Here is a 278,406-nt window from a genome sequence, read left to right on the forward strand (position 1 = left end):
CATAAAAATAACAGAAGATGTTTTAGAGCAATATACATATATTCATTTTCATAAGAAAATAAAATAATCCTTATTTCACATAAAAAAATAAAATACAAACATAAGTTTTTCATTCGACTTTTCTTAGTCTGTCATAACTATATATGGCGCTATTTACGCTGTACATGAAGATATAATTTGTACAATTCTACATTGCTTACATTTATTCGAACATCATACACCAACATATACATGTATAAAAAAATATCTCTCTCTCCGTTCGTGTGTAAATAAAAAACAAAAAAACAATGATATTTTCTCATCAGATGTATTACACATCCACAGATTTCACCTTCAAGTAACATCAGATTACTTGTAAAATGACCGAATGTGATTTTGGAAGTTATCACCAATTTTAGGAATGGCATTTAAGGACACACGGTACTAATTATATGGAAAAATGGGAACCATTTTGGAAATTGGTGAACATAAAATAGAATATATATATGGGTTTGGCTTATCAGGATTGGTTAATAATGTAAGTTATGTTTTAGGGAAAAGAATCTTTTGAGAGCTTATCCTAGGTGTAAGTGATTTTTTTTTTATAGAGACATTGTTTTATTGATGGAATTTCAGTCGTTTAACAGTCTTGAGTTTCGAACACTCATTACTAAAATTAGCACTTGACTCTCTTGTACGGAATTGAAAGCACGAGTTTCAAAGGCATGCAGGCCCAGAAAATACCGTGGCTCATATCCTTTCCTCTACAGGACTCAAGGTACTAATTCAGTTCCCATAATAAACCTATGCAAACACCATGATATTAAAAAGTCAATAACTTAAAATGTGCTCATGGTCAAACCTGTATTTATCAGTATAGATGAAACCTGGATGTCAGCTTCTGTGTAGAGGAAAGGATATGAGCCGTGGCATTGAAACATGTGCTTTTAATTCCGCACCAAAGACTCGGGTGCTAATTTTAATAATGAGTGTTAAAAACTCAAGACTACTAAAGGACTGAAATTCCTTCAATGTCTCTGTTTTTTTTTTCACTTACAACTACGATAAGCTCTCAAAACGATTCTTTTTCCTAAAACAAAACTTACATTATTAACCAATCTTGATCAGCCAAAACCCATATATACCCTATTTTATGTTCACACATTTCCAAAATGGTTCCAATTTTTCAATATCTATAGTACAGTGTGTCCTCCACAGAAGCTGACATCCAGGTCTCATCTATACTGATAAATATAGGTTTGATCTTGAGCAATCAGAAATTTTAAGTTATTGAATTTTTAATATCATGGTGTTTGCATAGGTTTACTATGGGAACTGGATTTGTACTTGATTCCTTAAGACACCTTTCTGTTGTTATTCAGCATAAATGTGGATATGTTCCATACCGATAAGAATATAAATATGGCGATATCTGTGACGTCCTCATATGCGGAGGCGTCAACATCTGCGTTGGTGACGTCATCAGTTGTTGTGTATGATGCTGTGGTTGGTGAAAACCACCGGTAAAGCTCATTCCCTGGGTCTTGTTCATACTTGGACTCGGAATAATCGTGTTGCCGGTCATGCTACATGGACTTGAAGAACCCGGGTACGGGAAAAATGGGTTCGGAACCACTTGAGGAGGGGAGGTGGTCGAACCCAGCATCGAAGGAGGTGCCATAAAACCGTAGTGATGAACTGGTGAAAGGACGGGCGACATCTGCATGAACTGAGGATAGGGATGGATATTGTCCTGAACACGCCGACGCCATCTTGCTCTCTTATTTTGGAACCAGACCTTAAAGAAGACAAGATACATTGTTTAGGTTTAACAAACATAAGTATCAGATACACTATCAGCATATCAGTAAATTAGGATATTCTAGCTTATCTTCTTCTACTGCTGCGGTTTGGTTGCTTGATTATTTATGGGCACTTTGAGCATATAATATACTGCTAGGTGCCTTTTCCCACGGACAAACGGATATTGAACTGGAGGGGACATAAATGACATATAGCCAGGCAGAGCTATGGTTTGATATAACACACACACACACACACACACATACTGCATGTAATTTGCGTCGACGAATAAAAATAATACTAAAACAATTCTCAAATCTTCAACCTTAGGGGCTATTGGCAACACGAATAGGATTAACAGGATGGGTGAGTGTGGTGTAAATAAATATAACGTATAGTACGTAACAAGTGAAAAGTTATGAATTATTAACTTAAAAAGAACTGTCATTTAAATGCTCAAGGCAATCTGTTTTGCGGAAAATGTAATTATTTGAGCTAAAATAGACAATCTGAGATCGCATTTTACATGTTGTCACGGCCTTGACATTATTGAGCTATCGCATAGTAATTATCTTGCTCGCATGAAGACTAAGCAAGATTCAACAATCGTTACATTTTTATATGCATTGTGCCTTGCTTTACATTGTACTTTCTTCCCCCATTCTTTCACCGCACATAGTTTTCTAAATATTAATCCGCTCAGTTTTATAACTTCGGGTATTATCAGTACTTCATTCATAATACGAGTCTAAATGTTAAGAAAAGTACCCGCCATTAGTTAATTATCCTAAATAAACTCTATATGTATGCATAAATGGGACATATATTGAATTTGCTATCAGAACTATTGTAGCTGCGGCATGCGTTTCCAACAGTGTGTGAGAAGGCATTTCCTGCATAGTAAGAGTACGATTCAAACTATGAAAAAGAAAACTTTTATCAAAGTTATAACTGATCAGGTAAGATATATCAGCAGCTCTATACGTCAGAAGGTACTTACTTCAGTTCTGTTGGATGTTACGACTGTTACAAATCGTGAAGGTCAAACCACATACATATAGCGCAACTTGCTTAGGATGAATACGACATGTATACATCTATGTGCTTTTTAAGGGGGGGGGGGGGGCTAAGGTGCGTCGGATAAACCGCGTATAGGGAAGAGTACACTTTTTGTACAATTAGCTATTTATATATTAGTTGTAATGTAGTGACATTTATCTGTATTTGTGATAGTTATTTTTGTTGTTTTGTGTATGACATTTGGATACTGGGTAAATTAGGTTTTATCGTTCAGTTATCATTTGCAAAGACATGTGGTGCATTAGTACTAATATTAGTAACCGTACTCCTACCTCGTGGAAAGGGTACTAACATGAACATATACGTGTCAATGGAGCATGCGAGTGTGAATCACACCCGGCGCTCTTTTAGCCTAATATCAACAATTTGAACATATACCTTGCACATAATCCAATAAATTAAGTAGTCTTCTTATTTGATACCGGAAGTATCGAAAATCATCGTAGAAATAGTTGTAAAATCTTGTTTAACTTTTTTATCCGATATTTTCGTTTAGATCGTCCGTCATATTATTCCAAATAATGATTACTTCCGTTCTTAGCCTCGTTTGTTTGTGTGCCATATAAGGACATTGAGGCCTTATTTAGAAACGTAAACAAATCGTAGTAAAAATTTGGCGCGGTTTGAGTCAGAAATTCTGCGCATTAAAAGTAAATACCGTTTGTCGGTAACTGAAATTCCACCAAGAAGCCATTATTCGCCACTTGATTGTTAATAACATATCGTAGAATATCCAAAAATGGTCTGGCAAGCCTTAAGGAGAAAAGGGGTCACGGCGAGAGCCTCGCGTTATCTGTCATGGCGGACACAACGAGGTTAGTGTAACCATGCCAATTTATTTTTATCGTGTAAGGGCTTAATAAATTCAAATTAAGCTAAACTTCTTTCACAACATGATTATACTTATATAGTAGATTTCTGCACTGATTGTTTATCTGACTTTAGTGATTTTTGTTGTTGAGTTTAATTATATTGGCGTGCGCACAATTGTGCATGAGCCACTTTTTTCTGACTGTATCGCATCCTGCTAGTTGTTCCTGGGGAAGGGAATTGTGCCACCTTCCCCAGGCTTTTATGGGTTCAAGGAACCCTGATAGTTTGGCGTCAATCTGTGGGTCTGTAAAGGTCCCTTACAGTGGAATGGTTGGCTGTCATTAGTGGGAAGGAGAGCTCGGGATGATTTATTTGTGCTCCATTACATGATATGGGATCAGTTCGTAGCCTTGCCACAACAAATCAAGTTGAGGCTACGACATCGTAGCTAGTAGTGCATTAGAATGCATGCTGCAAGAGGCAGCTTAATATGCATGGTGGTTTACATGAAGGGAACAAATATCAAACAATCTTTCATTTTGCTTTCCAGCTATCACCAGGACGTTAAGAACGTGGTTAGAGAACGTAAAATCAAGATTTATTAATTATTAAAGAATAGTTGGTATTTATTTGTCTGTTGTTGGGGGTTGTCGTTTTTATATAAAAAAAATGAATGTAGCTTTAAACATTTTGAGTCTTATTGCTACGATGTATGTAGTGTGGCAGTTTTCAATGATGTCTAGCACTGGTCATCACGCCACAGATATGTAGCATCATGTCCCACCCTGTCACATTTTTCTGACACCACGCCGACCAGTCTTAATCCCCTAACTTCTTAATGCTAAGCCCAAGGAGGCAGCTATTAGTACCATTTTTTTTTATACAAGTCTATGGTATGACTCGGCTGGGATTCGAACCCGCGACCTTCCGCATTTGAGGCGGACGCTCACTTAGGCCACCGGAACGGTATTAATGAATAGAAAATTGAATTGCCAGTTGGGATGGATGGATAGATAGATAGATAGATAGATAGATAGATAGATAGATAGATAGATAGATAGGAGTATGACTATAAAGGCATGTGTGCAGAGAATTAAGACAATATTCCAGACCGTTCATTTTGGGGCTCATAATCAGGGCCGGCGCTACCATATAGGCAAACTAGGCAGCCGCCTAGGGCGCCGATTTCAAGGGGGCGCATTTTTTAAAAAAATGTATTGTTTATAAATTCTGAAATTGATATTTCGGGGGGGGGGGCAGAATCTAACCTTGCCTAGGGCGCCAGATAGTCTGGCCGGGTCTGGTGCCGGCCCTGCTCATAATGATTGTAAACTGAACTTTGTCATTATTATTAAAAGGAAAATACATGAAGAATTGTGTTATTGTATTCAATTGCAGCTTTTGACCAGTACAGGCCTTCCTACTCTATCTTATAAACTACAACGAAGGTTGTTCAAGACTGACTAGAATCCATGTTTGTTTTTTTAAAAAAAAATTATATTATACAAATAGTATGTAGAGAAATTAGCTCGTATTCAACTTCTCACAAGATTAATACAAAATCCACTTCGCCTTGCCACTAAATGGATATTCATAAGTGTCGGTGACATTTCATTTTCACTACATACAGACTTCATATTGCTGTACACTCCATTAAAAATCTATGGACAAAAATGTATGGAATTTTTTTTTTATTACCGGTTATTCTTTCAGCCACTTACTGGTAACTGCTGCAGGATACTTAATTGAAAGAAATGAGGCATCACTATTACCAAATTTTGTAGCCATTTCTTTACAAATAGGGTACCCCCCCCCCCACTGAATTATACATTACCAATCTACTTTAACTTGACTGGGTTTCATACTTTGATAATGTGCCGTGCTTCGATGGCAGTAATTTAATGGAACGGAAAACAAAGGAGAAGACTGGTTATTATGTTATCAATCAATCAATCAATCAATGCATCAAAACAGTTTCCTTCTCGTGAAAGTCGGATAAAATAATTACCTTTTCCGTTCAAGCAGCTGCTCTTGATGAAAGAAATAAAGATTTAAAGTGTATGTCCACACTCTGAGCATTACGCCATACATTTTTTGTCAGACTCTTAACTCATGGGTTGCGGGTTCGATATATGTTATTGCCAGCTCGGGTCAGCTGCTTTGGCGTGTCCTTGGGAAAGGCTCTTAGATCCCATTCACTTAGCACGATACAATACGCAGTAGATCAGTTGAGATTTCTTACCCGAAGCACGAGTGGCCACTTTAGTTTTAATACACGACCACTATGATGTGAAGACATTTGTACATGGTACCATCCTGTACATTCATAGATTTATTTCAAAATTGCTTTGAAATGTTTTGGACTTCGTTAATTTGGAGTGAAGTTTCGAAACTAATATAAAAATTAGATTGTTTAAGCGGCAGTTTATAAAACATATTAACAATTAGCAATTACAATAATGTAATCTAGGCCCTATTAGTAACTGAGGTTAATTTAAATGCAAAGTTTTTGCGGTTTTCACGCGGCACAAATACATGGTGTAAAAATTAAAGTGTGTACATTAACCTTAACGAGTTGCAATATGTTGAATGTACCATTTTTATCTCGATATATCTTTCTCTAGAAGTTGCTGAAATAAAAGGATTAAATGCACGAAATTTTTTATTAGTTTTCAGTGCATTGTTTGGTGGTTATATCACAAGCATGTACGTGTATATAGTTTCTATCTCACCTTGATTTTCCCCTCGGGTATCGAAAGCTCGTTGCTCAGTTGTTCCATCTTGTCGGAGTCTGGGTAGGGGTTTTCATGAAACACTTTCTCCAGAGCTTGCACCTGGTCGGGACTGTAGTTCGTTCTTGATTTCTTCTTCGCCTGACCTACCTCTGAGGTTGTTGGGCTTGTCAGTGCCTCAGATGGAGAGGAGACAGATTGAGGAGACGTTCCCGATGAAGAAGTGGATCCAGATGGAGACGTCCCTTGGCTTCTGCTTTCGGTAGATCTTGGTGACGATGAAGCTTGAGTGGAAATGGAAGAATCAGTGTTGTTTGGTAAGTCACCCATGCGCATGTGCTCATGTATATCATTTACTACGTCGATAAAATCGTCTGAAATTATATGATATAAATGCACTTAGCTGAGTGTGACTTATTAAATTTGGACATATTATGTATATACAATATCGCGTGTGACATTATTTATAAGAAAATGTATGCTAAATGAAGAACTTAGGTTTATCAGAAATCTTATTAACAATTTTTTAAATGATGAGACGAAAATTAAATTGAATTTAAACTTAATTTTTTCGCCCATTCTCCATTAGAAAGCTCTCAATCGTGCAGCACGTCTGTGCACAAACGACAACCCATCCTCAAACAACAATGTAATAAATTTCATCTTAGATGTATCGAAATTTAGGAAACTTTAAAACCGAAGGAACAAAGATGACACTTAATCAATTACATCCGGATTTTAGCTTCTTCGTGAGTGAAAAGGATAGATAAGAAATGAAAATACTAAAATAGTGTTCAGTCAGGTAATCTATGCTACATATTCCTCTAGTTATTGCAGTAATGTTTATGTTAGGTTTCCTTGAAAGAGACAAATCGCTTTCATTGATCACATCTTCAACATATTTTTTGTAATGATCGTATTTTTTTTAAATATGGGAATACCGTATGACTTGTAAACAAATAATGTATTGAAACTGGCTTACCCGAGTCGTCACGTTTCTTGTCTTTCTGTTGCTGTTGAAACTGTGAAGGTGGGTGCTCGTCGGCAAGTCGCCTCTTGTTACTCATTTCCTGAAACTGTGAAACTTCTTGAAGTCCTGAATGATACCCTGGATAAGGAAATTCGTGCACTACTTTCGACTCCCTACAGAAACCGCCATCTTCATTAAAATTATTGGTAGATTGATGTATAAAACCGTGCGAAGGTCTTGACTGAGCCATCCCCAACGGTGGGAAATGTTGATCGTGGTTAATGAGAGACCCTAAATGATTATATGGCTGGAACAATGGTTGCTCATGAGATACTGAGTTATCTTTCGGGGAAACGCTGTTCTTGATGATAGCTGGTATCGGCGTCGGCATGAGCGGCATTGGCGTTACAATAGCTGATGTTTTCTTGGGAATATAATTTTCGGTGGCGTTGCTTCCAGACATCGTCTGGGGAAAACGGTTGTTCGAAATGGATTGCTGAACCTGAAATAAATAAGCAAAGAACATCATAAAGATTTCAATATAGTTAGAGAAATTTGTATACAGACAGGAACATAGAAAGGTATGAAAGATTGAAAGAAGAAGCCAAACATACAAAACCAGAAAACAGAAATATATATATCAGTATAATTTATATGTATCTTACATGTAGCACAAATATTAACCATTATCAACTCAATGAATACGTGATGTTTTCACTTGGAGAGTTCCTACAGAATGTAAAAACGTTTGCACTGAAAAATCACATCCATACAATAGTATTTCCCTTCCAATTGCAGTTCTCGTATTGTAGATGCATCCTGCAAGACGTGGCTGCCTGAATCGTGAAACACGCATGCTTGCTTACATGTCATGATATCGACTCATGCACTACTTTTAAAACCCTGTTATGGCACGTGCAAGGCGGGTCTGCTAACAACAATATCAGATAGTGCAAAGCTATCGGACACAAAATCTCACCGTTTCCCGTGCTTACATTATTAGCGTAAAATGAAAATTATAGATGTTTATTGCGTCTTTTGTTCACCCTAGCGGGCTTAGGGATGCAAAATGTTCGATGCGCCCTCGTGCATGGTGTGAGAGGGACTAATGGAGGAAGTTGTTTGCGTCATGTGACGATGTTCCAGCTGAGAAGATCTTTGGCAGTTTCAGAGAGCGTGATTTATGTCTTTGTTTATTAATGGTACTTGTTATTTTAAGGAATTTACCTTTGTATACCTTTATTTTTGTCTTGTATGCCTTTTTGGGGATACCTAAATTTAATAGCACTATATAGTCAGGATTGTACCCATACATACATACATACATACATACATACATACATACATACATACATACATACATACAAATAGACTAATCAACTAAAATTGCATTTTAGATCTAATATTTTCTATTCCCGCACTTTAACGAAGAGCAAAAAAAATTTGGAGTGCCCATTAACATTTTAAACATGAACGTCGCATTTCAAAAATAATTTACCTATATGATAGTGTTTAAAATGGTAGCATTTTGTTGGAATATTATTTGGAGTGAAAAATATGGAGGCGCTCTGAAGTAAACGTTTCTTTTCATTTGGGAAATCCTCCAATATATGTGCACATTTATTTGAACAAGTGTCGTTTAAAATTTTTTAGTAGGGTTAAATTATATCAGCTATTTGACTGTAATGATTTTGCAAAATATTCACGTGTTTTTTCTCTCTCTCCAAAATCGGTTTAAAAACAGCTATTTATATTGTAATGTTTATGCGCATGTGTTTGTCTTAGCATTTATTGGAAAAGAATGTGAATTTGAAAGTCGGCCTCCATCGGAACAGAAACGCACAAAACGGGAACAGAAACACATAGAAACGGCCTTGTCATTTATGATATTAATCATTGTATCCAAAAATAAATGACATGCAAAAGAGTCCCTGTATTTTAAATAAAATTACTGACTCACTGACATTATTTTAACATGCAATTACTAAACTTACTGGCTTTTCGGTGTCTTCGTAAACAACATATGACTATTATTGTATGATACTTATAAGTGTTAAATTGGTTGTCAGTTTATTGATCAACGCTATCTACCGATAATTAATTGTCAATTAAGGGTTCACTGAATCAGCTCAAATCCAATCACCACTACAAAGTATCAGCGTGATGGGATTAACTCAAGGTTATTCAGGACCGCACTAATCGTGAGTATTTCTAATCAAGGACGTGATAAGACATTTTTCTACTGAAACAATACAATGATCACATTATTATTATCATTATTATTATTATTATTATTATTATTATTGTTGTTGCTCTTCTTCTTCTTGTTTTTTTTATCAAAAGGCAATCGAGCTGAAACCACTTATTTATACTAGTGAGTAAATTCAATAAAATGGCGAATGTGATGTAAATAGGATACATATTTTAATTATTCAAATTATGTGTATGTGCGATACATCATTACTGATATTCTTTTGAAATATTTTTTTCCACATGTTATTTGTCTTTCTAACATTTAGTAATTTGCAAAGAAAATAGTATTTCATGCATCCGTGATGTTATTGTCTTCTGCGACATTTTTTCATTAATAGCGCATATTTGCATACTAACTTTAGGACACTTTTTCAAAATATAATAATGTCGATATGTAAAAGGTTGTTTAATTCTAGGGTCGTTCGACAAGACATTAAAGTATAAAAATAAATACTAAATATTAGTATCAGACCTTACGTTTAAAGCCTTCGACCATAAATGTAGTGAATTAATCCCTTTATTTATTTATTTATTTATTTATTTATTTATTTATTTATTTATTTGTTTATTTATTTATTTATTTATTTATTGTATTTCTTGACATTTATAGCAAATCAAACCTATTTCACAGAGTGGTACTTCTATGTTAGCTCTACGCAAAGCTTGAAAGCTTCTTACTTTCTTATTAATTGTGCAGAAAAAAAGAAAACATGAAATATAAGGAAGTTTCAAGAGTTTGTGTTGTTTCAGATCACTGTTATATTGCTGGAAATTAATTAAGAAATTGGAAAAGAAACGCAAGAAAAATACATACATACATACATACATACATACATACATACATACATACATACATACATACATACATGACAAATTTGTTCTAAAACGTGAGGTTATTTAGTGGCAATTTTGTCTGATAAAGATTCTGAAACATTCAGATTTCGGTCTATTGTTGGATAAGAAGATATGCAAGCCTGTTGTACACTGAACCCCCGCCGCCCAAAAAGACATGCATCACTCTTTAAAACTCTAAAAAAATTTAATTAATTTTTGTAAAGCATTCAGAATAGACCACATCATTAGAAAGTTGTTGTTCTATGCATCTTGATAAATGACTGGTGAGTTTCATTTTTAGAAAAGGGTGGGTTATGCCCGTTGATACAGATTTTGATTTATTTTGGTTTGATTGTTATATGCTCAACACGAATTTTTTTGCGAAATTTTTTGGCAGACAATAATCAGGAAACAAAGCTGATATCATCTCATTCAGTAAATACGTTTTCTGTTGACAACGTAGTATAAAACTCTGTACAATTTTCGTGACTGCCCTGGCGTCCAAAATAAGTTAATCCGGGCAAGAAAATATTTTTGCAATTGCATATTAACTGAAAATTGGTTCTTAAGTAAAAGCAAAAATCAGATACATTTTGATATGCATCCTCATACAAACTTTTATCTATTCGTTTTGTGTAAAAGAAAAGATCTACATGTAAAAGCTAAATAAACTTACAGTTTCTGACATCTCTTTCCTCTCGTTGTCTTCTCGCCGTCTTTGATCTTTCTAAGCTTGTATCTGTCTCAACCAAGTTTATCAATCAAGGTACATTTGACGATTAACATTTATTTTTTTACAAGAGTATATATCGTTTCAAATTTTCTTGACATCCTCGAGTAACAAAACCCAAGTTTCTCCACGTGTCACTGGAACTGAGCAATAATATATTCCCAATTAGGTGAGAACAATTCAAAGCCAAAATAAAATTAGCAAACTATTGAGCCACGATTGGTCAGTTATTGTGACCACCTAATTGTGCGTGACGTAATGATTGGTTGCTTTGTGATGCTCTGGGTGTAAAGGCACGTGCCAGGCTCTCTAATTAGAAGAGAGAGCCGCTCTCGCGTAATGTCGAGTTAATCCAATCACAGATGACCGCTGACCCATCATGGAATGATTAAAGTTAAATTGTCTTCTAGATTGATGAAAAGGATTAATTTCATTCAAGTGCTAAATGAACCGAGACGCTCAAGGAGTAAATTCACTCGGTTTCCGACTCAGATGTCAAAAAATGAAAATCGACTGACAATATTCGTGCGTAGTGTCAAGTTAATTGATATCGTTCATTAAAACACAAGATTTAAGCTTCATAATACAATACTTCGTATCTAGAATGCCTATTCATTTATTGAAAAGCCAGACAAATATGGAAGAGTTTTTAAATTTCTGATTCATTAAAGTATCTTATATTTGTTTATATTCAAATAGATAGACACAAATATAATGTTCTAGTGCTTGCTCCTGACACTATTTGAATCCCGAGTAAAGACACTTAAGTCTAATAATTCCCCCCAAATAAGAAAGAAAGAATTTACATAGTATGTTCATTGAAACAATTTTGCTCTTTTTTAATTCTTTGATTTGCATAAGAATATTCTCCCTACCCTCTCTCTCCCTCCCCCTCTATCTTCATCAGAAACCACGTGATTTCTAAAAATAAGCTATTAAAACCAAACTGATTAAAAAATAGTTATTGCTGTTCTTGACACAAGTCTGAGACTGCAGAAGTCATTAAAATAATAATTATACAATATTGACAAGCATGATGTTACATTATCAAACAATTAAAGCTTATCAGTGACATACATTTAAAGACGATACACGGTATTGTTAAATGTATATAAAAATGGACAACTCAAAGTACACTAATTCTAGGGTGTATTTAAAACCGTTGAAATATGTCGTACTTTGTAAGTTTATATACTTGTGTGGGATGAATATTTTAATACAGTTAGTCGGCGATAGCTGTTTGCATTCATCAAGTATATTTTAGTTATTATCGTTGTTGAATTTATTTGGTTCTCTCCCGCAAGAAGCACATAATTGTTAAATTCTTCATAAACATTGTTTGGCGTATGTATGTATGTATGTATGTATGTTTATATGTATGTTTATATGTATGTATGTATGTATGTATGTATGTATGTATGTATGTATGTATGTATGTATGTATGTAGGGTTTAACTGGCCAATTAGTGCTAAACAAAGCTAGACAGCAAAAATGGTTAAAAGAAAAAGTCTTGCCAAAATCCTGAAGAAGAGGAATGCTCCAACCGCCACGGGTGAAAATGAAGAAGATAAAAATTCTGCACAAAATCCCAGAAAAGCAAACAAAATTAAGGCATAACAAAGTTAAAATCTCAAAGTAAAAGTCCCTTAATACAAATTGTACTCTTTTAAATAGTCAAAGACGTTGCTTGGAACGTCATCACAAAACTCATCTTATAGCAAAGAGGTTTCCTCCATTTGTCCCCTCTTAAGACATGCGGGAAAATGCACTGGGCCTATTGTATAGCCTGCAGGTGGGGTTGCCTTATTACAAGTAAAGCATCAAATATCTGTCGAGATAAAACATCGCTAGAGATAATCTAGAGCTACTTCGATGACTTACTGTCGAGTTCCCACTCTCCATATTACATAGTCTTCTGCCCTTTATTCTTTACCCCAACACCCCACTCCGCAACACATTCATCTAGGCTCTGGACATTAGCCCAGGTTCGTATCCACATCTCGGTATCTACAGTATATTTTCTTGTGATATGACTACTGTTTCAAGTTTGGTATAAATAAATAAATAAATAAATAATTAAATAAATAAATAAAATTGCAACTGCCATGTTTGTATCTTTAACTTTTGTCACGTTCCCAAAGAATCCATGGGAAGGGACAAAAGATGCACCCCTCTTTCTTATATGGGTAACTTGTGTACCAAGTCTGGACAATCTCCGCCCAGTGGTTTACAAGCTACGCTTTGAGACAGACGGTCGGATGGACAAACAGACGAAGGGTGTCACAATATTCATTGATAAAGTGTTGGTATAATAACAACAAGTGTTTCCCCGTGTCGTTGAACTATGGTATTTTTCACATTTTTCATAGGTTTAATACGATTTCCTGACGGCGCATGAGGCACAATGCAAAAGAGAATGTTTCTCATACTCCAGAATTTTTGGAGGTAAATTCTTAGGAGATGGGGTGGGGAAAAGAATGCATAGAAGGAATTTTGCAAAGGTTGAACCATGCATACTTGGATAACAATAATTTATAAAATGTGTAACCTTAAATTCTACTTAACATATATATATATTGGTGTATAAATGCACTCAACAGAGCTTTGTTATGTCATTTGTAATACTATTTTACATGCTTACACGTTTTCGTTCGTGAGTTTCACGGGCGTTAACTGTGCTAACACCAACGTTTTATAAGGTTTGTTTAATGCGAAATGTCACACAAATTACGAAAATAATAGTCTTTGTTGCCCGTTGTTTGGAGACTTTTTGTAAATATTTTTTTTCTTCCACCTGCACGTTAATCCTCAAATACCTTAAACATGAAAATATGGGTAGGGTTAAATCTCAGCTTATACCTTGTACTTGTTAAACCAAGACAATTTTTATATAAAATAATATCTTTTTTCACACTTTCAATCGATTATAAACTCCAAATCATGTCGAGATCAAAGAAGTCAGTTAAATACTGAAGGAAAATTACAACAAGAAACAACAAAACAGTCACATTTATTACTAAAAATTGTACACGTACTTTGCTTTTGCTTTGTAAAAAGAATTGATCCAAAATAAAGATAAGACGACTCTGGTCAAACTAACAGTGAGTTTATTTCATTTGTCGGATCAATGCATTTTTTTGGGGTGGGGTGGGCAGTAACTAGGACTTTAACTACTACTACTGCTACTACTACTACTACTACTACTACTAATAATAATAATGTGGACTTAGTACAACGCCTAATCTTTAGCAGCACAAAGCGCTTTGCAAAAACCATATACAACAAGATTACAAAAACAAACACCATGAAATTACGACACAAAAACATGCTGACAATAATTAAATAGACAGTATTAAATCTTTAAGTCTGTTCTTGTAGTCGAATAGGTGAGTTTTAAGAGTACTCTTGAAGAGATCACAGTGTTCTTGCGCGTAACATCAATGGGCAATTCGTTCGACGTAGCTAGGTCCTGGTATGCCAAAGGACTTTGTCCGTATGACGTCGTTTAAACAGTGGAAACACAGAGAGTACGAGTGTTGGAAGAGAACAGTAAGTTTTTATATGGAGTGTACACATGGGGGGGGGGGGGTCAGATAGGTATATTGGACTGGAGTCAGTCAACGAAATGTAGCATTCTGAACAGATGTTGTATTTGATCCTGGATCGAACGAATAGCCAATGGAAGTTACAGAGCAGTAGGGAAGAGTGCTCAGTTCTTCGTCCTCTAAGGATAATCCGAGCAAGTGTGTTGTTAACTTTTCGAACTTTCTGCAGCAGATACTGAGGCAAACCAGGTAGAAGTGAACTGAATTAGTCCAGTGTTGAAAGTGCTAAGGAACACACTAGTATTTTAGTAGCAAAAATCGAAAGATGACAGATGTGATGAGTCGACAACCCCTATAACATCTTGATTCTTAACAATTAGTCTGGCTTAATCAGAGAAATAAGAGTGTTCTGATTTTATTGATTACTTGGATTTACGTCGCGTGTTCCCAAAAGGGCATGTTCTTATATAAAGCTGGACACAGAGAGATAATCGATTATATTAGGCTTTTCAATAGCGTGAATCCTTTCTTAAAGTATTTTCTTCTGAACCTTCTGACAATTTCTAGATACTCATCTGTCCCAACAGAAGAGAAATATATAGCCAATTCCGAGATATATCTCCTTAAATATATCTGTAAAACCGGTGTACTGAATATCACCTCCTTAAATGATTTGGACATGGATACATCTTTGAGATTTTGTCTCTAGGGTTATTTTCAACCTCGAAAACATGCGTTGACGATATTCGTAATCAGATAAACAAAAGGGTCATTTTAAGTGTCGACTATGCAAAGCAAGCGTAATGCGAACCGATTTTATCAGCAATTTGTGCCAGTTGGACTCGTACTTAAATTATTTGAGTTCAACTAACCTTTAAAGGTCTTTAGTTAGTGATTTGCTGGAGTAGGAAAAGTTTAGAGAAACTTCCCTGAGCTGATTTCGAGAAAAATGTGGATAAATATATACAAGTCATAAAGCACTTAAGATGATAAAATATTCAGTTCATCATTGGATCTAAGTATCCCTTACTCATATTATTTTGACATGGACCTTTACTGGAAATTTTGTACATAAGGACATGTTCGATCCCCAAAAGTATTGACAAAGTTGGTTAATAGGAATCAGAGAAATATATGGAAACAGGCAATCAGTGCCGGATTTAGGCATAAGTTAAACAAGCTACAGCTAAGGGCCTCACAGTCTGAAGGGGCCTCTCAATTTTATTTTATACCAAATAGGGCCTATACAGCTTCCCATAGCTTAGGGCCTCGCTTTGTCTAAACCCGGCACTTCCGGCAACATAAAACCGATACAGTGATGACCGAACATATAAAGATAAAACGTTTGCAATGTGTGAACCCCTGCTCAAAGAAAAATCCATTCAACCCATGTCTGATAGTTTCCAGTTAGGTATCGGTTCCAATGACAGCATTAGGTTAGTGAAAATTTACCAGATTTTGAGATGTAAGGAATATATAAGGGGTGGGTGTGAAGCTGGTTATAATTTAGACTGCAAGGAGATTAAATACACATGGATCCTAACATCTCCTTCTTAAAAAATAGAACATTTGCCTCTCTTTAAGATTTTATCTCTAGGAATATTTTCGGCCCAAACTCTAAGTCATGATGGATTTGGTCGAGAGGAATCAGCGAAATAAAGGGCAACTTATTCTTAGAGGGTATGAAAACAGCTATAGTGCTGACCAACACTAACAAGAATTTGCGCTAAATGAACTCATTTTTTAAAGAGGATTTAGATTTTAATGCCTCTTTGAACGTTTCCAGATAGGGATTTACTCCAACAATAGAAATGTGAAAAGAGAGCTCGATATATTCAAGGTATAACAAAGCCCTAATTAGAATTTATTTATATCTCAGCTCTTGATTGACATCTTGTTGATGATCTCTTCCAAAAGTAGAAAAAGGAACAAAACATTTCCTCCAGCCGATTTTCGGAGAAATGGGGTAGGTAGACTCAGTGTGTGGGGTAGAGGGTCGTATAATCTTACGCATATATTTCTATTTGTTTCATAAAATTATGTCGGACACTATAAAGCGACATGAGGAAAGACCCTGCCACATGGACGATATTTTTGTATTTGGGTAAACACAAAAACAAGATTATGAAAGACTAGAAAAAGTTATGAAATCAATTGAAAACGCTGACATCACATTGAACGCTGATTAGTTTGAAATTTCAAGACCATCCATTAGGTTTCTTGAGTATGTTGTTCACGAAAATGGTTGCCAATCCGATCATGAAAAAAAAATCAAATCCATGAATAAAACGGAAACTGCAAAATGTGCAACAGATATACAACAAATTCTCTATATGGCAAATCAACTGCGCAAATTTAGTTCAAATTAGGCTGAAAAATCAAAACCGTTACGTGATCTTTTGAAAGGTAAAAACTTGTGGACTTGGAGTCCAGACCAAGAAACAGTTTTTACAGATATCAAGCAAAACATGATATGTTCGCCAGCTTTGTTATATTATGATTCAAATGGAGAAATAGTTGTATCTGCAGATATATCTTCATTTGGATTAGGTGCTGTGTAAAGGCAGAACCACAGTAGTGCAACAAGACCGGTGGCTTTCGCGTTGCGATGTATGTCAGAAACTGAGCAACGCTAAACTCAAATAGATGAAGAGGTTCATGCAACCGCTTGTGCATGTGAACGCTCCAACAGCTGTTTAACTGGGTCACAATTCAAACTTGAAACTGACCACGTATTATTAGTACCACCAATGAGTACAAAAATCTTGAATCTAACGCTTCAGAATGCGTTTGATGTAATTCAACTTTTCTATTATTCATATTGCTGGCAAGAATCTACTGTCAATGCTCTATCCAGAGCACCTTTAAGGTATTACTCAGAGAGTGTCAGAGTAGACAGAGTACTTCAGGCCGAAACTAACGCCAATGCTGATTCTGTATTGAGTAATTTGCCCGCATCAAAATACTCGACTTGCACATCTTAAAATCCAAATAGTTCGCTTCGCAAAAGACTTGAACAATTCTGTGAACTGGGATGGCCAGAGAAATTGGCTATCGACGGAAACCTTGAACCATACTGGTCAGATAGAGTTAAAATTTCAGTGCAAACTGGTTTTTTAATGAAAGGTAAACGCTTGGTCTTACCAGAATCATTTAAAAAAGAAATCAAAGAGAGAATTCACGATTGTCAGCAAGACATAAAATTAAATGCCGAGATCCAGCCAAAACGTCAGTTTGGTTGAAAGGACTAACCAATCACATAGAACACTTGGTAAAATCTTGTCAAAACTCTAGAGATCAAGCTGATCCAATGATACTAAATCAATTTCCATGTCTACCACGGCAAAGAGTCTCGTCAGATTTGTTTGAACTGAATGGTCAAACATACCTCTTGGTGACTGAATATTTTTCACGATACAATGTTATAGCAAAATTGCAAGACACGGGTTCAAAAGAAATCGTCATTCATTTGAAATCAATCTTAGCGCAGCACGGTATGCCAGAAGTATTAGTTTCAGATAATGGTCCTCAATACACATCCGAAATGGTAGAAGAATTTGCAAACTATTATGGATTCAGGTATATTAAAAGTAGTCCGAAAATACCCACAGCGCAATGGTCTTGCCGAAAGGCAGACAATCCTTACAAAGCTGCTTTGACATATCGTGCAACACCTTTACCGAATGGATACATTCCTGCCGAATTACTGATGGGAAGAAAATTACAAACTACTTTGCCAATGGCACCAGAAAACATACAGCTAAACAAGTGAGATTCCGCTGAATGGAATACTGTCTTGCATTTATTTATAACTTATTCTCAGTTAGCCAATGAGAAGGTAGTATTCCATTCAGCGCGTTGTTCTTGCATATTAAACGAGCGCGATCACGGACATGTCGAGCAGTAGCGCGGGAAAATGGTTGGCATTTCTTAAAGTTACAATAGTAAGCCAGACTTTGGATGCGTACGAAGTCGAATGCCAGAGCTAAACATTGGTACCATTTATTACGCCACGCGAAATGAAGCTTGAAATAACAGCGTTTATTCTTAAATGGGTCGTGCGAGAAAGGAGAGAAGTGTCCTCGTAGTTTTTATATAGTACATGTATGATAGACAGGTCAATTGTAAGCAGCGATACAAGCCCCTGTGATTACACAGCGATGGTTGAAATTTCAATATCACATGTCGAGACTCCCTAATTCACACGTTGTATGCAACTGTTTGTGATGAAAGTTCCATTTCATATGGCGAGTATTTAGATTTCATCTGTTGAATTTCCCAGCAACGAGAAGCAGCCTCCATGTTTAAAAATAACACGGTCCGTTCACGAGAGCGACCTGTAACGAAGAAATTGATAGTAATTCTCGACCTATGAATGGTAACTTTCAAACTGTAAATGCATGAAATGTAATGGCGCCTCATAATCGAATACACGAATGATGTATCTTAATACTCGATATTATTTTGAATTGTTAAAGTGGATATTGTGTAATGTTACTTTTAACACCAACACATCATTTCACCAAATAAAAATAACAATTTTGACAAGCACAATAAAATGTCCAATCACCTCTGTGTAATTCAACAGATAAAATCTAAAAATTCAACATACGAAATGGAACTTTCAGCACAAGCAATGTGATTTAACATGTTAAATTGAAACTTTCGACATATGCCATCAAAATTTCAACAACGGCCGTGTAATTCAGATACAGTCCAAAATCTCGACATTGGATATCGTATTTTCAGCCAGCGCTGTGTAATTCAACAGATGAAATCTAAATACTCAACATATGAAGTGGAACTTTCAGCATAAACTCTTTGAACCAATACGTAAATTAGGAATTCTCGACGTATGCCATTGAACTTACAAATACAATCTAAAATCTCGACCTAGAAAATGGATCTTTAAGGACATGCATTTTTGATACAACACGTGAAATTGGAATTCTGGGCATATGACATTAAAATTTCAACGGCAACGTTTTGATTGGACCAGCTTTTGTCCGCTACGGCGACTCATAGCCCTGTGTTGTATGTATGTCACCGCAAATAAGTAGTAAAATAAAACAACAAACGATTAAGTGAGTTTTGCTACATAATAATATTAAATCTTAAACGTCGCGCTGAATCAAACAGCAACAATGTAGGACTCCAGTCTTGTTGGGGCTGAACTATGCTTATGAGGGTAGATACGTTTCTAATGCTAAATTAAAATACAGTGACTTGCGCCAAACATGGAGTGGAGGGAACCCGTTTTCTGTGGATGAGCGCCGACAGCGGACGTCTACGTCATAGCTCTCTTCACCATCATGTTTTATTAGCCAGAATTATTAGTCATTTCTGGAGTTGTGGGGTGGGTAGGAGAACGTCTTACAAAAACATCTCTCTTGTAATGTTATTCATTATTTAATATTAACCAAGAATGTAGGATCACTGAACACAACGGTCGGTAACAATCGAAACAAAATTCCTCACTAATACCCACCCCCAATCTAGCGGTTTCCAAGAAAAACTGTGAAAATATCACAAGCGCCATCCCCCATCATTTAGTACCTATTACCTCATATCCCTCTGTATAGACGTGATTCTTTTCACAAAATTATGTCATTTCTTTTCAGGTATACAGAGGAATAATTAGAATTACCGGTAGTTTGTTCACTATAGTTCCAACCTTTCTTTATGAAAACATATTTATTATTGTTGCGAAAAATACATTTTCTTTTCACGATAAAGGCATCTTCGCAAACAAAGGTTCCGATGTTCTCAAAACTCACTTATTTCGACTGCAAGAACAAATTTAAAGATCTAATAATGTTTCCTACCTGAAATATTCTCAACATGTTTTATTTTTTAATGTTTTTCTAATTTCATGTTGTTTGTTTTTTGTAACAATATTTATATGTTTTTTTTTATCTTATAGGTGTTGTCTAATGTTGTAAAGCGCTTAGAGCTTCTAAAGAATAGGCGCTATACAAAGTCCTCATTATTATTATTATTATGTGATAACCCTATCTACACCATGGGGAATCGAGCAGATAATTTTGTTCTTCGGGTCTGTGAATTTCATTGGATGCGACGGCAAGCCACCGTATCCAATCAAAATTAAGTTGTTCAAATTTTAATACTGTTCCTACATGATCCAGACAAAGGAGCACACAACTTGGATAACTGATAAATAAGCAACTTTTCAGTGCCGTTCAGTGTTTGCAAAAATACCTTTAACTCAAACACCACTGTAATGGCTTCCCTCTGGGACATAGTCATGTTTTCGATATTAAACTTCCAAAGTATCCTTTATAGGTCAATTGCCCCACCGTTTTCGGCCAATGTACAATGTACGACACTATTTGTTAGTTGGCATTACATACTAAGGGAGGCCAATCATGAAATCCAACAGATCTCGCTAGGACAAAGCACAAATAAATGTATTCGATCCGCCAAGGTGTAGATAGGGTTATTACATCGGCACCTTGGCTAGTGAAGATGCGACAAGTGTTACTTTGAAAGATTACTCTTTCAGACAAACTTTTCTTTGGGAAAACATAAATCATTTGACCTAAGCTGACATGTTACGATTCTTGGCTGACCAATATATTTCCGGCTTTCAAATTTATAAGGAACTTTTCATTGCTTTGGAGTATCACTCCGGTGGCCTAGTGGTTAGAACGTCCGCCTTGGATGCGGGAGTTCGTGGGTTTGATCTCCGGCTGAGTCATACCAAAGACTTACAAAAATGGGATTAACAGCTTCCTCGCTTGGCGCTCAGCATTACGAAGTTAGTGTTAGGACTGGACGGCCTGGTGTCAGGATAATGTGACTGGGTGGGACATCACGCTTCATGTCTGCAACATGATGCCCCAGTACTAGACATCACTATAAACAGCCACACTGTAGACATCGTAGCGATATGACTGAAAAATTGTTAAAACTACGTTAAAAATCCAAATCACACACTCATTGTTTTGCAGTTTCATAAAATTTTATCAGAATTATTTTGGTATTTCCTCAATACTATAATTCCTCTCACATTTTCATTAATAATTAAATTATTTGTTAAGTTTTACAAACCTTGTTGTTTTTTATGTTGTTACTTATTCTTAGTTTGTAACCATACAGTCGTAACAGGTAACCTCCCCCCCCCCCCCGTCTACTACAATTTGATCAACCATATATATATATATATATATATATATATATATATATATATATATATATATATATATATATCACCAAGCGCAATCAAAGACTGTAATTGGTTACCAAAAATATTCATTTCATCTGAGGTTCCGTTGTACAATTTCGTATTTTACAATTGGTTTTATTTTTTAAATAAATATTCACACATTTTCCCCATGGGAACAATCAACAATTGATCGTATCCACTCATTCATATGTACTGCTGAAACCTTAGAAAACCAAACTCTTTTTCATAATTATTCCGGATACATTTTCTTAAAATAATTATTTTTGTGAAGGTTGACGATGCACGGTGCAAACATATTATTGTGATGAAGCACTGAACCAAAATTATAAAAAAACATCAATTTGTCAGGAACGTACACGAATAATGAAATACTTTCGTCACACCCTGTAAGCGCGCGACGGAAACTGATCGATCCCAGAATGCAGCTAAGCAACATTGCGCATGCGCTTTAACGGACTGGATGAATGAAATTGAGGGTTATCGATGATGAGTACGAAAATTCCTCGAAAAGGTAAATATTTAGTCCTATTAAACCTTATATACAGCATGCATCGTTAAAGGAAATATAATTGCATTTGAGAAATCCATCTTTCTTTCCAGCCTTGGCGATCCAGTCCCGCAAGAAGAGGTCGAAGGCCAAACCACGGTTTAAGAATGAATACAAGAAGAGAGGATCGTAAGTCATGTTTGGTGGAATTTATCTCGCGTGAAGTCAAGTGTCCAGACCGAATTTAATTGTTTCATCAGTATTATCTTGCATGTAACTTAAATCAGTTTTGGTCATAAAATTGGATTAGGGTCATGCTTTTTAAATCGTGATCATAAGTTATTTGTTGTGACTCATTCATCAGGGTAAAATGATTCTGGAGACAATGCCAATGGTATATGTTTTCTAAATATCTTTGATATCGTATACGGTTTTTGAAATTTAACGAAATGAGAAGAATCATGTATTAATTACATTTGTCAGGAAAGAGTTTGGTTTAGACATGAAAACCAAAAAGCATGATGTAGAGCTACAAGCTATTGTAGTCCTACAATGTAAGACATAGCACATGTTATTTTTGTTTTAGTGCTATGTCTTACCACAGGGATTCATTACAAAGAAAATTAGGATTATCCTTCCATAAATGAAGGGATGGGGTATCTAACCTGTAACAATACAGCTGCCTCGTTTGGCGCTCAGCATTAAGAGGTTAGTGTTGGGATTGGTTGGCTTGGTGTCAGGATAATGTAAGTTGGTGGGACATGATGCTGTATGTCTGTGGCATGATGGTCCAGTGCTAGACTTTACTATAAACTGCCACACTGCAGACATTGTAGAGATATGACTGAATTTTTGTGTGAAGCTAAGTTAAAAAAATCCAAATCACACACATACACTCTAAATATTTAAGTTTTTACCAAACAGTCATAGTTTAATGTAGCTGCAATGATAAAAATAAAAGCTATTTTAATTTTTTATGTAGATATGTAATGTCCAGTTTTACTTAGCCTAGAATGTAATGTTTATTTAGATGACCGGAAATTAATAATTAACAAACATATATTTTTTATGTCAAAACTGTCTTTATTTTTCAGTACCTCAGTAACATATATAATAAGTAATTATTTATGAGCAGTTAAAGTCTGAAATGCTATTTATAGCCTTTTCAACAAATGCTAGCATCTGCCAGTAGTCTGTACACCCAGCCAGATATTTCTGAAAATTTGACTTCTTGTTTCTATGTTAGTTGACCACGGAACACGCCACAGAGCTGTCATTATTTAGGCAGTAAGATCACGACCCAAAAAAATATAAATATCATGGGAGGCATCTTACATTGTAGGACTTAGGGTTTCATGCTGATTTGGACCAATTATATTCAGACCAAACTAGAGACTGGTCTGGCCCAAAAGCCAGGCTTTATCGAACCATATTATAGGCTTATGCAGACTATCTGAAATATTGTTAACTTTTTCAAATTAAGCCATGGTTAAATTTATTACCACTTAAGTAAAGTTGTGTTTTTCAGGAAGTTAGACTAATGATAAAGTTATTAGGCCCATATTGGGTAAATTATATTGGCATGTTGATGTTAACTGTACTTCATGCACTATGACATATAACGCGAGATTCTCGTGGTAATTCATTTTCCAAATAAGGCTTGCTATGCTGTATTTGGATATTCTAATGACATGTTATTCAATGCTTACCAAACTTATTAAAATCTGTTTATGTTTGCAAATAAGGATGCAGTGTCTTCATATGGCACTGAAGAAAATTGAGGCTGAAAATGAAATTAGCTCACAGTTGAACTAATACTCCAAATGATCCAGACAGTTAAATAACAAAGGAGGACAATATTTTTCACGTATTTCTATGACATTTAGTAAATATGGTAATAAGTAATCAGACTAATTAATTTCTTTCATAATATGCAAGGAACATGTTCAGAATTGATGATAATAGGCTGAAAAAGCCCAAGGTGTGAATTGCACCCAGCTGCGCTGTTCATTCGTATAGGCTTGTATTGTCAACCCATTCACAAAGTAGTAGTACTAATATTAGTACTACATTTCAATGTGACATTTACAATTGTTTGAAATATTCTAATTATTTTAAGCAGTTCAAAACTCATTTAAGGAATCAATACCCTGACTTGACACAAGATTGTGACTGTTCTGTTTACAAAGTAAATAATGCAAGACTCTTCCTAATTTAATTAAGAAATATTTTCAAAGCAGTTCATTCACCTTTGTGCAGATTGGAATAGTATATTTTATTGAGAAATAATATAAGTACCAACACTGATACAAATTGTGAAAATGGCCTTTGCAGTGTATGTGTATGTGAGATTATGTTAATGCTTCTTTTAGATTTATGTAGAGTTTATCTTTTACCTTGAGTCCTTAGGTGTCTGAGTGGTCTGAATCACTCACCTTTACTGACTACTGCCAACAAACCTGTTTGGGATTGAATCTCTGCCTTGGCCAATGTGGGTATGTGAGAAGGCTTGCCAGTAGCTTCTTGTAAGTGTGGTTGTTAGCAGGATTTTCTGAGGCTTTTTCTCCACCAGTTATGCTGGCTGCATTATATAGCCTATCAAGTGCTGAAAAATAGCATTAAACCCAAAACAACATGTTTTACCTTTATATTGTATTATATATTAATAGTGCTAATAACACTTGTGTGCGAAAAGAATAAATGATTTCTTTAGATGCAATATTTTTTGTGTATACTCTGCTAACCATGCTTACCTTTATTAAATATAAAGATGAAAATGATCACGTAAATGTAGTTTTATCTCTGCCAGAAGATGAGATATATTTTTCTAATCTTTGATTACATCAGTCTCTCTTAATAATGTTGCACCTAGGATCTTCAGGGCAGGTGACACTGTCCCCCCATCTCCAAATTTTGAGAAAAACAATTTTAAAGGGGCAGAGAAAAGACAATTTTAAAGGGGCAAAGGAAAATAATAGTACATATTCAATAACGGTGCTATCTGACACGATTTTTCTGTTTTAAAGTGGAATTTCACTTTTCTTCTGACTTGAATCAGAATTTTCTTGCTGTAGTCCAATTTTTATATCATCTCTGATCAGGTTTTTAAATAATGGTCTGTCAAATCCCTATCCGCAGTGACCCTTTTAAATTATTTGTTCCATATATTAGTTAGCACACGACTCTTCTGAAGAGTATTCTGATTGGTCAAATGTTTAAATTCATCCAATGAATCTTTGTGTAATGGAAACTGATGGAAATGGAAAGAAGAAGCATGCTTGCAAAACATGGCATCCTGAGTTGTCGAGCGAGACCATGACACAACAAGTTTAGAGAAAGGTTTAAAAAATGTATGGAAATGGGAATGACTGGAGCAAAAAGTTGATGGAAATTTAGCTGGTCAGTTTATAAGAAAACTGAATGCTAGAGGGCTGGCATTTTGTGACCTCTGCAATAAAGATCTGAATTATAGTAATCATGGTTGGAAGAGTTTGGAACAGCATCTACAAAAGAAGCTGCAGATGTAAATATTTATAAAAAGAAAGATTTCTTGCATGAGAGAACAGATGTAGCCCTCTGTCAGAATATGCACAATGCTTGTCACCAATACAAGCACCAGCTTGAAAGGAAAAAGGCTGTCATTGAGATGGAAAAGAAATGATTGCATATTGAGCCAAAAAGGCCAGTGGTGACAAAAAGGAAGGCTACAGAAATCTTTGCCAAAGTTGCAAAAAGAGCCAGACTGGCATATCAAAAGGTTGTGGCCATTGGAGAAAAAGACAAGTGAATGTATGGGATTCATTATTTGTATGTAGTTGATATACTTTAGTGTTTATTTGACAGATTTGTTATGAAAAGAGAGAAGTATAATATATTTGCATCAAAAATTGGCAAATTATTGTGACTTAATTACGATGTGAACACTGACATGCACATGAAATAACTTTATCAGTAGTGTTGGAGAACAAATTCATGTGACTATAAATATTGTGAAATTATTGAACTCAAGTTGAACATTTTTTGGTAAGTTTATTAGTCTCTCAAATGATTATTTTGGTTTATTTTATGATCACAAATTGCACCAGGAGCAGTTTTTTTGTACGTGTAAAATGTCCCCCCCCCCATCGGGGTCACTGCTTCTTGAGACCTTGTTTGGGGAGGAATCCCAAGCCCCTCTTCAATTTTTCTCAGCTTTTATTTATTTTTATGGAAGACCAAATTTATGCTATATAAATGAGAGTTTCATTACAACAGTTTTGCCATCAAAATGTTGTGGTCTACACTGAATGGTCACATTTTCCATAGACACTTACATTATTGCAGTGAGGTGGCCAAGTGGTCTAAAGCGCTTTCCGTTATGAATCACTGCTGTCTCACCTCTGTCTGCACCGGTTCGAGTCTTGGATTCAGCCAATGTGGGTATGTGAGAAAGCTTGCTAGTAGTTTCTCGTGGGTTGGTGGTTCTTCTCTGGTACTTCCTCTACCATTAATACTGGCCGCCATGAATAGCCTATCGTGTGCTGAAAAAGGGCATTAAACCCCACAACAACAACAACATTATTGTAATGAAAGTTTTATCATGTGCTCTTATAACTGACAAAAACATTAACAGTAACCTGAAATGAGCTGCACAATGGAATTTTACTTTCTGGATCTTGGTCTCATTTGACTTCAGAGTACACTCATTATTTATTAGCAGTTATTATAATAAATACCCATGTTTTCGGAATACATTTTCTTTCCAAATTTACAAATCATCAGTAAATTGTGTATTTGCATAAATTCAGTCTCTGTTTTGATTATTTCATTCCAAATTAATGAAATCTTCCTTTCAGTATGGGGTGACTTGAACCTCAAAAATATATTACACTAACATCGGTCAAACACTTTACATAGCAACGCTGTGGACTACCATAAACTTTGAATGTTTTCATTGCTAGAAATGTTGGTTTAAAATAGGTATTCATTGCCATCTAAACTTTTATCACCTTTTGCAACTTTGGCCTTTGCTAGTGCCAACAGAGACAAGAATGGACATCCATTATGGCCCCACCAAGAAATATGTTTTTCGTATTGCACTCATTTTAAAATTAGGGTAATTTTTTACATTACATTTTACCATATTGATTACTATATATTACGTACAAAGCACTTCAAAGACTGGGTATAACTTGTTCAATTAAATGCACAAATCAAATTGGGGATTTAAAAATAAATTATCCTAGGGGAAAAAGTGCTAGGGCTGGCAACAAAAAATAGTGACAGTTGGCTGATTATAAATGCATATTTTTTTGGGCTTAACGAAAAGTGGGGGCATAATATTTTTTATATTTTGTCACAATAAAGTGCACCATGTCAATATTCTGAGAATATAGGACAAAATGTTGTGGGAAAACTTTGAACTTGGGCTTTGCGCAACACTTACTTAATTTTTCTCTGAATTCATAATGTTATGCAAATTAATATCTGTTTAAAGAAATAGATGCTAGAGAAAACAATTCCCATGCATCGTCATTTTTTAGACGCACATACACATAGGTTTATGTAAAATTTATGTTTATCCTGCATATTGTAATATATACTAAACAGGCTATATAGAAGTGAAATTTATGTATGTTTAAATAAAACGGAGGTCCTGTGAGATTTGTGATTTAGTTCAATACTGTATATGTTAGTTTTTTATGTGTCATTGGATTTTGCTCTTCTTGAGGACCTTGTTTTAGTTATAATAATGAAACCGATAGTAAAAATGGTAGTGTTACCGAGCATCTGACCTCTTCTGAAGGGAATGACTGATCAGTGCTGCTATAATTGTTTCATCACCTTATAAATGTTGTTTAATTGCTTGATCAGATCAACCTTAATTTAGCTGAAAATGAACTAGTAATACTTCTGACCATTTTTTGTGTTTGATTGCTGATTATTTATTATCCTGACTTTTAACTAAAAAAAATTGATCGTTTGCAGTGTGGTAGGGTTATTATATTGTAAGTGCATTAATATAAATAAATCCATATTCAGAAATCAAGCTTTCAGTGCATTTTATATGAACTTTAAAATTTAATGAAATATTAATATTAGCTAAGTTTTCAGAGGATAGAATGAAAGTAAAATTGGTTGCTTTGCTGCTTCAAGAATTTACAGTAAATTAGCTTTGATACGAAGTAAAGACAATTTGTGTATTAAATCGATTAAAGTTGTAAATTTATATGCCTTATTGTTTGATAGTTTGAAAGGTGATCAGAATGAACTCATTTGTGAAAACTTTAAAATAATATATTTTCAGAGATTTTGCAGATATATTTGAATAGAAATTTACCAAAAAAAAAAAACAGTTGCTTGAATTTAAGAGCTGAAAATGAACCTTGTACATACTTTTATGATGTTTGTTAAAACCGTAATAACTACTAAAATAAATCATGTTTGTGACAACATTTTTAATTGGCCATTAAGATGTTCAGATGGAGGAGTTGGTAATTTGAAAGAAGTTGATTGAAAGACCATATTTACTAATTTTCGTGATTTATAGATATCACACTTAAATGTGTATTGTTCACAAATCTTTAATAATTTTCATAAATCTGCAGTAGAAGGACTTAATGGTATACAATCAGCAAAACTAAAATTGGTAAGAAATGAAACACTTGGTGTTAAATGTAACCCCACATGACTCTGACCCAGCTTACAGTTTAGTTGATCTTTGTATATATTAAATAACAGAGGGTAAATAACACCTCCCTGCCTCATACCACTGGTTACATGGAAGGCGCTAAATACTACACTTCCCCAATGCACAGTACAATTGTATGCTGTACCAGTTGATTTAAGTATGATCTTTGTTGATGGATATTTGAATATCAAGCAACATTTTAAAGTGTCCAATGATTGACCCTATCAAATGCCTTATTAGCATCTTTAAAAAATGCTAACACACCATGTTCTGCATAATAGTTGACAGTTCCATTAAAGGCATAGAGGAGCAAGTCTTTTGGATGTTGTTTTTTAAACCATAGTGATTATCAGAGATTGTGACTTCACATCATAGTAGTGTAGTTCAATAAAATATTTTTGAAATAAGTTTTGAATTCTAGGATTATTGGATATATCATGAATTCGAAAATGTTAAGCATTATCAATTTTAATGGATTTATTTAGACACTGTTTACCCTCATTTGTGCTTCACGGGCCTAGAGCATTTTAATTTGACCCCCAATTCTGACACCAAAGGGATTTTTGACTCTTCGGACTTTCACCCCTAGGGTATATACTGATTAGAACAAATTGTAAGTTGTCATTTTGTGACATTCCACTCAAAAATATAATTGTATTTTACATTGGTTTTGTCATTATTTCTATCTTTCTCTCCAGTCTGGCTTCTTTATTATTTCAGAGGGAATCTCTGACTCACTGACATTATGTCACCACTTCAGATGGATCTGACTTGGCAAAATACGCCCCAACTTATAAGAGGGTCAAGGAGAAACTGGCTTTTTATAACTTCATAACTTAATTTGGGCATTTGATGTTTACATTCTTTACTTCCTAAAGATTACATCAGAAATACAGCAGAGATTTTGTTGAAATTTCACATTTTCTTTATATTTTCTTTCTTTGATCAAGTGTTCTCTACTGGTGCCCAAGCTAATAAAACTTAGTAATACATTTCTTGCAACATATGAAATCAATCGTGTTTTTTTTTTTTTGCAATGAATGCATGCTAGTCAATAAGCCTGCATAGGATGTGCTCAGATCAGTCAGGTATAAAAGTAATCAGATTGTTAAACAGTCAGAAAACAAGACCCAATGTTCAAGCTAGGCAGATGCATTGCAGTACAGTGCCTTGTTCCCATCTATGCATGTTAATTTCTGTTGTGGATAGCAGTGAACTGTCTGTACCACTCCCAGTCACCAGTGGAGCTAAGCAAGGCCGTGTGTTGGCCCCAACCTCTTCGGTGTGATGTTTTCTGCCTTGCATACTGATGCCTTGCATGACTATGACACTGGGATCAACATCAGATACCAGACTGATGGTAAGCTGTTCAGTCTGAGAAGACTACAGGTGAAGATGAATTCACAGGAAGTGACTGTTTCTGATCTCGTATCTGATGATTGCTTCCGACTACCAAATCTGAGTCTGACATGGAACACAGTATGGACCATCTATCTTCAGCTTGTGACAATTTCGGTCTCAAAATGAGTATCAAGACAGAAATGATGCACCAGGTCAGCCATATGTACAGCCTACCATCACCACAGATGGCCAAACCCTCATGGCAGTGGACAAGTTCACCTATCTTAGCAGTACAGAGGAATAAATCTACAAGCAAAACTTGTGGTCTACAAAGTATCTGTGTTGCCTATCCTACTGTATGCTTGCAAAATCTGTATGGTGTACGGAAGCCATGCCAAGAAGCTTAACCATTTCCCATTGGCTGCCTAAGGAAACTGAGTTCAATAAGGCAGGATATGGGCTCACACACAGTGTTTCTCATCACACAAGCTTGCATTCCAAGGATCCACACTGATGATGCAATAATGATTGAAATGGGCAGGACATGTCACCAGTATGTCAGAATAGTGACTACCAAATAAGCTTTTCTGTGGCAAACTGGGCCCCCGAGTGGCCTAAAGAGCTGTCCGTTACGGATCACTGCCATCTCACCTCTGTCTGCATGGGTTCGAGTCTCAGGTTCAGCCAATGTGGGTATGTAAGAAAGCTTGCCAGTAGCTTCTCGAGGGTCGGTGATTCTTTCCAGGCATTTCCCGGGTTCTTCCTCCACCATTAATAATGGCCGCCATGTATAGCCTATTGTGTGCTGAAAAATGGTGTTAAACCCTACAACAACAACTGTGGCAAACTGGAGGAGGGAAAGCAGTCTCATGGTGGTTAGAAGAAGTGCTTTAAAGATTCTATGAAGTCAACTTTGACCAGTGGCCACCCACTTTTTATGGCCAGAATCCCTTGTCACAGATGAGTTTGTGTTCAAAAGAACCCCTCAAGAAAGGTCATGACCAGTGGCCAGCATATTAGTTTAAAAATGTAAAATGTACCACTCACAAGCGGTCATATTTTATTTTAATATGCGTCCAGAACCAATATTTAAATTGCATGGTAAGGTAAGTATCCTGATTATCTTTACCAGTATTTGTTTCCTGATGCTGTTACTGAAAGAAGTGTTGGCTAAAGTACATAGAGACTAAGGTGAAAATAATCAACGTTTACAGGAAATGAGGTCAGTGAATGGGTTGTGCTTCACACAGCAGTTGAGTTCTTCTAGTTGATGATTACAACCGGAAGCAAGATCATACTGTGGTCAGCATAGGCTAAATATGTTGTGGATTAACACAAAGAGAAAATTAACCTTGAACAAAACAGGGTACCAGACAAAGATGGAAGAATCAAGTGATAGCATCAGTTCTGGCTTATAAACAAGATGTTTTATCTGCTCATTAAATTGCAGTACTGTACACACTTAAAACTTCTGGACATTAAAATGCATGTTTTCCAGCTTGACAATATCAGTAAATGATTTTTTTGTGACAATGTACAGAAAACGTGTCTAACTTAAGGAAAAAAAATCTGTTCCCTCACTGAAAAAGTCTTGTTAGTGTTGCCAGGTCTGGGAAGTTAAATTTTGCAGCTGGCTTTTTAAAAAAAAAGTATGTAAATCCCCACTGAAGCCATTGATCAACCAGAGATATATATATATATATATATATAAATATATATATATATATATATATATATATATATATATATATATATATATATGTATGTATGTATGTATATATGTATATATGTATATATATATATATATATAAATAATATATATATATATATATATATATAAATAATATATATATATATATATATATATATATATATATATATATATATATATATATATAAAGTCCAGTTTTTCATTGGCAATTTTCTCAAAAGCTAGACTGATTATCATTAATAAAATGTTCAAACAGTTCAGTAATGAAACCAGTACTTGGGGGCAGCACACGAGGTTTGTTCCATGTTTGCAAAGAATATTTTTCGTAGTAGTCACACATATTTACTTTAGGTGGTTTTGAAGGGTTACTTCTTGCCATTTGCAGCAGGAGTATTTTTTGTTAACTGTAGGACAGTTCTGGTAGTGATTGGCAGAATTTTTCACTGCTATAGCTGATTAGTGACAGTTGGGTTTCCACTGGCCAAGTCACACTAATGAAGATGTACATGTATCAGATGGGTGTTAATTTCGAGCCCTATGTATGGGAATGTTTGACATTTGGGTCTGTTATTGTTTGTCTTTGTAAATGCCTGAAGCTTTCTCTTTGCATCTAGGTACTGTAGTTTATATTGCAAAGTAAAGGGAAATAACTGCTCATCTCTTGAAGATTGCAACAGTTTTCTTGGGGGTCACATTGATTTTTACTGCAATCAGTTGAACATAAACTCTGAAGCTTATTATATCCATCAAACCAGTTTCAGCAGAAATTTGTGAAACAGTATAGAAAAGAAAGCAATTTAAAAATGTTATCCTCATGCTGTAGTATTAGTTATATTGCAAGACTTTTCAATTGTCTGTACTTGCCAGAACTATCTGCAAATGGCTTGATGGCTATTTGCCAAACTGTGCACTTATATTCTGCATATGGTAACCAGGTGCAAGAAGTTCTCAGTTGTTGGTTCCTTCATGAGTTTGTGAGAGGAGATCAAGGTCCACTGTACAGAAGTGTCAAATCCAGTGATATTCAGTGATTTTTATATATTTTTGTTGGTTGGACAAACTCTAAATAAATGCGATCATTGCAGGAAGCCATATTGTTATGCACTGGATATAGAACATGACCCTAATTCACCAATCAGAAGATGTTGGATGGCAAAGTGAGGGGTAGTTTTCTAAAAGCATATTGATCGAGTTTTACTTAGCTTGTATTATCTGAGCTGCTAATGGTTTTTTGGTTAATTTTTGCATGATGCACTTGCATAACATTGACTGTAATAAGTCACACAAGCTGGGGGTATGTTTCTTGTAGCAGTCATGTCTTATTTGCTTTCTCTTGCTGTTTTATTCATTACAATATCGAAATTGAAATAGATCAGTATGCCTAACAGTATTGAACTTTATTTTCCACCTTTAACAGTTGCTTATTTTTGTGAGTTTAATATCATTTTCCAGCATGTGAAAGTCTTTCCATGATTGCCAATATATTTGAAGGAGGAAGACTTTCCATGATTGCCAATATATTTGAAGGAGGAAGAACCTGGGAAAACAAATGAGAAGAACCACTGATCCATGTGAAGTTACTCGTAACCTTTCTCACATGTGTTGGTCAAGCCAAGACTCTAACTCAAAATGACTCTCTGCTGCCTGGGGCCCCTCTACATTTAAGGAAGATAAAGTTGTACTATAACAGAAAAATGGTTTACCCAGCATTTATTTAATGAAAACAGTCATTTAATGGTATTGTGTCACAGAGGTCTTAGAAATGCTTAATCATGTTTATCTGGATGCAAATTTTTGATCTGGGACGTAGAAAATCACTTGTAGGCGTTGCAATAGCTGGGTGGCAAAGTCAAAGCCTTGACCATCCTGCTTCGTCCACCTGCTGAGTGTGAAAATGTGATGATCAATTGATCATTTTATCTGTGTTGATATTTACAGTGACAGAATTCAGTGGCTGAAAGGCTTATAAGAGAACATCAAAAGAACATTAAGCAAGACTTTGACTAGCAGCTGAGTGGTGGGAAAATGTGTTGATATTTACAATGACTGAATTCAGAGGCTGATAGACCCAGAGATGTACATGTGCTCATTATAAGATTACATCAGATGAACAAATTTAGCTTTCATTATTGTGTTCATTTCCTAGTATAGTAGAATAAGTAGTGGATGTGACCTCGAAATTAAGATACATCAAAACTTGGACAAAATGCTGTTTGTACAATTTGGATAAGTATTTTGGGGTTAAATGGCAAATTAATGAAGACTGTTATGAGTGTATAAGTGTAAGAAAGTTTGATGCCTCACTTAGTGTTTGGAATACGGTCTTTCCTTGAATTGACAAAATTCAGTCTCATTCTAATGGACAAACAAGAGTTATATTTCAGTGGTGTAATGAATTTGGAAAATTTTACTTGACAAAATCCACTTGTTCCTGTCATCTGGACATTTAGCCACTATGTATGCCCAATATGTTTGTGGGAACTGCAACTTTTGCTGGTGGGACTCCTGTTTTTACCAAAATAGGGGCGCCTTGAGTGGCAGAGTGGTCCAAGTGCTCTCCGTCTCGGGCTCGGCCAATGTGGATATGTGAGAAAGCTTGCCGGTAGCTTCTCGTGGGTCACTAGTTCTTTCTGGGGTTTTCCTGGGTTCTTCCCCCACCATTAATACTGGCTGCCTTGTATAGCCTATCTTGTGCTGAAAAATGGCGTTAAACCCTATAGCAACAACAACCAAAATAGTCCTTGACTCCTAGTTTTAAAATCCTAGCGAGATCTCTGATGCCCGTTGCACTTTAAGTGCATGCATAGTGATGGTAGGGCGAGGGAGGATCAGTTGAATCTTGGAAAAGTGTGGTTTGGAAACAAAGTGCATAATCTAGAAGAAGAAAAAAATAGCTTTAATAAAATACTCTTTGCTGCTCCTTGGACACTGTGTTCGTAAGTCAGACATTTACATTGTAGTGTCTGTGCGAATGCATCAGACACTTTTCAGATGTATGGTTTATTGGGAGTTTGAATGAAAACAGATTTGTACAAATTTTTGTTCATTAATATTTGAAGCTTTAATTAGGGTTGACATTTAAGTAGAATTTTGAATCATGATGTATTTTGAGAGATCCAGCAATTATAACTGGTTTGGTAAAGTATGCCAGGTGCTCATTATTCTCAAGGGAGAATAGTCCTTGACTAAAGTCACCCTCTATGAATAAATTATTATTATTATTTTATTATTATTGTCAAACACATTTAGAAGAGTTTCCATGACATTTGTTTCACATATGGTCATGCAGCATGATGTGTGCATTTACTTGTGTAAACACTGAAAACACTTAAAAGCATTCAGCAGAATTTTATATCTGTTCATGCTTAGCACTGACTGTCAGATTTATGGGCTGGAAAGGAGAGAAAAATCATTAATTTGGTTTAATTTTGGGAGATGTCGTAAAAAGACAGTTGCTTCATGCAGTATTTCACTTGTGCCTCCTCCAGGTACTTTTATTACTGTTACTTTGTGTTTCTTGTCTACCATATGCATAGTTCAGATCAGAAACTGGAAATTTGTCTGTCCTTCAATCCTTTGATAAATATAAATAAGTATTTTTTAAAAAAAATCAATATAGGATTATCAAAATTTTATAATTTGTGATTTAGTTGTTGTAAAGTCTAATATTATTTCTCTCCTGATGATACCAGTTGCCTGTTGAGCCTAATACAATTTGTCAAACATTAGGAGGTTATTGTCAGACCAAGATGTCCTTAGTAAATATTTGCCAATATCATGTGAAAATCGGGTGGGGGTGGGGTTAGACACATCATGGGATAAATACATTGTATGGTGGAGGCGGTGATTTGTGCCCTGATATTTATTTGCTTGCAAGTAGCCTTCTTGTTCAGAAATTGATGAAATAGTCACATCAATCATTGTCTCTCATAGTTATTTTCAGTCATTTGCTTCAGCATTATGGTGAGAGTTTCTGTTTATTGATTAGCTTGATGCATTTTGGAACACAGTATTGCATCATGTACCTAGTTGCTGTGAATTCAGTTATCTATTGTTTCCATCAACTCCCAGATACACACTCCCCTATTACAGCAGCAATTAGTCTTTGTGATTAACACCACCTAATTTGAGAAGATTGCTCCAGATTTTATTTTCACCATGACAGTAAATTACTGCAGTAAAAAAGGTAGTTCAGTGGTAATTTTCTACCAAAGTTTTTCATTGTATAGTTGATATTGATACAGGAGAAAAACCTTTTTAAGATCTTATCTGTCTGTTTTGTCTCGTTACCTTTATAATGTTGCTGACATTCCAATCTATTTTGTTATTCATTTCGTCCGTTCTTTAAAAATAAATAACCGATTAAAGAAAAAATGTATTGTGCTTGACATTCAAAACATCCTGTTGAGAAAAGCTTGAGTTGTACATGCAGGAGCCTTATTGATCTGAAATTTTCTGATCGATCTAAATGTTCACTAGTCAGTCCTGCTTGATGGGGATGTTTTTTTCTGTAGCTGTCGACTCACAGACTCTCTCATTGATAAAATGCCAGTTTGGCTCACAAGGGATGATTGGAGCCACATCGATGCATTATACAATGTAGGTTTTGAAATTGTGAGGATGAGACATGCTGCATGCAGGAAACAGGAATGCCTTGACTGTTTGGGAGGATGTTCCATGTTGTAATTTCTTTCAAGATGGTTTCCGCAGGTTTCTTGATGTACGGAGGTAGGGTAAAAATAGTAGTCTTTCTTTACACTGTATAGCTTGTAGTTTTTGTATAGTGCAAAATTTTCAGTTTCCTACACATCCTAAGTGCAAGAGACTTAAAATTTTTATTTGTTTTTGTATCAATTTTACTCATCCTGTGCTTTACATAATACTGAATCTGCGTATGATAGTGTTTGTCCAATTGGACAAGCATACATAAAAAAATGATATGCCCTTCCTCAGCCACCACACATACATATGACTGGTTGACTGATTTTTGATCCATGAATTATCTGAATATACATGCATTGTATCCCCAGGGGTTGAAATTTCTTATCCTTATAAACAGGATGATTTTCTAGATGATAACTTTGGTTAAACTTGCAAGAACATAGGTATAACATATTCATTTTATTTAGAGCATGAGACTATTCAAAACAAGCATAACGTTGACACTTCAGGGGTTAAGAATAGCTAATAGCATATCTCACGTGTGCACTGATAACCTGAATGCACTCTATGAACTTTTATTAATTGTAATATTGTTTGTTTTGATCTTGTGTGATTTTGTGTGAATCCACTACAAATTCCAACACTTGCTTGATGATTTATAATAGACCCACTCTTTTCATTCTCCTGTTTCCACAGAGTAATGTAAGTAAAAAAATATTGTTCACTGAAAACTTTTAGCAATTAAGGTAGAAGCAGCCATAAACTCCAGTCACTATCTGGATACATGGTTCTGTCAGTAGAATTAGGTGTAAATATTACTTACCTCCAGTTTTTAATTATAAAAAATGAACAACTTTATTTGTGGATGTGAGAAAGCTTGCCATTATCTTCCCGTGTTTCAGTGGTTCTTGTGGAAGCTTTCTCGGGTTCTTCCCCCATCATTTATACTGGTCACCATGTATGTTCTGTCATTAAAGCTGTACCGTTTAATCGGCCATACTCATAATTTTGCCTATTATCAGAACAATCTGTATAATCGATATCGGCAGAAATAATCTGTGCCAGTGTAAACAAATTTCCAAAATATAAATTCAGTCATAACATTCATTTTGACATGGCCTGAATTTTAAATCAGAATTAGATCATGGAAATTAAGGAATAAACATTTGATTTGGGGATTAATTGAACGACAATATATTTTAAAAGTAAATACTTTTTAACACGCTGTAAATTATCGCTGATTGTCTGCATACAACAAATTATCAATAACATTAATGCACTCATCCCAATCACAGCAGCCAATGAGGCCTTGTGTGGCTGTTGAACTTCCAGCATACACATTATCAAATAGCTAGGCAGATTAGATAGCTAGCGAAATTTCCAGCTACTATGAAACTATGACTCACTATAGTTAATCTGTTCTTTAGCCAGTCCTACAATGCTACTAATCAATGAATAGCAGTCGCGCGCTAAAGCAGCTGAACGCTGACGTACAAATATTATGCAGCATTGATATTGGCATTCCAGCGCCAGTAATGTCACCTCAGTTTCTGAGATACTTCAGCGCGTAACTCGCTGTATGGTTCGGGCATCCAGCCAGCCATGTGGACAACTTAGTAGTAAATTACTTGATTTAAAACAATCACACAAATCGATTGGATTATTAATATTGATCTGCGATCGCACACTATTAAATATACTACCAAGCCTATGCATAATGTTGAACTCGAAACACTCCGGTTTAGTCTGGAATTACTTCAGAGTAAATGCAGTCTACGAGTCGAAAGCAAATTGCACACTTTGCAAAGCATGCATTTCCAGAGGTGGAAAGGATTCTTAAAACTATTATGACATCAAATCTTGTCCAGCACTTGCACTGCAAGCACATCGTCAAACATGGCCTGTTTCTGGCAGATAAAAAATAAAAGGATGCTGCACAGGTAACCTCAGCAGCTGCCTAGTCTGACTATTGACGCAATGCTGGACTGGATGCAGCCATTCGCATTTGATGACCCAACAGCTATTAGTTGGCACAAAGCTTTTGCAGAGTATATAGCAGCAGATGTGCAACCATTTTCCATTGTTGAAGACCTTGGATTTCAATGTCTGATGGCCAAGGCAGAACTGCGCTATAAAATTCCAAGTCAGAAGTACTTTTCCACATAGTTTAAAACCTGACATGCATAAGGTGATACAAAACAAGGTGTGTGATTTAGTTTCTGCCCAATCTGACCTTAGTTTGACCTCTGATGCGTGGTCAGACCTGTCCATCGGCATAGCCTTGTTAAATCTTACGGCACGTTGGCTGACAGAAGACTTTCATCAGAAACAGGTGATTTTAGCGGCAACACCTCTTGATGAATCACACACAGGAGAATATTTGGCGAGCAAACTGGACAAATTATGCGAGGAATAAAACATTCCCAAAACTCATATCCATGTTCTTCTGCGTGACGGAGGTGCAAACATGGTTAAAGCAATGTGTCTGGCTCACACGATGTTTTGGTCATCTCGTGAACCATAGTCAGCAATTTCTGGCACTCCACCCTGGCACAACAGCAGCTCGAAGAGCAGCAGGACAATAGTGGCGTTGCCGATAAGAAACTTGAACAGGATGTTGGTTTCGTATTATGAACAAAAACAAGTCTTGGGAGCTTACGCTACTCTCTATGACTAGCCTAACAGCCAAACAGTGGGTCTTGATTAACAATATTGTGGACACATAGGCCCATTTGCGGACATTACCAAGGAAGTAAGTGATAGCCGAACATCAGTGTCATTCTTTTTATGCAGAAAATGCTCCGAATTTTGCCGGCTCGAGGGCATAAAGCAAGTTTAGGTATTCAGACAATTTGCTGTGATATGTTGCGTCAGCTGACAAGTGTGATAAACCCCGACCAAAAAAAAAAGAAAAACGGAAACTGAAACAAATGCCACTGGACAATCAGCATTGCATATTTGGGATTTGTTTTCTGTGGCCTCTAATGAACATGTCCATACCGTCAGTGAAACAACCCATGTGGATGATGCCAATGACGCGATGCTTGAATTATATCTGGCCAGCCCTTGTTGCCATGAGAAGACATATGTGGATGGTGGAATGCTCACAGGTTTCAGTTCACCATCTTGGCCAAATTAGCTAGAGTCCTGAGCGAGCAGCTGTTTAGTGGCACAGGCCAGATATTTTGGAATCGTCGTGGATCGTTACTTGGCGAGAATGGAGAAATGTTACTGTTGCTTAAATACAATCTACCTCAACTAGGCTTTCAGTATTAGCTGCAGCCAGTGTACAGTGATGTCTGCCTTTAGACTTAAAGCATGTGTATCATTAATTTTAATTATTATTGGGCTATTGTTATTAACATGTTTTAGTCATTATTGAAATCTAGTAATGGCGACCTGCATCATTGAACGTTAAGTTAAAAGTCTAGCTTAATACATTTTCATTCATTTATATCTTAAATTGGCAAACCGTAAGTTTTATCTGTGTTAGTTTTAAAGTTTTTCAAGTTTTATGTATATGTGATCGTTGTTTTCTGTAAATAGCAGTGTATGTCTTATCCGGTTTTTGTTTTGTATAGAGGTTCAAATTCACTTGCCGCATAAACAGCAAAATACATGCTTGCATTACACTAATAGGTTTATGTTTCTGATCCAGCCATTGTTATAAAACAAATACTAATGAAATAATTGGTCTCATAATTGGTATCTGCAATTTTAATAATCGGCTATATGTGGTATCGGCATAATCAGCAAAAAGAAACATCGGTACAGCTTTACCTATCATATGCTGAAATAAACCTGAAACAACATTTTGAGTAAAAAAAAGAATCATATTGGTTTTGAGGTCAGACAAAAGTCATCTTATGTCACATGTTTAGGCTCAAATAAATAGTAACACAAGAAAGAGTGAAAACAACAAGCTTTGAAAAAATACAATAATTTATTTCCCTGGAAAAATTCTGTTAAAATGAAAAATATGAACTGACGGTTTTATAGAATATAATCTAAGAATAATCCAGTAATAAAGTTTTCTCCTGATTTCAAATTGGAATCCCGACGAAGAATCCAAGATGGAAGACGATGACGTATGGTGAAATCTGTAGTGTTGAATTCTACAGTTCCTTGTAGAAACAAGAATTATCACTCCGGTTTTTGATGGCTAAATAAAATTTGTATAAAAAAAACTGTCCTTGTTCAACAGTATTACATGAGCACACATATTTTCCAGAAAAATAAAAGAATTAATCCTTTTGAATTCAAGTAATTTGAAATAACTCCAAACCAAGTAATTTGAAATAATTCCAAACAGTACAACATACAGCTAACAGTTCAACAGCCCAGCTTCTACTGAGATTAATTCCCCAAAACATGGATTATATGGTCTTTCTAAAACATAAACAAGGGGTCACATGATCATCTTCTGGAAGGTTATAGAAGCAAGTACTTGTTACAGATCATGTTTACCCAGTGTGACCCTGACAAAAACCAATCATTTTTACTCTAAGAAATAAAAAATATAAAAAATTGTTTACATCTTTAAAGACAAAGTCCCATCATGACCTTCGAAACAATCATTTAAATTTAAAATAGAACTTGTTTATGAAGGTTGCCACAAATTCTGAAACAAGGTCAGGATTTAGAGCAACACCTTGTGTTTATTAACTAACAGTCAAGGTCAAACTGATATCTGAAAAAAGTATCATCTGTAGTGAATAAATTTACAATATCATGTAATGAAAAATATTGTTTTTTTACAAACTGACAAACAATTAAATTGAAATAAATATATATTAAACCAGATATATTTAAATCAAATATGCATAACAGTCAGGATCACTGACTGAAATAAGAATAATTGTTCTTACATAAGTTATAAGTCAATGTTACACTTCATTATTTCTCAATAAACACTGGAATTAAATTATTTCTTGTCACCAAGCAACATCATAAAACTTGTAAGGTATTTTTTTAAATAGCATAAAAGAAGTGATTTTCATGAAAAAGATTGTTTGTTCCTTTTTTGTGTGACTCGTGAGTCTCCAGCCAAGGTCTGACATGTTTATTTTGATGTGCACTGCTACGATCGTTATTAATTGTCAGTCAAGCAGTCAAGGTTTGAACTTTGTTATTTTTTAGCACTGAAGTTTGAACTTCTGAATGAAAATGATTTTTATTGCTTGTGGAAAAACGAACTTTACAATATGAGAAACTCGATAAAACAAAACCATATAAAAATGTTATTTTCAACAGTAATCTTCTTTCAATGCTGTGCATACAAGTCGATCACAGCAGCACGAATCTGTTTGTGAATGCTCTATTAGACTAGTTTGTTTATTTTATTTTTATAAATCTGCTGTTTCTTATGAGTGAGATTATGTACCTTAACCACTGATATACATGTTCCCATAGCTTTTATTTATAAGTAATAAAATCTTGATACTGCTCTTTATTCAGGGTGCCCCGGGTGGACCAAGTGGTCCAATGTGCATGCCTTTACAGATAATAATAATAATAATGATAATGATAATAATAATAACTTTATTTAGAGAAGGTAGCTCAATCAGTTACAGGACTAATCTACCTTGAGGCATTCTGTCTGTTATGTACAATGAATACAGTATATACAACATGATGTGAAGATCACTGGCATCTTGCCTCTATCCTCATAGGTTTGAGTCTTGGGCTGTGCCAACTTGGGCATGTGAAAAGCTTGCCAGAATCTTCCCTTGAGTCATTGGTTCTGCTGGTGGTTTTTGCAGGGTCCTCCTCCCTTGGATATATTGACCCCCATATATAGCCTATCATGTGCTGAAAAAAAGTTGTAAATGTATAACAATCTCAATCTCAGATCAGTACGACTCTGTCACAAGGATCAAGAGGAACATGTTGCACACTATCCAGGCATGTACCAGCAGCACGCCATACATTGTAAATGTATAGACTAAATGCTATGTAAGTGCCCACTGGAATTCTTTGATTATACCCAATCATATGTGGTACAGATTTGAATGGCATTTTGACTTTTAGTATTTGAGCAGTATTTTCCTGAAGAAAATGAAATGGAAGTTAACATTCAAAGCACTTGTTATGCTTTGTCTGCTGGTGTGTGTACATAAAAGAAGTAGATAATGATATGCAAAGAAGAATAGTGATTCATCAGATATGATCAATGAATAGAATTGAAAGCAAAGATAGCTATAGCTTTAACTTCTTCATTTGTTTGTTAAGAAGCAATTTTCTTTTTCCCCATATGTTGTTACACATGTGGTTTTGTTCATTTTGAATTTCTTATTCACATTGGTGATCATCAGTACGAGGAAGATATAGCGCTTGTATCAGAATGATGGTTTAGTCTGCAGATGACTCATCAAGAAGCATAATAAACCCACACAATTAGCAACCTTCCACATCCATTTTTTAAATAATATTATCATCAGTATCTAAGAGTTCATAGTTGCATTGTATTTTAGGGAAAAACATTATCCATTTGTTTTAGTCTGGATCTGTGCACAATGTAGATGCTTATCGTTTAGCAATGCCACTGTCTCCCCTCTTACTGACCAGGCAGTTGTTAGGCATGCAACTGGAAAGTTGATGTCTGTACTGGAATTGATTTTTATATGCCCTAACTGTGGCAAACTATGTCGTAGTATTGTCTGTCCATCTGTTATTGTTTTCTTGCCTTGCAAGTAACGTAATGATTACAGAGATTTGTTTATGAAACTTGTTCGAATGTGTCTGTGTTTTCTCCAGTTATGTGTGATTACATGAACCCCATGTCAGTTGAATGAATTTACCATTAAAAATGAGCAAGTGTGTAAAAATTCTGCACAGTTGATTTGCCATGAGCATGATGAAACCTCTTACATTTATCATTGATTCCGAAGCTCAATCCGATCATACAAAAGCTTAACTGCTGGATTTTATGAAGCAATTTTTTTATAATCGAGTTTATATAAGCATGTAAGCAACTGAACTTGGTCAGTTGTACCATGCAGTTTTTGTTATTTGATGGTAATTTCTCTAGTATTACATGCAGTTCCTGGACAAAAACAACATACTTATCTCTTGCCCCAAATCCCCCAAACATTTAATAAACTATTACCCCACTCAACATGCACACAAATGACAAAATATAAAATCCACCGCTGCGCAGAAATCCTGGGTATATGTCATGACTAAACTCCGTGTGTTGTATACCATATCTGTGCATTTTACATTGAAAACCTTGCAATACCATAAAATCTGACAACCCATTAAATCCCAGATGTTACAGAAACACAGTTTGCTCATACAGACTGGAAAAAATTCTGTGCTGGTGGCATGTTCTTGTTCTGAGTGGGATGGAAGTGTTTTGAAGAAACTTTACGAAGATGTACGTGTAACTGACAAAATTTATAGAGTTTTTTTTTAAGGGAATTTGGGTTATACAGCAAATTTTGATTAAACATATGTTAAAGCTTTGCATGTATTACCTTTAACTTTTGTATTTTATATAACTTGTACAGAATTATGACATTTAGTCAGTTCTGTCCTGTTCTTCATGTTTTCGTTTATTTGGAGGCTAACCTTGATGTCAGATTTTTGGTATTTTACTTTAAGTCGGCGTCATATAGCCAGCATTGTGCAGAGGCAGGATTAAATGCTAAATCATACATATATACCCATGACTCAAGGTCACACAAATGGAAAATGGTAATTTTGCGACTTGTTGCTTATTCGGGAATACACCTTTTTAACCATTGAAGATATTTAATGAAACCCATGTACCAGAATATGTCCTGGCTAGATGGTTTGTCTTATATGATAGCCATGTCCCTTGTGTCAGGATCAAGATCATGGGGAAAATGTGATTCTGTAATTTGTATCGTGATCTTGAGCAGCGTTGTCCAACATATGTCCTGTGGTTCAGAATTGGACCTACAAAAGATTTTTCCTCTGGCCTGCCAATCTTTCATAGCTTGTGCAGGCTGCTAGTGAAAAATCTATGCTAACTTTATAAATGACCCATTGAGAGATGGGGAAAATATGCACTGTGACACCTTGCATGAAAATACCAGGAGTGTTATTTTTGTTTGAAACCATTTGAGCTATTTTAATGAACCTTTAATAAATTATGTATTTCACATGTACAGTTTGTCATATACCATAGCTGCTCTCCCCCTCCCCCAGGGCTTTGGAATTTTATGACTTGTATTTGTCTAGAGTGCAACTTTTGAATCAATTAAGATACCTTTAATGAAAATTTTCCCAGATATATATCATAACTGGACAGTGTCATGTACCATTGCCATACACGCTTGCCAAGAGTGTAAATTCATGCAGAAAAAATGACATACTTTGACTTGTAACCTTGTCTAAGGGTGTTACTTTTGAATCAAAAGATTTTATTAAATTATTCACATTTTTAATTGGCTCCTTAAAATATGAGCATGGTACAGGGTTTGTAGGGGACCTTGAAAAGCCTTGAAAAATGAATTGTTCCTTAAGGCCTTGAGAACACCTTGAAAATTCAAAATATTGTCTGGGTACTTGATCCAAGGCGGATGCTATAACCACTAGTTATATTTTCATATGAGCCAAACTATTACATACTGGGACAAAGTGGCGGTCCACAGAAGTTACAAAAGGCAGTAAAAATCAAAGTGAGTAAATAAAAGGTCAGAGGATGTTCTAAAATTAATCAGAATGGCAATATTATTTTGTAATTAATTTGGTTGGTAAATATAAAATAGCTGTAGCAACTTGTACCATTTTTGTGTTTGAATTGGAAAATATATTGCGTCTGAAATAGCGCAAAAAATAAGAATATTAGAATATTGTAATTGGACATGAGTTCCTTTCATTCCACAGATATTACAAAAAGATTAAAAGAGATGAAAAGTTTAAAAATATGTCTAACTATAATTAAGGCACCCAGTCAAATGCATTTTATTCAGAAATGTACTGTGGTAAAATATTGTAGAGAAAGGTCTTAAAATGAACCAACCAAATGGAAACAGCATAATGAACCTTGTTGGCGAACAAGTCCCAACATTGTAAGAGAAGCTGTTAATTTTCACGTGGTTTTGGGTATGTTTCATTCAATTTTCATCATGTTTGTGGTGGCTTTGGGCAGGTTTGGTAATTTTGGGTCGTTTTGGGCGAATCATTGACCTTTGCTCTATGATCACATGCAGCTGGAAATAAAACGCCAAGCTTTCTTAACATTGGCTAATACAGCAAAACAAGAAGCCTTCAGCATTTTTGGAGTTTTTTTATTATCTGGTTCTATTTTTGGATTGAATGAAAATAGGACAGACAAAAATTGCAATGAACACAATAAATCTAAGAACATAGAATACAGCTAAGCTGAGAGAAATACTATATCTAATATGAAATAGTTTCAAATATCCATACACTATTTTTGAATAAGTGATAATATAAAAATACATATATCTTCGTCTTATGGTGTGGGTGCGTGAAGAAAGGAAGGTACTGAAAAAGACATTGAGACAATGACAGCTGCTGCCACTAACTGTGCATTGAAAGCAGAGACTAATAGGAAAATTTCACAAAATCAAATAGTTTGAGGAAAAGTGTTAGGAAAAAATCGCTGAACTTGAAGCTCTTGAAATACAGCTTGATGACAAGCTACAAGAACTGAACAATTGGCTCTAAAATATTTTAGACTTTTTAAACAGTGTAGTGTAGACATTGAAATGAAAATGACTACATTTTCTAATGCCCAGATGTTGGATTTTTAGTATTAAATGGGAATGATATCAGTGATCATACTTTCTACTTCATGTTATTTGTTTAAAATTTTTTTTTGGCAAGAAATATTCTTCGGATGAAGTAATAGATAGTAATAACTTGTGTTTACATAAAGTTTCATTCATGTATCTTTTAAAATTAGTGTAAGAATGCACATTGAATGAGCATGATTCTGAACTTTGAAAAACTTTTTTAAAAAACCATGAAAAGTTTGAAGAAATATGCTACTAACCTTGATGGTAAATGATGGTTTGCATTATGAAAGTGTGCAGGTTTGAATCCTGCCATCACATCTGCTTGGGTTGGCTCCTGTTGTAAATCCTTGGGTAAGGTGCTTTGCTTCGACTGCTTTGGCACCAAGTGACTACTTGTGTTGCTGTGATGGTTCCCCCCCCCCCCATGAACAAAAAAAATTAAAACTTGCTGTTGTAAACTGGAGGGTAACACTAAGACCACTGTGGTTTAAATTCCTGATAGGTATTGTTTGAAGACATTTGTGCATATGCCTTGCTTTAGATTATTGGGGTTGTGTCAAAATTGCTATTATATGGATTGTTTCAAAATTGCCTTGACATGTTTTGGACTGTCACTTTCAAGTGAAGCATTAGAAACCAGCACTTACTAGAAAGTAAACAGACAAAAACCTTTAAGCAGCTTCTCTAAGACCACTGAAGAGAATTTGACAAAAAGTTTCCTGGCATAGAGGGCATTAAATTTTCCACAATTTATTTTCAATCGGTTAAATATAGCTGCCTTTACCAAATTTAACAAAAAGCACTAAAGCCTGGCAGGCTTTATATTCTGTACAAATGATGCAGAACCACAGTAGTGAAAGGGGTCACCCTACGGACAATGGGAATTAGCATTACAGGGACCCCTGGGTCACTCTACGGACAAGGGAAATTTAACATGGAGAAAAATCGTGGGTCACTCTACGGACAAGGGGAATTAACATGGAGAAAAATCGTGGGTCACTCTACGGACAAGGGGAATTTAACATGGCTATAAATCGTGGGTCACTCTACGGACAAGGGGAATTTAACATGGGATTTTTTTTAAAATTTTTTTTAAAAAAGGGGTAGGCAATTCAAAGACTATCTCTTTTCGAGAAATATGGCTGGCCCTGAAAAGGGCCTTTGGGTTTTCTTCTTCTTCTAATTTCTTCTTTTCCTCCACCAACTTCTTATTTTATCTCCAACACTCTTTCTCTTCTTTTTTTTCTCCTTCTCTTCTTTCTTCTCTTCCTCCTCCTCTTCTTTCTTCCTCTTCTCATTTTCCTCTTCTTTTTCAATTTTTTCGTTCCATGTTCTTATTCTTATCTTTTCCTCTTCATCCTCCTTCTCCTCCTTTATTTCTTTCAACAGATCACTGATGATTACCTTCATTTTTCGTAAATTGTTTATCTCCATCTTCACTCGATGGGGACTATATGAATAGTGATCCTCGTTTAGGTTAACCAACATTTGCTCTATCATTCCTAAATTGTCGAGGACGTTTTGCAATTTTTCCATTTTGTCCATTTGGTTAGAAGCCATCTTCTTTGTATTCTTTGCAGAATGGTTTGAACAACGAGCACTGTGGGTTCTTATACGAAAAGCGCGAACGTGAAGGAAAACATCCCCCTAAAACATAAAATGGATCTTACCTAGATGATGACCCAACATCGCGCGAACGTGAAGGAAAACATCCCCCTACTTTCTCATTTCATATAATAAAACCCTAACTATACTCTTCACATACGCTAAGAAACCCATAATCTACTATTCACACTAACATACCTGAGCTCTTACAAACACTAACACACTAACTCATACCCTCACACTATCTAAAATAAGAGTTAGTGTTTATTTTCACACTACTCTACCTACACACATTGGCAAATTAATAGTTATTTCTTTTCTAGAGTATTGGGTAGCCCTGAAAAGGGCTGTTTTTGTTTGGAACTTCATGGACACCTGGTTAATGGTGGCACCTTCCAGGCCTGGCGCCACATACGCATCTTATCCCCCAGTTACTTTTTACCTTTTGGGGGGAGAGAGCAGAGGCAGGATATGTTGCTTCAGAATCCCAATTTTCGCTCTCCGGGATTTTGAAATTTCTTCTCTCCTTTTCCTCCTCCTCTTCTTTGTTTCTTCTTTCCTCTTTATATCTTCTTTCTTCTTCTTCTTTATATCTTCTCTCCTCCTCTTCTTTGTTTCTTCTTTCCTCCTCTCTTATCCTTCCCTCCTCGACAATGGCTTCCGCGGCCAGTTCATTTAATATGCGCCTGGCATATTCCAGATGCACATGAAGCTCCAACAGTTTCTCAAGTTTCGTGTTCATTTTTTGGTGTTGATCAATCAACAAGGGTAGCTGGACTGCCGAACGAGTTTCAATTTATACTGAAAGCGCGGACGTGAAGGAAAACATCCCCTAAAAACATAAAATTCATCTTACCTAGATCATGACCTAAAACAACAACAACAACAACGCGCCGACCTAAAAGAAACACTCGCTCACTTTTTTATTCTACCCATCACTTCAATAGACTATCCACATACGCAAAGCAATCCAATCTAACCCCAAATATACACCTCAAACAGCCCAAAATAACTAACATCATTTTAATCTACTATCCACACCAACCTACTTTATCACTTACTAACACAAACACACCAACACATACCCTCAAAATTTTTAAGAAAGAGTTAGTGTTTATTTTCACACTACTCACATTGGCAAATTGATCGTTATTTCTTTTCTAGAGTATTGGGTAGCCCTGAAAAGGGCTGTTTTTTTTTTTGCTATGGCATTCTTTTAGTTTCTAAGAATGCGATGTCCTCTGAGGATAGACTTTCTGGCGATAGGTCTGCTTCTTCGGAACGAGAAGAAGAATTCTTTGGTGTCGATACGACAATCGACAAAGCCCCTGTCAGCTTCAGGTTGCTGCTGCTGCTGCTGTTGCTGTTGTTGCTGCTGTTGCTGCTGTCTCTGAAGTCTGTACTTCTCTGTCCATTCTTCTTTCTCCCTGTTCATTTCTTCTCTGAAGAGCTCTTCTATCAGGTCTTCAGTGATTTTTAACATTCTCACATTCTCTATTTCTTCTGGTTTCGGTATCAGACTGTGTCTGACCCTATGCAGATTCACGTAGGCTTCGTTGAGCTTAGCTAGTTTGGAGCACATCTTCTTAGGAGGATGAGTCGACAATGGATGGCTAGACTGGGAACAACCTGGTTCTTAAAGTGAAAGCGCGGACGTGAAGGAAAACATCCCCCACACGGTTTTCGAGCCGCAACGTTCATGAGAGGGATAGTAAGAAATGAAAGAGCATCAATTCAACATTCTTATAGCTAAACAAACCACAAAGGCATTTTTTCAAAACACAACATTTTTTATTCAAAAATCACTTAACACTAAACAACAACTCTAACATTTTTAACAATAACCCAACACTATAACATCAAACAATTTTTTTCAAAACACAACTTTTTTTCTCAATTGACAGTCTACTTTAAGCAAGGCTGACAACGTTGTGAATGAAATCGTGATTTCCACTGTTGGAAATCATTAGGCCATTGATGGACACTACGTTTCCTAGCTTGAGACAAAAGATAAGCATAATGGTCACAAAACCATCGATCTACTTTCACATCGTTTCTAGCAGAAGAACGAGGATCGAAATGAGTCACTAAATGTTCTAAGGAATAGCCCAGGCTGCGATGATGCAGAAAATACACACAGTACTGTCCGCACACCAAGGAATCTGTGCCTTGTAATTTCACATTATTGAATCGGGTGGTTTGAGCATTTCTTTTCATAAAGTCGATGATATCGTCTTCCAAAGGGGGTAATCCATACGAATCGAAATATTCCACACATCCTTCTTGAGGAAAGTAGACGGCTACCCAGTGGGTTCCTGGGAGATGACTCTCGTCCGTGTTGATCACGTAAGCTTGATGGTTTTTAGGTTTGCGATGAGGGAGTTCATCTTTAGCACAGACGACAGGATTCCAAGAAGCCGTATACGAACTGTGGTTCAAAAGGTAATGAAGTTCCCAGGTATCCATGTTTTTTTCTTCTTCACAGGTAATAATAAGTCGTCAATTCGATCCTGACTTTTTGCTTGAAAATGTCTGACGAATAAACGGTTATTCGTTCTGTTTCCTCACTCTGATTCAGGAGAGCTTCGATACGATGGATCTCTTGAGTGGTTAATGGTGGACAAGAATGTTCACGCAAGTCTTTATACCACTGGTGCAACACGTCTTTGTTTGAGATGAGACTCCAAGCTTCGTCCAGATACTCGTCCAATTTTTCTTCTTGACTCAACATCAGGCATTTATCGTGTTGAATTTGACTGGGATGATCGTTTTGACATCCATAACAATTTTTCTTGATCAATTCCGTCATTTTGTCGACCAAGTGTTTGGCAAAACAGGAGACTAAATGGGCTTCTTGTTCTGGCCATCTCGACTTCATCATGATATCTTCTTCGTCTTTGTCTTGAGATTCTTCTCCTTCCACGGTCTCCTCACATTCCATCTCCAAAGTTTCTCCACTAGGTAAAGAGGGATAACAGTCTTCCATGGCTTTCTAATAATCTAGAATGACTTCTCTCAAACTGTTGATTTCTATGGTATTGTCGAATTCTGCATACAGGATGACGTTCACTGTCTGTTTCAGCGGTTCTGCAAACTGAAGTTCCACACGAATCTGGCCAGATTTTATAGGGTGGAAATGTCCCTCGTCGCTGCCTTGGTCTGGAGTGAAATCGAAAGCCCACAAAGCATAGCCTCCTGCATAATCGTCATACTCAATGCCGTGACTGGTGTTGGTTCCTAGCTGACCGGTGGCTTCGTACAGGGACAAGTACGATCTCAAGTAATTCTTGTTTTTGGGATCAAAGTCAGGTTCGAAAGGTCGGGTACACAAGGTCTTGCCATCACGACTGACTTCGACTTTCTTCACGTTGAAGTGTTGAAAGTTGAAAGGATTTTGATTGAAGGTTCCGTTGAAGGCTGAATTCCAGACCATACCAAGGATTAAACGTTTGGGTAACTGTCCTTGGAACAGATGATCTTCGGTTATGGATTGCAGTCCAGCTGAAATGGTGAACGTTTTCACTTCCACACGTCGGATGGGATACTTGGCAGTCGTTCTGCTCAACGTTTGACTGATGTCGTTTGCCACTTTAGGTAACACTTCTACGCGTCGTACGTAGAGTTTGGCCTCCTGGATTATGCTTTTAGGAGGCTTAGTAGGATCAGCAGCTATCAAATGGAAAGCGGCACTGCTGCGATTCAGTCTCAAGCGGACATTCACCCCGTTCAGCAAATATTTCTCTTGCAACCACATGTCCAAATGCAAACGATCCATCAGTTCTAAACTTTTCTTGTTTATGATTTTGTCTGCTCTTGCCTCAAAGCTGGAATTGGATGTATCTGTTTTTTCTAACTTGTTCGCTTCGTCAGCTACCCACAGCACACAGGCATTGAGATGACTATCCTTGGAATCTATTCCGTACGTCAAGAGATTTTCCAAGTAGGCACGGTAAGGGTAAGTATCCATGCTGCTGCTGACTAGTTTGTTATTCAAGTACAAATCCACTGAACTGAACAAGGAATGCATGAAATTGTTGACGGGACCTATTTCGTCATCGTCTTTTACTTCATTACCATCCTTATCTAGAACTTGGATTTTCAAGTACAAGTAACTGCTATTCAGATCGATGTAATCTTCGGGCTGTCCTTTGATTTCAAACTCGATGGGAGCGGAATCGGTCAGTGAGGAGACGGGATGAAATTCCACCCATTGGGATTCTTGCATGGTCATCATGGTGGGGGGCATGGCAAACAGATCCAGTTCCGTCTTGGAACAGGCGCAAGACTCTCGGTGCATCATTTTGTTTTGTGTCTCAATAATCGAAAACGTCTAAGTCTCGAACGGTTCTTCTTTTCTTGGCCTTTCTAGCTTGAAGTCTGGTGAAAGGGTGTTTTCTTCTTCGTCGTCTCTTTCTGCCTTGTCCTTGCTGAATGCTTGACTCGGTAGCGTGCAGGGCATTTATAGGTGTGTCTCGTCGGCCCAAAATGTCTTTGCCCGTTTGCAGCAAGACATTTTTGCCTGCCCTCATGAAGGCTTCTTTAGGGTTTTGTTTGTCGATGATGACATTTTGGAGAAATTCTTTGCCTTGTGTCAGTGCCGCATCTTTCAAGGCGTGCAATCCTCGTGTCACCATCGGTTTTAACACCGGGGCCACCGAACGAAAGGCCGATTTTAACATGTCTCCTAAACCGTGTCCTCGCTGTCGAGCCACCCCTTGGTACACTGGATACATGACTTGCTTACGATTCGTGAGAGAACCGTTTTCGAAAATGGAGTTTCACCGTGACTTTTCCTTTGGTGAATGGAATATTTTGTCCCAAATCTCCTTTTATAGTAATGTTGACCGTGTCCAAATACGACTTGCTGACCGGCAAATAGTGAGGATGGACAAATTCGCGGTGAACGTGATAAGTGTTTCCACCTTCCTCGTCAGCGTTTGTGGCAGAATCCACTTTGAAAGGAATGACACGCAGTAACGGCACGGAGGTGTGTCCCACCACGTTGTACTCCACCACATCGGAATACACGAAGATCAAATTCAGTCCCTGGTTCAGTTCTACCGGGAAACGAAAATACCTCGCAAAAGAGTCGTTGTCATGAATGACTGCTAATTCGGGGCTTTTTTTTCGTTCTCCTATCTTCCTCATCTCCGTGTCACCGCCCAATATGTCAAACAATTCAGGACAAAATAAGAAAGACATGAATTTTTTGGACCCCTCAGAAAATTTCATCAGAAAGCGACGAGCTATTTTGTGGTATTCCAGGGTGACACTTTTTTGGACATTACTCAAAGCTTTATGGAACACGCCATTAAACCTGGAGGCTATGGCGCTGACCAAATGATCACCACTGAAATAATAGCCTGGGAGAATGGACAAGTTGTAGGTCCATGTTTTAGTTTTGTCATCATAGGTTTTATTGGTATATGTGCCAATCTTATCCAACTCATCTTGCAATTGTTTGTCATAAACTTCCACCTTAAACCAATTTTGCTGGGCAGTGATATTGTGGACTTGGGTTGGGTGAATCATTTCTACTAAAGCCACTTCCCAATGGGCTTCGTGATCTAAGGGGATGGCTTGAGGTAATTTGGCCGTGTAACAGCACAACGTGTTGTTGGGAAACACCTCCATGGAACTGTCACTGGGTAAGGTTAAGTAAAATTGGTTTTGGTGACTCATAATTCCAGAGTTCTGTGGCTGTCCGAGGGAATATTAGTGGATGTCAGAGGTGTGTCTCCGCCCAAAATGGGGTTCTGATTGTGGTTGGAGTGGTGACTGGCACTGGCACTGGACACAACGTTCCCGTTCGAGGAGAATTTCAGGGAGGGATTGGGAAGCAGGTAACCGATGCAACTGCTCAATAAAATGGTCCACAATTGTTTGTCTCCTTGTTGCAAACTCAAATTGGCGATGGCTGCCCCGATGACACAATACACCACGAAGATTTGGCAGAAAAAGACGATTTGCGTTTTAGGCACACGTTCTCCACACCACACCCACAAGGGTTGTTTTTGTAAATCTTGCACAGAAGAACTAGGGGAAGAAGGAGTGGTCGACGTAGCTGCGTCTGATGTGTGAAAGGGCATGATGGTCACTTCTTCTTTTTATAGTCGATGACTTGCGAAGCGTCGATCCAAGAATCGAAACTGGGTGGATATCCTTTCCAACGTACTTTGACTTCTTTGACACGTCGTTTGCCCACTTTACGGGTTCTGCGTTCGAGAATGCTTTCGATGTCGTACACTTCGTCTTCTTTTTTGGTGACACGTTGTAACTCGGGCAAATAAAACGTTCCTTTGAGTACTTCTCCGTTCATGTCTTCCAATTTATAGACGGCAGGATGACGGCCATGCACTCGTCCAGTGACGCGAAACAATTCGGTCGTCCAGTTAGGTAAGTAACCTTTGTCGAAAGTGCGTTTGGTTTTGCCAATGCGCACCCAATCTCCTACGGTCAACTCTCCACTTTTCTTGGGGACAGCCCTCGTCGGGGACGTACCGAACAGGCGCTCGAACACCAGCACTTCGTTGTCGGGAGTCACGTCTTGCGGGGCACGTCCGATGCTTCGATGGTAAGATTGGTTGTACGCTTGCACCAGGTGCGGTAAGATGTCGATGTACTTCAGAGTGTGGTGATGCGTAAAATATTTCCACATGCGTTCTTTCAAAGTGCGTTGAAAACGTTCCACGATGCTGGCTTTGGTTTCGGGATTCTCGGTGGTAAAAAAATGAATGTCACGTTTCTTTAATTCTTTTTGGAAAGCTTGGTTCAGAAATTCGGTGCCTTTGTCCGTTTGCCATCGAAGAGGGCGACGACCGCTTTGTTTCAACACCCGTTGCAGGGCTCGCACTAACTCGCTGCTCGATTTGGAAGTCAAGGGCACGACCCAGGCAAATTTGGAAAAGACGTCGATGACACAAAACAAATATTTGTAACCACGATTGTAGCTGGCCAAATGAGAGACATCGGCTAAATCGGCTTGCCATTGATGATCGATGCCTTCCACTCGGGTGCGACTTCTGGCAAACTTGCGTCGAATGGGTTTGTGTAAAGTGTAGGTAGCTTGTTCTTGTAACCATCGTTGCACTTGAGGTAAACGGAGACTTTTCAGTCGCGTTTTGGCAGCACGATACAATTTTTGAACTCCTGCGTAACCTGCAGGATGGGAGGGATCGTAGTAAATGCTAGCTAAGACTTTTTCCATTTTTTTGTGTTGATTGGTGTCTTAATAAGGCACCCACTCTTGGAAGAGGCTACTCTTTTTCTCTTGGGGTATTTTCTTGGATTGCAAGGCTTTGCGTGTGCGGGCAGCAATAGGTGTCGAAGAGGAGGAGGATGTCTGAGCAGGGGATATCGGTTCTTGTTTCACTTCTGTCTTCACTTCTGTCTTCACTTTCTTTTTCTCTTGTGAGGAAGAAGGGGTGGCCATCATCTTTTTAATCCATCCAATTCTGGAGGTAGGTGGTGTTGTTAACTTGCGTACTTTTTCTGGTGGAGTTTGAAACCCTTCTTCTTCTTCTTTTCCTTTTTCTGTCTTGGTCACGGGTACTGGTGGTACTGGTACTGGTACTGGTGATGGTGCTGGACTTTTCATCAAGGTCTTAAAATCTTTCAGAGTGGGTAAAGCTGTTTCGTCTAAAGCTTTCTGGTGAAAGAGTTGCAGTCTTTGCAAGAGTTGACCGTACTTTTGAGATTTTTCTGTTTCGGACAAATCTTGGCGATCCAGCAAGGATTGCAATTCGTGTTGTAACTGGGACATCTCGCTCAAATTGGGATTGGGAGGTAAATGCGGGGTGCGTTGTTCTTGCCACCGATGGTATTCCATCCATCGTTTGTAAGGCACTAAAGCTAGTTTTCGTCCTTCCATGGGGTTGTCAGGGGTGAATTCTGAGATCTTGGGACTTCCGAAGGCCTTTTTATCTTGCTCCCATCAGTCCTCCCAACATGGTTCCCAAGACTCCTTTCAGTATGGGGCCTAACAAGAGAGGTAAAATGCCTCCACGTTGAACCAACATCTTCTTTTTTTGACGAATGGGAATTTTCTTTTGAACCATTTTCCGAAGAACGTGACGATGTTTGCCTAAGCATTGTTTCTGGTGTTTGGACAAAGGGATCGTGCCTTTCAAAACGTTCAAACAACATTCGCACACGGTATCGATGACCTCTTTGGAGGCTGTTTGAATGAGTTTTTTTCGTAGGGGTGGAGAAGCTTTGGACAGGACAGATAACAGGTCCCCATGTTTGGCTAAACGTGGTGGTAGTCCTTTTCTTTTCTTTCCTTGGGGTTTTCTGGAGGGTGACATCTTTGAGTCTTTAGGAGCACCTAAAAACACTGATACCCTACTCGGTCACAGGCCTTTTTTATACTGGAACGCGTCGCCACTGATTGTCTTTACGTTTTATCAGTTTGAGGACAGGCATGACACGTCGTGCAGGGGTACGTAACGGACTAAATCGAGCCAGTTCTTGCTTGGACAAATCCAGTAAACTTTGTAACATGCCCGATCTTTCTTGGACTTTGATTTTGGGAGAAGGTACTTTGTGAGCAGCAGCCACTGCCGCTAAATGGGAAGGTCCTGCCACTGGGGAAGTTCTTTTGGGGGTCATCAACGGAGAAGTTCTTGGTGTAATCAACGTCTCCAAGTACTCTTCAGTTCCTGGTGACATCAACGGAGAAGTGGACAAACGTGAGGCTGCCGGAGACGTTGTGGCAGGTCGTGGTTTGCGAGTGTAAGGTTGCGTCCTGGCCGAAGTGCCTCTCTTGCGACTAGTTTTCTTCTGTGGACTTTTCTTTTTCTGGGGACTTTTTCTCTGTTTCTTTTTCTTTGGGCTTCTTTTCTTTTTTCGGGGTGGTGTCTGGTAAGAGGAGGGTCCTGCCACTGGAGAAGTTCTTCTCTTTGGGGACCTGGTCTTTTTCTTCTTGGGGCTTCGTTGAACTTTTGTCTTGGGGATAACTTTGGGGGCATTAGGATCCCATCTTAAGAGTGAGCGAATGATGACCCCTCCTAGAGTACCGCTCCCTCCAGGTTTCAAAATGATTTGTTTTTTGGTTTGAGTGTCGATGCGGGGATCGGCCAGTTGGACCAAAGCGACTTTGTTTCGATCGAAAAAGCGTTGGGTTTGATGAGGAATCTGAATGATTCCTTGGAGTAATTGACGTGCCGTCACCGTGAACCATCGTAAGACTTCTTTGAGACTAGCTTCTAAGACACGGGCTCGTGTTTGTGGATCTTTTTCTCGGCTGATGCCATACAAGGCACGAATCAATTTGACGGGAAGATGCGACTGAAGGGACGTCATGTTCACACTGTGTGAGACAGACGAAAAAGGGTCTGAGGTTTTTATAGATTTTTTTCATGGGAGTGAAATGAAGTCGAGGACGGAGACGTGTACAGGACAGGCCCTCCGTCTTGGCACCAGTGGTGAAACAAGTGGGTACGAAATCGCAAATCCTCGGGGGTCGTAGGTTTCAAATCGACGAGTAAATAGGCGTGTGGCGTTTGAGTGGCATCGTCGTACGCCTGAGTCAGCCAAGGCGTTCCTAACTGTTTGGCTAAGACTTGCACTTGCGATTTATCTCGAGGGCTTTTAAACAAGACCACGTAATGCGCATTGAGACTGATGGTGCGATGGGCTTTACTTTGTTGAAACAAATTTTGGGTGATGTAAACGACACTGGCATTACGGTGATGCCCTTTGCGCGTAAACCACAATTTAATTTCTTCTTCGTCTTCTCCTAACATGTCGTCGAAAATGACCAAATGGGTTAGACGGGAGTCAGAGACGATGCCTTCGTCTTCTTTAGGAATGCCTTCCACAAACACGATGGAATCGCCTTGACTTTCTCGCAAGAGGCTGTACGCCGATTGCCACTCTTTGTAACACCACACGATCCGTTGAGGGGGTCGATCGATCAAATGATGTTTATGTTCGATCAAACGTTTGACGAATTCGGTTTTGCCCGAACCGCTAGGTCCAGCAATGAGCATGTTAAAGGGATGGCGAAGATACAAAGCCTCCCAACTGGCACGATCTAAGTGTTCGTCGATGACTTTGACAGTAGAGGAAGAGGGAGCAGAGACAGCAGAGGTAGCCATAGTGTGAGAAATGTCACTTGTGACACGAAAACAAACAAGACAAGAGTTTATATACTTTTTCAGAACACGTTTATTGAATGTTTCAAATATGAACACGAAAGACAAAAATACATACAACCCAAATAGTGATGTATAGGAATATAAAACACAGCAAAGCGATCAAAGTGGAATATAAACAAGTGTCTGTACAACATGTTTGGGTTAACCAAGATGTCCTAGGGACAGTGTGTAATGTTCTTACAGTCTCTACATGAGGTATTGTCACACAAGTGTCCTCCCGGAATGACCTTTCAGGAATGTCCATGACAGTCCTGTCCTGAAGCGAGTGGTTGTTCTCGGTGACGGGTTCTTCTGGCACCGTCACTAACACAGGTTGAAAAGTAACTTTTTTCCTTGAACAACTCTTGTGCATACTGGGCCACTTCTTGGGTCCAAACCTCAAAACCCCCCTTTTTCCAATCACGAACATCTGTCCAATGAGGGTGTAAGTCACAAGCTACACACACATCGTCATACACGTCTTGGGTCGCTAAAAGTTGACGAATCTTTTTTTCCTGTTGAGGTCGAGAAGTATCCAGATGAAAACGCAAGGCTTTGAGCAAAAGGAGTTTTTCGTGACCATTTAAGGCCATGGAGGTGGTAAGTACTGATCGTAAAGAGTCCACAAGGAATCGGCTGGTAAACGAAATCCCAGAAAACAAGTCACTAAGACACACACCACTTGTCGTCCCAAATTGAATGGATAGAGTTCTTGTAATAATTGATGGTAATGATCCACGGTTTGAATATGGTCATTGAGTTCCTTCCACGGAATCTGTTGAATGATATGTGACATAATCCGTGGCATGACAACTTGATTTTATAGTGTCTTTGTTTCGGAAGCAATAAAGGTAATTTCTAACCAAACACGTTCGTTCTCCAGTAGGGAATTTAAATGTTACATACTGTAACTGAAACGTCAGAGTTTGTCTAGATGTTTCGTCTTTTTCTAAGCAGATTCCATGTAACAAATGTTGGTAATCCTTTAACTCGTCTTCCTCAATACGTTGCAGTAAGTGAATCTCCAAGTAACCAAAATTACGAACGTCTAGCCCATCATCATTCATATACTGAAAGTATTCAACAAGGTCTGACCAGTGAAAAAATTTCTGACGAATCAGTCCTCTTATACCCTTCAGGTACCAGTGGTTAAAGATCTGGTGACGTAACGGATGCAATTGTTCTTTACGTTTCACTTGTATTTTGACCAGCTCTCGATAAATGCGTTCTCTCAACTCCACAGGCAAAGCACGAATGTTCTCTTGTAAAGTATCCATGAATAGGTCATTGAGTTCCTTCCACGGAATCTGTTGAATGACATGTGACATAAACCGTGGCATGGCAGCCTCTTTTTATATTCTCTTTTTTTCGGATGCAATAGACGTACTTTCTAGCCAGAGATCTTCGTTCTCCAGTAGGGAATCTAAATCTTGCATACTGTAACCGAAACGTCAGAGTTCGTTTAGGTGTTTCCTCTTCCTCTAAGTAGATTCCACGTAAAATATGTTGGTAATCCTTTAACTTGTCTTCCTCAATGCATTGCACTAAGTGAATCTCGAAGTAACCATAATCATGAACATGTCGATCATTAGCGACCTCAAAGTTTTGAACAATGTCTGACCATTGAAAGAATTTCTGACGAATCAGTTCTCTTATACCATTCAAGTACCAGTGGTTAAAGATCTGGTGACGTATCGGATGCAATTGTTCTTTACGTTTCACTTGTATTTTGACCAGCTCTCGGTAAATCCTTTCTCTCAACTCCACAGGCAAAGCACGAATGTTCTCTTGTAAAGTATCCATGAATAGGTCATACTAAATCCTCTTTGGTCTGACACAAGAAATGTACTCTTTGCACAAACATGGTTTCACTTCAGTGTCGAATTTAAATCGTTGAGTCACTAATCTACACATTACAATTCGTTCAGAAGTTTCCTCTTTCACCAAGTTGACATTGCGTGAAAGATGTTGGTAATTCGTTAACTCTTCCTCTGGAATTCGATGCAGTACGTTTACAATGTAGTAGATAGAATCGTCAATACCAAACCATTCCTTTTTATAACCAGGAGGTCGTTGATCAATGTCTGTCCAATGGAACACTTTCAACTCAATCAGTCCTTGTATAGCCTGAAGGTACCAGTGGTTCAAACACCGGTGACGTAACGGATGCAATTGTTCTTTACGTTTCACTTGTATTTTGACCAGCTCTCGATAAATGCGTTCTCTCAACTCCACAGGCAAAGCACGAATGTTCTCTTGTAAAGTATCCATGAACAGATTATTATGGTAAAAAGTTTCTTCAATGTCTCGGTCCCACTAAAGGTAAGTAATGACAATTCGGTGACCATCGAGCATGTTCTACGTAGGCCGAATCTTGCGGTTCCCAGTGGTGAAGTGACACACCGCAACTGAAGCACTTGACTTTATCTCCTTCGCCCAAGTAGAAAAATCCGGCTCTGGCTAATTCTTCGGGGGTCGGTCCTCCCAGATACTTTGGCCATTTTCCTTTGAACGATTGAAGACGATTTTCAAAGTCGCAGTATTCCGACAAACGCACAGGAAACGAATATTCGTCTTTCACAGGTTCGTTTCGATAAGGGTTGGGTGACATGAACAGGAGTTTGCTCAGGGCTGGATGACATCCGTAGGGGGGTAGACGTGAAGGTGAACATTCCCCTTTAAACCCGGTAAAATGTCTAAGAGGACGAGCGGCATCGCTTTCGCATCCCTCAGGTTTGACACGCACAGCATCACTTTCCATGACAGGGGTAGTGAAAACAAAGTTCCCATGATGCTTTACGGCATCGCTCAGGTCACAACGTGCAGCATCGGTCCCATCGCAAGGCTCACAATCGCACTCGTCTGCAAACTCCGTTACGCAATTACAATGGTAACCACATGGACAATCGCAGTTTCCTTCCGGACATTTTCCGTCGCAATGCATGGGTCTTATCCATCCAGTATTAGTCACACTAGAGGAAGATACAACTTTTTTACAATCCCCAAACTGGAACGATGTCTTTTTCAAAGTATTCATCTTGTTCGCTCGGTCTTGGTAGTCACAATGAACTATCGATCTTGCCTAGGGTTCCTTTTTTATATACAGACCAATACCGACGTGACCGTACGGTAAGGTGAAATGATTGGGAAGTCGAACTCGCTTCTGGTACACGATTTGATAGACTTTTTCCAAGGGCCGACTGACGATGTGATGAGTGGGTAAACGTACAATCTTGTTCGGTTGGTGAGTGGTCACTTTAAAGTTTCCATCCTCTCCCGATTGCAAGGCTTCTTTCATTACCCCAAAGTTGACCACTCGACTGGTACGATAATTCAGAGTCAGTCCTTTCACTTTGCACGTCGTGTGCACTTCTCCTTGTTTGTCCCGGTATTGGTAGCCGTAATTTTTGGGACCGCCACTGACGAAACTTAGAATCTTGTCGTCGGGATGCTCGTCTGTCCAGGCTCCTAAACGGTCTCCTTCGATGCTAGGGTGATGTTGAATCGGGTGATGGATGTAGATGCAACTGTCCGTGTCAAAGTACAGGACGCGTTCTTCTAACAGTTCTAAAGCTTCGTACAATTTTAAGCGAGCATGGGCTGTCACGTAAGCCGCAATGATGACATTTCCAAAAGGGTCGTCTTGTACAAAGTCCAGATCTTCTTCGTAATTGACCAAGATCAAATTCTCTCGAACGACGTCCACGTGTTTCATGTATTTGGTTTTGTCGTGAATCATCTGGAAGTAGCGGGAAGGTTCTGTCAAATATTCCGTCTTGGGTAAACACGGTCGTTGTGCCATTTTACCCCACAAGCAATTTAACATCACTTTGGCAAACGATCGCCTGCCTTCGTTTTTCTCGATGTGGTCTAAAGTGATGCCTTCTTGTTCGTAGTATTTCTCTTTGAATTTTATTTGGTCTTGGGGAGTGTGACACCAGGAAGGATAGCCGCTGGCTTCTTGCTTCAGTTTCAAAAAGGCATCCACGTAGTCTGCGAAAATGCCTTTCTGAGTAGGGTCACCCTTGCGGCATTGTTGTGTCTTGGGAAAGTGGCAAATTTCGTACACTTCTAACAGTTGGTATCCCATGTCCAGAGCTTTGAACAATTCCACGCTGACCCAGGTTCCCGTCAAGGCCCGTTCTTCCTGGCTGTGCTGACAAGGCTGGTCTTGGTTGCACGTTTCGGCACAAGTACGGCACAAGAGAAACATCAGTTTGCCTTGACAATGGTGAGGTAAGACGGGATGGTATAGGTTCGTGGGAGGCAAAACTTTGCACTTGATCAAGCCTTCGTATTGTCGAATGTTGACCAGGTCGATGTGTTCCGTCAGCAATTGCGGGTGCCCTACAGGAAAGCGACAATATTTGCACACGTAGGGATACAGCGAACACACGTCCAAGTATTTGATTTCTTCTCCTTTCTCTTCGTCGGCTTGGTACAGCAAACAGGTGGCATTGGTCCTTCCTCCGTACAAACTATCCCTAGGGTTCAGCGGGTCCATCAGCTTGTAACTTTCCACGAGACGTTTAAACTCGGGATCGGTTTTCATACGGTGATCGTACTCGTGTTCCCACATTTCCACCACTTGGTATCCTTGCTGTTCTAACTTTAGGCGTCGCTGACAAGTGTCCTGGTACAAGTCTTCCATGGTTCGTTGCAAAAACTGATTTTTAGTACCACGGTCAGGGTAACAGACGGGACATCCGTGAAATAAGCAACCGTTAAACTCGTACACGATCTTGGGGTTTTCTAAGTCCCAACCATCGACCGAATATGTTCCGATGGTCTTTTCGCCCCCTCCGTTGCGGGCATGCTGAATCCACTTGTCTTCCTTGTCGCACAAGTAATGTAACCAACGTAGGGCTTTGACCGAGTATTGACGTTTGACAAAGTGGGTCGTTTGAGGACTGATGACAGCCACGGTGTTTTCAGGCATGAATCGTTGTCGATACACTAAGGAACACGCTTTGGCAATGGTGCAAGCTTCTTTCAAAGGATCGACCCCTCCGTGTTCCATGAACAGTTCTCGAAATTTTCCACAGCAACGCCGTAAAATGTCCACGTCGGAACGACAATACTTTAGCATTTCTTCCTGAAAGTCGAAAGGGTCCGAGGCGTGAACCTGGTACCAAGCGTAGAAAGCTTCTCGTTGTTCGGTACGCATGTTGTCGGGGTCGTAATAGTGAGCCTCAGGTAAATGGGGTAGAACGGCATGTTGATTGGCTTCCGTATTGAAAAAGTGTGGAAAGTACCCTTTAGCCATTTCTGTCATTCCAAACGTTTTAGGCATTCGACTCAAAGGCATGGCCAAATAGCTCATCGAATCTTTAAACTGTACTTGTCCCACTTGCATGAAAATGATTTTGGCCCCGTTCAAAGTCACTTTAGGACGTTCGGTGCCTTGTTCCGTATAGTACCTCAAAAGAAACTGTCCATCGTATCCGGAGAAATTGTGAGCCATCACCGTGGCATGACGATGACAATCTCCGTAACGTTCGATGTCCTCTTGGCTCCACGTATTGTCGACGGGGTCTAAGACCCATTGGGCAAAATCGGCTAACGTATTTGGTCCCCGAAAGATTTTTTCACGCCCTCCAGGAATCTTGCTGCAGTGAGGGCAATGACTGAAGATAGGTTCTTGAATGCACTTCTCGCACGCTCGATGAGACACGCAGAAATTAGGAATGTGAATGCCAGTCTCTTGCATGCATTCGAAATCGAAAAAGATGAAATTGCCTTTCTTCTTGTGACCGTCCTCTTTCTCTGGTGGGGGTTGGTATTTTTGCACGTAACATTGGTGTTCCAAGTCCACGATGTGGTGACAAATGTGACATTTTTTCTTTCCTGAACATACGTGTGCCTTGGTATTATTGGTACGTATGACTTGTTCACACGTAGAGCACAATCTCAGCAGTTGACAAGCACATTTCTTCTGTGAACCTTGCGTCTTCAAATGTTGTTGGTAACATTTAGGGCTGACAAACGTGCGCAGACAAGTGGAACAAGGCACTGGTTCTTCGCTCAGACAGGGTGGAGAGGCCAAACATCCTGAGCATTTCCATCCACAATGTTTGTGTTGCTCTCGATTATTATAACCATAGTCACATTTCTCACAATAATAAACATATCTCAGGAATCCAGTGATACTGGTAATGGTATCGAAATGGTGATCGTGATGATAAAGGTGAATGTATTTTCCGTCCTTAAAGTCTTGGCCTCGAAACAACAGAGGTCCGCGCACTTCTTGAGGGTGCACTTTCAAGGTGTAGCGTGGAGCTAGGGCATCTTGCAATTTTTGCATCTCAGGAATGCCACAGGGTGTGTCTTTGGGCAGTCCGGCTTGTTGTAACAGGAGTTCTGCTTCGTTTCGTTGTTTGGCTCGGTCGGAACGTTGAATAGTGTCCCAGGTTCTTTTCCATTCTACCGTGTCGTTCTTGTTGGCATAGGTTCGTCCCACCACGATGGCACGGGCTAAACACATCTGGTCATGAGGGTTGTTAATTCGGACGAGACTCGTTTTGGTGTTGCGAAGGTCGTCCACTAATAACATCTTTTTGCGTCCTGTCCCTTGAGGAGGAGAGACGTGGGTCATGTCCAGTGTGGCTTTACCATCGGTGATGTCAAACTGATCGTTAGATTGTTGTACGTGTTGAATCTTGTCCATGACTTTGGAAGCAGTCAATTCTGCAGGGGTGCTAAACTCGATCCAAACAGGGGATTTCAAACCGTCGTGTTGTATGGAAAGTCTCAAGCGATCGTCTTCTTTGGGTTGACATTGCTGCTTGAGTGAAGTGAGCAAAGAATCCCACACCTCGGTGATGAACACTTCTGCTTTCTCTAACGGCACTTCAGCCTTGAAATCTTTAAACTTCACCGTGTATTTGTAAGCCGTGGTTCTAAATTTTCTAGAGGAGCGCTTTTCCGTCTCTCGAATGGAATAGTACTTTTCAGGGTTGACAAAGGGTGGTGAACTTGGTTTAGAGGGTTCGGATTCTGGTTCACTCATGTCCTCTTCAAAATCACTGGCATGAATTTGTGCCAAGATTTCAGTCCTGGTACGAGGCGATAGATCACGTTTCTGCCTCTTACTTTCTTCTTCTTTCTTCTCGAATGAATGGGATCGTTTCATCTTGAAAGCAAAAAGTCAAATGACTCAAGTTCAAACACCATAAACTACTTTATAGTCATAGCAGACCAGCGTATATAAAAGGGTGTGTGTCTTGTCCTTTCACTATTCATTTCACTCTCGAGCCGAGCACAACGATGGAAGAGACTGACCAGATGGAACGTTTCGTCAGAGCTTTGCGAGAGGTCATTAGAAAATTCTCTTCAGACCAGCCTACGGACTACTCTCCTTCCTTTAGAGATAAAAGTCAAGATACTTGCTATATCTGTCAGAAGAAAGGGCATTGGTCTTCAGAGTGTCCAGACCGTCAAAAAAGAAAAAAAACAGGGGATAAAAGAGACAAAAGTCAAGATACCTGTTATTATTGTAAAGAAAAAGGACATTGGTCTCCAGATTGCCCAAAAAAGAAACAAGAGGAGTCAGAAGAAAAGAGGAATTCTTCAGAAGAAGAGAGGGATTCTTCAGAGGAAGAGAGGGATTCTTCTGAGGAAGAAAGTAGACAGGTGAAGAAAAAGAAACAGGAGAAAAAAAGAAGAAGGGAAGAAAGCGAGGAGGAAGAAGAGGAAAAGAGTGTGAAGGTGAAGAAATTCAAAAAACAGAGAGACTAAAAAGGAGAAAAGAAGAAATTAATGAACTTTTCATTAAAGTGTTGTGTTATAAATTGTGAATTGGATTGTAAAAAATGGAGAAAAGAATAAATGAATGATATAAGGTAAGTGTCTTTGAGTTGTGATTTTAAAATAAGAAGCTACACTCACGCACTCATACACAGACACGTACTAAAAGGGTAACATGGGTGAGTTTTTTTGAGTTATTGGCAAATTGAAATTGTATTTCTTTTCGAGAAATGTGGGTGGCCCTGAAAAGGGCCTTTTTTCTTCATGGTGTAGGGGTGAGTTTAAGCAATCAATTTTAACTGCCTTAAGCCTTTGCCACGGCCAAGGCCTACTTCTGGACTGCGTAATGTTGATGATGATGATAATGATTGGGTTGAAATCACTAAGGGTGGTACGGTAGGCTTAGTCACAGGGTTGACGTGTTTAGCTCGGGAAGGTCGTATTCTCTTCGGTCGTGATAAAGAAGTCTGATACATTTGTTTCAGACTTCTTAACTCCGCTAAAATGTCCAACAGTACCGTGACCGTTTGATTTTCACCCTCTTGTTTCTTTGCTGCTACTTCTTCTTGCTGTTGTTGCTGTTGTTTTTTTCTTACCTCTTCTTCTTGTTGCTGTTGCTGTAGGAGAAAAGTCTGTTCCGCTTCCTTTTGTCGTTGTATAAATTTCTCCAATTCTTCTTTCTGTCTCTGTCTAAAATTCTCCACTTGCGGTAATGAAGAAAGTAACGAAGGTTCCGGAACAAATTCTTGCGAGGAGAGAAAATCCACAAAATCCCAATTCACCTCTTCTGAAAGTAAGTCCGGGTTCCCTTGGGCAGTCTCCCCTGCTGGTGCACCCCACTGGATCGTTTTCTGAGTTTCCGTCATGTTGAATCACTGTCGCATAGATTGACTGCACACAAGCGCTAGCGAATCTATATTGACTACGTGACGTCACAGACTGCTCTCTTCGGATTGGATGCGGCTGGCTGAATTTTGTAACGCGTGTTCGGATTGGTAAATGAACTCAATCCGTTTCAATCCTTCCTCCGCCTATAAATAAGCGCCGTTGACTGCATTGATTCACCTGTTCTCGTCGCTTCAAGATGTGGACTACAGTTGAGTCATCCACCCTTGTGTCTTCCATGATGTTTCGGACAGACTTGCTCATGTATGTCCGATCGAAGTGGACCGTTGTCCACAGGACCAACACCAGCCTGTGGATACGTAGGATCTACGTTGAAAGACAAGGATGCCTAAAAAGAGTGCTGATGTACGGACCAACAGTGAGACGTAGCCTAAGAACAAGAAGAAGACCAATGCGGTGCCATTTATGTTAATGAATACATTAACATAAAACCCAAAGGCCCTTTTCAGGGCCAGCCATATTTCTCGAAAAGAGATAGTCTTTGAATTGCCTACCCCTTTTTTAAAAAAAATTTTAAAAAAAATCCCATGTTAAATTCCCCTTGTCCGTAGAGTGACCCACGATTTATAGCCATGTTAAATTCCCCTTGTCCGTAGAGTGACCCACGATTTTTCTCCATGTTAATTCCCCTTGTCCGTAGAGTGACCCACGATTTTTCTCCATGTTAAATTTCCCTTGTCCGTAGAGTGACCCAGGGGTCCCTGTAATGCTAATTCCCATTGTCCGTAGGGTGACCCCTTTCACTACTAACCACTGTCAATTATAGCTGCAGTTACTGAAAATTAAAAAGAAACAAACTTTAAATGGCTTTTCTCAAAACCTGTTCAACATAATTTGGCATCATCTGCAAGAAAGCATTCTGCCATGGAAGGCTTTGAAATTGATACAACTGATGCTTATCTGCAATCATATGTGGCTTTTCTTTCTGAAAAGGAAACAACCATGAACAGTGCCACAAAATCTGAACAGAAATTGTCCTTACATATTTTAAATCTATTCAAATGATGTTGATATGCCATCAAATATGGGTGTCATCAGTGAAAATAGAGTAATCCTGAGATGATTTTCCTTGACAGCTGAACTGAATTTGACAAGCAAACAGCTTTTTAAATTAAACTTTGGGATATTCCATTCATGTAGACAGAATAATGGTGGCGCTCTACAGTTTCATATTTTGCATATGGTTAGGATTTTAAAGAAAAGAATTTACCCGGCTTTCCTCACTGGTTATACTGGCTATTTAAAAAAGACCTTGTATATCTTAGGTATAATTCAAAGAACCTTTAATTCCCTTTATTTTGGTGTATGATTGATGGGTGTACTATGGGTTATAGAGTATACAGCTTGGCCTTACTTCAGGTGTGCACCTTTCAAAAATGTGCTAGCTCTACTTGGTCATTTTCACTTCCTAAACTTCAGAGGTAAATTGTATATAAAAAAAGAGCCGATAACTTTTTTTTTACATTTTATATATATTAGGTAATTCATTCATTGCACTTTCAGAAGCTGGTATTGTCTAGTCTGGCAAAATTCATTTTCCCTTTTTTAATAGCTGCTATGCATAGTGTACTTTAGACTAATTCAGGCAGATTTTTTAACACAAGGGAGCAGTAATTTTAGTTAGCAGTGTGCTTAAATCATGTAAAATTTCAAAAAGTACAATGTCCAAAGAAGTATCATCCACATTACATTAATGTAGCATAGAGGTATGCCACATTCTCTCCATTGTGCATATTTTAAATGTGAACTACTTGACCTTACATACGTCACTCTCTCAAAAGTACATATTAACTGGTGAGTGCCCCCAATATAATAATCAGCAGTAATGTCATGTATCATGGAGTTTTTATGGGTTCATAAAACTGATGAATCTTAGAGATGTCGGAGAGACCCTTAATAATTGGCTTTGGTTCTTAAATTTTGTACACTGTATTCCACAGTCATGCATTGTATTTTTAACTATTATTTTTAACCTCCTTAAATATCTTTCATATTGTGCATATTAATCTTCAGTGTTGTATGAAAATGTAATTAAATTCTGACTTTATTTTTTATATTTTAAAAACAGAAATTTGATTACAATTCAATGAGTAACAATGTCAGAACTTTGAAAGAGCCATTTGATGATTTGATTGATGTAGCAATATAACAGTGTGGACAAATGACTAAGGCAATTGTAGATTTTAAAAATTCCTTGAAAGCAAATACTTTATGGTTCCTGAATGGAAAAGCTGTTTATGTTATTTGTATAGTTTTCATTTCTGTCAGTGGACATTTGGGCATGTTGAATTTAATAAACAAATTATTAGTCCTAATTTTAGCAAGATACTCTTGAATGTATTTTGCAAGTATTCCTAATAGATCAGCGTTTTTTTCTCACTCTGATTTATGAGCTAGTACAACTCCATGGTCTTAACACATTAACCCCTAGCGACAACTTTACCGGGCAGGAGTTAGTAGCCTACTGCTGAGCTCTGTAGCGTCATGATCATGCATGATACACTAAAGTGGGTGGTATTATAGAAAGGTAGACAGATGTAGCTCTACAATGATACCAGCTAATCTGGAATATCTAGTTGCACTACAAAATACAGATAGAAAAACCTCATTTTTTGGACCCGACCATTTTGTACCCAAAATTTGCCCATGGTCGGAATCTGATTTTTTGTCCGTATTTGAGACTTTTAGGTCTCAGATCTAAGGCAAACTCGTATGAACTGCAAACAAACAGATGAGCCTTTGCAAAAAGTAGGATAAGATGGGCATTTGGAATAAAGAGTGGTCTCCATACAAAAATAATGGCTCCGTTTAGCAAAAAAAAAAAAAGAAGTCCAACTTTTACCCTTCTGCTCATGCGCGAGTCAAATAGCCAACGAAAATTGATGTTTCTAACACCACTAGGCAGTATATTATTGAAAGATGACTGTAGATTTAGTGTTTTCGAGTCTATTCAGAAATAGCTTTCAAAATGTCTTTCCATCTCAATTTTTAGGCGAAAATGACAAAAAGCTCTAGGGGTTAATGTGTTAAAATAAGTAATAGAAAAGGGTAAGAAGCAACAAGCTTTGTAAAATTCAGCAAATGTATTTCCCTAGGATACAAAGTGAAAATAAAACAAAAAAGGATTATGGTATTGTGAATTAAATCCCAAATAATTCTAGAAATAGAGACAAGTCCTAAAGAATTAAAGTTCTGAATAAACGTTAATGGAAATACAAATGAACCGAGTGCTGAAAATATTGATGTGCCTGTGGTGGCCCATATAATGGTGATGTGCCAAGTCTTTTGTTGGATCACAATAATACAATCCAAGAATTAATTCATTATTTGAAATTTAACTATAATTACATAGTTTATACAAATAAATTCTAAAATAATTTATATAAATAAGTTCTAATCCAAATGAACTTCCCTAAAAAAGCAGTAATACAATTGATTCGGCTAAGATTATAAAGCATGCACAAATAATTTTTCCATAAACAAGATTACATAGTCCTCTGCTTGGTTTCAGGTCAGTTATCCGTTTCTAATAAAAACTATTACCTTATGGAAAATTTCAGTCTGGAAGGTTCCAGATGTTTCAAGATAAACTTGTACTTAAAATTAGAATGTCTGTTACTAAAAGTATAATAGAGAATGCTATAGAATAATGTCAGGTAGACCAGGTATATGTATTGGGGAATTCCAATAACCTAGACCCGGTCCCAAATAAGTATGTTTACTTATATTAATAATAATCCTAATATTAAACCCATACACACAGATAATCTTTTAGCTATACTTTAGTTATTTACAGAAGAAGAAACAAAATCAATAATTCAGGTCAGGTAGAAAATGAATTTGATTTTGGACAAGGTTAAGTCCAACATTACATTATAATAGCATATGAAATGTTTTAAAAAGAAAACTAAAAGACAAACAATGCAGATCAAATATACATAACAGAGCAGACATCTATTTTATTTGCACACCATCACCCCGGAGAAAAAACCCCAAGTAGTATATATATACAGTGGTTTTTCAGTGATTGTTCCAGGAGCCTGTTGAAGAAATTAGCTAAAAGTGTGGTAGTTCTTGTATTAGGACCAATACCCTAAAGTTAAATGTACTGAGCTGGCCTTCAAAGAATTGCATAGCTGCCAACCCTCACGAATTTGATGTGAATTTCACGACTTTTTCAGCGATTCACGGATTCACGCTGCAAGCCCAAAATTCACGAATTCTCCAATCCTCAATTATTTTAAATCTTTAATAAAATAAACGATTTCCCGTTAAGCGCTAGTCGCGATATTCGCAGTTGCCGAAACGGTCCGGTACTGTTGGTCACGATATTAGTAGATCTACTGCCGGTTAGTACAGTTGGCCTGGTAGCAGGCATTTTATCCTATTTTAATCTATATGTATAAGAGTAGTTTTACCAATGCATTTGAGAGAAAGTGGGGCCTAACCAGAATTAAGCTCCATGCATGCGTCACCAACACTGATTTGAGTTACCGTTCAGAATCGCATGTAAGATGTTGAAAATGTCTTCACCACCAAGGAAAAAGAAATGTATTACTCAAAAAGTGAAGTTTAATTTGGAATATATCAAAAATTGGCCGTGCATTCTGCCATTAAACATTGATATTGATTATGCATTTTGCACTCAGTGTGCCATCGCAGAGACGATGTGAGGAAGTACGTTGGTTGCAAAAAACATGTAGAAGCTGGGAAAATTAAGAATTTGCAGATTTCATCATGGGAATATTTTAAGCCATCGGCGGAAGACCTGCAGGCTACCAACGCTGAAGCATTATTTGTGAGTTTTCTTGTCGAACACAATCTACCTTTATCAGCTGGAGACCATGCTAAACATTTGTTCTGACCAATGTTCCCGGACTCGAAAATCACTTCCAAATTTTCCTGTGGAAGAACCAAAAGTGCTGCAGCTCCTGTGCATTCCTCACAGCAACAGTGACAGCGAAAGAGTATTTTCTCTAGTGAGGAAAAATAAGACAGTCTTTAGGGCCTCCTTAGCTGCAGAAAATTTGTCAGCAATTTTAGTCACCAAGATCAACCAGCAGGCAAGAAGTCTGAACTGTTTAGAAAACAAATTTACAATCAAGCAGTTGAGGAAGTCTGGCACAGTATCATGTCTTGATAAATAAATATTTCTACATATATGTAGGGTTTTAGTTTTATATTGCGAACTTGATAGAGTGTAGTTTTGACGGTCAGAGTGGATGGAGTTATTGTCATGGTATTTTTCACTTATTCATGTCCAAATTCACGACTTTTTATCCCTATTTTCACCAATTGTGAGCCTGGAAGGTTGGCAGCTATGGAATTGTAAATATTGTACAGATGTCTCTGATGGCATTTTGGTCTGTTTCAGGTCTGACCCACAAAAATCTGAACCAGTTTATGGAGAAGAGGAGGAGATTCTTGGGTCAGATGATGATGAGCAGGAGGATCCAAATGATTATGTTAAAGGTAATTAATTTCTTAATTTTGTAACCAAATTCATTCTCCGCTGCTGGTTTGAAGGAAATTTGTAAATTGGCATCAGAATTAAGATGTCAGGAGTGCACACTATCAGTGTTTACCATTACCCTCATTAGTGCTTCAGAGACCCCCAGATCTTTTATTTCACCCCCAGTTTTGATATCAAAGTGTGTTTTTTACTCAGTCTGAACCCCATTTTTGACACCAAAGGAACTTTTGACCCCCAGTCTTGCACCCCTAGGGGATACACTAACTAATCTACACACTTTATCATTGTGTTATTATAATACAGTTCGAATGTCAGTTTTAGATACATGCAATAGCTATGAATTCATTTACACTATTAAAATTCAATACATAAAGCTTGGGCCAGTGATAGTTCTTTGGGTTGTGTTAACACTTGTAATTTTGAGTTTGTACATTGGAAATTTGCTGAGGAGGTAGGGGTGATTTTATATAATTTTAAATAGCTTAGCTTGTTTGTCTTTTATTTCTAAGAATTGACCATGACAAGTGTTAACACATTAACCCCTAGCGACGACTTTCCTGGCAGGAGGTAGTAGCCTACTGCCGAGCTCTGTAGTGTCATGGTCATGCATGATACACTAACATGGATGGTATTATAGAAAGGTAGACAGATGTAGCTCTACAATGATACCAAATAATCTGGAATATCTAGTTGCACTGCAAAATACAGATAGAAAAACCTCATTATTTGGACCCGACTTTTTTTAGCGCAAAATTCGCTTGTGGTCGGAATCCCATTTTGTGTCCGGATTTTAGACTTTTTGGTCTCAGATCTAAGGCAAACCGGTATGAACTGCAAACAGACAGATGAGCCTTTGCAAAAAGTAGGATAAGATGGGCATTTGGAATAAAGAGTGGTCTCCATACAAAAATAATGGCTCCGTTTAGCACAAAAAAAACCCCAAAACAAGAAGTCCCACTTTTACTCTTCTGCTCACGCGCGAGTCAAATAGCCAACGAAAAATGATGTTTCTAACACAACTAGGCAGTATGTTATTGAAAGATGACCGGGGATTTGGTGTTTACGAGTCTATTCAGAAATAGCTTTCAAAATGTGTTTCCTACTCGATTTTCAGGCAAAACTGGCAAAAACCTCCAGGTGTTAACGTGTTAAGATGTGTCAGACTAGGACTCCACTGGGACATACTGCAGGGTCTTTCCAAACCCTCTCCCCATTGCAGTATGTTAACATATGAATCTTACGAATGGGATATATACCCAATGACAATATTTATGATATATTTGATAATGAGATCTTGAAATATATCAGTGGGAGTAAATGACACTGCCAGTGTCTGTGCTACTTTTATCACCACAGTGGTGATATCACTTACGTGGCTACTTTCTTTTTCCACTTAGGAAGTATATTTATTATATGTGTGTTATTCAGACCACAATATCTATATTAAGGCTGTTACATATTTTTCTTGTTTTCTTTCTCTCTGTCTTGAAGTCATACCAAAGATTTATAAAAATGGTACTAACAGCTGCCTCTCTTAGCATTCAGTATTAAGAGGTTAGTGCTATAGTCTGATTATTCATCCCCATTTCTTTGTACGCCCTCTACCGATTTTAATAACGAAAACATTTAATGTGATACAAAGTGCACAGAACTAAGTCATTTGAATCATTGATTTATAATTTCTAACCTGACTGTGCCAGAATCCCCAGTACCTTTCATGCTTAACGGACTTTCCATACTAACACGGTGCCATATTGCGCACACTATGTGCTAGTTTATTTCCATTAGACAACATAATGACGTAGTTCATCCTATTCAGTAACTGCCGGATAATTTACATAAATTACCATAACGTTGAGAGTTTGGAATGATATCCCTTTGCACACATGGACATAGAAATTAAACCACTTGTTAAATCCACATGAAAGCAAATTTTTTGTTTTCATTCTTTTCCTTTGCTTGCTTAGACATTGTCAATATCGGAAGCAGATGACATATGCATTTACAACTGTAGTCATGCACACACCCCTTTGCTGAAAATGGACTTGTCCAGGAACTAGAAATGGATCTCGAGCATGTCCATCTATTATATTGAAAATTTCTTTTAAGAATGAAATGCGCAAATGATGATAGTGTTAGGGCCACTCTACTCACAGTCAGGTTAGAAATTATAAATCAGTGAATGAATTGACTAAGGTCTGTGCACTTTTTATCACATTAAAGATTACCATCATTTTAATTCGGTTGGGGGTACAAACAAACAGGGAGGTATATTAAGACTAGGGCTGGTCAGCATGGTGTTAGGATAATGTGACTGGGTGGGACATCATGCTACATGTCTGCAGCATTATGCCTCATCACTATAAGCTGCCACACTGCAGACATTTTAGCGATAAGACTGAAAAATTGTTAAAGCTAATAATTAGTTTTCCACTCGACTTGTGCATATTGTCATTGACTGAACTTAAAATGTATGACCTGTTGCTATTCTATATCACTTTACCCACATAGGACTAATACATTATCATACCTGTTACAATCATTGACAAAAGGTACACATTACTAAGAAAACTCTTTGATTACATATAGTAATAAAATTGTTTAAGTAGTGGTTTTAACTGTCGTCACAGTAATGTTCATGTTAGTGTTGATTGCAAACTGGAATTAAGTAACTGTCAATATTTGGGTGCAGTGTTTATTACTGAAATAGATTTCAACCATGCAAACACACAAAAATTCACATCTGAATGCAGAAATAGAAATAGAAACCAAACTCCATATAAATATGCTTACAATCATTCAAATTTGTTCTTAATGATGTTACGTTACGAAGTCTGTTGGACCTTTCTGTCTTGTGGCTACAATATCACCACCCCAGCAGCATCAATCAGCAGAAGAAATGTGTTTACAGAAATAAAAATGTATATTCTTGCATGAAAAAGACTTACAAAAATGGTACTAACAGCTACCTTGCTTGGCACTCAGTGTTAAGAGGTTAGTGTTAGGACTGGTCGGCCTTTAGTCAAGAAAATGTGACTGGGTGGGACATCATGCTATGTGTCTGTGGCATGATGCCCCAGTGCTAGATATCACTATAAACTGCCACACTGCAGACATCGTAGTGATATGACTGAAATTTAAAAAAAAAGCTACATTAAAGCTACATTAAAAATCCTAATCACATACACACATCACACGCATCTGTCTCCCTTTCTAGGTTCACTTCAGATATTTTTGGGACCCAGGTTTAGCCCAACATATTTATTACACCTTACAACTTAAAATATCTACTGTCTTCAAGGCTAGAAAATTCCACTGTTGACAGAAGTGGATGAGGAAGTGCAAGTCACGTTTTCAAGATGCTCATTGAATTAGACAAGTGGCATTTTAGGCATTTTTAGTGTCATGTATATTGTTGCATTAGTGAAATGATGCAAGACAAGTAAAATTCACTTGCCTAGAAGTACAAATACACATTACAATCAGAGTCGTTGTCTTTCTTAGATTCACTAACATGTTGTTCTTGTTGCTTAGGAGTCAACATTTCGCATTGTTTCAGCCCAATTTGATATGATTGTTTATTTAAACAAGATCTTGGACTAGTTGGACTAGCACCAGTTCCCATCAAATTATAGTTGGGGCATTTCACTGATGTACCAATATGTTCTTGTTCATGCAACTGAAACCACATTGCTTACAATATTTATATGAAATAATATAAAGTGGTTTCCATTGATATTTGCCAGTTTTGTTTATATATAATGCCCTAATATATGTTTCTTAATAATTATTCTTGTATATTTTTTGGCCCATGGTATTTGTGTTTCTATCTTGCAGTATATTTATATATATTTGCATCATCATCATTAGAAGGTCTCACATTCACATTAGTGGTTCAGTGTTTAAGGTCACGTCACATTTTACCACTTAATTAGAGCTTAAAGAATGAAATTTGGTATACATGTACATCTTAATTGGAAGCTGTATTGCATATCACATTTGGGACCCAGTGTTCAGGTTTATGAATGTTTTAAATTTTCCATTACACATTCCTTTCTGCTTTATAACTTTCACGCCATTATATATGAAACTTGGTGTCCTTGCATATGATCATCATCGTCAGGTGTGTTGCTACACTGACAATGAACCAAGGTGGGAAATAAGGGATAACCTAATCCTGCCCAGAAGGCAAAGACAGGGTGACAAACTCAATTTGGTTGAAGCATATGAGTTCCCAGAAAACCTGGTTTTATCATTCCCTTCTCTTTCTTTGAAGTCCCCATCTTCACCCAACTGCTGTACACTGATATTAATAAGGTGGTCATATGTGATATTTTCCTTTTGGTTACGACATTTTTTTGAGTATTTCACTCATTAAAGCTTTCCCCTCTGTGATCTGCATCGGGCAGTTTGCATCCTCCATTGTCTTGAAACTTGTAGTCAAGTTAAACTTGCAAAATTGGGAAATAGCCACTAACACTTTGCCTCTGCAAAGGTGCATCCCAATCTGTGAAAAATATTGCTCATGAATAGCAAAAGAACAATAACTGCAACACTTTTGTGCAGAAAATCTTAAATTATGCTGTATATTTGGCATTTTCTTCTTTACAATTTTGCTCGCAAACTGATCACCTCAATATAACCATGGTTCTGATAAGTCACATGACCAATATCATCTCGTGGGATCATGGGGCACTTTTGGGGGCAAGTGTTATTAGGTGATCTTACATGCTATTTACTGAGCTTGTTTCTGCACTAAAGACTTTTCATTTTGGAAATGTAAAAATTGTCAAGCATTTCAGACTGACCTGAGTACTTTTCTGAAGTTGGTTTATGCAAGAAGCGTTGCCCAGTCTCTCAGATGAGTGTTTTAATGTTAAAACAGAAATCATCTGCGTCATTGGTACAAAGTACCTATATGTATATACAGATTATTTTTGAAATAACAAAAGAACCAAATTTTCATTTCTATAGGTTGTTTTCATTTCCAGCTGTTCCAGACAACAAATTTGTCATTGTCATTGAAAGTTATCATTGAAGCAAACTCACTGCCTCTGGGATATTTCCCCAAATAATTTTTGTAAAAATTATACCCTGTAACTACCAAGTATTGGATAAACTGGTTGTGCATTCTTATTTGTTCAGCACCACTTGTATCTTTTTCACTGTGCTACTGTACCAGTGAGAAGCATTATGGCTGCCTTCTTTATTTCGGTGTATTTTTCATTGCATTTGCAATATGACAGTATGGAGCTGCAATAGTTCAGGTGATAGTGTCCAAATCTTAATCTAAAGGGTCATGATTTTGGTAGCTACATTGGTCGGCCAGGGCCAGGTGCCTCATAAGGTTTTGATTTCGATAGCTGCTTAGGCCAGCCAGTGTCAGGTGCCTCTGTGTGTCGGTGGGAAAATTACTTAGGTTCCATTTCTTCATTATGATGTAGCCAAAGTGTTAACAATGCTCTTAAAATACAAGCAGCTAACAACATAATATTAAATACTTTAAATTACTTTGTGATAAAGGTTTGTATACATTTTGTAACCTGTCTATTCATAGTGGATTCCTGCAACTGTTTTAAGATCCTATACATGTGGTCAAAAAAAAGAAGACAAGCAACCATAATATTAATTGAAAATGTAGCAGCTGATGTTTTGATGTTACACTGCACAGCATAGCAGCACAACTAGGTTATTTTAGTGCTGCGATAGTTGGGAAAAGTGCCTTGTCCAAGGACACAAACAGGTGCATGTAGCTGACCTGTACTGATTTCATGTAGGATCTTTGGATATGTGTTTAGCAGGCTAACCAGTGATGTCATGTGACATCATACACATTGGTCTGTGACATTAGTAATCAGTGGAAACCATAATAATGACCATTGGCACATACAGTATTTGGAGTGAAATGGAAATGTGTATTGGCCTAAAGCAAATCCATATAGTTAACTAATTATGACTTGACAATTTATCATTTGATCTGCTAATATGGTGTATACCGTATTTACCCGTGTATGATACATGTTGTGTATCCATCAGTTCTTGTCCAGTTTACAAATACTGTTAAATTCTCTGCTCATTTGGTAGAACATCAAACTTGCAATCCAAGGGTCATGGGTTCAGTACCCTCACAAGCCAACCCAGGTCAGCTGCCATGGTGTCAGGGAAAGGCATTTAGCTCCCATTTTCTTGGCATGATATAGCCAATAATGTAATAAAAATGTGTCGTTAAAACCAACAAAAACAAAAAAAGATTTATTTGATGTTTGTTGTGACTGCTGTAAAGATCTAATTCTGTTTACATGAATTAGCCACATTTTTAAAGCTCTTTGAAAGAGTTTCCTTCCAAGCCCAGGAAATTGATAGTAGTACAAAGATTGTTTGGTTTTGATGTGCAGTAGCAATAACATTTGCCACCTAACAGATAAAAGTTGCATTTCTGCAATACTACCCCTCCCCCCCCATTTGTTAAGTTTGGTGTACTGTATAAATGACACTTGCTAGATGCAAATTATTTTACTACTTTACTAAAAAGTCAACAACCTATAAATCTAACAAAAACGGACACATGTTTTACAGGCAATTTCCTAGCACCTCATTCACAGATCTTAATGAATGGCATTCATTTTTTTCATTTATGATTTATGCAAATAAAGTCTACATTTTGCCTCATGTAAGATTGAAGAATGATCTGTGTTTATTATGGTTTGTAGTGGCTCTATGTTTATGGTAGCCATAGTACAAAGTAAACAATAAGCTAATTGGATTTGTACTTTGCATGTTTGTTGGCACTGGTGTATAGAGAATACTCAATAAAAGGCTATATAATCTTTTCTATTGACCTGCAGACCTTGTCTTTTCAAAAGCATCATAATCAGTTTGCTTCAATCATAAATGGAAACTTTTAGTCCAATTCATTGTGTTCACATGCACTGTACATGGACCAGAACATGGACAAGAGCATTAGGTTTACTACCATTTCAAAATGATATAATTTCTGACAAAATAGCAATGGGTAGTTTTTCTTCTTAAGGGTTTAACATGCAGGTTTTTCCATTGCAGAATATCAACTGCCCTCCCAGTGTAATTTAACAATTTCTTTGGAAAATTTGACTGGCTCATTGGACTTGTGTCTGACAGTATTAACTGATCCTCAGAACCCATGGGCCATTGGGCCAGTGGGTGAATTGATCCCTGTTCTTTAGCATTTCCATGTCAGAAAATAATTCTAAAAGTGTTAGCCTTGCAGTTAGGGACTTTTTAGTGTTTGTTTATGTAGTGGCTGTGCATGTGCATCTACCGCATATCACAAAATGTTTAGCAATCATGAAATTTTCATATATTTATTAAGGAAGCTAAATTTGCAAAATACTGGTAATGAAATATAGTATCAGTTATATTTTATTACTTTAATTTAGACTTCTGTACATGTGTGAAAATCTGATAAAACATCATGGGTTTTGTTTAATTCTTTGTATTTAGATTACTTTGATTTAGACTTCTGTACAGGTGTGAAAATTTGATTTTAAAAAAAATCATAGGTTTTGTTTAATTCTTCTATTTAGATTCATATATAAGCATAGTAAAAGATGTTGCAAAGTCATTTTTCATAAAAAATAAGTGACAGCTGACCATATCTAAGCATAAATCATACACCGCAGATTCTGAACTAAAGTTGTTGCTATAGCATTTAAAACTAGCAACAGAACAGCTGCTTGAGAAGATTCGGAGGATGAAAAATCTGTTCAGGAATGGAGAATACTGGAGAAATTGAATCCAAGAAAATATGCATGACAGGGACTGAAAGCAAGATGGCCTCACTCTGAAGATTTAAAAACGTAATTTTGCACAACAAGAAAACAAAGATGTGTCTACAGTTGCTGTAAAAATGAAAATCTAGCTGCCATAGAAATATACCCAGCATTAAGGTCAGGGTTGCAGCAAGAAATTGTAATTGAATGACTTCTATAATTATCCTGAGTGTAAGTTTTGAATTAACTGAAGATATTTTCGTGAATCTTTAGCCAGTTATATAACATGGCCAACTTGCCTATTGCATACCATAGATATGTTCCCTGCCTCCGGGTGAAGGTCATAGCATGGGAAAATGTAACCCTGACATAATATGCTCTGGAGTATTACTATCAGAATCACCGAACATACTTTGATAAAAGTAACAGTTATGTATCATGAACAGACTGTGTTGCATCCCATAGTGAGCCGCAGTAGCTTAGTTGGCAGAGACATCTAATCCTGAGGTCGTATGTGTGAAACATGCATAGATCAACCCAGGTCTGCTGCATTGGTGTGTCCTTGGGAAAGGCATTTCCTTGGTATGCTGTTGCCAATATTGTGTTTAAATTGCCATTAGAACCAACATTAACAAAACCTTAGCAATATCCCATGACTGAAAGTGAAGGTCATGGCAAGGAAAATAATAAACCTGTGGCCTATATCCATGTACGAAAATAACTTTTGGACAAATGAAAATATTTTAATGAAACTTTAGTCTGCTATATGTATCAGGACTTGAAAGTTATAGAGGATTCAGTAATTTCCCCAAGCCTCAAGGTCACAGCAAGGAATAATGTCAGTATGTGGCATATTTCCTTATTCAGGGTGTCACCTCTTCACTCGTTTACGCCTGAAATACGAGTAGGAAACATTTTGGGGGCTATTTCTGAATACATCCATTCCTAGTACATCGACGTCGAAGAGATTTTCCGTTAACCTAATGCCTAGTTGTGTGAGAAACATTGGTTTTTTTGCTTAAGGGACCCATCATTTTTGTATTGAGACCACTCTTTATTCCAGATGCCCATCTTGTCCTACTTTTTGCAAAGGTTCACCTGTCTGTGTACAGTTCAGACCAGTCTGAGGCCAAAAAGCCTAAAATCCAGACACAAAATGGGATTCCGACCTCGGGGTGAATTTGGGTGGAAAAAAAATCAGGTCCAAACATTAGGTTTTTCCCTCTGTATTTTGTATTGCAACTAGAACGTCCAGATTATCTGGTATCATTGTAGAGCTACATCTGTCTACCTTTCTATAATACCACCCACTTTAGTGTATCGTACATAACCGTGACACTAGAGAGTCTTGCAATTGTGGAGTTCTCACTGGCATTTTGATAGCAACATGCAGGGATTGTCCTGGGCTTTGCCAATGTCGCAAATTGCGATTTTTTTTCCTTATTGGCGACAAAAATATCCCATCTGGCGATTTTTTTGGCGACATACTTTTTGGTTATTTAATTTGTACATACAATCATGGATTTGGACTGAATAAATTTAAAGCCAGAACGAAAGGAAGCCACAAACTTGACTAAGCAATGCATTGGAATCAGTCTGTTACACAAACGATCCTTTGTTCTTATTGACAACCCTATCTTTACAGTGCATTGTTACATCATAATCTGCTTATGCTGACATCTGGGCTGAGTACTGTATGCTGCGATACAGTCAATCATGCTACCGCACTATACCTACAACTGACCGACTTCTGAAGATGCGAATAGAACAGATACAATTAATTGTATGGCTAATCCTTCTGTTTTTTTATACATATACCAATACAATAGTTTTGCTGAACCTTCATAGAAAACTGATAACCTTTAAAGTACCGACTACTGTGTATAAATACAAAGCAAATGGAAAAAATCTCAATCACAATTACATCTGTCGCCAGTGCAGCATTTTGCTAATTGATCTTTTCCTTTTGCCATCAGTCCCGTGTTACGGCTGCAGAGACTTAAACTCCGCAACAAGAAATAGCAAAAAAAAACAACACAGTTTTGCATAATTAATAATAAGTATTTATTTCTCAAAATACAGGAGTGAAAGAATCCCTAAATTGGGTGTGAATTTATGCTTATATATACGGTCCAATATAGCCAGGTGTTGACTCGTGTAAGTTTCATTCGTGGGAATGGAGATCCTATTTTTCTTGTCGAGAAAATTTATACAGCATTCAGTGATCATTCTTGGGATTTAGGAAGCAATTCGCTACAAGCTTTGTGAAGCTAGCCATAAAGGGGGGGGGCTGCTGAGAGACTACTGGTGTCACCTGTCATCACTGAGGACTGTGAACATGGATGCAGTAAGATGAACCTCATAAAAACTGACATCAGAAATAAGCTCTGCATCTCATCTCTCGAGAATTTAATAAGAATCAGCATGTACAGATGTGAAAAATTAGACTTTGAAACTGCATTCAACAAGTGGGCAGCCCTAAAATCGCGACGGATCTTCATGTAACTCTTTGTAACATTTTGTTAATGCTTGTTGTAATTAAAGTATTAACTAATCCATCTTTTGTAATTTTCATTGCCTGTTACATTAATAGACTAAATTAACACTTGGAAAAATGTACACTACTTTTTTTGGCGACACTTTTTGAAAATTGGCGACAAAATATTGAGGTTGGCGATTTTTTTGGCAACAGCTTTTTAAAAGCCAGGACCATCCCTGAACATGCTTAGATTATGGTCAGCTACATCAAATGCAATGTAGTGCTGTTTCCCTGATTTTGCAGGTGGCTATCATCCCGTGAAGATTGGAGACTTGTTCAACAATCGTTACCATATTGTGCGGAAGCTTGGCTGGGGACATTTCTCCACAGTGTGGCTGTGCTGGGATTTAACGTAAGTGTACTTGCACCTCACCTTTGTTGGATTTTTACACACTCGACATATAGGTGTTAAACCTTTTGTTTTGCTGGTCCATTCATCCATCTGTTGTTCACCAAAATAATTTCTGCACAAAACTCAATTTAATCCACCCTCTATAGTTGCCAATGTGTGTGGACCGTTTGCACTTTTGGTAAGGAAGAAACCTATTGATTTCAGGGGCAGAATCTTAAAGGTCAAGGTCACTGTTACAGTTGTGGCCCCCCCCCCCCCCCAAGGTTTGTCAGTTAGGCTGATTTCACCTAGACCTTGGTCAACAAATAATATCTAATGCATTGTCTAAAATCTGAAATTTCCTGAACTATGCACACACAATCAACATTTTTCCAAAGTTTAGGTGCTGTTTAGTATAATGTATGAAATTAAATAGTTGTTCTTGAAATGTCTGTATGAACCACTAATTAATGTGTCTTTCTTTGTCCCTGTAATGATATGGTGCATTAATATGGTGCAGAAGGGTTATTTGGTATTTTTTTAACAAAAAAATTTGCAGATGGGGACGATTTAGAGGTCACAAATCAAATTTATAGAATTTCAGTCATAAACACCTAATTCTGTTGAAAAGAATTCTGTATATATGAAGGTATGAAGGAAATGCAAACAAAGAAGTTGAAACTTTCCTTCAGTTCATCAAGTGTGGTATGATAATTACCTGTAAATTAAGCAGACATATTAGGCTGAGTAAGTTGCAGAACTTTTTACAGCTAGTAACTTCATTAATGAATTAGTTGAATGAGTTTGAAGTTAAACATTCTCAGATCTATCCTCAGCCTTTAGGATTTGAGATATCATCCATCCGTCTCTGGGAGTTATGGGTTGTTTTTACAGACGTTACAGTTGTGTACACAAATACCCACAATGCAATGAGTGTGTACCTTTTGCCGCCATTTTGAATACCTAACAAACTTTTATCAACACTGGCCATCACGTATATTCAAGATAATCTGATTTAATTGTCAATTAGGATATTTGCTTAATCGAAACAATACATATATACTTGAAATTATGTACCCCTATAGCACGAAAATAAAAATAAAACTAAGCTACATGGCTTATGTCAAAAGACAGAAGAGTGAAGTTAAACCATAATCGTGCATATTGCTATCAAATAAATATGCAGTTATTTTTTTATACAACAGACAATAATGTCTTTTTTAAAAAAAAAGTATTTTGTGTGATGTTCCTAAGCTTGTCACATTGAAAGAGTCATTCAGGACAATGATCTTTGGGATACAATAACAGTTACGGAAATATAATTTCATAAAATGTGTATTATGCCAGAACTTTTATGTACAAATACTTTTTACAAAAACGTGCATGTGCCAAAGTCTGCTGACAAACCAGTTTTAATAGGTACGGTCAAATATATTTGTGATGGAGATGATGGATGTAGGATGATACTGAATGTAAGCGATAACTGTTCAAACAAGTTTCGTCTAAAATGAAAAATTTGTCTAATGGATCATGACTTTGTTCCGAATGTGAAAACCGATCATTCTTGAAATACTTTTAGAAATATGAAAATATATATTACCAGTTGGCTTTTTAACTTGAACTATAATCAGATGATTGATTTCAGCCCATGTAAATTGAAAATCATTACATGTTTCTACTTGTTTGTGTATCCATTTGCTTATGCATCTGTTTATTGATGGATCTCTTTGTTTATGAAAGAATAACAAAGATGGTTGAAATTTTAATGTTTTACTTGAAGACAAAAGGGGAAAAGTCATGCATTTGGTCTCGTGTAGTTGACATGCACAACAGAGTGTGGTGTTATATTATATCTTTGCACACAAAATGAGACATGCCTTCATAATTATGTGGGATGAATAATGTTGGTAGGTGCTGGCTTGCCTGGCTAGAGAATCAAAATGGCGATATGGAAGTACACGTTTTGTGACGTCACATGAAAACAATGGATAGTAGCTCATTTGGTACAGCATTGGATTCTTAATCCAGTGGTTAGTGATTTGATACATATCTATTTGGAAGAGGACTTAGATCCCATTTTCTCTGCAGGGTGTAGCCAATAATGTATTAAAAGTTCGGTTAAAAGACAACAAACATGTTCCTAAGCTGCTGATTGGAGATTAATCAAAATTGTTAGATATCTTGTCATCTTACCCATATGTTCACAATCTGCAAGAGTTACGCATTTGGCTTCACATTTTTGTTTCCAGTGAGAAGGTAGATATTAAATTTATTATAGTTGCAGTTTTTGAGACATTTTCAAGTATTTGTCAACCATAGCTTATGATGCATCATTGTGGGAAGATATGTAAAATACATAATGGGTTTTGTCAGCCATTGCTTATGATGCATCATTGTGGGAAGATATGTAAAATACATAATGGGTTTTGTCAACCATAGCTTATGATGCATTGTTGTGGGAAGATATGTAAAATACATAATGGGTTTTGTCAATAGCTTATGATGCATCATTGTGGGAAGATATGTAAAATACATAATGGGTTTTGTCAACCATAGCTTATGATGCATCGTTGTGGGAAGATATGTAAAATACATAATGGGTTTTGTCAATAGCTTATGATGCATCATTGTGGGAAGATATGTAAAATACATAATGGGTTTTGTCAACCATAGCTTATGATGCATCATTGTGGGAAGATATGTAAAATACATAATGGGGTTTTGTCAACCATTGCTTATGATGCATCATTGTGCGAAGATATGTAAAATACATAATGGGTTTTGTCAACCATAGCTTATGATGCATCGTTGTGGGAAGATATGTAAAATACATAATTGGTTTTGTCAACCATAGCTTATGATGCATCATTGTGGGAAGATATGTAAAATACATAATAGGTTTTGTCAACCATAGCTTATGATGCATCATTGTGGGAAGATATGTAAAATACATAATGGGTTTTGTCAGCCATAGCTTATGATGCATCATTGTGGGAAGATATGTAAAATACATAATGGGTTTTGTCAGCCATAGCTTATGATGCATCATTGTGGGAAGATATGTAAAATACATAATAGGTTTTGTCAACCAGAGCTTATAATGCATCATTGAGGGAAGATATGTAAAATAAATAATGGGTTTTGTGCTCTTACTCGCTTGATCACTGATTGGCGGGTTTGGTGGAGTGAAAGCGTTAAAAAGTACATTGATATACGTAGTTAGAAAAGGTTGAAAATTACTCTAGTTCTAACCAAAAAAAACACGGTGAACATTTTCTGATAAATCTCTTAGGTGCAGAACTAGCCTTGGGTCATAGCTGCATCATGTTCTCAAACAAGTGCCATCTGCCTCGCTTTAGAGAGAAATTTTTGTGTTTAAAAACAAATATTAATGCCTCGGTTGCAGTCATATTGTGATATCATTCATCGTTATTGTGCAAAGTGTTGGATAACAAGAATAAAAGAAGACAGAAAGAAACAAAATAAAAAATCTGTTGCCAGGTCATTCACTCAAGAAATCTGTTTTCTCCCCCACCCATTCGAACTTTAAAATAATATTATTTTTTTTAAGATGGAGAATAATTACCTAATAGTAATTAAATTTGCATGGTTCATTTTCTGTTGACTGTATAAGCAGTAGGTATGTCAATTTGCTATTGATTATATAAGCAGTAGGTATCTCATCTTGCTGTTGACTGTATAAGCCGGAGGTATCTCATTTTGCTATTGACTATATAAGCAGTAGGTATCTCATTTTGCTGTTGACTGTAAGCAGGAGGTATCTCATTTTGCTGTTGACTGTAAGCAGGAGGTATCTCATTTTGCTGTTGACTATATAAGTAGGCCTCATTTTGCTGTTGACTGTAAGCAGTAGGTATCTCATTTTGCTGTTGACTAGATAAGCAGTAGGTATCTCATTTTGCTGTTGACAGTAAGCAGTAGGTATCTCATTATGCTGTTGACTGTAAGCAGTAGGTATCTCATTTTGTTGTTGACTACATACACAGTAGGTATCTCATTTTGCTGTTGACTGTAAGAAGTAGATATCATTTTGCTGTTGACTACATACGCAGTAGGTATCTCATTTTGCTGTTGACTGTAAGCAGTAGGTATCTCATTTTGCTGTTGACAGTAAGCAGTAGGTATCTCATTTTGTTGTTGACTACATATGCAGTAGGTATCTCATTTTGCTGTTGACTGTAAGCAGTAGGTATCTCATTTTGTTGTTGACTACATATGCAGTAGGTATCTCATTTCGCTGTTGACTGTAAGCAGGAGGTATCTCATTTTGCTGTTGACTATATAAGCAGAAGGTCTCATTTTGCTGTTGACTGTAAGCAGTAGATATCATTTTGCTGTTGACTAGATAAGCAGTAGGTCTCATTTTGCTGTTGACTATATAAGCAGTAGGTCTCATTTTGCTGTTGACTATATAAACAGGAGGTATAACATTTTGTTGTTGACTATATGAGAAGGAATCTTTTATTCCTGTTGAGTACATGTTTATAAACAGGATATATTGCTTTTTTTGGCAGAGGTATTAGTGTTGTCATCAACAGCTAGATTCTTAGTTAATTTCTTTGTGACAGTTCAGCAAGTCTGTGGAGTACTTCATTGCATCAGGAACTATGTAATAATGTTTTCATGGTTGTTCTTGTGGTCCAAGATTAATTCTAGTTGTTAGGGCTTGCACACCCAGAAACACCTGAGAACATGTACTTGGTTTTAGGCAAGAATCCCAGTGCAAGTTACCCAAAGACAACCAGTTTTCTGCACAACCAACGTTTGTCCCAATTTGACTTGATTCATGTTACCTCTGAGACACAAGATAGCCATAGGTTCATCGTGAGCCTAAGTTGGCTAGTCAATACCATTAGTATAATTAGACATTGATCTGCTTTTCTTTTTGAAGCTGGCTACACAACAGATGTAACACATTGATTGACAGGGTTGAATGATAAAATTAACACATACAACCAACCTCTGTAAATCTTAACCTATCTCGTTTTGCTTTTGTCTTGTATGAACAGAACATGAACAAGCTCACTATCTATATTTTTTTGTTTGAGCTTTTGGACCAGTTTCCAGGATTTCTACAGAGGGAGTCTCTCACTCAAAAATGTGTGTAAATCTGATTTGGGACTTTTGTATTGTAGATTTGCTGGTAACAGAGCAGAAGAATTTGTGTGATGTCCTGTAGTCAGTTGTCCATCTGTCCATTCTTTAGCACAAGATTGTTGCCTCAACTTATACTAAATAACATGAAGACTGCAATGAAACTTTAAACATGCATTTGTCCCAAAGTTTTGTTGGTCGTGAATGAACATGGTGCCATTCCAGCATTTAGTGTATATACCACATTGGCTATTTTGATAAGCTTGTTATTGCTTCCCCTCCTGAATGGAAGGTTGTATCAGCATTGAGTTTTTACTGAAAGACTTATTATGATGTCTAGTTGTACCTTAATATTAATGGTGCCTGTCTAATGTCCATTATGGCCACCACAGTAGCCATCTTGAATTGTTATTACTATTCCTCCTAGTTGTATAAAAATTAGGTATTCACTAGAAGACTCCTGATATCCAGTTGGTATTCAGTATGACCACCATGGCAGCCATCTGGAATATCTTGTTTGCACTATGGAAAGTTGTATCTGCACACATGTATAGTCTTGAGCAGCAAGCCAGCTCGATGTGGATATGGTAAGGAACTGACCCATTTGAATTTTTGAGGTAGGTGGAGTGGTTTGGTTCAGCTTGGTGCTTTACAGTACAGCAAAACAAGTAGGTGTTTTGATGCTGAGGCAATTGGAGTCAAGTGTCTTGCTCAAGGACACACCACTGTGTGTCTGTGTGTGTGCTGGTACTGGGATTTTCTTTCTGACCAGGATATTATTTTCTCTGTCATTACAGGATAAAAAAGTTCTTAATTAAAATGAACTATTATGATCTTTTTTCCCTAGATATCAGAGAAACTGGAAAAGTATGACTGCTCAGGGGGTCTTGTTGATGATATAAATTATTGTTTTGAGTTAATGAATAATAAAGTTTAATTGGAAACTGACTGGGTATTGTTTGATTTTAGCAGGGTCAGTGAAATTTAGGCAGGATCAGTCAAAATTTTATTTTGTTGATCCTGTTGGTTAGTGAAAACTAATCCTAATTTAAAGTCCTGATATGTATTAGATTCTCCAGTGTATATGTATATTTGAAGAGTGATGAGTAAGCAGACATCTCCATTTTCAAAGCAATGGATTGTATTCCCTTCTTAATTTTAACTTTAAAAGTTGTTTGTATAGTGGACAGTACGAGCTGGCAATAACTGCTCTGGAGGCCTAGTGGTTAGAGCATCTGCCTCGGATGCAGGAGGTCGTGGGTTTGATCCCTGGCCGAAACATACCAAAGACTTACAGAAATGGTACTAACAGCTGCCTCACTTGGCGCTCAGCAACTTTTCATAAAAATAAAACAAAATTATATGAATAATTCTATTTTATATAACTTCATAAAATGTATATTTACATACACCCATCATAAAATGGAGCACATTATGTTATGATGGTGTCCATCTGTGTACCTCTTTTTTCATTGTTTACCAATTTGGTTTCTGCACAATAACTTTACTTTACCATCTGCAGGTATCAAATTGGATGGCTTGCTCTTGGGTTAAGAAAGAACTCTTATGAATTTAAGGCTTTAAAGCTCCAATGTCAATGTCACTAATTGTAATAAGGAAAACAGTAATAAGGAATAAGTTCTCCACAAACTACTGTTATCAAACTTTGTGGATAGCTTGCACTTGGGGTAAGGAAAAAACCTTTCAAGTTTGGGCTCAGAAGGTCAAAGGTTAGGCTTGCTGATTTTGAAGAAAAATGGTATCTGCATAATAATTTGAGTCCTCAGATGTTTGTGGATGTTTTGTACTTGTCTCATGGAAGAACTGTATTGATTTTGGAGTTGAAAAGTTGTAGGTTAGGCCACAGTGTCTGGAAGCAAAGTGGTTTCCACAGAAAAACATTACTTCTACATGATATACCTCAACCAGACTTTGTGGATGGCTTGCACTTGTGGTAAGGAAGGAAGCTATTGATTTGTGAGCATATATGTCAGAGAACCAGGATCTGAAACCAGTTGATTTGTTAATTTTGATGAGTGGATTGTGTTGTAAACCAGCAGTTTTTATCAGCATAAATTCTACAATTTTCAAGGGAATATAAGACAAACAAATATAGACATGTGTTCCCTTCATAGTCAATTAAAACGACAAGTTTTGAATTTAATTGTTTTCAGATTATTATATTACAAAAATTGACGAGTCAGTATATTGTCAGTTAATAGATGGAAGAGTTGTTTATCTTGTAGTTCACTGTAAAGATTTTTAATAGCATTCACTGGCATTTTTTGTTTCCTTCAGAAGATTACTGTCTTGTGACCACTGATGACATTCTCTGTGATTATTAAGCTTCACACTGAACAGGCTGTCATCAGTACCCTGGTCTAGATTTCCCTCTGCACTTAACAGGCTGTCATCAGTACCCTGGTCTAGATTTCCCTCTGAATCACTATATATTTTGCAAAGAATGGATAATATCCTTTCTCTTGGCTTTGGGATGATGCAAAGAACTTCTTGCATAAGTTTCCTGTTGCAGGGCTTGTAAGATTGCTGACTGATCTCAATTAGTCCTACAAGTTACGTTCACTCCACGGAGGAAGTTCCTGACTTGGACTTGACATGTATTTCCGATGGCTGGTTACACTACTGTAAATTTAAAACAAAAATAAAGATATAAAAATAAATAAAGACTTTAAATAAACGATGAAAAAATACACACACACACACACACACACACACACATATATATATATGCTTTTATGAATAATTTATCCCCACTTTAAAATTAATTATCTTGTAATATACTATTAAATGTTATATGTTTTTATATATATATATATATATATATATGCTTTTATGAATAATTTATCCCAACTTCAAAATTAATTATCTTGTAATATACTGTTAAATGGTATATGTTTATCTAGGGATTGAACTGAATTTATGTGCACTAAATAAAAAAGATACATACCTACTCGCCAGCACATGCTTGAAACTATGATAGCCATGCACCTTTGAACTTGTAATATTTCTTAGCTGGTGGTTTCTTATAGTGTTTAGAGAAAGCATGTTTCTGCATTTTGCCATGAATGCAGGACATCCTTTTAAATATTCCTCTTCAAACATCTTGAAGAAAACAATAATTAAACTTGGCACATAAAAAATCAAAATACTTACTCTAGTGAGTCTGCTGAAATAATTTATTTATGGTCTGTATCCCATCTTATCTCCTTTCCAGCAATGGTCAGCCTATTTCAGACCTGCCAGCCCTTAGGATTTGGCCATCTTATGGAAATGACCATAAACTGAGGACTTATGGAATAAAAGTTAAAGGATATAATAATATGATTATGGTAAAATTAAGATATTCGCTTGTCCATGTTTAGTTCAGATCTGGGTTTCACATTAAATTCAGGGGACTTGGTCAGGGAACCAGACCAATTTGATAGCACAGAAGTACCTCAGATGCTTTAAACTGCACATATTTTATGATGCAAAACATCTGTATGATCAAGCTGTTGCTTCTTTGTTTTAAAAATGGCATCCATCTAGAGATACATTTTCAGGATGAAAGGGACCATAAACCTCTTAAAAACTTATAGATAGTACAGAAGAATAAAATGGAATATTCAGATTCTTGGGGGGAAAATGCAGGAATGGCAGCAGTTATGTTTAATGGATATCCAGTGTTGATTTGAGTGTGGTACATGGTGGGCACGATGATTGCTGTCACTGGCCCACGTGAAATTTAGTTGCGTCTTTTTATGCACTCTGTAAAGGTGAGAGATAGCAAGAAGCAATTGAGCTCCATAGGGCTTGGAACTGCAGTTTGTGAAACTGTACTTATAGGTAATAAGAGTTCAAGTAAACTTAAAAAAAAAAAAAAAGCGGGGTCCTGAGTGGCCGAGTGGTCTAAAGCGTTCTCCGTTACGGATCACTGCCATCTCACCTCTGTCTGCGTGGGTTCGAGTCTCGGATTCAGCCAATGTGGGTATGTGAGAAAGCTGGCCAGTAGCTTCTCGTGGGTCGGTGGTTCTTTCTGGGGTTTTCCCCGGTTCTTCCTCCACCATTAATACTGGCTGCCATGTATAGCCTATCATGTGCTGAAAAATGGCGTTAAACCCTACAACTACAACAAAAACTTTAAAAAATGTTTGTCCTAATTGAACCACAATGCTTACCATCCCTTCATCAGTCATATATCACTTTTTGACTTATAAATGCATTTTTTCCAGTAGCAGTAAATGATATTTTGTTACATCTTTCTGAAACTGGTCTGGCTTATTGAAAAAATTAACTACCTTACTGACAAGGTCTTGTTAGGTTTGGCAGGTCTGATTTTCATTGAAGGCTGAGATGTCCTGACTGCATTTTATTCCTTTATTAATTATAACATCTCGAAAGACATTCCACATTTGGCATTAAACTCAGCTGTATTCCAGCAACAAGGTAATCAGTAAAAAGCTTGTTGCATACACAAATCATATTTGTTCCTGAACAGTGGACATGCCTTGCATCCATCACACCTGTTGTTGTCCTGGTAGACTGCTTCTGGCTGGTTTCTATGTGTTGATAAAAACACATATAAATGGTGTTTGGGTTTTTAAGTTTAATGTAAAAGAAAAAAAAAATTATTGTAATTTTCAAAGGCTGTATATTTCAACTACAATACAGTATGTGCAGTAGACGACCTTGAGTATGGTATTTTTTGCCAACCTGGTAGGGTCTCATGTATGTATGAGCTAAAGTTTCAAAGGTCAAGGTCACTGTGATGGAACGAAGACAATGTACATCATAGACTTGACTTAAGCATTGTGGATGGCTTGTACTTGGGTAAAAGGAAGCCTATTCCTGTTGGGCTAAAAAAAATACAAAAGTGAAGATCTCTTAGATGATGAAGAAGAATAGTTTCTGTGCACAAATTTGAATTCTCTATGTAGAGGACTATTAAACATGGCGGACATATACTTTTCAGCTTATCTGCTATAGAAAGACATGAAACAAATAGCCACAAACAATTAAGGGAGTGATGAAGGATGGAAAGTTAGAAACATTTGAAGCCAGCACGTTAAGAATTCCCCATAATAGACATTTTGCCAAAAATTCCTGACAATCTGGATGTTGACCCCAAATGTAAATGTTGGAATTCGTCCATGATGTGGTTATATCTTTACATTCTCTGAGACAAGTTGAATGATTTTCTATCCATGATTCAGGTTCAAGGTCAAAGGCCATGAGAAGGAATTTTATTCTGCACTCACTTGTATTTTGTAAATGTGTCAACTCTGACATGTTTGAAAATATTATTGTTACCAAATTTGGTATGTTAGACTTTCTTAGGAAATATATATCAGCAGTGGATTTATGTTCAGCAGTTAAAAATAAGAAAATAGTTTTAACATGTCTTATGGAATCCTGGAAATTCATTTTGGCCAGTAGTGTAATTCTTTGAGGGACGTTTGTAAAAATTGGCTACATGTATATATTTACAGTGATAACAATTAACTTTTTTCATTACTAGCAGCATTTTTAGAGTTGTAATATTTTCAGTAGAAAAAATAATTTTTTTTCAGTGTCCACTGGTAGCATATTAAATAAAACAAAATTTGAATACAAAATATCATTTGCTAAAATTGTCTTATTCATTTTTTCAGCTATCAATTTACTAATTGTAAAATACATATTTGACACAGCTTTAAATACCCTGGAAAACTGGTGACTCATGGCAGTTTTGGCAAGAAGTAATTGTGATACCAGTACTTAAACATGAATCTCATTATGAAGCAATCAGTGACATTGAGTAAATCAATCCTTGACCCTAACAAGTGAAAGAACTCTTGAGAGCAAGTCATGACTCCCAGTTAGTTATGAGCAATGGTCTCTGAAGGTCTGTGTCCTGGTTAGAGTGATAAGTGAAATGTGCATTCCTTTTAACAGGGGCACACTACATAAGACCCATGGGCTGACACATTTTGTGTGGCATGCAGGCCATGTCCTTGCATTACACATGTATTGATACTTTTATTATAGATTTAAAATAACTTTGAATTGTGGCCTGCTTAGTTTGAATCAAGGTTGTCAGGCCTATGTTTTTGTTTTAGTTGTGCACCCCCTACCTACAAGGGAAGAGCAGCATTCTTGGAGAAATCTGATACGAGCTCATCCATATGGGCTTTGTTACTATGCCTGTGTTTGATGAGTGATCATTCATTGGGTGTATTCCAGGGACAGGGCTTAGAGCACCAGTCATTGGATTTTGATTAATGGTTTGTGTATAAGATCCGGTCAGTAACCTCCTGTTCCCACTTAATCCCTATTGGGATAGGGAGTGAAGTTGTACTCGGATTTTTCTTTTTAATCTCTACAGGTTGTGGGACCCACCTTTTACAGGGAAGTGTCCCCCCCCCCCCCCCTTATGATGCCATGGATGTCCTTGCCATGGTATCAGGATATGGTGGGTGTAACAGGCATTGTGTCATTTCATTGCAAACACCTCCTAGCATCTATCTGTTAGATGGAAAACTTGTATTCATTTTAAGGTATCATATGATAATTTTTCCAGACTGGTATCATGTGCAGATCCAATCTGGAAAGCCAACATTAAGTGTTTGAAAGCTGGGTTTGGAATTATTTGAAAATATTGTGGTGATACACTAGTATCAAGCCAGATATTTATGTCTGCTTCATAAATTGCTATACTCAAATTAGAATTGTTAGCAAGAGCTGTACAAGGGATCTGTGACTATTGTTCAGTCAGAAATGGCTTAGAACATTGAGATCAATTTTTTTTAGGAATGACAAGTTTGAAATCAATATTTGTTAGTCACCTCTGTAAATGGAAGAGAGCTATTGTGTTACCCCTGACTTGGGCATCAGTGTTGGTGTCTGCACGTTTAAAAGGATATGCACAGTCTCGCTCTTTTGCAACCATTATTTCCTGGGTCCTTGGCAACAGGTTGGAGCTGGTTTCATTGCATCCACTAGTAGGAGAGGGGGCTAAGGGAGCTAAATTGGTATAAACTTGTGAATCATTTATTTAGTTCATTGTTGTACACACTGTATACCTACAGTAAAGTCTCTCTTGAAAGACCATCCCTTCTGCCAAATATGCTTTAAAAATTTTGGTTATACTGGCTATCACTCCATTGTTACTCAAAGTCTCTGACTTTCATGATATTAAGAACAGTTAAGACAAAACAGAAAAGTAAGAAAGAAAAACATTTATATCTGGTTTTTATCAACACATTATAGTTCATTTTTGGTATTATTGGATAATATTGACTGTTTTATTATGTCTTTTAAACCCAGTCACAGGGGACAATTTAGATGTTAGAGGGAAAACTTATGTCTGAATTTATTTTCTGCATGGTAATTAATGATTCTGTTGTTTGCTGGAGAGTACTAAATGCTTCATTGTACAGAGGTGTATAATAGTTGATTAGACTCTGGTTTATGATTAGCTTCATGACAATTTCCTTGACCTGTAACTTGCAAAATCGCTGTTCTTTCCAGGCCAAAAAAAAAAGATCACTAAATCTTCCAGTTAGTTATGCTTTTCCTACTTCATTTTCGGGCCCTGGGTGGCTACTCACTCGTCTTTACCTATCACTGCTATCACACATATCTGATTGGGTTTGATTCATGGATGTGGCCAATGTGGATATATGAGAAAAGCTTGTCAGTAGCTTCCCACAGGCTGTTTGTTCTTCCTGGGGTTTTGCCAGGTTCTTTCTCCACCAGATATTCTGGCTGTCATGTATACCTATCATGTGCTGAAAAATGGCCTTAAGCTTATGAAACCACCAACCATCCAGCCTACATCATTTCATTTTACTCCTAACACATTAATTGATTATAATAATTATATAATCAAGAGGAGATGCAATAGGTCATGTTTATTCTTTCCTTTTGCTTAAAAATTCCTCCAAACTTGAGATATGGCCCCTGTTTAACAATTTTTATTTGTCTTTGCATCATGAAACAAGTTGACTTAACTTTTATTAATTTTGGAAGAAATGAGCAAGCCTTCTGGACACTTTTAGTTTCAACCAGAAGGTTGTTTGTATTGACAGTATCTGAAAATGGGTTCATGAAGAATGTAAAGCACAACAGGGATGCTGTGTGATGAGATTGTTTGGGTTTAATAACAGAGGAAAGTAAAGTAAAAAATCAATATGCTGTTTGGAGTTAAATATTAATCTCAGCCATACCTGCCTGCTGTAATTTCCCTTGTGTACAGGGTTCTTCGTAGGATATTGAAAGTTGCAGTCCAGGACTCCTTCATTGAACAAAGATGAAGACCAATCCCAAATGATAGGGGTCTCAGAAGCAATACTTTCAATTCCTTGCAATAATTTAGAATGTCAGTATTGTTGGGTGATCATATGTACGTCAAAAAGCTAATTGTTATTCATTGTTTAATATTTATAGTAAAGAATGAAAAATTAAGTTAATTGAGAACTGATACTTGTAATTATGATGTTACTACTTTAACAATCCTCAAAGACTTTACCTTGCCATTCTGTTTTTTTAATGTGCAACTAGAGTGTGTGTGTGATTTGGATTTTGAATATAGCTTTAAAAAATTTTCAGTCATATTTCTACAATGTCTGCAGCGTAGCAGTTTATAGCGATGTCTAGCACTGGGGCATCATGCCGCAGACATGTAGCATGATGTCCCACCCAGTCACATTATCCTGACACCAGGCTGACCAGTCCTAACACTAACCTCTTAATGCTGAGTGCCAAGTGAGGCAGCTGATAGTACCATTTTTGTAAGTCTTTGGTATGACTCGGCCAGGGATCGAACCTATGACCTCCTGCATCCGAGGCAGACACTCTAACCACTTGGGTACTGGAGCGATGCAACTAGAATAAACCAAGAAAGAGATTTTATTTTCTTTTCTGTCTTCATTTATTTTGAGTATTTTGATTACATTATTGTAATTGCAAATAAGTAGATAATTACTTAATCAGCTTCAACTTAAATAAACAGTATAATTATATTTAGTTTTATAAACTTCACTAAAAAAATGACAGTTAATTTTTTGTACATTTCTAAAAATTTCACCAGAAAATAACAAAAGTTGAAAATATTTCAAAATAAATATAACTCCCACAATGTACAGAAGAGAAAATGTACTCGTGTCTTCACACATAGTCTTTATCTGTTCAAACCTTAGTGGTCACTGATGTTACTATGAGTAACTAACTTTATACAACTGTATGTTTAGGGGGTTAATTTTAAACAAACTTAAGCTCTATTAGATTTTTAAATTTTTGGTGAAGTTTTGAAAACTAAAGAGGTAAAAGTTACATTGCTTGTTCTAGTGGCAGTTGACTAATTATACCTATTTGTAATTGTGCTTATGTGGCCTAAGTGATTAGTGTGTCTGCCTCAGATGCGTGAGGCTGCCGGATTGAACCATTGCTGAGTCAAAGACTTCATAAAATGGTACTAGCCTCAGCCTCAGTTGGCACTCTGCATTAAGAGGTTAGGGTTAGGACTGGTCGAACTTGGTGTCAGGATCATGTGACTGGGTGGAACATGATGCTACGTGTCTGCTGCATGTGCCCCAGTATAAGACATCACTATAAACTGTCACACTGCAGACTGAAAAATTGTTGAAGCTATGTTAAAAATCCAGCACACACACACACACACACAGACACACACACTTCTATCAATTACAATGTATAATATCTGCAGTGCTTATGAGAAGTCACAGCCACTCTACAGTTTAAGGATCCAGAAGGGTGTATAAACCTCAGTCAACTTAGTACAGCATACTGCATTCACTTTCTTGAACAAACTTTAACAAATTTAGCATCAAAATCCTGAAGTTCTGTGTTTCCCTCCAGTACCCTCATCAGTTTGCTTGTTTCTTGTTTTGAATGTCAATTGCCTTTGGCTTGATATAATTATGTGATGAGAAGCCTTGCTCATAAGCCACTAGTGTTGTAAGTAAAACCAGGGACATGTCAGCTGAAACAGCAAGGTCTGGAAACCAGTTTGAGTGCAGAAAGCTAATAATGTTCCATTGTTTTGTCGTTTTGCATCCCATAGAAGTGTCCTATTCCATGATTCATTCCACAGATCTCTCAATCTCTTTGACATCATGTTTTCTTTATCAAAAACTGGAAGCATCAACTTCTTCCTGCTGGTCAGTTAAGCAAAAATCAGTCATATCTGCAGCCTTGGGCTGGGCATGAAAGATATCTAAATTTGCCATTGGAAAAGCAAAGTACATATGTGATAATTACTGGAAAACAAAATTATATTTGTGCAAGACTCAGAAAAACAGCTGATGTTAAGATGATTTGGGACAGTTAACGAGGATATTTGTATTCCTTGGACAAACAAGTCCTAAAAGTCTTATCATGATTTTTTTAATACAGTATATAATAAAATGCTACTATGGCAAGTATTCCAAAAGGATTTAAAATACAATGTTCTAAAAGTGTGCTGAGTGATGCTTATCAAAGCAAGGTATTAAAGCAAAAGTATGTGCAGTTTTCTCACATGATCAAATGAAATTTGCTGGCAAAAAGCTTGCATACCAATGTCTTGGTTGTTAAGTTTTCATGCGTCCAAACTTAAAAGTAAGCATTCTTTTTTGCAGATTTTGAAATCCAAAGAAACCTTTGTGTAATATGTTCTTAACTGCAATTAGTGTTGACCCAAATCAGCTTGCATATTATGTAGTAGCAGTTCCAGGAGTCTGTGTGCTTTGTAGTTGAGTGTATTTTGTACAGAAATGCATAAAGTTATATTTTGTGCACTCTTCATTCTTTTACATATCTTTTTCTTTCTTTCACATATCTTTTATAAGCATAAGCTATAGAGAATGTATATATAATGTATATAAAGAAAAGATTTCCTTTTGTGTTTCTCATAACACAGCACGTTACAATGTGCATCTGGGTTTAGCTCACAAGGGGATATGTTAGGCATCTCTGACCTATAATGATATTTGGGGATTTGTTAAATTTTATTGGGGGTCACTGGCAGTTTTGGGTGAGAATATGTCCCCATGGTGTAATCACTGTACAATAATGTTACAAATGTGGTAATGTAAAATAGCAGGATATAGGGTGCAGAATTTTTTTACATCATAAAACAAGTTTTAAATCTATAATCAAATTGGCAGCATTTCCTGATGTAGTCCATAAGTATGTCATTTGCAGTCAAGAATAGATAGATAACTTTAATATGTATTTAATTAATTTGGCAAAATGTTCAGGTCATTCCAAGGTTTTATCATTGGTACAGTGATGGTGTCATGTTTAAATGTTGTCACAATGCCCAGCTGTTAAATAAGCAGTCATTGGCATTCAGTCTTCTGAGAAAGCAACAGTATATACAGTTGTAATCAGGCAGAGATCCTTACGATGAAATAAATAACAAATTATCAAATTATTCTTCAGCATGTGTAGATGTAACGGTCATGTCTTTCCTAGGTTCCAAATTGAGATTAATTTTAGGCCAATCTCATTATCCATTTTGTTCATTACTACTGGGTATAATATGATTAAGCTGGGTTGGGATTGGATTTTAGTGAAGACATTGAATAGTTTTGTGAATGAGATGTTTAGTTAGATTGTAATTGAATGATGAATGAATGTAACACTGTACTCAAGTACATAAGGTCCAACAATAAATTTACATAATGATTTGCATAGAGTTCAACAAATGATATAAAGAAATGATACTGATCCTAACAGGAATTAATCAGACCATATAATTTAAGTGAATAATCAAACAAGAATCAGTGTATGGAACATGTAAGTAAATATGATTGGTATATGGATCTATCACCATGTATGATCAATGTATAAATTTTATACACAAATATGAACAAGGTATGATTCTGTCCCCAGATATCATAGTAAAGGATTTAGACACATATGAACAAGGTATGATTCTGTCACCAGATTATCATAGTAAAGGATTTAGACAAATATGAACAGTGTATGATTTTGTCACCATGGATGATCCAAGAATAGAAGTTGTACAAAATGTAAGTAATGTATGTTTCATCCACAATTAGGATGTTGTTGAGTTTGATGCCACTTTGCAGCACACAATAGGCTATAAATGGCAGCCTGGAGTATAACAGGTTTAGGAAGAACCTGGTAAGAACCACTGACACACGGTAAGATACTGGCAAGCTTTCTCACATACCCACATTGGCTAAGACTGAGACTACAAACCCACACAGAAAAAGTTGATAAGGTGGTGATAGGTAAAGGTGAGTGCTTTAGACCACTTTGCTACCCATGGCCACACAAGTAGGATATGTGTGTTATTGATTTTCACACATATTTAATTACTCATTTCACTTAAATAGTGATATTAAATTATTGATTTCAGTCATATAGTGATATTGAATAATAATGTTGAAAAAATGTAACAAGGTATCATGTGGCATCCATTTGACAATCGCTACTTATTTCTGGTTTCATGACTCTAGTCGAATGGTCAAGGAATCACCATGCATGGCCCACCTCTCCCAGTCTGCTGAAGGATCCCTCTAAAACCTCCCTATTCCCCGGCAGAGTTCTGCATGCTCACCATCCAAAACAAATTTACAGCTGAAGATTGTTCCCATACAGTGCACAGCTTCCTGGCAGAAATCTTATGGAGTGAAAACAACAACAGTTTACTCTATAAGTACCCTAGCTGTGCTTGAAAATCCACAGCCAGAGAACTTGTGGTAATCAGGTTTCTCACTGCAAGCACATACTTCCTGCAGCATTGGTGAACCAAACTAAGTATTTTGAAATATCTAAAGATGAAAATAAACTGCTCTCAGGTAACACTGTAGTATGAAATAACGAAATTGGAGTGCATTTTCATTCATATATATAAAGCATTGACATTACGTGTACACGATTCCATGACACCGGGGGCATAGATTGGAAGAGATTATGTGACAACCTGTTATCCATTGCTTGTCTTGTTGCTCCTTTGAAGCTACTTGGAGGTATTGAGAATGATTATATATGTATTTTTGTGTTTGACCACTCAATCTCTCTATCTCTTTTGTGATACTTTTGTCCAAACTTTGTCAGGAAGTGAATCCAGAGCCTCAGTTAACAGGCATCTGTGTGTGCCTAGGATGATGATGATGATAATAATAATAATAATTAATAATAATAATAATAATAATAATAATAAATACTTGGAGGACTGCCATGAAACCTTACATATGCATTCATCCCAGGGTCTGGTTAGTCCTAAATGAAAATGATCTGCTTGTGCATCCAATATGGCCACCATGGTAGCTATCTTGAAAATTTTGTTGTTATAGTTACTAGATGGAAAGCCGTATCAACATGAGGTTTTCACCATCCTTGATGAAAATGGTTTATATCTGACCTCAAAAAGGCCCCCGTAGTAGCCATCTTGAAAATCTTGTTATTACCATTTCTTCTAAATGAAAAGTAGATAAAATGGAGGTTTTAATGAGAAAACTTCTTATGGTGTCTTGAGCCAGAAGGAAAGAATACAGCTTTGACATTTCAGTAAATCTTTGCTGGTAGCCATTTTGAAAATCTTATTATTGCTATGTCTTCCAAATTAATGGTTATGTTGACATAGGGTTTTCTAGTTAGTTTTAATGCAAATAGAATCTTATATCAAATATGACTGCTACAGTAGTCATCTTGAAAATCTTGTTACTTCTGAATGTTTTTTTGTATTGGCATGAGGTTTTCACTAAAAGTCTTCTAATGATTATTTGTTCTAAATGAAGTTGGTGTAGATCTTAATAAACTAAATGTGATTTGACAGTCGTGTCACTGAAGAATATCAATATGGTTTGAATGCTTGGTAGCTAGAAAGAATTATCCAGAATTCTTGGAAAATTTTTTCAGACTGGAGAACATCAGTCCCATTGAGGAACTCACATTTTTTGATACTATGATTTTGATGATAATTTATGCTAATGGTTTTAATTTAAAAAACAAGCAAGAGTAACAAGCAACCATAATCCCCAATTTTATCTGGCTAAATGATACCTCAAATAGTCAGTATCCAGGGTTAGCAGATTTAAAGAAATTCTGAAGTAAAACAAAGTAGTCTTTGGTGGTAGTATGATGTGCAAAGGCTCTAGTTCTTGTTGTGTGCCCAAGATTTTTTTATTTGGAAAGCAAGTATACTTACTAAAGTGAAAAGAAGAAAAATAAGGAAAGGAAAGAATGACAGACCAGGTTCTTTACAAAAATCCTATTTTCATCCATGTTTAAACAACCTGTATTTTTAAAAATATTATAGAATGTGTTTCCAGTAATACTTTTTAATGCAGTACAAGGTTTGTTTGAATTGTTATTGATCCTTTTTATAACCCAGACCTTTTTGTGAATGATATTTCATGAGTGATCTTGCATTACATATTTGAACTTAGCATCCCGCAGTTGACATTTCCTTTGATGAAACCATCGATTGTCTCTGCCAGTTGAGTCCCATATTCTGTGAACTGTGTGCTTATTTGCACAATTGACAACTTCCTGTGGTCATACTGCTTACCTTACGCTTGTTTGGTTGTGGATTTGGTGTCATTACACAAACTGTCCAGTTGAAGTCTCATTTGCATACTCGACAAAAATACAGCCATGGTGCTGAAATTTGAGTGTGTACTGTAGATTTTCATGGTCACTATTTGTATAGCAGAACATAGTGAGAGATTACAGGCTGTATTCTTGGATATGCAATTGTGGAATTCAAGCTGATTAAAAAAAATTGATTGTGGCTTCCTAATTTCTTTTTAAGAGCTGGAGGGCATTGTTTTGAGGGTGAGGGAGTGGGTAAGGGAGTAAAATTGTATGTTTTCATCTAGTTACCTTGGTATCTAAATTGAGGATTCTTGACAGTAATAATAATAATAATAATAGCTTAAAACCTAAGGTTTAGGATTCTGTTTTCATGTATATGTATAAATGCAGCTTTGCAATTGAACGTTTTGAAACATGATTAATAATTTAAATATCAATTCATAAATAATTTCTAAGTTAACTAAAAAAGAGTGGGATGATTATTTGTTACTGGCTTTGTCTTATGTTCATGTAATCAAAAAGTGAGGGATAAGCAATTGTCTCAAAAGTGTTTTGAGAGGGATTTTTAAATCTCAAGTTCATTGACTTCCAGCTAGAGCTTTAAAATATGTTGATGTTTAATACCATTGTGGCAAATATCACTGTGGTTTTTCTTTCTTATGATATACATTTCTCCTTCTCCATCACTTTAGACAACATTCTTTGGCAATATTCATTTTTTTTATTTATATCAGTTCCACACAAATTCAATATTTTGATTTATGCCTTAGTGAAATTTACACATAGTAAAAAGATTTCCATGAATCATTCAGCATGGAATCATATAGATATTTTCTTTTCTTGGAGAACAAAACATTGCTTGCGAATGAAGCTAAGGTTTTCTTGGTTACATGTGAAAAGATGCATTATGAGCCTTGAACCTGAAAGTATAACCGTATAGTTTTGGCATTCGGTAACTATGACAACATAGATTAGAAGATCCCCAAGGGAGAATGGTCATGATTTAGATTTGAACCAAATGGCACTAGTACACATTTATGAGATAGTTATCTGGTGTCCTTTTGCTTAAGCCAGTGGATTGTGGAAAATGTGTTAGAGAAAGTGTACCTAGAAACAAAGCACGTTTTCTTATCAGATATATTATGTATTGTGATAATGATAAAAGCAAGTATAATGATTTTACAGGGAGCATTCTGGCTGTCTTTCAGATCCATTATCCAATCTAACTGCAATTTGTAAAAATGTAAAATCTTGTAAGCAATTTCTCCTCAAAAACCACTCAGCAGAATTGAATCAAATATGAGAAAACATCCTAGTATTGAGTTTGCTAAAAATGGACAAATCTATAAGTGGCTTGTTCTCAAAGCCACGTAACAGAATTTGATCCAGTTTTGAGACAAAACATCTGGCATAATTTGCTATTTTGTTGGTACAAATGATGCCAATCTGCAAAGAAAACCCAAACCACTCAGCAGAATATGGTCTGACAGAAGAATCTGGCATAATTTGCTTTGAAGCTTGTACAAATGAAAGCAAATTGTGCGAGATGTTTGTTATTTTATATACATTTTATACAGAATTTTAACAACTTTGTTTTATATTTGATCTTGTACTTATTATGGATTTAATTGGAAGGCTTTAGCTTTCTAAATTTTTGTGCAATTCGAATCTACATTGTTTAAACTTAACCTTTTGTTGGCTGATGTGCCATAAAACATTACTAAATGCATACATACAGTACATGCATACTAATTTCAATATCTTATCACCAGTTGCCACCTAGGTTGCATTGTGGATCCTTCTTGGGATTCTGAATGTGCTTTGCACCAAAATTGGGTCATTCTGACTTACTTTCTTGGGTATGGTTAACACTTCTGTTGAAATGTTGGATTTTGTGATAAAGGTAGGGACAAAGTTTTAGAGTTCATGTGCTTTAGCAATTTATGTTTTGACCAGAAAATCTTTCAGAACTTGCTGCATTTAATTTATGCAGCATTTATTAATGATCAAAAGCATGACAAGTGGGTATTGGTTATATCAAGATGTATTTGTGTATTGATGATTGGATTCAAAATGGTCAATGATTACCTTATCTCTATTACAGTATGTAGTGTTTTCTATTTCAGGGCCAAGAGGTTTGTGGCTATGAAAGTAGTGAAGAGTGCACAACATTATACAGAGACAGCATTGGATGAAATCAAACTACTTCGCTGTGTATGTATATACCAATTGGAGTGTTTATCTCTGTTGGTCATAGACCAGTTGCACTTATATGATTAGCCTGTAGTCCATCATTCATCTGTCATCCATCATCCTACCAAACACACAAGATATATTTACTCCTCAACAACTGAGACGATTAGAGATTTGTTTTAAAGCCTAGTTGGTCAATGGATCAATAGGGTGACAGTATGACCTCCAAATTTACATTTTGAAAATTCATGTTATCACTAGGTTAACAGATGGTCATATCGCCTGGAATTTTCACATGTAATAAAAAATTGTGTCCCTTTTACATCCAGCATGGCCATAACACTTAAAATTCTTGTTCTTACTATTTGTTCTGAATGGTTGATCATATTGACATGGGGTTTTCACTAAATGACATCTCATAAAGTCAAGGTTGTCCTAAATGAAAATGGTGTTCTTGCATTGAACAATTGTGTTGTGGTGACCATCTTCAAAATCTTTGCAAAGGTAGCCATTAATGAACCATGTTTTATTGTTTATGACCAGTAGGTGCTGTAAAATATTGGGAGAAATGGTAAGCATCCAAAACTATTAGCTATGAACAAAATGAGATCTGGATTATTCATAACTTTTAGAAAATCTGTAATTTTGTTAAATATTGTATTATCCTGCGTTATTTGTGGTTGGAAAAAGTATGTAAGATCAGAAGAGAAAATAATAGTGTCAGTTGATAAACATGAAACAAAGCTTTTTTTTTGTTTAGGCATTGTTGAGCTTATGAACAGTGACTTGTACTTGTGTAATTAATGATCATCAGACATTGTACTTGCATGTATTCCAGTAAACAAGTTGATTGCACTCTAACATTTGTAGTGTATTGTAGAAGTCTTGCACCAGATTCAGTATTGTGTTTAATGGAAGTCTCACTATTGATTATCAATAATTTTGTTGACTGCCTTCCATTTTAGTGTTTTCCTTTACAGGAATATAGATGTTGCAAAGTGGGGGCATGGACAAGGACTTTTGATTCAGACATTCCACATGCCTTTGTGCACTGATATTGTTGTTTATGGTTACACAATGTCTGGAACCTTGCAGATAGTTGGTGCACATATAAGGGATAGAAGAAAAGTTGTTTTATTATTATATTTTGTTTTGTAGGTTCGTGAAAGTGATGAAGAAGATCCATACAGGGAGAGAACTGTGCAATTGCTTGATGACTTCAAGATTTCGGGAGTCAATGGAACACGTATCCTTTATATTGATACCTTGTATATCTTACAGAAAATATTGTATATTCTTTTTATAAAATTGTTTTGACTGTGATTGTGTGTCACAGGTGTCACTGTATAATTTGTAGCTTGACTGGTCATAGACTCGAAGCTTATGTGATGTTCTGTCATCCGTTGTCCAACCATCTGTTAGCACAAGAATGTGCTAAACTCATTAACTACTTGGAAGACTGCCATGACACTTTACACGCATGCACACACATTCATCTCATAGGCTAGTTGGTCCTAAATGAAAATGGTACCCTTCAGACATCTGTATGGTTTTCATTTTTGAAAAGTTTGTGATTGCTACTTTTCTTGTATATATAGTCATATCAGCATGGGGGTTTTGCTGCGAGACTTCATATGATGTCCAGTTGATCCTAAATGAAAATAGTGTTGATCTGACTTCAAGGAGGGGTTCTTCCTCCACCATTAATACTGGCCGCCATGTATAGCCTATCGTGTGCTGAAAAATGGTGTTAAGCCCCAAAACAACAACAACTTCAAGGAGGCTTCACTTGCAGCAATCTTGAAAATTTTATTTTTGCTACACTTGCTGAATGTTAAGTCATATCGACATGGGCTTTCAGTGAAAGATTCATATGATATTTAATTGGTCCCAAATGAAAATAGTGCTGCTCATGGGGCCCCGAGTGGCCGAGTGGTCTAAAGCGCTCTCCGTTACGGATCACTGCCATCTCACCTCTGTCTGCACCGGTTCGAGTCTCGGATTCAGCCAATGTGGGTATGTGAGAAAGCTTGTCAGTAGCTTCTCGTGGGTCGGTGGTTCTTTCCGGGGTTTTCCCGGGTTCTTCCTCCACCATTAATACTGGCCACCATGTATAGCCTATCATGTGCTGAAAGATGGCGTTAAACACAACAACAACAACAAAAGTGCTGCTTACACACTATTATGGCTGCCACATAGGAGATCATATTTCTAATGTGATTTTAATGAAGCTTGGCATATGGGATTGTTTCATTTAAATATTCAGTGATGATTTTGTTTCATTTTTAAGTGGATTATTCCACTTTTCTTTTCTGAATCTGATCCTCCTTGATATGGTCCTTTTTTCCCCTCAATCATCTCTGTTCCCTATTTTAAATAATGGTCTTTTCAAATGCATTTTTCAATAATTTAACTGTATAAAGGCAATTCTTGTGATAGTAGTCATCCTGTATGTTTTTAACAGACACATTTTGTAAGAAGCATTCTGATTATCAAAAGCGTCTACACATCCAATCAGGGCTTGAAAATAGTGTTAATGCGTGGCAGATCCAGGACCTGTAACCCTCTGAGGGAAACCTGTAGATTTTGGGGTATAAAAACATCAATTTTATCATCATGGCAATTCTGATAAGAAAACAATGTTTTCTGCAAAGTATGTTTAGTTTAAGAGCATATAATTTCACCAAAGATGAGGTCATTAATACACTTGGTCAATTATTTCTAGAGTTAGCCATGCCCAACTTGCATATAAACCAGTCACTTTTCTCCTGCAGTTTTTTTTATGGAGTTATGGCCCTTTTTGTCTTGCCAAGTAATGAATTCGAGCAGAATCTCGTGAATGCAGTTTGTCTAAAAAAATGTATGGATCACAATGAAACTTGGAATATATTATGGTCATGATCTGAAGATACATATCAGGCACAAGCATCCTGCTATTTTTGTATGCATTATTACCCTATTTGGCTTGTAGCTAAATTTAGTGATGGAATTTTATGAATACATTTAATCTTAACAGATTACACTAGATGACCTTGGCAAACTTTTTATGGTCATCATCTGATGATGCGCACATAATCCAAACACAACTTTTTGACTTTTCTTAGTGTGATGGCCCTTTTTTACTTGGAGTCTAATTGTATGTCAGAATCATGTGAATGCAGATAATTTTGGTTTTAAGTGGAATACCTTCAAACTCTGTACATGCTATGGAAATCATTTGAAGATACATGTATTTACAAAATACTGCCCTCTTTTGATTTCGCTTAGAATTATTGCCTATATTCTATGCAGTATATAGTTTTTGGTTTAAAGTATTTCTTTATTATAAAAATATGTGAATTATACATGCATTGCATGCCAGTTTTTGTAGTGAGTACTGTTACCAATAAAATATACGTAGCCTTTTCTCTTCAATGTCTATCTTGATTTTCATTAAGGACTTGTGACCATAAGGGTACAGTTTGAATCATTGCAGGTTATTTACCTCGGTGTGTCTGTGGACAAGGCACATTACTCCAATTGCCTTGGTATTACATAACTTGAGTTTCTGTGCTGTAAAACACCAAACCTGACCAAACCAAACTTAGATTTTTCAGCAAGCTTTTAAAGTCCTGCCATAATATGAAATTCAACAAACACACCTGATACTTGAGTGCACTTTGAGAGAGACAGTCAGATGCATGTACACGCATCAGAGTGCCATGGAATTGATACAGTAGTTTCCTTAACAAGTTTTACAGATGTCTGTATGGTGTTTGAAGTTCTTGGCCATAATTTGCTAAAGCTAATTATCCGTTCCAACTACCAGGGAATCCCACTTGAAAATGTGAAGACTATTGCAAGACAGGTGGGACATAATTTGATTGCTGTCATAGAAATATGTTATGAAAATTGCTTGACATTGTTAATTATTAAGTTTTGTGTTTTCATTTATTTGACAATTTTCACATATTTCTCCAACATATCTTTATCAGATATTAAAAACATTTGTATTCCTTTTCGACTGAATGGTTGATGGCTATAACTGTGGTAAACATAAAGTGCAAGACAGGATGAAAATTGAGTCTTTTCAAATTAGGTTATCTGCAAAATCCTCTAATTTACATAACTAAAGCTTTGCCTAAAAATTAGGATAACTTTTGAAAATAAAAGCTTTTCTTCTGGAGATCAGTCAGTTGATGGACTTGTGCTTGTTAATTGGTTAGAAGTCCATACTATTTGGTGACCCACATAATTTCCTCTTGGACCGCTTGTCCAACTGAAAGAGATGCAAAGAGGTAACCATTCACACCAAGCTGGGTGGTTGCAAACCTGCCAACCCGAACCATTTTTTCCTGTCTTACAGAAATTACCCTTAAAATACAGGCTTAAGGAATAAAAACACAAATTAAGGAAATATGGTTGAGGTAAAATCCAGATAGTGGCTTGTCATTGTTTGATTCGGGTACAGGTTTTTTTATTATTATATTCAATGGAGTTGATGGGGGAACCATACTAACGTCACAGGGGTACCTCAGATGCTCTAAACTGTACATATTTTGTGATTCAAAATGTCTGAATGATTAAGCTATTTTTTTTTTTTTTTTAAATGTCCAACAGTAAGTGACAGGCCAGGATGAAAGGGACAATACACCTATTATAAAGTTTTGCCGGTACAGTAAAATAAAAGGGGTTATTCAGATCATTGGGAAAAATAGCAGGAAGGGCAACAATTATGTTTAGTGGACATCATGTAATGATTTATGTATATCACATAGCAGGAAAGATGATTGCTGTTGACAAGGCCCATGATAACTTGAATTGTTTTGTAAGGATTACATCAAGTAGAGAGATAGTAAGAATCCATTGACCAGTAAGAATCCATTGGCCTACATTGGGTTTGGAACTTTAGTTTGTGAAACTGTACTTGTGGTAATTAAGGTTCAGGGAAACATTACAAAGTTGTAGTTGAATAATTTGTTTACCATCATTGCATCAGTCTTGAATCACACTTCTGGACTTTTAAATACATGTTTTCCAGTATGAAAATAACAGTATTTTATTACACCTTACTGAAAACTCTTCCAACACATGGAAAATAATCAACTGCCTGAATGAAAAGGCCTTGTTAGGGTTGGCAGGTCTCTGATTGGAGCGATACCTAGATTGGTGTTGGAGTGGTCTGGGGACTATTGCAATGCCTGTTATATGATGGTTTATCAACAGCTGTTGTACAAGTCGAGATGATAAATAGATCATTTTCTTTTAACAGTTTTTGTCTTGTTTGTTGAGGTCATTGTTAACAATATTAAGATTTTTTTGTGGGAGTATTTGAAAGTCACATGACATAAATAAGCCTTTGTGCTGTTTGTAGGCAATACTTCAGGTTCCTTGTCACTCTTGTCCTTTTTGTGTTCCATGTCAGACTTGAATGAATGGATACCTATATGAACATTTGGTGCTAAATGTTTTTGTTTGTTTTTTATACAGGTGTTACAAGGTTTGCATTATCTGCACTCAAAGTGTAAAATAATTCATACGGACATAAAGCCTGAGAATGTATTGGTGTGTGTGGATGAAGACCATATCCGAAAGCTGGCTGCGGATGCATATGAGTGGCAGAAACTTGGGTTGAAATTACCAGGCTCTGCCAGTAAGTAACACATAGTGGTCTTCATTATGGAAACTATAAAAAGATGTGCATTGATCCTAATTCCAAACATTAAAAGTACTGCACAGTTCACAGTTTTAGTAAGAATCTCCTATGAATTGTATTCATTAAGCGAGCTCTAGGCAAGATTTTTAATGAATTGGATATTTCATTCCAAGTTTGAAACTAATTGAATTTATAGGCATTTTAATGGGCATTTTGTAAGCATAAACAGATGGGCATTGATCCTAATTCCAAACATTAAAAGTACTGGACAGTTCACAGTTTTGGTAGGAATCTCCAGTGAATTTTATTCTTTGAGCATGCTCTGTGAATTGGATATTTTATTTCTGGGTTTGGACCTAATTGAATTTATTGACATTGTAATGGGTATTTTGTAAGCATGGTGCAGTACACAGCGTTTGATACTTGGATCATCAAGATATTCATGATAATTGTTGGGCTGTGTCAAATGTTACAATGACCAAGACTAACTTGGAATGCATTCAGTTATTGCATTTTGTTGGATTAGTGTTGTAACCATGATTTGAGTGTTATTTTAAAATATTCTGCAAAACTGGTGCTTGTCCCAGTTCTGTAATTCACATGGATTGAATGCACCATTAACAGACAGTGATTGCATTCAGGGAGAAATATGCATGCAACCTTCAACCTTGGAAATATAGTTTGTGAAACTGTTCTGGAGGTAATTAAGGTTCATGGAAATTTTAGAAATATTTTAGTTGGATACTTTGTGTACCATCATTGCATCAGTCTTGAAACACACATCTGCACTTTTGAATATGTGTTTTCCAGTATGAAAATAACAATACATGATATTTTTTTACACTATATTGAAAACTGTTCCAACACATGGAAAGTCCTAGAAAAGAACTTGAATTACATAAGAGTGGAAATGTATGAACCCAGGGGTTCATGTATGGTTTACAGTCAGTAGTTGGGGGCATACTTGTTTTACCAACACAGCTCTAATTTTTGCTGAACTGTAAAAACCATCTACTTGTATGAGTATCAAGATCTTAAATGCATTCAAGAATGAGTGAGATTCAGAAATATTAAAAAGGCAATCTTACTTGGTAAGCTTACCATTTTGGGAGCCATATTTGATATCCAATTTTAATAAAATTTGATTTTGAACTTTACCTTCAGATGGCTACATGTAGTGGTTTTGCTGAGGTGTTATTAAAGGATTCAACACACGCAAACACACTAGAATATTTGATTGACACTTGGATTGTACTCACCTTTTCAGTTAGCACAGCACCTAGAGAGAAACCTGTGGACCCTGCCAAGATGTCGAAGAACAAAAAGAAGAAGCTGAAGAAGAAGATGAAAAAGCAGCAGCAGTTGATGGAGATACAGAAAAAGCAAATAGAGGAAGTAGACAAGCAGGTACTTTGAACTATGCCTTGAAATGTGAGATTTTTATATTACCTGCAGTAGCAAATATAATGACTTCTATTAGATCACCAGTGGCAATGGCAGCATAATTGTTGGATCTTCCAAATTTGGTATGTTTCAAACATTTTCCAAGAGGAAAAAAAAAAGCTTGTCTGGTTGGCATGATGAATTAAAAGTTGGTGTCACTGTACTTAGTCATCTTTGCAAGCTAAGGTTCCAATATGTTAATCTATCTACACCTAGGTGAATTGCTAAGATATTTCAGTGCTTTGGATCTGAGAATTTCATTGGATGCAGCAGCAAGCCATCGTATCGTATCAAAATTATGATGTTTAAGTTTGAGCACTGTTCCTACATGATCGATGCAAGGGTATTTCACAGCTGGAGATGGACTCATAATTAAAAGCAATTTTCCACTGCTGGTCTGATGTTTGCACAAATACATCCTTTCACTAAAAATATACACCTGTAATGGCTACTGCCTGGTATGTAGTTGTCCTTTCGAAGTTAAACTTACAAAGTATCCTTTTTGAAATCAGTTGCCTCCACCTTTTTTGGCTGATGTACAGTCACTGCTGTTACATGTTGTTGGTTAGTTTGCGTTGCATACTAATAGAGGCAGCTTATAAAATCCAGTAGACATCGTTAGTACAAGGCACTTTAATATCTGAATGATCTACCAAGATGTCGATAGGTTAACATATTGGAACCTTGGCTAGTGAAGACGATACTTAGTTTGTTCAGTTAAGCACAGAAGAAGATAATGTTCTGAGTGAGATATACAGTTCTTGAGAAAAAAAAATTCTTACATATTGCCAAGAGAGGTAAAATAAAACAACTTCTGATGATGAAGAGAATCCATATATTTTTTGCTCATGTATTCAGACAAGTTCCTTTCTTGAAAAATGCATAAAAGAGACAATTTTGTTGTTGAGATACCCAAGCTGGTAATGTGCTGGGCAAGGTAAATCATTGGGGAAAATTTAAAATCTGAGATTCATGCATTTGAATGTATTTAATGTTGCTTCTGTGGCCTAGTGGTAAAAGCAACCACCCTGGATGCAGGAGGGCAAGAATTCAACCCCTGGCCGAGTCATACCAAAGACTTATAAAAAATGGTACTAACAGCTGCCTTGCTTGGTGCTCAGCAGTAAGAAGTTAGTGTTAGGACTGGTCAACCTGGTATCATGATAATGTGACTGGGTGGGACATCATGCTATACATCTGTGTTAAAGCTATGTTAAAAATTCAAATTATAGACACAGACATGTTTACCCAGTGAATCAGAGAGAAGAATATAGAAAATAGTTCTAAAAGCAGTTATAAAGCAAATTCTCTCTTGGAAGTGCAGGTAAGAATTAGCCTTGACATCCATAAAGAAAAGAAAATTGTTGCATTAATGAATTCTTACTTGTTATAAGCTACTGCTGCTTGCAGTGGTACATCTTGATTTGGTCTTGTGTCTTGGTGCGTCAGTTTGTTGGTTCAGGGAGTTGTTATTAGCCATCGCTACACATGAACTAATTTACATAGGCAGATGAAATTTGGTACAAATGTTTTTATCATTTGCAGATAGGCATATATATATTAATGCTATTTATGACTTTTGGACTTTGAATTTTTGCAGTGAAAATAATGTTTGTGCAGTTTTCTTAAAACCATTTGACATAGGTACATTAATTTGGTATGTCATTTTCAATGCATATATGGACACTTATTGACTTTCTTTCATTTTTTAACAAGTTTTTCTGACAAAGGAACTTCAGGCTGTGTGTGCTGTACATTGGTTTTGTGTTTTCAGTGTGAAGTTGCGTGTCATAACCTTTCTCAAAAAAGAGCTCAACAAGTTTGCACATGGACTTTACAGAGTGCACTCTGACATTAAGGCATTTCAGATTTGTTCTGTGGATGCTGATCCATCAAACAGTATGGCAACCATTCTTGTTTTTTTTTGGGGGGGGTGTGTTTAATGCCATTTTTCAGCACACGATAGGCTATGCATGGCGGCCCGTATTAATGGTGGAGGAAAAACCCGGGGAAAACCCCGGGAAGAACCATCGACCCACAAGAAGCTACTGGCAAGCTTTCTCACATACCCACATTGGCTGAATCCTAGACTCGAACCCACGCAGACAGAGGTGAGATGGCAGTGATCCGTAACGGACAGCGCTTTAGACCACTCAGCCACTTGAGGCCCCTGGCAACCATTCTAAATTTAGAAAACCTCAGCAACTTCTGCTCCAAAACAGCTGAATAGAATATGACCAAATTTGACAATTCATCCAGACATGAAGGGATTTTAAAATTATACAAATGGTGCTGATCTGGTATTAAATACGATTGCTAATACTAAAAGTAGAACAACTTTTAATAACATCTTAACAGTATTGGAGCAAATTTGACAGTAAATGTTCCGACCTGAAAGCCTTTCATATTTATAAAAAGAATGATACCAGTCCACTGTCGGTAAAAATTGAAAAAACAGAAAAATACCCAAACAGTTAGCCAACTCATCAATGCCCCCGTGTCAACTTTCCAACTTTGCAGGGTCCATTCAAGGGCTTGTGTATGTGGGATTTATGCAGAACATTAACCAATTGATTGAAAATGTTATATTTTCAAGTTATTTATTTCCTAATTAAATTCCACTTATATTTGAAAAAAATTCCCATTTTTCAAATAGAGAGGGAAATCAGTTTAGAACAGATTCCGCTTTGACAAAGCTTCCTGGCATAGAAGTCTTTCTATATTGGAAAATCATGTTGATGTGCCATCAGATGTGGATGAAGATGTACAAACTATAGAAACTTTGAAACAGTTGTTTTCTCCACATATGTAATTATTAGCTTTGGAAGAAATGTCTACAAACAGCATACTGCTGACACAGATTTCTTGGCTAAATGCTGTTTATTGGCTGTTAGGCAGATGTCAGCAAATTAAGCAACGTCTCTGCTGCCTGGGCCTACTTCATCTAGGCAAATGGTGAGTGTGTGTGTGAATCTAGATTTTTAACATAGCTTTAAAAAAATTTCAGTCATATCGCTACGATGTTTGCAGTGTGACAGTTTATAGTGATGTCTAGCACTGGAGCATCATGCCGCAGACATGTAGCATGATGTCCCACCCAGTCACAGTATCCTTACACCAGGCTGACCAGTCCTAACACTAACCTCTTAATGCTGAGCACCAAGCGAGGCAGCTGTTAGTACCATTTTTTTAAAAGTCTTTGGTATGACTCAGCCAGGGATCAAACCCCTGACCTACCGCATCTGAGGTGGACTCTCTAACCACTAGGCACAAGAGCAGTCTCGAGGCAGATGGGGTTTGGTGTACATGTTTATAGACATATAAATGACCTGATTAGATATATATGCTAATGTAAAGAATTTTGTATGATCTGTCATATTTTTAGATTGGGGTCATTAGACTTTTGCTGCAGAGGAGCATACATTTTCTCTAAATGCACAGTGCTCTTACGGTATTTGAAGGTCTTTTGGGGAAAAATGAGGCATCTTTTTCAAGGCCTTGTAAGTTTGGGAAAATTAAGCAGATTACCCTGAGGTCTTTAAAAGTCTTTGAAAATTGAAATATTTTTTAAAATGGCAACTATAATAATGCATTTAAAGCAATGCTGATGCCTGTTAAGAGAACAGTTTATTTTGTATTAAATCTGCATAAGTTACATATTTCTGAAATAACAATGAATGTTGTCCTATCTTTCAGATCATTATAAAGCAATTTTAGGAAATTAATTATAGTTTGAATTTCATCATTAAACAATATTGTAGTGTTTTGTATTTGTTGTTTTGTCATATAACATAACCATATAACATAACTTGTTTCCAAAAAGTTGGCAGAAATAATTCTTGGAAATATGTTTGTGGTCTTTGAAAGTTTGGGAAAAGTCATTGAATTTATCATTCAGAATTCTGTATGAACACTTATGCAGATCTAGTTGCATTTACTGTCAGTCCTCTTTATTAGATGGTTTTCTGAACAGATTCACAAAAAAAGGTGATAGAAGAACTGAGGTAACTGCCAACATGCAGGTTGTGGAACTCTACAAATTGCCGCCTGTTCTAGCGCATGTAAACTGATTTAAATATAGGAGGTACTTCTACACATTCATGTGCATCAATTATTTATATAAAATTTTCCATTAAAGAAAATATATTAGCTTTATTTTTTTATTTTCAACCCAGAAAATGTTTCTAGCGCAGAAATTTTGTTAGTATTTGGCCCTCACTTTAGTGTAATGTGGGCTATGCTTTACAAAACTTACTGGGAGTTCAGGAGACTGAGGTTGGGAATTGAATTGGGGAGTTCAGGAGAGTTGAGGTTGGCAACTGACAAAAAACAAACCCATATGGGTGCCACTAAAGAACATAGCCCCCCCCAAACTATCGTGCAACTACTACACTTATAAATATTCTATAGTTTTATTATATTCTTGCAGAGAAAAGTTAAAAACAGTGAGAGCTCAGGCAGTCTTCACCAGTTAGATTCGCCAAGTGACAGCAGCAATCGGAACAGTTTGGTCATCGATACCTCAGAGGTCATGAATACAGAGAATTCTGATTTTGTGGAAAATGGTGTAAATGGTGAAAATAACAATGACTCTAAGAAATCTCAAAGTAACAAAAATGATAATAGTGCCACAGGATCTAGGAACAACAACACCTCTCCCACTTGTAAGTGAATAACACATTATAGCAGGTTTATTTTTTAAAAATTTTGTATGGGATAGGACATGGGTTTCACTTTTCTTATATTTGCACTGCATCACTAGTAGTATTTATGTTCAGGAGTTGGAAAATCACATATAGAACAGTCCCAGTATTCCACTGAAACTTTGGGATAATATCACTATACATTTGAATTTTGCACCCTGCTATGCCAGTTCCTGTCACGTGTAAGCAGAATCATAGTGCCACAGGTGAGGCACATTGTACTATGAACACTTGTCTAGTGTGTATTCCCTGAAAGTTGAGCCTAATTTTATCATAATTCATATCAGTTATTTTCTACCGGACTCGAGCAGGGATATCTCCCAATTATCTCCAGATTTGTATGTAACCTACATTTTAATCCACTACACTCATCTTTATTATAATAATATTGTGATTTGATGGTTTCATTGTCAATCAAGTATTACTGATGTCAACTTGCGTTTGTCCTCAGGTCTCACACCAATCATCATCATATAGGTGGATCAAGTATTGCTGACATGAGATTTTGTCAGACTTCTGGTCTTATACTATCCATTAATATTATCATCAGCATTTTTGCTTATTGTTTAAAAGGTATAAAATTTTGTTTATTGTTCCTTGTTCTCAGATTTTCTGTTTGCATTGCAACAGTGTATCAAAGTCGAGTAAGGAAATCTGGGCATCTTAAAATTCCCAGTGGGATACACATCACATCTGCCTTGCTGGTACAGGTGGGCAGATGGGCGTCCATTCTGCTGTTTGTTGTCGGATACGGTCTGGAACCTAGCATAACTTTGATGCACTTGAAATGGGAGGAGGAAAGAGCCTTCTTCCTCATCTCTAGAAGGCATGTGATATTTCCGATTTCATTGGATCTCAGAAGAAAATTAGTTCTTTGGTGGAGAAGAGCTAGTATATGGGACCTGTAGATATATATAAGGATGCCTGATGGTCATTCCAAACCAGTCATTGCCTGTTAGGGTTAGGTTCAGGGTCCCTCCAAATGGAGGAAATCGATTGGGTGGAGGAGTTGCTCCTTCCCTGTGAGGGAGCGACATTCTCTAGGAGTCCATAATCTTGATGGTGTCAAGTGCCTGTAGTCCATTGATGGCGACAAATGGATTTAGCAATCTGGAAAGCAAACTCTGATCCATATATGAGAGATCAGAGGAGGGGTCCTTCTGCACATTCAAATTACTTAAGGGCAGCCCTATTCAGCATGTACAGTTTTCAAAAGATCTGGCCACTGGCTTGGATTCTCCTATTTCCAACCTTGTCAGGTATTTTGAACTACAGATACCAGTGTTGTATCCACTAATGCCCACATGGAATAAGATCTTTTTCTAGCTGTCTTTGGCAGCTGCAAGATAAAGGAGCAAGCTTCCTGCACTGTCTGTATAACAGGGTTGTCAATGATTTAGTGGCAATTACAAGTTGGTTTCCCACCTTTGACAAATGGGCTTCTTAGCATTAAACTAGTTACCTTCAATAGCTCGACGCCCTGTGGAAATCACAGATTCCATTGAATATATCGTGGGGATGATCAAGATTATTATGCCCAGTTTTTGTTGTATGATTTGGCATTTTGAAACAACAAGAAAGGGTTGGAAGCATCTTCTCTTCTCATAAAGAACTTAGCTGATACTTTTAGCATCCACTATTTCTAGGTGGATTGTCATAACAATGAGTAGAGCTTATCAGTCTCTTATTGGGGCCTTGAGTGGTCTAAGCAGATTATTGACATCTCCCTTTCTTGTCTCAGCTTGGCCAACATGAGTATGTGAGAAAGCTTGTCAGTAGCTTCTCGTGGGTTGGTGGTTTTTCATAAGGTTTTCCCTGGGTTATTATCTGCCAATATATTGACTGCCATGTATAGCCTATCATGTGCTGAAAATGGCACAAAACACCAAACCCAGTCTCTTACTGAGGGGACCTTTCATTCATGAAAATTAAAGTCCATGAGGCTCAGCTCTTACCGGTCTTTCATAACTCGTTCATCGCTGTAGGGTGTGATAAAGACCACATTTTGGTGGTCATACACTACCCGTACTTCTACCTTTATTCCTTGGTACACCAGAGGAAAAGCATATTTTCCATTGGGCCCATTGTCATAGCAAAAAAATGTGGTGCAAGAGGATACCATCTGACATTAGTGAACAGGGCTGAGCATTTTCTTGTGTTTGCCTTTTTTCTAAAAAAAAACAATCAGCCTCTTACCAAACTGGCAAATTCAGCTATCCTATTGGGATAGGCAAAATATCAATGATATTACAATGTAGTGGGGTGGTGGGGGTAAAACTAATTAGAATGATGGAATGTCACTATTGTCAGATTTCCTCCCACCCTATTCTAATACCCAGCAAGTAGCCTGTGTCCTGAAAAAAATGATTACCATGTATTGACATGTATTATGGTAAGCAGACTGGGTCTGTGTTCTACTTATTTGACTTCCAAACTATTCTGGGAAATTCTCCCAAAAGGAGGACTAATTCTTATTATTCAGAAAAAATAAGCTAGCGACAGAATCAATTGAAAATTACATGTCAGAAAATGCACTCAGAGCACTCCCATCAGTCATTTTCCAACAGTGACAACATCAGCGTCCACTGTTTGTTATTATTCAGTGGTCTTAAACTAAGTTACAGAAAAGAGCCAAAACTCCTTGAAAAGCTCTTGAAAATCAGCTCTCTTGGTTTCTGTATGTACCATTTTCATCATCATCATCATCATCATCATCATGGGATGCATACCAGGCAAAATTGATTGCCTTCACTAGTTGCCTTTTCGTTCTGAGCATGCAAGAGGTAAGAATTCAAACAGAAAATGTCATACCGTCCCAGATTTCTTGACCCATTGATATTGTATTTGGTTGTTAAGCAAATATTAGCAGGATGAGCACTAACAGGCGTACATTAGCATAACTACGATGTCATAGCCTTGAGGTGGTCAGGGCTCTGAAGCGATCTTATTCCATGCAATCAAGCAAATAAAACTAATGTCAGATGCATAATAGATGAGTTGAAATCTATTAACAAAGAAGAGTTGTGTTTTACAGTAAGTTTGGCTAATGATAAAGTTATTAAGGCTATAATTAATTTAAATTATTCATATGTTTATGCTAACCATACTTTGTCCACCATGACAAGATTCTTGCTGCATTTGTTTTACAACTGGTATGATATAATATATTTGGACCTTTATTTAATGCATGCCATATTTACTGTGATCTGTTTATGTTTCCAAATAAGGATGCAATGTCCTTGTATGGCTCATGAAAAAATGAGGCTGAAAACATACCTTGTCGTTAGATGAACTACTGTGGAAGATGATCGAAAAGAAAATATCGGCTAGAAGGTGAGCTTGATTTTACATGAATTTCAATGAAATGATTCAGCATTTCTGGTATTAAATAAGAGGACTATTTAATTTCTTTCAGTATATCTGTGAAGCATCTTCAAATGTTTTGACAGTATGCTAAAAAAGCACAAGGTGTGAATCAGACCCAGGTGCTCCATTGATACATATAGGTTCATTTTAGTACCCTGTCAACAAAGTAGGGCTACTAATATAGTACTGACTTGGGCCTTTTGATTTAATAATGTCTGTATTAGCAATTATCTTATTTTTTGTAGGTGAAAATACAAGTAATTCAAGGGAATTAGTGGAAAATCTGAAAAATACTGAATCTAATCAGAGCAACATTGATAAACTGAAGGATTCCAATGAAAACAAATCTATAACTTCCATAGAGCCAACAGAAATAGCTTCAGAAATGCCTAATATCATGGGAAGTGAGAAAATTAATGCCTCACAAACTGAATCTGATCAAAATCCTCCACTGTGTAATGGTTTAGAATCTCCCAGTGAAGAGAAGACATTAGTTTTGGTTGGTGATAGCATTGTGAATAACACATGTGATGAAAGTAGTATGGATCACAGCCCAACAGAGACATCACCTGGCTATCAAGCAGACGGAAGAACAAGTAATGGGGGCGAGGCAGGGAGGGTCAGTTCCCCAGATGTCTGTGCTGCAGGTGGAGACTGCGAAGAAGGTAAGATGGTTGAGAGTATAATGGAATTTGTACTGGCTTTGGTACAATGAGAAGGAAATCACATTGTCTGGTTTGTGTGCATTGATTTCAGTGAGACTCTGCCTGGTTGGACATAAAATTATTTAACCAACAGTCATGGATTTTCTTTTATCAGTCTCAACCCTTTCATTTAATTTTTTGAGTCGGTGGTGGGGTTGGTGGTGAAAAAAATGTTCAAATATTTAATAATAAAATCAAAATTAGTGTACTTGATGATATGAAATCAGCATATCTGTCATGAAATGACATAATCTACTGTCCAGATATAAAGAATGTAATTATTTGTCACTGAAATTTCTAACACATTAACAAACATTATTTTTAGCCCAAGCTTCTCGTGAGGAGACGGCATGGATTGGATGTCATTAACAAAACAGTCAGAACTCTTACCTGCCAACCATTACACATTTAGCATAGTCATGATGCTGTTTTTCACTAAATTAATCTTATGTTTGCCTGTAAATTAATTATGTTTCTTAGGCACCCCCACCCCACCCCATTATTAATAGTATATCAATAAAAAGTTCTTTGTTGTTTTTATTAGGCAAAACAAATTTTTTTGTCTGTTTCCTATTGCACTGTCTTAAAATTAGGGTAAGCAGGTATTTTTTTCCTTCATATGCTATAAATATTTAATGGTGAGTTTTTTTAAAAAATCATTTTTTTTTTTACTGGGGGAGCAGAAGTGCTAGGGTTGGATGGTTGTCCAACCAAAAACAAATGGGGGGGGGGGGCAGCGGCGTTGTTTTCTTTTTAATCCCACATGAGACCTGCCAGCTCTTATGACCTGATAATAAGTCTTAAGGAGATACTAATTATAAAAGGGACAAAACAAAACAACAGCCAGTATTATGAAAATATGTTTGTTGCTGTATATTCCGGATACTGACTTGTCATTGTTTGATCAGGATCCAGTGTAATTTATCAGGGAACCAGATTAACTTTGTGTGTAAAGCAGACACTTTAAACTGGACATATTCTTCTGAAATCTGTATGATCTAGCTGTGGCTTATGTAATTAAATAACATCCAGGATATGATAGATGTTCAAGACAAAATTGACATTATACCTCAAAAATAAGTTTAAATAGCCAGTATAGAAGAAAAAAGAAGAATATTCAGGTATATGGGGAAAAAAAAGTAGGATGGGAACAATAACATTGATTGAACATCATATATTGATTTTGAATATGTCCCATGGCAGGAGAGATTATTGTTGTTGACATATGAAATTGAAGACGATAAAAAGGCAAGACATTGAGTTGAGAGATAGCAAGATGCCTATGATAGCAAGAAGACTGAGCTCCATAGGGTTTGGAACTGCAGTTTAAAAAACTATATTTGAGGTTATATGGTCAGTTTGTTACGAGCTCTTTAGCTGAAGATAATGTTTACTTTCACTGTATCAGTCTCAGATCACACTACTGAACTTATTAAATCCATGTTTTCCAAGTTGGCAATAGCCGCTTATGATATTTTTTTACAACTTAAAGAAAATTGGCCTAACTTTTGGGAAAAATATCGACTGCTTTACTGAGAATGTATTGTTAGGGTTAGCAGGCCTGCCACATGTGTAAATTTGAGAATATTTTAGAAACTTGAATTTGTGAGATCAGAAAAAGGACAAATCAGAAGTGCTTTAGTACATCAGTATGCTCATTGCAGGGTTTGAAAAGTGGACTTTACAATCACACATTGGAAAGTTAGGTGGGTTGACTAGTTGAAGTGTGCCTGTATACACAAGTTTGTAAGTGTATTCTGGTCTATTTCATGTTAATTTTTTGTTTGTGGCAAGAACTTTCGCTACAGATAGAGATCAGTAAAAAAAAATGCTTAAATTTTTCATACAGTTTGTTGTAATTATGATGTAGATTACACATTTTATGCACAGGTTACAATTTGTGACACTTAGATCACATTTTCCAAGGGTTACCAGGTATGTGAACTTAAGCTGAGATCTAGAATACAGTAATATTGTTGGTTGACATGTATTTGACCAATCAGATGGTTCAAATTGAGGTCTAGAATCCTCAGATCTAAGTGTCTGACTTGTAGTTGACCAGTCAGATGGTTCAAATTGAGGTCTAGAATCCTCAGATCTAAGTGTCTGCCTTGTAGTTGACCAATCAAATGGTTCAAATTGAGGTCTAGAATCCTCAGATCTAAGTGGCTGACTTGTAGTTGACCAATCAGATGGTTCAAATTGAGGTCTAGAATCCTCAGATCTAAGTGGCTGACTTGTAGTTGACCAATCAAATGGTTCAAATTGAGGTCTAGAATCCTCAGATCTAAGTGTCTGACTTGTAGTTGACCAATCAAATGGTTCAAATTGAGGTCTAGAATCCTCAGATCTAAGTGGCTGACTTGTAGTTGACCAATCAAATGGTTCAAATTGAGGTCTAGAATCCTCAGATCTAAGTGGCTGACTTGTAGTTGACCAGTCAGATGGTTCAAATTGAGGTCTAGAATCCTCAGATCTAAGTGGCTGACTTGTAGTTGACCAGTCAGATGGTTCAAATTGAGGTCTAGAATCCTCAGATCTAAGTGGCTGACTTGTAGTTGACCAGTCAGATGGTTCAAATTGAGGTCTAGAATCCTCAGATCTAAGTGGCTGACTTGTAGTTGACCAGTCAGATGGTTCAAATTGAGGTCTAGAATCCTCAGATCTAAGTGTCTGACTTGTAGTTGACCAGTCAGATGGTTCAAATTGAGGTCTAGAATCCTCAGATCTAAGTGGCTGACTTGTAGTTGACCAATCAGATGGTTTAAATTGGGGTCTAGAATCCTCAGATCTAAGTGTCTGACTTGTAGTTGAGCAATCAAATGGTTTTCAAATTGAGGTCTAGAATCCTCAGATCTAAGTGGCTGACTTGTAGTTGACCAGTCAGATGGTTCAAATTGAGGTCTAGAATCCTCAGATCTAAGTGTCTGACTTGTAGTTGACCAGTCAGATGGTTCAAATTGAGGTCTAGAATCCTCAGATCTAAGTGGCTGACTTGTAGTTGACCAGTCAGATGGTTCAAATTGAGGTCTAGAATCCTCAGATCTAAGTGTCTGACTTGTAGTTGACCAATCAAATGGTTCAAATTGAGGTCTAGAATCCTCAGATCTAAGTGGCTGACTTGTAGTTGACCAGTCAGATGGTTCAAATTGAGGTCTAGAATCCTCCGATCTAAGTGGCTGACTTGTAGTTGACCAATCAGATGGTTCAAATTGAGGTCTAGAATCCTCAGATCTAAGTGGCTGACTTGTAGTTGACCAATCAAATGGTTCAAATTGAGGTCTAAAATCCTCAGATCTAAGTGTCTGACTTGTAGTTGACCAGTCAGATGGTTCAAATTGAGGTCTAGAATCCTCAGATCTAAGTGGCTGACTTGTAGTTGACCAGTCAGATGGTTTTCAAATTGAGGTCTAGAATCCTCAGATCTAAGTGGCTGACTTGTAGTTGACCAATCAAATGGTTTTCAAATTGAGGTCTAGAATCCTCAGATCTAAGTGTCTGACTTGTAGTTGACCAATCAGATGGTTCAAATTGAGGTCTCGAATCCTCAGATCTAAGTGGCTGACTTGTAGTTGACCAATCAAATGGTTCAAATTGAGGTCTCGAATCCTCAGATCTAAGTGGCTGACTTGTAGTTGACCAGTCAGATGGTTTAAATTGGGGTCTAGAATCCACTAATCTAAGTGGCTGACTTGTAATTGACCAGTCAAGTGATTCAAGTCTAGACTTAGAATCAAACATGTTGGTTAAATGTGAACCACATTGAGGGAAGAGAATTGATGACCCTGAAATGTGCAAAAAAATCTGGCTAAGAAGAAGCTCTTATTGAGGTTTTAATTCTTTTGCTCTAATACATATGTTGGACATAAAGAAGACCTGTATGAGAGAGACAGAGATTGATAATCTTTCAATACTCCAAGAGTCCGTGTAAAGAAGACTCCCAGGACTTGATAAGTCCATCATATGAAGCACATGAACAAATCTGAAAAATACTGTGATAATTGATAGAGGTTGAAAATAGCAACCTTCCGGTCGTAGCAGTAAATATAATTGCTCTGCCATTATTCATTCTCATTGTATGTGTTTATGCCCCTGCCATTTCCATCTTCTCTGTTATGAATTTTGTTTCCGCTCACTGACTTTTGAAGGATATCAAAATTTTATATTTGATATGATGCACTTGTTTAAATAAGAAAACTCGTATCAGGTTTGATTTTAACTGTCTGACAAAATATTTTGGAGTTCTGGTCATGGATCAGTTTCAGCTTAGTAGCTTTTGACGGACTTGAAGGATAGAAAACAAATTTGGTATTTTGCTTCACATTAAGAAGACCTAGATTGGGTTTGATTTTAACAATTTCCAGCAAAAATGTTTAGAGTTGTGTTTGACTTGGAACTTCATTTTCATCACGCTAGCTGGAGCATGTGTCATAAAGTAAATGTTGGGCTAACAGTCGCCAATTTTCTTGTTCATTTCAAAGCATAAGCTCTATATGATATCAACAATATTGATTTGGTCACAAGGTTCAAATATGTACCTTTCTAGAAGTAAATATTGATTCAGACACATTGGTTCAGAATTATTCTAGTAATCTGACCTGTTCATAGGCAAGATATATAGGTTTTTTAAGGTGAATTGAGAAATCTGAACCAATTACCTGTTTTAAAATATGAGGGTATTTAAGGAGACCAGATTCATTTAATTACTGCAGTACTGAAATCGACAAAAGAATCTATATTAAAGCAACAAGTCACATGCTGTAGAATAAGCTCTGCACACTGGTTTTTTCTTCTACATAGAAACAAACTTTAGAACAGTTACTGTAGCTGAGTATACGTGTTAGTAATTAATGTGTCTGTAGCTTACCTCAAAACAAACTGATGCTTTACTGATTATTTCAATATTTTCTGAGCATTAGTTCTGACGTTTTTATTGTTTTCTGTAGGCATTAATAAAGTGAAATGGTGCCTGTGATTGGAAACCATGAGTTGTACTTCATTTCAGTAAGTCTAATGTGCAGTTTATGGGAAAGGTTGAATTTCAGATCTGTTTGATTAATGTCATTGTTTCAGTCATTGTTTACCATGTGTACATTTAGAAATGTCAGTAAATGTTTCAGTCTAACTTTGTATGGAATAATGAACAGTTTTTAACACATTAACCCCTGGAGCTTTATGTCATTTTTGCCTAAAAATCAAGTAGGAAACACATTTTGAAAGCTATTTCTGAATAGACTCTAAAACACCAAATCCCCGGTCATCTTTCAATAACATACTGCCTAGTGGTGTTAGAAACATCGATTTTCGTTGGCTATTTGACTCGCGCATGAGCAGAAGGGTATTTTTTTTTTTTTTTTTGCTAAACGATGCCATTATTTATGTATGGAGACCACTCTTTATTCCAAATGCCCATCTTATCCTACTTTTTGCAAAGGCTCATCTGTCTGTTTGCAGTTCATACCAGTTTGCCTTAGATCTGAGACCAAAAAGTCTAAAATCCGGACACAAAATCAGATTCCGACCATGGGCAAATTTTGGGTAAAAAAAAAGTCAGGTCCAAAAAAAGAGGTTTTTCTATCTGTATTTTGTAGTGCAACTAGATATTCCAGATTATTTGGTATCGTTGTAGAGCTACATCTGTCTACCTTTCTATAATACCACCCACTTTAGTGTATCATGCATGACCATGATGCCACAGAGCTCGGCAGTAGGCTACTACATCCTGCCCCGTAAAGTCGTCGCTAGGGGTTAATGTGTTAATAAAGTTAGTGATTTGTTCAGTTTTTTCAACTGTGATAGCGAATGGTGAAACACAGGCAGCAGTAGCAGTTTCATTGTTAAAATTCCATGTTGAATATTTATATTGAAATTTTTGACGATACAGTAAGTGTATATTACAGTATGGTGAGCTATCAGTGTGCTACAATTGCTGTTTTGAAACATTCTTTCACAATACAATATATGTATAACTGTTATTGCATTCTGTATCAATTGCAGGAAAACCGGTTGTGAAACCAGACCCTACAAAAGATGTCTGTGATATTCCAGTAAAAATAGCAGATCTTGGAAATGCTTGCTGGACGGTAATTTTAAATTGCCTTTCATATTTATTTTTTCTGTCAATTGTTGAGAGATAGGAAAAATTTTTGTCATCTATGATAATTTTCTTGTTGTTTTAGTAACAGTGATCATAAGGTTAAAGCTTGTGAAATGGTAATATATTGTTATACAATTAAAGCTTATGCCATTTTTAAACAATACTCAATGTGGGATTCTCTTTGGCTTGCTTTCATTAATGAATTATAAAGAACAAGTTTGGCATGTAGAGTTCCAAGTTAGGGTACGTTTGTAAGTGAGATTTCTTAGTAAGGATTTCACATTATTAATTAGACATGAAATGTTTTCCAGGAGAAAGAAAACCTTCAGATTTGTTTCATATCCATTTTTGCCTTTTAAATTTTTTAAAGGCGAGTTGAAATGATTTTGATCATATGCAAGCATAAAAAAATGTTTGGCTACAATCAAAATCCTCACATTTACAAGATATCCATTTATTCCTCTGTTGTTGCAAGATTGAGTGTCAAAAATCCACTTGGTGTCACAACTGTGGTGTCAGATTGAGTGGAAAAAAACACAACCTTGGTGTCAGTATTCATTTTTATTTAGCCATTCACCATTAAAGTGCTTGTCACGACATACGTCAGGCTGTTAGAAATATTGAAGCTCTTGTCACTTGTTAAAGTTAGGATGTATATAAGATTATAAGAGCTTGGAGATTGCTAATGGATTTTCCAGTAAATGAGTTTGAACCTGAAAATCGTGTTAAATAATGAGTCTGATGTATATGCTGGATGCACTGAAACAGACAGCATGCGGTGAACTCCTCATTTCAGGGGTATTTCAAAATTAAATGTAGAAAGGCAGACAAATGAGCCAAATTTAAATACAAGACAGTTGAAAAGTCTAGTGCAATTTTTGCTTATGTCTCAATTTAGCTCCGTAGGATCATGTGCTACAAAATCACATAGCCCTAGCATAAAGGTTACAATAAATCTAATAAATAAGAATATAAAAATGAACAGAAGAAGTAAAGATATTTATTTGATCAAAATGCCTCTGTTTGAACAAGTAGACTCTGGCAGTAATTAACTTAAATCCTAACACAGCATTATGAAAGTCAGTAGAGTGCTAATTCAGGAAAGTTAAGCATTGGTGGAGCTTATGTTAGTGAAAAATATTATTTTGGAGCAGAAGTTTCCAGGAGACAATACCTGTGAGTTGTGGAAAATTGTACATAACCATAAAGAACAGTTCAAACTGGCTAAGCTAGGTATGTATATGCCCCTTCAGACAGCAGACTGAGAAAGGGGATTCTCAGTACAGAACAATATTCATACACAGCTAAAGAACAGATGAAGCTCTAAAACAGTGAACAGATTAATGCTTATACAACTCGAGGCAACATCTTTTAAAGCTTTTGATTCAATAGGGTCTTACAGAGTGGCACAGGCAGAAAGAGAAATGGATATTGAAGTGTTAGGTAAATATTGAAGTGGCCATTTCTCCCTCCCCCCTTAAGTTTTGTTCTGTTCACCCCTTGTATTTGTGACAAGGGTGGCAATCCTCACTTATGATAAAATCCTAGAAGCATCAGTGAATGTTAGCCCAGTAAATATCATTCATTGTTCAGTTTGATGTATGTTGTACATTATAATTGCTGTACCAAGCATTAGCTCATGAGGGTTATTGAATAAAGGGGTTTTACATGGGTTGCTAAGTGTAAATGTTTACCAGAGCATAATTGAAAAGTTGATCCTGAGCTTTTGAGGTCTTTACTAAATATTTCAGCTGATATTTGGACATAGCCAACCATGTGTTATTCTTTCATGGATAATTACATACCAGATAACCACCTTCATTATCTTCTAGAGTAACAAATTCAGATTTAGAATTGCATGGCTGGATTAATGTAACTGTGTAGTAAAAATATTACACTGATGTAAATGTAGACAGCAACAAGTTTAGAAAATAGAATCAAGAAAAAAAATTCCAGCAGTAAAAACAGCCATTGAAACAAAAATAAGGTGTCATACCAGCCGTATGCAGCCTGGTCATGTAAAAATGCATTTACTTGAAGGAGAACTTTTTGGACATTACATTAGTATCAAAGTCCAGAGAAGGGTCTATTAGATGATTCATTCTTCTTCATATTCTTTCATTTAGTATCACCATTTTACCGAGGACATTCAGACCCGACAATATCGTAGTCTGGAGGTCTTAATAGGAGCAGGATATGATTCACCAGCTGACATCTGGAGTACAGCTTGCATGGTATGACTCTTTAATTCTATATATTTTGGTTTGGGGATGTAGAATAGGTCTCGTACATGCTTAAGAAGTAACTAATAGAGGCAACCTTTATGAGCTGGCATGCTGTCTTTTATGATGTTCATAAAGAAAAGAGCTTACTCGTTTTAAAATAGTGTGGTTAATGTAAAAGCATTTTGTATTGTAAAGAATTTTTACACTCTTTGTATACTTGCGGTCTTTTCTGTGACCACTTTTATTCCTTTACACAAACTCGAGCTGCCCACCATCTGCAATTACCAAACTTTGTGGATGGCTTGCACCTGCAATAAGGAAGAATCCTTTTGACTTTGGGTCAAAATTTCAAAAGTCAAGGTTGCTGTGACTGATAGAATGAAAATGGTGTCTACAGAATAACAATAGGTTGGTGGAAACTTTGTGCATAATTTGCATTTGGGTTAAGACTGAAACCTTTTGATTTTGAGGTCAGAGGTCAAAGTCACTTACTTGAATTCTGGGACCCAACTTTGGGGGTGGTTTGCATTTGCAGACCTGCCAACCCTTACGATTTTGTTGTAAGTCTTATGAAAATGAAACTTAATATACGGAAAGCAAAATCATATAGAAAATGATTGCTGCTGAATAATTTGTTCATCCGCGTTTGATTTGGATCCAGGTTTCATATTAGAATTAGTGGAATTGGTCAGGCAACCAACTTTACAGCAGTACCTCAGATACATTAAACTGCATCCAGTGAGCAGTGCATATAGAAAATAAGCCTCTTAAAAAGTGTAAATGACTAACACAGAAGATTAAAAGGAATATTCACATTCTTGTGAATAAGAGAAAGAAGGGACACAATTATGTTTATTGAACATCACATGCCAATTCGAATATGTCTCGTGGGGGAGATACAATTGCCTTTGTCATGTGAATTGTGAGAAAAAAAAATTCAAAGTATTACATCAAGCTGAGAGATAGCGACAAACCATTGAGCTGCATAGATTGTGGAACTGTAGTTTGTGCAGCTGTACTAGTGATAAATAACGTCTATGTGTACTTTTCAGTTGAACATAATGTTTACCATCGCTGCCTGATCCAAATAATGAACTTTTAAATAAGTTTTCCAGCTTTACAACAGCCGTTTATGATAGTTTGTTAACCTTTCTGAAAACTGGTCAAACTTACGGAAAAAAATCAGCTGCCTTACTGAGATCGTCTTGTCAGGGTTGGCAGGTCTGTATTTGCATTAAGAAATTAGATTTCAGAGTTACTATGATCCAAAAAAAGAAAGAGTACTATTAATTATTGGCATGTGCATATAATGTGCCATTCAGGATGTTATTGTTGGAATTCATATTTAGTGCAAGGATCAAGCTAGGTTGAAATTTTAGGGAGAAGTCATTTCTTAAAGAGATGAAGGGATTAATTTGAAATGCATGGATAAGAGTGAGTTGTTGTATGAATGTGAATAATTATTATTATTATTATTATTATTATTATTGTTGAATATTCTCTTTATTATTTGCCTAGTTTTCAGAAAATCTTAAAATAATTTTCTTCTCTAACTGGGTGTCTGATGCCTACTACATTATAATGGTTAGATTCCTTGTTTATTATGCACAACATGGAATAGACCCTATTTGATCAACTACAGTAATTTTACAATGATAGAGGGACCGCTACAGTGGCCTATTGGTTAGCGTGTCTGCCTCGGATATGGGAGGTTGCATGTGCAAACCTGGCCAAGTCATACCAAAGACTTATAAAAAATGGTACTTACAGCTGCCTCGTTAGGCACTCTGCATTAAGAGGTTAGTGTTAGGACTGGTCAGCCTGGTGTCAGGATAATGTGGCTGGGTGGGACATGATAAGTGTTTTATCTTGTCATGCATCAAATATGCAGACTTTTCCAATTCGATGCACAAAAATAGTATCCGGTACATAAATTGATGCACCTCAATGTTACATTTTACCCATTAACAAAAAACAAAGGTTTGGTCTAAAAAGTGTTACCGGTAGGAAAATTGATGCACCCCCATGTTATGTTTTGCTGATTAAGACAGAATTAAGGTTTTGTCTAACTACGTTAATGGCTAGATTACATCTCTCTCAAACAGAAAACACATGTACGTCAGTTTCTGATGCTAATGTTATCATAACATATAGGGTAAAAACTGAGTGTGGAGCCTGGAGCTGACCTTATGTGACCTGTAACTGTCACATCATTTGTAGCAGCAGGATGTTAGAACCATATAATCACCATACCCAAGAAAAAGGCAGAAATAAAAATGTCACGCAATGAAGCAACAATTTCCATTCACTCAATTTTATGCCTTGCATTGTTCTAACATACTGTCAGCATTCGATTGAAAATGGTGTTCAAGGCAAAAGAATTAAAATAGATCCGAAAGAAACAAAATCATCTTTTTGACCGTGTTTATGACCGACCGATGATAATAGTATTGTTATCGAACTGGTAGAACCTTCCTCATCCAAAGATGGGGTAACAGTTACTCATAAGATAAAACTTAGTTTGTGCAGCAATGGTTGAAAACACAGCTGGCTACATTTTAGAAAAGAAGTTAAGTCAAGTGAAGAATCTGACAGTTAAGACATCTTTATATTTTGCCATATATGTATAGAGGCTAAAAAAGCACCATGACCGAATGTGCAAAAAACAATAACTTTCAGAACGGTACACTGGCAAGGCATGCTGGGTTATCAGAACACAAACTGCTGATTTAAGGTCCACAACACTAGGCTGATTTGAATGCAGGGTTATAAAACCATTCTTCCAAACAAAACATAGTGAAAGTGCTACTTAAGTGTGTACATTGGCTGAGTGTAGAAGACATCCCTTGTTTTAAAATACAAATCTCTTCTTAATTTAATACACAACTTAGCGGCTGAAGAAATTGTTGCCATTGGCATTTTGAAGAATTCTGCCAATCATTATGACTTGGCTACGACCTGTTCAGAGTTACTGGAGTGCCTATCAAACGTTGTTGAGGATAGTCTTATATGTAACATGCAAAATTCATCATTTGTGACTAATGGCAGATGAAAGCACTGACATAGCCAACAATAAATGCCTTCATTTATGCTCAGATTAAGTCTGATTACATGAAACCTTCAACAAGATTTTTAACAAATATATAATGTTCAGATGCTTCTGGCAAGTTAATTGCCTTATTGGCTTTAGTCTCATTATATAACTAATATTTTTGTTATGTATTTAAATAATATAATTATAATTTAAAAACTACTGAAAACTGATCAATGGCTTGAATAAGGCTTGTAAGTTTGGATTTTGGCTCACTGTTTTTTGTTGTTGTTGTCATAGGGTTTAACGCCATTTTTCAGCACAAGATAGGCTATACATGGCGGCCAGTATTAATGATGGAGGAAGAACCCGGGAAAACCCCCGGAAAGAACCACTGACCCACGAGAAGCTACCAGCAAGCTTTCTCACATATCCACATTGTTCGAGCCCGAGACTCGAACCCACGCAGACAGAGGTGAGATGGCAGTGATCCGTGACGGAGAGCGCTTTAGACCACTCGGCCACTTGGGGCCCCCACTGTTTTTTGCCTTGTTGAGTCAAGTGACTTACATGAAGCCATTTGTAGATAAAACAATGCATGATGCTATGTTTGCAGCATGAAGCCCTAGTGCTAGACATCATTATTAACTGCCACATTGCAGAAATCATACCAATATAACTGAAAAATTGTTAAAGCTATGTTAAAAATCCATATCACACACAATGATAGTGTGTATTTTTTTAAAAATATATATTTTTTAATAATGTCAGTTCAAAAATAAATATCTTCCCTGGACAGTGTTTGATTCCATATCCAGGTTTAGTTGATAGCTATGGATGTTTCTATTACATTTATTTTTAAAACTGCGTCACTATGTGATAGTATTTAAAAATGCGTCACTATGTGATAGTATTTAAAAATGCGTCACTATGTGATAGTATTATTTGAAAATCTAAACGGTGTATCAGAAGTATGTGCCTCAAAAATTGGACTGAAAAATCATAACATTTGTTACAAATGAATTGTCAGAAAGGAGATATTTATTTTGCATTGAGATTTTTACAAGTTCTTTCATTATTGGATTTTACTTTTACTATCAATAAATAATGTTTGCTAATGGGTAGTAAGGTACTTCTTAATTCAGACTTGTTGGATAGCATTTAGAAAAGTGCCTTTTGACCCTCACCATGCATTTAATTCTGGAAAATGATCTTTTGTAGCATCGTGGTACTATTATTGATGTCTTTTATAGGCATTTGAGCTAGCTACTGGAGATTACCTTTTTGAGCCACATTCGGGTGAAGACTACTCACGTGATGAAGATCACCTTGCCCATATCATAGAACTACTGGGCCCCATTCCGAGATCTATAGCACTAGGTGGCAAATATTCCAGGGAATTCTTCAACCGAAAAGGTAAATCTAGTCACGGATTTATTGCCGTAGCTGTTGGATTGAAACTTGCTTATTATGGTCATTCAAGTAACTACAGAAATCTGTATTATGGGCTGGTGTCCTTTTTGTGCTTGTAAAGATTACATGAAAATGAACGAAAGGGATATGTTAACACTATTCTCTATGAACATGTTTTCACAATATTTGGCATGATTATTTGTGCCTTGAAGGTAGTGTCTCAGCTTTAGCACTGTTAAAATATACTGCATTTATCTCATGATAAACCAAGTATAGGTGTAACATTTATTGTCATGTGACAGTATCCTGCATCGGTATCTGTATTAATCTTAGAATGCCCAAAACATTTGCATTATCAGTGTGATTATACACTAATTAAGTAGTGCTTGAAGGTGAAGTATTGTGATATATATTAATTAAAGGGGAGAAAAGAAAGAACATTTTAGGAGTTTTATGTATTCTTGACTGTAGAGATTTTGGAGATTTCTTTTCTCATATTTTGTAATCCATCCACTTAAGGTTGCTTATCAGACAGCTTCCTCTACTCTGCCAAATAAACCACCAGCCTTTGTGACAAAATGTAGTTGGATTTGGTCATTTAAATGATAAATGAATCAGATTTTAAAAGGTATGAACAATAATGTACAGTCAGCCAGTGCCAGAAAGTAACTTTAATATTATAATGTTCTGCTGAGATAAAAATGGCAGAATCATAAATCTGTGTTTTTGTAATGCCTTCAGACTCAGAATGGGGCCCTGGATGGCTCAGTGTTCTAAGGTGTTCACCTTTACAGATTATTGACATCTCACCTCTTTCTTTGTGGGTTAAAGTCTTGGGCTCGGCCAATATGGCTTCTTCCTTGCCAAATATACTGGCTGCCATGTACAAGAAAAATGGCATTAAACACATACAACTACAAGAGCCTGAAATCTTTTGACCCCATGTGAACTTATGTTTTGGGAGGCAATCTTTGGAGATCTGGTTTCTCATTATCAAGCAGAAATATGCCAGTAGTGTTGCCAGTAATCACAGGGCCCATTGATTGTTGCTTATTTACTAATAAATATACAGATAACAATGTTAATAGATAGTACATATGTTACTTAAATGTAAATTGTAAGCAGCAATATGACTGCCAGCTGTGGTTATTAAGGTCACACTGTACACTTTCGCACCTTGCGTAGGGTTTGATTTTTGTTTATAAAGAAAAAGAATTTCCCAAATTTTCCTTGCTGGTTATCCTGTCTTTTTAAAAAAGGCCTTGTGAAGTTAGTGACCTTTGAACAACTTCATGTTCCACATGTCAGAAGTACATAATATCTGAGGAGTGCCAACCACAAAGGTAAATAAGTATTATTCTTATATGATTTAAAATTGGTTTCTATAGCTGAAACATTTAAGATGCAAGCATCTAAGTAATCCTTTTTTATAATTTCCTTTTTTCGCTCCACCACCACCTGCATGTGAGCATTTTCCCAGTATATCAACCAGTGTTATGCTAAAAAACGGGATCATGAAACCTGCCACAGTTATTCTTGAGATGTCATTAAAAATTCTACAGTTTAAACGTGGATGGAACAGAATGGGTTCACGTAGGTCAAAGAGAATTTTTTTTTGCTAATTCTTCTAATACTAGTATGTAGATAGAAGTGAATCTGCTTTGACTTAATTGATTCCATAATTTTATAACAAACGAATAAAAAGAACACATTTCTGCTATAATTTCTTAAACTTAATCCAATAGACTGCTCCGATGACCTAAGTGGTTAGAGCATTCACCTCAGATGGGTGAGGTCATGAGTTTAAACCTAGGCTGAGTCATACCTAGGACTTATAAAAAAAATGGTATTAGCAGCTGTCTCACTTGACGCTGAGTATTGAGAGATTTAGTGTTAGGACTGGTCGGCCTGATCTCGGATTAATGTGACTGGGTGGGATATGATTCTATATGTCTGCTGCATTATGCCCCATTGCTAGACATCACTATAGACTGCCACACTGCAGACATCGTAGCAATATGACTAAAATTGTTAAAGCTAAATTAAAAATCTAAATCACACACTTACACACTGACACTTAATCCAACAAATTTAAATTTATGTTGACTTCTGTGTTCTAAGACTTTTAATTTCCCCGTAATTAAGGCCATTTTACACACATTAGATTATTTTCATATATTGCATCAATGTTAATGTATCATTTTGTTTGGAAGGTCATGCATGATGCTATAAAAAGAGAAAAGCAGTCGCATAAATGATCTCGCTTGTTGGAAGGTTGCATGTACTTTGTAGTTTTGCACTTTTTAAAAAGGTTTGATTTTTACAGAAAGATTTCCCAGTATTTCCTCACTGGTTATCGTGGCTATTTAAAAAAGACCTTTGGTGTCATTGGTAATGTTAAAAGAAATTTTAATTCGCTTTATTTTAGTGTCTGATTGATGGGTGTAATTTGGGTTGCAGAGTATACAGCTTGGCCTTATTTAAGATATACATGTATAAAAAGAAAAAGGCTTTTAGCCCTATCATTTTACTTCCTGGAGTTTAAAAAGTAAATTCTAAAAAATCAACCTGATAACTTTGTCTTTTTATTTAGTAACAATTCATTTATCACACTGTCAGATGCAGATTTTGCCAGCTTGTGAAAATTTGTTTTCCCTTTTTTTCTTAACAACTAAAGTTTATGTACTTTGGACTAGTTCAGGTAGATTTCTTCCGAGTACATGGGACCAGCCATTTTGATCAACTGTGTGCTTGGCTCATGCATGTTTTCCACAACAAGAGCAAGTAAAGAAATTTCAGTCGTAGTACTTGAATGTAGTGCAGAGGTTGCCAACAATCTCTTAACTGTGCATGTTGCAAAAGCAACAACCTCACTGTACACCTGTCACAGTCTCAGAAGTGTGTACTGTCTGTGGAACACAGCCTAAATAGAGACGAAGATTGCTTCAGTTGGTCAGGAATAGGTACCAGATTATTGTTTAAAATATTTCCATTTACTTATGAGAAGCAGCCATGGTGCAGGAGTGTTAAAATCAAAATAGCTTTATGAATTTGCACCCCAGGAAAACAGTGATGCTTGAAAACTCCTGCAGATAGTTTAGAGTTGCACATGTAACAACAAACTGTTAAGATTTACTGAAAAAAATAAGAACCTAATTTTTCTTTTTTACAAATTGAGGATATATACTTGATCAAAATACCTCTCCTCATCCTAGAGTATGCAGATGTAGGTTAGTACAAAAGGATACATGGAAATCCCCATAATTGTTTAGAACAGAAAAACATTGCTAACAAGGTTCTGTAATTGGTATTATTTCCTTACATGTGCAAACTTTGGTCATTTCCAGAAGGTGAGATTATGCCGAGCATGGCTGGGTGGAAAATTACTCTTTTCAACTCAAGTCAGTATTGGTATGTATGTGCAAAGTGAATAGCAGAAAGGATAAAGTGAAGGAAGAAGTGGAGTTTCTTACTAAATGGAAGACAATAATTTTAAACTGATGTCATGTACCAAAACATATTGAGCCAAAATTTGATGGAAAGTTTCAGAAATCTGTGCTTTTACAGGACAAATAGCTACAATGCAAAATCAAGATGAAAGGTATGTTGTGCAGAGTTTGCAAATGTTTGCTTGAATAATAACCTATTTACATTGTAAATTGGCATTTTAATTTTAGGACTTCAACTCTTGCACAACCTGGCAGTTCACCAGGTCACTCGCATTTTGACTAATTGGTTGAAATTCTACAAAAGTATCAGGTCAGTCATTGCACCAGACACAAAATCTTTTGCTTCACTGCTGCTTGATCTTGTATTCCTTGTCAGCAGTGTTAAATCTAACCTTAGGGGATGCTCTACAGAATTTCTGAGAGAGTGGCAGGTGTAAGGCAAACTTGTTAGATTTGAAGCATGCACAATGGAGAGGATGTTGGTATACCTGTTATTTTCATGTACTGTGGCTGAAATTTCTTTGGATATTTTGCTTGTGGAAATTGCACATGGTCGAAACACATAGTTAACTAAAATGGCTGCTCCCATGAGCTCAAATTATATTATCAGCCTATATTAGTCATAATATTGTTCATAATAAACTTAGTTAATGGACCAGTCTACGTTTTTATAGAAAATGCCTCCAGATTATAAGCAAGATGCATTATGGTGTGACTTACGGATATTATACGACAAAAAATGTTAGAGCAGATAGAGCTTTAGCAAACTTTCAAACATGTCAGATCAGAAAAAAGGACAAATCAACACCGTTTTACAAACTTTAAAAGAGTAATGTTACTCAGTACTTGGGTTTGTGCACTTGAATGCTCATTACAAAAAATGTAAAATTAAATTCACGATGACCCAGTACTGTCATTAAGATGCCTCGCCTGATGTTTTTGTTATGGAGGGTGCGGTCGTATTACTGTCTGAAGAACGGCCTTGTGTAGCATGTTCCCACGTCGACTGACGGGATATCAGTTTTAATACATGAATATATAAAGAATTACAAATAAATAAAACTGACAAGGTTTTGTATTTCTTTATTCATGTAATTATAATGGATATATATAAACATTAAAACATCCTTCATGTGTGCCCAACATGCTTGTGAGAGGAGACGGTAACTTTTGCTGGTGGAACTCCTATTTTCACCAAAATTTTAGTGAGACCTCTCTTTCTCTCTCTCTCTCTCACACACACACAAACAACTTACTGTAGAAACTATAAAGTGGGACCCTTTAATGTCTTGTAAGGACCCTAAACAATTCAAATGTGGGGGTCATCGGGACTCCATAAAATATAAATTTAATGGAATTCCTGAATATGCATAGTATAGATTTTATGAGTTTAAATTTATATTTGCCAATTATTTAATTCATCAGTATTGAAATTTGGTTGGAGGATGTTAATTGTGATTAAAAAATCTACATTGTGATAAAGAAATAAAGAAGTTTCCAGAGATTGTGCTATAGTTGTGCAACTACTGGTATTTTATACTGGCAAGGGTGGAAAAAAGTCAGTACAAGCCTAAATATTACCAATACGAATGCTAATCAGTAAATATCGTCAACACATGGGGAAAATTATGATGTAAAGAGTACTTTAGAAAAAATTGAAATGAATGCATTAGTGACCTTTACAGGGGCTGTTTAGATAAGAGACATCACAAATTTAGATCATTTAACGGTAGCATAATCCCTAGTCTGAGTTTCCTCTGACCCTTTCCACTCCGTTTTCGATATTTTGACACTTATTGACACAAGTTGGAATTTGCTGCCATGGCACAGTGTTGTTATAGCGTATACGCTTACTAGCAGGCCTAGATGGCTAAAAGACCTTACATTGAGCCATATCTGCATGAAATCGAAAAAAAGATGATTTTTTTTCTCAGGAATTGTGATTATAATATTCGTTGTGTCTCCAATCCACTGATTGATGAGATGAAAGTTAAGCATTAATGAAATATAACCTGGTACTTGCCATTTGCATTGCTAGTCTTATGACTAATCAAATCTCACAACCTACATGTTCATGAAATCAGAGGTCCAGCATTTGTAGGATATAAAGAATAAGCCTCTTTACAATATTGTATAAAAAATTCAAAAATATTAAATGAAAGTCACAATTCTTGAAAAAAGGACTAAATGATACTTAATTCCCAACATATTTATTTATTCAGAACAATGACCAGAAACTTGTCGCAGTCAAAGCTACCTGTAGAAAACTAGATTCACAAAGCAGAGAGCACATGTCAACATTGTAGTCACATGATACCAACAAAAACATCACTGACAAGTGCTCTGTGCTTCATGAGTCTTCATTTCTCAAGGAGGGGAGACTGAATTCCAACTTTTTATTGGCATTTGACTCTAACCACATGCCCCAACATAAAGATCAAAAGATCTAAAATGGGGGTGGGAAAAGTAAGAGCAACTGGATTACATCATCCCATTCCACTATCATCACTGTCAGTCAGCAGCTTGATCCACACAATTAACAACTTTGGTTTAGAGTTAACCGTTGAAGTAAATAGTTACGGTGTTAACATGTACTGCATAAAATGTTTAATTTTATTGGCTTGGTTTGAGTGAGAGTGTTCAACTTTAGCATGGCTTATAAAATCATGTGACTTACATTCATCCATGGACAGAAAGTGGAAAAATGAAAAACAAGTCAGTCACATGGCAAAAAATCATGTCATTAATTTGGTTTGAGCAAAGCTAAAAGAAATTAAAGTTCAGATTAACATCTAAAATGCAGAAATGGCGGTGCTTTAATTTGTATTTTTTTGCACACCAGCATTTAGTCTGGACAAAGAAATAAAGGTTTACCAGGGGATCACGTTTCCATCTGGTCTGGACATAGACAGAAATCAATGTCTACCAGGGAATTGCAGTTCATGTGTCCATCCGACTAGAAAATACGTAATTGTTACATGTGCAAAATTTTAAACTGTCATTAGCATTCTCATTATGATATGCTGTCTGATGTGGAAGGTTGTGAATCGCTTGATGGCCAAACACTTGACAAACCCTTTCACATTAAAGTCGCTTAGGATTTCCCACTAAGCCAGAACAGCTTCATTCATATACACCACTCCCTTGATAACTCAGTGCTCTGATAACTTGCAAACCCTTTTATAATGCAGGGTCAGGGATGGATCCCATTTTTTAAAACAGAAAATACCAAAATAATGCATTCCTATTTCTTGAACTTGAAATCATGATCAAAATTGGTAATTGAAACAATATTTTGCTCATTTTATGGTCGAAAATGGTAGATAGGACCTGAAAATTTTAATCAACATTTTGAAATGATCAGCTTTTAATAAGAAGTCATATAATTGGTTACATTTTCTTTCCAAACGACATTCTTAGTATACCCTAATTAAAGATATTCAAGGCAATTTTGATCAATGAAAATGTCACTTACGCCTAGTACATGCTGTACATTAATATTTAGATGCCAATTAAATAATTTTTATTAAGTGAAATTGTGTTTTAATTCTATCTTTTAGTTCCTCTTAAGTGTAATCATCATAAATGCAACATGTATTTAAACATAAAATGTGTCAATCTACCGTAACAACTATGTCCACAAGCGTTTCTCTGAGAACCTAATTAAGTGCCGACCGTGTTTTGATAACTGACTTGCAGAAATGTTTGTTGTATTGTTGTACTGAATTAAATGTTGACCTTCTTTGTTAATTGCATCTTTTGAATCAAATAAAGGAGGTGAAATAAAAAAAAAGTTAAAACTAAAAGGCATGCAAATCCTACATACTTAAAATCTAGCAGCCATGGTCATATGTCATGTGAACTCATTTCAGTAGATCAGTTGAACACTTACAAATGTTATCAAAGATAGCAAGGCAACCAAGTGAAATGGAGACTTCGTAAAATAAAGCTTGGTTTCACTGATATGGACCATTGTACGCAAGTAAGTTTCAGAGAATTCATGAACTGGCAATTAGAGATGATAAGTTTCACAATTCAAATGAAATTACATCATCAATATTGTACTAAATGAACAATACAGAAATTGAGTTTTGACTTAGACGATTGTGTCACAAAATAAATGTCGCTAGTTTTTGAAAAAAAATTAATCCTTTTTGGAGGTGTATCAATAGTTAGTCTAGTTCCTGCTGCTTTGACTCTGGACATGGCACTATATAAAATTAATACCACTCCAGGAACCAGATTAATCAACAAAACAAAAAGCAGTGACGTAATGTACAGAAGTTTTTGGCATACACATGATGGTTGTTGAAACCAGTAGAAACGATCTTTCACATGTTTGATATTTTGAAAATAAATGTTACTTATACAGAATAACGAACAACTTCATTTGAAAAAGTGCATTATTAACTATTATCGATGGGATTGTAAAACGAGGATTCTGTTATTAAACAACCCAGTTCCCTCCCCTCCTCCCTTCAGTTTTCTCAATGTGTGAGCGGTTTTGTTTTATTTTTTTAATGTTGGAGGTCCCTCGGTAACTCGTGTCCTCGCTTATAGTGTGGTCTATGTTTGTGGACCCCTTTGTGTCTGAGCTGCTGAGGGAGAGGTGTATATATACTGGTAGATGTCACAGCAGTTCTTAAGTATTTGCAGTATGTTCTTTTTCTTTTGTGCTATTGATGCATATGTTTTGCTTCTGTATAGACTTTGTGTAATTCATTAAGAGTCTATGATTTCAAGAGATACTGAATTGTCCAACAATCATATTTTCATAGGTAAAGCTCACAAACAACTTTAATGTAACATTTTGTAACCAAGAAGTACTTGCTGACAGTTTCTAAACAAGATTTTCTAAAAGGTCATAGAAGGTGAATATTATTGTATTTTGGGATTAGAAGACTGTTATATGTGTTTTAGTTTTGATATCTATTTTAGAGGTTCTGCAAAGTTTCTACACAAAACTGGTTGTCACACAATAGTCAAATTTTTTTGGTTATTTTTTAGCTATTTTTTTTTTACAGTAACCATGGAAATCTTAAGAATATTGACTTTGACAGCATTCGTAATTCAGCAAAGAACCCAGACAAAATAAATGTTGTAATTTGTCTCGTGCAGCAGCTGGAGCAGGCCCTTTACAGATTCAGCAGACACATAGCCAGTAAAACCATACCTCCAAGAAAAGGCTCGGTCATACTGTTTTTGTAAATTTTATGCCTCCTTGTATTATCAATGAAGGCTGTACAAGTACAGTTAAGTTCTACAGTTTTTGTGCAGTTCTTTTTACTTCAGGTATTATTTCTTCCAAAACTTGTACGCATGTATTGGGGCTGAAGGAGGCAACATTTAATAAATTTGCAGAATTAATAAATCTTGGTTGAGGTTGGTTTGTATTTTTGTCTAACTTACGACAGCATGTTGTCACATTTTCTCTAGAAGTGGTGCTCATCACTGAGTTTCTGTTTTGGTTTTTGCAAGTCATTTGGGGTGTATGGATTGGTGGCTGATACATCATAGAATGAGTCACAGATGAGACACTACATTAATTCTTGTTAAATTTGCATGATCTTATTTTTTATATATTTTATTATATCTTATGTAAATATTATTTTCTTTCAAGGAGAACTGCGACATATTACGAAGCTGAAGCCTTGGTCATTGTATGATGTACTGGTAGAAAAATATGAGTGGGATGCCAAAGAAGCTGAAGCTTTTGCCAGTTTCCTTGTTCCAATGTTGGAGTTTGAACCAGCAAAACGTGCCACAGCAGAGGACTGTTTACGACATCCATGGCTAGCATCTTAGTTTTTAAATCTTCTGAAGAGATAATTGCTTCCAAGCAATTTATGTTATGGATTTGAGAGACTTTTTTGCAACACAAAATAATTGAATAGTACATTTGACCATCTTGCCACTTTACTGACAAAAGCATATTTCTTCATTCATGGAATCGATGGACCTGTTCACAGCTTACATTTCTTCATTGTTGAAACTGAAATGTACAGTATTATGATGATGTGTCATTGGCATTTATAAGAATATGATCAGATTGATAAAGTAAAGAATTTTAGTTTAAAGGAGCTTATTTTGTACATTAAACTATATTTGGAATTTGCTTTATTCACAGCCAAGAAATACTAAATATTCATAAACTTGTAAAATGCAGAAATTATCCACGTTTTCAGTGGAAAAGAACACAGATGTGTAGATACCCCATTGGCTTTTTGTGTTAAGTGTAGGAATTAAAGTTATTGTTATGCTAAGTCACTTTTGCCAATGCTACTGCAGTTTTCTTTTGTAGCTGTATGAAACATAGCTTGTTTATAACCTACGGTATAAGTTCTACACACTACATGTTTTTCTTCACTTGCATAACCAGTATTTGGGTGGTAGATGATGAACATAAATGGAATTCTGATCTTTACAAATCCTCATTCATGCATGTTCCGTGGTCTAATTTATGTCCACAAATAATACTGATCTGACAATCATATGGTTATTTTGTTGGATAAGGCTGAACATTTCAGTAGCATTTAGAATAGTGTTGCTTTCTAGGCTTTGTGCTTCTTTTCTTTTCTTGTTTCCTTTTCTTTGTAAGGATTGAATAAATTAGTGATCACGTTTCAACCAGACTTTTTTCATATTTGTTTCTTTTATGGAAAGAATGTATTTAATATCAGAGAGAGAGAGAAGTGATGATAATACGTTTTATGTTAAAAATTTTAATAAAATATACGACAATGCAATCTAATCTAATTACTATGAAATGCAATATTCCTATTTTGAAAATTCAGATTTCTGAAAATTTTGACCAGTTATAGATATATGATGTCATCATCATTAAGAATTTGTAAACTCTTAGATTACAAACTCCATGGGTGTGAAGGGCACAATCAAGAATTAAATACATGTCACTTTGAAATATTTAATTAAATGAATAAGAGTTTGAATAAATGGCAGTAATTTTATTCCATGGTTGGTTTGCATACAGGGTTGTTTCTTAATACAAGCCACTTCAGCATGGTTCCAAATATGAAATGGGTATATTCATGAATCCAACTGCACATCATATTTTTAAAATGTTTTTTTTGTTTGTTGTTCTTTGCATTTTATAAACTTTATAATGTGATTTTTTCAAATACGTTACCATATATATGGGGGCCTTGAGTGGCCGAGTGGTCTAAAGCGCTCTTCATTACGGATCACTGCTATCTCACCTCTGTCTGCGGCGATTCGAGTCTAAGATTCAGCCAATGTGGGCATGTGAGAAAGCTTGCCAGTAGCTTCTCGTGGGTCGGTGGTTCTTTCCGGGGTTTTCCGGGTTCTTCCTCCACCATTAATACTGGCCGCCATGTATAGCCTATCGTGTGCTGAAAAATGGCGTTAAACCCCACAACAACAACAACAGCCATATATATGGGTACATGTTACCAGATATAAAGGTACATACACAAACATGCCAATCCAGCCTTCTCAAGCTAAATTTTAAAAACAATGAAAACATTTGCGCATCTTGTTCACCAATCTTTTGGTTTGTTTTAGCAACAAAAGTGCTCAAACCTTTCCTGCCTACCAGACAAAAATTGTCTCCTCTTTGTTGGAGGGATTCACCACTGACTACTACTTTGTCAGCATTCTTGCACAAGAAGCCTCACAAATACTGTCCACATTGTACCCATTTATCAGTTTTTGCATTTTGGCATTCACATGCTACATGACAGTATACTTTTTTCTCTTTCTGGCAGGAGATAATCACCCCACTCGTTTAGACTGTGTGGTTTCATTCAAAACATACTTGAAATTTGCCATCACTAGCTAGAAGAAAGATGGGCTACCATCACAATCAAGCAGATGTCTTGGTCTAATGAGAGAGCTAAGGAACGCACTCATGAAAGTGTAGATACCATCAGTATTGTCACCAATCATGTTCCAGTCATGATCTTACTCATGATCAAATCATTAATCACAAAAAGTTTGCCAGTTCATAGAAAGATCTGGCAATCTGGACCACCGTAGGCTGCTCATGTAGTTTCAGTAATTGTCCAGCAGAACATAACATCACAATACAGATTGTTGGACCAGTACTGACAGCAGAACTGGATGAGTCCTGCCGAACACATCAGTATCTGCAGATCCTGGAACTGACTGTGGTAATTCATGCCCTTTGTAGCCAATACTGGACTTAACACCAGTTTCTTAACTGGATCACATTCACTCCAGTTATGACACATTCTTGACCTATACACTCGACCACCAAGAGCAGGTAAGATATGTCTTCTGGCTATACAATTCAGGATTCTGGGTATACAATTCAAGATTCAGCATCCAGCAGTTAGTCCTGCAAGCTTCACAATGGTTTTGTTGCAGATGCCTAGTGTAACAATATCCACTTCAGGTCCCGTATAGCATTGCTCTATGGGCACTCCAGTGTGAATGGGAATGCTGATTTGTCTTCTTATTCCCAGATTCGGATTCAAGATACAGACTTCATTTTGAACCTTTTCATGCCAGTTTCAGCCCCAATGCAGCTTAACCAGTATCAGTTCAGGGAACTAATTTTTCACTCTATCAGATATTGGGTTCATGGAGTTGTTGCAGATAGGTCCATTACCAGTACCTGTTCTGTGGCAACCAAGTACCAGCAGTGGTAACTTCCCACAACCACGCGCTTAATACCCATCTTGGACCTTTGGCAGCACTTGAAGTGAATCACATGGAGACCACTGTCTCAGTATGGATGGACTCTCAGCCTTGATCATTGTCCCCATAAGTCTTCTTCACCAGTTCACCTGTAGCTTCCTTGTCACTCTATGCGAGGGTTCAGAAGCATCCTTCTGCAATTTGATGCTGTTGAGGGAAGACTTGGTCTCCTATGCATCTGTTGAAATCTGTCAGTGTACTATTACATATGTTGATCTCTTAACTAAGGATGACATCCACCATAATCGGGATGAGTTCCAAACATCAAAAGGCAGCTCAAGACCATAACTTCAACATGCCTTTCTTTTCATTATGATGATTCCCTTTCAAACTGCTGTTTGATGGATTGACTAGATGTCAAATTGGTATTTGACATTCCACAAGGGTAGGAATTGTATGCAACCATTGCTGGAGCTAATGGGTTCCACTGTAAATGTTTTGTAAATTGAAGACCATAATATTAAAGAGAAATTTAAAGGTCTAGGCTTTCCAAACATTTTTTCTCTGAGTAAATTTATGGATTTCCTAGGCCACGTACACAAGTTCAAGTTCATACGTGTTCCTTGCCCATTCACATTTGCTATTTTCTAGAGATGTGTCAGGAGTGGCTTCCCTCTACTCAATGTGACTTCCTTTGCATCCAGGTGGAAAACATATTTTTCTTATAGGACATGCTTTGCCAGAGATCTTAGGTGTGGCTTCCATTGCAGTTATATGAAAAATGTATTTTCCATTTTCCTAAATTTGCTTTGTCAATTTTCGTCAAAAATAGATGAAATCTTTCTTACTAAGTTTTCTGTCAGATTTGTGAGTGGGATGGCTTGAATAGCAACCATGTGGAAAACCTATTTTCAACTTTTCAAGAATGACTAAGAATTTTTTCATCAAACAAGGTTAAATTGTTTCTTAGGATGTGCTTTATCAGATTTTGAGTGGGGTGTCTTCCCTATCAGTAGTTTGACTTCACTGTCAGTGGGGTGACTAAGAGGTTAGTGCTAGGACTGGTCGGCCTGGTGTCAGGATAATGTGACTGGTTGGGACATGATGCTACATGTCTGCGACATGATGCCCCAGTGCTAGACATCACTATAAACTGCCACACTGCAGACATCGTAGCAGTATGACTGAAAGATTGTTAAACCTATGTTAAAAATCCAAATCACTTCACTATAATTACTGGTACTGAATTGATTTTGATCTGGCTTGGTAGGAAACATTCTTAGAACATGCTCCTCCAGATTTCTATCCAATGGTTGCCATGGCAATTGGTAATGATTTAGCGGCTAGATGAAACCTATTTTCATATGGATTAAACTTGATAGAAACAACTCTTAGAACATGCTACTGAATCGGCCATTAGCAATCAAGCAGAAAACTCATTTGCAGCATACTCTTTTGTATGGTTCTGCCAGTTTTGATCAGCTTACTAAGAACATTCCTTAGGATAGGCTGTGAGAGAATCGTTTGGGATGGCTCCCCTTTCAGCTTTGTGGCTTTATAGGAACCAGCTGGAAAACAATACTACTGGTAATGTTCCATCAGGTGTGTCTGCTGGTTCTGTCAGTCTTTCTCTCTCTCTCTCTCTCTCTCTCTCTCTATATATGCCTGACCATGTGATCATTCATATAGTGCAGCTGTAGTTACTCGCAGCAGAAACACCTTTAAAACATGTCAAATACTAACAATTTCCATATCACTGGGAATTCTCCTGATGTTGGTGTCTTTTAATCCAAGGTACTTGCCTGCCTGCCACTACAGTACTGCATTTGATTCATGTACCAATGTTTGCCACATGAGCAATATCACTTGGGCTTTCCTTTTTTGCACAAGACTTGAGACAGTATTTCTAGCAATGTTAATATTGTACTAATTTGCTTGAAGAACCACTGTTTTAGGAGACTTCCTCTCATTTATGACCCGATTCCTAATGCATAGGTCAGTTTAAGATGTTAAGATGACCTCAAATGAGAAACCACTGGTCTTGAGAGATCTCATTTCATTTTGCACAAAGGGTGATCTCCCTAAACAGATTTCATTGTAAGAGTAAACATTTCACATTTCCTTTAAAGTTAATGATAATAATGATAATAATAATCTTTGTTTATAGAGGGCGATATAATTAGCTGGAAATGGATTACACTATGGCTCTACAAATTACATATGTGTGATTTTAAAAATCAATAAGATTAACATCAAATTGTTAATGGAAATTATTGCAGTAGGAATGAAAAGCAAGTTTGTCTTTTTAAATTATTTTCATTAGGAGTTATTGTAAAACTGCATTTAATGACATGATCTGACTTTTAAGTAATTCACATCCTTGTCATGGCTTTTATTTAACATTTTCACTGCTAACATCAGCTGTCAGTTTAAATTTATTTGTTCTTAATCATAACCCTTTCCTGGCATCATATTCATAAAACATTTTTGAGTGTCTCAATTTTGACATTTTGTTGCTTCATTTAAAACAATTAGAATCTAGGGCCTGTCATAGTCATTTTAATGGTTGTTTTTTTCCAGCATGCCAGATGTAATGAGGTAATCATACTCAAAGCATTGACATTTTTTGTATTAGCTTGAGATTGAGTTTCATGCATAAAATGTTTCAAGAATAAATGACTTATTATGCTGTAAGATATCAGTTTGTTTACATATAGGCTTGTGACCAGTTTTTCAAGGTTGAAAACATTTGTTTCACTCATTTCTTAGCATTCATCCAATCTTGATATTCATAAATGCTATCAGTTATAGAATTGATAAAAAATAAACTAGTTGAAAACCAGAAGATATGTGTTCACATGGTATTTAAGCTACGTTTTATTCCTAACAGACAAATTGTGTCATTGGAGCGTTGTATTCATGAAAATAGTCCAAATGTGAGAAGGACAAGCACAGTAAATGGGCATTGTAAATGTATGAGTGAATTCAAATACTGCTTCAGATAGGTGAATGCCATGGATAAAAGTTGTGGATATCTTAAAAGGAATCGTCAGAAATCTTGTGATTCTATTGCTCTTGAATAAATTGTTATACTTATTTTGCATTATGGGACAGGTCATGTGGATAAGAAAATCTTTCACATGAAAGATGCAGACACAAAATAATCATACAGATAAAACAAACTTATCCAAACGTCATGAACAATATGAGTACATTTGTATGTCACTGTTAATCACCTCAGTATAAGACAGTCCAGATATAAACCAGTATGATCATGGATTTTATTGTGCAAGCTGGATTGTTTTTTAATAGTGATACAATAGCTTCCATTATTACATTGTTATAAGCTTTCTGGGCTCTAGCCCCTACCCAGTCCAGGGTGAACATTCCCTCCAAATTGGAACAAAAGCAATGACAGTAGAGATGGCAGTGTAATAATAGCAGGTAAGAATGGCATAATTAGAATTAATTTTGCCCTCAGAAGCTACATTTGTCCATATAACATAGCCCATTATAAGTCAACCTTTTTGATATCATGGTAGACTTGTATGATGGCAAGGGAGCACTTAAAGTTTGGATAATTGAATTTAGGTTGTACTAAATATGTGGCAGGGGTGGTTGAAATTAATTGATAAGGGCTGTTCCAGAAAAATTTACATGGGACCCAGGGAAGGCCCATAGATGCAATTCTAAATTTTGTATTGTTTTCAGATGAACTCTTGGACGGTATTATGAGTACCTGGAAATATTTTTTAAAAGGTGCCTTCCCTGAGTACCATGTATATTTAAATGGAACAGCCTTAATTAGGATTTGGATAAATGTTTTACTGTACTATTATTTTTTTACAAAATAGTATTAAACAGAACACCTAGTTATTTCTTGAATTAAGCACATCCTTTGAAACTGTATCTTTTGTGTTGTCCTGTGATTTTCAAGACTTTGAACTGTATGTTTTGTATAGCTTTCCTGAATAAGGTACTATTTCCCTTATTGGACATGTCTCATGCAAGAAAATCTTGAGTGAAAAACAAGTGGAGCTTGTGTAATTGTATTTATGTTAATTGTAAGATATTCCATTTGTTTTGTATTGATAATTAAATTGCCTAAACTGTCAGAGTAAACCTTCTTGGTAACAAAAGTGTTTATAAGATCAAATTTTCTTCTTGTGAGAGTATTACCACTTTCTTAGAAATATTTTGGTTTATCCTGAAAATATAATTAAAATTGAAAGAAAGAGACTATAACTGTAAACTTGTTCACATTATGTAGACAAACTATCTTGATATCAAACCATCATAGCAAACAATGCTGTCCATTGATTTTATACAAGTTTAGCACTTGAGGATTCCCACATGGACCATCTTGAAATTGACTTGTCGTCCAATGGAATTAAAGTAAATGGGACCTGACTAACTGTTAATGGCATATAGATGGAACTTGGAAATCTGTATAATGTCTCGTGAGTCATATTGATAAAAGTCTTATTTCTTATGCCATTAAATTGCTGGAGAGACTCTTTAAACACATGTTAATTAATATTGAAACTTAAGAAGGTTATATCTAGACAGCAGCTAAATAATTTTTGCTATTGTTATTAACATACAATTTTTGGAGACTAATTTTTTTACCCTCTCCTGACATAACATGCATCACAAAACCATACTGAAAAACAAATGAATTTACCATCATTTGGCATTGATAGCTATTCAAAGCCTATCATATAAACTGTTGTACTTGCCAGTCAGATAAAGTGGCAGATGACATAGATCCTGATGTTGCACAAGTAGATCTGGGTCCATGTTTTGATTACTGTACTGATTACTTCAAACTCCATACACCCATGTCTGCTAGCACATTGTGAAATTATGCATTAATGGCAGATACGCATATATGCAGTTTGCAGTGGGAGAAGGCCATTGATTTTGGGGGTGACTGAACATGGGCTGAGCATATAATGTGCTGTTCGCTGTGTTCCATGTTGCCAGAGATGAGAACAGTGTTGGCATTTTTTTTGTACCAGTTGTTAACTATATTGTTTTATCAGTCTTTTTAAGTATATTGATTTGTCAAATTAACAGGACAGCATATATGGTATAGTGAAAAGAATGATGGAAATCCATTCCCTTCAGGGCTACCGTCTATCACATAATTGAATATGGTAATTTTGCATCTGCCTGCGAGTATAATGTTTATAATTTTCTGGGTGGGTTGATTAAATTCAGGTTGCTGTACTTTGACACCAGCTCAAAATATTACACACTTATGAACATAATTTATAGAAAGCATGTGATTGTTATGGAGGAGAAGAAACTTTTAAAGTTTCTATTCCTTCAGGCCAGAAAAATAGTTTGGGAAGGTGAACATTGCCAAAGACCTTGATATGCAGTTACCTGTTGTGCAGGTAGATTATAGATTCTGCTATTCTAATTTAAGGCTTAATTCAAGCAGTGCAGATTGTGAATTGTACATGTATATATAGTCTTTGCTGTTTTCAGGTGCATTCTTTTTACAAGTATAATTACAGTACTCCATTACTATAAGGCACACCGGTATAAGGTTATTTTTTATTATAAGGCATGGTGTAGGGATGGATAAATTTTCGTTATTTTATAGTAATATTCTGCATAAAAAAATGAAATATAAGGTGACCTTACATTTATAGCAGTAAACATCTTATGACTCCCATTTAACTGTGTTATATTGAAGGATTTACTCAATATAATAATTGAATGATTTCAGCATGCTGCTTGAGAAAAACATTTGCTGTCTCTACTTTTCTATAAGTCAAGTCCAAGTGTGAACAACATAACCTGATCTGCTGTATCATAATGCACCAGCAGATCAGGTTCCATGATTGTTTGTTCTACTGATTACTCCTAACAAACTTCAGAGACCCAGATCTGCCGGCACATTACGCATCAGCAGATGTGGGTATTTGCAGTTGGACTCATTAGTATGTAGATATGGTTTATTTCATCTTTTAAAATAGAATCAAAACTAGAACTGAAGTAAATTGATTTTTGATGAATATCCTAACAGTTGCCTTTACAATTTTTTTTTATTGAACTTTGCTGATATTCAGAGCTCGCACTTGAAGCAAACTTTGTGTACTGATTTCATATCTGTATGCTCATTTGTGGTGTAATGTTCATGTTTGTTGTTTGGTTGAACATGGTATTGATGACAGTTTATGAATAAACATGCATTAAGTAGTTCTGTATTATTTTTGTATTGCCTGCAATAACAAATGTTGAGACAGCTGTATCACTTTACTGGCAGTGACATTGTCATTTAACATTAAGACAAATAACACGGTAATATAGATGACACATGTATAAACCCTCTGTGTACTTGTATTTTTGTTGTTGTTGTTGTGGGGTTTAATGCCATTTTTCAGTACAAGATAGGCTATACATGGCGGCCAGTATTAATGGTGGAGGAAGAACCCGGGAAAACTCCGGAAAGAACCACCGACCCACGAGAAGCTACTGGCAAGCTTTCTCACATACCCACATAGGCCGGACCCAAAACTCTTGTATTTTTAACTTGAGTAATAGTAATTAGTGTCACAATTAGGCCAGCATTCATGTTTATAAGTATATGGGTGTGTGTGCGTGTGTGTGTGTGTGTGTGTGTGTATATATATATATATATATATATTAGTTTCATAAATACAAGCTTCATACTCTAACAAGAAGCGCAATATCCAAGCCAGCAAACTCGGCATAAACACTGGTTGCACATCTGTGGAAATTCTCAGAGCTGCATGAGGAGTATTGTTATATACAATTTTTCTGTCATACTTAAGCAACAGTTCCAATAGGTCGTACATTAGATTCCTGGGATTCCTGGATTTTTGTTGAGTTATTAATTTCAGTTGATAATTAAACAGAAGGTTAAAACCTGGAAACTACTTAAAAGATGCATCTTAAGTCAGTTTATGATTTAATAGTTAAGTTGATAAATTTTTGTTGTAACACATATGGTAGAAGTTTGTGCTACGATTTTCAATATTAGTGGTCTGTCTGCAACATACAATATTTTCCATTTACAAAATTGCATAAAACTTTTGATATTGCTTTACATCAAGTAATGTCTATCCAGAAGTCTAAATATCATCATTGCACAGATAAATTAGAGGAAAATATTATTAAGTTCCAAGACGAGTTATAAAATAATCTCTATATATTGTCAGTGTTAAACAGTGAAACTAGCATCTTCCATGAGCAGTTCACATTTCTTTAAAGTATATTCGAAAGTGTTGAAACTTATTGTAGAACAACAGTGAAACAGAATCAACAGAACTTTAATTTAAACAAAGCATATCTAACATGATAAAAGCGTAACCATACAGTTGTGCAAGTCCTCACAGTCCCTGCCCCCATCCACAAGCCACTCATAAGAAATGGGAGACAAACAAATGCTTTAGATAAGTCCATCAGGACTGTAGCTCTTCCACCAGTCTTCAAGCAGGTGTAGAGTGGTCTGGCATCCATGACTTTTATGAGAAGCACCCTGTAATGTTTAGGTTTTGTAATGAGAGAGGAAAATACCTGTTTCTGTGGACACGTGTATTCCATAGTATACATAGTGAGACCTACATTAAGCACCCTATATCTCTGGTCTCAAAGTCACTGATTCAGTGGTGAGAAAGACTATATTACCATATAGCATTGCTTCTAGAACACTACACACCTCAAAAATAATAACTAAATATTACAGTATTGCATAGTAACACTTTAAACAAACAATCCGGACATTTTTAACTGACATAGTTGTGACCAACAGAACAAAAAGGTCGGTGGCAACACGGCTGCAAATGAGTGATTTAATGCTCTTTATTTCCAACATATATTATTTCCACTATCTTGAATTTCTCCATTGGTATCGGCAAATCAACGGTGCGAGTCCAGTCTTGTGTGTGGAGACACCTAGGTAAGTGTTGACAGAGGACAAGAGTCCTATAAACATTGCATCTAATATATATTTGTATTTTTTTAATATAAATCCTTCCTTCTTTTCTTTTGGTTTTCTTTAGTTTTCTTTTTTCTGTGTCACCGATTCTCAGTAATAAACTGATCCTTCATTTGAAAAGGGGAGAAGCTTATTTTCTTTTCCAACCAGGAGGTATTGAAACTGTTTGTGAGATCAACATATTTTTAGATAACCAGATTACAGAATGGATAAACTCCATCACTGATGAACAATAATCACAGCAGGAAAAGTGCCTCAGTGCTAAATGCAACCTCAAATATGTCAGCTGAAGAAAAGGTCAATCTCAGCTGGAATAGCTCATTTGAGAGAGCATTGGACTGAAGATCTAAAGGCACACGGTTCAATCCTTTATGCAGTTATCAGGCACTCTTGTGTTTTCTTTATAAAAACTCGCTTTTCTCTTGCCCTCATTTTCAAACTCATTTAAACCATTTTAACAAATGAACATTCTTTACAAGATTAAAAGGAAATAAAATAAATTTCATGTGAAACTCCTGTGAAAGGTACTAACTGTTGTTCAAATCTTCAAAAAATTACATCTTAGATTTAGGATAATGTGCAATAAGATGTTAATCCTTTATATGACAGCACATGCATTCCTAGTTTAGACTAGATTAAAAAGGAAATAAAACAAACTTCGACAAAACTCATTTTCACACTCTTTGTTAGCTCTATTATCATTAGGAGCCTCCTCCCTCCCTCTCTCTCTCTCTCTCTCAAGAAAGTAAGAAATTGTTTTGAACCTTGTGAAGTGAGATGCAGAGTTTCCTGTTTCCCACGCATATGCATGTTGTGAAGTAGTATAAAATAAAATGTAAAATAGAAAAATAAATCTGGCGGAAAGTTTGATACGATTACAATCAAGAATTCCTTAAGAGTTGCAGCGTATGATAATTAAGCTTATCGATTGCAAATATTGTAAAATATTACTGCAATCGCCCATATTTAGTTTAAATTTGATTCTCAAACGTTCGATCGGAAATTCCGTTTAATATTATGTTTGCGTTTTCAACTGGTATAATTGTGAAGGTGCCATGTGAGTGGATTCCATGGCGTGAAAGAATATATATATCTAAACATCTATTCGTGTAATACATATGTAAACATGGAAGAATTTTACTTTGTATGACTATGCTGATAGCATGGACTATCGATTTTCTGATTTGAAACGCCTCTTGTGCAATTGTTCTTAGCTAAAGGACATTTATCCTTGCAACTAGAGACTCACATAAACATGCATAGACATAATACATTGAATGAAGATCTCTCTTTCCTTAATCTGCTTGATTTCCGGCCGAGTCATACCAAAGACGTAAAAAAAATATGGTACTAACCTCTGCTTGGCATGGCGCTCAGCTTAAGATTTTAGTAATAGGACTGGTCGGCTTGGTGTCACGATAATGTGACTGGGTGGGACATAATGATACATGTCTGCGACATGATGCCCCCAGTGCTAGGCATCACTATAAAGAGCCACTGTAGACATCATAGCGATAGGACAAAATAATTGTTAACGATGCGTTTCAAATCTAAATCACACACACACACACACACTGTACATCTATCTCTGTCTCTCATTAATGTGTTTCATTTTCATGCAAGTATTTTGCACAGAAATATGAGCATTCTTTAGTAGAATAATGTTTTCATTTAATGAGCAAATAACAAATTCTTAGGTTTTTATTATACTAAGGAAATTGCTTGTTTTTATTACAAGTTTAGGCTGTGATCATGCCTTGTAAAATAAATTGTTGTTTAGTCTATACTTTTAGGAAATAGATCTTAAGCCAGGTCAGTGTGATGCGGGAATACAGTTGACTCCAAATGTGTTACTTCTTAACGCTTTTAGTTTTGCTGGTGATGTGTCATTGGTAAGTTCTTCTGTCGCAGGTTGAAGGAAGTTAATGCAGATAAATTGACAGGTATAAATATGACATTTACATGATTTCAATCCTATTGCTGCGTATTGTACTGTGATGCTCCTTGGAAAAACGTTAGTGAATGTATGAAAAGAAACATGGTTATTGACTATAATAACTGTCTTCGTCTGCTATCAAACCTTCTGAGACGGAAGAGTGCCTCCATCATGTTTGTAAACTACAACGCATTTAGTGTTGAAGAATGAATGAGAAAGTATGTGTTTTCAATGATGACAAGAATATCGGATAGTAAGAACTGTATTGCGAAATCTTTCCGAAATTACGATATTCGTTTACATTCTCGGATTGTAGATATTTGGAACAAAGTACCCATTGAAATGTCTTACTTCATTTTGTTCTTAACAATGCTTTTCCATTCTGTAGTTGTAGATGTGTCTATCGATTTGCACGTAAGACACCTATGATCTTTATTGTGGAGAATGCATTTATATTGTATATTTTAATTGACATGTATGGACAGCGCAATCGAAAATAAAGAATTCTTGTCTTATTTAAGGAGGTTTATTTTAGTGGTTGACGTGTATGAAGATCGTTAAAGCTAGGGATGAGATTGGTGTGAATTTACTGATTTTCTTGATGCTGCCTAGCAAACTGCTTTTATAGAATTGTGAAGACACAATTAAAACACTACCATTGATGTACAGTGGTCTATAAGTGGACTTTTAGAAGTGACTGACTTATTTGATAAAGTAGATGATCAAACTTGTCAGTGATGTGGATTTGGTGCGCAGTGATAAATGCAATGTCACATAGGTAAGTTGCGACAATTGTCAATGTCAGCCGGAATAGCTCAGTTGGGAGAGCGTTAGACTGAAGATCTAAAGGCCCCCGGTTCAATCCCGGGTTCCGGCACGGAACATATCCGGCGGCTGGCAGGAATTTTTGTATTTTCTTTCTAAAGCCTGTTTTCATTTTAAAACTCGTTTAAACCATTTTAACAAATAAATATTTTTTAAAAGATTAAAAAGGAAATAAAACAAACTTCCGACAAAACTCACTTTCACACTTTTGTTATCTCTATTATCGTTAGTTTCCTCCTCCTCCCTCCCCCCCCCCCTCTCTCTCTCTCTCTCAACAAAGTAAGAAATTGTTTTGAACCTTGTGAAGTGAGATGCAGAGTTTCCTGTTTCCCACGCATATGCATGTTGTGAAGTAGTATAAAATAAAATGTAAAATAGAAAAATAAATCTGGCGGAAAGGTTGTTACGATTACAATCAAGAATTCCTTAAGAGTTGCAGCGTATGATAATTAAGCTTATCAGTAGTTATGTGGGACAGGATAGCGACAATGAAAATTAGCATTACAGAACCCCTTGGGAACATATAGCGACAATGGAAATTTAACATGGAGAAAAATCGTGGGAACATATAGCGACAAGGGAAATTTAACATGGAGAAAAATCGTGGGAACATATAGCGACAAGGGAAATTTAACATGGAGAAAAATCGTGGGACTGTTGAGCGACAAGGGGATTTGAACATGGAGAAAAATCGTGGGAACATATAGCGACAAAGGAAATTAACATGGGATTTTTTTTTTAAATTTTAAAAAAATAAAAAAAGGGGTAGGCAATTCAAAGACTATCTCTTTTCGAGAAATATGGCTGGCCCTGAAAAGGGCCTTTGGTTTATGTTAATATGCCCTTAACATAAAGGGCATTTGCGACATCTTCTTGTCCTCAAACTTCGTCTTACAGCAGGGCCATACATCAGAGTCCTCTTGAGGCAACCTTGTCTCTCTATATAGACTCTTCTTATCCACAGGCTGCTGCTGGTCCTGTGGACAACGGTCCACTTGGATCGGACATACATGAGTATGTCCGTCCTGAACATCATCGTTGACACAAGGGTTGAAGATTCAACGTCGGTCCACATGTTGAGGCTCCTACAATAGGTGAATCAATGCACTGAACTGCGCTTATTTATAGGGACAGGTAGGATTGAAACGGATTGAGTTCATTCACCAATCCGAACACGCGTTACAGAATTCAGTCAGCCCGCATCCAATCCGAAGAGAGCAGTCTGTGACGTCACGTAGTCAATATAGATCTGTTAGCGCTTGTGTGCAGTCAATCTATGCGACAGTGATTCAACATGACGGAAACTCAGAAAACGATCCAATGGGGTGCACCAGCAGCGGAGACCGCCCAAGGGAACCCGGACTTACTTTCAGAAGAGGTGAATTGGGATTTTGTCGATTTTCTCTCCTCGCAAGAATTTGTTCCGGAACCTTCGTTACCTTCTTCATTACCGCAAGTGGAGAATTTTAGACAGAGACAGAAAGAAGAATTGGAGAAATTTATGCAACGACAAAAGGAAGCGGAACAGGCTTTTCTCTTACAGCAACAGCAACAAGAAGAAGAGGTAAGAAAAAAACAACAGCAAGAAGAAGTAGCAGCAAAGAAACAAGAGGGTGAAAATCAAACGGTCACGGTACTGTTGGATATTTTAGCGGAGTTAAGAAGTCTGAAACAAATGTATCAGACTTCTTTATCACGACCGAAGAGAATACGACCTTCCCGAGCTAAACACGTCAACCCTGTGACTAAGCCTACCGTACCACCCTTAGTGATTTCAACCCAATCATTATCATCATCATCAACATTACGCAGTCCAGAAGTAGGCCTTGGCCGTGGCAAAGGCATAAGACAGTTAAAGTTGATTGCTTAAACTCACCCCTACATCGTAAAAAAGGCCCTTTTCAGGGCCACCCACATATCTCGAAAAGAAATACAATTTCAATTTGCCAATAACTCAAAAAAAAAATAACCCACCCATTTTACCCTTATAGTACGTGTCTGTGTATGAGTGCGTGAGTGTAGCTTCTTATTTTAAAATCATAACTCAAAGACTCTTACCTTATATCATTCATTTATTCTTTTCTCCATTTTTTACAATCCAATTCACAATTCACAACACAACACTTTAATAAAAAGTTCATTGACTTCTTCTTTCTCCTTGTTTAGTCTCTCGGTTTTTTGAATTTCTTCACCGTCACACTCTTTTCCTCTTCTTCCTCCTCACTTTCTTCCCTTCTTCTTTTCTTCTCCTGTTTCTTTTTCTTCACCTGTCTGCTTTCTTCCTCTGAAGAATCCCTCTCTTCTTCTGAAGAATCCTTCTTTTCTTCTGACTCCTCTTGTTTCTTTTTTGGGCAATCTGGAGACCAATGTCCTTTTTCTTTACAATAATAACAGGTATCTTGACTTTTGTCTTTTTTAGCTCCTGTTTTTTGACGGTCTGGACACTCTGAAGACCAATGCCCTTTCTTCTGACAGATATAGCAAGTATCTTGACTTTTATCTCGAAAGGAAGGAGAGTAGTCCGTAGGCTGGTCTGAAGAGAATTTTCTAATGACCCCTCGCAAAGCTCTGACGAAACGTTCCATCTGGTTAGTCTCTTCCATCGTTGTGCTCGGCTTGAGAGTGAAATGAATAGTGAAAGGACAAGACACACACCCTTTTATATACGCTGGTCTGCTATGACTATAAAGTAGCTCATGGTGTTTCAACTTGAGTCATTTGACTTTTTGCTTTCAAGATGAAACGATCCCATTCATTCGAGAAGAAAGAAGAAAAAGAAAGTAAGAGGCAGAAACGTGATCTATCGCCTCTTACCAGGGCTGAAATCTTGGCACAAATTCATGCCAGTGATTTTGAAGAGGACATGAGTGAACCAGAATCAGAACCCTCTAAACCAAGTTCACCACCCTTAGTCAACCCTGAAAAATACTATTCCATTCGAGAGACGGAAAAGCGCTCCTCTAGAAAATTTAGAACCACGGCTTACAAATACACGGTGAAGTTTAAAGATTTCAAGTCCGAAGTACCGTTAGAGAAAGCAGAAGGGTTCATCACCGGAGTGTGGGATTCTCTGCTCACTGCACTCAAGCGACAATGTCAACCCAAAGAAGACGATCGCTTGAGACTTTCCATACAACACGACGGTTTGAAATCCCCTGTTTGGATCGAGTTTAGCACCCCTGCAGAATTGACCGCTTCCAAAGTCATGGACAAGATTCAACACGTGCAACAATCTAATGACCAGTTTGACATCACCGATGGAAAAGCCACATTGGACATGACCCACGTCTCTCCTCCTCAAGGAACCGGACGCAAAAAGATGTTATTGGTGAATGACCTTCGCAGCATTAAGCGTAGCCTTGTCCAAATTCACAATCCTCATGACCAGATGTGTTTAGCCCGTGCCATCGTGGTGGGACGAACCTATGTCAACAAGAACGACACGGTAGAATGGAAAAGAACCTGGAAAACTATTCAACGATCCGATCGAGCCAAACAACGAAGTGAAGCAGAACTCCTGTTACGACAAGCTGGCATGTCCAAAGACACACCCTGTGGCATACCTGAGATGCAAAAATTGCAAGATGCCCTAGCTCCACGATACACCTTGAAAGTGCACCCTCAAGAAGTGCGCGGGTCTTTGTTGTTTCGAGGGCAAGATTTTAAGGACGGAAAATACATTCACGTTTATCATCACGATGACCATTTCGATACCATTACCAGTATCACTGGATTCCTAGGATACGGTTATTATTGTGAGAAATGTGATTATGGTTATAACAATCGAGAGCAACACAAGTATTGTGGATCGAAATGCCCAGGATGTTTGGCCTCTCCACCCTGTCTGAGCGAAGAACCAGTGCCTTGTTCAACTTGTCTGCGCACGTTTGTCAGCCCTACCTGTTACCAACAACATTTGAAAACACGAGGTTCACAGAAGAAATGTGCTTGTCAACTCCTGAGATTGTGCTCTACGTGTGGACAAGGCATACTTACCAACAATGCCAAGGCACACGTGTGTTCAGGAAAGAAAAAATGTCACATTTGTCACCACATCGTGGACTTGGAACACCAATGTTACGTGCAAAAATACCAACCCCCACCAGAGAAAGAGGACGGTCACAAGAATAATAAGAAAGGCAGTTTCATCTTTTTCGATTTCGAATGCATGCAAGAGACTGGCATTCACATTCCTAATTTCTGCGTGGCTCATCGAGCGTGCGAGAAGTGTATTCAAGAACCTATCTTCAGTTATTGCCCTCACTGCAGCAAAATTCCTGGAGGGCGTGAAAAAATCTTTCGAGGACCAAAGACGCTAGACGATTTTGCCAAATGGGTCTTAGACCCCGTCGACAAGACGTGGAGCCAAGAGGACATCGAACGTTACCGAGATTGTCATCGTCATGCCACAGTGATGGCTCACAATTTCTCCGGATACGATGGACAGTTTCTTTTGAGGTACTATACGGAACATGGCACCGAACGTCCTAAAGTCACTTTGAACGGAGCCAAAATCATTTTCATGCAAGTGGGACAAGTGCAGTTTAAAGATTCGATGAGCTATTTGGCCATGCCTTTGAGCCGAATGCCTAAAACGTTTGGAATGACAGAAATGGCTAAAGGGTACTTTCCACACTTTTTCAATACGGAAGCCAATCAACACGCCGTTCTACCCCATTTACCTGAGGCTCACTATTACGACCCCGACAACATGCGTACCGAACAACGAGAAGCTTTCTACGCTTGGTACCAGGCTCACGCCTCGGACCCTTTCGACTTTCAGGAAGAAATGCTAAAGTATTGTCGTTCCGACGTGGACATTTTACGGCGTTGCTGTGGAAAATTTCGAGAACTGTTCATGGAACACGGAGGGGTGGATCCTTTGAAAGAAGCTTGCACCATTGCCAAAGCGTGTTCCCTAGTGTATCGACAACGATTCATGCCTGAAAACACCGTGGCTGTCATCAGCCCTCAAACGACCCACTTTGTCAAACGTCAATACTCGGTCAAAGCCCTACGTTGGTTACATTACTTGTGCGACAAGGAAGACAAGTGGATTCAGCATGCCCGCAACGGAGGGGGCGAAAAGACCATCGGAACGTATTCGGTCGATGGCTGGGACTTAGAAAACCCCAAGATCGTGTACGAGTTTAACGGTTGCTTATTTCACGGATGTCCTGTTTGTTACCCTGACCGTGGCACTAAAAATCAGTTTTTGCAACGAACCATGGAAGACTTGTACCAGGACACTTGTCAGCGACGTCTAAAGTTAGAACAGCAAGGATACCAAGTGGTGGAAATGTGGGAACACGAGTACGATCACCGTATGAAAACCGATCCCGAGTTTAAACGCCTCGTGGAAAGTTACCAGTTCATGGACTCGCTGAACCCGAGGGATAGTTTGTACGGAGGAAGGACCAATGCCACCTGTTTGCTGTACCAAGCCGACGAAGAGAAAGGAGAAGAAATCAAATACTTGGACGTGTGTTCGCTGTATCCCTACGTGTGCAAATATTGTCGCTTTCCCGTAGGGCACCCGCAATTGTTGACGGAACACATCGACCTGGTCAACATTCGACAATACGAAGGCTTGATCAAGTGTAAAGTTTTGCCTCCCACGAACCTATACCATCCCGTCTTACCTCACCATTGTCAAGGCAAACTGATGTTTCCCTTGTGCCGTACTTGTGCCGAAACGTGCAACCAAGACCAGCCTTGTCATCACAGCCAGGAAGAACGGGCCTTGACGGGAACCTGGGTCAGCGTAGAATTGTTCAAAGCTTTGGACATGGGATACCAACTGTTAGAAGTGTACGAAATTTGCCACTTTCCCAAGACACAACAATACCACAAGGGTGACCCCACTCAGAAAGGCATTTTCGCAGACTACGTGGATGCCTTTTTGAAACTGAAGCAAGAAGCCAGCGGCTATCCTTCCTGGTGTCACACTCCCGAAGACCAAATACAATTCAAAGAGAAATACTACGAACAAGAAGGCATCACTTTAGACCACATCGAGAAAAACGAAGGCAGGCGATCGTTTGCCAAAGTGATGTTAAATTGCTTGTGGGGTAAAATGGCACAACGCCCGTGTTTACCCAAGACGGAATATTTGACAGAACCTTCCCGCTACTTTCAGATGATTCACGACAAAACCAAATACATGAAACACGTGGACGTCGTTCGAGAGGATTTGATCTTGGTCAATTACGAAGAAGATCTGGACTTTGTACAAGACGACCCTTTTGGAAATGTCATCATTGCGGCTTACGTGACAGCCCATGCTCGCTTAAAATTGTACGAAGCTTTAGAACTGTTAGAAGAACGCGTCCTGTACTTTGACACGGACAGTTGCATTTACATCCATCACCCGATTCAACAGCACCCTGACATCGAAGGAGACCGTTTAGGAGCCTGGACAGACGAGCATCCCGACGACAAGATTCTAAGTTTCGTCAGTGGCGGTCCCAAAAATTACGGCTACGAATACCGGGACAAACAAGGAGAAGTGCACACGACGTGCAAAGTGAAAGGACTGACTCTGAATTATCGTACCAGTCGAGTGGTCAACTTTGGGGTATTGAAAGAAGCCTTGCAATCGGGAGAGGATGGAAACTTTAAAGTGACCACCTATCAACCGAACAAGATTGTACGTTTACCCACTCACCACATCGTCAGTCGACCTTTGGAAAAAGTTTATCAAATCGTGTACCAGAAGCGAGTTCGACTTCCCAATCATTTCACCTTACCGTACGGTCACATCGGTATTGGTCTGTATATAAAAAGGAACCCTAGGCAAGATCGATAGTTCATTGGGACTACCAAGACCGAGCAAACAAGATGAATACTTTGAAAGAGACATCGTTCCAGTTTGGGGATTGTAAAAAAGTTGTATCTTCCTCTAGTGTGACTAATACTGGATGGATAAGACCCAGGCATTGCGACGGAAAATGTCCGGAAGGAGACTGCGATTGTCCATGTGGTTACCATTGTAATTGCGTAACGGAGTTTGCAGACGAGTGCGATTGTGAGCCTTGCGATGGATACGATGCTGTACCTTGTGACCTGAGCGATGCCGTAAAGCATCATGGGAACTTTAGTGCCCCTACCCCTATCATGGAAAGTGATGCTGTGCGTGTCAAACCTGTCGGATGCGAAAGTGATGCCGCTCGTCCTCTTGGACATTTTACTGGGTTTCGTTTTAAAGGGGAATGTTCACCTTCACGTCTACCCCCCTACGGATGTCATCCAGCCTTGAGCAAACTCCTACCCATGTCACTCAACCCTCATCGAAACGAACCTGTGAAAAACGAATATTCGTTTCCTGTGCGTTTGTCGGAATACTGCGACTTTGAAAATCGTCTTCAATCGTTCAAAGGAAAATGGCCAAAGTATCTGGGAGGACCGACCCCCGAAGAATTAGCCAGAGCCGGATTTTTCTACTTGGGCGAAGGAGATAAAGTCAGGTGCTTCAGTTGCGATGTGACACTTCACCACTGGGAACCGCAAGATTCGGCCTACGTAGAACATGCTCGATGGTCACCGAATTGTCATTACTTACCCTTAGTGGGACCGAGACATTGAAGTAACTTCTTACCATAATCATCTGTTCATGGATACTTTACAAGAGAACATTCGTGCTTTGCCTGTGGAGTTGAGAGAACGCATTTACCGAGAGCTGGTCAAAATACAAGTGAAACGTAAAGAACAATTGCATCCGTTACGTCACCGGTGTTTGAACCACTGGTACCTGAAGGCTATACAAGGACTGATTCAATTGAAAGTGTTCCATCGGACAGACATTGATCAACGATCCTCTAGTTTTAAAAAGGATTGGTTTGGTATGGACGATTCTACCTACATCATTGTAAACGTACTGCATCGAATTCCAGAGGAAGAGTTAACGAATTACCAACATCTTGAACACAATGTCAACTTAGTGAAAGAGGAAACTTCTGAACGAATTGTCATGTGTAGATTAGTGACTCAACGATTTAAATTCGACACTGAAGTGAAACCATGTTTGTGCAAAGAGTACATTTCTTGTGTCAGACCAAAGAGGATTTAGTATGACCTATTCATGGATACTTTGCAAGAGAACATTCGTGCTTTGCCTGTGGAGTTGAGAGAACGCATTTACCGAGAGCTGGTGAAAATACAAGTCAAACGTAAAGAACAATTGCATCCGTTACGTCACCAGATCTTTAACCACTGGTACCTGAATGGTATAAGAGAACTGATTCGTCAGAAATTGTTTCAGTGGTCAGACCTTGTTCAACACTTTGAGTTAGTGAATGATCGAAATGTTCATTATTTTGGTTACTTCGAGATTCACCTACAGCAATACATTGAGGAAGACAAGTTAAAGGATTATCAACATATTTTACGTGGAATCTACTTAGAGGAAGAGGAAACTTCTAAACGAACTCTGAAGTTTCGGTTACAGTATGCAAGATTTAGATTCCCTACTGGAGAACGAAGATCTCTGGCTAGAAAGTACGTGTATTGTTTCCGAAACAAAGAGACTATAAAAACAGGCTGTCATGCCACGACTTATGTCACATGTCATCCAACAGATTCCGTGGAAGGAACTCAATGACCATATTCAAACCGTGGATCATTACCATCGATTATTACAAGAACTGTATCCATTCAATTTGGGACGACAAGTGGTGTGTGTCTTAGTGACTTGTTTTTTGGGATTTCGTTTACCAGCCGATTCTTTGTGGACTCTTTACGATCAGTACTTACCACCTCCATGGCCTTAAATGGTCACGAAAAACTCCTTTTGCTCAAAGCCTTGCGTTTTCATCTGGATACTTCTCGACCTCTACGGGAAAAAAAGATTCGTCAACTTTTAGCTACCCAAGACGTGTATGACGATGTGTGTGTAGCTTGTGACTTACATCCCCATTGGACAGATGTCCGTGCCTGGAAAGAATGGGATTTTGAGGCTTGGACCCAAGAAGTGGCCCAGTATGCACGAGAGTTGTTCAAGGAAAAAAGTTACTTTTCAACCCGTGTTAGTGACGGTGCCAGAAGAACCCGTCACCCAGGACAGGACTGTCGTGGACAGACCTGAAAGACCCTTTCGGGAGGACACTTGTGTGACCTTACCCCCTGTTGAACTGGTTAGAACATTACCCAAAAGATGTGATTGTTGTACAGACACTTGTGTTTATTCCACGTTCATCGTTATCATGTGCCTTTTATCCTTGTACTTAAGCCTTTGGCTTTTATGTATTTTTGTCTTTCGTATTCATGTTTGAAAAAAAACATTCAATAAACGTGTTCTGAAAAAGTATATAAACTCTTGTCTTGTTTGTTTTCGTGTCACAAGTGACATTTCTCACACCATGGCTACCTCTGCTGTCTCTGCTCCCTCTTCCTCTACTGTCAAAGTCATCGACGAACACTTAGATCGTGCCAGTTGGGAGGCTTTGTATCTTCGCCATCCCTTTAACATGCTCATTGCTGGACCTAGCGGTTCAGGCAAAACCGAATTCGTCAAACGTTTGATCGAACATAAACATCATTTGATCGATCGGCCCCCTCAACGGATCGTGTGGTGTTACAAAGAGTGGCAATCGGCGTACAGCCTCTTGCGAGAAAGTCAAGGCGATTCCATCGTGTTTGTGGAAGGCATTCCTAAAGAAGACGACGGCATCGTCTCTGACTCCCGTCAAACCCATTTGGTCATTTTCGACGACATGTTAGGAGAAGACGAAGAAGAAATTAAATTGTGGTTCACGCGCAAAGGGCATCACCGTAATGCCAGTGTCGTTTACATCACCCAAAATTTGTTTCAACAAAGTAAAGCCCATCGCACCATCAGTCTCAATGCGCATTACGTGGTCTTGTTTAAAAGCCCTCGAGATAAATCGCAAGTGCAAGTCTTAGCCAAACAGTTAGGAACGCCTTGGCTGACTCAGGCGTACGACGATGCCACTCAAACGCCACACGCCTATTTACTCGTCGATTTGAAACCTACGACCCCCGAGGATTTGCGATTTCGTACCCACTTGTTTCACCACTGGTGCCAAGACGGAGGGCTTGTCCTGTACACGTCTCCGTCCTCGACTTCATTTCACTCCCCATAAAAAATCTATAAAAACCTCAGACCCTTTTTCGTCTGTCTCACACAGTGTGAACATGACGTCCCTTCAGTCGCATCTTCCCGTCAAATTGATTCGTGCCTTGTATGGCATCAGTCGAGAAAAAAATCCACAAACACGAGCCCGTGTCTTAGAAGCTAGTCTCAAAGAAGTCTTACGATGGTTCACGGTGACGGCACGTCAATTACTCCAAGGAATCATTCAGATTCCTCATCAAACCAAACGCTTTTTCGATCGAAACAAAGTCGCTTTGGTCCAACTGGCCGATCCCCGCATCGACACTCAAACCAAAAAACAAATCATTTTGAAACCTGGAGGGAGCGGTACTCTAGGAGGGGTCATCATTCGCTCACTCTTAAGATGGGATCCTAATGCCCCCAAAGTTATCCCCAAGACAAAAGTCCAACGAAGCCCCAAGAAGAAAAAGAAAAAGACCAGGTCCCCAAGAAGAATAACTTCTCCAGTGGCAGGACCCTCCTCTTACCAGACACCACCCCGGAAAAAGAAAAGAAGCCCCCAGAAAAAGAAACAGAGAAAAAGTCCCCAGAAAAAGAAAAGTCCACAGAAGAAAACTAGTCGCAAGAGAGGCACTTCGGCCAGGACGCAACCTTACACTCGCAAACCACGACCTGCCACGGTAGTGACTGCGTCTCCGGCATCCTCACGTTCATCCACTTCTCCGTTGATGACACCCAGAACTGAAGAGTACTTGGAGACGTTGATCACACCAAGAACATCTCCGTTGATGACCCCCAAAAGAACTTCCCCAGTGGCAGGACCCTCCAATTTAGTGGCAGTGGCTGCTGCTCACAAAGTACCTTCTCCCAAAATCAAAGTCCAAGAAAGATCGGGCATGTTACAAAGTTTACTGGATTTGTCCAAGCAAGAACTGGCTCGATTTAGTCCGTTGCGTACCCCTGCACGACGTGTCATGCCTGTCCTCAAACTGATAAAACGTAAAGACAATCAGTGGCGACGCGTTCCAGTATAAAAAGAGCCTGTGACCAAGTCGGGGTATCAGTGAACTTGTAAAAAAGATGTCACCTCCAAGAAGCCACAAAAGAAAGAGACAAAGGCAGACGCGTCATCCGACAAAGCGCTTAGCCAAGCATCGACATTACCCTAAGAAAAGACACAGTCGTTCCAAGAAAAAGAGGCGTCAACAAAGGGGAGGATTCCTTGGTGATTTTGGGAAAAACATTGTCACCTTTATGACAAAGCGATAGTCCCAAAAAAAAGATAAAAGGGTGTGCGTTAAGTCATCGACGTTAGTGTCTGTTCGGTGAATGTCCCGGAACCCACAAGCAAAAAATGTCACCCTCCAGAAAACCCCAAGGAAAGAAAAGGAAAGGACTGCCACCACGTTTAGCTAAACATGGGGACCTGTTATCTGTCCTGTCCAAAGCTTCTTCACCCCTACGAAAAAAACTCATTCAAACGGCCTCCAAAGAGGTCATCGATACCGTGTGCGAATGTTGTTTGAACGTTTTGAAAGGCACGATCCCTTTGTCCAAACACCAGAAACAATGCTTAGGCAAACATCGTCACGTTCTTCGCCAAATGGTTCAAAAGAAAATTCCCATTCGTCAAAAAAAGAAGATGTTGGTCCAACGTGGAGGTATTTTACCTCTCTTGTTAGGCCCCATACTGAAAGGAGTCTTGGGAACCATGTTGGGAGGACTGATGGGAGCAAGATAAAAAGGCCTCGGAAGTTCCAAGATCTCAGAATCGACCCCTGACAACCCCATGGAAGGACGAAAACTAGCTTTAGTGCCTTACAAACGATGGATGGAATACCATCGGTGGCAAGAACAACGCACCCCGCATTTACCTCCCAATCCCAATTTGAGCGAGATGTCCCAGTTACAACACGAATTGCAATCCTTGATGGATCGCCAAGATTTGTCCGAAACAGAAAAATCGCAAAAGTACGGTCAACTCTTGCAACGACTGCAACTCTTTCACCAGAAAGCTTTAGACGAAACAGCTTTACCCACTCTAAAAGATTTTAAGACCTTGATGAAAAGTCCAGCACCATCATCATCATTACCACCACTACCATCCCCATGGGTCACCAGAGATGCTACCCCACAAAGACCTGAGGAAGAAGAGATGCGCGAAGTGTTTCAAACACCGTCAGCAGCTCCCATTTCGAGTAAGATTGCAGCATCCTTGTTGACTCCGTCCCCCACACCCCAACGAGAAGAAATGAAAGCTTGGGTTAAAAAGATGATGTCCACGCCTCCTTCGACAGAAGTGAAAAAGAAAGAAGGGAAACCAGAAGCGAAAAAAGAAAAGAAAACCAAAGCCATTCCATTGTCACCTCCACCACCACCACTACCTTCTACTTCTACTCCCGTAGCCCATCGGACACGTAAATCCGTTTCCAAACCACCCTTTCGACCCACCCAAAGTAGCATCACCGAAGAGTGGGTGACTTATTAACACAGCAAAAAAATGGAAAAAGTCTTAGCTAGCATTTACTACGATCCCTCGCATCCTGCAGGTTACGCAGGAGTTCAAAAATTGTATCGTGCTGCCAAAACGCGACTGAAAAGTCTCCGTTTACCTCAAGTGCAACGATGGTTACAAGAACAAGCTACCTACACTTTGCACAAACCCATTCGACGCAAGTTTGCCAGAAGTCGCACCCGAGTGGAAGGCATCGATCATCAATGGCAAGCCGATTTAGCCGATGTCTCTCATTTGGCCAGCTACAATCGTGGCTACAAATATTTGTTCTGTGTCATCGACGTCTTTTCCAAATTTGCTTGGGTCGTGCCCTTGACTTCCAAATCGAGCAGCGAGTTAGTGCGAGCCCTGCAACGGGTGTTGAAACAAAGCGGTCGTCACCCTCTTCGATGGCAAACGGACAAAGGCACCGAATTTCTGAACCAAGCTTTCCAAAAAGAATTAAAGAAACGTGACATTCATTTTTTTACCACCGAGAATCCCGAAACCAAAGCCAGCATCGTGGAACGTTTTCAACGCACTTTGAAAGAACGCATGTGGAAATATTTTACGCATCACCACACTCTGAAGTACATCGACATCTTACCGCATCTGGTGCAAGCGTACAACCAATCTTACCATCGAAGCATCGGACGTGCCCCGCAAGACGTGACTCCCGACAACGAAGTGCTGGTGTTCGAGCGTCTGTTCGGTACGTCCCCGACGAGGGCTGTCCCCAAGAAAAGTGGAGAGTTGACCGTAGGAGATTGGGTGCGCATTGGCAAAACCAAACGCACTTTCGACAAAGGTTACTTACCTAACTGGACGACCGAATTGTTTCGCGTCACTGGACGAGTGCATGGCCGTCATCCTGCCGTCTATAAATTGGAAGACATGAACGGAGAAGTGCTCAAAGGAACGTTTTATTTGCCCGAGTTACAACGTGTCACCAAAAAAGAAGACGACGTGTACGACATCGAAAGCATTCTCGAACGCAGAACCCGTAAAGTGGGCAAACGACGTGTCAAAGAAGTCAAAGTACGTTGGAAAGGATATCCACCCAGTTTCGATTCTTGGATCGACGCTTCGCAAGTCATCGACTATAAAAAGAAGTGACCATCATGCCCTTTCACACAGCAGACGCAGCTACGTCGACCACTCCTCCTTCACCTAGTTCTTCTGTGCAAGATTTACAAAAACAACCCTTGTGGGTGTGGTGTGGAGAACGTGTGCCTAAAACGCAAATCGTCTTTTTCTGCCAAATCTTCGTGGTGTATTGTGTCATCGGGGCAGCCATCGCCAATTTGAGTTTGCAACAAGGAGACAAACAATTGTGGACTATTTTATTGAGCAGTTGCATCGGTTACCTGCTTCCCAATCCCTCCCTGAAATTCTCCTCGAACGGGAACGTTGTGTCCAGTGCCAGTGCCAGTCACCACTCCAACAACCACAACCAGAACCCCATTTTGGGCGGAGACACACCTCTGACGTCCAGTAATATCCCCTCGGACAGCCACAGAACTCTGGAATTATGAGTCACCAAAACCAATTTTACTTAACTTTACCCAGTGACAGTTCCATGGAGGTGTTTCCCCACAACACGTTGTGCTGTTACACGGCCAAATTACCTCAAGCCATCCCCTTAGATCACGAAGCCCATTGGGAAGTGGCTTTAGTAGAAATGATTCACCCTACACAAATCCAAAACATCACCGAAAAACAAAACTTTTTTGAGGTGGAAATCCTGAACCAACAATTACAAGAAGCCATGACTGACATCGGGTTTTCAGGGATCACAAGACCAGCCAGCAAACCAACCTTCAGTATCTACACCGTGAAAATTCCAGCAGGGTTTTATTTTAGTGGTCAACATTTGGTGGACACTATTGTGGACAGGTTCGAGTTCGCCTTTGGCAAAGCTCTGAACAAAGCCAAAAAAAGTGTCACCCTGGAGTACCATAAAGTGGCTCGTCGCTTACTGATGAAATTTCCAGATACGGACACATTGTCCTTCAGGTTCAATGGTATTTTGTTTGAAATTTTGGGTGGACATTCAACAATGGTCACAAACAATTGGAGCCCCAAGATCAACAGTAATATGGATTTTTACAAAGCTTTTGGAAAACCGGTAGAACTGAACCAAGGAATGAATTTAATGTTCGTGTACTCCGATGTGGTGGAGTATAACGTGGTGGGACACACCTCTGTGCCATTACTGCGTGTCATTCCTTTCAAAGTGGATTCTACCACGAACGTTGACGAGGAAGGTGGAAACACTTACCACGTCCACCGCGAATTTGTCCATCCTCACTATTTGCCGGTCAGCAAGTCGTATTTGGACACGGTCAACATTACTATAAAAGGAGATTTGGGACAAAATATTCCATTCACCAAAGGAAAAGTCACGGTGAAACTCCATTTTCGAAAACGGTTCTCTCACGACTCGTAAGTCATGTATCCAGTGTACCGAGGGGTGGCTCAGCAGCGAGGACACGGTTTAGGAGACATGTTAAAATCGGCCTTTCGTTCGGTGGCCCCGGTGTTGAAACCGATGGTGACACGCGGATTGCACGCCTTGAAAGATGCGGCACTGACGCAAGGCAAAGAATTTCTCCAAAATGTCATCATCGACAAACAAAACCCTAAAGAAGCCTTCATGAGGGCAGGCAAAAATGTCTTGCTGCAAACGGGCAAAGACATTTTAGGCCGACGAGACACACCTATAAATGCCCTGCACGCTACCGAGTCAAGCATTCAGCAAGGACAAGGCAGAAAGAGACGAAGAAGAAAACACCCTTTCACCAGACTTCAAGCTAGAAAGGCCAAGAAAAGAAGAACCGTTCGAGACTTAGACGTTTTCGATTATTGAGAAAAGAGACAAAAAAAATGATGCACCGAGAATCTTGCGCTTGTTCCAAGACGGAACTGGATCTGTTTGCCATGCCCCCTACCATGATGACGATGCAAGAATCCCAATGGGTGGAATTTCACCCCGTCTCCTCATTGACAGCCTCAGCTCCCATCGAGTTTGAAATCAAAGGACAGCCCGAAGATTACATCGATCTGAATAGCAGTTACTTGTACTTGAAAGTCAAAGTTGTCGATGAGGACAATTCGACCCTAGATGGCGATGAGGTAATAGCTCCCGTCAACAATTTCATGCATTCCTTGTTTAGCGGAGTGGACTTGTACTTGAACAACAAACTGGTCAGCAGCAGCATGGATACTTACCCTTATCGAGCGTACCTGGAAAATCTCTTGACGTACGGAATAGATGCCAAGAACACTCATCTCAATGCCTGTGTGCTATGGGAAGCTGACGAAGCAGGCCAGTTTGAAGAATTCGAAATTATTACAAAGGATAAAGATAAACCATACAATGAGGGATTTACAGAACGAAGAAACAGAATCAAAGATGGACAGAGTTTAGAACTGATGGATCGTTTGCATTTGGACATGTGGTTACAAGAGAAATATTTGCTAAACGGGGTGAATGTCCGCCTGAGACTGAATCGTAGCAGTACCGCTTTCCATTTGATAGGTAAAACTGCTTGCAAAACTGTCATCGAGGAAGCCAGGCTCTACGTACGACGCGTGGAAGTGTTACCTAAAGTGGGTAACGACATCAGTCAGACGTTGAGCAGAACGACCGCTAAGTATCCCATCCGACGCGTGGAAGTGAAAACCTTCACCATTCCCAAGGGACAACGATCCATGATCGAAGATCATCTGTTTCAAGGACAGCTACCCAAACGTTTGATCGTTGGTATCGTCGAAAATACAGCCTTCAACGGAGATTTGGGTAAAAATCCTTTCCACTTTCAACACTTTGGCGTGTCCAAGATCGAAGTCAGTCGCGATGGCAAGACCTTGTGTACCCGACCTTTCGAACCTGACTTTGAGAAGAAGAATTACTTGAGATCGTACTTGTCCCTGTACGAAGCCACCGGCCAGTTAGGAACCAACACCAGTCACGGTATTACGTACGAGGATTACACAGGAGGCTATGCTTTGTGGGCTTTCGATTTCACTCCTGACCAAGGCAGCGACGAGGGACATTTCCACCCTATAAAATCTGGCCAGATTCGTGTGGAAATTCAATTTGCAAACCGAATCCCTGATGAAACGGTGAACGTCATTCTGTATGCAGAATTCGACAATACCATAGAAATCAACAGTTTGAGAGAAGTCATTCTAGATTACTAGAAACCATGGAAGACTGTTATCCCTCTTTACCTAGTGGAGAAACTTTGGACATGAAATGTGAGGAGACTGTGGAAGAAGTGATCATGATGAAGTCAAGATGGCCAGAACAAGAAGCCCATTTAGTCTCCTGTTTTGCCAAACACTTGGTCGACAAAATGACGGAATTGATCAAGAAAAATTGTTATGGATGTCAAAACGATCATCCCAGTCAAATTCAACACGATAAATGCCTGATGTTGAGTCAAGAAGAAAAATTGGACGAGTATCTGGACGAAGCTTGGAGTCTCATCTCGAACAAAGACGTGTTGCACCAGTGGTATAAAGACTTGCGTGAACATTCTTGTCCACCATTAACCACTCAAGAGATCCATCGTATCGAAGCTCTCCTGAATCAGAGTGAGGAAACAGAACGAATAACCGTTTATTCGTCAGACATTTTCAAGCAAAAAGTCAGGATCGAATTGACGACTTATTATTACCTGTGAAGAAGAAAAAAACACAAATCAATGGATACCTGGGAACTTTATTACCTTTTGAACCACAGTTCGTATACGGCTTCTTGGAATCCTGTCGTCTGTGCTAAAGATGAACTCCCTCATCGCAAACCTAAAGACCATCAAGCTTACGTGATCAACACGGACGACAGTCATCTCCCAGGAACCCACTGGGTAGCCGTCTACTTTCCTCAAGAAGGATGTGTGGAATATTTCGATTCGTACGGATTGCCCCCTTTGGAAGACGATATCATCGACTTTATGAGAAGAAATGCTCAAACCACCCGATTCAATAATGTGAAATTACAAGGCACAGATTCCTTGGTGTGTGGACAGTACTGTGTGTATTTTCTGCATCATCGCAGCCTGGGCTATTCCTTAGAACATTTAGTGACTCATTTTGATCCTCGTTCTTCTGCTAGAAACGATGTGAAAGTAGATCGATGGTTTTGTGACCATTATGCTTATCTTTTGTCTCAAGCTAGGAAACGTAGTGTCCATCAATGGCCTAATGATTTCCAACAGTGGAAATCACAATTTCATTCACAACGTTGTCAGCCTTGTTTAAAGTAGATTGTATTTGAAGAAAAAAATGTTTGTGATTTGAAAAAAATTGTTTGATGTTATAGTGTTGGATTAGTGTTAAAAATGTTAGAGTTGTTGTTTAGTGTTAAGTGATTTTTGAATAAAAAATGTTGTGTTTTGAAAAAATGCTTTTGTCTTTTGTTTAGCTATAAGAATGTTGAATTGATGCTCTTTCATTTCTTACTATCCCTCTCATGACAATCACTGAACGTTGCGAATCGAAAACCGTGTGGGGGATGTTTTCCTTCACGTCCGCGCTTTCACTATAAGAACCGGGGTTGTTTCCAGTCAAACCATCCATTGTCGACTCATCCTCCTACGAAGATGTGCTCCAAACTAGCTAAGCTCAACGAAGCCTACGTGAATTTGCATAGGGTCAGACACAGTCTGATACCGAAGCCAGAAGAAATAGAGAATGTGAGAATGTTAAAAATCACTGAAGACCTGATAGAAGAGCTCTTCAGAGAAGAAGTGAACAGGGAGAAAGAAGAATGGACAGAGAAGTACAGACTTCAAAAACAGCAGCAACAGCAACAACAACAGCAGCAGCAGCAACCTGAACCTGACAGAGGCTTTGTCGATTGCCGTATCGACACCAAAGAGTTCTTCTTCTCTTTCCGAAGAAGCAGACCTATTGCCAGAAAGTCTATAATCAGAGGACATCGCATTCTTAGAAACTAAAAAAAGAATGCCATAGCAAAACAAAAAACAGCCCTTTTCAGGGCTACACAATACTCTAGAAAAGAAATAACTATTAATTTGCCAATGTGTGTAGGTGGAGTAGTGTGTATATAAACACTAACTCTTTTATAAAAAATGTGAGGGTATGTGTTTGTGTGTTTGTGTGTTTGTGTTTGTAAGAGCTCACGTAACTTGGTATGGATAGTAGATTAAAATGATGTTAGTTTTTTGGCTGTTAGAGGTGTATATTTGGGGTTAGATTGGATTGCTTTGCGTATGTGGATAGTCTATTGAAGTGATTAATAAAAAATTTTAGAATAGTGAGTGAGTGTTTCTTTTAGGTCCGCGCGTTGTTGTTGATTTTGGTCACGATCTAGGTAAGATCCATTTTATGTTTTTTAGGGGATGTTTTCCATCACGTCCGCGCTTTCACTATAAATTGAAACTCGTTCGGCAGTCCAGCTACCCTTGTTGATTGATCAACACAGCCAGAAGAATGACTAGCAGAATAGTGAAACTGTTAGAACTCCAGATGCACCTGGAATATGCCAGGCGGATAGTAAACGAACTATCAGCGGAGGCTATAGTAGAAGAAGCAAGAATAAAGAAGGAAGAAGAGGAGAGAAGACAGAGGGAAGAAGAAGAAAAGAAAAGAGAAGAGAGGATGTCGTTCAATATTCCCGAGACAGAGGATTGGGGTGTTGAAGCGAATCATCCTCCCTCTGCGCTCCCCAGAAGAAAGGTGAAAGAAGACTGGGGAAGAAGATGCGTGTGCGGCGCCAGGCCAGGACGGTGCAACCATTAGATAGGTGCATCTGGAGTTTAAAAAAACAGCCCTTTTCAGGGCTACCCAATACTCTAGAAAAGAAGTAACGATAGATTTGCCAATGTGTGTAGGTAGAGTAGTGTGTATATAAACACTAACTCTTTCTTAAAAATTGTGAGGGTATGTGTTAGTGTGTTTGTGTTTGTAAGAGCTCAGGTATGTTAGTGTGAATAGTAGATTATGGGTTTCTTAGCGTATGTGAAGAGTAAAGTTAGGGTTTTATTATATGAAATGAGAAAGTAGGGGATGTTTTCCTTCACGTACGCGCGTTGTTGGGTCATGATCTAGGTAAGATCCATTTTATGTTTTCAGGGGGATGTTTTCCTTCACGTTCGCGCTTTAAGTATAAAACTAACAGTGTTTGCCATTGGAGCCCATTCTACGGAATAAGCAAACAAGAAGATGCCAGCAGCTTCAGCTTTGTACAACAACCTTATGGGAAGTTGGTATTGGATGGTGGATGGATTGAATGTAGCAGAAAGGCTTGAACAGGAATGGAGGCATGCAGTGACAAAAGACTTCGTCTCAAGACAAGTAACCAGCCTCCACTTAGCCATCGATATAGTAAAAGAAATGATAGAGGATGAGGAGAAGAGAATCAGAGGTTTAATTAACCCACCGTATGTGAAAGTGGGTAAGTTAAAAGAAGCGATAGTTTATGTGACAAGTGTAAGGTGTTTTTTAGAAGACATTGTGGAATGGACAGATTGGTGTTTCGCGAAGTGGGGCTTAGACAAGCTTAAGAAAGCGGAAGAAGTAATGAGGAATGTGCTGACCGAAGAGGTCAAGAAGATCAAAGAAAAGTGGTCAAAGGAAAGAAAAGAAGAAGAAAATAGAAAGAAAAAGGAAGAACTAGAGAAACTAAATGCAAACTGGATGAAAATCCAAGAGAAGTTCCGAGCCATGGGTCACCCGGACTGGTTGCCGGAAACAGAAAAGAAAAAGAAGAAAGGAATGATGGACAAAATAAGAGGATGGTGGAAGAAGTTAAGAAGTTAAAAGAAGAAAAAACCCAAAGGCCCTTTTCAGGGCCAGCCATATTTCTCGAAAAGAGATAGTCTTTGAATTGCCTACCCCTTTTTTTATTTTTTTAAAATTTAAAAAAAAATCCCATGTTAATTTCCTTTGTCGCTATATGTTCCCACGATTTTTCTCCATGTTCAAATCCCCTTGTCGCTCAACAGTCCCACGATTTTTCTCCATGTTAAATTTCCCTTGTCGCTATATGTTCCCACGATTTTTCTCCATGTTAAATTTCCCTTGTCGCTATATGTTCCCACGATTTTTCTCCATGTTAAATTTCCATTGTCGCTATATGTTCCCAAGGGGTTCTGTAATGCTAATTTTCATTGTCGCTATCCTGTCCCACATAACTACTCTTATCGATTGCAAATATTGTAAAATATTACTGCAATCGCCCATATTTGGTTTAAATTTGATTCTCAAACGTTCGATCGGAAATTCCGTTTAATATTATGTTTGCGTTTTCAACTGGTATAATTGTGAAGGTGCCATGTGAGTGGATTCCATGGCGTGAAAGAATATTTATATAAACATCTATTCGTGTAATACATATGTAAACATGGAAGAATTTTACTTTGTATGACTATACTGATAGCATGAACTATCGATTTTCTGATTTGAAACGCCTCTTGTGCAATTGTTCTTAGCTAAAGGACATTTATCCTTGCAACTAGAGACTCACATAAACATGCATAGACATAATACATTGAATGAAGATCTCTCTTTCCTAAATGTGCTTGATTTCCGGCCGAGTCATATCAAAGACGTAACAAAATTATAGTACTAACCTCTGCTTGGCATAGCGCTCAGCTTAAGATTTTAGTAATAGGACTGGTCGGCTTGGTGTCACGATAATGTGACTGGGTGGAACATCATGCTACATGTCTGCGACATGATGCCCCCAGTGCTAGGCATCACTATAAAGAGCCACTGTAGACATCCTAGCGATATGACAAAATAATTGTTAAAGTTGCGTTTCAATTCTAAATCACACACATACACACACACACAAAGTGTACGTCTCTCTCTGTCTCTCATTAATGTGTTTCATTTTCATGGAAGTATTTTGCACAGAAATATGAGCATTCTTTAGAAGAATAATGTTTTCATTTAATGAGCAAATAACAAATTCTTTGGTTTTTATTATGCTGAGGAAATTGCTTGGTTTATTACAAGTGTTGGCTGTGATCATGCCTTGTTAAATAAATATGCCTTGTTAAATAAATTTGATAAAGAAATACTAAATTTCAGTTAAATGCCCATTGTAATTCATAAGAGTTTCATTTTCATTCTATTTTCCATGGTAATTACTTGTATGTCAAAGCAACGACTTTGATTATGTTTCAAAGAAGCAATAGCGACGATTTACAATTATTGCGGACGCAGCTTCCTTTGATTTTGTTGTGAACCGTTCAGTATCTGAGACATTATCTTTCACTAGTGTCTTGATCACATTGAAAACTTTTCATCAGCATTGGTCTCTATAAATATTACTATCTGTTACAAAATCTAAATATTATTACAAATTATGTTACATTAAAATAGCCCAAGTGTTCATTCTTGTGAAAAACCTGTCAAAGGTAATGATCGTCGTTTGAACCTTAAAAAAAATTACAATATTAGATCTAGGATAACTTTCAATAAGATGTTAATCCTTTATATGACAGCACGCACATTCCTAGTTTTACTAGCAGTAAGGCACGTGCAAAGAGTCAAAGGCTTTATTTAGATGGACCCATTTAGACTATGACATTATTGGAGATTGTTTGAAAAGGTGCTCGAGAATCAAATACCTGCCACCATAGTTCATACTCGAGTTACCTGGTATGGCAACCAGTTTTGATTGGGGCGGGGGGGGGGGGAGTACATGATCCAGTTTCTTCAATGTATTCAACGAGGTGAGGTAGGGAGGTGATCTTTCTCCTTTGTTGTTTAGTCTATACTTTTAAGAAATATATCTTAAGCTGGGTGAGTGTGACGCGGGAATACAGTTGACTGACAATGTGTTACTTCTTAACACTTTTAGTTTTGCTGGTGATGTGTTATTGGTAAGTTCTTCTGTCGCAGGTTGAAGGAAGTTATTGCAGATAAATTGACAGGTATAAATATGACATTTACATGATTTAAATCCTATTGCTGCGTATTGTACTGTGATGCTCTTTGGATAAACGTTAGTGAATGTATGAAAAGAAACATGGTTATTGACTATAATAACTGTCTTCGTCTGCTATTAAGCCTTTTGAGACGGAAGAGTGCCTCCATCATGTTTGTAAACTACAATGCATTTAGTGTTGAAGAATGAATGAGAAAGTATGTGTTTTCAATGATGAGAAGAATATCGGATAGTAAGAACTGCATTATGAAATCTTTCCGAAATTACGATATTCGTTTACATTCTCGGATTGTAGATATTTGGAACAAAGTACCCATTGAAATGTCTTACTTCATTTTGTTCTTAAGAATGCTTTTCCATTCTGTAGTTGTAGATGTGTCTATAGATTTGCACGTAAGACACCTATGATCTTTATTGTGGAGAATGCATTTATATTGTATATTTTAATTGACATGTATGGACAGCGCAATCGAAAATAAAGAATTCTTGTCTTATTTAAGGAGGTTTATTTTAGTGGTTGGCGTGTATGAGGATCGTTAAAGCTAGGGATGAGATTGGTGTGAATTTACTGCTTTTCTTGATGCTGCCTAGCAAACTGCTTTTATAGAATTGTGAAGACACAATTGAAACACTACCATTGATGTACAGTGGTCTATAAGTGGACTTGTAGAAGTGACTGACTTATTTGATAAAGTAGATGATCAAACTTGTCAGTGATGTGGATTTGGTGTGCAGTGATAAATGCAATGTCACATAGGTAAGTTGCGACAATTGTCAATGTCAGCCGGAATAGCTCAGTTGGGAGAGCGTTAGACTGAAGATCTAAAGGCCCCCGGTTCAATCCCGGGTTCCGGCACGGAACATATCCGGCGGCTGGCAGGAATTTTTGTATTTTCCTTCTAAAGCCTGTTTTCATTTTAAAACTCGTTTAAACCATTTTAACAAATAAATATTTTTTAAAAGATTAAAAAGGAAATAAACTTCCGACAAAACTCACTTTCACACTTTTGTTATCTCTATTATCGTTAGTTTCCTCCTCCTCCCTCCCCCCCCCTCTCTCTCTCTCCCTCTCAACAAAGTAAGAAATTGTTTTGAACCTTGTGAAGTGAGATGCAGAGTTTCCTGTTTCCCACGCATATGCATGTTGTGAAGTAGTATAAAATAAAATGTAAAATAGAAAAATAAATCTGGCGGAAAGTTTGATACGATTACAATCAAGAATTCCTTAAGAGTTGCAGCGTATGATAATTAAGCTTATCGATTGCAAATATTGTAAAATATTACTGCAATCGCCCATATTTAGTTTAAATTTGATTCTCAAACGTTCGATCGGAAATTCCGTTTAATATTATGTTTGCGTTTTCAACTGGTATAATTGTGAAGGTGCCATGTGAGTGGATTCCATGGCGTGAAAGAATATATATCTAAACATCTATTCGTGTAATACATATGTAAACATGGAAGAATTTTACTTTGTATGACTATGCTGATAGCATGGACTATCGATTTTCTGATTTGAAACGCCTCTTGTGCAATTGTTCTTAGCTAAAGGACATTTATCCTTGCAACTAGAGACTCACATAAACATGCATAGACATAATACATTGAATGAAGATCTCTCTTTCCTAAATGTGCTTGATTTCCGGCCGAGTCATACCAAAGACGTAACAAAATTATAGTACTAACCTCTGCTTGGCATAGCGCTCAGCTTAAGATTTTAGTAATAGGACTGGTCGGCTTGGTGTCACGATAATGTGACTGGGTGGAACATCATGCTACATGTCTGCGACATGATGCCCCCAGTGCTAGGCATCACTATAAAGAGCCACTGTAGATATCCTAGCGATATGACAAAATAATTGTTAAAGTTGCGTTTCAATTCTAAATCACACACATACACACACACACAGAGTGTACGTCTCTCTCTGTCTCTCATTAATGTGTTTCATTTTCATGGAAGTATTTTGCACAGAAATATGAGCATTCTTTAGAAGAATAATGTTTTCATTTAATGAGCAAATAACAAATTCTTTGGTTTTTATTATGCTGAGGAAATTGCTTGGTTTATTACAAGTGTTGGCTGTGATCATGCTTTGTTAAATAAATTTGATAAAGAAATACTAAATTTCAGTTAAATGCCCATTGTAATTCATAAGAGTTTCATTTCCATTCTATATTCCATGGTAATTACTTGTATGTCAAAGCAACGACTTTGATTATGTTTCAAAGAAGCAATAGCGACGATTTACAATTATTGCGGACGCAGCTTCCTTTGATTTTGTTGTGAACCGTTCAGTATCTGAGACATTATCTTTCACTAGTGTCTTGATCACATTGAAAACTTTTCATCAGCATTGGTCTCTATAAATATTACTATCTGTTACAAAATCTAAATATTATTACAAATTATGTTACATTAAAATAGCCCAAGTGTCCATTCTTGTGAAAAACCTGTCAAAGGTAATGATCGTCGTTTGAACCTTAAAAAAATTATAATATTAGATTTAGGATAACTTTCAATAAGATGTTAATCCTTTATATGACAGCACGCACATTCCTAGTTTTACTAGCAGTAAGGCACGTGGCAAAGAGTCAAAGGCTTTATTTAGATGGACCCATTTAGACTATGACATTATTGGAGATTGTTTGAAAAGGTGCTCGAGAATCAAATACCTGCCACCATAGTTCATACTCGAGTTACCTGGTATGGCAACCAGTTTTGATTGGGGCGGGAGTACATGATCCAGTTTCTTCAATGTATTCAACGGGGTGAGGTAGGGAGGTGATCTTTATCCTTTGTTGTTTAGTCTATACTTTTAAGAAATATATCTTAAGCTGGGTGAGTGTGACGCGGGAATACAGTTGACTGAAAATGTGTTACTTCTTAACACTTTTAGTTTTGCTGGTGATGTGCTATTGGTAAGTTCTTCTGTCGCAGGTTGAAGGAAGTTATTGCAGATAAATTGACAGGTATAAATATGACATTTACATGATTTAAATCCTATTGCTGCGTATTGTACTGCGATGCTCTTTGGATAAACGTTAGTGAATGTATGAAAAGAAACATGGTTATTGACTATAATAACTGTCTTCGTCTGCTATTAAGCCTTTTGAGACGGAAGAGTGCCTCCATCATGTTTGTAAACTACAATGCATTTAGTGTTGAAGAATGAATGAGAAAGTATGTGTTTTCAATGATGAGAAGAATATCGGATAGTAAGAACTGCATTATGAAATCTTTCCGAAATTACGATATTCGTTTACATTCTCGGATTGTAGATATTTGGAACAAAGTACCCATTGAAATGTCTTACTTCATTTTGTTCTTAAGAATGCTTTTCCATTCTGTAGTTGTAGATGTGTCTATAGATTTGCACGTAAGACACCTATGATCTTTATTGTGGAGAATGCATTTATATTGTATATTTTAATTGACATGTATGGACAGCGCAATCGAAAATAAAGAATTCTTGTCTTATTTAAGGAGGTTTATTTTAGTGGTTGGCGTGTATGAAGATCGTTAAAGCTAGGGATGAGATTGGTGTGAATTTACTGCTTTTCTTGATGCTGCCTAGCAAACTGCTTTTATAGAATTGTGAAGACACAATTGAAACACTACCATTGATGTACAGTGGTCTAAAAGTGGACTTGTAGAAGTGACTGACTTATTTGATAAAGTAGATGATCAAACTTGTCAGTGATGTGGATTTGGTGCGCAGTGATAAATGCAATGTCACATAGGTAAGTTGCGACAATTGTCAATGTCAGCCGGAATAGCTCAGTTGGGAGAGCGTTAGACTGAAGATCTAAAGGCCCCCGGTTCAATCCCGGGTTCCGGCACGGAACATATCCGGCGGCTGGCAGGAATTTTTGTATTTTCTTTCTAAAGCCTGTTTTCATTTTAAAACTCGTTTAAACCATTTTAACAAATAAATATTTTTTAAAAGATTAAAAAGGAAATAAAACAAACTTCCGACAAAACTCACTTTCACACTTTTGTTATCTCTATTATCGTTAGGTTCCTCCTCCTCCCTCCCCTCTCTCTCTCTCTCTCTCTCTCTCTCTCTCACAACAAAGTAAGAAATTGTTTTGAACCTTGTGAAGTGAGATGCAGAGTTTCCTGCTTCCAACGAATATGCATGTTGTGAAGTAGTGTAAAATAAAATGTAAAATAGAAAAATAAATCTGGCGGAAAGTTTGATACGATTACAATCAAGAATTCCTTAAGAGTTACAGCGTATGATAATTAAGCTTATCGATTGCAAATATTGTAAAATATTACTGCAATCGCCCATATTTGGTTTAAATTTGATTCTCAAACGTTCGATCGGAAATTCCGTTTAATATTATGTTTGCGTTTTCAACTGGTATAATTGTGAAGGTGCCATGTGTGTGGATTCCATGGCGTGAAAGAATATATATCTAAACATCTATTCGTGTAATACATATGTAAACATGGAAGAATTTTACTTTGTATGACTATGCTGATAGCATGGACTATCGATTTTCTGATTTGAAACGCCTCTTGTGCAATTGTTCTTAGCTAAAGGACATTTATCCTTGCAACTAGAGACTCACATAAACATGCATAGACATAATACATTGAATGAAGATCTCTCTTTCCTAAATGTGCTTGATTTCCGGCCGAGTCATACCAAAGACGTAACAAAATTATAGTACTAACCTCTGCTTGGCATAGCGCTCAGCTTAAGATTTTAGTAATAGGACTGGTCGGCTTGGTGTCACGATAATGTGACTGGGTGGAACATCATGCTACATGTCTGCGACATGATGCCCCCAGTGCTAGGCATCACCATAAAGAGCCACTGTAGATATCCTAGCGATATGACAAAATAATTGTTAAAGTTGCGTTTCAATTCTAAATCACACACATACACACACACACAGAGTGTACGTCTCTCTCTGTCTCTCATTAATGTGTTTCATTTTCATGGAAGTATTTTGCACAGAAATATGAGCATTCTTTAGAAGAATAATGTTTTCATTTAATGAGCAAATAACAAATTCTTTGGTTTTTATTATGCTGAGGAAATTGCTTGGTTTATTACAAGTGTTGGCTGTGATCATGCTTTGTTAAATAAATTTGATAAAGAAATACTAAATTTCAGTTAAATGCCCATTGTAATTCATAAGAGTTTCATTTCCATTCTATATTCCATGGTAATTACTTGTATGTCAAAGCAACGACTTTGATTATGTTTCAAAGAAGCAATAGCGACGATTTACAATTATTGCGGACGCAGCTTCCTTTGATTTTGTTGTGAACCGTTCAGTATCTGAGAGATTATCTTTCACTAGTGTCTTGATCACATTGAAAACTTTTCATCAGCATTGGTCTCTATAAATATTACTATCTGTTACAAAATCTAAATATTATTACAAATTATGTTACATTAAAATAGCCCAAGTGTCCATTCTTGTGAAAAACCTGTCAAAGGTAATGATCGTCGTTTGAACCTTAAAAAAATTACAATATTAGATTTAGGATAACTTTCAATAAGATGTTAATCCTTTATATGACAGCACGCACATTCCTAGTTTTACTAGCAGTAAGGCACGTGGCAAAGAGTCAAAGGCTTTATTTAGATGGACCCATTTAGACTATGACATTATTGGAGATTGTTTGAAAAGGTGCTCGAGAATCAAATACCTGCCACCATAGTTCATACTCGAGTTACCTGGTATGGCAACCAGTTTTGATTGGGGCGGGAGTACATGATCCAGTTTCTTCAATGTATTCAACGGGGTGAGGTAGGGAGGTGATCTTTATCCTTTGTTGTTTAGTCTATACTTTTAAGAAATATATCTTAAGCTGGGTGAGTGTGACGCGGGAATACAGTTGACTGAAAATGTGTTACTTCTTAACACTTTTAGTTTTGCTGGTGATGTGTTATTGGTAAGTTCTTCTGTCGCAGGTTGAAGGAAGTTATTGCAGATAAATTGACAGGTATAAATATGACATTTACATGATTTAAATCCTATTGCTGCGTATTGTACTGCGATGCTCTTTGGATAAACGTTAGTGAATGTATGAAAAGAAACATGGTTATTGACTATAATAACTGTCTTCGTCTGCTATTAAGCCTTTTGAGACGGAAGAGTGCCTCCATCATGTTTGTAAACTACAATGCATTTAGTGTTGAAGAATGAATGAGAAAGTATGTGTTTTCAATGATGAGAAGAATATCGGATAGTAAGAACTGCATTATGAAATCTTTCCGAAATTACGATATTCGTTTACATTCTCGGATTGTAGATATTTGGAACAAAGTACCCATTGAAATGTCTTACTTCATTTTGTTCTTAAGAATGCTTTTCCATTCTGTAGTTGTAGATGTGTCTATAGATTTGCACGTAAGACACCTATGATCTTTATTGTGGAGAATGCATTTATATTGTATATTTTAATTGACATGTATGGACAGCGCAATCGAAAATAAAGAATTCTTGTCTTATTTAAGGAGGTTTATTTTAGTGGTTGGCGTGTATGAAGATCGTTAAAGCTAGGGATGAGATTGGTGTGAATTTACTGCTTTTCTTGATGCTGCCTAGCAAACTGCTTTTATAGAATTGTGAAGACACAATTGAAACACTACCATTGATGTACAGTGGTCTATAAGTGGACTTGTAGAAGTGACTGACTTATTTGATAAAGTAGATGATCAAACTTGTCAGTGATGTGGATTTGGTGCGCAGTGATAAATGCAATGTCACATAGGTAAGTTGCGACAATTGTCAATGTCAGCCGGAATAGCTCAGTTGGGAGAGCGTTAGACTGAAGATCTAAAGGCCCCCGGTTCAATCCCGGGTTCCGGCACGGAACATATCCGGCGGCTGGCAGGAATTTTTGTATTTTCTTTCTAAAGCCTGTTTTCATTTTAAAACTCGTTTAAACCATTTTAACAAATAAATATTTTTTAAAAGATTAAAAAGGAAATAAAACAAACTTCCGACAAAACTCACTTTCACACTTTTGTTATCTCTATTATCGTTAGGTTCCTCCTCCTCCCTCCCCTCTCTCTCTCTCTCTCTCTCTCTCTCTCTCACACAACAAAGTAAGAAATTGTTTTGAACCTTGTGAAGTGAGATGCAGAGTTTCCTGCTTCCAACGAATATGCATGTTGTGAAGTAGTGTAAAATAAAATGTAAAATAGAAAAATAAATCTGGCGGAAAGTTTGATACGATTACAATCAAGAATTCCTTAAGAGTTACAGCGTATGATAATTAAGCTTATCGATTGCAAATATTGTAAAATATTACTGCAATCGCCCATATTTAGTTTAAATTTGATTCTCAAACGTTCGATCGGAAATTCCGTTTAATATTATGTTTGCGTTTTCAACTGGTATAATTGTGAAGGTGCCATGTGAGTGGATTCCATGGCGTGAAAGAATATATATCTAAACATCTATTCGTGTAATACATATGTAAACATGGAAGAATTTTACTTTGTATGACTATGCTGATAGCATGGACTATCGATTTTCTGATTTGAAACGCCTCTTGTGCAATTGTTCTTAGCTAAAGGACATTTATCCTTGCAACTAGAGACTCACATAAACATGCATAGACATAATACATTGAATGAAGATCTCTCTTTCCTAAATGTGCTTGATTTCCGGCCGAGTCATACCAAAGACGTAACAAAATTATAGTACTAACCTCTGCTTGGCATAGCGCTCAGCTTAAGATTTTAGTAATAGGACTGGTCGGCTTGGTGTCACGATAATGTGACTGGGTGGAACATCATGCTACATGTCTGCGACATGATGCCCCCAGTGCTAGGCATCACTATAAAGAGCCACTGTAGATATCCTAGCGATATGACAAAATAATTGTTAAAGTTGCGTTTCAATTCTAAATCACACACATACACACACACACAGAGTGTACGTCTCTCTCTGTCTCTCATTAATGTGTTTCATTTTCATGGAAGTATTTTGCACAGAAATATGAGCATTCTTTAGAAGAATAATGTTTTCATTTAATGAGCAAATAACAAATTCTTTGGTTTTTATTATGCTGAGGAAATTGCTTGGTTTATTACAAGTGTTGGCTGTGATCATGCTTTGTTAAATAAATTTGATAAAGAAATACTAAATTTCAGTTAAATGCCCATTGTAATTCATAAGAGTTTCATTTCCATTCTATATTCCATGGTAATTACTTGTATGTCAAAGCAACGACTTTGATTATGTTTCAAAGAAGCAATAGCGACGATTTACAATTATTGCGGACGCAGCTTCCTTTGATTTTGTTGTGAACCGTTCAGTATCTGAGACATTATCTTTCACTAGTGTCTTGATCACATTGAAAACTTTTCATCAGCATTGGTCTCTATAAATATTACTATCTGTTACAAAATCTAAATATTATTACAAATTATGTTACATTAAAATAGCCCAAGTGTCCATTCTTGTGAAAAACCTGTCAAAGGTAATGATCGTCGTTTGAACCTTAAAAAAATTATAATATTAGATTTAGGATAACTTTCAATAAGATGTTAATCCTTTATATGACAGCACGCACATTCCTAGTTTTACTAGCAGTAAGGCACGTGGCAAAGAGTCAAAGGCTTTATTTAGATGGACCCATTTAGACTATGACATTATTGGAGATTGTTTGAAAAGGTGCTCGAGAATCAAATACCTGCCACCATAGTTCATACTCGAGTTACCTGGTATGGCAACCAGTTTTGATTGGGGCGGGAGTACATGATCCAGTTTCTTCAATGTATTCAACGGGGTGAGGTAGGGAGGTGATCTTTATCCTTTGTTGTTTAGTCTATACTTTTAAGAAATATATCTTAAGCTGGGTGAGTGTGACGCGGGAATACAGTTGACTGAAAATGTGTTACTTCTTAACACTTTTAGTTTTGCTGGTGATGTGTTATTGGTAAGTTCTTCTGTCGCAGGTTGAAGGAAGTTATTGCAGATAAATTGACAGGTATAAATATGACATTTACATGATTTAAATCCTATTGCTGCGTATTGTACTGCGATGCTCTTTGGATAAACGTTAGTGAATGTATGAAAAGAAACATGGTTATTGACTATAATAACTGTCTTCGTCTGCTATTAAGCCTTTTGAGACGGAAGAGTGCCTCCATCATGTTTGTAAACTACAATGCATTTAGTGTTGAAGAATGAATGAGAAAGTATGTGTTTTCAATGATGAGAAGAATATCGGATAGTAAGAACTGCATTATGAAATCTTTCCGAAATTACGATATTCGTTTACATTCTCGGATTGTAGATATTTGGAACAAAGTACCCATTGAAATGTCTTACTTCATTTTGTTCTTAAGAATGCTTTTCCATTCTGTAGTTGTAGATGTGTCTATAGATTTGCACGTAAGACACCTATGATCTTTATTGTGGAGAATGCATTTATATTGTATATTTTAATTGACATGTATGGACAGCGCAATCGAAAATAAAGAATTCTTGTCTTATTTAAGGAGGTTTATTTTAGTGGTTGGCGTGTATGAAGATCGTTAAAGCTAGGGATGAGATTGGTGTGAATTTACTGCTTTTCTTGATGCTGCCTAGCAAACTGCTTTTATAGAATTGTGAAGACACAATTGAAACACTACCATTGATGTACAGTGGTCTATAAGTGGACTTGTAGAAGTGACTGACTTATTTGATAAAGTAGATGATCAAACTTGTCAGTGATGTGGATTTGGTGCGCAGTGATAAATGCAATGTCACATAGGTAAGTTGCGACAATTGTCAATGTCAGCCGGAATAGCTCAGTTGGGAGAGCGTTAGACTGAAGATCTAAAGGCCCCCGGTTCAATCCCGGGTTCCGGCACGGAACATATCCGGCGGCTGGCAGGAATTTTTGTATTTTCTTTCTAAAGCCTGTTTTCATTTTAAAACTCGTTTAAACCATTTTAACAAATAAATATTTTTTAAAAGATTAAAAAGGAAATAAAACAAACTTCCGACAAAACTCACTTTCACACTTTTGTTATCTCTATTATCGTTAGGTTCCTCCTCCTCCCTCCCCTCTCTCTCTCTCTCTCTCTCTCACAACAAAGTAAGAAATTGTTTTGAACCTTGTGAAGTGAGATGCAGAGTTTCCTGCTTCCAACGAATATGCATGTTGTGAAGTAGTGTAAAATAAAATGTAAAATAGAAAAATAAATCTGGCGGAAAGTTTGATACGATTACAATCAAGAATTCCTTAAGAGTTACAGCGTATGATAATTAAGCTTATCGATTGCAAATATTGTAAAATATTACTGCAATCGCCCATATTTGGTTTAAATTTGATTCTCAAACGTTCGATCGGAAATTCCGTTTAATATTATGTTTGCGTTTTCAACTGGTATAATTGTGAAGGTGCCATGTGTGTGGATTCCATGGCGTGAAAGAATATATATCTAAACATCTATTCGTGTAATACATATGTAAACATGGAAGAATTTTACTTTGTATGACTATGCTGATAGCATGGACTATCGATTTTCTGATTTGAAACGCCTCTTGTGCAATTGTTCTTAGCTAAAGGACATTTATCCTTGCAACTAGAGACTCACATAAACATGCATAGACATAATACATTGAATGAAGATCTCTCTTTCCTAAATGTGCTTGATTTCCGGCCGAGTCATACCAAAGACGTAACAAAATTATAGTACTAACCTCTGCTTGGCATAGCGCTCAGCTTAAGATTTTAGTAATAGGACTGGTCGGCTTGGTGTCACGATAATGTGACTGGGTGGAACATCATGCTACATGTCTGCGACATGATGCCCCCAGTGCTAGGCATCACTATAAAGAGCCACTGTAGATATCCTAGCGATATGACAAAATAATTGTTAAAGTTGCGTTTCAATTCTAAATCACACACATACACACACACACAGAGTGTACGTCTCTCTCTGTCTCTCATTAATGTGTTTCATTTTCATGGAAGTATTTTGCACAGAAATATGAGCATTCTTTAGAAGAATAATGTTTTCATTTAATGAGCAAATAACAAATTCTTTGGTTTTTATTATGCTGAGGAAATTGCTTGGTTTATTACAAGTGTTGGCTGTGATCATGCTTTGTTAAATAAATTTGATAAAGAAATACTAAATTTCAGTTAAATGCCCATTGTAATTCATAAGAGTTTCATTTCCATTCTATATTCCATGGTAATTACTTGTATGTCAAAGCAACGACTTTGATTATGTTTCAAAGAAGCAATAGCGACGATTTACAATTATTGCGGACGCAGCTTCCTTTGATTTTGTTGTGAACCGTTCAGTATCTGAGACATTATCTTTCACTAGTGTCTTGATCACATTGAAAACTTTTCATCAGCATTGGTCTCTATAAATATTACTATCTGTTACAAAATCTAAATATTATTACAAATTATGTTACATTAAAATAGCCCAAGTGTCCATTCTTGTGAAAAACCTGTCAAAGGTAATGATCGTCGTTTGAACCTTAAAAAAATTATAATATTAGATTTAGGATAACTTTCAATAAGATGTTAATCCTTTATATGACAGCACGCACATTCCTAGTTTTACTAGCAGTAAGGCACGTGGCAAAGAGTCAAAGGCTTTATTTAGATGGACCCATTTAGACTATGACATTATTGGAGATTGTTTGAAAAGGTGCTCGAGAATCAAATACCTGCCACCATAGTTCATACTCGAGTTACCTGGTATGGCAACCAGTTTTGATTGGGGCGGGAGTACATGATCCAGTTTCTTCAATGTATTCAACGGGGTGAGGTAGGGAGGTGATCTTTATCCTTTGTTGTTTAGTCTATACTTTTAAGAAATATATCTTAAGCTGGGTGAGTGTGACGCGGGAATACAGTTGACTGAAAATGTGTTACTTCTTAACACTTTTAGTTTTGCTGGTGATGTGTTATTGGTAAGTTCTTCTGTCGCAGGTTGAAGGAAGTTATTGCAGATAAATTGACAGGTATAAATATGACATTTACATGATTTAAATCCTATTGCTGCGTATTGTACTGCGATGCTCTTTGGATAAACGTTAGTGAATGTATGAAAAGAAACATGGTTATTGACTATAATAACTGTCTTCGTCTGCTATTAAGCCTTTTGAGACGGAAGAGTGCCTCCATCATGTTTGTAAACTACAATGCATTTAGTGTTGAAGAATGAATGAGAAAGTATGTGTTTTCAATGATGAGAAGAATATCGGATAGTAAGAACTGCATTATGAAATCTTTCCGAAATTACGATATTCGTTTACATTCTCGGATTGTAGATATTTGGAACAAAGTACCCATTGAAATGTCTTACTTCATTTTGTTCTTAAGAATGCTTTTCCATTCTGTAGTTGTAGATGTGTCTATAGATTTGCACGTAAGACACCTATGATCTTTATTGTGGAGAATGCATTTATATTGTATATTTTAATTGACATGTATGGACAGCGCAATCGAAAATAAAGAATTCTTGTCTTATTTAAGGAGGTTTATTTTAGTGGTTGGCGTGTATGAAGATCGTTAAAGCTAGGGATGAGATTGGTGTGAATTTACTGCTTTTCTTGATGCTGCCTAGCAAACTGCTTTTATAGAATTGTGAAGACACAATTGAAACACTACCATTGATGTACAGTGGTCTATAAGTGGACTTGTAGAAGTGACTGACTTATTTGATAAAGTAGATGATCAAACTTGTCAGTGATGTGGATTTGGTGTGCAGTGATAAATGCAATGTCACATAGGTAAGTTGCGACAATTGTCAATGTCAGCCGGAATAGCTCAGTTGGGAGAGCGTTAGACTGAAGATCTAAAGGCCCCCGGTTCAATCCCGGGTTCCGGCACGGAACATATCCGGCGGCTGGCAGGAATTTTTGTATTTTCTTTCTAAAGCCTGTTTTCATTTTAAAACTCGTTTAAACCATTTTAACAAATAAATATTTTTTAAAAGATTAAAAAGGAAATAAAACAAACTTCCGACAAAACTCACTTTCACACTTTTGTTATCTCTATTATCGTTAGGTTCCTCCTCCTCCCTCCCCTCTCTCTCTCTCTCTCTCTCTCACAACAAAGTAAGAAATTGTTTTGAACCTTGTGAAGTGAGATGCAGAGTTTCCTGCTTCCAACGAATATGCATGTTGTGAAGTAGTGTAAAATAAAATGTAAAATAGAAAAATAAATCTGGCGGAAAGTTTGATACGATTACAATCAAGAATTCCTTAAGAGTTACAGCGTATGATAATTAAGCTTATCGATTGCAAATATTGTAAAATATTACTGCAATCGCCCATATTTGGTTTAAATTTGATTCTCAAACGTTCGATCGGAAATTCCGTTTAATATTATGTTTGCGTTTTCAACTGGTATAATTGTGAAGGTGCCATGTGTGTGGATTCCATGGCGTGAAAGAATATATATCTAAACATCTATTCGTGTAATACATATGTAAACATGGAAGAATTTTACTTTGTATGACTATGCTGATAGCATGGACTATCGATTTTCTGATTTGAAACGCCTCTTGTGCAATTGTTCTTAGCTAAAGGACATTTATCCTTGCAACTAGAGACTCACATAAACATGCATAGACATAATACATTGAATGAAGATCTCTCTTTCCTAAATGTGCTTGATTTCCGGCCGAGTCATACCAAAGACGTAACAAAATTATAGTACTAACCTCTGCTTGGCATAGCGCTCAGCTTAAGATTTTAGTAATAGGACTGGTCGGCTTGGTGTCACGATAATGTGACTGGGTGGAACATCATGCTACATGTCTGCGACATGATGCCCCCAGTGCTAGGCATCACTATAAAGAGCCACTGTAGATATCCTAGCGATATGACAAAATAATTGTTAAAGTTGCGTTTCAATTCTAAATCACACACATACACACACACACAGAGTGTACGTCTCTCTCTGTCTCTCATTAATGTGTTTCATTTTCATGGAAGTATTTTGCACAGAAATATGAGCATTCTTTAGAAGAATAATGTTTTCATTTAATGAGCAAATAACAAATTCTTTGGTTTTTATTATGCTGAGGAAATTGCTTGGTTTATTACAAGTGTTGGCTGTGATCATGCTTTGTTAAATAAATTTGATAAAGAAATACTAAATTTCAGTTAAATGCCCATTGTAATTCATAAGAGTTTCATTTCCATTCTATATTCCATGGTAATTACTTGTATGTCAAAGCAACGACTTTGATTATGTTTCAAAGAAGCAATAGCGACGATTTACAATTATTGCGGACGCAGCTTCCTTTGATTTTGTTGTGAACCGTTCAGTATCTGAGACATTATCTTTCATTAGTGTCTTGATCACATTGAAAACTTTTCATCAGCATTGGTCTCTATAAATATTACTATCTGTTACAAAATCTAAATATTATTACAAATTATGTTACATTAAAATAGCCCAAGTGTTCATTCTTGTGAAAAACCTGTCAAAGGTAATGATCGTCGTTTGAACCTTAAAAAAATTACAATATTAGATTTAGGATAACTTTCAATAAGATGTTAATCCTTTATATGACAGCACGCACATTCCTAGTTTTACTAGCAGTAAGGCACGTGGCAAAGAGTCAAAGGCTTTATTTAGATGGACCCATTTAGACTATGACATTATTGGAGATTGTTTGAAAAGGTGCTCGAGAATCAAATACCTGCCACCATAGTTCATACTCGAGTTACCTGGTATGGCAACCAGTTTTGATTGGGGCGGGGGGGGGGGGAGTACATGATCCAGTTTCTTCAATGTATTCAACGGGGTGAGGTAGGGAGGTGATCTTTATCCTTTGTTGTTTAGTCTATACTTTTAAGAAATATATCTTAAGCTGGGTGAGTGTGACGCGGGAATACAGTTGACTGAAAATGTGTTACTTCTTAACACTTTTAGTTTTGCTGGTGATGTGTTATTGGTAAGTTCTTCTGTCGCAGGTTGAAGGAAGTTATTGCAGATAAATTGACAGGTATAAATATGACATTTACATGATTTAAATCCTATTGCTGCGTATTGTACTGCGATGCTCTTTGGATAAACGTTAGTGAATGTATGAAAAGAAACATGGTTATTGACTATAATAACTGTCTTCGTCTGCTATTAAGCCTTTTGAGACGGAAGAGTGCCTCCATCATGTTTGTAAACTACAATGCATTTAGTGTTGAAGAATGAATGAGAAAGTATGTGTTTTCAATGATGAGAAGAATATCGGATAGTAAGAACTGCATTATGAAATCTTTCCGAAATTACGATATTCGTTTACATTCTCGGATTGTAGATATTTGGAACAAAGTACCCATTGAAATGTCTTACTTCATTTTGTTCTTAAGAATGCTTTTCCATTCTGTAGTTGTAGATGTGTCTATAGATTTGCACGTAAGACACCTATGATCTTTATTGTGGAGAATGCATTTATATTGTATATTTTAATTGACATGTATGGACAGCGCAATCGAAAATAAAGAATTCTTGTCTTATTTAAGGAGGTTTATTTTAGTGGTTGGCGTGTATGAAGATCGTTAAAGCTAGGGATGAGATTGGTGTGAATTTACTGATTTTCTTGATGCTGCCTAGCAAACTGCTTTTATAGAATTGTGAAGACACAATTGAAACACTACCATTGATGTACAGTGGTCTATAAGTGGACTTGTAGAAGTGACTGACTTATTTGATAAAGTAGATGATCAAACTTGTCAGTGATGTGGATTTGGTGCGCAGTGATAAATGCAATGTCACATAGGTAAGTTGCGACAATTGTCAATGTCAGCCGGAATAGCTCAGTTGGGAGAGCGTTAGACTGAAGATCTAAAGGCTCCCGGTTCAATCCCGGGTTCCGGCACGGAACATATCCGGCGGCTGGCAGGAATTTTTGTATTTTCTTTCTAAAGCCTGTTTTCATTTTAAAACTCGTTTAAACCATTTTAACAAATAAATATTTTTTAAAAGATTAAAAAGGAAATAAAACAAACTTCCGACAAAACTCACTTTCACACTTTTGTTATCTCTATTATCGTTAGGTTCCTCCTCCTCCCTCCCCTCTCTCTCTCTCTCTCTCTCTCTCTCTCTCACAACAAAGTAAGAAATTGTTTTGAACCTTGTGAAGTGAGATGCAGAGTTTCCTGCTTCCAACGAATATGCATGTTGTGAAGTAGTGTAAAATAAAATGTAAAATAGAAAAATAAATCTGGCGGAAAGTTTGATACGATTACAATCAAGAATTCCTTAAGAGTTACAGCGTATGATAATTAAGCTTATCGATTGCAAATATTGTAAAATATTACTGCAATCGCCCATATTTGGTTTAAATTTGATTCTCAAACGTTCGATCGGAAATTCCGTTTAATATTATGTTTGCGTTTTCAACTGGTATAATTGTGAAGGTGCCATGTGAGTGGATTCCATGGCGTGAAAGAATATATATCTAAACATCTATTCGTGTAATACATATGTAAACATGGAAGAATTTTACTTTGTATGACTATGCTGATAGCATGGACTATCGATTTTCTGATTTGAAACGCCTCTTGTGCAATTGTTCTTAGCTAAAGGACATTTATCCTTGCAACTAGAGACTCACATAAACATGCATAGACATAATACATTGAATGAAGATCTCTCTTTCCTAAATGTGCTTGATTTCCGGCCGAGTCATACCAAAGACGTAACAAAATTATAGTACTAACCTCTGCTTGGCATAGCGCTCAGCTTAAGATTTTAGTAATAGGACTGGTCGGCTTGGTGTCACGATAATGTGACTGGGTGGAACATCATGCTACATGTCTGCGACATGATGCCCCCAGTGCTAGGCATCACTATAAAGAGCCACTGTAGATATCCTAGCGATATGACAAAATAATTGTTAAAGTTGCGTTTCAATTCTAAATCACACACATACACACACACACAGAGTGTACGTCTCTCTCTGTCTCTCATTAATGTGTTTCATTTTCATGGAAGTATTTTGCACAGAAATATGAGCATTCTTTAGAAGAATAATGTTTTCATTTAATGAGCAAATAACAAATTCTTTGGTTTTTATTATGCTGAGGAAATTGCTTGGTTTATTACAAGTGTTGGCTGTGATCATGCTTTGTTAAATAAATTTGATAAAGAAATACTAAATTTCAGTTAAATGCCCATTGTAATTCATAAGAGTTTCATTTCCATTCTATATTCCATGGTAATTACTTGTATGTCAAAGCAACGACTTTGATTATGTTTCAAAGAAGCAATAGCGACGATTTACAATTATTGCGGACGCAGCTTCCTTTGATTTTGTTGTGAACCGTTCAGTATCTGAGACATTATCTTTCATTAGTGTCTTGATCACATTGAAAACTTTTCATCAGCATTGGTCTCTATAAATATTACTATCTGTTACAAAATCTAAATATTATTACAAATTATGTTACATTAAAATAGCCCAAGTGTTCATTCTTGTGAAAAACCTGTCAAAGGTAATGATCGTCGTTTGAACCTTAAAAAAATTACAATATTAGATTTAGGATAACTTTCAATAAGATGTTAATCCTTTATATGACAGCACGCACATTCCTAGTTTTACTAGCAGTAAGGCACGTGGCAAAGAGTCAAAGGCTTTATTTAGATGGACCCATTTAGACTATGACATTATTGGAGATTGTTTGAAAAGGTGCTCGAGAATCAAATACCTGCCACCATAGTTCATACTCGAGTTACCTGGTATGGCAACCAGTTTTGATTGGGGCGGGGGGGGGGGAGTACATGATCCAGTTTCTTCAATGTATTCAACGGGGTGAGGTAGGGAGGTGATCTTTATCCTTTGTTGTTTAGTCTATACTTTTAAGAAATATATCTTAAGCTGGGTGAGTGTGACGCGGGAATACAGTTGACTGAAAATGTGTTACTTCTTAACACTTTTAGTTTTGCTGGTGATGTGTTATTGGTAAGTTCTTCTGTCGCAGGTTGAAGGAAGTTATTGCAGATAAATTGACAGGTATAAATATGACATTTACATGATTTAAATCCTATTGCTGCGTATTGTACTGCGATGCTCTTTGGATAAACGTTAGTGAATGTATGAAAAGAAACATGGTTATTGACTATAATAACTGTCTTCGTCTGCTATTAAGCCTTTTGAGACGGAAGAGTGCCTCCATCATGTTTGTAAACTACAATGCATTTAGTGTTGAAGAATGAATGAGAAAGTATGTGTTTTCAATGATGAGAAGAATATCGGATAGTAAGAACTGCATTATGAAATCTTTCCGAAATTACGATATTCGTTTACATTCTCGGATTGTAGATATTTGGAACAAAGTACCCATTGAAATGTCTTACTTCATTTTGTTCTTAAGAATGCTTTTCCATTCTGTAGTTGTAGATGTGTCTATAGATTTGCACGTAAGACACCTATGATCTTTATTGTGGAGAATGCATTTATATTGTATATTTTAATTGACATGTATGGACAGCGCAATCGAAAATAAAGAATTCTTGTCTTATTTAAGGAGGTTTATTTTAGTGGTTGGCGTGTATGAAGATCGTTAAAGCTAGGGATGAGATTGGTGTGAATTTACTGCTTTTCTTGATGCTGCCTAGCAAACTGCTTTTATAGAATTGTGAAGACACAATTGAAACACTACCATTGATGTACAGTGGTCTATAAGTGGACTTGTAGAAGTGACTGACTTATTTGATAAAGTAGATGATCAAACTTGTCAGTGATGTGGATTTGGTGCGCAGTGATAAATGCAATGTCACATAGGTAAGTTGCGACAATTGTCAATGTCAGCCGGAATAGCTCAGTTGGGAGAGCGTTAGACTGAAGATCTAAAGGCCCCCGGTTCAATCCCGGGTTCCGGCACGGAACATATCCGGCGGCTGGCAGGAATTTTTGTATTTTCTTTCTAAAGCCTGTTTTCATTTTAAAACTCGTTTAAACCATTTTAACAAATAAATATTTTTTAAAAGATTAAAAAGGAAATAAAACAAACTTCCGACAAAACTCACTTTCACACTTTTGTTATCTCTATTATCGTTAGGTTCCTCCTCCTCCCTCCCCTCTCTCTCTCTCTCTCTCTCTCTCTCTCTCACAACAAAGTAAGAAATTGTTTTGAACCTTGTGAAGTGAGATGCAGAGTTTCCTGCTTCCAACGAATATGCATGTTGTGAAGTAGTGTAAAATAAAATGTAAAATAGAAAAATAAATCTGGCGGAAAGTTTGATACGATTACAATCAAGAATTCCTTAAGAGTTACAGCGTATGATAATTAAGCTTATCGATTGCAAATATTGTAAAATATTACTGCAATCGCCCATATTTGGTTTAAATTTGATTCTCAAACGTTCGATCGGAAATTCCGTTTAATATTATGTTTGCGTTTTCAACTGGTATAATTGTGAAGGTGCCATGTGAGTGGATTCCATGGCGTGAAAGAATATATATCTAAACATCTATTCGTGTAATACATATGTAAACATGGAAGAATTTTACTTTGTATGACTATGCTGATAGCATGGACTATCGATTTTCTGATTTGAAACGCCTCTTGTGCAATTGTTCTTAGCTAAAGGACATTTATCCTTGCAACTAGAGACTCACATAAACATGCATAGACATAATACATTGAATGAAGATCTCTCTTTCCTAAATGTGCTTGATTTCCGGCCGAGTCATACCAAAGACGTAACAAAATTATAGTACTAACCTCTGCTTGGCATAGCGCTCAGCTTAAGATTTTAGTAATAGGACTGGTCGGCTTGGTGTCACGATAATGTGACTGGGTGGAACATCATGCTACATGTCTGCGACATGATGCCCCCAGTGCTAGGCATCACTATAAAGAGCCACTGTAGATATCCTAGCGATATGACAAAATAATTGTTAAAGTTGCGTTTCAATTCTAAATCACACACATACACACACACACAGAGTGTACGTCTCTCTCTGTCTCTCATTAATGTGTTTCATTTTCATGGAAGTATTTTGCACAGAAATATGAGCATTCTTTAGAAGAATAATGTTTTCATTTAATGAGCAAATAACAAATTCTTTGGTTTTTATTATGCTGAGGAAATTGCTTGGTTTATTACAAGTGTTGGCTGTGATCATGCTTTGTTAAATAAATTTGATAAAGAAATACTAAATTTCAGTTAAATGCCCATTGTAATTCATAAGAGTTTCATTTCCATTCTATATTCCATGGTAATTACTTGTATGTCAAAGCAACGACTTTGATTATGTTTCAAAGAAGCAATAGCGACGATTTACAATTATTGCGGACGCAGCTTCCTTTGATTTTGTTGTGAACCGTTCAGTATCTGAGACATTATCTTTCACTAGTGTCTTGATCACATTGAAAACTTTTCATCAGCATTGGTCTCTATAAATATTACTATCTGTTACAAAATCTAAATATTATTACAAATTATGTTACATTAAAATAGCCCAAGTGTTCATTCTTGTGAAAAACCTGTCAAAGGTAATGATCGTCGTTTGAACCTTAAAAAAATTATAATATTAGATTTAGGATAACTTTCAATAAGATGTTAATCCTTTATATGACAGCACGCACATTCCTAGTTTTACTAGCAGTAAGGCACGTGGCAAAGAGTCAAAGGCTTTATTTAGATGGACCCATTTAGACTATGACATTATTGGAGATTGTTTGAAAAGGTGCTCGAGAATCAAATACCTGCCACCATAGTTCATACTCGAGTTACCTGGTATGGCAACCAGTTTTGATTGGGGCGGGAGTACATGATCCAGTTTCTTCAATGTATTCAACGGGGTGAGGTAGGGAGGTGATCTTTATCCTTTGTTGTTTAGTCTATACTTTTAAGAAATATATCTTAAGCTGGGTGAGTGTGACGCGGGAATACAGTTGACTGAAAATGTGTTACTTCTTAACACTTTTAGTTTTGCTGGTGATGTGTTATTGGTAAGTTCTTCTGTCGCAGGTTGAAGGAAGTTATTGCAGATAAATTGACAGGTATAAATATGACATTTACATGATTTAAATCCTATTGCTGCGTATTGTACTGCGATGCTCTTTGGATAAACGTTAGTGAATGTATGAAAAGAAACATGGTTATTGACTATAATAACTGTCTTCGTCTGCTATTAAGCCTTTTGAGACGGAAGAGTGCCTCCATCATGTTTGTAAACTACAATGCATTTAGTGTTGAAGAATGAATGAGAAAGTATGTGTTTTCAATGATGAGAAGAATATCGGATAGTAAGAACTGCATTATGAAATCTTTCCGAAATTACGATATTCGTTTACATTCTCGGATTGTAGATATTTGGAACAAAGTACCCATTGAAATGTCTTACTTCATTTTGTTCTTAAGAATGCTTTTCCATTCTGTAGTTGTAGATGTGTCTATAGATTTGCACGTAAGACACCTATGATCTTTATTGTGGAGAATGCATTTATATTGTATATTTTAATTGACATGTATGGACAGCGCAATCGAAAATAAAGAATTCTTGTCTTATTTAAGGAGGTTTATTTTAGTGGTTGGCGTGTATGAAGATCGTTAAAGCTAGGGATGAGATTGGTGTGAATTTACTGATTTTCTTGATGCTGCCTAGCAAACTGCTTTTATAGAATTGTGAAGACACAATTGAAACACTACCATTGATGTACAGTGGTCTATAAGTGGACTTGTAGAAGTGACTGACTTATTTGATAAAGTAGATGATCAAACTTGTCAGTGATGTGGATTTGGTGCGCAGTGATAAATGCAATGTCACATAGGTAAGTTGCGACAATTGTCAATGTCAGCCGGAATAGCTCAGTTGGGAGAGCGTTAGACTGAAGATCTAAAGGCCCCCGGTTCAATCCCGGGTTCCGGCACGGAACATATCCGGCGGCTGGCAGGAATTTTTGTATTTTCTTTCTAAAGCCTGTTTTCATTTTAAAACTCGTTTAAACCATTTTAACAAATAAATATTTTTTAAAAGATTAAAAAGGAAATAAAACAAACTTCCGACAAAACTCACTTTCACACTTTTGTTATCTCTATTATCGTTAGGTTCCTCCTCCTCCCTCCCCTCTCTCTCTCTCTCTCTCTCTCTCTCTCTCTCTCACAACAAAGTAAGAAATTGTTTTGAACCTTGTGAAGTGAGATGCAGAGTTTCCTGCTTCCAACGAATATGCATGTTGTGAAGTAGTGTAAAATAAAATGTAAAATAGAAAAATAAATCTGGCGGAAAGTTTGATACGATTACAATCAAGAATTCCTTAAGAGTTACAGCGTATGATAATTAAGCTTATCGATTGCAAATATTGTAAAATATTACTGCAATCGCCCATATTTGGTTTAAATTTGATTCTCAAACGTTCGATCGGAAATTCCGTTTAATATTATGTTTGCGTTTTCAACTGGTATAATTGTGAAGGTGCCATGTGTGTGGATTCCATGGCGTGAAAGAATATATATCTAAACATCTATTCGTGTAATACATATGTAAACATGGAAGAATTTTACTTTGTATGACTATGCTGATAGCATGGACTATCGATTTTCTGATTTGAAACGCCTCTTGTGCAATTGTTCTTAGCTAAAGGACATTTATCCTTGCAACTAGAGACTCACATAAACATGCATAGACATAATACATTGAATGAAGATCTCTCTTTCCTAAATGTGCTTGATTTCCGGCCGAGTCATACCAAAGACGTAACAAAATTATAGTACTAACCTCTGCTTGGCATAGCGCTCAGCTTAAGATTTTAGTAATAGGACTGGTCGGCTTGGTGTCACGATAATGTGACTGGGTGGAACATCATGCTACATGTCTGCGACATGATGCCCCCAGTGCTAGGCATCACTATAAAGAGCCACTGTAGATATCCTAGCGATATGACAAAATAATTGTTAAAGTTGCGTTTCAATTCTAAATCACACACATACACACACACACAGAGTGTACGTCTCTCTCTGTCTCTCATTAATGTGTTTCATTTTCATGGAAGTATTTTGCACAGAAATATGAGCATTCTTTAGAAGAATAATGTTTTCATTTAATGAGCAAATAACAAATTCTTTGGTTTTTATTATGCTGAGGAAATTGCTTGGTTTATTACAAGTGTTGGCTGTGATCATGCTTTGTTAAATAAATTTGATAAAGAAATACTAAATTTCAGTTAAATGCCCATTGTAATTCATAAGAGTTTCATTTCCATTCTATATTCCATGGTAATTACTTGTATGTCAAAGCAACGACTTTGATTATGTTTCAAAGAAGCAATAGCGACGATTTACAATTATTGCGGACGCAGCTTCCTTTGATTTTGTTGTGAACCGTTCAGTATCTGAGACATTATCTTTCATTAGTGTCTTGATCACATTGAAAACTTTTCATCAGCATTGGTCTCTATAAATATTACTATCTGTTACAAAATCTAAATATTATTACAAATTATGTTACATTAAAATAGCCCAAGTGTTCATTCTTGTGAAAAACCTGTCAAAGGTAATGATCGTCGTTTGAACCTTAAAAAAATTACAATATTAGATTTAGGATAACTTTCAATAAGATGTTAATCCTTTATATGACAGCACGCACATTCCTAGTTTTACTAGCAGTAAGGCACGTGGCAAAGAGTCAAAGGCTTTATTTAGATGGACCCATTTAGACTATGACATTATTGGAGTTTGTTTGAAAAGGTGCTCGAGAATCAAATACCTGCCACCATAGTTCATACTCGAGTTACCTGGTATGGCAACCAGTTTTGATTGGGGCGGGAGTACATGATCCAGTTTCTTCAATGTATTCAACGGGGTGAGGTAGGGAGGTGATCTTTATCCTTTGTTGTTTAGTCTATACTTTTAAGAAATATATCTTAAGCTGGGTGAGTGTGACGCGGGAATACAGTTGACTGAAAATGTGTTACTTCTTAACACTTTTAGTTTTGCTGGTGATGTGTTATTGGTAAGTTCTTCTGTCGCAGGTTGAAGGAAGTTATTGCAGATAAATTGACAGGTATAAATATGACATTTACATGATTTAAATCCTATTGCTGCGTATTGTACTGCGATGCTCTTTGGATAAACGTTAGTGAATGTATGAAAAGAAACATGGTTATTGACTATAATAACTGTCTTCGTCTGCTATTAAGCCTTTTGAGACGGAAGAGTGCCTCCATCATGTTTGTAAACTACAATGCATTTAGTGTTGAAGAATGAATGAGAAAGTATGTGTTTTCAATGATGAGAAGAATATCGGATAGTAAGAACTGCATTATGAAATCTTTCCGAAATTACGATATTCGTTTACATTCTCGGATTGTAGATATTTGGAACAAAGTACCCATTGAAATGTCTTACTTCATTTTGTTCTTAAGAATGCTTTTCCATTCTGTAGTTGTAGATGTGTCTATAGATTTGCACGTAAGACACCTATGATCTTTATTGTGGAGAATGCATTTATATTGTATATTTTAATTGACATGTATGGACAGCGCAATCGAAAATAAAGAATTCTTGTCTTATTTAAGGAGGTTTATTTTAGTGGTTGGCGTGTATGAAGATCGTTAAAGCTAGGGATGAGATTGGTGTGAATTTACTGATTTTCTTGATGCTGCCTAGCAAACTGCTTTTATAGAATTGTGAAGACACAATTGAAACACTACCATTGATGTACAGTGGTCTATAAGTGGACTTTTAGAAGTGACTGACTTATTTGATAAAGTAGATGATCAAACTTGTCAGTGATGTGGATTTGGTGCGCAGTGATAAATGCAATGTCACATAGGTAAGTTGCGACAATTGTCAATGTCAGCCGGAATAGCTCAGTTGGGAGAGCGTTAGACTGAAGATCTAAAGGCCCCCGGTTCAATCCCGGGTTCCGGCACGGAACATATCCGGCGGCTGGCAGGAATTTTTGTATTTTCTTTCTAAAGCCTGTTTTCATTTTAAAACTCGTTTAAACCATTTTAACAAATAAATATTTTTTAAAAGATTAAAAAGGAAATAAAACAAACTTCCGACAAAACTCACTTTCACACTTTTGTTATCTCTATTATCGTTAGGTTCCTCCTCCTCCCTCCCCTCTCTCTCTCTCTCTCTCTCTCTCTCTCTCTCTCTCTCTCACAACAAAGTAAGAAATTGTTTTGAACCTTGTGAAGTGAGATGCAGAGTTTCCTGCTTCCAACGAATATGCATGTTGTGAAGTAGTGTAAAATAAAATGTAAAATAGAAAAATAAATCTGGCGGAAAGTTTGATACGATTACAATCAAGAATTCCTTAAGAGTTACAGCGTATGATAATTAAGCTTATCGATTGCAAATATTGTAAAATATTACTGCAATCGCCCATATTTGGTTTAAATTTGATTCTCAAACGTTCGATCGGAAATTCCGTTTAATATTATGTTTGCGTTTTCAACTGGTATAATTGTGAAGGTGCCATGTGTGTGGATTCCATGGCGTGAAAGAATATATATCTAAACATCTATTCGTGTAATACATATGTAAACATGGAAGAATTTTACTTTGTATGACTATGCTGATAGCATGGACTATCGATTTTCTGATTTGAAACGCCTCTTGTGCAATTGTTCTTAGCTAAAGGACATTTATCCTTGCAACTAGAGACTCACATAAACATGCATAGACATAATACATTGAATGAAGATCTCTCTTTCCTAAATGTGCTTGATTTCCGGCCGAGTCATACCAAAGACGTAACAAAATTATAGTACTAACCTCTGCTTGGCATAGCGCTCAGCTTAAGATTTTAGTAATAGGACTGGTCGGCTTGGTGTCACGATAATGTGACTGGGTGGAACATCATGCTACATGTCTGCGACATGATGCCCCCAGTGCTAGGCATCACTATAAAGAGCCACTGTAGATATCCTAGCGATATGACAAAATAATTGTTAAAGTTGCGTTTCAATTCTAAATCACACACATACACACACACACAGAGTGTACGTCTCTCTCTGTCTCTCATTAATGTGTTTCATTTTCATGGAAGTATTTTGCACAGAAATATGAGCATTCTTTAGAAGAATAATGTTTTCATTTAATGAGCAAATAACAAATTCTTTGGTTTTTATTATGCTGAGGAAATTGCTTGGTTTATTACAAGTGTTGGCTGTGATCATGCTTTGTTAAATAAATTTGATAAAGAAATACTAAATTTCAGTTAAATGCCCATTGTAATTCATAAGAGTTTCATTTCCATTCTATATTCCATGGTAATTACTTGTATGTCAAAGCAACGACTTTGATTATGTTTCAAAGAAGCAATAGCGACGATTTACAATTATTGCGGACGCAGCTTCCTTTGATTTTGTTGTGAACCGTTCAGTATCTGAGACATTATCTTTCATTAGTGTCTTGATCACATTGAAAACTTTTCATCAGCATTGGTCTCTATAAATATTACTATCTGTTACAAAATCTAAATATTATTACAAATTATGTTACATTAAAATAGCCCAAGTGTTCATTCTTGTGAAAAACCTGTCAAAGGTAATGATCGTCGTTTGAACCTTAAAAAAATTACAATATTAGATTTAGGATAACTTTCAATAAGATGTTAATCCTTTATATGACAGCACGCACATTCCTAGTTTTACTAGCAGTAAGGCACGTGGCAAAGAGTCAAAGGCTTTATTTAGATGGACCCATTTAGACTATGACATTATTGGAGATTGTTTGAAAAGGTGCTCGAGAATCAAATACCTGCCACCATAGTTCATACTCGAGTTACCTGGTATGGCAACCAGTTTTGATTGGGGCGGGGGGGGGGGAGTACATGATCCAGTTTCTTCAATGTATTCAACGGGGTGAGGTAGGGAGGTGATCTTTATCCTTTGTTGTTTAGTCTATACTTTTAAGAAATATATCTTAAGCTGGGTGAGTGTGACGCGGGAATACAGTTGACTGAAAATGTGTTACTTCTTAACACTTTTAGTTTTGCTGGTGATGTGTTATTGGTAAGTTCTTCTGTCGCAGGTTGAAGGAAGTTATTGCAGATAAATTGACAGGTATAAATATGACATTTACATGATTTAAATCCTATTGCTGCGTATTGTACTGCGATGCTCTTTGGATAAACGTTAGTGAATGTATGAAAAGAAACATGGTTATTGACTATAATAACTGTCTTCGTCTGCTATTAAGCCTTTTGAGACGGAAGAGTGCCTCCATCATGTTTGTAAACTACAATGCATTTAGTGTTGAAGAATGAATGAGAAAGTATGTGTTTTCAATGATGAGAAGAATATCGGATAGTAAGAACTGCATTATGAAATCTTTCCGAAATTACGATATTCGTTTACATTCTCGGATTGTAGATATTTGGAACAAAGTACCCATTGAAATGTCTTACTTCATTTTGTTCTTAAGAATGCTTTTCCATTCTGTAGTTGTAGATGTGTCTATAGATTTGCACGTAAGACACCTATGATCTTTATTGTGGAGAATGCATTTATATTGTATATTTTAATTGACATGTATGGACAGCGCAATCGAAAATAAAGAATTCTTGTCTTATTTAAGGAGGTTTATTTTAGTGGTTGGCGTGTATGAAGATCGTTAAAGCTAGGGATGAGATTGGTGTGAATTTACTGATTTTCTTGATGCTGCCTAGCAAACTGCTTTTATAGAATTGTGAAGACACAATTGAAACACTACCATTGATGTACAGTGGTCTATAAGTGGACTTGTAGAAGTGACTGACTTATTTGATAAAGTAGATGATCAAACTTGTCAGTGATGTGGATTTGGTGCGCAGTGATAAATGCAATGTCACATAGGTAAGTTGCGACAATTGTCAATGTCAGCCGGAATAGCTCAGTTGGGAGAGCGTTAGACTGAAGATCTAAAGGCCCCCGGTTCAATCCCGGGTTCCGGCACGGAACATATCCGGCGGCTGGCAGGAATTTTTGTATTTTCTTTCTAAAGCCTGTTTTCATTTTAAAACTCGTTTAAACCATTTTAACAAATAAATATTTTTTAAAAGATTAAAAAGGAAATAAAACAAACTTCCGACAAAACTCACTTTCACACTTTTGTTATCTCTATTATCGTTAGGTTCCTCCTCCTCCCTCCCCTCTCTCTCTCTCTCTCTCTCTCACAACAAAGTAAGAAATTGTTTTGAACCTTGTGAAGTGAGATGCAGAGTTTCCTGCTTCCAACGAATATGCATGTTGTGAAGTAGTGTAAAATAAAATGTAAAATAGAAAAATAAATCTGGCGGAAAGTTTGATACGATTACAATCAAGAATTCCTTAAGAGTTACAGCGTATGATAATTAAGCTTATCGATTGCAAATATTGTAAAATATTACTGCAATCGCCCATATTTGGTTTAAATTTGATTCTCAAACGTTCGATCGGAAATTCCGTTTAATATTATGTTTGCGTTTTCAACTGGTATAATTGTGAAGGTGCCATGTGAGTGGATTCCATGGCGTGAAAGAATATATATCTAAACATCTATTCGTGTAATACATATGTAAACATGGAAGAATTTTACTTTGTATGACTATGCTGATAGCATGGACTATCGATTTTCTGATTTGAAACGCCTCTTGTGCAATTGTTCTTAGCTAAAGGACATTTATCCTTGCAACTAGAGACTCACATAAACATGCATAGACATAATACATTGAATGAAGATCTCTCTTTCCTAAATGTGCTTGATTTCCGGCCGAGTCATACCAAAGACGTAACAAAATTATAGTACTAACCTCTGCTTGGCATAGCGCTCAGCTTAAGATTTTAGTAATAGGACTGGTCGGCTTGGTGTCACGATAATGTGACTGGGTGGAACATCATGCTACATGTCTGCGACATGATGCCCCCAGTGCTAGGCATCACTATAAAGAGCCACTGTAGATATCCTAGCGATATGACAAAATAATTGTTAAAGTTGCGTTTCAATTCTAAATCACACACATACACACACACACAGAGTGTACGTCTCTCTCTGTCTCTCATTAATGTGTTTCATTTTCATGGAAGTATTTTGCACAGAAATATGAGCATTCTTTAGAAGAATAATGTTTTCATTTAATGAGCAAATAACAAATTCTTTGGTTTTTATTATGCTGAGGAAATTGCTTGGTTTATTACAAGTGTTGGCTGTGATCATGCTTTGTTAAATAAATTTGATAAAGAAATACTAAATTTCAGTTAAATGCCCATTGTAATTCATAAGAGTTTCATTTCCATTCTATATTCCATGGTAATTACTTGTATGTCAAAGCAACGACTTTGATTATGTTTCAAAGAAGCAATAGCGACGATTTACAATTATTGCGGACGCAGCTTCCTTTGATTTTGTTGTGAACCGTTCAGTATCTGAGACATTATCTTTCATTAGTGTCTTGATCACATTGAAAACTTTTCATCAGCATTGGTCTCTATAAATATTACTATCTGTTACAAAATCTAAATATTATTACAAATTATGTTACATTAAAATAGCCCAAGTGTTCATTCTTGTGAAAAACCTGTCAAAGGTAATGATCGTCGTTTGAACCTTAAAAAAATTACAATATTAGATTTAGGATAACTTTCAATAAGATGTTAATCCTTTATATGACAGCACGCACATTCCTAGTTTTACTAGCAGTAAGGCACGTGGCAAAGAGTCAAAGGCTTTATTTAGATGGACCCATTTAGACTATGACATTATTGGAGATTGTTTGAAAAGGTGCTCGAGAATCAAATACCTGCCACCATAGTTCATACTCGAGTTACCTGGTATGGCAACCAGTTTTGATTGGGGCGGGGGAGGGGAGTACATGATCCAGTTTCTTCAATGTATTCAACGGGGTGAGGTAGGGAGGTGATCTTTATCCTTTGTTGTTTAGTCTATACTTTTAAGAAATATATCTTAAGCTGGGTGAGTGTGACGCGGGAATACAGTTGACTGAAAATGTGTTACTTCTTAACACTTTTAGTTTTGCTGGTGATGTGTTATTGGTAAGTTCTTCTGTCGCAGGTTGAAGGAAGTTATTGCAGATAAATTGACAGGTATAAATATGACATTTACATGATTTAAATCCTATTGCTGCGTATTGTACTGCGATGCTCTTTGGATAAACGTTAGTGAATGTATGAAAAGAAACATGGTTATTGACTATAATAACTGTCTTCGTCTGCTATTAAGCCTTTTGAGACGGAAGAGTGCCTCCATCATGTTTGTAAACTACAATGCATTTAGTGTTGAAGAATGAATGAGAAAGTATGTGTTTTCAATGATGAGAAGAATATCGGATAGTAAGAACTGCATTATGAAATCTTTCCGAAATTACGATATTCGTTTACATTCTCGGATTGTAGATATTTGGAACAAAGTACCCATTGAAATGTCTTACTTCATTTTGTTCTTAAGAATGCTTTTCCATTCTGTAGTTGTAGATGTGTCTATAGATTTGCACGTAAGACACCTATGATCTTTATTGTGGAGAATGCATTTATATTGTATATTTTAATTGACATGTATGGACAGCGCAATCGAAAATAAAGAATTCTTGTCTTATTTAAGGAGGTTTATTTTAGTGGTTGGCGTGTATGAAGATCGTTAAAGCTAGGGATGAGATTGGTGTGAATTTACTGATTTTCTTGATGCTGCCTAGCAAACTGCTTTTATAGAATTGTGAAGACACAATTGAAACACTACCATTGATGTACAGTGGTCTATAAGTGGACTTGTAGAAGTGACTGACTTATTTGATAAAGTAGATGATCAAACTTGTCAGTGATGTGGATTTGGTGCGCAGTGATAAATGCAATGTCACATAGGTAAGTTGCGACAATTGTCAATGTCAGCCGGAATAGCTCAGTTGGGAGAGCGTTAGACTGAAGATCTAAAGGCCCCCGGTTCAATCCCGGGTTCCGGCACGGAACATATCCTGCGGCTGGCAGGAATTTTTGTATTTTCTTTCTAAAGCCTGTTTTCATTTTAAAACTCGTTTAAACCATTTTAACAAATAAATATTTTTTAAAAGATTAAAAAGGAAATAAAACAAACTTCCGACAAAACTCACTTTCACACTTTTGTTATCTCTATTATCGTTAGGTTCCTCCTCCTCCCTCCCCTCTCTCTCTCTCTCTCTCTCTCTCTCTCTCTCTCACAACAAAGTAAGAAATTGTTTTGAACCTTGTGAAGTGAGATGCAGAGTTTCCTGCTTCCAACGAATATGCATGTTGTGAAGTAGTGTAAAATAAAATGTAAAATAGAAAAATAAATCTGGCGGAAAGTTTGATACGATTACAATCAAGAATTCCTTAAGAGTTACAGCGTATGATAATTAAGCTTATCGATTGCAAATATTGTAAAATATTACTGCAATCGCCCATATTTGGTTTAAATTTGATTCTCAAACGTTCGATCGGAAATTCCGTTTAATATTATGTTTGCGTTTTCAACTGGTATAATTGTGAAGGTGCCATGTGAGTGGATTCCATGGCGTGAAAGAATATATATCTAAACATCTATTCGTGTAATACATATGTAAACATGGAAGAATTTTACTTTGTATGACTATGCTGATAGCATGGACTATCGATTTTCTGATTTGAAACGCCTCTTGTGCAATTGTTCTTAGCTAAAGGACATTTATCCTTGCAACTAGAGACTCACATAAACATGCATAGACATAATACATTGAATGAAGATCTCTCTTTCCTAAATGTGCTTGATTTCCGGCCGAGTCATACCAAAGACGTAACAAAATTATAGTACTAACCTCTGCTTGGCATAGCGCTCAGCTTAAGATTTTAGTAATAGGACTGGTCGGCTTGGTGTCACGATAATGTGACTGGGTGGAACATCATGCTACATGTCTGCGACATGATGCCCCCAGTGCTAGGCATCACTATAAAGAGCCACTGTAGATATCCTAGCGATATGACAAAATAATTGTTAAAGTTGCGTTTCAATTCTAAATCACACACATACACACACACACAGAGTGTACGTCTCTCTCTGTCTCTCATTAATGTGTTTCATTTTCATGGAAGTATTTTGCACAGAAATATGAGCATTCTTTAGAAGAATAATGTTTTCATTTAATGAGCAAATAACAAATTCTTTGGTTTTTATTATGCTGAGGAAATTGCTTGGTTTATTACAAGTGTTGGCTGTGATCATGCTTTGTTAAATAAATTTGATAAAGAAATACTAAATTTCAGTTAAATGCCCATTGTAATTCATAAAAGTTTCATTTCCATTCTATATTCCATGGTAATTACTTGTATGTCAAAGCAACGACTTTGATTATGTTTCAAAGAAGCAATAGCGACGATTTACAATTATTGCGGACGCAGCTTCCTTTGATTTTGTTGTGAACCGTTCAGTATCTGAGACATTATCTTTCATTAGTGTCTTGATCACATTGAAAACTTTTCATCAGCATTGGTCTCTATAAATATTACTATCTGTTACAAAATCTAAATATTATTACAAATTATGTTACATTAAAATAGCCCAAGTGTTCATTCTTGTGAAAAACCTGTCAAAGGTAATGATCGTCGTTTGAACCTTAAAAAAATTACAATATTAGATTTAGGATAACTTTCAATAAGATGTTAATCCTTTATATGACAGCACGCACATTCCTAGTTTTACTAGCAGTAAGGCACGTGGCAAAGAGTCAAAGGCTTTATTTAGATGGACCCATTTAGACTATGACATTATTGGAGATTGTTTGAAAAGGTGCTCGAGAATCAAATACCTGCCACCATAGTTCATACTCGAGTTACCTGGTATGGCAACCAGTTTTGATTGGGGCGGGGGGGGGGAGTACATGATCCAGTTTCTTCAATGTATTCAACGGGGTGAGATAGGGAGGTGATCTTTATCCTTTGTTGTTTAGTCTATACTTTTAAGAAATATATCTTAAGCTGGGTGAGTGTGACGCGGGAATACAGTTGACTGAAAATGTGTTACTTCTTAACACTTTTAGTTTTGCTGGTGATGTGTTATTGGTAAGTTCTTCTGTCGCAGGTTGAAGGAAGTTATTGCAGATAAATTGACAGGTATAAATATGACATTTACATGATTTAAATCCTATTGCTGCGTATTGTACTGTGATGCTCTTTGGATAAACGTTAGTGAATGGATGAAAAGAAACATGGTTATTGACTATAATAACTGTCTTCGTCTGCTATTAAGCCTTTTGAGACGGAAGAGTGCCTCCATCATGTTTGTAAACTACAATGCATTTAGTGTTGAAGAATGAATGAGAAAGTATGTGTTTTCAATGATGAGAAGAATATCGGATAGTAAGAACTGCATTATGAAATCTTTCCGAAATTACGATATTCGTTTACATTCTCGGATTGTAGATATTTGGAACAAAGTACCCATTGAAATGTCTTACTTCATTTTGTTCTTAAGAATGCTTTTCCATTCTGTAGTTGTAGATGTGTCTATAGATTTGCACGTAAGACACCTATGATCTTTATTGTGGAGAATGCATTTATATTGTATATTTTAATTGACATGTATGGACAGCGCAATCGAAAATAAAGAATTCTTGTCTTATTTAAGGAGGTTTATTTTAGTGGTTGGCGTGTATGAAGATCGTTAAAGCTAGGGATGAGATTGGTGTGAATTTACTGCTTTTCTTGATGCTGCCTAGCAAACTGCTTTTATAGAATTGTGAAGACACAATTGAAACACTACCATTGATGTACAGTGGTCTATAAGTGGACTTGTAGAAGTGACTGACTTATTTGCTAAAGTAGATGATCAAACTTGTCAGTGATGTGGATTTGGTGCGCAGTGATAAATGCAATGTCACATAGGTAAGTTGCGACAATTGTCAATGTCAGCCGGAATAGCTCAGTTGGGAGAGCGTTAGACTGAAGATCTAAAGGCCCCCGGTTCAATCCCGGGTTCCGGCACGGAACATATCCGGCGGCTGGCAGGAATTTTTGTATTTTCTTTCTAAAGCCTGTTTTCATTTTAAAACTCGTTTAAACCATTTTAACAAATAAATATTTTTTAAAAGATTAAAAAGGAAATAAAACAAACTTCCGACAAAACTCACTTTCACACTTTTGTTATCTCTATTATCGTTAGGTTCCTCCTCCTCCCTCCCCACTCTCTCTCTCTCTCTCTCTCTCAACAAAGTAAGAAATTGTTTTGAACCTTGTGAAGTGAGATGCAGAGTTTCCTGTTTCCCACGCATATGCATGTTGTGAAGTAGTATAAAATAAAATGTAAAATAGAAAAATAAATCTGGCGGAAAGTTTGATACGATTACAATCAAGAATTCCTTAAGAGTTGCAGCGTATGATAATTAAGCTTATCGATTGCAAATATTGTAAAATATTACTGCAATCGCCCATATTTAGTTTAAATTTGATTCTCAAACGTTCGATCGGAAATTCCGTTTAATATTATGTTTGCGTTTTCAACTGGTATAATTGTGAAGGTGCCATGTGAGTGGATTCCATGGCGTGAAAGAATATATATCTAAACATCTATTCGTGTAATACATATGTAAACATGGAAGAATTTTACTTTGTATGACTATGCTGATAGCATGGACTATCGATTTTCTGATTTGAAACGCCTCTTGTGCAATTGTTCTTAGCTAAAGGACATTTATCCTTGCAACTAGAGACTCACATAAACATGCATAGACATAATACATTGAATGAAGATCTCTCTTTCCTAAATGTGCTTGATTTCCGGCCGAGTCATACCAAAGACGTAACAAAATTATAGTACTAACCTCTGCTTGGCATAGCGCTCAGCTTAAGATTTTAGTAATAGGACTGGTCGGCTTGGTGTCACGATAATGTGACTGGGTGGAACATCATGCTACATGTCTGCGACATGATGCCCCCAGTGCTAGGCATCACTATAAAGAGCCACTGTAGATATCCTAGCGATATAACAAAATAATTGTTAAAGTTGCGTTTCAATTCTAAATCACACACATACACACACACACAGAGTGTACGTCTCTCTCTGTCTCTCATTAATGTGTTTCATTTTCATGGAAGTATTTTGCACAGAAATATGAGCATTCTTTAGAAGAATAATGTTTTCATTTAATGAGCAAATAACAAATTCTTTGGTTTTTATTATGCTGAGGAAATTGCTTGGTTTATTACAAGTGTTGGCTGTGATCATGCTTTGTTAAATAAATTTGATAAAGAAATACTAAATTTCAGTTAAATGCCCATTGTAATTCATAAGAGTTTCATTTCCATTCTATATTCCATGGTAATTACTTGTATGTCAAAGCAACGACTTTGATTATGTTTTAAAGAAGCAATAGCGACGATTTACAATTATTGCGGACGCAGCTTCCTTTGATTTTGTTGTGAACCGTTCAGTATCTGAGACATTATCTTTCACTAGTGTCTTGATCACATTGAAAACTTTTCATCAGCATTGGTCTCTATAAATATTACTATCTGTTACAAAATCTAAATATTATTACAAATTATGTTACATTAAAATAGCCCAAGTGTCCATTCTTGTGAAAAACCTGTCAAAGGTAATGATCGTCGTTTGAACCTTAAAAAAATTATAATATTAGATTTAGGATAACTTTCAATAAGATGTTAATCCTTTATATGACAGCACGCACATTCCTAGTTTTACTAGCAGTAAGGCACGTGGCAAAGAGTCAAAGGCTTTATTTAGATGGACCCATTTAGACTATGACATTATTGGAGATTGTTTGAAAAGGTGCTCGAGAATCAAATACCTGCCACCATAGTTCATACTCGAGTTACCTGGTATGGCAACCAGTTTTGATTGGGGCGGGGGGGGGGGGAGTACATGATCCAGTTTCTTCAATGTATTCAACGGGGTGAGGTAGGGAGGTGATCTTTATCCTTTGTTGTTTAGTCTATACTTTTAAGAAATATATCTTAAGCTGGGTGAGTGTGACGCGGGAATACAGTTGACTGAAAATGTGTTACTTCTTAACACTTTTAGTTTTGCTGGTGATGTGTTATTGGTAAGTTCTTCTGTCGCAGGTTGAAGGAAGTTATTGCAGATAAATTGACAGGTATAAATATGACATTTACATGATTTAAATCCTATTGCTGCGTATTGTACTGCGATGCTCTTTGGATAAACGTTAGTGAATGTATGAAAAGAAACATGGTTATTGACTATAATAACTGTCTTCGTCTGCTATTAAGCCTTTTGAGACGGAAGAGTGCCTCCATCATGTTTGTAAACTACAATGCATTTAGTGTTGAAGAATGAATGAGAAAGTATGTGTTTTCAATGATGAGAAGAATATCGGATAGTAAGAACTGCATTATGAAATCTTTCCGAAATTACGATATTCGTTTACATTCTCGGATTGTAGATATTTGGAATAAAGTACCCATTGAAATGTCTTACTTCATTTTGTTCTTAAGAATGCTTTTCCATTCTGTAGTTGTAGATGTGTCTATAGATTTGCACGTAAGACACCTATGATCTTTATTGTGGAGAATGCATTTATATTGTATATTTTAATTGACATGTATGGACAGCGCAATCGAAAATAAAGAATTCTTGTCTTATTTAAGGAGGTTTATTTTAGTGGTTGGCGTGTGTGAGGATCGTTAAAGCTAGGGATGAGATTGGTGTGAATTTACTGCTTTTCTTGATGCTGCCTAGCAAACTGCTTTTATAGAATTGTGAAGACACAATTGAAACACTACCATTGATGTACAGTGGTCTATAAGTGGACTTTTAGAAGTGACTGACTTATTTGATAAAGTAGATGATCAAACTTGTCAGTGATGTGGATTTGGTGCGCAGTGATAAATGCAATGTCACATAGGTAAGTTGCGACAATTGTCAATGTCAGCCGGAATAGCTCAGTTGGGAGAGCGTTAGACTGAAGATCTAAAGGCCCCCGGTTCAATCCCGGGTTCCGGCACGGAACATATCCAGCGGCTGGCAGGAATTTTTGTATTTTCCTTCTAAAGCCTGTTTTCATTTTAAAACTCGTTTAAACCATTTTAACAAATAAATATTTTTTAAAAGATTAAAAAGGAAATAAACTTCCGACAAAACTCCCTTTCACACTTTTGTTATCTCTATTATCGTTAGTTTCCTCCTCCTCCCTCCCCCCCTCTCTCTCTCTCTCTCTCTCAACAAAGTAAGAAATTGTTTTGAACCTTGTGAAGTGAGATGCAGAGTTTCCTGTTTCCCACGCATATGCATGTTGTGAAGTAGTATAAAATAAAATGTAAAATAGAAAAATAAATCTGGCGGAAAGTTTGATACGATTACAATCAAGAATTCCTTAAGAGTTGCAGCGTATGATAATTAAGCTTATCGATTGCAAATATTGTAAAATATTACTGCAATCGCCCATATTTAGTTTAAATTTGATTCTCAAACGTTCGATCGGAAATTCCGTTTAATATTATGTTTGCGTTTTCAACTGGTATAATTGTGAAGGTGCCATGTGAGTGGATTCCATGGCGTGAAAGAATATATATCTAAACATCTATTCGTGTAATACATATGTAAACATGGAAGAATTTTACTTTGTATGACTATGCTGATAGCATGGACTATCGATTTTCTGATTTGAAACGCCTCTTGTGCAATTGTTCTTAGCTAAAGGACATTTATCCTTGCAACTAGAGACTCACATAAACATGCATAGACATAATACATTGAATGAAGATCTCTCTTTCCTAAATGTGCTTGATTTCCGGCCGAGTCATACCAAAGACGTAACAAAATTATAGTACTAACCTCTGCTTGGCATAGCGCTCAGCTTAAGATTTTAGTAATAGGACTGGTCGGCTTGGTGTCACGATAATGTGACTGGGTGGAACATCATGCTACATGTCTGCGACATGATGCCCCCAGTGCTAGGCATCACTATAAAGAGCCACTGTAGATATCCTAGCGATATGACAAAATAATTGTTAAAGTTGCGTTTCAATTCTAAATCACACACATACACACACACACAGAGTGTACGTCTCTCTCTGTCTCTCATTAATGTGTTTCATTTTCATGGAAGTATTTTGCACAGAAATATGAACATTCTTTAGAAGAATAATGTTTTCATTTAATGAGCAAATAACAAATTCTTTGGTTTTTATTATGCTGAGGAAATTGCTTGGTTTATTACAAGTGTTGGCTGTGATCATGCTTTGTTAAATAAATTTGATAAAGAAATACTAAATTTCAGTTAAATGCCCATTGTAATTCATAAGAGTTTCATTTCCATTCTATATTCCATGGTAATTACTTGTATGTCAAAGCAACGACTTTGATTATGTTTCAAAGAAGCAATAGCGACGATTTACAATTATTGCGGACGCAGCTTCCTTTGATTTTGTTGTGAACCGTTCAGTATCTGAGACATTATCTTTCATTAGTGTCTTGATCACATTGAAAACTTTTCATCAGCATTGGTCTCTATAAATATTACTATCTGTTACAAAATCTAAATATTATTACAAATTATGTTACATTAAAATAGCCCAAGTGTCCATTCTTGTGAAAAACCTGTCAAAGGTAATGATCGTCGTTTGAACCTTAAAAAAATTATAATATTAGATTTAGGATAACTTTCAATAAGATGTTAATCCTTTATATGACAGCACGCACATTCCTAGTTTTACTAGCAGTAAGGCACGTGGCAAAGAGTCAAAGGCTTTATTTAGATGGACCCATTTAGACTATGACATTATTGGAGATTGTTTGAAAAGGTGCTCGAGAATCAAATACCTGCCACCATAGTTCATACTCGAGTTACCTGGTATGGCAACCAGTTTTGATTGGGGCGGGGGGGGGGGGAGTACATGATCCAGTTTCTTCAATGTATTCAACGGGGTGAGGTAGGGAGGTGATCTTTATCCTTTGTTGTTTAGTCTATACTTTTAAGAAATATATCTTAAGCTGGGTGAGTGTGACGCGGGAATACAGTAGACTGAAAATGTGTTACTTCTTAACACTTTTAGTTTTGCTGGTGATGTGTTATTGGTAAGTTCTTCTGTCGCAGGTTGAAGGAAGTTATTGCAGATAAATTGACAGGTATAAATATGACATTTACATGATTTAAATCCTATTGCTGCGTATTGTACTGCGATGCTCTTTGGATAAACGTTAGTGAATGTATGAAAAGAAACATGGTTATTGACTATAATAACTGTCTTCGTCTGCTATTAATCCTTTTGAGACGGAAGAGTGCCTCCATCATGTTTGTAAACTACAATGCATTTAGTGTTGAAGAATGAATGAGAAAGTATGTGTTTTCAATGATGAGAAGAATATCGGATAGTAAGAACTGCATTATGAAATCTTTCCGAAATTACGATATTCGTTTACATTCTCGGATTGTAGATATTTGGAATAAAGTACCCATTGAAATGTCTTACTTCATTTTGTTCTTAAGAATGCTTTTCCATTCTGTAGTTGTAGATGTGTCTATAGATTTGCACGTAAGACACCTATGATCTTTATTGTGGAGAATGCATTTATATTGTATATTTTAATTGACATGTATGGACAGCGCAATCGAAAATAAAGAATTCTTGTCTTATTTAAGGAGGTTTATTTTAGTGGTTGGCGTGTGTGAGGATCGTTAAAGCTAGGGATGAGATTGGTGTGAATTTACTGATTTTCTTGATGCTGCCTAGCAAACTGCTTTTATAGAATTGTGAAGACACAATTGAAACACTACCATTGATGTACAGTGGTCTATAAGTGGACTTTTAGAAGTGACTGACTTATTTGATAAAGTAGATGATCAAACTTGTCAGTGATGTGGATTTGGTGCGCAGTGATAAATGCAATGTCACATAGGTAAGTTGCGACAATTGTCAATGTCAGCCGGAATAGCTCAGTTGGGAGAGCGTTAGACTGAAGATCTAAAGGCCCCCGGTTCAATCCCGGGTTCCGGCACGGAACATATCCAGCGGCTGGCAGGAATTTTTGTATTTTCCTTCTAAAGCCTGTTTTCATTTTAAAACTCGTTTAAACCATTTTAACAAATAAATATTTTTTAAAAGATTAAAAAGGAAATAAACTTCCGACAAAACTCCCTTTCACACTTTTGTTATCTCTATTATCGTTAGTTTCCTCCTCCTCCCTCCCCCCCCCCTCTCTCTCTCTCTCTCTCAACAAAGTAAGAAATTGTTTTGAACCTTGTGAAGTGAGATGCAGAGTTTCCTGTTTCCCACGCATATGCATGTTGTGAAGTAGTATAAAATAAAATGTAAAATAGAAAAATAAATCTGGCGGAAAGTTTGATACGATTACAATCAAGAATTCCTTAAGAGTTGCAGCGTATGATAATTAAGCTTATCGATTGCAAATATTGTAAAATATTACTGCAATCGCCCATATTTAGTTTAAATTTGATTCTCAAACGTTCGATCGGAAATTCCGTTTAATATTATGTTTGCGTTTTCAACTGGTATAATTGTGAAGGTGCCATGTGAGTGGATTCCATGGCGTGAAAGAATATATATCTAAACATCTATTCGTGTAATACATATGTAAACATGGAAGAATTTTACTTTGTATGACTATGCTGATAGCATGGACTATCGATTTTCTGATTTGAAACGCCTCTTGTGCAATTGTTCTTAGCTAAAGGACATTTATCCTTGCAACTAGAGACTCACATAAACATGCATAGACATAATACATTGAATGAAGATCTCTCTTTCCTAAATGTGCTTGATTTCCGGCCGAGTCATACCAAAGACGTAACAAAATTATAGTACTAACCTCTGCTTGGCATAGCGCTCAGCTTAAGATTTTAGTAATAGGACTGGTCGGCTTGGTGTCACGATAATGTGACTGGGTGGAACATCATGCTACATGTCTGCGACATGATGCCCCCAGTGCTAGGCATCACTATAAAGAGCCACTGTAGATATCCTAGCGATATGACAAAATAATTGTTAAAGTTGCGTTTCAATTCTAAATCACACACATACACACACACACAGAGTGTACGTCTCTCTCTGTCTCTCATTAATGTGTTTCATTTTCATGGAAGTATTTTGCACAGAAATATGAGCATTCTTTAGAAGAATAATGTTTTCATTTAATGAGCAAATAACAAATTCTTTGGTTTTTATTATGCTGAGGAAATTGCTTGGTTTATTACAAGTGTTGGCTGTGATCATGCTTTGTTAAATAAATTTGATAAAGAAATACTAAATTTCAGTTAAATGCCCATTGTAATTCATAAGAGTTTCATTTCCATTCTATATTCCATGGTAATTACTTGTATGTCAAAGCAACGACTTTGATTATGTTTTAAAGAAGCAATAGCGACGATTTACAATTATTGCGGACGCAGCTTCCTTTGATTTTGTTGTGAACCGTTCAGTATCTGAGACATTATCTTTCACTAGTGTCTTGATCACATTGAAAACTTTTCATCAGCATTGGTCTCTATAAATATTACTATCTGTTACAAAATCTAAATATTATTACAAATTATGTTACATTAAAATAGCCCAAGTGTCCATTCTTGTGAAAAACCTGTCAAAGGTAATGATCGTCGTTTGAACCTTAAAAAAATTATAATATTAGATTTAGGATAACTTTCAATAAGATGTTAATCCTTTATATGACAGCACGCACATTCCTAGTTTTACTAGCAGTAAGGCACGTGGCAAAGAGTCAAAGGCTTTATTTAGATGGACCCATTTAGACTATGACATTATTGGAGATTGTTTGAAAAGGTGCTCGAGAATCAAATACCTGCCACCATAGTTCATACTCGAGTTACCTGGTATGGCAACCAGTTTTGATTGGGGCGGGGGGGGGGAGTACATGATCCAGTTTCTTCAATGTATTCAACGGGGTGAGGTAGGGAGGTGATCTTTATCCTTTGTTGTTTAGTCTATACTTTTAAGAAATATATCTTAAGCTGGGTGAGTGTGACGCGGGAATACAGTTGACTGAAAATGTGTTACTTCTTAACACTTTTAGTTTTGCTGGTGATGTGTTATTGGTAAGTTCTTCTGTCGCAGGTTGAAGGAAGTTATTGCAGATAAATTGACAGGTATAAATATGACATTTACATGATTTAAATCCTATTGCTGCGTATTGTACTGCGATGCTCTTTGGATAAACGTTAGTGAATGTATGAAAAGAAACATGGTTATTGACTATAATAACTGTCTTCGTCTGCTATTAAGCCTTTTGAGACGGAAGAGTGCCTCCATCATGTTTGTAAACTACAATGCATTTAGTGTTGAAGAATGAATGAGAAAGTATGTGTTTTCAATGATGAGAAGAATATCGGATAGTAAGAACTGCATTATGAAATCTTTCCGAAATTACGATATTCGTTTACATTCTCGGATTGTAGATATTTGGAATAAAGTACCCATTGAAATGTCTTACTTCATTTTGTTCTTAAGAATGCTTTTCCATTCTGTAGTTGTAGATGTGTCTATAGATTTGCACGTAAGACACCTATGATCTTTATTGTGGAGAATGCATTTATATTGTATATTTTAATTGACATGTATGGACAGCGCAATCGAAAATAAAGAATTCTTGTCTTATTTAAGGAGGTTTATTTTAGTGGTTGGCGTGTGTGAGGATCGTTAAAGCTAGGGATGAGATTGGTGTGAATTTACTGATTTTCTTGATGCTGCCTAGCAAACTGCTTTTATAGAATTGTGAAGACACAATTGAAACACTACCATTGATGTACAGTGGTCTATAAGTGGACTTTTAGAAGTGACTGACTTATTTGATAAAGTAGATGATCAAACTTGTCAGTGATGTGGATTTGGTGCGCAGTGATAAATGCAATGTCACATAGGTAAGTTGCGACAATTGTCAATGTCAGCCGGAATAGCTCAGTTGGGAGAGCGTTAGACTGAAGATCTAAAGGCCCCCGGTTCAATCCCGGGTTCCGGCACGGAACATATCCAGCGGCTGGCAGGAATTTTTGTATTTTCCTTCTAAAGCCTGTTTTCATTTTAAAACTCGTTTAAACCATTTTAACAAATAAATATTTTTTAAAAGATTAAAAAGGAAATAAACTTCCGACAAAACTCCCTTTCACACTTTTGTTATCTCTATTATCGTTAGTTTCCTCCTCCTCCCTCCCCCCCCCCTCTCTCTCTCTCTCTCTCAACAAAGTAAGAAATTGTTTTGAACCTTGTGAAGTGAGATGCAGAGTTTCCTGTTTCCCACGCATATGCATGTTGTGAAGTAGTATAAAATAAAATGTAAAATAGAAAAATAAATCTGGCGGAAAGTTTGATACGATTACAATCAAGAATTCCTTAAGAGTTGCAGCGTATGATAATTAAGCTTATCGATTGCAAATATTGTAAAATATTACTGCAATCGCCCATATTTAGTTTAAATTTGATTCTCAAACGTTCGATCGGAAATTCCGTTTAATATTATGTTTGCGTTTTCAACTGGTATAATTGTGAAGGTGCCATGTGAGTGGATTCCATGGCGTGAAAGAATATATATCTAAACATCTATTCGTGTAATACATATGTAAACATGGAAGAATTTTACTTTGTATGACTATGCTGATAGCATGGACTATCGATTTTCTGATTTGAAACGCCTCTTGTGCAATTGTTCTTAGCTAAAGGACATTTATCCTTGCAACTAGAGACTCACATAAACATGCATAGACATAATACATTGAATGAAGATCTCTCTTTCCTAAATGTGCTTGATTTCCGGCCGAGTCATACCAAAGACGTAACAAAATTATAGTACTAACCTCTGCTTGGCATAGCGCTCAGCTTAAGATTTTAGTAATAGGACTGGTCGGCTTGGTGTCACGATAATGTGACTGGGTGGAACATCATGCTACATGTCTGCGACATGATGCCCCCAGTGCTAGGCATCACTATAAAGAGCCACTGTAGATATCCTAGCGATATGACAAAATAATTGTTAAAGTTGCGTTTCAATTCTAAATCACACACATACACACACACACAGAGTGTACGTCTCTCTCTGTCTCTCATTAATGTGTTTCATTTTCATGGAAGTATTTTGCACAGAAATATGAGCATTCTTTAGAAGAATAATGTTTTCATTTAATGAGCAAATAACAAATTCTTTGGTTTTTATTATGCTGAGGAAATTGCTTGGTTTATTACAAGTGTTGGCTGTGATCATGCTTTGTTAAATAAATTTGATAAAGAAATACTAAATTTCAGTTAAATGCCCATTGTAATTCATAAGAGTTTCATTTCCATTCTATATTCCATGGTAATTACTTGTATGTCAAAGCAACGACTTTGATTATGTTTTAAAGAAGCAATAGCGACGATTTACAATTATTGCGGACGCAGCTTCCTTTGATTTTGTTGTGAACCGTTCAGTATCTGAGACATTATCTTTCACTAGTGTCTTGATCACATTGAAAACTTTTCATCAGCATTGGTCTCTATAAATATTACTATCTGTTACAAAATCTAAATATTATTACAAATTATGTTACATTAAAATAGCCCAAGTGTCCATTCTTGTGAAAAACCTGTCAAAGGTAATGATCGTCGTTTGAACCTTAAAAAAATTATAATATTAGATTTAGGATAACTTTCAATAAGATGTTAATCCTTTATATGACAGCACGCACATTCCTAGTTTTACTAGCAGTAAGGCACGTGGCAAAGAGTCAAAGGCTTTATTTAGATGGACCCATTTAGACTATGACATTATTGGAGATTGTTTGAAAAGGTGCTCGAGAATCAAATACCTGCCACCATAGTTCATACTCGAGTTACCTGGTATGGCAACCAGTTTTGATTGGGGCGGGGGGGGGGGAGTACATGATCCAGTTTCTTCAATGTATTCAACGGGGTGAGGTAGGGAGGTGATCTTTATCCTTTGTTGTTTAGTCTATACTTTTAAGAAATATATCTTAAGCTGGGTGAGTGTGACGCGGGAATACAGTTGACTGAAAATGTGTTACTTCTTAACACTTTTAGTTTTGCTGGTGATGTGTTATTGGTAAGTTCTTCTGTCGCAGGTTGAAGGAAGTTATTGCAGATAAATTGACAGGTATAAATATGACATTTACATGATTTAAATCCTATTGCTGCGTATTGTACTGCGATGCTCTTTGGATAAACGTTAGTGAATGTATGAAAAGAAACATGGTTATTGACTATAATAACTGTCTTCGTCTGCTATTAAGCCTTTTGAGACGGAAGAGTGCCTCCATCATGTTTGTAAACTACAATGCATTTAGTGTTGAAGAATGAATGAGAAAGTATGTGTTTTCAATGATGAGAAGAATATCGGATAGTAAGAACTGCATTATGAAATCTTTCCGAAATTACGATATTCGTTTACATTCTCGGATTGTAGATATTTGGAATAAAGTACCCATTGAAATGTCTTACTTCATTTTGTTCTTAAGAATGCTTTTCCATTCTGTAGTTGTAGATGTGTCTATAGATTTGCACGTAAGACACCTATGATCTTTATTGTGGAGAATGCATTTATATTGTATATTTTAATTGACATGTATGGACAGCGCAATCGAAAATAAAGAATTCTTGTCTTATTTAAGGAGGTTTATTTTAGTGGTTGGCGTGTGTGAGGATCGTTAAAGCTAGGGATGAGATTGGTGTGAATTTACTGATTTTCTTGATGCTGCCTAGCAAACTGCTTTTATAGAATTGTGAAGACACAATTGAAACACTACCATTGATGTACAGTGGTCTATAAGTGGACTTTTAGAAGTGACTGACTTATTTGATAAAGTAGATGATCAAACTTGTCAGTGATGTGGATTTGGTGCGCAGTGATAAATGCAATGTCACATAGGTAAGTTGCGACAATTGTCAATGTCAGCCGGAATAGCTCAGTTGGGAGAGCGTTAGACTGAAGATCTAAAGGCCCCCGGTTCAATCCCGGGTTCCGGCACGGAACATATCCAGCGGCTGGCAGGAATTTTTGTATTTTCCTTCTAAAGCCTGTTTTCATTTTAAAACTCGTTTAAACCATTTTAACAAATAAATATTTTTTAAAAGATTAAAAAGGAAATAAACTTCCGACAAAACTCCCTTTCACACTTTTGTTATCTCTATTATCGTTAGTTTCCTCCTCCTCCCTCCCCCCCCCCTCTCTCTCTCTCTCTCTCAACAAAGTAAGAAATTGTTTTGAACCTTGTGAAGTGAGATGCAGAGTTTCCTGTTTCCCACGCATATGCATGTTGTGAAGTAGTATAAAATAAAATGTAAAATAGAAAAATAAATCTGGCGGAAAGTTTGATACGATTACAATCAAGAATTCCTTAAGAGTTGCAGCGTATGATAATTAAGCTTATCGATTGCAAATATTGTAAAATATTACTGCAATCGCCCATATTTAGTTTAAATTTGATTCTCAAACGTTCGATCGGAAATTCCGTTTAATATTATGTTTGCGTTTTCAACTGGTATAATTGTGAAGGTGCCATGTGAGTGGATTCCATGGCGTGAAAGAATATATATCTAAACATCTATTCGTGTAATACATATGTAAACATGGAAGAATTTTACTTTGTATGACTATGCTGATAGCATGGACTATCGATTTTCTGATTTGAAACGCCTCTTGTGCAATTGTTCTTAGCTAAAGGACATTTATCCTTGCAACTAGAGACTCACATAAACATGCATAGACATAATACATTGAATGAAGATCTCTCTTTCCTAAATGTGCTTGATTTCCGGCCGAGTCATACCAAAGACGTAACAAAATTATAGTACTAACCTCTGCTTGGCATAGCGCTCAGCTTAAGATTTTAGTAATAGGACTGGTCGGCTTGGTGTCACGATAATGTGACTGGGTGGAACATCATGCTACATGTCTGCGACATGATGCCCCCAGTGCTAGGCATCACTATAAAGAGCCACTGTAGATATCCTAGCGATATGACAAAATAATTGTTAAAGTTGCGTTTCAATTCTAAATCACACACATACACACACACACAGAGTGTACGTCTCTCTCTGTCTCTCATTAATGTGTTTCATTTTCATGGAAGTATTTTGCACAGAAATATGAGCATTCTTTAGAAGAATAATGTTTTCATTTAATGAGCAAATAACAAATTCTTTGGTTTTTATTATGCTGAGGAAATTGCTTGGTTTATTACAAGTGTTGGCTGTGATCATGCTTTGTTAAATAAATTTGATAAAGAAATACTAAATTTCAGTTAAATGCCCATTGTAATTCATAAGAGTTTCATTTCCATTCTATATTCCATGGTAATTACTTGTATGTCAAAGCAACGACTTTGATTATGTTTTAAAGAAGCAATAGCGACGATTTACAATTATTGCGGACGCAGCTTCCTTTGATTTTGTTGTGAACCGTTCAGTATCTGAGACATTATCTTTCACTAGTGTCTTGATCACATTGAAAACTTTTCATCAGCATTGGTCTCTATAAATATTACTATCTGTTACAAAATCTAAATATTATTACAAATTATGTTACATTAAAATAGCCCAAGTGTCCATTCTTGTGAAAAACCTGTCAAAGGTAATGATCGTCGTTTGAACCTTAAAAAAATTATAATATTAGATTTAGGATAACTTTCAATAAGATGTTAATCCTTTATATGACAGCACGCACATTCCTAGTTTTACTAGCAGTAAGGCACGTGGCAAAGAGTCAAAGGCTTTATTTAGATGGACCCATTTAGACTATGACATTATTGGAGATTGTTTGAAAAGGTGCTCGAGAATCAAATACCTGCCACCATAGTTCATACTCGAGTTACCTGGTATGGCAACCAGTTTTGATTGGGGCGGGGGGGGGGAGTACATGATCCAGTTTCTTCAATGTATTCAACGGGGTGAGGTAGGGAGGTGATCTTTATCCTTTGTTGTTTAGTCTATACTTTTAAGAAATATATCTTAAGCTGGGTGAGTGTGACGCGGGAATACAGTTGACTGAAAATGTGTTACTTCTTAACACTTTTAGTTTTGCTGGTGATGTGTTATTGGTAAGTTCTTCTGTCGCAGGTTGAAGGAAGTTATTGCAGATAAATTGACAGGTATAAATATGACATTTACATGATTTAAATCCTATTGCTGCGTATTGTACTGCGATGCTCTTTGGATAAACGTTAGTGAATGTATGAAAAGAAACATGGTTATTGACTATAATAACTGTCTTCGTCTGCTATTAAGCCTTTTGAGACGGAAGAGTGCCTCCATCATGTTTGTAAACTACAATGCATTTAGTGTTGAAGAATGAATGAGAAAGTATGTGTTTTCAATGATGAGAAGAATATCGGATAGTAAGAACTGCATTATGAAATCTTTCCGAAATTACGATATTCGTTTACATTCTCGGATTGTAGATATTTGGAATAAAGTACCCATTGAAATGTCTTACTTCATTTTGTTCTTAAGAATGCTTTTCCATTCTGTAGTTGTAGATGTGTCTATAGATTTGCACGTAAGACACCTATGATCTTTATTGTGGAGAATGCATTTATATTGTATATTTTAATTGACATGTATGGACAGCGCAATCGAAAATAAAGAATTCTTGTCTTATTTAAGGAGGTTTATTTTAGTGGTTGGCGTGTGTGAGGATCGTTAAAGCTAGGGATGAGATTGGTGTGAATTTACTGATTTTCTTGATGCTGCCTAGCAAACTGCTTTTATAGAATTGTGAAGACACAATTGAAACACTACCATTGATGTACAGTGGTCTATAAGTGGACTTTTAGAAGTGACTGACTTATTTGATAAAGTAGATGATCAAACTTGTCAGTGATGTGGATTTGGTGCGCAGTGATAAATGCAATGTCACATAGGTAAGTTGCGACAATTGTCAATGTCAGCCGGAATAGCTCAGTTGGGAGAGCGTTAGACTGAAGATCTAAAGGCCCCCGGTTCAATCCCGGGTTCCGGCACGGAACATATCCAGCGGCTGGCAGGAATTTTTGTATTTTCCTTCTAAAGCCTGTTTTCATTTTAAAACTCGTTTAAACCATTTTAACAAATAAATATTTTTTAAAAGATTAAAAAGGAAATAAACTTCCGACAAAACTCACTTTCACACTTTTGTTATCTCTATTATCGTTAGTTTCCTCCTCCTCCCTCCCCCCCTCTCTCTCTCTCTCTCTCTCAACAAAGTAAGAAATTGTTTTGAACCTTGTGAAGTGAGATGCAGAGTTTCCTGTTTCCCACGCATATGCATGTTGTGAAGTAGTATAAAATAAAATGTAAAATAGAAAAATAAATCTGGCGGAAAGTTTGATACGATTACAATCAAGAATTCCTTAAGAGTTGCAGCGTATGATAATTAAGCTTATCGATTGCAAATATTGTAAAATATTACTGCAATCGCCCATATTTAGTTTAAATTTGATTCTCAAACGTTCGATCGGAAATTCCGTTTAATATTATGTTTGCGTTTTCAACTGGTATAATTGTGAAGGTGCCATGTGAGTGGATTCCATGGCGTGAAAGAATATATATCTAAACATCTATTCGTGTAATACATATGTAAACATGGAAGAATTTTACTTTGTATGACTATGCTGATAGCATGGACTATCGATTTTCTGATTTGAAACGCCTCTTGTGCAATTGTTCTTAGCTAAAGGACATTTATCCTTGCAACTAGAGACTCACATAAACATGCATAGACATAATACATTGAATGAAGATCTCTCTTTCCTAAATGTGCTTGATTTCCGGCCGAGTCATACCAAAGACGTAACAAAATTATAGTACTAACCTCTGCTTGGCATAGCGCTCAGCTTAAGATTTTAGTAATAGGACTGGTCGGCTTGGTGTCACGATAATGTGACTGGGTGGAACATCATGCTACATGTCTGCGACATGATGCCCCCAGTGCTAGGCATCACTATAAAGAGCCACTGTAGATATCCTAGCGATATGACAAAATAATTGTTAAAGTTGCGTTTCAATTCTAAATCACACACATACACACACACACAGAGTGTACGTCTCTCTCTGTCTCTCATTAATGTGTTTCATTTTCATGGAAGTATTTTGCACAGAAATATGAGCATTCTTTAGAAGAATAATGTTTTCATTTAATGAGCAAATAACAAATTCTTTGGTTTTTATTATGCTGAGGAAATTGCTTGGTTTATTACAAGTGTTGGCTGTGATCATGCTTTGTTAAATAAATTTGATAAAGAAATACTAAATTTCAGTTAAATGCCCATTGTAATTCATAAGAGTTTCATTTCCATTCTATATTCCATGGTAATTACTTGTATGTCAAAGCAACGACTTTGATTATGTTTCAAAGAAGCAATAGCGACGATTTACAATTATTGCGGACGCAGCTTCCTTTGATTTTGTTGTGAACCGTTCAGTATCTGAGACATTATCTTTCATTAGTGTCTTGATCACATTGAAAACTTTTCATCAGCATTGGTCTCTATAAATATTACTATCTGTTACAAAATCTAAATATTATTACAAATTATGTTACATTAAAATAGCCCAAGTGTCCATTCTTGTGAAAAACCTGTCAAAGGTAATGATCGTCGTTTGAACCTTAAAAAAATTATAATATTAGATTTAGGATAACTTTCAATAAGATGTTAATCCTTTATATGACAGCACGCACATTCCTAGTTTTACTAGCAGTAAGGCACGTGGCAAAGAGTCAAAGGCTTTATTTAGATGGACCCATTTAGACTATGACATTATTGGAGATTGTTTGAAAAGGTGCTCGAGAATCAAATACCTGCCACCATAGTTCATACTCGAGTTACCTGGTATGGCAACCAGTTTTGATTGGGGCGGGGGGGGGGGGAGTACATGATCCAGTTTCTTCAATGTATTCAACGGGGTGAGGTAGGGAGGTGATCTTTATCCTTTGTTGTTTAGTCTATACTTTTAAGAAATATATCTTAAGCTGGGTGAGTGTGACGCGGGAATACAGTAGACTGAAAATGTGTTACTTCTTAACACTTTTAGTTTTGCTGGTGATGTGTTATTGGTAAGTTCTTCTGTCGCAGGTTGAAGGAAGTTATTGCAGATAAATTGACAGGTATAAATATGACATTTACATGATTTAAATCCTATTGCTGCGTATTGTACTGCGATGCTCTTTGGATAAACGTTAGTGAATGTATGAAAAGAAACATGGTTATTGACTATAATAACTGTCTTCGTCTGCTATTAAGCCTTTTGAGACGGAAGAGTGCCTCCATCATGTTTGTAAACTACAATGCATTTAGTGTTGAAGAATGAATGAGAAAGTATGTGTTTTCAATGATGAGAAGAATATCGGATAGTAAGAACTGCATTATGAAATCTTTCCGAAATTACGATATTCGTTTACATTCTCGGATTGTAGATATTTGGAATAAAGTACCCATTGAAATGTCTTACTTCATTTTGTTCTTAAGAATGCTTTTCCATTCTGTAGTTGTAGATGTGTCTATAGATTTGCACGTAAGACACCTATGATCTTTATTGTGGAGAATGCATTTATATTGTATATTTTAATTGACATGTATGGACAGCGCAATCGAAAATAAAGAATTCTTGTCTTATTTAAGGAGGTTTATTTTAGTGGTTGGCGTGTGTGAGGATCGTTAAAGCTAGGGATGAGATTGGTGTGAATTTACTGATTTTCTTGATGCTGCCTAGCAAACTGCTTTTATAGAATTGTGAAGACACAATTGAAACACTACCATTGATGTACAGTGGTCTATAAGTGGACTTTTAGAAGTGACTGACTTATTTGATAAAGTAGATGATCAAACTTGTCAGTGATGTGGATTTGGTGCGCAGTGATAAATGCAATGTCACATAGGTAAGTTGCGACAATTGTCAATGTCAGCCGGAATAGCTCAGTTGGGAGAGCGTTAGACTGAAGATCTAAAGGCCCCCGGTTCAATCCCGGGTTCCGGCACGGAACATATCCAGCGGCTGGCAGGAATTTTTGTATTTTCCTTCTAAAGCCTGTTTTCATTTTAAAACTCGTTTAAACCATTTTAACAAATAAATATTTTTTAAAAGATTAAAAAGGAAATAAACTTCCGACAAAACTCCCTTTCACACTTTTGTTATCTCTATTATCATTAGTTTCCTCCTCCTCCCTCCCCCCCCCCTCTCTCTCTCTCGCTCTCTCTCAACAAAGTAAGAAATTGTTTTGAACCTTGTGAAGTGAGATGCAGAGTTTCCTGTTTCCCACGCATATGCATGTTGTGAAGTAGTATAAAATAAAATGTAAAATAGAAAAATAAATCTGGCGGAAAGTTTGATACGATTACAATCAAGAATTCCTTAAGAGTTGCAGCGTATGATAATTAAGCTTATCGATTGCAAATATTGTAAAATATTACTGCAATCGCCCATATTTAGTTTAAATTTGATTCTCAAACGTTCGATCGGAAATTCCGTTTAATATTATGTTTGCGTTTTCAACTGGTATAATTGTGAAGGTGCCATGTGAGTGGATTCCATGGCGTGAAAGAATATATATCTAAACATCTATTCGTGTAATACATATGTAAACATGGAAGAATTTTACTTTGTATGACTATGCTGATAGCATGGACTATCGATTTTCTGATTTGAAACGCCTCTTGTGCAATTGTTCTTAGCTAAAGGACATTTATCCTTGCAACTAGAGACTCACATAAACATGCATAGACATAATACATTGAATGAAGATCTCTCTTTCCTAAATGTGCTTGATTTCCGGCCGAGTCATACCAAAGACGTAACAAAATTATAGTACTAACCTCTGCTTGGCATAGCGCTCAGCTTAAGATTTTAGTAATAGGACTGGTCGGCTTGGTGTCACGATAATGTGACTGGGTGGAACATCATGCTACATGTCTGCGACATGATGCCCCCAGTGCTAGGCATCACTATAAAGAGCCACTGTAGATATCCTAGCGATATGACAAAATAATTGTTAAAGTTGCGTTTCAATTCTAAATCACACACATACACACACACACAGAGTGTACGTCTCTCTCTGTCTCTCATTAATGTGTTTCATTTTCATGGAAGTATTTTGCACAGAAATATGAGCATTCTTTAGAAGAATAATGTTTTCATTTAATGAGCAAATAACAAATTCTTTGGTTTTTATTATGCTGAGGAAATTGCTTGGTTTATTACAAGTGTTGGCTGTGATCATGCTTTGTTAAATAAATTTGATAAAGAAATACTAAATTTCAGTTAAATGCCCATTGTAATTCATAAGAGTTTCATTTCCATTCTATATTCCATGGTAATTACTTGTATGTCAAAGCAACGACTTTGATTATGTTTCAAAGAAGCAATAGCGACGATTTACAATTATTGCGGACGCAGCTTCCTTTGATTATGTTGTGAACCGTTCAGTATCTGAGACATTATCTTTCATTAGTGTCTTGATCACATTGAAAACTTTTCATCAGCATTGGTCTCTATAAATATTACTATCTGTTACAAAATCTAAATATTATTACAAATTATGTTACATTAAAATAGCCCAAGTGTCCATTCTTGTGAAAAACCTGTCAAAGGTAATGATCGTCGTTTGAACCTTAAAAAAATTATAATATTAGATTTAGGATAACTTTCAATAAGATGTTAATCCTTTATATGACAGCACGCACATTCCTAGTTTTACTAGCAGTAAGGCACGTGGCAAAGAGTCAAAGGCTTTATTTAGATGGACCCATTTAGACTATGACATTATTGGAGATTGTTTGAAAAGGTGCTCGAGAATCAAATACCTGCCACCATAGTTCATACTCGAGTTACCTGGTATGGCAACCAGTTTTGATTGGGGCGGGGGGGGGGGGGGAGTACATGATCCAGTTTCTTCAATGTATTCAACGGGGTGAGGTAGGGAGGTGATCTTTATCCTTTGTTGTTTAGTCTATACTTTTAAGAAATATATCTTAAGCTGGGTGAGTGTGACGCGGGAATACAGTAGACTGAAAATGTGTTACTTCTTAACACTTTTAGTTTTGCTGGTGATGTGTTATTGGTAAGTTCTTCTGTCGCAGGTTGAAGGAAGTTATTGCAGATAAATTGACAGGTATAAATATGACATTTACATGATTTAAATCCTATTGCTGCGTATTGTACTGCGATGCTCTTTGGATAAACGTTAGTGAATGTATGAAAAGAAACATGGTTATTGACTATAATAACTGTCTTCGTCTGCTATTAAGCCTTTTGAGACGGAAGAGTGCCTCCATCATGTTTGTAAACTACAATGCATTTAGTGTTGAAGAATGAATGAGAAAGTATGTGTTTTCAATGATGAGAAGAATATCGGATAGTAAGAACTGCATTATGAAATCTTTCCGAAATTACGATATTCGTTTACATTCTCGGATTGTAGATATTTGGAATAAAGTACCCATTGAAATGTCTTACTTCATTTTGTTCTTAAGAATGCTTTTCCATTCTGTAGTTGTAGATGTGTCTATAGATTTGCACGTAAGACACCTATGATCTTTATTGTGGAGAATGCATTTATATTGTATATTTTAATTGACATGTATGGACAGCGCAATCGAAAATAAAGAATTCTTGTCTTATTTAAGGAGGTTTATTTTAGTGGTTGGCGTGTGTGAGGATCGTTAAAGCTAGGGATGAGATTGGTGTGAATTTACTGATTTTCTTGATGCTGCCTAGCAAACTGCTTTTATAGAATTGTGAAGACACAATTGAAACACTACCATTGATGTACAGTGGTCTATAAGTGGACTTTTAGAAGTGACTGACTTATTTGATAAAGTAGATGATCAAACTTGTCAGTGATGTGGATTTGGTGCGCAGTGATAAATGCAATGTCACATAGGTAAGTTGCGACAATTGTCAATGTCAGCCGGAATAGCTCAGTTGGGAGAGCGTTAGACTGAAGATCTAAAGGCCCCCGGTTCAATCCCGGGTTCCGGCACGGAACATATCCAGCGGCTGGCAGGAATTTTTGTATTTTCCTTCTAAAGCCTGTTTTCATTTTAAAACTCGTTTAAACCATTTTAACAAATAAATATTTTTTAAAAGATTAAAAAGGAAATAAACTTCCGACAAAACTCCCTTTCACACTTTTGTTATCTCTATTATCGTTAGTTTCCTCCTCCTCCCTCCCCCCCCCTCTCTCTCTCTCTCTCTCTCTCTCAACAAAGTAAGAAATTGTTTTGAACCTTGTGAAGTGAGATGCAGAGTTTCCTGTTTCCCACGCATATGCATGTTGTGAAGTAGTATAAAATAAAATGTAAAATAGAAAAATAAATCTGGCGGAAAGTTTGATACGATTACAATCAAGAATTCCTTAAGAGTTGCAGCGTATGATAATTAAGCTTATCGATTGCAAATATTGTAAAATATTACTGCAATCGCCCATATTTAGTTTAAATTTGATTCTCAAACGTTCGATCGGAAATTCCGTTTAATATTATGTTTGCGTTTTCAACTGGTATAATTGTGAAGGTGCCATGTGAGTGGATTCCATGGCGTGAAAGAATATATATCTAAACATCTATTCGTGTAATACATATGTAAACATGGAAGAATTTTACTTTGTATGACTATGCTGATAGCATGGACTATCGATTTTCTGATTTGAAACGCCTCTTGTGCAATTGTTCTTAGCTAAAGGACATTTATCCTTGCAACTAGAGACTCACATAAACATGCATAGACATAATACATTGAATGAAGATCTCTCTTTCCTAAATGTGCTTGATTTCCGGCCGAGTCATACCAAAGACGTAACAAAATTATAGTACTAACCTCTGCTTGGCATAGCGCTCAGCTTAAGATTTTAGTAATAGGACTGGTCGGCTTGGTGTCACGATAATGTGACTGGGTGGAACATCATGCTACATGTCTGCGACATGATGCCCCCAGTGCTAGGCATCACTATAAAGAGCCACTGTAGATATCCTAGCGATATGACAAAATAATTGTTAAAGTTGCGTTTCAATTCTAAATCACACACATACACACACACACAGAGTGTACGTCTCTCTCTGTCTCTCATTAATGTGTTTCATTTTCATGGAAGTATTTTGCACAGAAATATGAGCATTCTTTAGAAGAATAATGTTTTCATTTAATGAGCAAATAACAAATTCTTTGGTTTTTATTATGCTGAGGAAATTGCTTGGTTTATTACAAGTGTTGGCTGTGATCATGCTTTGTTAAATAAATTTGATAAAGAAATACTAAATTTCAGTTAAATGCCCATTGTAATTCATAAGAGTTTCATTTCCATTCTATATTCCATGGTAATTACTTGTATGTCAAAGCAACGACTTTGATTATGTTTCAAAGAAGCAATAGCGACGATTTACAATTATTGCGGACGCAGCTTCCTTTGATTTTGTTGTGAACCGTTCAGTATCTGAGACATTATCTTTCACTAGTGTCTTGATCACATTGAAAACTTTTCATCAGCATTGGTCTCTATAAATATTACTATCTGTTACAAAATCTAAATATTATTACAAATTATGTTACATTAAAATAGCCCATGTGTCCATTCTTGTGAAAAACCTGTCAAAGGTAATGATCGTCGTTTGAACCTTAAAAAAATTATAATATTAGATTTAGGATAACTTTCAATAAGATGTTAATCCTTTATATGACAGCACGCACATTCCTAGTTTTACTAGCAGTAAGGCACGTGGCAAAGAGTCAAAGGCTTTATTTAGATGGACCCATTTAGACTATGACATTATTGGAGATTGTTTGAAAAGGTGCTCGAGAATCAAATACCTGCCACCATAGTTCATACTCGAGTTACCTGGTATGGCAACCAGTTTTGATTGGGGCGGGGGGGGGGAGTACATGATCCAGTTTCTTCAATGTATTCAACGGGGTGAGGTAGGGAGGTGATCTTTATCCTTTGTTGTTTAGTCTATACTTTTAAGAAATATATCTTAAGCTGGGTGAGTGTGACGCGGGAATACAGTTGACTGAAAATGTGTTACTTCTTAACACTTTTAGTTTTGCTGGTGATGTGTTATTGGTAAGTTCTTCTGTCGCAGGTTGAAGGAAGTTATTGCAGATAAATTGACAGGTATAAATATGACATTTACATGATTTAAATCCTATTGCTGCGTATTGTACTGCGATGCTCTTTGGATAAACGTTAGTGAATGTATGAAAAGAAACATGGTTATTGACTATAATAACTGTCTTCGTCTGCTATTAAGCCTTTTGAGACGGAAGAGTGCCTCCATCATGTTTGTAAACTACAATGCATTTAGTGTTGAAGAATGAATGAGAAAGTATGTGTTTTCAATGATGAGAAGAATATCGGATAGTAAGAACTGCATTATGAAATCTTTCCGAAATTACGATATTCGTTTACATTCTCGGATTGTAGATATTTGGAACAAAGTACCCATTGAAATGTCTTACTTCATTTTGTTCTTAAGAATGCTTTTCCATTCTGTAGTTGTAGATGTGTCTATAGATTTGCACGTAAGACACCTATGATCTTTATTGTGGAGAATGCATTTATATTGTATATTTTAATTGACATGTATGGACAGCGCAATCGAAAATAAAGAATTCTTGTCTTATTTAAGGAGGTTTATTTTAGTGGTTGGCGTGTATGAAGATCGTTAAAGCTAGGGATGAGATTGGTGTGAATTTACTGCTTTTCTTAATGCTGCCTAGCAAACTGCTTTTATAGAATTGTGAAGACACAATTGAAACACTACCATTGATGTACATTGGTCTATAAGTGGACTTTTAGAAGTGACTGACTTATTTGCTAAAGTAGATGATCAAACTTGTCAGTGATGTGGATTTGGTGCGCAGTGATAAATGCAATGTCACATAGGTAAGTTGCGACAATTGTCAATGTCAGCCGGAATAGCTCAGTTGGGAGAGCGTTAGACTGAAGATCTAAAGGCCCCCGGTTCAATCCCGGGTTCCGGCACGGAACATATCCAGCGGCTGGCAGGAATTTTTGTATTTTCCTTCTAAAGCCTGTTTTCATTTTAAAACTCGTTTAAACCATTTTAACAAATAAATATTTTTTAAAAGATTAAAAAGGAAATAAAACAAACTTCCGACAAAACTTACTTTCACACTTTTGTTATCTCTATTATCGTTAGGTTCCTCCTCCTCCCTCCCCTCTCTCTCTCTCTCTCTCTCTCTCTCTCTCTCTCTCTCTCTCTCTCTCTCTCTCTCTCTCTCTCACAACAAAGTAAGAAATTGTTTTGAACCTTGTGAAGTGAGATGCAGAGTTTCCTGTTTCCCACGCATATGCATGTTGTGAAGTAGTATAAAATAAAATGTAAAATAGAAAAATAAATCTGGCGGAAAGTTTGATACGATTACAATCAAGAATTCCTTAAGAGTTGCAGCGTATGATAATTAAGCTTATCGATTGCAAATATTGTAAAATATTACTGCAATCGCCCATATTTAGTTTAAATTTGATTCTCAAACGTTCGATCGGAAATTCCGTTTAATATTATGTTTGCGTTTTCAACTGGTATAATTGTGAAGGTGCCATGTGAGTGGATTCCATGGCGTGAAAGAATATATATCTAAACATCTATTCGTGTAATACATATGTAAACATGGAAGAATTTTACTTTGTATGACTATGCTGATAGCATGGACTATCGATTTTCTGATTTGAAACGCCTCTTGTGCAATTGTTCTTAGCTAAAGGACATTTATCCTTGCAACTAGAGACTCACATAAACATGCATAGACATAATACATTGAATGAAGATCTCTCTTTCCTAAATGTGCTTGATTTCCGGCCGAGTCATACCAAAGACGTAACAAAATTATAGTACTAACCTCTGCTTGGCATAGCGCTCAGCTTAAGATTTTAGTAATAGGACTGGTCGGCTTGGTGTCACGATAATGTGACTGGGTGGAACATCATGCTACATGTCTGCGACATGATGCCCCCAGTGCTAGGCATCACTATAAAGAGCCACTGTAGATATCCTAGCGATATGACAAAATAATTGTTAAAGTTGCGTTTCAATTCTAAATCACACACATACACACACACACAGAGTGTACGTCTCTCTCTGTCTCTCATTAATGTGTTTCATTTTCATGGAAGTATTTTGCACAGAAATATGAGCATTCTTTAGAAGAATAATGTTTTCATTTAATGAGCAAATAACAAATTCTTTGGTTTTTATTATGCTGAGGAAATTGCTTGGTTTATTACAAGTGTTGGCTGTGATCATGCTTTGTTAAATAAATTTGATAAAGAAATACTAAATTTCAGTTAAATGCCCATTGTAATTCATAAGAGTTTCATTTCCATTCTATATTCCATGGTAATTACTTGTATGTCAAAGCAACGACTTTGATTATGTTTCAAAGAAGCAATAGCGACGATTTACAATTATTGCGGACGCAGCTTCCTTTGATTTTGTTGTGAACCGTTCAGTATCTGAGACATTATCTTTCATTAGTGTCTTGATCACATTGAAAACTTTTCATCAGCATTGGTCTCTATAAATATTACTATCTGTTACAAAATCTAAATATTATTACAAATTATGTTACATTAAAATAGCCCAAGTGTCCATTCTTGTGGAAAACCTGTCAAAGGTAATGATCGTCGTTTGAACCTTAAAAAAATTATAATATTAGATTTAGGATAACTTTCAATAAGATGTTAATCCTTTATATGACAGCACGCACATTCCTAGTTTTACTAGCAGTAAGGCACGTGGCAAAGAGTCAAAGGCTTTATTTAGATGGACCCATTTAGACTATGACATTATTGGAGATTGTTTGAAAAGGTGCTCGAGAATCAAATACCTGCCACCATAGTTCATACTCGAGTTACCTGGTATGGCAACCAGTTTTGATTGGGGCGGGGGGGGGAGTACATGATCCAGTTTCTTCAATGTATTCAACGGGGTGAGGTAGGGAGGTGATCTTTATCCTTTGTTGTTTAGTCTATACTTTTAAGAAATATATCTTAAGCTGGGTGAGTGTGACGCGGGAATACAGTTGACTGAAAATGTGTTACTTCTTAACACTTTTAGTTTTGCTGGTGATGTGTTATTGGTAAGTTCTTCTGTCGCAGGTTGAAGGAAGTTATTGCAGATAAATTGACAGGTATAAATATGACATTTACATGATTTAAATCCTATTGCTGCGTATTGTACTGCGATGCTCTTTGGATAAACGTTAGTGAATGTATGAAAAGAAACATGGTTATTGACTATAATAACTGTCTTCGTCTGCTATTAAGCCTTTTGAGACGGAAGAGTGCCTCCATCATGTTTGTAAACTACAATGCATTTAGTGTTGAAGAATGAATGAGAAAGTATGTGTTTTCAATGATGAGAAGAATATCGGATAGTAAGAACTGCATTATGAAATCTTTCCGAAATTACGATATTCGTTTACATTCTCGGATTGTAGATATTTGGAATAAAGTACCCATTGAAATGTCTTACTTCATTTTGTTCTTAAGAATGCTTTTCCATTCTGTAGTTGTAGATGTGTCTATAGATTTGCACGTAAGACACCTATGATCTTTATTGTGGAGAATGCATTTATATTGTATATTTTAATTGACATGTATGGACAGCGCAATCGAAAATAAAGAATTCTTGTCTTATTTAAGGAGGTTTATTTTAGTGGTTGGCGTGTGTGAGGATCGTTAAAGCTAGGGATGAGATTGGTGTGAATTTACTGATTTTCTTGATGCTGCCTAGCAAACTGCTTTTATAGAATTGTGAAGACACAATTGAAACACTACCATTGATGTACAGTGGTCTATAAGTGGACTTTTAGAAGTGACTGACTTATTTGATAAAGTAGATGATCAAACTTGTCAGTGATGTGGATTTGGTGCGCAGTGATAAATGCAATGTCACATAGGTAAGTTGCGACAATTGTCAATGTCAGCCGGAATAGCTCAGTTGGGAGAGCGTTAGACTGAAGATCTAAAGGCCCCCGGTTCAATCCCGGGTTCCGGCACAGAACATATCCAGCGGCTGGCAGGAATTTTTGTATTTTCCTTCTAAAGCCTGTTTTCATTTTAAAACTCGTTTAAACCATTTTAACAAATAAATATTTTTTAAAAGATTAAAAAGGAAATAAAACAAACTTCCGACAAAACTCACTTTCACACTTTTGTTATCTCTATTATCGTTAGGTTCCTCCTCCTCCCTCCCCTCTCTCTCTCTCTCTCTCTCTCTCTCTCTCTCTCTCTCTCTCTCTCACAACAAAGTAAGAAATTGTTTTGAACCTTGTGAAGTGAGATGCAGAGTTTCCTGTTTCCCACGCATATGCATGTTGTGAAGTAGTATAAAATAAAATGTAAAATAGAAAAATAAATCTGGCGGAAAGTTTGATACGATTACAATCAAGAATTCCTTAAGAGTTGCAGCGTATGATAATTAAGCTTATCGATTGCAAATATTGTAAAATATTACTGCAATCGCCCATATTTAGTTTAAATTTGATTCTCAAACGTTCGATCGGAAATTCCGTTTAATATTATGTTTGCGTTTTCAACTGGTATAATTGTGAAGGTGCCATGTGAGTGGATTCCATGGCGTGAAAGAATATATATCTAAACATCTATTCGTGTAATACATATGTAAACATGGAAGAATTTTACTTTGTATGACTATGCTGATAGCATGGACTATCGATTTTCTGATTTGAAACGCCTCTTGTGCAATTGTTCTTAGCTAAAGGACATTTATCCTTGCAACTAGAGACTCACATAAACATGCATAGACATAATACATTGAATGAAGATCTCTCTTTCCTAAATGTGCTTGATTTCCGGCCGAGTCATACCAAAGACGTAACAAAATTATAGTACTAACCTCTGCTTGGCATAGCGCTCAGCTTAAGATTTTAGTAATAGGACTGGTCGGCTTGGTGTCACGATAATGTGACTGGGTGGAACATCATGCTACATGTCTGCGACATGATGCCCCCAGTGCTAGGCATCACTATAAAGAGCCACTGTAGATATCCTAGCGATATGACAAAATAATTGTTAAAGTTGCGTTTCAATTCTAAATCACACACATACACACACACACAGAGTGTACGTCTCTCTCTGTCTCTCATTAATGTGTTTCATTTTCATAGAAGTATTTTGCACAGAAATATGAGCATTCTTTAGAAGAATAATGTTTTCATTTAATGAGCAAATAACAAATTCTTTGGTTTTTATTATGCTGAGGAAATTGCTTGGTTTATTACAAGTGTTGGCTGTGATCATGCTTTGTTAAATAAATTTGATAAAGAAATACTAAATTTCAGTTAAATGCCCATTGTAATTCATAAGAGTTTCATTTCCATTCTATATTCCATGGTAATTACTTGTATGTCAAAGCAACGACTTTGATTATGTTTCAAAGAAGCAATAGCGACGATTTACAATTATTGCGGACGCAGCTTCCTTTGATTTTGTTGTGAACCGTTCAGTATCTGAGACATTATCTTTCACTAGTGTCTTGATCACATTGAAAACTTTTCATCAGCATTGGTCTCTATAAATATTACTATCTGTTACAAAATCTAAATATTATTACAAATTATGTTACATTAAAATAGCCCATGTGTCCATTCTTGTGAAAAACCTGTCAAAGGTAATGATCGTCGTTTGAACCTTAAAAAAATTATAATATTAGATTTAGGATAACTTTCAATAAGATGTTAATCCTTTATATGACAGCACGCACATTCCTAGTTTTACTAGCAGTAAGGCACGTGGCAAAGAGTCAAAGGCTTTATTTAGATGGACCCATTTAGACTATGACATTATTGGAGATTGTTTGAAAAGGTGCTCGAGAATCAAATACCTGCCACCATAGTTCATACTCGAGTTACCTGGTATGGCAACCAGTTTTGATTGGGGCGGGGGGGGGGGAGTACATGATCCAGTTTCTTCAATGTATTCAACGGGGTGAGGTAGGGAGGTGATCTTTATCCTTTGTTGTTTAGTCTATACTTTTAAGAAATATATCTTAAGCTGGGTGAGTGTGACGCGGGAATACAGTTGACTGAAAATGTGTTACTTCTTAACACTTTTAGTTTTGCTGGTGATGTGTTATTGGTAAGTTCTTCTGTCGCAGGTTGAAGGAAGTTATTGCAGATAAATTGACAGGTATAAATATGACATTTACATGATTTAAATCCTATTGCTGCGTATTGTACTGCGATGCTCTTTGGATAAACGTTAGTGAATGTATGAAAAGAAACATGGTTATTGACTATAATAACTGTCTTCGTCTGCTATTAAGCCTTTTGAGACGGAAGAGTGCCTCCATCATGTTTGTAAACTACAATGCATTTAGTGTTGAAGAATGAATGAGAAAGTATGTGTTTTCAATGATGAGAAGAATATCGGATAGTAAGAACTGCATTATGAAATCTTTCCGAAATTACGATATTCGTTTACATTCTCGGATTGTAGATATTTGGAACAAAGTACCCATTGAAATGTCTTACTTCATTTTGTTCTTAAGAATGCTTTTCCATTCTGTAGTTGTAGATGTGTCTATAGATTTGCACGTAAGACACCTATGATCTTTATTGTGGAGAATGCATTTATATTGTATATTTTAATTGACATGTATGGACAGCGCAATCGAAAATAAAGAATTCTTGTCTTATTTAAGGAGGTTTATTTTAGTGGTTGGCGTGTATGAAGATCGTTAAAGCTAGGGATGAGATTGGTGTGAATTTACTGCTTTTCTTAATGCTGCCTAGCAAACTGCTTTTATAGAATTGTGAAGACACAATTGAAACACTACCATTGATGTACAGTGGTCTATAAGTGGACTTTTAGAAGTGACTGACTTATTTGCTAAAGTAGATGATCAAACTTGTCAGTGATGTGGATTTGGTGCGCAGTGATAAATGCAATGTCACATAGGTAAGTTGCGACAATTGTCAATGTCAGCCGGAATAGCTCAGTTGGGAGAGCGTTAGACTGAAGATCTAAAGGCCCCCGGTTCAATGCCGGGTTCCGGCACGGAACATATCCGGCGGCTGGCAGGAATTTTTGTATTTTCCTTCTAAAGCCTGTTTTCATTTTAAAACTCGTTTAAACCATTTTAACAAATAAATATTTTTTAAAAGATTAAAAAGGAAATAAAACAAACTTCCGACAAAACTCACTTTCACACTTTTGTTATCTCTATTATCGTTAGGTTCCTCCTCCTCCCTCCCCTCTCTCTCTCTCTCTCTCTCTCTCTCTCTCTCTCTCACAACAAAGTAAGAAATTGTTTTGAACCTTGTGAAGTGAGATGCAGAGTTTCCTGTTTCCCACGCATATGCATGTTGTGAAGTAGTATAAAATAAAATGTAAAATAGAAAAATAAATCTGGCGGAAAGTTTGATACGATTACAATCAAGAATTCCTTAAGAGTTGCAGCGTATGATAATTAAGCTTATCGATTGCAAATATTGTAAAATATTACTGCAATCGCCCATATTTAGTTTAAATTTGATTCTCAAACGTTCGATCGGAAATTCCGTTTAATATTATGTTTGCGTTTTCAACTGGTATAATTGTGAAGGTGCCATGTGAGTGGATTCCATGGCGTGAAAGAATATATATATCTAAACATCTATTCGTGTAATACATATGTAAACATGGAAGAATTTTACTTTGTATGACTATGCTGATAGCATGGACTATCGATTTTCTGATTTGAAACGCCTCTTGTGCAATTGTTCTTAGCTAAAGGACATTTATCCTTGCAACTAGAGACTCACATAAACATGCATAGACATAATACATTGAATGAAGATCTCTCTTTCCTAAATGTGCTTGATTTCCGGCCGAGTCATACCAAAGACGTAACAAAATTATAGTACTAACCTCTGCTTGGCATAGCGCTCAGCTTAAGATTTTAGTAATAGGACTGGTCGGCTTGGTGTCACGATAATGTGACTGGGTGGAACATCATGCTACATGTCTGCGACATGATGCCCCCAGTGCTAGGCATCACTATAAAGAGCCACTGTAGATATCCTAGCGATATGACAAAATAATTGTTAAAGTTGCGTTTCAATTCTAAATCACACACATACACACACACACAGAGTGTACGTCTCTCTCTGTCTCTCATTAATGTGTTTCATTTTCATGGAAGTATTTTGCACAGAAATATGAGCATTCTTTAGAAGAATAATGTTTTCATTTAATGAGCAAATAACAAATTCTTTGGTTTTTATTATGCTGAGGAAATTGCTTGGTTTATTACAAGTGTTGGCTGTGATCATGCTTTGTTAAATAAATTTGATAAAGAAATACTAAATTTCAGTTAAATGCCCATTGTAATTCATAAGAGTTTCATTTCCATTCTATATTCCATGGTAATTACTTGTATGTCAAAGCAACGACTTTGATTATGTTTCAAAGAAGCAATAGCGACGATTTACAATTATTGCGGACGCAGCTTCCTTTGATTTTGTTGTGAACCGTTCAGTATCTGAGACATTATCTTTCATTAGTGTCTTGATCACATTGAAAACTTTTCATCAGCATTGGTCTCTATAAATATTACTATCTGTTACAAAATCTAAATATTATTACAAATTATGTTACATTAAAATAGCCCAAGTGTCCATTCTTGTGGAAAACCTGTCAAAGGTAATGATCGTCGTTTGAACCTTAAAAAAATTATAATATTAGATTTAGGATAACTTTCAATAAGATGTTAATCCTTTATATGACAGCACGCACATTCCTAGTTTTACTAGCAGTAAGGCACGTGGCAAAGAGTCAAAGGCTTTATTTAGATGGACCCATTTAGACTATGACATTATTGGAGATTGTTTGAAAAGGTGCTCGAGAATCAAATACCTGCCACCATAGTTCATACTCGAGTTACCTGGTATGGCAACCAGTTTTGATTAGGGCGGGGGGGGGGAGTACATGATCCAGTTTCTTCAATGTATTCAACGGGGTGAGGTAGGGAGGTGATCTTTATCCTTTGTTGTTTAGTCTATACTTTTAAGAAATATATCTTAAGCTGGGTGAGTGTGACGCGGGAATACAGTTGACTGAAAATGTGTTACTTCTTAACACTTTTAGTTTTGCTGGTGATGTGTTATTGGTAAGTTCTTCTGTCGCAGGTTGAAGGAAGTTATTGCAGATAAATTGACAGGTATAAATATGACATTTACATGATTTAAATCCTATTGCTGCGTATTGTACTGCGATGCTCTTTGGATAAACGTTAGTGAATGTATGAAAAGAAACATGGTTATTGACTATAATAACTGTCTTCGTCTGCTATTAAGCCTTTTGAGACGGAAGAGTGCCTCCATCATGTTTGTAAACTACAATGCATTTAGTGTTGAAGAATGAATGAGAAAGTATGTGTTTTCAATGATGAGAAGAATATCGGATAGTAAGAACTGCATTATGAAATCTTTCCGAAATTACGATATTCGTTTACATTCTCGGATTGTAGATATTTGGAATAAAGTACCCATTGAAATGTCTTACTTCATTTTGTTCTTAAGAATGCTTTTCCATTCTGTAGTTGTAGATGTGTCTATAGATTTGCACGTAAGACACCTATGATCTTTATTGTGGAGAATGCATTTATATTGTATATTTTAATTGACATGTATGGACAGCGCAATCGAAAATAAAGAATTCTTGTCTTATTTAAGGAGGTTTATTTTAGTGGTTGGCGTGTGTGAGGATCGTTAAAGCTAGGGATGAGATTGGTGTGAATTTACTGATTTTCTTGATGCTGCCTAGCAAACTGCTTTTATAGAATTGTGAAGACACAATTGAAACACTACCATTGATGTACAGTGGTCTATAAGTGGACTTTTAGAAGTGACTGACTTATTTGATAAAGTAGATGATCAAACTTGTCAGTGATGTGGATTTGGTGCGCAGTGATAAATGCAATGTCACATAGGTAAGTTGCGACAATTGTCAATGTCAGCCGGAATAGCTCAGTTGGGAGAGCGTTAGACTGAAGATCTAAAGGCCCCCGGTTCAATCCCGGGTTCCGGCACGGAACATATCCAGCGGCTGGCAGGAATTTTTGTATTTTCCTTCTAAAGCCTGTTTTCATTTTAAAACTCGTTTAAACCATTTTAACAAATAAATATTTTTTAAAAGATTAAAAAGGAAATAAAACAAACTTCCGACAAAACTCACTTTCACACTTTTGTTATCTCTATTATCGTTAGGTTCCTCCTCCTCCCTCCCCTCTCTCTCTCTCTCTCTCTCTCTCTCTCTCTCTCTCTCTCTCTCTCTCTCTCACAACAAAGTAAGAAATTGTTTTGAACCTTGTGAAGTGAGATGCAGAGTTTCCTGTTTCCCACGCATATGCATGTTGTGAAGTAGTATAAAATAAAATGTAAAATAGAAAAATAAATCTGGCGGAAAGTTTGATACGATTACAATCAAGAATTCCTTAAGAGTTGCAGCGTATGATAATTAAGCTTATCGATTGCAAATATTGTAAAATATTACTGCAATCGCCCATATTTAGTTTAAATTTGATTCTCAAACGTTCGATCGGAAATTCCGTTTAATATTATGTTTGCGTTTTCAACTGGTATAATTGTGAAGGTGCCATGTGAGTGGATTCCATGGCGTGAAAGAATATATATCTAAACATCTATTCGTGTAATACATATGTAAACATGGAAGAATTTTACTTTGTATGACTATGCTGATAGCATGGACTATCGATTTTCTGATTTGAAACGCCTCTTGTGCAATTGTTCTTAGCTAAAGGACATTTATCCTTGCAACTAGAGACTCACATAAACATGCATAGACATAATACATTGAATGAAGATCTCTCTTTCCTAAATGTGCTTGATTTCCGGCCGAGTCATACCAAAGACGTAACAAAATTATAGTACTAACCTCTGCTTGGCATAGCGCTCAGCTTAAGATTTTAGTAATAGGACTGGTCGGCTTGGTGTCACGATAATGTGACTGGGTGGAACATCATGCTACATGTCTGCGACATGATGCCCCCAGTGCTAGGCATCACTATAAAGAGCCACTGTAGATATCCTAGCGATATGACAAAATAATTGTTAAAGTTGCGTTTCAATTCTAAATCACACACATACACACACACACAGAGTGTACGTCTCTCTCTGTCTCTCATTAATGTGTTTCATTTTCATGGAAGTATTTTGCACAGAAATATGAGCATTCTTTAGAAGAATAATGTTTTCATTTAATGAGCAAATAACAAATTCTTTGGTTTTTATTATGCTGAGGAAATTGCTTGGTTTATTACAAGTGTTGGCTGTGATCATGCTTTGTTAAATAAATTTGATAAAGAAATACTAAATTTCAGTTAAATGCCCATTGTAATTCATAAGAGTTTCATTTCCATTCTATATTCCATGGTAATTACTTGTATGTCAAAGCAACGACTTTGATTATGTTTCAAAGAAGCAATAGCGACGATTTACAATTATTGCGGACGCAGCTTCCTTTGATTTTGTTGTGAACCGTTCAGTATCTGAGACATTATCTTTCACTAGTGTCTTGATCACATTGAAAACTTTTCATCAGCATTGGTCTCTATAAATATTACTATCTGTTACAAAATCTAAATATTATTACAAATTATGTTACATTAAAATAGCCCATGTGTCCATTCTTGTGAAAAACCTGTCAAAGGTAATGATCGTCGTTTGAACCTTAAAAAAATTATAATATTAGATTTAGGATAACTTTCAATAAGATGTTAATCCTTTATATGACAGCACGCACATTCCTAGTTTTACTAGCAGTAAGGCACGTGGCAAAGAGTCAAAGGCTTTATTTAGATGGACCCATTTAGACTATGACATTATTGGAGATTGTTTGAAAAGGTGCTCGAGAATCAAATACCTGCCACCATAGTTCATACTCGAGTTACCTGGTATGGCAACCAGTTTTGATTGGGGCGGGGGGGGGGGGAGTACATGATCCAGTTTCTTCAATGTATTCAACGGGGTGAGGTAGGGAGGTGATCTTTATCCTTTGTTGTTTAGTCTATACTTTTAAGAAATATATCTTAAGCTGGGTGAGTGTGACGCGGGAATACAGTTGACTGAAAATGTGTTACTTCTTAACACTTTTAGTTTTGCTGGTGATGTGTTATTGGTAAGTTCTTCTGTCGCAGGTTGAAGGAAGTTATTGCAGATAAATTGACAGGTATAAATATGACATTTACATGATTTAAATCCTATTGCTGCGTATTGTACTGCGATGCTCTTTGGATAAACGTTAGTGAATGTATGAAAAGAAACATGGTTATTGACTATAATAACTGTCTTCGTCTGCTATTAAGCCTTTTGAGACGGAAGAGTGCCTCCATCATGTTTGTAAACTACAATGCATTTAGTGTTGAAGAATGAATGAGAAAGTATGTGTTTTCAATGATGAGAAGAATATCGGATAGTAAGAACTGCATTATGAAATCTTTCCGAAATTACGATATTCGTTTACATTCTCGGATTGTAGATATTTGGAACAAAGTACCCATTGAAATGTCTTACTTCATTTTGTTCTTAAGAATGCTTTTCCATTCTGTAGTTGTAGATGTGTCTATAGATTTGCACGTAAGACACCTATGATCTTTATTGTGGAGAATGCATTTATATTGTATATTTTAATTGACATGTATGGACAGCGCAATCGAAAATAAAGAATTCTTGTCTTATTTAAGGAGGTTTATTTTAGTGGTTGGCGTGTATGAAGATCGTTAAAGCTAGGGATGAGATTGGTGTGAATTTACTGCTTTTCTTGATGCTGCCTAGCAAACTGCTTTTATAGAATTGTGAAGACACAATTGAAACACTACCATTGATGTACAGTGGTCTATAAGTGGACTTGTAGAAGTGACTGACTTATTTGCTAAAGTAGATGATCAAACTTGTCAGTGATGTGGATTTGGTACGCAGTGATAAATGCAATGTCACATAGGTAAGTTGCGACAATTGTCAATGTCAGCCGGAATAGCTCAGTTGGGAGAGCGTTAGACTGAAGATCTAAAGGCCCCCGGTTCAATCCCGGGTTCCGGCACGGAACATATCCAGCGGCTGGCAGGAATTTTTGTATTTTCCTTCTAAAGCCTGTTTTCATTTTAAAACTCGTTTAAACCATTTTAACAAATAAATATTTTTTAAAAGATTAAAAAGGAAATAAAACAAACTTCCGACAAAACTCACTTTCACACTTTTGTTATCTCTATTATCGTTAGGTTCCTCCTCCTCCCTCCCCTCTCTCTCTCTCTCTCTCTCTCTCTCTCTCTCTCTCTCTCTCTCACAACAAAGTAAGAAATTGTTTTGAACCTTGTGAAGTGAGATGCAGAGTTTCCTGTTTCCCACGCATATGCATGTTGTGAAGTAGTATAAAATAAAATGTAAAATAGAAAAATAAATCTGGCGGAAAGTTTGATACGATTACAATCAAGAATTCCTTAAGAGTTGCAGCGTATGATAATTAAGCTTATCGATTGCAAATATTGTAAAATATTACTGCAATCGCCCATATTTAGTTTAAATTTGATTCTCAAACGTTCGATCGGAAATTCCGTTTAATATTATGTTTGCGTTTTCAACTGGTATAATTGTGAAGGTGCCATGTGAGTGGATTCCATGGCGTGAAAGAATATATATCTAAACATCTATTCGTGTAATACATATGTAAACATGGAAGAATTTTACTTTGTATGACTATGCTGATAGCATGGACTATCGATTTTCTGATTTGAAACGCCTCTTGTGCAATTGTTCTTAGCTAAAGGACATTTATCCTTGCAACTAGAGACTCACATAAACATGCATAGACATAATACATTGAATGAAGATCTCTCTTTCCTAAATGTGCTTGATTTCCGGCCGAGTCATACCAAAGACGTAACAAAATTATAGTACTAACCTCTGCTTGGCATAGCGCTCAGCTTAAGATTTTAGTAATAGGACTGGTCGGCTTGGTGTCACGATAATGTGACTGGGTGGAACATCATGCTACATGTCTGCGACATGATGCCCCCAGTGCTAGGCATCACTATAAAGAGCCACTGTAGATATCCTAGCGATATGACAAAATAATTGTTAAAGTTGCGTTTCAATTCTAAATCACACACATACACACACACACAGAGTGTACGTCTCTCTCTGTCTCTCATTAATGTGTTTCATTTTCATGGAAGTATTTTGCACAGAAATATGAGCATTCTTTAGAAGAATAATGTTTTCATTTAATGAGCAAATAACAAATTCTTTGGTTTTTATTATGCTGAGGAAATTGCTTGGTTTATTACAAGTGTTGGCTGTGATCATGCTTTGTTAAATAAATTTGATAAAGAAATACTAAATTTCAGTTAAATGCCCATTGTAATTCATAAGAGTTTCATTTCCATTCTATATTCCATGGTAATTACTTGTATGTCAAAGCAACGACTTTGATTATGTTTCAAAGAAGCAATAGCGACGATTTACAATTATTGCGGACGCAGCTTCCTTTGATTTTGTTGTGAACCGTTCAGTATCTGAGACATTATCTTTCATTAGTGTCTTGATCACATTGAAAACTTTTCATCAGCATTGGTCTCTATAAATATTACTATCTGTTACAAAATCTAAATATTATTACAAATTATGTTACATTAAAATAGCCCATGTGTCCATTCTTGTGGAAAACCTGTCAAAGGTAATGATCGTCGTTTGAACCTTAAAAAAATTATAATATTAGATTTAGGATAACTTTCAATAAGATGTTAATCCTTTATATGACAGCACGCACATTCCTAGTTTTACTAGCAGTAAGGCACGTGGCAAAGAGTCAAAGGCTTTATTTAGATGGACCCATTTAGACTATGACATTATTGGAGATTGTTTGAAAAGGTGCTCGAGAATCAAATACCTGCCACCATAGTTCATACTCGAGTTACCTGGTATGGCAACCAGTTTTGATTGGGGCGGGGGGGGGAGTACATGATCCAGTTTCTTCAATGTATTCAACGGGGTGAGGTAGGGAGGTGATCTTTATCCTTTGTTGTTTAGTCTATACTTTTAAGAAATATATCTTAAGCTGGGTGAGTGTGACGCGGGAATACAGTTGACTGAAAATGTGTTACTTCTTAACACTTTTAGTTTTGCTGGTGATGTGTTATTGGTAAGTTCTTCTGTCGCAGGTTGAAGGAAGTTATTGCAGATAAATTGACAGGTATAAATATGACATTTACATGATTTAAATCCTATTGCTGCGTATTGTACTGCGATGCTCTTTGGATAAACGTTAGTGAATGTATGAAAAGAAACATGGTTATTGACTATAATAACTGTCTTCGTCTGCTATTAAGCCTTTTGAGACGGAAGAGTGCCTCCATCATGTTTGTAAACTACAATGCATTTAGTGTTGAAGAATGAATGAGAAAGTATGTGTTTTCAATGATGAGAAGAATATCGGATAGTAAGAACTGCATTATGAAATCTTTCCGAAATTACGATATTCGTTTACATTCTCGGATTGTAGATATTTGGAATAAAGTACCCATTGAAATGTCTTACTTCATTTTGTTCTTAAGAATGCTTTTCCATTCTGTAGTTGTAGATGTGTCTATAGATTTGCACGTAAGACACCTATGATCTTTATTGTGGAGAATGCATTTATATTGTATATTTTAATTGACATGTATGGACAGCGCAATCGAAAATAAAGAATTCTTGTCTTATTTAAGGAGGTTTATTTTAGTGGTTGGCGTGTGTGAGGATCGTTAAAGCTAGGGATGAGATTGGTGTGAATTTACTGATTTTCTTGATGCTGCCTAGCAAACTGCTTTTATAGAATTGTGAAGACACAATTGAAACACTACCATTGATGTACAGTGGTCTATAAGTGGACTTTTAGAAGTGACTGACTTATTTGATAAAGTAGATGATCAAACTTGTCAGTGATGTGGATTTGGTGCGCAGTGATAAATGCAATGTCACATAGGTAAGTTGCGACAATTGTCAATGTCAGCCGGAATAGCTCAGTTGGGAGAGCGTTAGACTGAAGATCTAAAGGCCCCCGGTTCAATCCCGGGTTCCGGCACGGAACATATCCAGCGGCTGGCAGGAATTTTTGTATTTTCCTTCTAAAGCCTGTTTTCATTTTAAAACTCGTTTAAACCATTTTAACAAATAAATATTTTTTAAAAGATTAAAAAGGAAATAAACTTCCGACAAAACTCACTTTCACACTTTTGTTATCTCTATTATCGTTAGTTTCCTCCTCCTCCCTCCCCCCCTCTCTCTCTCTCTCTCTCTCTCTCAACAAAGTAAGAAATTGTTTTGAACCTTGTGAAGTGAGATGCAGAGTTTCCTGTTTCCCACGCATATGCATGTTGTGAAGTAGTATAAAATAAAATGTAAAATAGAAAAATAAATCTGGCGGAAAGTTTGATACGATTACAATCAAGAATTCCTTAAGAGTTGCAGCGTATGATAATTAAGCTTATCGATTGCAAATATTGTAAAATATTACTGCAATCGCCCATATTTAGTTTAAATTTGATTCTCAAACGTTCGATCGGAAATTCCGTTTAATATTATGTTTGCGTTTTCAACTGGTATAATTGTGAAGGTGCCATGTGAGTGGATTCCATGGCGTGAAAGAATATATATCTAAACATCTATTCGTGTAATACATATGTAAACATGGAAGAATTTTACTTTGTATGACTATGCTGATAGCATGGACTATCGATTTTCTGATTTGAAACGCCTCTTGTGCAATTGTTCTTAGCTAAAGGACATTTATCCTTGCAACTAGAGACTCACATAAACATGCATAGACATAATACATTGAATGAAGATCTCTCTTTCCTAAATGTGCTTGATTTCCGGCCGAGTCATACCAAAGACGTAACAAAATTATAGTACTAACCTCTGCTTGGCATAGCGCTCAGCTTAAGATTTTAGTAATAGGACTGGTCGGCTTGGTGTCACGATAATGTGACTGGGTGGAACATCATGCTACATGTCTGCGACATGATGCCCCCAGTGCTAGGCATCACTATAAAGAGCCACTGTAGATATCCTAGCGATATGACAAAATAATTGTTAAAGTTGCGTTTCAATTCTAAATCACACACATACACACACACACAGAGTGTACGTCTCTCTCTGTCTCTCATTAATGTGTTTCATTTTCATGGAAGTATTTTGCACAGAAATATGAGCATTCTTTAGAAGAATAATGTTTTCATTTAATGAGCAAATAACAAATTCTTTGGTTTTTATTATGCTGAGGAAATTGCTTGGTTTATTACAAGTGTTGGCTGTGATCATGCTTTGTTAAATAAATTTGATAAAGAAATACTAAATTTCAGTTAAATGCCCATTGTAATTCATAAGAGTTTCATTTCCATTCTATATTCCATGGTAATTACTTGTATGTCAAAGCAACGACTTTGATTATGTTTCAAAGAAGCAATAGCGACGATTTACAATTATTGCGGACGCAGCTTCCTTTGATTTTGTTGTGAACCGTTCAGTATCTGAGACATTATCTTTCACTAGTGTCTTGATCACATTGAAAACTTTTCATCAGCATTGGTCTCTATAAATATTACTATCTGTTACAAAATCTAAATATTATTACAAATTATGTTACATTAAAATAGCCCATGTGTCCATTCTTGTGAAAAACCTGTCAAAGGTAATGATCGTCGTTTGAACCTTAAAAAAATTATAATATTAGATTTAGGATAACTTTCAATAAGATGTTAATCCTTTATATGACAGCACGCACATTCCTAGTTTTACTAGCAGTAAGGCACGTGGCAAAGAGTCAAAGGCTTTATTTAGATGGACCCATTTAGACTATGACATTATTGGAGATTGTTTGAAAAGGTGCTCGAGAATCAAATACCTGCCACCATAGTTCATACTCGAGTTACCTGGTATGGCAACCAGTTTTGATTGGGGCGGGGGGGGGGGGGGGAGTACATGATCCAGTTTCTTCAATGTATTCAACGGGGTGAGGTAGGGAGGTGATCTTTATCCTTTGTTGTTTAGTCTATACTTTTAAGAAATATATCTTAAGCTGGGTGAGTGTGACGCGGGAATACAGTTGACTGAAAATGTGTTACTTCTTAACACTTTTAGTTTTGCTGGTGATGTGTTATTGGTAAGTTCTTCTGTCGCAGGTTGAAGGAAGTTATTGCAGATAAATTGACAGGTATAAATATGACATTTACATGATTTAAATCCTATTGCTGCGTATTGTACTGCGATGCTCTTTGGATAAACGTTAGTGAATGTATGAAAAGAAACATGGTTATTGACTATAATAACTGTCTTCGTCTGCTATTAAGCCTTTTGAGACGGAAGAGTGCCTCCATCATGTTTGTAAACTACAATGCATTTAGTGTTGAAGAATGAATGAGAAAGTATGTGTTTTCAATGATGAGAAGAATATCGGATAGTAAGAACTGCATTATGAAATCTTTCCGAAATTACGATATTCGTTTACATTCTCGGATTGTAGATATTTGGAACAAAGTACCCATTGAAATGTCTTACTTCATTTTGTTCTTAAGAATGCTTTTCCATTCTGTAGTTGTAGATGTGTCTATAGATTTGCACGTAAGACACCTATGATCTTTATTGTGGAGAATGCATTTATATTGTATATTTTAATTGACATGTATGGACAGCGCAATCGAAAATAAAGAATTCTTGTCTTATTTAAGGAGGTTTATTTTAGTGGTTGGCGTGTATGAAGATCGTTAAAGCTAGGGATGAGATTGGTGTGAATTTACTGCTTTTCTTGATGCTGCCTAGCAAACTGCTTTTATAGAATTGTGAAGACACAATTGAAACACTACCATTGATGTACAGTGGTCTATAAGTGGACTTTTAGAAGTGACTGACTTATTTGCTAAACTAGATGATCAAACTTGTCAGTGATGTGGATTTGGTGCGCAGTGATAAATGCAATGTCACATAGGTAAGTTGCGACAATTGTCAATGTCAGCCGGAATAGCTCAGTTGGGAGAGCGTTAGACTGAAGATCTAAAGGCCCCCGGTTCAATCCCGGGTTCCGGCACGGAACATATCCGGCGGCTGGCAGGAATTTTTGTATTTTCCTTCTAAAGCCTGTTTTCATTTTAAAACTCGTTTAAACCATTTTAACAAATAAATATTTTTTAAAAGATTAAAAAGGAAATAAAACAAACTTCCGACAAAACTCACTTTCACACTTTTGTTATCTCTATTATCGTTAGGTTCCTCCTCCTCCCTCCCCTCTCTCTCTCTCTCTCTCTCTCTCTCTCTCTCTCTCTCTCTCACAACAAAGTAAGAAATTGTTTTGAACCTTGTGAAGTGAGATGCAGAGTTTCCTGTTTCCCACGCATATGCATGTTGTGAAGTAGTATAAAATAAAATGTAAAATAGAAAAATAAATCTGGCGGAAAGTTTGATACGATTACAATCAAGAATTCCTTAAGAGTTACAGCGTATGATAATTAAGCTTACCGATTGCAAATATTGTAAAATATTACTGCAATCGCCCATATTTGGTTTAAATTTGATTCTCAAACGTTCGATCGGAAATTCCGTTTAATATTATGTTTGCGTTTTCAACTGGTATAATTGTGAAGGTGCCATGTGTGTGGATTCCATGGCGTGAAAGAATATATATCTAAACATCTATTCGTGTAATACATATGTAAACATGGAAGAATTTTACTTTGTATGACTATGCTGATAGCATGGACTATCGATTTTCTGATTTGAAACGCCTCTTGTGCAATTGTTCTTAGCTAAAGGACATTTATCCTTGCAACTAGAGACTCACATAAACATGCATAGACATAATACATTGAATGAAGATCTCTCTTTCCTAAATGTGCTTGATTTCCGGCCGAGTCATACCAAAGACGTAACAAAATTATAGTACTAACCTCTGCTTGGCATAGCGCTCAGCTTAAGATTTTAGTAATAGGACTGGTCGGCTTGGTGTCACGATAATGTGACTGGGTGGAACATCATGCTACATGTCTGCGACATGATGCCCCCAGTGCTAGGCATCACTATAAAGAGCCACTGTAGATATCCTAGCGATATGACAAAATAATTGTTAAAGTTGCGTTTCAATTCTAAATCACACACATACACACACACACAGAGTGTACGTCTCTCTCTGTCTCTCATTAATGTGTTTCATTTTCATGGAAGTATTTTGCACAGAAATATGAGCATTCTTTAGAAGAATAATGTTTTCATTTAATGAGCAAATAACAAATTCTTTGGTTTTTATTATGCTGAGGAAATTGCTTGGTTTATTACAAGTGTTGGCTGTGATCATGCTTTGTTAAATAAATTTGATAAAGAAATACTAAATTTCAGTTAAATGCCCATTGTAATTCATAAGAGTTTCATTTCCATTCTATATTCCATGGTAATTACTTGTATGTCAAAGCAACGACTTTGATTATGTTTCAAAGAAGCAATAGCGACGATTTACAATTATTGCGGACGCAGCTTCCTTTGATTTTGTTGTGAACCGTTCAGTATCTGAGACATTATCTTTCACTAGTGTCTTGATCACATTGAAAACTTTTCATCAGCATTGGTCTCTATAAATATTACTATCTGTTACAAAATCTAAATATTATTACAAATTATGTTACATTAAAATAGCCCAAGTGTCCATTCTTGTGAAAAACCTGTCAAAGGTAATGATCGTCGTTTGAACCTTAAAAAAATTATAATATTAGATTTAGGATAACTTTCAATAAGATGTTAATCCTTTATATGACAGCACGCACATTCCTAGTTTTACTAGCAGTAAGGCACGTGGCAAAGAGTCAAAGGCTTTATTTAGATGGACCCATTTAGACTATGACATTATTGGAGATTGTTTGAAAAGGTGCTCGAGAATCAAATACCTGCCACCATAGTTCATACTCGAGTTACCTGGTATGGCAACCAGTTTTGATTGGGGCGGGGGGGGGGGGAGTACATGATCCAGTTTCTTCAATGTATTCAACGGGGTGAGGTAGGGAGGTGATCTTTATCCTTTGTTGTTTAGTCTATACTTTTAAGAAATATATCTTAAGCTGGGTGAGTGTGACGCGGGAATACAGTTGACTGAAAATGTGTTACTTCTTAACACTTTTAGTTTTGCTGGTGATGTGTTATTGGTAAGTTCTTCTGTCGCAGGTTGAAGGAAGTTATTGCAGATAAATTGACAGGTATAAATATGACATTTACATGATTTAAATCCTATTGCTGCGTATTGTACTGCGATGCTCTTTGGATAAACGTTAGTGAATGTATGAAAAGAAACATGGTTATTGACTATAATAACTGTCTTCGTCTGCTATTAAGCCTTTTGAGACGGAAGAGTGCCTCCATCATGTTTGTAAACTACAATGCATTTAGTGTTGAAGAATGAATGAGAAAGTATGTGTTTTCAATGATGAGAAGAATATCGGATAGTAAGAACTGCATTATGAAATCTTTCCGAAATTACGATATTCGTTTACATTCTCGGATTGTAGATATTTGGAACAAAGTACCCATTGAAATGTCTTACTTCATTTTGTTCTTAAGAATGCTTTTCCATTCTGTAGTTGTAGATGTGTCTATAGATTTGCACGTAAGACACCTATGATCTTTATTGTGGAGAATGCATTTATATTGTATATTTTAATTGACATGTATGGACAGCGCAATCGAAAATAAAGAATTCTTGTCTTATTTAAGGAGGTTTATTTTAGTGGTTGGCGTGTATGAGGATCGTTAAAGCTAGGGATGAGATTGGTGTGAATTTACTGCTTTTCTTGATGCTGCCTAGCAAACTGCTTTTATAGAATTGTGAAGACACAATTGAAACACTACCATTGATGTACAGTGGTCTATAAGTGGACTTTTAGAAGTGACTGACTTATTTGCTAAAGTAGATGATCAAACTTGTCAGTGATGTGGATTTGGTGCGCAGTGATAAATGCAATGTCACATAGGTAAGTTGCGACAATTGTCAATGTCAGCCGGAATAGCTCAGTTGGGAGAGCGTTAGACTGAAGATCTAAAGGCCCCCGGTTCAATCCCGGGTTCCGGCACGGAACATATCCGGCGGCTGGCAGGAATTTTTGTATTTTCCTTCTAAAGCCTGTTTTCATTTTAAAACTCGTTTAAACCATTTTAACAAATAAATATTTTTTAAAAGATTAAAAAGGAAATAAAACAAACTTCCGACAAAACTCACTTTCACACTTTTGTTATCTCTATTATCGTTAGGTTCCTCCTCCTCCCTCCCCTCTCTCTCTCTCTCTCTCTCTCTCTCTCTCACAACAAAGTAAGAAATTGTTTTGAACCTTGTGAAGTGAGATGCAGAGTTTCCTGTTTCCCACGCATATGCATGTTGTGAAGTAGTATAAAATAAAATGTAAAATAGAAAAATAAATCTGGCGGAAAGTTTGATACGATTACAATCAAGAATTCCTTAAGAGTTACAGCGTATGATAATTAAGCTTACCGATTGCAAATATTGTAAAATATTACTGCAATCGCCCATATTTGGTTTAAATTTGATTCTCAAACGTTCGATCGGAAATTCCGTTTAATATTATGTTTGCGTTTTCAACTGGTATAATTGTGAAGGTGCCATGTGTGTGGATTCCATGGCGTGAAAGAATATATATCTAAACATCTATTCGTGTAATACATATGTAAACATGGAAGAATTTTACTTTGTATGACTATGCTGATAGCATGGACTATCGATTTTCTGATTTGAAACGCCTCTTGTGCAATTGTTCTTAGCTAAAGGACATTTATCCTTGCAACTAGAGACTCACATAAACATGCATAGACATAATACATTGAATGAAGATCTCTCTTTCCTAAATGTGCTTGATTTCCGGCCGAGTCATACCAAAGACGTAACAAAATTATAGTACTAACCTCTGCTTGGCATAGCGCTCAGCTTAAGATTTTAGTAATAGGACTGGTCGGCTTGGTGTCACGATAATGTGACTGGGTGGAACATCATGCTACATGTCTGCGACATGATGCCCCCAGTGCTAGGCATCACTATAAAGAGCCACTGTAGATATCCTAGCGATATGACAAAATAATTGTTAAAGTTGCGTTTCAATTCTAAATCACACACATACACACACACACAGAGTGTACGTCTCTCTCTGTCTCTCATTAATGTGTTTCATTTTCATGGAAGTATTTTGCACAGAAATATGAGCATTCTTTAGAAGAATAATGTTTTCATTTAATGAGCAAATAACAAATTCTTTGGTTTTTATTATGCTGAGGAAATTGCTTGGTTTATTACAAGTGTTGGCTGTGATCATGCTTTGTTAAATAAATTTGATAAAGAAATACTAAATTTCAGTTAAATGCCCATTGTAATTCATAAGAGTTTCATTTCCATTCTATATTCCATGGTAATTACTTGTATGTCAAAGCAACGACTTTGATTATGTTTCAAAGAAGCAATAGCGACGATTTACAATTATTGCGGACGCAGCTTCCTTTGATTTTGTTGTGAACCGTTCAGTATCTGAGACATTATCTTTCATTAGTGTCTTGATCACATTGAAAACTTTTCATCAGCATTGGTCTCTATAAATATTACTATCTGTTACAAAATCTAAATATTATTACAAATTATGTTACATTAAAATAGCCCAAGTGTCCATTCTTGTGAAAAACCTGTCAAAGGTAATGATCGTCGTTTGAACCTTAAAAAAATTATAATATTAGATTTAGGATAACTTTCAATAAGATGTTAATCCTTTATATGACAGCACGCACATTCCTAGTTTTACTAGCAGTAAGGCACGTGGCAAAGAGTCAAAGGCTTTATTTAGATGGACCCATTTAGACTATGACATTATTGGAGATTGTTTGAAAAGGTGCTCGAGAATCAAATACCTGCCACCATAGTTCATACTCGAGTTACCTGGTATGGCAACCAGTTTTGATTGGGGCGGGGGGGAGGGGGGAGTACATGATCCAGTTTCTTCAATGTATTCAACGGGGTGAGGTAGGGAGGTGATCTTTATCCTTTGTTGTTTAGTCTATACTTTTAAGAAATATATCTTAAGCTGGGTGAGTGTGACGCGGGAATACAGTTGACTGAAAATGTGTTACTTCTTAACACTTTTAGTTTTGCTGGTGATGTGTTATTGGTAAGTTCTTCTGTCGCAGGTTGAAGGAAGTTATTGCAGATAAATTGACAGGTATAAATATGACATTTACATGATTTAAATCCTATTGCTGCGTATTGTACTGCGATGCTCTTTGGATAAACGTTAGTGAATGTATGAAAAGAAACATGGTTATTGACTATAATAACTGTCTTCGTCTGCTATTAAGCCTTTTGAGACGGAAGAGTGCCTCCATCATGTTTGTAAACTACAATGCATTTAGTGTTGAAGAATGAATGAGAAAGTATGTGTTTTCAATGATGAGAAGAATATCGGATAGTAAGAACTGCATTATGAAATCTTTCCGAAATTACGATATTCGTTTACATTCTCGGATTGTAGATATTTGGAACAAAGTACCCATTGAAATGTCTTACTTCATTTTGTTCTTAAGAATGCTTTTCCATTCTGTAGTTGTAGATGTGTCTATAGATTTGCACGTAAGACACCTATGATCTTTATTGTGGAGAATGCATTTATATTGTATATTTTAATTGACATGTATGGACAGCGCAATCGAAAATAAAGAATTCTTGTCTTATTTAAGGAGGTTTATTTTAGTGGTTGGCGTGTATGAAGATCGTTAAAGCTAGGGATGAGATTGGTGTGAATTTACTGCTTTTCTTGATGCTGCCTAGCAAACTGCTTTTATAGAATTGTGAAGACACAATTGAAACACTACCATTGATGTACAGTGGTCTATAAGTGGACTTGTAGAAGTGACTGACTTATTTGATAAAGTAGATGATCAAACTTGTCAGTGATGTGGATTTGGTGCGCAGTGATAAATGCAATGTCACATAGGTAAGTTGCGACAATTGTCAATGTCAGCCGGAATAGCTCAGTTGGGAGAGCGTTAGACTGAAGATCTAAAGGCCCCCGGTTCAATCCCGGGTTCCGGCACGGAACATATCCGGCGGCTGGCAGGAATTTTTGTATTTTCCTTCTAAAGCCTGTTTTCATTTTAAAACTCGTTTAAACCATTTTAACAAATAAATATTTTTTAAAAGATTAAAAAGGAAATAAACTTCCGACAAAACTCACTTTCACACTTTTGTTATCTCTATTATCGTTAGTTTCCTCCTCCTCCCTCATCCCTCTCTCTCTCTCTCTCTCTCTCTCTCTCTCTCAACAAAGTAAGAAATTGTTTTGAACCTTGTGAAGTGAGATGCAGAGTTTCCTGTTTCCCACGCATATGCATGTTGTGAAGTAGTATAAAATAAAATGTAAAATAGAAAAATAAATCTGGCGGAAAGTTTGATACGATTACAATCAAGAATTCCTTAAGAGTTACAGCGTATGATAATTAAGCTTATCGATTGCAAATATTGTAAAATATTACTGCAATCGCCCATATTTAGTTTAAATTTGATTCTCAAACGTTCGATCGGAAATTCCGTTTAATATTATGTTTGCGTTTTCAACTGGTATAATTGTGAAGGTGCCATGTGAGTGGATTCCATGGCGTGAAAGAATATATATCTAAACATCTATTCGTGTAATACATATGTAAACATGGAAGAATTTTACTTTGTATGACTATGCTGATAGCATGGACTATCGATTTTCTGATTTGAAACGCCTCTTGTGCAATTGTTCTTAGCTAAAGGACATTTATCCTTGCAACTAGAGACTCACATAAACATGCATAGACATAATACATTGAATGAAGATCTCTCTTTCCTAAATGTGCTTGATTTCCGGCCGAGTCATACCAAAGACGTAACAAAATTATAGTACTAACCTCTGCTTGGCATAGCGCTCAGCTTAAGATTTTAGTAATAGGACTGGTCGGCTTGGTGTCACGATAATGTGACTGGGTGGAACATCATGCTACATGTCTGCGACATGATGCCCCCAGTGCTAGGCATCACTATAAAGAGCCACTGTAGATATCCTAGCGATATGACAAAATAATTGTTAAAGTTGCGTTTCAATTCTAAATCACACACATACACACACACACAGAGTGTACGTCTCTCTCTGTCTCTCATTAATGTGTTTCATTTTCATGGAAGTATTTTGCACAGAAATATGAGCATTCTTTAGAAGAATAATGTTTTCATTTAATGAGCAAATAACAAATTCTTTGGTTTTTATTATGCTGAGGAAATTGCTTGGTTTATTACAAGTGTTGGCTGTGATCATGCTTTGTTAAATAAATTTGATAAAGAAATACTAAATTTCAGTTAAATGCCCATTGTAATTCATAAGAGTTTCATTTCCATTCTATATTCCATGGTAATTACTTGTATGTCAAAGCAACGACTTTGATTATGTTTCAAAGAAGCAATAGCGACGATTTACAATTATTGCGGACGCAGCTTCCTTTGATTTTGTTGTGAACCGTTCAGTATCTGAGACATTATCTTTCACTAGTGTCTTGATCACATTGAAAACTTTTCATCAGCATTGGTCTCTATAAATATTACTATCTGTTACAAAATCTAAATATTATTACAAATTATGTTACATTAAAATAGCCCAAGTGTCCATTCTTGTGAAAAACCTGTCAAAGGTAATGATCGTCGTTTGAACCTTAAAAAAATTATAATATTAGATTTAGGATAACTTTCAATAAGATGTTAATCCTTTATATGACAGCACGCACATTCCTAGTTTTACTAGCAGTAAGGCACGTGGCAAAGAGTCAAAGGCTTTATTTAGATGGACCCATTTAGACTATGACATTATTGGAGATTGTTTGAAAAGGTGCTCGAGAATCAAATACCTGCCACCATAGTTCATACTCGAGTTACCTGGTATGGCAACCAGTTTTGATTGGGGCGGGGGGGGGGAGTACATGATCCAGTTTCTTCAATGTATTCAACGGGGTGAGGTAGGGAGGTGATCTTTATCCTTTGTTGTTTAGTCTATACTTTTAAGAAATATATCTTAAGCTGGGTGAGTGTGACGCGGGAATACAGTTGACTGAAAATGTGTTACTTCTTAACACTTTTAGTTTTGCTGGTGATGTGTTATTGGTAAGTTCTTCTGTCGCAGGTTGAAGGAAGTTATTGCAGATAAATTGACAGGTATAAATATGACATTTACATGATTTAAATCCTATTGCTGCGTATTGTACTGCGATGCTCTTTGGATAAACGTTAGTGAATGTATGAAAAGAAACATGGTTATTGACTATAATAACTGTCTTCGTCTGCTATTAAGCCTTTTGAGACGGAAGAGTGCCTCCATCATGTTTGTAAACTACAATGCATTTAGTGTTGAAGAATGAATGAGAAAGTATGTGTTTTCAATGATGAGAAGAATATCGGATAGTAAGAACTGCATTATGAAATCTTTCCGAAATTACGATATTCGTTTACATTCTCGGATTGTAGATATTTGGAACAAAGTACCCATTGAAATGTCTTACTTCATTTTGTTCTTAAGAATGCTTTTCCATTCTGTAGTTGTAGATGTGTCTATAGATTTGCACGTAAGACACCTATGATCTTTATTGTGGAGAATGCATTTATATTGTATATTTTAATTGACATGTATGGACAGCGCAATCGAAAATAAAGAATTCTTGTCTTATTTAAGGAGGTTTATTTTAGTGGTTGGCGTGTATGAAGATCGTTAAAGCTAGGGATGAGATTGGTGTGAATTTACTGCTTTTCTTGATGCTGCCTAGCAAACTGCTTTTATAGAATTGTGAAGACACAATTGAAACACTACCATTGATGTACAGTGGTCTATAAGTGGACTTTTAGAAGTGACTGACTTATTTGCTAAAGTAGATGATCAAACTTGTCAGTGATGTGGATTTGGTGCGCAGTGATAAATGCAATGTCACATAGGTAAGTTGCGACAATTGTCAATGTCAGCCGGAATAGCTCAGTTGGGAGAGCGTTAGACTGAAGATCTAAAGGCCCCCGGTTCAATCCCGGGTTCCGGCACGGAACATATCCGGCGGCTGGCAGGAATTTTTGTATTTTCCTTCTAAAGCCTGTTTTCATTTTAAAACTCGTTTAAACCATTTTAACAAATAAATATTTTTTAAAAGATTAAAAAGGAAATAAAACAAACTTCCGACAAAACTCACTTTCACACTTTTGTTATCTCTATTATCGTTAGGTTCCTCCTCCTCCCTCCCCTCTCTCTCTCTCTCTCTCTCTCTCTCTCTCACAACAAAGTAAGAAATTGTTTTGAACCTTGTGAAGTGAGATGCAGAGTTTCCTGTTTCCCACGCATATGCATGTTGTGAAGTAGTATAAAATAAAATGTAAAATAGAAAAATAAATCTGGCGGAAAGTTTGATACGATTACAATCAAGAATTCCTTAAGAGTTACAGCGTATGATAATTAAGCTTACCGATTGCAAATATTGTAAAATATTACTGCAATCGCCCATATTTGGTTTAAATTTGATTCTCAAACGTTCGATCGGAAATTCCGTTTAATATTATGTTTGCGTTTTCAACTGGTATAATTGTGAAGGTGCCATGTGTGTGGATTCCATGGCGTGAAAGAATATATATCTAAACATCTATTCGTGTAATACATATGTAAACATGGAAGAATTTTACTTTGTATGACTATGCTGATAGCATGGACTATCGATTTTCTGATTTGAAACGCCTCTTGTGCAATTGTTCTTAGCTAAAGGACATTTATCCTTGCAACTAGAGACTCACATAAACATGCATAGACATAATACATTGAATGAAGATCTCTCTTTCCTAAATGTGCTTGATTTCCGGCCGAGTCATACCAAAGACGTAACAAAATTATAGTACTAACCTCTGCTTGGCATAGCGCTCAGCTTAAGATTTTAGTAATAGGACTGGTCGGCTTGGTGTCACGATAATGTGACTGGGTGGAACATCATGCTACATGTCTGCGACATGATGCCCCCAGTGCTAGGCATCACTATAAAGAGCCACTGTAGATATCCTAGCGATATGACAAAATAATTGTTAAAGTTGCGTTTCAATTCTAAATCACACACATACACACACACACAGAGTGTACGTCTCTCTCTGTCTCTCATTAATGTGTTTCATTTTCATGGAAGTATTTTGCACAGAAATATGAGCATTCTTTAGAAGAATAATGTTTTCATTTAATGAGCAAATAACAAATTCTTTGGTTTTTATTATGCTGAGGAAATTGCTTGGTTTATTACAAGTGTTGGCTGTGATCATGCTTTGTTAAATAAATTTGATAAAGAAATACTAAATTTCAGTTAAATGCCCATTGTAATTCATAAGAGTTTCATTTCCATTCTATATTCCATGGTAATTACTTGTATGTCAAAGCAACGACTTTGATTATGTTTCAAAGAAGCAATAGCGACGATTTACAATTATTGCGGACGCAGCTTCCTTTGATTTTGTTGTGAACCGTTCAGTATCTGAGACATTATCTTTCATTAGTGTCTTGATCACATTGAAAACTTTTCATCAGCATTGGTCTCTATAAATATTACTATCTGTTACAAAATCTAAATATTATTACAAATTATGTTACATTAAAATAGCCCAAGTGTCCATTCTTGTGAAAAACCTGTCAAAGGTAATGATCGTCGTTTGAACCTTAAAAAAATTATAATATTAGATTTAGGATAACTTTCAATAAGATGTTAATCCTTTATATGACAGCACGCACATTCCTAGTTTTACTAGCAGTAAGGCACGTGGCAAAGAGTCAAAGGCTTTATTTAGATGGACCCATTTAGACTATGACATTATTGGAGATTGTTTGAAAAGGTGCTCGAGAATCAAATACCTGCCACCATAGTTCATACTCGAGTTACCTGGTATGGCAACCAGTTTTGATTGGGGCGGGGGGGAGGGGGGAGTACATGATCCAGTTTCTTCAATGTATTCAACGGGGTGAGGTAGGGAGGTGATCTTTATCCTTTGTTGTTTAGTCTATACTTTTAAGAAATATATCTTAAGCTGGGTGAGTGTGACGCGGGAATACAGTTGACTGAAAATGTGTTACTTCTTAACACTTTTAGTTTTGCTGGTGATGTGTTATTGGTAAGTTCTTCTGTCGCAGGTTGAAGGAAGTTATTGCAGATAAATTGACAGGTATAAATATGACATTTACATGATTTAAATCCTATTGCTGCGTATTGTACTGCGATGCTCTTTGGATAAACGTTAGTGAATGTATGAAAAGAAACATGGTTATTGACTATAATAACTGTCTTCGTCTGCTATTAAGCCTTTTGAGACGGAAGAGTGCCTCCATCATGTTTGTAAACTACAATGCATTTAGTGTTGAAGAATGAATGAGAAAGTATGTGTTTTCAATGATGAGAAGAATATCGGATAGTAAGAACTGCATTATGAAATCTTTCCGAAATTACGATATTCGTTTACATTCTCGGATTGTAGATATTTGGAACAAAGTACCCATTGAAATGTCTTACTTCATTTTGTTCTTAAGAATGCTTTTCCATTCTGTAGTTGTAGATGTGTCTATAGATTTGCACGTAAGACACCTATGATCTTTATTGTGGAGAATGCATTTATATTGTATATTTTAATTGACATGTATGGACAGCGCAATCGAAAATAAAGAATTCTTGTCTTATTTAAGGAGGTTTATTTTAGTGGTTGGCGTGTATGAAGATCGTTAAAGCTAGGGATGAGATTGGTGTGAATTTACTGCTTTTCTTGATGCTGCCTAGCAAACTGCTTTTATAGAATTGTGAAGACACAATTGAAACACTACCATTGATGTACAGTGGTCTATAAGTGGACTTGTAGAAGTGACTGACTTATTTGATAAAGTAGATGATCAAACTTGTCAGTGATGTGGATTTGGTGCGCAGTGATAAATGCAATGTCACATAGGTAAGTTGCGACAATTGTCAATGTCAGCCGGAATAGCTCAGTTGGGAGAGCGTTAGACTGAAGATCTAAAGGCCCCCGGTTCAATCCCGGGTTCCGGCACGGAACATATCCGGCGGCTGGCAGGAATTTTTGTATTTTCCTTCTAAAGCCTGTTTTCATTTTAAAACTCGTTTAAACCATTTTAACAAATAAATATTTTTTAAAAGATTAAAAAGGAAATAAACTTCCGACAAAACTCACTTTCACACTTTTGTTATCTCTATTATCGTTAGTTTCCTCCTCCTCCCTCATCCCTCTCTCTCTCTCTCTCTCTCTCTCTCTCTCTCAACAAAGTAAGAAATTGTTTTGAACCTTGTGAAGTGAGATGCAGAGTTTCCTGTTTCCCACGCATATGCATGTTGTGAAGTAGTATAAAATAAAATGTAAAATAGAAAAATAAATCTGGCGGAAAGTTTGATACGATTACAATCAAGAATTCCTTAAGAGTTACAGCGTATGATAATTAAGCTTATCGATTGCAAATATTGTAAAATATTACTGCAATCGCCCATATTTAGTTTAAATTTGATTCTCAAACGTTCGATCGGAAATTCCGTTTAATATTATGTTTGCGTTTTCAACTGGTATAATTGTGAAGGTGCCATGTGAGTGGATTCCATGGCGTGAAAGAATATATATCTAAACATCTATTCGTGTAATACATATGTAAACATGGAAGAATTTTACTTTGTATGACTATGCTGATAGCATGGACTATCGATTTTCTGATTTGAAACGCCTCTTGTGCAATTGTTCTTAGCTAAAGGACATTTATCCTTGCAACTAGAGACTCACATAAACATGCATAGACATAATACATTGAATGAAGATCTCTCTTTCCTAAATGTGCTTGATTTCCGGCCGAGTCATACCAAAGACGTAACAAAATTATAGTACTAACCTCTGCTTGGCATAGCGCTCAGCTTAAGATTTTAGTAATAGGACTGGTCGGCTTGGTGTCACGATAATGTGACTGGGTGGAACATCATGCTACATGTCTGCGACATGATGCCCCCAGTGCTAGGCATCACTATAAAGAGCCACTGTAGATATCCTAGCGATATGACAAAATAATTGTTAAAGTTGCGTTTCAATTCTAAATCACACACATACACACACACACAGAGTGTACGTCTCTCTCTGTCTCTCATTAATGTGTTTCATTTTCATGGAAGTATTTTGCACAGAAATATGAGCATTCTTTAGAAGAATAATGTTTTCATTTAATGAGCAAATAACAAATTCTTTGGTTTTTATTATGCTGAGGAAATTGCTTGGTTTATTACAAGTGTTGGCTGTGATCATGCTTTGTTAAATAAATTTGATAAAGAAATACTAAATTTCAGTTAAATGCCCATTGTAATTCATAAGAGTTTCATTTCCATTCTATATTCCATGGTAATTACTTGTATGTCAAAGCAACGACTTTGATTATGTTTCAAAGAAGCAATAGCGACGATTTACAATTATTGCGGACGCAGCTTCCTTTGATTTTGTTGTGAACCGTTCAGTATCTGAGACATTATCTTTCACTAGTGTCTTGATCACATTGAAAACTTTTCATCAGCATTGGTCTCTATAAATATTACTATCTGTTACAAAATCTAAATATTATTACAAATTATGTTACATTAAAATAGCCCAAGTGTCCATTCTTGTGAAAAACCTGTCAAAGGTAATGATCGTCGTTTGAACCTTAAAAAAATTATAATATTAGATTTAGGATAACTTTCAATAAGATGTTAATCCTTTATATGACAGCACGCACATTCCTAGTTTTACTAGCAGTAAGGCACGTGGCAAAGAGTCAAAGGCTTTATTTAGATGGACCCATTTAGACTATGACATTATTGGAGATTGTTTGAAAAGGTGCTCGAGAATCAAATACCTGCCACCATAGTTCATACTCGAGTTACCTGGTATGGCAACCAGTTTTGATTGGGGCGGGGGGGGGGAGTACATGATCCAGTTTCTTCAATGTATTCAACGGGGTGAGGTAGGGAGGTGATCTTTATCCTTTGTTGTTTAGTCTATACTTTTAAGAAATATATCTTAAGCTGGGTGAGTGTGACGCGGGAATACAGTTGACTGAAAATGTGTTACTTCTTAACACTTTTAGTTTTGCTGGTGATGTGTTATTGGTAAGTTCTTCTGTCGCAGGTTGAAGGAAGTTATTGCAGATAAATTGACAGGTATAAATATGACATTTACATGATTTAAATCCTATTGCTGCGTATTGTACTGCGATGCTCTTTGGATAAACGTTAGTGAATGTATGAAAAGAAACATGGTTATTGACTATAATAACTGTCTTCGTCTGCTATTAAGCCTTTTGAGACGGAAGAGTGCCTCCATCATGTTTGTAAACTACAATGCATTTAGTGTTGAAGAATGAATGAGAAAGTATGTGTTTTCAATGATGAGAAGAATATCGGATAGTAAGAACTGCATTATGAAATCTTTCCGAAATTACGATATTCGTTTACATTCTCGGATTGTAGATATTTGGAACAAAGTACCCATTGAAATGTCTTACTTCATTTTGTTCTTAAGAATGCTTTTCCATTCTGTAGTTGTAGATGTGTCTATAGATTTGCACGTAAGACACCTATGATCTTTATTGTGGAGAATGCATTTATATTGTATATTTTAATTGACATGTATGGACAGCGCAATCGAAAATAAAGAATTCTTGTCTTATTTAAGGAGGTTTATTTTAGTGGTTGGCGTGTATGAAGATCGTTAAAGCTAGGGATGAGATTGGTGTGAATTTACTGCTTTTCTTGATGCTGCCTAGCAAACTGCTTTTATAGAATTGTGAAGACACAATTGAAACACTACCATTGATGTACAGTGGTCTATAAGTGGACTTTTAGAAGTGACTGACTTATTTGCTAAAGTAGATGATCAAACTTGTCAGTGATGTGGATTTGGTGCGCAGTGATAAATGCAATGTCACATAGGTAAGTTGCGACAATTGTCAATGTCAGCCGGAATAGCTCAGTTGGGAGAGCGTTAGACTGAAGATCTAAAGGCCCCCGGTTCAATCCCGGGTTCCGGCACGGAACATATCCGGCGGCTGGCAGGAATTTTTGTATTTTCCTTCTAAAGCCTGTTTTCATTTTAAAACTCGTTTAAACCATTTTAACAAATAAATATTTTTTAAAAGATTAAAAAGGAAATAAAACAAACTTCCGACAAAACTCACTTTCACACTTTTGTTATCTCTATTATCGTTAGGTTCCTCCTCCTCCCTCCCCTCTCTCTCTCTCTCTCTCTCTCTCTCTCTCTCACACACAACAAAGTAAGAAATTGTTTTGAACCTTGTGAAGTGAGATGCAGAGTTTCCTGTTTCCCACGCATATGCATGTTGTGAAGTAGTATAAAATAAAATGTAAAATAGAAAAATAAATCTGGCGGAAAGTTTGATACGATTACAATCAAGAATTCCTTAAGAGTTACAGCGTATGATAATTAAGCTTACCGATTGCAAATATTGTAAAATATTACTGCAATCGCCCATATTTGGTTTAAATTTGATTCTCAAACGTTCGATCGGAAATTCCGTTTAATATTATGTTTGCGTTTTCAACTGGTATAATTGTGAAGGTGCCATGTGTGTGGATTCCATGGCGTGAAAGAATATATATCTAAACATCTATTCGTGTAATACATATGTAAACATGGAAGAATTTTACTTTGTATGACTATGCTGATAGCATGGACTATCGATTTTCTGATTTGAAACGCCTCTTGTGCAATTGTTCTTAGCTAAAGGACATTTATCCTTGCAACTAGAGACTCACATAAACATGCATAGACATAATACATTGAATGAAGATCTCACTTTCCTAAATGTGCTTGATTTCCGGCCGAGTCATACCAAAGACGTAACAAAATTATAGTACTAACCTCTGCTTGGCATAGCGCTCAGCTTAAGATTTTAGTAATAGGACTGGTCGGCTTGGTGTCACGATAATGTGACTGGGTGGAACATCATGCTACATGTCTGCGACATGATGCCCCCAGTGCTAGGCATCACTATAAAGAGCCACTGTAGATATCCTAGCGATATGACAAAATAATTGTTAAAGTTGCGTTTCAATTCTAAATCACACACATACACACACACACAGAGTGTACGTCTCTCTCTGTCTCTCATTAATGTGTTTCATTTTCATGGAAGTATTTTGCACAGAAATATGAGCATTCTTTAGAAGAATAATGTTTTCATTTAATGAGCAAATAACAAATTCTTTGGTTTTTATTATGCTGAGGAAATTGCTTGGTTTATTACAAGTGTTGGCTGTGATCATGCTTTGTTAAATAAATTTGATAAAGAAATACTAAATTTCAGTTAAATGCCCATTGTAATTCATAAGAGTTTCATTTCCATTCTATATTCCATGGTAATTACTTGTATGTCAAAGCAACGACTTTGATTATGTTTCAAAGAAGCAATAGCGACGATTTACAATTATTGCGGACGCAGCTTCCTTTGATTTTGTTGTGAACCGTTCAGTATCTGAGACATTATCTTTCATTAGTGTCTTGATCACATTGAAAACTTTTCATCAGCATTGGTCTCTATAAATATTACTATCTGTTACAAAATCTAAATATTATTACAAATTATGTTACATTAAAATAGCCCAAGTGTCCATTCTTGTGAAAAACCTGTCAAAGGTAATGATCGTCGTTTGAACCTTAAAAAAATTATAATATTAGATTTAGGATAACTTTCAATAAGATGTTAATACTTTATATGACAGCACGCACATTCCTAGTTTTACTAGCAGTAAGGCACGTGGCAAAGAGTCAAAGGCTTTATTTAGATGGACCCATTTAGACTATGACATTATTGGAGATTGTTTGAAAAGGTGCTCGAGAATCAAATACCTGCCACCATAGTTCATACTCGAGTTACCTGGTATGGCAACCAGTTTTGATTGGGGCGGGGGGGGGGGGGAGTACATGATCCAGTTTCTTCAATGTATTCAACGGGGTGAGGTAGGGAGGTGATCTTTATCCTTTGTTGTTTAGTCTATACTTTTAAGAAATATATCTTAAGCTGGGTGAGTGTGACGCGGGAATACAGTTGACTGAAAATGTGTTACTTCTTAACACTTTTAGTTTTGCTGGTGATGTGTTATTGGTAAGTTCTTCTGTCGCAGGTTGAAGGAAGTTATTGCAGATAAATTGACAGGTATAAATATGACATTTACATGATTTAAATCCTATTGCTGCGTATTGTACTGCGATGCTCTTTGGATAAACGTTAGTGAATGTATGAAAAGAAACATGGTTATTGACTATAATAACTGTCTTCGTCTGCTATTAAGCCTTTTGAGACGGAAGAGTGCCTCCATCATGTTTGTAAACTACAATGCATTTAGTGTTGAAGAATGAATGAGAAAGTATGTGTTTTCAATGATGAGAAGAATATCGGATAGTAAGAACTGCATTATGAAATCTTTCCGAAATTACGATATTCGTTTACATTCTCGGATTGTAGATATTTGGAACAAAGTACCCATTGAAATGTCTTACTTCATTTTGTTCTTAAGAATGCTTTTCCATTCTGTAGTTGTAGATGTGTCTATAGATTTGCACGTAAGACACCTATGATCTTTATTGTGGAGAATGCATTTATATTGTATATTTTAATTGACGTGTATGGACAGCGCAATCGAAAATAAAGAATTCTTGTCTTATTTAAGGAGGTTTATTTTAGTGGTTGGCGTGTATGAAGATCGTTAAAGCTAGGGATGAGATTGGTGTGAATTTACTGCTTTTCTTGATGCTGCCTAGCAAACTGCTTTTATAGAATTGTGAAGACACAATTGAAACACTACCATTGATGTACAGTGGTCTATAAGTGGACTTGTAGAAGTGACTGACTTATTTGATAAAGTAGATGATCAAACTTGTCAGTGATGTGGATTTGGTGCGCAGTGATAAATGCAATGTCACATAGGTAAGTTGCGACAATTGTCAATGTCAGCCGGAATAGCTCAGTTGGGAGAGCGTTAGACTGAAGATCTAAAGGCCCCCGGTTCAATCCCGGGTTCCGGCACGGAACATATCCGGCGGCTGGCAGGAATTTTTGTATTTTCCTTCTAAAGCCTGTTTTCATTTTAAAACTCGTTTAAACCATTTTAACAAATAAATATTTTTTAAAAGATTAAAAAGGAAATAAAACAAACTTCCGACAAAACTCACTTTCACACTTTTGTTATCTCTATTATCGTTAGGTTCCTCCTCCTCCCTCCCCCCTCTCTCTCTCTCTCTCTCTCTCTCTCTCTCTCACAACAAAGTAAGAAATTGTTTTGAACCTTGTGAAGTGAGATGCAGAGTTTCCTGTTTCCCACGCATATGCATGTTGTGAAGTAGTATAAAATAAAATGTAAAATAGAAAAATAAATCTGGCGGAAAGTTTGATACGATTACAATCAAGAATTCCTTAAGAGTTACAGCGTATGATAATTAAGCTTATCGATTGCAAATATTGTAAAATATTACTGCAATCGCCCATATTTGGTTTAAATTTGATTCTCAAACGTTCGATCGGAAATTCCGTTTAATATTATGTTTGCGTTTTCAACTGGTATAATTGTGAAGGTGCCATGTGTGTGGATTCCATGGCGTGAAAGAATATATATCTAAACATCTATTCGTGTAATACATATGTAAACATGGAAGAATTTTACTTTGTATGACTATGCTGATAGCATGGACTATCGATTTTCTGATTTGAAACGCCTCTTGTGCAATTGTTCTTAGCTAAAGGACATTTATCCTTGCAACTAGAGACTCACATAAACATGCATAGACATAATACATTGAATGAAGATCTCTCTTTCCTAAATGTGCTTGATTTCCGGCCGAGTCATACCAAAGACGTAACAAAATTATAGTACTAACCTCTGCTTGGCATAGCGCTCAGCTTAAGATTTTAGTAATAGGACTGGTCGGCTTGGTGTCACGATAATGTGACTGGGTGGAACATCATGCTACATGTCTGCGACATGATGCCCCCAGTGCTAGGCATCACTATAAAGAGCCACTGTAGATATCCTAGCGATATGACAAAATAATTGTTAAAGTTGCGTTTCAATTCTAAATCACACACATACACACACACACAGAGTGTACGTCTCTCTCTGTCTCTCATTAATGTGTTTCATTTTCATGGAAGTATTTTGCACAGAAATATGAGCATTCTTTAGAAGAATAATGTTTTCATTTAATGAGCAAATAACAAATTCTTTGGTTTTTATTATGCTGAGGAAATTGCTTGGTTTATTACAAGTGTTGGCTGTGATCATGCTTTGTTAAATAAATTTGATAAAGAAATACTAAATTTCAGTTAAATGCCCATTGTAATTCATAAGAGTTTCATTTCCATTCTATATTCCATGGTAATTACTTGTATGTCAAAGCAACGACTTTGATTATGTTTCAAAGAAGCAATAGCGACGATTTACAATTATTGCGGACGCAGCTTCCTTTGATTTTGTTGTGAACCGTTCAGTATCTGAGACATTATCTTTCATTAGTGTCTTGATCACATTGAAAACTTTTCATCAGCATTGGTCTCTATAAATATTACTATCTGTTACAAAATCTAAATATTATTACAAATTATGTTACATTAAAATAGCCCAAGTGTTCATTCTTGTGAAAAACCTGTCAAAGGTAATGATCGTCGTTTGAACCTTAAAAAAATTACAATATTAGATTTAGGATAACTTTCAATAAGATGTTAATCCTTTATATGACAGCACGCACATTCCTAGTTTTACTAGCAGTAAGGCACGTGGCAAAGAGTCAAAGGCTTTATTTAGATGGACCCATTTAGACTATGACATTATTGGAGATTGTTTGAAAAGGTGCTCGAGAATCAAATACCTGCCACCATAGTTCATACTCGAGTTACCTGGTATGGCAACCAGTTTTGATTGGGGCGGGGGGGGGAGTACATGATCCAGTTTCTTCAATGTATTCAACGGGGTGAGGTAGGGAGGTGATCTTTATCCTTTGTTGTTTAGTCTATACTTTTAAGAAATATATCTTAAGCTGGGTGAGTGTGACGCGGGAATACAGTTGACTGAAAATGTGTTACTTCTTAACACTTTTAGTTTTGCTGGTGATGTGTTATTGGTAAGTTCTTCTGTCGCAGGTTGAAGGAAGTTATTGCAGATAAATTGACAGGTATAAATATGACATTTACATGATTTAAATCCTATTGCTGCGTATTGTACTGCGATGCTCTTTGGATAAACGTTAGTGAATGTATGAAAAGAAACATGGTTATTGACTATAATAACTGTCTTCGTCTGCTATTAAGCCTTTTGAGACGGAAGAGTGCCTCCATCATGTTTGTAAACTACAATGCATTTAGTGTTGAAGAATGAATGAGAAAGTATGTGTTTTCAATGATGAGAAGAATATCGGATAGTAAGAACTGCATTATGAAATCTTTCCGAAATTACGATATTCGTTTACATTCTCGGATTGTAGATATTTGGAATAAAGTACCCATTGAAATGTCTTACTTCATTTTGTTCTTAAGAATGCTTTTCCATTCTGTAGTTGTAGATGTGTCTATAGATTTGCACGTAAGACACCTATGATCTTTATTGTGGAGAATGCATTTATATTGTATATTTTAATTGACATGTATGGACAGCGCAATCGAAAATAAAGAATTCTTGTCTTATTTAAGGAGGTTTATTTTAGTGGTTGGCGTGTATGAGGATCGTTAAAGCTAGGGATGAGATTGGTGTGAATTTACTGATTTTCTTGATGCTGCCTAGCAAACTGCTTTTATAGAATTGTGAAGACACAATTGAAACACTACCATTGATGTACAGTGGTCTATAAGTGGACATTTAGAAGTGACTGACTTATTTGATAAAGTAGATGATCAAACTTGTCAGTGATGTGGATTTGGTGCGCAGTGATAAATGCAATGTCACATAGGTAAGTTGCGACAATTGTCAATGTCAGCCGGAATAGCTCAGTTGGGAGAGCGTTAGACTGAAGATCTAAAGGCCCCCGGTTCAATCCCGGGTTCCGGCACGGAACATATCCAGCGGCTGGCAGGAATTTTTGTATTTTCCTTCTAAAGCCTGTTTTCATTTTAAAACTCGTTTAAACCATTTTAACAAATAAATATTTTTTAAAAGATTAAAAAGGAAATAAACTTCCGACAAAACTCCCTTTCACACTTTTGTTATCTCTATTATCGTTAGTTTCCTCCTCCTCCCTCCCCCCCCCTCTCTCTCTCTCTCTCTCAACAAAGTAAGAAATTGTTTTGAACCTTGTGAAGTGAGATGCAGAGTTTCCTGTTTCCCACGCATATGCATGTTGTGAAGTAGTATAAAATAAAATGTAAAATAGAAAAATAAATCTGGCGGAAAGTTTGATACGATTACAATCAAGAATTCCTTAAGAGTTGCAGCGTATGATAATTAAGCTTATCGATTGCAAATATTGTAAAATATTACTGCAATCGCCCATATTTGGTTTAAATTTGATTCTCAAACGTTCGATCGGAAATTCCGTTTAATATTATGTTTGCGTTTTCAACTGGTATAATTGTGAAGGTGCCATGTGAGTGGATTCCATGGCGTGAAAGAATATATATCTAAACATCTATTCGTGTAATACATATGTAAACATGGAAGAATTTTACTTTGTATGACTATGCTGATAGCATGGACTATCGATTTTCTGATTTGAAACGCCTCTTGTGCAATTGTTCTTAGGTAAAGGACATTTATCCTTGCAACTAGAGACTCACATAAACATGCATAGACATAATACATTGAATGAAGATCTCTCTTTCCTAAATGTGCTTGATTTCCGGCCGAGTCATACCAAAGACGTAACAAAATTATAGTACTAACCTCTGCTTGGCATAGCGCTCAGCTTAAGATTTTAGTAATAGGACTGGTCGGCTTGGTGTCACGATAATGTGACTGGGTGGAACATCATGCTACATGTCTGCGACATGATGCCCCCAGTGCTAGGTATCACTATAAAGAGCCACTGTAGATATCCTAGCGATATGACAAAATAATTGTTAAAGTTGCGTTTCAATTCTAAATCACACACATACACACACACACAGAGTGTACGTCTCTCTCTGTCTCTCATTAATGTGTTTCATTTTCATGGAAGTATTTTGCACAGAAATATGAGCATTCTTTAGAAGAATAATGTTTTCATTTAATGAGCAAATAACAAATTCTTTGGTTTTTATTATGCTGAGGAAATTGCTTGGTTTATTACAAGTGTTGGCTGTGATCATGCTTTGTTAAATAAATTTGATAAAGAAATACTAAATTTCAGTTAAATGCCCATTGTAATTCATAAGAGTTTCATTTCCATTCTATATTCCATGGTAATTACTTGTATGTCAAAGCAACGACTTTGATTATGTTTCAAAGAAGCAATAGCGACGATATACAATTATTGCGGACGCAGCTTCCTTTGATTTTGTTGTGAACCGTTCAGTATCTGAGACATTATCTTTCACTAGTGTCTTGATCACATTGAAAACTTTTCATCAGCATTGGTCTCTATAAATATTACTATCTGTTACAAAATCTAAATATTATTACAAATTATGTTACATTTAAATAGCCCAAGTGTCCATTCTTGTGAAAAACCTGTCAAAGGTAATGATAATCGTTTGAACCTTAAAAAAATTATAATATTAGATTTAGGATAACTTTCAATAAGATGTTAATCCTTTATATGACAGCACGCACATTCCTAGTTTTACTAGCAGTAAGGCACGTGGCAAAGAGTCAAAGGCTTTATTTAGATGGACCCATTTAGACTATGACATTATTGGAGATTGTTTGAAAAGGTGCTCGAGAATCAAATACCTGCCACCATAGTTCATACTCGAGTTACCTGGTATGGCAACCAGTTTTGATTGGGGCGGGGGCGGGGGAGTACATGATCCAGTTTCTTCAATGTATTCAACGGGGTGAGGTAGGGAGGTGATCTTTATCCTTTGTTGTTTAGTCTATACTTTTAAGAAATATATCTTAAGCTGGGTGAGTGTGACGCGGGAATACAGTTGACTGAAAATGTGTTACTTCTTAACACTTTTAGTTTTGCTGGTGATGTGTTATTGGTAAGTTCTTCTGTCGCAGGTTGAAGGAAGTTATTGCAGATAAATTGACAGGTATAAATATGACATTTACATGATTTAAATCCTATTGCTGCGTATTGTACTGCGATGCTCTTTGGATAAACGTTAGTGAATGTATGAAAAGAAACATGGTTATTGACTATAATAACTGTCTTCGTCTGCTATTAAGCCTTTTGAGACGGAAGAGTGCCTCCATCATGTTTGTAAACTACAATGCATTTAGTGTTGAAGAATGAATGAGAAAGTATGTGTTTTCAATGATGAGAAGAATATCGGATAGTAAGAACTGCATTATGAAATCTTTCCGAAATTACGATATTCGTTTACATTCTCGGATTGTAGATATTTGGAATAAAGTACCCATTGAAATGTCTTACTTCATTTTGTTCTTAAGAATGCTTTTCCATTCTGTAGTTGTAGATGTGTCTATAGATTTGCACGTAAGACACCTATGATCTTTATTGTGGAGAATGCATTTATATTG

General features: G+C 36.7%; 2 protein-coding genes and 34 non-coding genes across 38 annotated transcripts; 35 read left to right on the forward strand and 1 right to left on the reverse strand.

The window, feature by feature from the left end:
• Positions 1–1,305: 1,305 nt before the first annotated feature.
• Positions 1,306–8,173, reverse strand: LOC149789310 (uncharacterized). 2 transcript variants are annotated; one of them, XM_089975843.1, is made up of 4 exons: positions 8,043–8,173; positions 7,390–7,879; positions 6,408–6,691; positions 1,306–1,777 (listed from the first exon to the last, which is right to left on the reverse strand). In XM_089975843.1, exons 2-4 carry the CDS (start codon positions 7,838–7,840, stop codon positions 1,358–1,360), a joined length of 1,155 nt encoding a protein of 384 aa, XP_089831969.1. In that variant the 5' UTR covers positions 7,841–7,879; positions 8,043–8,173; the 3' UTR covers positions 1,306–1,357. The 2 variants fall into 2 exon arrangements, with proteins under 2 accessions (XP_089831969.1, XP_089831968.1); XM_089975842.1 differs by having other exon boundaries at positions 6,408–6,781.
• A 14,201-nt stretch (positions 8,174–22,374) lies between these two features.
• Positions 22,375–143,593, forward strand: LOC149789311 (SRSF protein kinase 3-like). Of its 2 annotated transcripts, XM_089975517.1 has the most exons (15): positions 22,375–22,458; positions 22,548–22,623; positions 72,323–72,420; positions 82,952–83,060; positions 104,834–104,921; positions 106,059–106,146; positions 108,641–108,747; positions 110,370–110,532; positions 111,803–111,942; positions 116,408–116,642; positions 120,293–120,712; positions 126,749–126,834; positions 128,975–129,082; positions 133,358–133,520; positions 142,587–143,593. In XM_089975517.1, the coding sequence occupies exons 1-15, from the start codon at positions 22,431–22,433 to the stop codon at positions 142,769–142,771; spliced, it is 2,094 nt and encodes a 697-aa protein (XP_089831643.1). In that variant the 5' UTR covers positions 22,375–22,430; the 3' UTR covers positions 142,772–143,593. The 2 variants fall into 2 exon arrangements, with proteins under 2 accessions (XP_089831643.1, XP_089831644.1); XM_089975518.1 differs by lacking the exons at positions 22,375–22,458; positions 22,548–22,623 and adding an exon at positions 36,769–36,884.
• Positions 143,594–156,321: 12,728 nt separating this feature from the next.
• Positions 156,322–156,394, forward strand: Trnaf-gaa (transfer RNA phenylalanine (anticodon GAA)). The gene has a single exon. It is a non-coding gene; the product is annotated as a tRNA-Phe (tRNA).
• A 23,225-nt stretch (positions 156,395–179,619) lies between these two features.
• Trnaf-gaa (transfer RNA phenylalanine (anticodon GAA)) lies at positions 179,620–179,692 on the forward strand. Its single transcript has one exon. It is a non-coding gene; the product is annotated as a tRNA-Phe (tRNA).
• A 2,911-nt stretch (positions 179,693–182,603) lies between these two features.
• Positions 182,604–182,676, forward strand: Trnaf-gaa (transfer RNA phenylalanine (anticodon GAA)). The gene has a single exon. It is a non-coding gene; the product is annotated as a tRNA-Phe (tRNA).
• Positions 182,677–185,601: 2,925 nt separating this feature from the next.
• Positions 185,602–185,674, forward strand: Trnaf-gaa (transfer RNA phenylalanine (anticodon GAA)). The gene has a single exon. It is a non-coding gene; the product is annotated as a tRNA-Phe (tRNA).
• A 2,927-nt stretch (positions 185,675–188,601) lies between these two features.
• Trnaf-gaa (transfer RNA phenylalanine (anticodon GAA)) lies at positions 188,602–188,674 on the forward strand. The gene has a single exon. It is a non-coding gene; the product is annotated as a tRNA-Phe (tRNA).
• A 2,917-nt stretch (positions 188,675–191,591) lies between these two features.
• Positions 191,592–191,664, forward strand: Trnaf-gaa (transfer RNA phenylalanine (anticodon GAA)). Its single transcript has one exon. It is a non-coding gene; the product is annotated as a tRNA-Phe (tRNA).
• Positions 191,665–194,590: 2,926 nt separating this feature from the next.
• On the forward strand, positions 194,591–194,663 carry Trnaf-gaa (transfer RNA phenylalanine (anticodon GAA)). The gene has a single exon. It is a non-coding gene; the product is annotated as a tRNA-Phe (tRNA).
• Positions 194,664–197,596: 2,933 nt separating this feature from the next.
• On the forward strand, positions 197,597–197,669 carry Trnaf-gaa (transfer RNA phenylalanine (anticodon GAA)). The gene has a single exon. It is a non-coding gene; the product is annotated as a tRNA-Phe (tRNA).
• Positions 197,670–200,594: 2,925 nt separating this feature from the next.
• On the forward strand, positions 200,595–200,667 carry Trnaf-gaa (transfer RNA phenylalanine (anticodon GAA)). Its single transcript has one exon. It is a non-coding gene; the product is annotated as a tRNA-Phe (tRNA).
• A 2,929-nt stretch (positions 200,668–203,596) lies between these two features.
• On the forward strand, positions 203,597–203,669 carry Trnaf-gaa (transfer RNA phenylalanine (anticodon GAA)). The gene has a single exon. It is a non-coding gene; the product is annotated as a tRNA-Phe (tRNA).
• A 2,943-nt stretch (positions 203,670–206,612) lies between these two features.
• Positions 206,613–206,685, forward strand: Trnaf-gaa (transfer RNA phenylalanine (anticodon GAA)). The gene has a single exon. It is a non-coding gene; the product is annotated as a tRNA-Phe (tRNA).
• A 2,924-nt stretch (positions 206,686–209,609) lies between these two features.
• On the forward strand, positions 209,610–209,682 carry Trnaf-gaa (transfer RNA phenylalanine (anticodon GAA)). Its single transcript has one exon. It is a non-coding gene; the product is annotated as a tRNA-Phe (tRNA).
• A 2,936-nt stretch (positions 209,683–212,618) lies between these two features.
• Positions 212,619–212,691, forward strand: Trnaf-gaa (transfer RNA phenylalanine (anticodon GAA)). The gene has a single exon. It is a non-coding gene; the product is annotated as a tRNA-Phe (tRNA).
• Positions 212,692–215,617: 2,926 nt separating this feature from the next.
• Trnaf-gaa (transfer RNA phenylalanine (anticodon GAA)) lies at positions 215,618–215,690 on the forward strand. Its single transcript has one exon. It is a non-coding gene; the product is annotated as a tRNA-Phe (tRNA).
• A 2,920-nt stretch (positions 215,691–218,610) lies between these two features.
• On the forward strand, positions 218,611–218,683 carry Trnaf-gaa (transfer RNA phenylalanine (anticodon GAA)). The gene has a single exon. It is a non-coding gene; the product is annotated as a tRNA-Phe (tRNA).
• Positions 218,684–221,602: 2,919 nt separating this feature from the next.
• Positions 221,603–221,675, forward strand: Trnaf-gaa (transfer RNA phenylalanine (anticodon GAA)). Its single transcript has one exon. It is a non-coding gene; the product is annotated as a tRNA-Phe (tRNA).
• A 2,920-nt stretch (positions 221,676–224,595) lies between these two features.
• Trnaf-gaa (transfer RNA phenylalanine (anticodon GAA)) lies at positions 224,596–224,668 on the forward strand. Its single transcript has one exon. It is a non-coding gene; the product is annotated as a tRNA-Phe (tRNA).
• A 2,919-nt stretch (positions 224,669–227,587) lies between these two features.
• Positions 227,588–227,660, forward strand: Trnaf-gaa (transfer RNA phenylalanine (anticodon GAA)). Its single transcript has one exon. It is a non-coding gene; the product is annotated as a tRNA-Phe (tRNA).
• A 2,920-nt stretch (positions 227,661–230,580) lies between these two features.
• On the forward strand, positions 230,581–230,653 carry Trnaf-gaa (transfer RNA phenylalanine (anticodon GAA)). The gene has a single exon. It is a non-coding gene; the product is annotated as a tRNA-Phe (tRNA).
• Positions 230,654–233,580: 2,927 nt separating this feature from the next.
• On the forward strand, positions 233,581–233,653 carry Trnaf-gaa (transfer RNA phenylalanine (anticodon GAA)). Its single transcript has one exon. It is a non-coding gene; the product is annotated as a tRNA-Phe (tRNA).
• A 2,924-nt stretch (positions 233,654–236,577) lies between these two features.
• Positions 236,578–236,650, forward strand: Trnaf-gaa (transfer RNA phenylalanine (anticodon GAA)). Its single transcript has one exon. It is a non-coding gene; the product is annotated as a tRNA-Phe (tRNA).
• Positions 236,651–239,615: 2,965 nt separating this feature from the next.
• Trnaf-gaa (transfer RNA phenylalanine (anticodon GAA)) lies at positions 239,616–239,688 on the forward strand. Its single transcript has one exon. It is a non-coding gene; the product is annotated as a tRNA-Phe (tRNA).
• A 2,949-nt stretch (positions 239,689–242,637) lies between these two features.
• Trnaf-gaa (transfer RNA phenylalanine (anticodon GAA)) lies at positions 242,638–242,710 on the forward strand. Its single transcript has one exon. It is a non-coding gene; the product is annotated as a tRNA-Phe (tRNA).
• Positions 242,711–245,650: 2,940 nt separating this feature from the next.
• Trnaf-gaa (transfer RNA phenylalanine (anticodon GAA)) lies at positions 245,651–245,723 on the forward strand. The gene has a single exon. It is a non-coding gene; the product is annotated as a tRNA-Phe (tRNA).
• Positions 245,724–248,679: 2,956 nt separating this feature from the next.
• Trnaf-gaa (transfer RNA phenylalanine (anticodon GAA)) lies at positions 248,680–248,752 on the forward strand. The gene has a single exon. It is a non-coding gene; the product is annotated as a tRNA-Phe (tRNA).
• Positions 248,753–251,697: 2,945 nt separating this feature from the next.
• Trnaf-gaa (transfer RNA phenylalanine (anticodon GAA)) lies at positions 251,698–251,770 on the forward strand. Its single transcript has one exon. It is a non-coding gene; the product is annotated as a tRNA-Phe (tRNA).
• Positions 251,771–254,697: 2,927 nt separating this feature from the next.
• Positions 254,698–254,770, forward strand: Trnaf-gaa (transfer RNA phenylalanine (anticodon GAA)). Its single transcript has one exon. It is a non-coding gene; the product is annotated as a tRNA-Phe (tRNA).
• Positions 254,771–257,716: 2,946 nt separating this feature from the next.
• On the forward strand, positions 257,717–257,789 carry Trnaf-gaa (transfer RNA phenylalanine (anticodon GAA)). Its single transcript has one exon. It is a non-coding gene; the product is annotated as a tRNA-Phe (tRNA).
• A 2,936-nt stretch (positions 257,790–260,725) lies between these two features.
• Positions 260,726–260,798, forward strand: Trnaf-gaa (transfer RNA phenylalanine (anticodon GAA)). Its single transcript has one exon. It is a non-coding gene; the product is annotated as a tRNA-Phe (tRNA).
• Positions 260,799–263,727: 2,929 nt separating this feature from the next.
• On the forward strand, positions 263,728–263,800 carry Trnaf-gaa (transfer RNA phenylalanine (anticodon GAA)). Its single transcript has one exon. It is a non-coding gene; the product is annotated as a tRNA-Phe (tRNA).
• Positions 263,801–266,736: 2,936 nt separating this feature from the next.
• On the forward strand, positions 266,737–266,809 carry Trnaf-gaa (transfer RNA phenylalanine (anticodon GAA)). The gene has a single exon. It is a non-coding gene; the product is annotated as a tRNA-Phe (tRNA).
• Positions 266,810–269,738: 2,929 nt separating this feature from the next.
• Trnaf-gaa (transfer RNA phenylalanine (anticodon GAA)) lies at positions 269,739–269,811 on the forward strand. The gene has a single exon. It is a non-coding gene; the product is annotated as a tRNA-Phe (tRNA).
• Positions 269,812–272,752: 2,941 nt separating this feature from the next.
• Trnaf-gaa (transfer RNA phenylalanine (anticodon GAA)) lies at positions 272,753–272,825 on the forward strand. The gene has a single exon. It is a non-coding gene; the product is annotated as a tRNA-Phe (tRNA).
• Positions 272,826–275,760: 2,935 nt separating this feature from the next.
• Trnaf-gaa (transfer RNA phenylalanine (anticodon GAA)) lies at positions 275,761–275,833 on the forward strand. The gene has a single exon. It is a non-coding gene; the product is annotated as a tRNA-Phe (tRNA).
• Positions 275,834–278,406: the final 2,573 nt, after the last annotated feature.

The sequence above is a fragment of the Sinohyriopsis cumingii genome, chromosome 11 (genome assembly GCF_028554795.1).
Source record: "Sinohyriopsis cumingii isolate HCF-2022 chromosome 11, ASM2855479v2, whole genome shotgun sequence".
Classification (NCBI taxonomy): domain Eukaryota; kingdom Metazoa; phylum Mollusca; class Bivalvia; order Unionida; family Unionidae; genus Sinohyriopsis; species Sinohyriopsis cumingii.

What these genes read in the sequence shown, in the direction of transcription:
- LOC149789310 (XM_089975842.1), bottom strand. Translation starts at nt 7,840, where the DNA reads ATGTCTGGAAGCAACGCCACCGAAAATTATATTCCCAAGAAAACATCA. An exon ending in CAAGAAACGTGACGACTCGG is followed by an intron (nt 6,782 to 7,389) that starts GTAAGCCAGTTT and finishes ATATAATTTCAG; the next exon opens with ACGATTTTATCGACGTAGTA. An exon ending in TACCCGAGGGGAAAATCAAG is followed by an intron (nt 1,778 to 6,407) that starts GTGAGATAGAAA and finishes GTCTTCTTTAAG; the next exon opens with GTCTGGTTCCAAAATAAGAG.
- LOC149789311 (XM_089975517.1), top strand. Translation starts at nt 22,431, where the DNA reads ATGATGAGTACGAAAATTCCTCGAAAAG. An exon ending in AAATCAAACTACTTCGCTGT is followed by an intron (nt 104,922 to 106,058) that starts GTATGTATATAC and finishes TTTGTTTTGTAG; the next exon opens with GTTCGTGAAAGTGATGAAGA. An exon ending in GGAATTCTTCAACCGAAAAG is followed by an intron (nt 133,521 to 142,586) that starts GTAAATCTAGTC and finishes TTTTCTTTCAAG; the next exon opens with GAGAACTGCGACATATTACG.